We start from the raw sequence: 242957 nt of genomic DNA, 5'->3' as shown, positions 1-242957 counted from the left end.
AAATTAAAGAAAAAAAAACTTACTTAAATTTTTAAGAAAACCTTATTTACATTTGTTTTTTTTAATTTTTCTTTAAATAAAAAAAAAATTATTAAACAACTAAAAAACAACAAAAGTAATTAAAAAAATGTTTAATAAAAATTAAGAAACAAATGTAAATAATTTTTTTTTTTAATTTAAGTAAAAAGTTTTTTTAAAAATATAAATTTATATAAATTAAATTTTGTTTAAATTACAAAAAAACTTTGCTTACATTTTTAAGAAAACTTTATTTACATTTTTTTTTTAAATTTTTAATGATTTTTTTTTTAATTTTTAATGAATTTTCGTTTTTAATTTTTAATGAATTTTCTTTTTTAATTTTTTATTTAATTTCTTGTTTTATTTTTAATACAATTTTTTTTTAATATTTTTATTTTAGACTTATTTTTTTAAGTTTTTATATACATTTTTTATTTTTTTATTTTTTCGTAATAACTTTTAAAGTTTTTATTTAAATTTTTAAACATTTTTTTTATATAACTAAAGACATATTCCTTTTTTATTTGTTTGAATTTTCAACTTCTTAGGGTGCAGTATTTATTTGAAACCAATAAAATTTGTATAACGTTTTTAATTAAATGTTTTTTTACATTCAGTTTAAGTTTTTATTAAAATTAATATTTTATGTGCGTTTTTCCTTCTTTAATTTTTTATATAAGTTTTAAATTTTTTATTTAAATTTTAAAAATTTTAATTTAATTAAAAAAAAGTAAATAAAAATTGGTTTAAACGATTTGTTTCCAACTTTCCTCTTTATTTGTGTTAATTTGCGACCCATTAAATTTGAATTATATATATTAAAATCCTTTTTTTATTAAATTGGTTTTGAATTTTTTTTAATTTTTCTCTAAATTTAATTTTTTTTTAATTTTTCTCTAAATTTAAATTTTTTTTTAAATTTAATTGTTTTTTAATTTAGTTTGTTTTAATTTCATTTTTTTTAATTATTTTTTTTTTAATTTAATTTTGTTTTAATTTAATTTGTTTTTTTAATTTAAGTTTTTTTTTTAATTTAATTTTTTAATTTTAATAAAAAAATAGTCTTTTAGTTTAATTTTTTAATTGTAATTTAATTTTTTTTTTAAATTTAATCTTTTAATTTTAATTAAAAAATTTTTTTTTGTACTATTTTTTAATTTTTTCTTAATTTTCATTTTTTTTAATATTCAACGTTTTCGTTTTTTAAATCATTTCATGTATATTTTCTTCACTTTGAGCTTTATTGTCAATTGTATTCGCATTATTTTCAAATTTTTAGTTTATGCCTTCAACGTCTCACGCACACATACAATACATACATAGTACTTACTGTATTTATAAGCAAGCAATGTTGAAATAAGTTTTTTAAGTTTTCAGGTATTTCATATTAAATCCTATCTTATGCGGCGCTCGGTTTGGGCCGGCATCAAAAACGCTTCGCCAGCTGCCTTTTTCCTTGGCGAAGTGGTGGCGCTATCCTATAAAAAATGTGCATTATTAAACTTGAGTTGAAAAAGTATTGAAAACATTAAAATTTTGGATATATTTTATTTCGAACAACTTCCGTTGGAGTGATACCGAAGACTTGTGATTTGTTTTTGTTTTTACTTTGCTTACAAAATTTCTTGTAATTGGCTTCCATTTAGTTGCTATAACAATTAGCTATAATTAAGTTACTGTCATATTAAGTTTGTATAAAATAATTAAATAATTTCGAAAAAATTGAGGTATTGCGGAATATTTGAGAAGCGTGAAATATATGCATGATTAACGGTATACATAGTTGTCGAGTCAGAAGGTCTATTTTTAAAGTTAGCCGATAATTGAAACAAACAAAAAATGATATGCGTAAATATACATTTATTTTTACTGTTAGCGACATTAATATTCGCTTACCGATGCATGCCAAGCGTCATCACTGGTCGAGTTCGATTGCGTTTTTTTTTTTTTTTTTCAAAGAAAGTAATTATTAAACAAAACTAAAAATAATTATTAAACAAAATTTGCTTTCGATAAGCACTTCATTCAAATTTCATTTATTGCCAAATATTAACTGATTTGGTTATATAAAAAGACGATTTTTTAGCAGCAAAAGCGGCCTCTAACTCGACGTTTCAATAAATTGCCGAAATTAAATTTTAGTTGAATTACTGCATATACCGTAAAAAGTCTGCATAAAAATGTGTAATGTGAAACAAAAAGGAAACCAATTTGTGAAACCGAAAATTAATGATGCTAACTGTATGTAAATGTGTATGCGTGTATACAGAGAGTAGACATTATGTGGCACATGCGTTATGCGTCATGTATATTTATCTGTATGTCTGTACGTTTACGCCTAGATATATAAATTACAAAAAAAAAACTAATTTTATCATACCTACAAAATATATTTAAATACAAAAAAAAAAGAAACAAAAAACAAAAGGAATAAGAAAATAAATGAATGAAACTTCAAGAAGCCTGTTAAAATTGAAAATTTATTTACACATAAACTGATGTCTAGTTTTTAAGCACAAACAAAAACAAAAACAAAAAAAAATATTGTGTACTTGTAAAAATGTATTTATGCTATACTGTATATCGAATGTTGATGCATGCGTCAACCTACTACTACTACTTCTACACGCAACTGAATACAGTTTAAGTGTGTACTAAAGAAGAAGAAGAAGAGTCAGAATTGCGTCACATGGAACTCTAAGAAATCGAACGCTACGCTACATTTCTTCTGCACTAAAAATGTGAAATAAAATAGCAGGACTTGCAACTTAGATTTTCTCTTTCTTTGCCTACTAATAATAAGTGCAACTTCATTGAAATTTTGCTACTCAGCTGAAGCAGTGAACTTTTCATTTACACTCACAAAATGCTAATTGTACTACTTGGCATTTATGTACTATAAACCAGATTTGCTATATTTCTATGCCAATTTATTGAATGTATTTCAAACAGATTTTATCACATAAACATATATACATATATATATATTTTTTTTTAAATGTACTTGAGTCTTGAATGTTGCATTTTCTCAATGCACATAGCAACAAAGTAAAATGTTATTAATAAAATAAAAATTAAATAAATAAAAGAAATACATCGAAATAAATGAAATTAAAATTTATTGAAAAAAAAAAACAAAAAATATCATTGCACGAGTGCACAAATGTAGCAACTTTTTTGTGGCGAATTCAATTTAACTATAAGTTTATTTACAGCAACACACGCATACATAAATAAATTAATAATGAAATGCAGTAAACTTTGTGTAATTAACGTTTCTAAATGATTTATTGTCAAATTGATCAATACCAACTACACTTACAAATATTATCAATAAACGTTAAGGTATACAAAATGTGACTAAACGGCCCATTTATTTTCTATTACTCTGGGTGGGTGGGAAGGTTTACGAAATGCATTGCGCCGTTAGAATTGCATAAACAAAGGATTTATGTTGTGTTCATTTTACCACCGTCTTTCGTATGCTAAGTTGTTTACAGTTTGCAATCATATTGGAGGTGTCAGCTAACATACAGTGACTGACAGCTTCTTTGATACAGCAAAAAAAAAAAAAAAAATTATTAAAATATCAAATATGTATATTTTATGGTATTTCCATGAAAGCAACAAAACTTATATTAGGTGCGCAACTAAGTTCCCGTTGTTTGTCAATAGATGCCGCCAGTAGTGTGTGCTAGTCGATTCTAACATAACCTAAACGTCATAAACCAAGCTTAGACATATGGAGAACAAACTGCTTCGACACATTAGTCATTTTGTTTTGGTCTCATATACTTTTGGTTTTGTGAAAATGTCTGATTTTGTGCCGAGTAATCCTCATTTGCGGGAAGTGTTGATTTTCCTCTTTCATTCGAAAAAAACGGCGGGTGAAGCGCATCTAGAGCTACAAAAGTTTATGGAGATGCTGCTTTAAGTGAAACAACGTGCCGAGATTTGTTCCGTCGCTTCAAAGACGGTGATTTTAATGTTGACGACCGTCCGCGTGAAGGAAGGCTAAAAACCTTCGAAGACGCTGAATTGGAGGCATTGCTCAATGAGGATCCGTGTCAAACGCAAGAAGAGCTTGCTTCAGTATTAGGAGTTACCGCCAATCCATTTCCAAGCGTTTGCATACTTTAGGAATGATTCAGAAACAGGGCACTTGGGTTCCTTATGAGTTTTCGCCTGTGAACAACTGCTCCAGCAGCAAAAAAGGAAGGGTTTTCTTCATCGCATCGTGACGGGTGATGAAAAATGGACTCATTACAGCAATCCAAAGAAAAGAAAGTCATGGAGACTGCCCGGTCATGCTTTTACGTCGTCGCCTCGGCCGAATATTCACGCTGCCAAGGCTATGCTATGTATTTGGTAGGACCAAGTTGGTGTTATTTATTATGAACTGTTAAAACCAAGCGAAACAATCACTGGGGATCGGTATCGACTTCAATTAAAATTATCAAAAATCAAATCTATAGAGATAACACTTTCGAATATAAAAAAAAGCTTTACAAAATATTAAAAACTGTATGAGTTATCATGCGGACCGTGCCGGAAAGTACAATTTCGAGAAAAACGAGTTTAAAGTTTGAGGTACAGGAGTTTGCGGACCGCTTCCTACCTAGTTAATGGGCTGTACAAGCTAAAATATTCGGAATGAAAATTTCACAGTATATTCTTAATCAATTTTTTTTTTTTTAATTTCTGGACGTATGTAACCCCTTAAGAAAATATGTAGTTTTTCAAAATCGTACAGGAAATGCGTGTTGACGAAAGAAGGATCTCCAAACTGCTTGCAATCACCCAAAGACCCGTCTTGCTTTATGAAGTGTGTGATTAACATCAGCCCCAGAATGGTAGAGGAGAATAGAGCCCTGTGATAATTTTCTTTGGTAAATCTGAAAATATCCTCCAGATTGAGAGAACGAATTTTATCGGCACCCAAAATTTGCAGCAAATGCAAGACACTCACAGAGAAAATGTTCAGTGCTATTCGCCTCCTCTAAGCCAGACTGGCAATCGAGTCCTCAATGATTCCAATAGTGGTCATATGTTAACCCTATGGATTGTGTCCTGTAATAACACCGACCATCACCCGAACGTCTTTTCTTCCAAGTTTTAAAAGCGTTCTAGGCCGGCCCATCGCACTTCATGTAAATTGCATACATACAAGGTGAAGTCCATAATAACAAGACAATGTTTTTCATGGCACCATATTTTCAATAAGTTAGCGCGTTGGAAGTTACATCCCTGGCTGACTTGCAGTGAAAGCTTGGTAACATTCGGTTCAGTGGAAGCAAAGTTATTGCGTCTAAAGTGTCAGTATGTTTGTGTCGTCGGTACAAAAATGAGTTTCGAACAAAGAGTTAATATCAAATTTTGTTTTAAAATCGGTAAAACGTTTACCGAAACATTTAAATTGATGCAAAAAGTTGATGGCGATGATTGCCTATCTCGTGCCAGAGCTCCTGAATGGTTTAGACGTTTCAGAGATGTTTGCGACAATGAACATGGGGGCCGCCCAAAATCAGTAATCACCGAAACCTCCATCGAAATTATCAAAAATGAACCGAATCATCGTTGAAATTCAAATAATCGGAGTTGAATATCTCCAAAACATCGTTTTATCGCATTTTAACTGATCATTTGGGCTTACAAAAGGTCTGTGCACGTTTCATTCCGCACAAGTTAACTGAGTACCAAAAATTGCTCAGAAGTCAACATTCGAAAGAACTCATAAAAGAAGCGAGGAAAGACGAGAACTCCTTTACAACATTGTAACTGGTGATGAAACGTGGTATTTCCAACATGAAGCTGAAACTAAGCATCAAAGTGACGAATGGAAGGCCCCAGACGAGCCACCACACAAAAATTCGCGTTTGTAGAAGTCAAAAATCAAGTCGATACTCATTTGTTTTTACGATTCCATGAGAATTATCCACAAGGAGTTCGTGCCAACGGGTCAAACCGTCAATGCAATTTTCTATCTTGGCGTTTGGAAGCGTTTGTTGCATCATTTTTGTCGAATTCGCCCTGAATACCACGAAGGAGGAAGCTGGCGCTTATTGCATGATAATGCACCATCTCAACGACCCACTCTTCTAATTGACTTTTTACTAGTTTAAACTTTAATCGCTCTCTGTATTCGCCTCAAATGACTCCCTGGAAAATTGCATTTGGCTATGAAGGGAAAACGTTTTGCGTCTGTAGAGGCTATCCCAAAGGCTTGTGCTAACATCAGCTTGTGCTGGTCAATGACCTGAAACACTCTTTCGAAAAGCTTTTAGATCGCGCAAAACAGTGTATCGAGGCCAGAGGGGACTATTTTGAATAAATGAACTTGAAGTTATCAGAACAAAGCTCCTGTCGTTTCTATTTTAGCTCAGTCTTGTTCATTATGGACTTCACCTTGCAAATTTAAAAGACTTTTCTGCGGAGTAGAAACAGAAGAAAAGAGAAGTAAGTTTTTATTTAATAAATACCAATTGAAAGTTTAATATTTTTGTATTTATTGCTTTTAGCGCAAAATTAAGTTCAATGAAATGAAGTTATCGGTCCATATTTCTATACTTTCAAAAAATACATTCGGTACGAAGTAGTTTCTGCAATATTGCGATAGCTCATCAGCTGAGTATCAGCAACAGGCAGCCTTCAAAAAAGTAACAGGGTCGCAATATTGATGTCATTCTTGAGTACGACGAACGCACCCTTCGATACGACTGTGGACTGCCACTGCCACACCTCGTGAATACGGTAAACAAGTACTTATGTTTGTATGCAACAAAAACAACAACAGCAAAACAACAACATACGCACATATTTGTTTATATTCTACTCGTATTAAATCCTTGCGGGCTGCATTATTCGCGCACAAATGCCAACTGCAAATACGTGCCAAATACGTTTGGAAATATGAATGCTTAAGCTGGACACAGATGGAAAACAAATCCAAACAATCGGTTGAAATTTCAACAGATTGATGCATGTGTGGCGCAGTTGGCAAACCGATTGAAAATCGGCAAAAATTGCAATCGGTTGCGTGTGTGTGGGGAAGTTGACGATTTTTCTCATATCTTTTGAAATTTTGAATTGTGCACTTGAGCCCAAATTGATCGCTTTTTTCCCCCTCTTCTTTTCCCTCTACTCATCAACGATAAGCCTGAACCTAAAATTGTCAACAAATCCACACGTGTATGGCAAAATGAGTGTGAACCGATTGTTTGGATTTGTTTCCCCGTTTGTGGCCCGCATTATACATACATACAGTTGCGAGTATATTAATAGCAGTGCTCAATCCATGTTTCTTAAAATGTTAATATACATTTTTTTTTTTCAAAATTAGTAATTTTAGACGAGCTTAGATGTTTAAGTGTCTCGGACATCATTTTCGCAGGGCAACTTAGTAATTTTTGTACTTATTTATAAGTTTTACCTTCACTCGTCAGACTTTTTATCAAATTACGCTTCCCCGGGGTATTTACTGTTTTCCACGATCCACTTTAAAAAACTGTTTATGATAATTTAATTAATTTATTATTGTTTTGTCGATAACTAAAGGGGTTTCCAATAACAGGTGTTGCAGGTGAATGGATTGCGCTTTCGAGAGATGACTAACGATTTTTTATGGCCGGAATTGGATGGTATTGATCTGGACAACGTTTATTTTCAACAAGACGGCGCTACGTGCCACACAAGCAACGAAACCATTGATCTTTTACGGTAAAAGTTTCCGGACCGTGTTATCTCTCGAAGAGGTGATCACAATTGACCAGTGAGATCTCGAGATCTTGTGATTTAACGCATTGTGACTTTTTTCTTAGGGGCCACGCGAAAGTGAAGGTCTACGCCAAGAACCCAGGGTCGATTCAAGACCTCAAAGATGGAATTCTTTAGGCTATCGAGGACAAAGGCAGCCATTTTGCAATTCGGTTATGGAAAATTTCATGAAAAGGATATTGTCCTGTAGGCGTGGTCGTTGTGGTCATTTGCCTGATGTTATTTTCCCACATTAACGTCATACCTTCCTTTCTATAATAAATTAAACTTCCGACCACTTATATTAAAAAATTGCATTTTTCTTTGAATATCAAAATAACACCTCTTATTAAAAAACCCTTTTTATTACTGACTTTTAAAAACTACTTGCATCACATTTTCGATGGTGAACAGAGAAAGTTGTTATTGTTGCTGCCTTACAAGCCGCTACAAACATGAAAATTTTTAAATGTGTAGCCAGTAGAAATTTTGCCACTCTCTTTCCATTTAGGAAATAATGGAATAAGGGATTCTCACTAAACAACTTCGACGCTACAGTCTATACAGATGGCAGTAAAATGGATTGTGGTGTTGGACCTGGTATATATTCTCATAGATTTAAAACTGAAAAATCTGTGCGTCTCCCTGATACCAGCAGTGTCTTCCAGGCGGGAGTACTGACAATTGGGGAAGCTTGTAGGCTACAAATCGCAGATTTCTCTTTTAAGGGCAATATCGCTATTCTTTCGGATAGCCAAGCTTCACCCCAAGCACTGGATTCGCCGACAACAACTTCTAAACGGGTGGAACAAAGCAGGACTAGCCTTGCCACCTTGAGCGAAAACCATAATGTCACCTCATTCTGAGTTCCGGGACATCGGAGCTCTTGCAGAACCGGCATTCACACCATTAGGTGCAGTCAAGAGTGCAATTTCCTTAAAATACCTCCCAATCGCGGATGGTAGATGGATACGAGACGAAATGCAAAATTAGTAGAACGTTATGGCCCACCTACAACCTCAAGCAAACGTCGAAATTGATAAACATGAAACGACGGCACGCCTGGAGACTAACGGCAGCCATAACTGGCTTTTGGTCTATCGGAGAACAAGCAACCAAAATGGGCATCCCTCACAACACATACTGTCACAGTTGCAAACAACCGGAGCAAAAAGAAACACTCTTCCACTTTCTCTGTGAATGCCCTGGCCTATGGAAGGACAGAATGTTAACCCTGGGCAAACCGCTGTTCGAGAGTCTCGAGCAACTGTCTGGCTTAGACGTCAACAACCTGATAAGATTCCTGAACCGCACAGACTGGATATAGTCATGCTGTAAAAAACCGTTAAACAAGTTGGTAACGAGGATGTGACAACAAAATGGTGCGGAAGCGCTAGTTGGATTCTGGAAAAAACACCACTGAAACCAACCAACCAACCAGCCACCCTACCGTTATTCGGCTAAAAAGAAAGATAAACTGCTCTTCAGAGAACTATTAATATTTTGCGCGTAACTGTATATATATAATCACATGTAGTATACAATGGATTTGTTAATTTTGCGTTTGGAATGCACATTGCGTCTGCAAAAGTGGAAAATAAATAAACAATCGTCTTAGATTCACAAACAGTATCTCGACGATTTTTCGCATATTGATTTAGCAATGATAATAAAAATATATTTATGTATGCCTGTGCGGACGTAATAAAAAATCTTTGAAGCCTGACGCGATTGAGTCGAAATAGTTCTACAATTTGTAGTAAATCTCTTTGAAAATCATGGTAATATTTAGTGCAAAAGCAGTCGCATAACGGTTGTTTATAACTGTGCAACCAGATCGAGATAGATATGGAAATAAATACTATACATACGAGTATTTACGCCAAAAGATTTACGGGAGAACATTTGATTTCAGATTTCCACTTCGATCTCATAGTCTTTCGTGCCCTCCACTCATCACAGTTCCTTTTTCAAATCAAGTTCCCTTATTAAACTTTATACATATGTATACTTAGTCCTGCCGTAAGTTCTGTTACAAGTTAAATCAGTTACGTACATATAAGGGTGGTTAAATTTCAAGGGCCGATGTTGAATGTGAACCACACCTAAACGTCAAGCTTTTTTCTGTATTTCATTTAATATTTTTCAATTTCAGACTAACTCAATTTGAACCATGGAAAGATACACAATCGAGCAATGCGTTAAAGTTATTCAGGCTTATTATGAAAACGGGCGTTCAAATCAAAATGCATATCTCGCACTTCGTGAAGAAAATCATCTTCAGTGATGTGGCACATTTTCACCTCAGTGGATTCGTCAATAAGCAGAATTGCCGCATTTGTGCGAATGATAATCCAAGAGTGATTGTCGAGAAACCAATGCATCCACAAAGAGTAACTGTTTGGTGCGGTTTATGGGCCGGCGGCATCATTGGGCCCTATTTTTTCTAAAATGAGGGCGGTCAGGCAGTTACTGTGAACAGTGTTCACTATCGTGAGGTGATAACGAACTTTTTATGGCCGGAATTGGAAGATATGGATGTGGACGATATGTGGTTTCAACAGGACGTTAGGCACTTGTCACACAGCTAACGAAACAAAGGCTCTTTTGTGCGAAAAATTTGATGGCCGAATAATCTCACGTCGCGGCGATGTCAATTAGCCGCCAAGATCATGTGATTTGACACCGTTGGACTTCTTTCTTTGGGGTTATTTGAAAGAAAAGGTGTACGTCGATAAGCCAGCAACAATTCAGGAGCTAAAGTATGGGATAATTCGGCACATTAACGGCATAGAACATTATGCCTCAGCGTCATTGAAAATTTGGACCATCGGATGGAGGTGTGCCGCTGGGGCCGCAGCAGTCATTTGGCCGATATTTTGTTCCATACGTAATTGAGCCATACCAATATTCACATAATAAAGATAAATGAGAATAATTTTCTAAAAAAATTGTATTTCATTCAAAATAAACACCGGCCCTTACAACTTAACCACTCTTTACTATACATACGAGTATTTATGCTAAAAGATTTACGGGAGGAATCGATAGATAGACACATTTTATTTCAGGTTTCCACTTCGATCTCATGGCCTTTCGTGCCCTCCATTCATCACAGTACCTTTTTCAAACCCAGTTCTATTACAAGTGCCGTAAGTTGTGTTACAAGTTAAGTCAGTTATAGATATGAAACATATGTATATACAATACCTTTTTCAATGATGTAAGTTTTATTTTATTTTATCATATAAATACAATAAATACAAATACATATAGCGTTTGGCTTTTAAAACACCTATTTTTTTGAGGTAACACAAATGACATGTCAAATGTGTTCATAATTTACTTAAAGGTTTGACATTTACGAAATGGGACGCAATACGCTTGAACAAAGTTGGGAAATATTGAAAACCTATTTCCAAAGTGGTGAGTCTTCTTCTTCTTTTCTGATTTTCACATCGGTGGCTACGTCAATAAGCAAAATTGTCGGATTTGGGGCTCAGAAAATCCCCTCGTTACTGTAGAGAAGCAAATGCCTCCACAACGAGTCACTGTTTGGTGCGGTTTTTGGTCTGGCGGCATCATCGGGCCATTTTTTTCGAAAATGAGCGAGGAGCCGCGGTTACAGTAAATGGCGAGCGTTACCGTGATATGCTCAACGAGTTGTTTCCAATAATTGAAGAGGATGACATGGACGATATTTGGTTTCAACAGGACGGTGCTACTTGTCACACTGTCAAAGTTACACTCGAACTTTTGGCTACCGTTTTTGAAAACCGAATAATCAGCCGAAATTCCGATATCAATTGGCCCCCTCGGAGCTGTGATTTAAGCCCGTTGGACTATTTTTTGTGGGGAGCCGTTAAGGACAAATGCTATGCGAACTATCCAGAGACGATTGAAGCTTTAAAACACGAAATCGAAGTTGCCATTCATGAAATTGGAGCCCAAACAATCGAAAATGTGCTTAAAAATTGGGTTGATCGAATGGCCTACTGTAAAGCCAGTCGTGGCAGTCATTTGAACGATATTATTTTTAATTCATAAATGACAATATTTAGACATCAAAATAAAAAAAAAAAGTTTGAAAAAATATTAATTAGTTTTTTTTTTATAGGCGATTAAAAAAGCAAATTTTACATGGCCCGCCCTGAAATTGTATACTTTTTTCAATGAAGTTAGTTTTATTTTATTTTATCATATAAATACTAAAAAATTTTTGTTTTTTTAATTTTCATTCGAAATGATCACCATTTGCTTTTACACAAGCCTTTGAACGATTATCCCATTCAGCTATTGCAGGAAGCACGGTTTCCACGGATATTGACGCCGCTGCTCGCTACCCACACCAAAGATTGTTTGAGACTCTCCAAATTTCTGTGAGATCTTCGACAGACCATGCTCTCCAATTCTGACCACAAAATGTAATCCATAGGACTCAAATCTGGACCTCCAGGCGGCCAATCTTCTGCGGCTATGAAACCAGGAATATTGTTTTTTAGCCACTGCTGCGTGGTTTTTGCCTCATGGGTTGGAGCGGAATGTTGCTGTAAGATCCAACGCTCTCCATTAAAGAGAGTACTGCTCAACTGCTCCACCACGCCTTCTAAGACATCTTGCTGGCACAATTTTGCCCGGGTCTTAACCCATTTTTCGCTGAAACGAAGAGATGTAACGCCTTTACAAGACTCTCCCCACGAAACCTTTGCGGAGGCTGGATGGTGGCCACAATGCAACCTTGGAACAACTTTTTTGGGACTTTAGAAGCTTTAGCAGAGATTTTGTCGTTTTGCTTATTAAAAACTTCTTAAACAGTGATCATTTTTTCATCTGTGAAAAGAATATTTTCATGGCCGTTGACCGCATGCCGCCAAAGAAGCTGCTTGCATCTGTCGATTCTAATCTTCTTCAAAGGCGTTGTCAAAAGATGACCAGTTGAGCGACGGAAGACTTTCATATGGAGATCATCTCCAATTATAGTCCGAGAGCTGGTGAACATTTTTGGGTAGGTATTTGAGGCACGATGAAAACTTCCTCAATACATCAACCGGACACCTGGCTGGCAGGTAGCGGGGCAAAACGGACCCTTATATTTTAGAAACAATACAATTTTTTTGGCAAAAAATGTTTTTGAGGCACTCTGTAACTTTTATATTTGAAAATTTTATACTCAAAGAGTGAAAAAATAAATAAGCCAGATTATTTAGTCGAGCCAAATAGTTTGCCAGACAATTGCAATCGTATTTTGCGGAAAATTAAAAAAAATGTATTTGAGGCACGCTGAAAATTTAACATCATATTATTAGCGATGAAAAATAAAAATTAATAAAAAGACAGACGATTCTGGTGGGATTTTTTACCTGTCAGGTGATCGAGAAAGTTAGAAATGAGTGTGATGAGTGAGCAGTGCTATAGGTAGGTCGCAGTGTGAGAGAGCGCGTATATCGGCAGCTGTTTGCGCCCCTCAATGCTGCGGTGCTATTGGTTGAGGTAAGACCACGTGACGTACAGTGCCCATGCTGTTGCTAGTCGGAATTTTGGAGTAATTAAAAGATATTAAATTGTAATTTTATTCAAAAATCGTAATTTGTATACATTGATCTTCGTATGAAATCAGTACATGTTAATAATTTATATATCTATATATAAAAATATAAATTTTCTTCGAGGGCCAATATAAATGTGCAAACTATTATTGCCTTTTTGGTTACTCTAATTGAATTTTATTTTAATTAATTTATAAAAAATAATATATTATAAAAGTATAAATATTTCCTTTTTTATTCTAAGAAAGAATTTCGTGATTCTTCATCTTCTGAAAATTCAGCCTCAAATCTGAAATACCCATCATCTTCTTCCGCTTCTTCTCTTTCGGATTGATCATCTTCTGCTTGAGCTGTAAATAGTAGTCTGTAATAGTCTCTAATTAGTCTTGACATGGATCTGGTCGATATATTCACTTCACTGGATATGATTTTCTGGTTTCTGAGGGGATTTTTGTGAATTCTTTCTCGAAACGCTTTTATGGCTGCACTGGTTCGAACCACGCGAGGACGACCGACTTTCTGTCACTTCAGACGTTTGGAAAAAACGATTGATCGTGCGGTAAACAAACATTCTCGGAGTGTTAAGTTTTTCAGCAATTCGTAAGTCTCACTTGCACTCTATTGTTAACAAGCGAAATTTGCCACGAAACTGAAAATAATTTAGGAGTAGGCAATGCCAATTCCAAAATCCCCCCGAGCCATAGACTCAATAAATTTATCAAAAGAGCAACCCGAAACCTTTCAAGAACAGTCATTACATCCATTGAAAACAACCGTTTGGTGCAGCCTATGGGCCGGAGGAATCAGCAGCCCGTATTTCTTCAAAGGCGAGGCTGGAGCCAATATAATAGTGAATGGTGAACGTTATCGCGACCTGATAAACGACCTTTTGATACCGGAAGTTGAAGCCCGTGATATCTACAACATTCGATTCTTAGTTCCAACAAGACGGTGCTGCGTGCCATACAGCCCGTGAAATAATGGATTTGCTGCGTCGTCGTTTCGGTGAGCAATTTATCTCTCGTCTCGGACCAGTGTATTGGCCACTAAGATCGTGTGATAACACACCTTTGGACTTTTATTTGTGGGGTTATGTAAAATCTAAATGCTTTGTGGGCAAATCAGCTTCGATTGAGGCATTGACAGCCAACATTAGTAAAGTTATTCACGAGATACCATCCGAAGTCCTCCAGCGAGTCATACAAAATTGGCGTTTACGGATGGATGACCGAATTACGGCGCAGTTGCGGTCAACATTTGAAAGGGATTCCGTTTAAAAAGTAAATGTCATAAATGGTTCTACACAGAACTAAGAAAGATTGCCCAATTAATTTGATTTTTCCTTGTTTTATTTCAATTTAAAATCCGATGCCTCTAAATTGTTCACCCTTTACAACCAAAGTAGTGTCAAAATAAGTTACATTCAACATTGGTACCCCTGGTTTCCACAAGGTAACAATGCAATGCGAAAATTTGCGCTCTCCCTGCAGCCTATGACGTTCACGTTGGCGTCGTCATTTCGCGCGCTGCATTGTTGTTTTCCGTGCCACTTGTAAATCAACAACACTGTAACCTCACCCATTAACACCACCACCACTGCGCACTCTTGGCTTGTCATCACTCAAACGCATAAACGTTCGCAACAACAATCAAACAAACACATTATTGATATAGCAGTTGCGGTTGGCGTCGGCTTTGACGCTCGGTTTGTTCGGTGTCAGCGGTCTGCTGTTGTGTATTGAATTGAAAGTGCGGCACTGGTGGCACCGAGCGGGCGTTCAACGCAATTCACCAACATTGACATCTGAGCATTGAAACGAAAATAAATACACAAAATGTAAACAGTAAAACCTACACCTAACACTTCGTTGCTGGCCGTTGTTGTTGTTTTCATTTGCCGGTAGTTGCCTTTGTTTATACTGCATGAACTAGTAATAACTGCGCTGTCATTCATCGGCAGCGTTGCTACGTTCGGTGTTCGGTGTTTGGTTGCGCGATTTCACTGATGCCTCTGCTAGTGCAGCGGCTTAGATAGATGAATTTTCCAAAGCAATTTTTATTGCAGATTCATTTCGCTTTCGGCAACGAATGTCGTCAGTGGGTGTTTGATGTGTTCGATGTATTATTTCGTATAATCTTTTAAGACGCGTCGTAAAATTATTACGGTGATTTCTCATTGCATTCATTTGTGTAGTTGTTGGGCCAGAAAGTGGAATAGAGAAAAAGAAAAAGTAAGTCTTATTCACTAAAATTCTGCTTATCAATAATTCTCTGATTTTATTTTTGGTTTCTTTGGATGTTCGTGTTTCATTTACATTTGTACACACACACATACATACATATGTATGCTGTTCGTTGTTTGTTTTCCTGCATTTGATTTATTAAAAAATCGCTAATTTACATCTTTTACATACAACAAATACTCTAAAAAAATATTACATTGGACCTGCAGTGCATCTGATAAAATCGATTGTGACATTCGCCAGGCAACATCTGAGTGAGGTTTTATTTTTGTAAGTAAAATTTTTGTTTTACATATACATATACCTACATATTTACATACTTATTCGTTTGTATTTAAGTTTAACATTTTATCAAGTTATGTTTATTTTAATAAGTTATGTATTTCTTTATGAACTACTTTGTGCATTATAGATATACATACATACATGCATGTACATATGTATGTATGCATGCATGTATATATTGGATCATCTTTTCAATATACGCGCCCATTTTTGTAACCAATCATTTGTTGTGCTGCGTAAAAATCTAACAAGAATTAGCAAACAACTAAATTCCGGAGAATTGTGTGATGTACTCTTTAAAAAAGAGAAGCATACAAAGTTGTGAGCGAAGATTCAATTTACACGTTTCATAGACAGCTGATTGTCTTGTCATTTGAATTCATGGTGGGAAAAATTCCCATATCAGACCGTTAACCGGCTCTCAGCGAATTAAAAAAAAAATTGGTCCACGGGGCCACGGCAGCGGGTTTGCTACGAAAAAACTGAGCTTGTGTTTAAGATATACGAAAAAAATCAAAACAGTCGTCGCCAAAGTTACTTCGTTGCCGTCTGACCACTCACTGATTGAACGTGTATGTGTATGTATAAATGTGAAATGAGCGGAAATCATTAGAAGGCGGAATGCTTTTCCGAGATAATTTACTCAGGAACTTGACACAAAGAATATGTGATATATATATTTAGTTAGTAGCTGTGTTCGTCTTCAAGATCATCCATTACCAGACATCACCCCAAATCAGGAGCACAAGCGACAACTTTCACCCAAAGTCTTGGAACAACAAAAAAGTTAAGAAATGCAAAATTTTCCATCACTTGTAAAAACCAGTAGAAAAAGACATAACAGCTGAGATTCTTTAAAAACCTATAGTTTTAAGCTGCCTCAGAAAGGCAAATGGTTCAGGTAGGTAGGTAGGTAGGTAGGTAGAAGTGGCAGTTGGTCTCTCAACAACTCACTTAGATAGTTGTCGATCCATTGTGATTCCACAGTAGCAGTTTATCTGCTACTCCACGTTAAAACATTTTATTTTAAGTGCAAACCCATTGATCTGGCTGACACTTACATATATCCCTAAGATCATCAGTATCGTTCTAGAACGATGAGCCAAAGTTTCTAAACCGAGTGGCATGCCACGCGTGACAGTAACAGAGAAGATGTCTGATCAACTCTTCCTCCTCCTCATTCTTACTGCCTCTGCAATAGTCGAAATGAGGTACATTCAATCTTTAAGCATGTCGACCTAGGAGACAGTGCCCTGTGGTCAAAGCAACTAATGTAGGCACGTCTTTCCTTGACCGATTAAGTAGTACCTTTGAACGCTTGATGTCCCATTCTGAAGTGACCATGCTATTTGTGTATCACGCAGTTTGTAGGTTGAGAAAGGTATATCTAAAAGTGGCAGGCGAGTGGTAGTGCCCTCTCTCCCTAATTTGTCTGCCTTGGCATGCCACTCTGCCCTGTGACCCTTATCGGAGTGCCAGATAGTTACCCCACTAATGGCTACAATTTCAGCCTAAAATGCGCTAGAGAGATTAGGAAGGCAGTTTTTTTATGAGGAGATTCTTCATGGTTTGCCATTGCCTGACGGAGTGCGACCACAACTTTTTCTATCATTTGATGTTTCATGCCCGGCTTTTCGCACCTGGGCACTACCGGATGGTAGCCGCACACCAACCCAATCGGCTACGGTGGTTTTGCTACAAAGTTTTGCAAGTAGTCTGAAGCAGATAAATCCTAACGCTCATCAATAAATCTATTGGGGTTCAGATCCAATAGTGGAAGAAATTGTTGGCATGGCGTAGTTCTAGACTTACCTAGATCGTAATTAGTAATTAAAAAATTATCCAATAAGTAAATAAAAAAAATTTAAACTACGAATTGTAAAGAGTTAAGCATTGACATTTCAGTCGCCACTCAAAAAGAGAGAAATGCGGAAAGTACTTGGCGTACTATAAATCAAGGCACATTCGTCACTATCTTGTTGATTCAAACCTTGTTGAATGTGCCTTGATTTACGACACGCCAAAGTTGCGCTCATTTTTCCACTTTAATCTACGTAATCTTCTATTATTCTTGATAAAAAATTGTGAGCATATTCTTCACATTTTCTTTCTTTTTTATTATTTGCAATAAAAGATAAATGCGGCGTGAGCTTGCAAAAAATTGTCTAAGCTTTACGGACGTGGTGCAGTGTAGAGAATAAAAAGCATTTTTTTTCATTTGATTTTGATGCCAATTTTAGTACTCACATTTTTGCAAACTCTACCCAATCTGGTGCAATCTTTAAAAAGATCAATAAAATTATTAAAAAAAAAATGTAGATGAGTATCTCAGCAGCACCTGAGTCCAGACTTTGTTAGGGAGCAAAGTGTTTTGCAGAATTTAAAAAAGCTGAACTCATTGCTTGGGTGGCGCATGAATTAGCAGTGAGAAATTTAATGGAATGAGTTTTCAGGTCCTAAGATCGAAATTAGGCAATTTTAAGTGAGCGAAATAAAGCAATTTTTGAAGCAAATTATTACTGGTGATGAGTAATGGCTACCTACAAGGCGAATCTATTAAAGGCGATGTTGGTAAATCAGCTGAGTTGTTTTTTTTCTTTCGACGCACCCATGGGGCTGTCAGCTCAGAATGAAACAAGGCGAATTTATTATTTGTTTTCTAGTTTCTCAATACTTTGCTTTGACAATCAAACCTCACAGAACAGTGTTGTTGGTCTATTGCCACTATCTTTAAGAATGCGCTTCGACTACCTACGAATAGACAATAAAAGATTGAAAAAAATCGTGTCGTAAAAGAGCTGAAGCTGATAGTAAAGCCGGAATTGACCCAAGGAAGGTGTTGCACCGTGTTTGGTAGGATTAGAAGGGTATATTATGAATATTAGGAGCTTTAATCGGCTACCAAACGACTGGTTCTCTATTGTCAGCCATTGATGAAATCTAAGGAAGCCGTCCATTTGATGTGGCCAGAATTGGTGAAAAGAAAGTGCGGCATAAACTGTGGGTGCGCACTGACCTTGTTGTTGTTCTTTTTGTAACAGCTTACTACTTACTGTCTGTGCGACGGACTCACCAGTCGTCTTCGTCTAACTCATCTAACAGTAGACCCCGAAAAAAGTGCGCTTTCGACAGGTTGTGAAGAGATGGTTAGTATCGTGTGGTGTGTCTTAATATCCTGAGACATATGCTCAGTCATAAGTCAGGTTTAACCTACTACAATATCCAGAATGCAATAGGGCCAAACTTGCGCCGTTCTGCTGAAGCTGAAGTTCTTCTGCAGTAGGTGGTAATTGGACCCCGATAGCCGTATTCGGGGGTCGGGAGTTTAGAAAGATGGTAAGGGTATCCCAATGAATATGGCTTAGCCCTGTCGAGTACATCACGCACTGAACTTGTATTCCTAAACGATTATTTCTTTATGTAGGCCACTCCTAATGAATTCAATAAATGTTTGTGCTTTAGTCAGTTTTTTGTTTCGAAAATCCAGAAGTTTTACGCGGATGGAATAATACAGTGCTACTCGTGGCCGCCGTAGCCGAATAAGTTGGTGCGTGATTACCATTCGGAATTCACAGAGAGAACGTTGGTTCGAATCTCGGTGAAACACCAAAGTTAAGAAAATCATTTTTCTCGCCTCTCGGCAGGCAATGGCAAACCTCCGAGTGTATTTCTGCCATGAAAAAGCTCCTTATAAAAATATCTGCCGGTCGGAGTCGCCTTGAAACTGTAGGTCCCTCCATTTTGTGGAACAACATCAAGACGCACACCACAAATAGGAGGAGGAGCTCGGCCAAACACCCAAAGAGGGTGTACGCGCCAATTATATATATATGTATATACTCGTAAGATGAGCTCTCTGGCCTTCCTGCTGAACTCAACGGTGGGGCTAATGTAAACTCAAAGGTGGAACACCGTGGTTGGAGGCGGATGAGGACTTTTCTGAGCTTCTTTAACATACTTGAAGTGGAGGTTGGCATAAGTGCTAGGAGCTACACCAGAGTCCTTGTTCATATAGAACAAGTGAGCCCGGCGGCGAGTGAGCCCCTTGCGTGTCAATGCTGGTGTTCCAAGCACCAGAAGAGAGTTACTGGAAAAATAAGATTGTTTGGAGGAGGCCGACTGCGGCTCCCAGAATAGCCGTAAATAGGCTGGCGGTCTGTTTACCACGACATTTTTTCGCTAAGGAATTACAAAACACGAAAAGTGCGAAGGCGTTTCTCCAAACGACGTAATCTTGCCACAAATTTTACAACGCATACGGCGATAACAAATTGGCAGAAAAAAGTTCCGTTAGTTCCGAAAGTGAGATTAACGAGTCGCTGAAAAAACTTAATATTTCGAAAATGTTTGCTTACCGCACGATCAATCGTTTTTTCCAAACGTCTAAAGTGACAGACAGAAAAAGAAGCGCTCGTCCTCGCGTGGTTCGAACCAGTGCAGCCATAAAAGCGGTTCGAGAAAGAATTCACAGAAATCCCCTTAGAAACCAGAAAATCCTATCCAGTGAAGTGAATATACCGACCAGATCCATGTGAAGACTAATTGAAGATGATCTCCACTTGAAAGTATTCCGTCCTTCCGTCGCTCAACTGGTTATCTTTTGACAACGCGTTTGAAAACAATTCGACAGATGCAAGCAACTTCTTTGGCGGGACGAGGTCAACGGCCATGAAAATATTCTTTTCACAGATGAAAAAATGTTCACTGTTGAAGAAATTTTTAGTAAACAAAACGACAAAATCTAAGTTAACACTTCTAAAGACACGAAAAATGTTATATCTCTTCATTTCTGCCAAAAAGGGGGTTAAGACCGGGGCAAAAGTGTACCAGGATGATGTTTTAGAAGACGTGGTGAAGCAGTTGAGCAGTACTCCCTTCAATGAAAAACTTTGGGTCTTCCAGCAAGATTCCGCTCCAGCCTATGAATCAAAAACTACCCAGCAGTGGCTAAAAAGAATATTTTTGGGTTCATAGCCGCAGAAGATTGGCCGTCTGGAAGTCGAGATCTGAATCCTTTGGGCTACAGTCTGGGGTCAGAATTGGAGAATATGTCCTGTCGAAGACATCACAGAAATTTGGAGAATCTCAATCTTATCCTTTTACAAATTATGGCTTGCGCCTTGATGCTTTCCAACAAATGGAGCGGCCTACTTACAGTCCTATACCGCCTCCGAATGGCAGATGGTTTTGAGAGAGATGACAAACTTTTTTTCATCATCGCACAAATGCTCACGGAGGATTGCCATTGCTGCCGTTGGGTGAGATACAGTTAATAGATGTAGATAGATATGGAATTTTACCACAGCCTAACAGGAGAGGTATCATATTTTCTTTGTTTTGGTATATCCGTTTTGAAGCAAATGAGAAATGTTCACGCTTTCTTAAAATTCTATTTTTTTAATTTTTTTTATGGCAATGGATAATTTGGTTTCTTAAATAAACTACATTAGAAATGCACTTTTGTTGTTAATTTTTTTGTTTTTTATCTGCTTATTCTATAATTTTCTTATCTCTGAGCTCCGCAATCTGCTCTGTACTGTAGCCCAGCAGCTGCGTCAACACTTCGTCTGTGTGCTGTCCCATTGTTGGTGGAGCGGTGCGTGCATCATTTTTGGACTCGCTGTAGACAACGGGCGGCCCCACCACCTTGACACTTTCATCGCGCGGATGTGGTAGGGTTTTTACTAAACCAATTGCCTTTATATGCTCATCCTCGAATACTTCACGTATCGAATTGACGGGACCCGCTGGAAATGAGGCATTTTCAAATTGCTGCATCCAACTCTTTGACGTTTTCTTCACAAATATATCCTCCAGCAGGGCGATAAGTTCCACACGATTGTTAACGCGATCCTTATTTGTTTTAAATTTCGCATTCTCCGCAATATCTGCTATTTGCAGTAGTTGACATAATTCACGGAATTGATCATCACTACCAGCGCCTATAGTTAGATAGCCATCAGCGGTTTTGAAGCTCTGATACGGCACAATGCTCGAATGTGCGGTACCCCAACGTTGCGCCTCGATGCCAGCATTCAAGTAATTACTGCCCACATTTATCAATAGCGACATGCCCGTCGATAGCAAATCGACGTCGATTTTTTGACCTACTCCAGTACGTTGACGTTGCAGCAAGGCGGCCAAAATGGCGCCATGCGCATACAAACCCGTAGCCATATCGGTTACAGGCACACCCACCTTACTGGGCTGACCCGCACGTTCGCCAGTTATGTGCAAAAGGCCACACACGGAGGATGCAATGACATCATAACCGGGACGTTTGGCGTAAGGGCCCACGGAGCCATAACCCGTCATTGAGCAGTAAATGATGTGTGGCGCCACTTTACGCAATTGCTCGTAATCCAAGTCGTACTCAGCCAGCTTGCCAGGCACATAATTCTCCACAAGCACATCACACTTCTGCGCCAGCTCGTAGATGATTTCTTTGCCGCGTTTCAAATTAATGGCGATGCTCTTCTTATTGCGATTAACCGCTTGAAAATAAATCGAGTCTTTACTCTGTGCCAAAAAAGGAGGACCCCATTTACGCGTTTCATCGCCACCATAAAAGGGTCGCTCGATCTTGATTACTTCTGCGCCCATATCGGCCAATATCATGGTGCAGTAGGGGCCCGAGATGATGCGCGTCATATCGAGAATGCGCACGCCACTGAGCGGGTGTGCGGCGGTAATTGTGGGGGCGTCGCTCTCGCTGCTTGTGGCGAAACCATGGCGTCCTATGACATTTGGGCTGGCTGTGCGTCGAAGTAAAACGCGCAAGCAATACGATAAGTGGGCAGTATTGGGAATCATTTTCTATGTTTGCTTTTAAATTTTGCTTAATTGTTTATTTATCTTTTAGTTCAATCAAGCATTTGATATTGCACTCTGCGTATTTGTTGTTCTAAACAGTCGTGATTGTGTGTGTTTGTTTTTGTACGCTGCTAATCGTTGGCTTTGCTTTTTCTATTATTCGATGCTTTCGCTCTGCGAATCCAATTGAACGAGCGCGAAGTGTATCACGTAACCGCTTCTATTCAAGTTTTTCGCACAACTAAATGCGATATTTTTCACTGGTTTGTCTTGTCAACTCATCTCTGCGGGAGAGCCTTATCAGTTATCTAAAATATGTGCTTGTACGATATTCAAAAACTTTTGGTCTTGTTTTTATTTTTTGCTCATCGCTTATGCTTTTTTAAATAGTTCGTGGCTGCTCGCACTCTCAATAATTATAATTTGTTTTGAATATGAGTTCAGTGTTGCCATTTTGGTGATTTTGGAGCTAGATTTAGCTCTTTTTTTTTTTAAATTGCTCCAAAAATTTGGATTTAGCTCCTAGTGAACAAACTTTTTGAAAGTAACATAGCTGACCCTATGAAATTGTTTTCCGAAGTTGTATATTTAATTTCAAGCTTGTGCATCAGTATAGTGTCACCTTCTGAAGATTTCAACCCTTTAACGTCTGAATTAGACAATTTTTTTACTCCTATTCCTTACTTTCATTATAATTTTGAACAATTTATTCGACAAAAAAAAAAGAAAACACCATAAATGAGAGCACAGAAAACGAAATTCGTAATATTTGTCGAAAATTTATAATGAAATTAATTGAACAGTGGAGGCAACGTTTGCCACATAACATAAATACTTTAAAAAAAATTGATTTTTTTTCCACTGAAAATACTCTAAAAACAATAAAGCCTCAAATTTTTGATTACTTTGAAAACGGAAAAAATAATTTCAATATAGATGAAATTACATGCTTGGAAATGCAGTGGCGCAACATACATTTATATGATTGGAAAAATGTGAACAATACTTTAGATTTTTGGATCGAGGTTAAGGAATATAAAAATTCTGTAAATGATAATCCGTTTAATGAACTGGCAAATTTTGTATTTTCTCTTCTTGTGCTACCACTTAGCAACGCTGAAGTTGAAAGAACTTTTTCGATGATGAATTGCATTAAAAATAAACAACGCAATAAAATTAATTTGGTTATGTTAAACACTTTGTTAACAATAAGATGTGGGCTTAAGAGACTTAATAAGTGTTGCCATGATTTTGTCATAAAAGATGATCTCTTAAAGTTGATGAGAAATGATATATACGACTGCAACAATAATGATGATATTGTAGAAGATTTTTGTGGTGATGAAGAATTTGATATATTTTGATATATTTAAATTGATATGTTATATCGTTACACTTTATTTAAAAAAAAAGTAAGAAATGTATTTTTTTCATTGTTTTCCATACATAAATGTGTTCCTAATGAATTCTTTAAAGTACAAGATTTATTTAATGTGATGTTTAATAGACTATTTTTTTTTTGTTTCTGCTTTTGCAAATAAATGAATATATGAACTTTTTCATATATTGTTATTACTGAATTGTTTAAAAATAATTTTAATTTTTGTAAAAAAATAAAATATGTGAATATATAAATGTGAAATATAATAAAAGTCACTGAAAAAATTTTAGCTCTTTTATTAGCTCCAAAAAAAAATTTTTGGCTCTTTTTAGCTCTTTTTCTTGACAAATTTAGCTCCAACAGCAAATTTTTTCTGGCAACACTGTATGAGTTGCTATTTTTATCATATCTCCCACTCTTTGTGCGCTTGACTCACTCTATGCCTTGGGTTTAAATTCTCAGAGTAATATTTACAGGCGAGAAGAAATTTTATACTGGCAAATATTTAAGAATTCGGAATTGAGTCGATGCTTAGTTAAATAATTTATTTCTAATTACTTGGAAGTTATTTAAATGAACTCAGTTGCATTGCTACTGTATGAATTTTTTTATGACCTTTAGGATTTTTTTTAATTTTTATTACAAACATTTAAATATACATAATATACATATATACGTACAATGTTTGTTGACACTACAACTAAGTTTAAGCAAACTAACAAGCAGTATGATTTTAACAATTTTGTGGGGTTTTATAAAGATAGTTTTAAAATCTCTTCCTCACACTAACTACCTAAGTTGTCGGGTTAGGCCTGCGGTGTTGAAGTTTACTGGCTTTCTCGTTTACGTGCCTTTGGAGCCTCTTAGAGTGGGCTTCTGCTTGTAAAGGGTGGTTAAATTTTAAGGGCCGATGTTGAATGTAAACCACATCTAAACGTCAAGTTTGTTTTCTGCATTTCATTTGACATTTTTCAATTTCAGACTAACTCAATTTGAACCATGGAAAGATACACAATCGAGCAATGCGTTAAAGTTATTCAGGCTTATTATGAAAACGGGCGTTCAAATCAAAATGCATATCGCGCACTTCGTGATTTTTTCGGTCAATTTAATCGTCCAAATGTGCGTAAAATCGGAAAAATTGTGCAAAAGTTTGAGCAAACTGGGTCTGTAGGAGATGTGAAAACTAGAGGTGCCAAACTATCGATGGTGGGCGCCATCGATTGTGGACGATAGTAATTTTCAAACCATCGATGTTGGTCGATAGTACCATCGATAGTGGTCGATAGTCGCAATAAAAAACAGTGATTGAAAATCATTGAAATTTTTAAGAAAAAACAAAAAACCAGAATTTTATTTTAATACATAAGGAACACTTTAAAACAACTATATAATTATATTTTCACAAGTGTGAGTTATTTACATTAGGAAAAAAAGAGTAAGAGTACAGGCTATGGGTCTTTTCTGTCAAAATATTGAACTTATAAGTTTAAGGAACATTGCTTACATTTTATGAAATTACATTTTTAGGGAAAAGCTAAAAATACAAAAGCCTTATAAAAGACTTAAAAGCTAAAACTTGAAAACTATAATATGATTTATTTATTATAGCGAAAGATTTTTGTTTAAAAACAACAAAACGTTCACATTTTCTTCTTTAAGCCGTGTTCGCCTATCAGAAACAATTTGTCCCGCCTTGCTGAAAGCTCTTTCCGACTCCACAGACGTTGCGGAGATGCATAAATATTTATACATCAGTAATTTTAATAAAGGGAAATCCACCTGGTTGACCTGCAATCAAATGTATTACCAAAACTTAGTTTTATGTATCGAAGATTGATTTATTGATTTTACCTTGATTCATAAAAGAGGGTCCATTTCCTGTGGGGCTATGTCTCTCTCCAGATACTGCCTTTTAATAATGATTGCATCAGATCGAATATTACTCTTTTTAGTAGCACATCGTTGGTTCAAAAAATCAAAAGTTGGGTCCTTAGTGGTCGTGCTTGCTTCCAGACTGACAGGGTCTTCAACATGAGTCAAATTGCCCAAATTGACCAACTCATTTTCCAAGATACTTGTTGCTTGTTCAGCATTTGCGTTGGATTGAAACCCATCTTTTTTGAAGCGTGGATCCAAAATCGTAGCCATCCTTGTTACCGTGCGTGGCTCATATATATATTAGATAATCGTTTTTTAATCGACTCCAACATAGCATCTTTCATAGATTTGCCTACCGCAGTTGCCAACTGAGATGAAAGATTTTCAATTTGCTGATATAGTCCATATGCCAATGGCATTATTAATGACACTGTAACGTATTTGCCACCAGAAACTTTTTCGGACACGTTCTTAAATAATGCTAATATTTTGTCAATATCTTTCAACACGTTGACTTCCTCTGCAGTGAATGGTAATGGTGCATTTGTTGTTGATAATAGCACACTGGCAATGGCTTCATGGGTTAAGGGGGGAGATACATGTAAATGCTTAAATTTTCCTTGATGTTTGTGATTTATTTTTTTTATTAAGGAGTCATTATATGTTTTTAAAAATTGGCATGTATTTTGTTTAAATATTAAAATAATACAAAAAAAATGTTTTGATTATAATAATTTAAAATGGCGGGTATACGTGAAATTCTTCCTGTGAAGGTCGGAGCGAGGCTTTTTAATCGGCGGGCATTCTAGCATCGTTTCTAGTGATCTGAAAACCAAAAAACAAACATTTTTGTGTTTATTAATGTCATAATTTGTCGGTGAACCTAAAAAAATTAAAAAAAATTAAAAATTCACGAAATACAATGCTTAAAAAAAATAAAATGAATTTTGGCCCTAATTTTTCGTGTTGTTTTGCTCTAAAAAAATTATTTTCTCAAAAAATTTTTGGAAACTTGTAGGTTCACATAGAAAGTAATATCATTAGAAAGATGTGTGCAAAATTTCAGGAAGATCGGTCAATAACTTTTTGAGTTATCGTGTACGCCGATTTAAAAAATGTAGTTTTGAGAAAAAGGCATTAAAGTTTAAGTGCATGAAAATTCAATGATTATAGTGGCTTACCGACTAATCAGCAATTCCAGCGCCATATAACAATCCTTCTGAAGCTTCGTACAACTCATTTTGTTCAATTAGTTGCTGTTGATGTGCTTAACGAGATTCTTTAGAGGCTAATGAGCTGCAGCGATTTTCTCGGGTCACTCTCTGTTCGTCCATTTTTTTGGCGTATGATTTACATTGCCGGCCTACTATTATATCTGAGCAGTTCATTATTTGTAGTATTGATGTGTATCCTTCATTGAATAATCCAGCAGCAATGTATGAGATGATTTTTGACCCCGAATGTAGGTGTTTTGGAGCGAGACGCCAAACGGTAGAGTTGAAACTCTCATTTGCATTTTGCGTATGACCACCCAAACATCTTTTAAGCAAGTCATCTCGCGATAAATCTAAAAATATTGGCTCTACATGCTTCTGGATATCTGGATGTAGTGGAGCAGGATGTTTAAAATCTTCTTTAGAAGCTTGGGCTTTTTGCCATTTGCACCAGCCGGGACCAGGTGGACAGTACTCATGTTTTGGTTCGTAATCCGTAGAGCACATATGATAGTAGGTGGCCATTACAGCCTTTTTCATATCCTCGAGGTTGTTTACATTCCTACGAATAGCAAGCCCGTAGTATACTGATAATTTATTGATGAGAGCTTGTCTCAACTTGCCTTTTCCTCCGAGTTTATAATCTTTCGTAACTTTTCGGAGGCGAGTACCCATCCTCTTTTGCACGTGGCCAATACACTCACTTTTTACTACCGGAAAATCGTCGCCATATGGATTTACATCGCGAATTCCTTTAAATTTACGTTTTCCCTGATTTCCCTGAAATTTACGTTTTGACGGGCGTCCTGACCGCTTTGATGAATCTTTATCTCCTTTAGGATACGAACTCATTTTTATATTTATTTGATTTCAAAATCGTTACGTACAGGATGAGGTCCAAAACTTGACTGAACAAAACTAACAGAAACACAGAATCTCTAAGAGCAACACCGGTTTTGGCCGGAACTAATATACGCTTCAGCAGCTTCGAAAATGTCTAATGCTTGGAATTTGTTAATGAAAGTATTTTGAAACATTTGTCTAGTCACATTTTTACCAATAGAAAGGTTAAAAGGAAACGGAATTTAAGAGACAGGTAAAAGAGTCGGCCGCTGAAGTATAACTCTCCCAGCGCTCGAAGGCAAAGAATAGAGTTGTCTATAATATGAGAAATACTGAAAATTATGTTCTAAAAATTTGGTAACATATTCTGAAAGGTCTATACTAACATATTATGGGAAAAAAAAAATATTTTTTTTTCAACATTTTACATGTATCTCCCCCCTTAATAAAACTCTCTCAATCATGTCGTGGAAGCTGTTCCACCTTGTTGGGGTTTCTTGCAACAAGGTATATGCAAACTTTTCTTGAACTTGTTTCAATTTTTCGTTCGCAATTGACCTTTTCTTAAAAAATTTTACAATATTTTTACATTTTGCAAACAAAGCTTTTGTGACATCGTTGTGATTGAGATTCAAGCCATCTTGGACTACCAAATTAACTGTATGAGCAAAGCATGGCAGATTTTGGATTTTTAAAATATCACATGTTTTCAGCATTGAACTTGCATTGTCAGTTACAATGCAGACAGTTTTTTCAAAGATATGCCAAGATGTTAACATATCTTTTAAAGTGTCTGCAATATTTTGTGACGAGTGATTTGTAGTATCGATAAGTTTTTTGGTTGCTAGCGATGCCGTTTTGATGCCGTATTCATGTACGAAATGAACCGTTACCGTTAAAAAGCTCACGTTAGCACTAGATGTCCACATATCGCAAGTGATAGCAATGTTCGAAACCTGATCCAAAATTGTTTACAATTTTTCCGTCGTGTTTTTAAACAAATTGGTCATCACGACGTTTTCCAAATGACTCCGGCTGGGAAGCTTGTAACGTGGGTCTAAGGCTGTAATTAATTTAATAAATCCTTTGTCCTTCACTATGCTAAAGGGCTGAATATCCTCAGCAACCATCTCTGCTACGAGTTTATCTAAGTCCTTTTTACGCTTGGAGTTTGCATCATATTATACAACACAGGCCTTTTAAAGTATGACTCCACTGACCGCATGCTTGACCTGCAGCTGCTGCTGAAAGACGCAATGTTCTCGTCTTGTACAACATCTTCAGCAACTTGTGTATCAGGAGCATTTCTGTCCAAATTCAGGTGAAACCGTTTAAGGTGATCATGCAGGTTCGATGTGTTGCCACTGGTTTTATACTCCTTGGCGCAACTAAGGCATTTGGCAAAATTCTTATCATCAGCTCTTTTAAAATAATTCCACACATCCGAAATTTTACTTTTCTTTTTTTGTGCAGGCTTCTCCAACACAAAATTTTTTTCGCTGTCGCTGCTGTTGCAATCGCAACTTGCTGCAGCAGAACTGCGTCCTAAAATTAGACAAAAGTGTTCTAAGCATTCTTACTAATTATTTGAAAAATGTATTACCTCGTTTAAGAAAGCGATCCATTTATATATTTTTACGAATTGTTATTTTAAACACTTTACAACGTTACACTTTTTAATATTTGTACACAAGTGACGCCACAAATAAAAAAAGCGCAAATATTTGCTTGGTGATGTGTAAATAGCTCTTTTGACGATACTATCGTCCACTATCGAGACTTTGAACCATCGATAGTTCAGTAGCTCGATAGTGCCCTACCATCGATGGTGACGATAGTACCATCGATAGTTTGGCACCTCTAGTGAAAACACCAATGCATGCTCGTACAGCTCGTACTACAGAAAATATTGCTGCTGTTCGCGATAGTGCGGTTGAAGAGCCGTCCACCGCAAGAGTGATTGTCGAAAAACCAATGCACCCACAAAGAGTGACTGTTTGGTGCGGTTTATGGTATTTTTTCCAAAATGAGGCCGATGAGGCAGTTACTGTGAATAGTGTTCGCTATCGTGAGATGATAATGAACTTTTTATGGCCGGAATTGGAAGATATGGATGTGGACGATATGTGGTTTCAACAGGACGTTAGCCACTTGTCACACAGCTAACGAAACAATGGCTCTTTTGCGCGAAAAATTTCATGACCGAATAATCTCACGTCGCGGCGATGCCAATTGGATCATGTGATTGGACACCGTTGGACTTCTTTCTTTGAGGTTATTTGAAAGAAAAGGTGTACGTCGATAAGCCAGCAACAATTCAAGAGCTAAAAGATGAGATAATTCGTCACATTAACGGCATAGAACCTCAATTATGCGTCAGCGTCATCGAAAATTTGGACCATGGGATGGAGGTGTGCCGCTGGGGCCGCGGCGGCCATTTGGCCGATATTTTGTTCCATACGTAATTGAGCCATACCAATAATATCATAATAAAGAGAAATGACAATAATTTCCTAAAAAAATTGTATTTTATTCAAAATCAACACCGGCCCTTAAAACTTAACCACCTTTTATATGGAGAGTTTTGAATTCCGTCCAATGAGCCAGTACATTTTTAATATTTTCAAATTGAGTTCGCTTCGTTTTATTTGTATATGCTCCTTTCAACGTAGCTTAGCATTGAGGCAAGATATTTGTCAGTATTTGCCTATGGAATTGGAGCACATAGTAGCATTATTGGATGATAGTTTGCTTTTTATTGGTGAAGGTCACATGAATTGATTTGATATTGTTTAATTTTATTCGCCAAATATTCGTACATTTTTCTACTGCTGTCGCTACTTCGGCGGTTTTTCCTGTTGCAAGAATTGCTGTATCGTCAGCTAAGGTGGCGATCATAGTGCTTGGAGGTAATGGTATATCTTTCGTATACAGAAGGTAAAGAAGTGGTCCAAGGATGCTCCCTTCCGGCACGCCAGCGTTTATTTTATGCAGTTTCGAATACTCATTCCCTTGTTTTACGCGAGAATAGCGTTCAGTTATACATGATTTCATAAATGCACTTCATGCCAAACCTTGTCGAATGCTTGCTCGATGTCCAAGAAGACTGCTGAGCATATGTTTTTCTCTTCGAACGATATTTCTATTTCAGCTGTAATTCTGTGCACCTGCGATTTAGAGCGATTTAGAATAAGCTTTTCTAGTAGTTTTGCAATTTGTGGCAACAAGGAAATTGGCCGGTATGAAGAAACAATATGTGGATCATTTCTTGGTTTGGCAATCATAATCATCTCCGCAACTTTCCACAGGCTTGGAACATTTTGAAGTCGGCTCGACGAATTGAATAGATTGGCTTTTGTTAAGTAGTTGCTTTAATACTTCCGTTGTGATTAAATCAAATCCAGGCGTCTTTTTGCCTTTTAGTTGCTTGATTTCTCTTTGCAGTTCCCTTATGTGGAATTAGAGTGGTTTCTTGATCTAAGGAGGAATATAAGTCATCGCATTGGTTCTCGTACGGTTGAAAGGTGTTGGATAGATGCTTTGCAAATGTTATACTCTTATCCTTATCACTTCTCGCCCAGGTGTCATTTGCATTTTTCAGTGCCGGAACGTGGCAGTTTGGTCGTTTTAAATATTTTTTGCATTTCCAAAGAGAGTAGCCATTTTTTCATCAGCTGTTAACTCAGATAAATATCGACACATTGATTCATTTTTTAAATTATCTATTTCTCGTCTTAGTTCCTGAGATGCTTTGTTAAGAGTGGGTTTATCTCCAGGGAATCTTGAGTGTTGCCATTTTTGGCGAAGTTGTCTTTTCCTTGGTATGAGTCTCTTTATTTCTTTGAGATAGTTAGATCCGATTACTTTCTTTAAAAAAAAAAAAAGCGTGCTACTCCACGCTGCTTGTTGGAGTTCTTATGTAAACTTGAAAACTTCTACTTCTAGTTGTCCTTTACGAAATGGATAAAACAAGTTTTTAAAATTATTTATTTATTCATACGGCGATCGCCGTTACATCATGGGTTGGTGCGTGACTACCATTCGGAAGTGCGTAGGTTTGAATTTCCATGCATGTAGCACCAAATGATAGAAAAATTATTTTCTAATAGCAGTCGTCCTCGGCAGGCAAAGGCAAACCTCCGAGTGTATTTCTGCCATGAAAAAGCTCCTCATAAAAACCCATTTGCCGTTCGGAGTTGGGATGAAACTGTAGATCCCTCCATTTGTGGAACAACTTTAAATAGGGGGAGGAGCTCGGTCAAACATTCAAAAAGGGTGTAAGCGCCAAGTATAGATACATAGATATATATGTATATTATGTGTGCAACTAGATGCCGCCAGCAGTGTGTGCTACGACTCTAACATAACCTAAACGTCATAAACCAAGCTTAAGCATATGGTAAACAACTGCTTCGACACATTAGTGATTTTGTTTTGGTATCATAGACTTTTGGTTTTGTGAAATGTCTGATTTTGTGCCGAATAATCGTCATTTGCGGGAAGTGTTGATTTTCCTCTTTCATTCGAAAAAAAACGGCGGCTGAAGCGCATCGAGAGCTACAAAAAGTTTATGGAGATGCTGCTTTAAGTGAAACAACGTGCCAAGATCGGTTCCATCGCTTTCCGTTCACGTGAAGGAAGGCCAGAAACCTTCGAAGACGCTGGATTGGAGGCATTGCTCAATGAGGATCCGTGTCAAATGCAAGAAGGGCTTGCTTCCGTATTAGGAGTTGCCCGACAATCCATTTCGAAGCGATTGCATGCTTTGGGAATGAATCAGAAACAGGGGTCTTGGGTTCCTTATGAGTTAAAACCAAGGGATGTTGAACGTCGTTTTTTCGCCTGTGAACAGTTGCTCCAGCGGCAAAAAAGGGAAAAGCTAGGGTTTTCTTCATAGCATCGTGACGGGTGATAAAAATGGATTCATTACGGCAATCCAAAGAAAAGAAAGACATGGGGCCTGCCCGGTCATGCTTCTACGTTGTCGCCTCGGCCGATCGATGGCATATGGTCTAGCGGTTCCATTCATAAAAAAATGGCTTGATCCTTGAATAGCCTCAAAAGAAAACAGTTGTACCGTGACGGTATACGAGATCTACCAGAAAGATGGGAAAAAGAAGTAGCCAGCAATGGGCAATACTTTCAATGATTCACTTGTAACCATTTTTTCAGAATAAAGTTGTATTTTCATCAAAAAAAAAAACAGCGACAACTTAGTTGAGCACCTGATGTATAGATAAATATATGCGACACTGCATCTCCAATCTTAAGGATCTGTTGATCTCGACTTCATTCCTTTCCTCTATCACGGTTTAGTCCGTCCCTACTGACTATTTATATAAAGATCTGTTCTATTTTTCACGATGGGGTCCAAAGATGATTACAGCACCACTTACGCTGTTGTTGATACTGACGGTAAATTATTAACCGGAGGCCGACTCTCAAATTACAGTTTTATTTTTTAATCGGAAGCTTTCGCAATACTAAGGCAAGAACTCGCGAATAAGTACAGAGTCCGGCAGTCGAAGTGTAACCAATTAAAAAGGCCATACATTTAGTTTGGAAAATTACTTTTATTCAATTCAAAGTAAAAAATGTGTAAAAATAATACAAAATTAAGAGTCGATTTACTTTTGCTCGATATGATCACCTTTTGCCGTGACTATGACCCCGCGGACAATGGCTTTTTTCAGAGCCTCGAGACTGGTTAATCTTTTTGTTCGGACCTTGCTCTCCGAAATAGCCCAAAGAGAATAATCCATCGGATTCGCGTCTGGTGAATTTGAGAGCCATTGTGTGGACGTTATGAAGTTCGGAACATCATTCTTGGCTTCACTCCACCGCCTCACAAAGGTGCCGAGTCCTGTTGAATCGTCCATTGTCCATCACGGAAATGTTTGTCTGCCCACGGCTTCAAAGCAACCTCCAGAATACTTTCCCGATAATATTTCGCATTTACCTTGAAACCAGGATGATAAAAATGATTGGAGAGCGCCGATCTGCGTTTACAGCGACCCAAACCATTACCTGTGGTGGGTGCTGCCTCCAGGTGGCCAATCGATGACTCAAATTCTCGTATGAACGATCGGTCAAATAAAGTCTTTCGTTTTGGGAGTTTACGAATTGCTCAATTGGAAAAATTTTCTCGTCAGAAAACACAATGTTTGGAAATTGACCGCTTTCGGCCAAGCGAAGCAACTCCTTCGCTCTCGAAAGCCTGACTTGTTGTTGCTTTGGTGTGAGATCATGCGCTTTTTCGATCTTGTAAGGTTTGACGTAGAGATCATTTTTGAGTATGCGGCGGATGCTATGGTCCCGTGCATTAACTGCGCGAGCGGTATGAAGTTGGTTACACTTCGAGTGATGGACATCTTTATTTTGATCTTTACGTGCTCCATTGCTTGTATGTTTGTATACTGCAGCTCTCTATTTCACAAGTGTCAAATATGATTGACGTACGGCGTCATTAGGAAAAATTACAAATCTTCCGAAAGGATGATTAATTTTGCGCCACCTTGTAAATAAGTAAAAATTGTAATAACATTTTTAATAAGCCAGCCAGTATTGTTTTAATATTGTTGGTTTATTCAGCCTTATTTTGAAGCAAAATAAATATCTGATTCGGAAGAAATACTTCATAAATCACAATTCGCTTTGTGAATAAATTCGATATGGGGGAGATGGGATACGGAGGAGAAAAGTCAAGATAACAGTTGTACAACCGCAGGCATGATTTATATTTATATTATTTCGTATAATTATTTCGTAATATGAACTTTGCAATGATAAAAAGATTGTTTTATTTTATTTGTTATTTTGTGCAATATTTTGTTAGCCATTAATTAATGTCTTTTTGCTGTTAAACTGGTTCAAGATTTTGCACGTCAAACCCGTACGAGCATGAAAAGGAAGATAACGAAAGAAATGCATTCGAAAAAAGATGAATATAAAACACAAATTGCGTGTATGCAAGGCAGTAAAAGTGAAGCAAACCTTAAAGCACAAAAAGGAAACGCAAAATTTAACAACTTCAAATACTGACCTTTACCTACATTAAAATGAATGCAAAAAATAGAGAAACGCTGTAATAAAATAAGTGTACATTTTTACTAATACACATAAAAATACGAAAAAAAATCGCTTTGCAAAATATTTTATGTCATACACAGTGCGCCACGAAACTCTTCGCACAACAAATTTTATTGCAAATCCGGCTCAGTTAGGAAATAATCAGTTGGGAAACATTTTTACTGTCTTAATTCGGAATTATCTCAGGTATTAAGCGCAACTAACGCTAGACTTAAACTAGAAATAATTCTCCTAATTTATGGTAAGCGGATTAGGGGAATTTTCGATGGCAACATTGCCGAAAAATGACAGTTAATATCTATTGTGAATGGAAAATAATGAAAGATTTAAAGAGAAGAACAAGAAAGATAAAATCCTATTTTTAGAAAGTCCGAATAAATGGAATTTTTAAGGCTGCTATACAAAATCTTTGGACGTAGTTTTCAGTCTATCCGGCATAGGACACCCAATTTATAAAGGCAATTAATACTCATCCTCGAGCATTCTGTTAATAGATAGAACCTCTGTTTGAGGTAGATCCTTGACCTTATTCCGTGAGGTCGTATGTGGTTTCTCTACGTTTTTTTTTCGATGAAATTAAGATCTGACCTCTGTGGAAGGGTGATCAAATGCCACATACAATTTTTTTATGTGGTTTGTTTAATTAAATCTATGGTTACAAAACCTTATATCAATGGAAGATTTAAACGCAGATCTTGGAGATGAAAAATCAATTTTTTTTTCGTTTGGTTTAAGATTTTATTATACCTCAAACGTGCTCTGGTTATAAGTGCAATCTTTTTGCAATCTTCAACTTTTTGTACCGAATCGTCACAGGAGCTGAAAAATAGCGGCTATACATCAATATCAAGCAAAGAAAGGAGTGGGTGGCTCCAAGAGATACCCCAAAGACGAGAGTCAAGCCGGATCTTCATCCAAAGAAGATCATGATCTTTGTTTGGTGGGACTGGGTGGGCATGGTGCACTGGAAAATGCTCGAAAAGAATGCCACGGGCAAGAAGGAGCTCTACATTGCGCAGCTACACCGCGTGAATGAGGATATTCGACTGAAAACACCTGACCGTCAAACTCTGCTCTTTCACGACAACGCCAGCCCCCATGTTGCACAACTCGTCTAAGCCCCACTCCAAGAGCTCGAATAGGGGTTCCTTCTGCATCCGCCGTATTCTTCGGATTATGGACAGAACGATTGGCATCTTTTTCGCTCCCTGCCAAAGTATATGAAGGACTTTACATCCGATAACAAAAAGGTCCTTAAACTTCCTCAACAACTTCTTTGACACCAGACCAGGCGATTTTTGGCGGAACGGCATCAACTAATTGGTCGAGAGGTGGTCGAACTTACTCCGACCTAATAGTTTGGCAAACATTATTTTGGCATAGAACGACGCTATAAGTGGCAGGATGCGCACATCTACTAATTGATATGTTATTAAAATGGAACCATAATAAAAAACAATATTTTCGAGTTTGTAACAAAGTTAATGAGAAACTTCGGTCGCCGTAGCTGAATGAGTTGGTGCGTTTCGGAAGTGCCCAGATTCGAATCTCCGAGCATGAAACACTGATTCATACAAAAAGTATTTCTGCCATGAAAAAGCTCCTCATAAAAAACTATTTTCCGTTCGGAGTCGGCTTAAAATTATAGGCCCCTCCATTTGTGGCACAACATCGGGACACATTCCATAAAAAAGAGGAGGAGAAGTTAATTTCATGGTTTTTAACCCGCATATGCCTACCGCGGCTACGAGTTACATGATCCATTTGATCAATTCAATTTTAGGCTTCGCTTTTCAATAAATCTGTTCGTACTGCGTCAATGATGCTTTAAATATTGCAATAAATCGATTGTTAAGTGCGCTGTGGGGCAAGTTGCGCCGTCTTGTTGGAACCAGGTAGGTAGATAGGTTAGAAGGCAAGAGTACCACTGGTAGGCTACAAGCAGCACTAGAATGCCATTTTGACCTGCAAAAAATTACTCAACTTAAAAAGAGAAAAACCATCTACAGTCATCCAGTGCTGTTGATGTAGAGAGGAAGAGAAAAGGGATCTAGGCTGGAGAGCTGCCTCAAGCTATCCTCAAAAGGCACACTAAGGAACCTCAATCGGCTATTTCGTACATTTGCAAGTGTTCCACAGTCGCTTTCGCCGCAGGCTTCTCCACATGAGTTTCGATCACCCAGTGACCGGTAAACAACGCTATGAGTTCGGAAATTTAATAGCGGGGGCTCCATTTTGATTTACAGGAGTAGAAAGCTATATAAAAACGATATATTGTCGGGACAAAGCATAACAAAAAAAGGAGTTAAAAGCAATAAATTCTGCAAAAAATAAAAAATCCGTCTCAGTTTTGTTGAATTTTTTGTTTCTGTGATGGAATTCAAACGTAATAGTGAGATTGCGTTATATTTAGCTGGAAAATCACAACCAGCCATTGTTCACTATAAAACGTTACAATAATACTGGTAGCATTGCATTGCAAAACGCTATTGAGGTGGACCAAAAAAAACCGCAACAATGCCAAAAATGGTTCGGAAAGTGAAGGCTCGACTTGAACGAAGTCCATGTCGAAGTGGAAGAACAATGGCCAAAGAACTGAAAATATCGCAAGACAGCATTCGACGCATAATGAAAAATGAGCTCAAGGTCAAGGCTTACAAGTTCAAAAAAGCACACGACTTTCACCCCAGCACAAAAAAGTTCGGTGCGAAAGAGCAAAGAAGTTTTTGCGCTTGCACGAACTTGGAGAATTTCCCAGTTGAGCAGTTCATAAACACTCAAAACGATCGTGCTTACTTGACCGAACGCTCATACGAGAATTTGAGCCTACGTATGACCACTCGAAGTAATGGTTTGGGCCGCAGTGACCGCTGATGGACGCTTTCCAATCGTTTTTATCGAGCCTGGTGTCAAAGTGAATGCGACTTGTTATCGGGAAAATGTTTTAGAAGCTGCTTTAGAGCCATGGACACGCAAACATTTCGGTCGTAGATCATGGACGTTCCAAGAGGACTCGGCACCGTCTCATAAAGCTCATGAAGATCATGTTCCACACATCATTTCGTCCACACAATGGCTTTCGAATTCGCCAGACGCAAATCCGATGGACTATTCTATCTGATCCATTTTGGAGATCAAGGTGATGACTAAAAAATATGCCAGTTTGGATGCGCTGGAAAAAGCGATTTTGAACAATTTTGTCTTTGAAATCAATAAAAACTAACAAAAAAGTTGATGGGAACAATCAATGGGTCGTGCACAATTAGAATTCAAACAAGCTATGGGAACGCGTGAAGCTTTGTTCAGCCTTCAAGTCCAAGGTACTACACACAAAACTATTTGATATTTTAAGGCAAATGGACATTAATGAAAAAGAAATAACGTGCATTTCCAGCTTGTATTGGGGCCAAACTGCGAACGTGAGACTACAAAATGATGCGACAAGTGATATTGCAATCAATAGAGGAGTTCGCCAAGGATGTGTTTTATCATCAATGCTCTTCAATTTATACTCGCAATATATATTTGAAGAAGCTTTGGCATCAGTCAACTTAGGAATAAAAGTCAACGGCTAAACAATAAATATCAGACGAGTTGCCGATGACACCACAATATTGGCTGACAAAATTAATTACTTGCGAAACTTTGCGAAACATGCACAAATGGCAGAGAAATTTGCTGCAGCGAGGGAAGCTTTCTTCAATTACAGGAAAGTTCTTTTCAATAAAAGCTTGAACATGAAAATACATCTTCGGTACCTTAAATGTTACGTTTGGTCTGTTTTGTTGTACGATGTAGAGGCATGGGCACTAAAGGTTACGAGTATGAATAAATTAGCGGCGTTTGAGATGTGGTGCAATCGGCGGATAATGAAAATATCGTGGACCGACAAAGTTAGTAACAAAGAAGTCTTAACGAAACTTGGAAAGGATTGAGAGCTGTTATTAACGATAAATCGCCGCAAAACCGCATATTTTGGACATATTATGCGTGGTCCTAAATATGAATTATTGCAACTGATTGTGCAAGGCAAAATCGAAGACAAACGAGGAATTGGAAGGAAGCAAATGTCTTGTGTACGTAGCATCAGAGAGTGGACAGAATTAAGGACTATTGGGGAGTTGGTTGAAGCAGCCCGAAGCAGACACAATTAGCATAATATTATATCTAATATTTTCTAGTTTTGTTAAATGTAAAAAAGAAGAAAAAATTATTTATCACATTTGTATTAAAATTAATGAACAATTTATTACTGCGATCGCTTACATTCTGCACTAAGAATTTCCAAATAAAGAAGAAAGCTGTACTGGGCTTCTTAGCTCGATTTTCGATGTGCAGCTTCCAATGGAGCTTGGGGTCAAGTATTACACCACGATACTTGACTTCCGACGAGAGTGAAATAAACTGGTTGTTTAATGTAGAAAATTTAAAACGTGGAGATTTGTATTTCCTAGAACTAAATGTCGTCGATATTTAGCTGATTAATTATTGGAGACAAAATACAGTCAGCATGACTCGATAGTATTTGGCATTCACCGTGCGTACAGATTTATTCTGTCCTCGCTAACAGATCTATTTTTTTAATAAATTTCCACAATTTGGAAGCTTCGTTCTGGCGTTAAACGATTTATGATGACTTGCCAAAATCAAGGCGAATATATTAAAGGTGGAGTTGGTAAATCAGCTGACTTGGTTTTTTCTTTCGCTGTGTCCATGTGACTGTCAGCCCAGAATAAAGCAAGGCGAATTAATTTACAAACTTTACTCAACACAGTTCGCCATTCTCAGCTGTCACACCATAGTTATAATAGATATCGATACTTCTCATGCAGCTGAAAAAAACACTCAATACAAAGTGGCGCAAAATTAATCATCCCATCGCAAGGTTTTCAATTTTTACAAATGGCTTTATGCGTCAGTCATATTTGGTACTTAAATACACTTGTGAAGTAGGCAGCTGCAGTATACAAACAGACTCGCAATGGAGCGCGTAAAGGTGAAAATAAAGATTCTCATCACTTAAATTTTTTTTTTTTATTTAGTAAAAAGGGAAAGGAATTTCTGAATGAAAATCCCTTAGACTCGAATGGCTTGAAGAAGGTCCATCACCCAACACACCCGTTACGATCTACACGGACGGATCTAATATGTAGGACCAGTGTAGGATCAGGATTATATTGCGAAGAGCTTTCCCTCAGTGAATCCTTTAAACTACCGAATCACTGTAGTGTTTTCCAAGCGGAAATAAACGCTATTCATGAAGCCTTAAAAAGGGTTAGAGATAAACAGAATATCATGAACAGATATCTGCATTCTATCAGACATCCAAGCTGCACTACGGGCCCTGTATGCATTCCAAATAACATCAAGGAGTGTCTTACGTTGTCGCCAATCTCTTAATGCGATGGCCAAACAATATCGTATAATCTTATGCTGCAAGCAATTCACCACCTTTTTTGCACATGCCCAGCTCTAGCCAGGAATCGATAGATTTAAGATCCTACTTCTTAATGAATATAGATAATCTATACACTTTAGGTATCATCAAACTTTTTCGCTTTGTCAAAAGCTCAAGATGGTTCCATATGGAAAGGGAAATGTAGCCCAGCCTCTGTTATTAAAAAATAAAATCGGATGATTAATTTTGCGCCACTTTGCACAATGAGTTGATCATTTATTTATTTACTTATTTCTATTTTATTGTTTATGAGTGTACATATATACATGTATTTTTGTATGTATGCACATTTTAAGTCATGCAAATTCGCACGTATCAAATAAATGAGTTGACAAAATCGAATGCAAATTTAAAGCAAACCAACAGCGAAATAGCGCCAAGTAGAAATAAATGTAATTATGACTCTTATTCTTTTTTTATTTATTTTTATGCCTCATATTCTTAATGGATTCTATAGCTGCCCACATTAGAGAAAAAACACGCCGATAATTTTTCTATCTAAGGCGAAGCGATACCAATTAGAAACACTGAGCGATGCGCAGATACTCAACATCATCGTCGGTCTAATCAAATACTGTTCTTCTGCGAGAAAATCCGCAAGCCTGTGTCCGTTTTTTTACTTCGCTTGTGTGCTGGAAGAGCATAACTCAAAAATTCAAAAATGCGAGAAGAACAGCTTCAAGGGCTTCAATTTATTAAGCAGCCTCCTAAGTAAAAGTAAAGACAGACTTTCAGCTAATGCTTTGTGGTTAGAAGATAACGCCATGAATTCCTTACACAGCGTAAAGGAATAGATGGGGGTCGTTTCAGCAATACTTATTAAAAAAACTTGTTCGGATTATGACACTCTTGCAGCAAATCTATGAAATTGATTATCATCAAGAATGATAGAAACAAGATTGCGTCCATCAGAGAGTGCGTGACGTCGCATTAGCTGAGTTGTGCAGTGTTGCCAACCATTTGCTCTTCGCAATAAATTTAGAGCTTTTTTGTACCCAAAATGCGAAAATTTTTAAGTTTGGTGTTGGTTTCTTGTTTTTTTTATTAGGTACCAATCCATTTCCAAGCGATTGCATGCTTCGGGAATGATTCAGAAACAGGGGATTTGGGTTCTTTATGAGTTAAAGCCAAGGGATGTTGGACGTCGTTTTTTTTTTCCTGTTAACAACTGCTCCAGAGGCAAGAAAGGAAGGGTTTTCTTCATCGCATCGTGACGGGTGATGAAAAATGGATTCATTACAGCAATCCAAAGAAAAGAAAGACATGGGGGCTGCCCAGTCATGCTTTTACGTCGTCGCCTCGGCCGAATATTCACGCGAAGGTTATGCTATGTATTTGGTGGGACCAAGTTGGTGTTATTTATTATGAACTGTTAAAACCAAGCGAAACCATCACTGGGGATCGACTTCATCGGTATCGACTTCAATTGATGCGATTGAGCCGAGCACTACGCGAGAAGCGGCCGCAATACGCGGAGAGGCATTTAAAAGTGATTCCACAGCATGACAACGCTCGGCCTCACGTTGCACAACCCATTAAAACTTACCTGGAAACACTGAAATAGGCAATCCTACCCCACCCGCCATATTCTCCAGATGTTGCGCCGTCCGATTATCACCTGTTCCGATCGATGGCGCATGGTCTAGCTGACCAGCAGTTCCATTCATATGAAGACATCAAAAATGGCTTGATCCGTGGATAGCCTCAAAAGATGAACAATTTTACCGCGACGGTATGCGAGATCTACCAAAAGGTTGGGAAAAAGTAGTAGCCAGCGATGGGCGACACTCTCAATGATTCAATTGTAACCATTTTTTCAGAATAAAGTTGTATTTTCATCAAAAAAAACAGCGACAACTTAGTTGAGCACCAAATAATTTAAAGCTTCTAAAACTGTAAGTTAAAAAAAAAAACCGTATTATTAAACAAAAGAATGTTAAAAAAAGGTCACTCTGAGAAGATTTTAGTGTTAATCTTATAAAATTTGAAAGTGAAAATTTGAGTTTTTGCTTCTTTCAAGGTTTTGTTAGAATATTAAATCTTCTTCTCTCAACTCTTCTTAACATTGAACACTTTTTTAAACATTTTAAAAAGTGTTTGAATTTACTGAATGCATCAAGAGGTGTATGGTATTTATAGTAAAAATAAGCAACAAAATACCAGAAAACACTGAAGAAACCACATCGGCATTTTTACAAAAAGAGTACCTTATCTTGTTACGTAACCTCAAATATCGCAAAAAAGTCGTTCCCTCAACAAAAGAGTTTCGTTTAACAAAAAAAAACTCATAAATTAAATTGTACATAACCATCACACATTTATTTAAAAAAGCGCACATTTTAAACACAATTTGTCACGCATACAAAGTTTTCAAGTAATTCAATAAAAATTTGGTGTTTTATTTTTTTTAAATTGGCATTTTACTGCGTTTTTATATCCAAAGCTAGGCAACACTGCAGTGCCGAGGGAGAGATTTGACTGTTGAAAGCAGAAGAAGGGCAATCACGGGCAATGCGACCAGATGTTAAAAAGAGTAAAGCTAAATAAAACTGAGTGAATTATTGAACTGGAAAGTCTACCATCGTCCAAATATTCACAATACGCCATATCGTGGAAAAGACCCATGAAAGGAGAATCGACACACACCATATTTTCGTCGACTTCAAAGCTGCATTCGACAGTACGCACAGAAGTTACCTGTATGCCGCGATGTCTGAATTTAGTATCCCCTCAAGTCTAATACGGCTATGCAAGATGATGTTTCTCAACACCAGCAGGGCCGTCAGAATTGGGAAGGGCCTCTCCGAGCCGTTTGATACCAAGAGCCGCAGAACTGAATCGCTCAGGCACAATATTTTGTAAGAGCGTACAATTGTTGGCGTATGCCGATGATGTCGATATCATCGGCCTTAACAACCACGATGTTAGTTCTGCCTTCTCCAAACTGGATAAAGAGGCAAAGCGAATGGGTTTGGTGGTGAACGAGGATAAATCGAAGTACCTCCTGTCTTCAAACAAACAGTTGGCGCACTCGCGTATCGGCACCCACGTCACTGTTGACAGTTATAATTTCGAGGTTGTAAAAGACTTCGTTTATTTAGGAACCAGCATTAACACCGATAACAATGTCAGCCTTGAAATCCAACGTAGAATCTCTCTTGCCAACAAGTGCTACTTTGGACTAAGTAGGCAACTGAGCAGTAAAGTCCTCTCTCGACGAACAAAACTAACACTCTACAAGACTCTCATCATGCCCGTCCTAACGTATGGCGCAGAAGCGTGGACGATGACAACATCCGATGAACCGACGCTTGGAGTGTTTGAGAGAAAGATTCTGCGTAAGATTTTTGGACCTTTGCACGTTGGCAACGACAAATATCGCAGGCGATGGAACGATGAGTTGTATGAGCTTTACGAGGACATAGACATAGCGCAGCGAATAAAGATCCAGCGGCTACGTTGGCTGGGTCATGTCGTCCGAATGGATACAAACGCTCCGGCTCTGAAAGTATTCGATGCGGTACCAGCTGGTGGTAGCAAAGGAAGAGGAAGGTCTCCTCTGCGTTGGGAAGATCAGGTGGAGAAGGACTTGGCTTCACTTGGTGTGTCCAATTGGCGCCGGTTAGCATGAGAAAGAAACGACCGGCGCGCTTCGTTAAACTCAGCCAAAATCGCGTAAGCGGTTATCGCGCCAATTAAGAAGAAGGAAGAGAATTATTGAACTAATTTAAAAAAAATGTATATTTCACAAAATTATAAACATTAATTTTAATTAGAACATGCTAGAAAAATGTCATGTAGAAAGAAGTAAAACTTCGAGACTAAATAACAAAAAAAAAATGTCAAATCAAGTTACGAAAATGGTAATCTGGCCATACTGTTGCTAATATGACGTCACTCATTGTCAAATTTGCTGAGAGCAAATCGGTAACGGTACCACGATAGGCGCCATCTCATTATTCTTTCCATATTCATAGTTCAACATTGAAAGTTTCTATCATTCAAATTCATTCTTTAACGTTGAATTTATTTTGATATTTATTTATTTATTTTTTTAATTTAATGAGCCTTCAATTATAATTGTCTACTATCACATTTTTCATATTACATTTTGACCTTTGAATTTGAAATGAAATTAATGTACAGGCAAATTATAAATTTGGAAAGGTCTCGCGCGAATTTGCAAAGTTCTCAAGTCTTATAATGAAATAAATACTTACCGGGCCATATCTGGCAAATTCTCTGACAGCACTCATGGAAATTTACTTAAATGAAAGCAAATGTGTAAATTTGAATGCGATATTAAAAAAGCATTGCCAAGGCTCAATGCGGTTAAATTTTTTATATTGTAATGGCGGCACAAAAAGCGGCAGCGCCTAAATGACTCAGCAGTTGCGCATGCGTACTTTTATGCTACCAAGTTGTGGTTTACTCTTACAGCGAGCACTTCAGCTCTTAATTGGAGCTGGCCACAAAGGTCATTTAATATGGGGTTTTCCACTTGAGTAATCTAAATGACACTCCAAACTCGTATCAACTCTGTGGAAATTCGCGCAAGTCTGACCTTAAAGTAGTTGCAGCAAACTTCCAGGAAGCTTTTTAAATTTTTTTTATTACATAGTTATATACTTATATGAATCTGTTTGTATGTATATGTTATCAACTCATTTAATAAAAAACGGACAAATATGGTTAGGCAACACTAAAAAAACAAGCATCCCAATCGCACTCGGCATAACCAGGCAGTTATTGTAATCACAGATTGCGAGTTAAATAAAAATGTGAACTTTCTCAGAATGATAAACAAACAAACAAATTAAAAAAGACGAAGTATTAAATTAAAGTGGCTGATTCCATTCGCGTCACAAAGAGCTCATTACTGGAATTGTTTTTCATAAGTTGATCTTAATTGCCAAACATTCAAATTTTTACAAGACGCAGCTAGAGATGATCAAAAATTCAAAAGCGCCTCCGCGAATTAACTTTTTTTTTTATTCCTTTATTATTCCACTTGGGAGAACCGGGACGTCTGTGTCCATTCCAATGCTGTTCTGCAAATGCTTTCCCTGTCCTTTCTGAGAGTGTGCCCGATCCATCGCCATTTAGGACCACTTATCACCTTTTGGATTGGGTCTCGGGCTCGGTGATCTGCCACAAGTCCGCATTTCGTATAGTGTTCGGCCAAAAAACTTTACATATCCGAAGGCATTGATTTGTGAAGATTTGTAGTTTCTGCGTAATACTTCTCTACACCAGCCACGTTTCATTGCCATATAAAAGTGTGGATTTTACGCATGAGTTGAATATTCTTGTTTTAATTTTCTGCCAGATTTGTCTTTTTTTCCAAACTGACTGTAACCGTCCAAAGGCGGACCCTGCTATACGCAGACGGTTTTCTGCGTCTTCTTCAGCTCCATCATTCGTTGAAATTATGCTACCGAGATTACAATATTGTTGGGATTTGTGTTGTTGATTCGTATTGCTACCATTTTCTTCCTGTTTATTTCCAGACCAACGTTTCGTGCAGCGGTGACTAGAAGATCTAATTTGGCCGACATGCAGGCCTGTGTGAAAGCAGGCTAATATCGGCAGCATAGTCGAGGTCATGTAGTTGGCGGTATAGCATCGTAGTGATGCCTGGGCTGCTTTTTTAAACATACTGCATCATCAACTAGTTTATCATATAAAGGGTGTTTTTTTAGCTGCATGAGAACTATCGATATCGTTAACTATGGTTTGGCTGCTGAGAATGGCAAACTGTGCCAACCATTAAAATTGACTTTTTGGTGGGGTTTACTCGATGGCGGCATCATCGGTCCATATTTATTTCGAAAAAAGGAAGTGGTTGGCTTTCGGACAAGTTTTGTTAATAGATAATCTTGTGGCTAATCGAAGCTTTTTTTTTTTAAATTAACAATATGGCGGCCTAGGTTGGTTGGTTGGTTTAAGGGTGACCCCGCAACGGAGTGCCACATAGACCGCAAGTTGGGCCCGTTGTGTTGCCTAACCGAGATTTTTATTATAAATTTTGGTCAAAGATATTAATTCGTTTCGGGAATTTTATGAGAGATTCGATTTTCAGGTCCGAGAGTACTGAAAGATTGCCAATTGTTGGAGAGCCTAGAAGAGCGAGTCGACTTCTGGCTAGAGCGGGACAACTGCACAGCAAATGTCTGTTCGATACTTCCTCATCTTCGTCCTCGCAGTATCCGCACAGGTCGTTTTGAGGAACCCCGAGCCGACGTGCGAGAGTGCCCAAAAGGCAGTGGCCGGTGATAAGAGATCTTATATGCCTTAGATCGTGCTTCGAAAGACTTTTAAGGGTTTTTGTCTGTTTCAGATTGTAGGATGGCCAGATTTGTCTGGTCGTAACGCAAGTAGTTTCCACTCACCACCTCCGATCAGCAATGCTGTGAAATTTTCGATCGATGAGCATTTTACATGTTGAGAGCAGAATGTGGATTGTGGGTAAGTTACTAACATTTGATTGCGCAGCTCCAGCTCTTGCGAGCTCATCAGCTTTGCAGTTACCTTCGAATCCACTGTGACCCGGTATCCAGATAACTTGGACAGAATTCTGAACACTTATCTCGTTAAGAGATAAGAGACAGGATCGAACCACATCTGAGTGGGTATAAGAGGAGCTGAGTGCTCGAACGGCCGCTTGACTGTCGGTGAAAAAGCGGATATCCTCTAGTGATATTCTATTTTCTAAGAGAGTTTTCGCAGCATACCAGATAGCGCATACTTCCGCTTGGAATACGCTACAGTAGTCGAGTAATCTAAATGATAGTTTGAAGTGAGGGGAATTGGAAAAGATTCCAAATTCTACTTTACCGTCTTGTTCTAATCATCTGGATATATAATCAGAGGGCCATCGATTTCGGTAAGATTTGTCTTCCATTCTTCCCTAGTTGGGAGTGAACAGGAGAATGGCAATGGTGGTGATGGAAGACTTACATGATAGTCTATGTCGGAAGAGATAACAGTGTTCATGTTCAGTATGGCCGAATGGCCAAGATAGCATTCGTGCGTGTCGATATAGCATTCGTGCGTGTCGCTGCTTTCGCTGCAATCGCTTTGCCAGCCAGATCGATAGGGAACAAGTGAAGCAACGTATTTAGAGCCTTAGTAGGTGTTGTACTTAAGCATCCTGTTATCAGGAGGCAGGCTGTTCTTTGGATTCGATCAATTGTGGCCGTTTCGAGTGCTGTCCACCATACAACCACACCGTAGAAGAGTATCGGATTGATGATCGAGGTATATATCCAATAAATGATCCGAGGTGAAAAACCCCAGGTTTTGCCTATAGCTTTCTTACAAGTATAAAGAGCTATGAAAGCTTTTTTACATCTGTTTTCAATGTTCAATTTCCAACTCAACTTCCTATCTAGAATTACTAGATATTTAGCTGAATCTGATAGAAGTACTGATTCCCCTTTTAAAGTTATTGTTTGCAGTGGAGGAGATTGTTGTTTCCTATTGAAGAGAACAAGAACTGTCTTTGCTGGATTCGCATTTAGTCCGCATTCGGTGCACCATTTTGACAGAATATTGATTGAGCGTTGCATGAGCTCAGTGAGGGTATTCCGGTGTTTGCCTGACTCGCAGAGAGCAATATCATCTGCATAGGCTACAACCTTGCAGCCTGCTTTTTCGAGATTTCGAAGCAAACTGTTTACAGCGAGATTCCAGAGAAGGGGTGAAAGTACTCCGCCGGCTATGGCGGCCTCAAGAAATATTTTTCAGATTTTCGAGAAAAAAACCGACAATTAATCATTTAAAAAAAAAAATCGAAATTCTTGAAAAAGAAAATTCTTCGATCAAGCTCGAGTTTTTATGTTTTTCAAAAGCCGTATAAATTTTATTGAGTTTGAGTATTGCGGTTTTTAAGTTACAGTGATCACCAGTTCAAAAAACATAGTTTTGAGAAAAACGCATTTAAAGGTTTGTAATCGAGCTCTGGAGCGCCCGCGCGCCCTTTGTTAATTGTTGAAAAACTCGAAAAGCATTTGTAGGATTCACTTCAAATTTTCACACATTATTTTTAAGATAATATATTATACTTTAAGAAAATGCAAAACAAAATAATCCAATTTTTTGAAAATTCTGATAACCCCTAACCCCTGAAGTTTTGTTTCCACAAATTACTTAGCTAAACATCGTCGACATTTGGTTCCATCAAGAGGGCGCAACTTGCCACATTAAAGCCACCATGGATGCCATACTGGAAAAAGTATCCGAAAATTGGACTGATTGAATGGACAACTGTAACTCGTATCTTCGGCGGACATAGGACCGGAGAGCATATTTAGAAACTTGATGTCTTGAAATTATCGACCAGATGAAAATAAGGAAAAAATTCATTCCAATAATATTTCTTTTTTCTAAAGGGTGGTTAAGTTTCAAGGGCCGGTATTGATTTTGAATAAAATACAATTTTTTGAGGAAATTATTGTCATTTCTCTTTATTATGTGAATATTGGTATGGCTCAATTACGCACGGAACAAAATATTGGCCAAATGGCCGCCGTGGCTTCGGCGGCACACCTCCATCCGATGGTCCAAATTTTCGATGACGCTGAGGCATAATTGAGGTTCTATGCCGTTAATGTGCCGAATTATCTCATCCTTTAGCTCTTGAATTGTTGCTGGCCTATCGACGTACACCTTTTCTTTCAAATAACCTCAAAGAAAGACGTCCAACGGTGTCGTTGACGTTTAGGTGTGGTTCACATTCAACATCGGCCCTGGAAATTTAACCACCCTTTATAATAATTTTAACTTCTCAAGCTCTTAAAAATCACTCGATGTAGCAAAAACGATACAAATCATTTTTGCAAACTTTGTGGGAAAATTATGAAAATTAAGAAAATTCCAAACATTTTCACTAAAATTTCAAACTTTTTAATAAAAGTTTTCGAATATTGCTTGGAATGCAGTTTTATAGCTCATTTCATTTAGTGCAATAAAGTGGAAGTTGTAAGTGGAAATAATTTATCAAACTTTATGGAAAAATTTGAAATTAAGAAAATTCTAAAAATTTTTAGTAATATTTCAAATTTAATAAATTTTTTTCGAAAATTTCTTGCAATGCAGTTTTATAGCTCATTTAATATAGTGCCATAAAGTGGAAGTTATAAGTGTCTACAAAATATCGTTGATTTCTAACAATTTTTTTCCTTACATTAAAAATAAAAAAAAATATAATCATTAAATAAATAAAAGTAAAATAGCCAAAACTGCTCAACATTTGGCTCACTTATTTTATTGCTCATGAGTGTACGTACATGTTATATATTTGTTTTACTGACGTGAATTCTAAAACATTCATAATTATTTGCTTTGCAAAAGTGTTAAAGTTAATATGTAAATATGCGAAGTGTGACTAGTACATAAAACACACACAAACATACACATGCAATTGAATACTCTGAGAATTTTGTCATTTCTTTGTATATACCAAATGATGTACATTTGAACAATCATAAAATTAAAAAAAAAAAATTCAAGGAATTTTTGGTATACTTGTAAAAGAGGTTTGGCGGGAATGCCCACAAAGTATATTTATCCCTATCGCATCATCCATCGCTCGTTCATGGAAGCGCGTACTTTTTCTGCTAATCCACAAAAATTCACACATAAATTCGAAATTTGTAAGAGCCATTAGTTTGGTGGGAAATCTCCACCAATATTTGGCTAAACACAAAGATTTCTTCAAACAGATTTCACAGTAAAGATTAATGTGTGCCACACGTATTTGCTACTTTCAAAATCATCACTTGACCCGCTCGCCATAAATCATATATTTTCACAACATTTCTCATCACTAGATTCCTTGGCGTCCGCCGTAGCTGAATGAGTTGATGCGTGACTATCATTCGAACGTGCTCAGGCTTGAATCTCCGGGCTTGAAACATCAATTAATAGAAAAAAGTTTTTTCTAAAGCAGTCGCTCCTCGGCAGGCAATGGCAAACCTCCAAGTGAATTTCTGGCATGAAAAAGCTCCTCATAATGTCTCCTTATATCCTCTGCAAGGCGAATCTATGATATTAAAGGTGGTGTTGGTAAATCAGCTGATTTGATCTTTTTTTCTTTCGCTGTGTCCATGTGGCTGTCAGCGCAGAATAAAAGGGGCAAGGCGTTACTAGAAATGAGTAGAAGATATGAAATTAAGGCTGTATTCTATGCACAATTTATATTTATGAAAAAAAAATGCTTCAAAGTTCCATGAGAGTTCGAAAAATACGTGCCGGAATTTTAATTTAAAAAGTCCAGTCCAGCGCCGAAGTACTCGTTCTCAGAATTTTTGATTAAAAGCCCCAATCCGGTACTTAAGTATCTGGGTAGTTTCATAAGATCGGAATTTTTACAAAAGTTTTTATAAAATTCACCTCACAATTCTTCATTAAGAAGCTCAGTACGTTACCGGAGTACTTTGTCACTTCCATGAAGTTCGAAGTTTTCATAAAATCCATTTTAGAACTTTTGCGTCAAAAGCTGTGTACAGCTTCATGGTATCTTGTCCATTGCATAAAGGTCAACCGGTTAAATAATGATATTCTCCACTTATCGACAATCCACTTCCGATATTTTAATCCATTCTTATGCTTAAGCTATAAGAGCAACAGCAAAGTAATGCGTATGTGTAATTGTATGTGCACACGCCGGTATCTTGCGTGTTTATTAATATTTCCAATGAAACTCGCCGAAAAGGAAGAAGAACGACATAACAAGTTGTTATTGTTGTTGATTTTAACTATCATAATACAAAGCTTAGCTCCGTTGTTGCCGTCTGCTGAAAGCAGGCCGCCAAGAAGTACTTGGTTGTAGTTAAATGAGAGATAACGAGCGGCTTATCATTTATGCAGCAAAACAACAAGTGAGATGACTGCTCAGAAAAGAGAAGAAACTGCATATGAAACACACGATGGAGAGAATAACATTCTTGTATAAAACACACTATTAACTTTTGCCACCGGAGAGCGTACTAAGTAGTTGAAAACAAAAATAATATAATCTCTGAGAATTGATGAAGATAATATTTCATATACGAGTATACCCTTTACAGTAATTTATTGTAATATTCGTAGGTAAGTCACCCACTCACGCTTTGCACTCACTCTCGTACTCTACGCTTCGCTCTACTCAACTTATGCGTACCCAAATAAGTTACATACGGATGTATGTATGCATGCGATGAGATGTGCAAAAACTAAAAAGCTGTAATAAAAGCCCCTCGCATACTGCAACACCTTCCTACACCCATCAACTCGTTGATCTCAGTGCGGCCGTTATACGATCGCTGGCTTGATATGTGTAAGTGGTTGCTTTTAGAGAGTTGCGCTTAAATGATATTGCCAAGTTGTTGCAGAAATTATTTGCTCAACGTATTTCGAGCATGAATGGTGTGAATTTTCGTGCAGCGCGCTAAAATACAATAAAATAGAGAAACGCCGAGTATTAAATATTGCTAAGCCATGATTGTGCCTGCCAGCGTTGTGTATGAACGTGTTAGTGTGTGACTTCACATTCTCCATATGCAATTACCATTTTTTTGCGAATGGATTCTTTTTTGATTTGTGCACAAAAGAAAAAACACTGCGAGAAATGTAAGAAATCGGAATAATTTTGTTGTATATCAGAGTGAAATCGAACGAAAGACTCAGGCACCGAACGCTCTGGTGATAGACATAGCTAGCCAACGTGATTGCGCATGTTTAATCAAGTATAAACAAAACATACAGGAATACTGTAAAACTGTAATTTCTGAGCTTAAAGTTGATAAAGTATTCGTAGGTATTTTTGTTTTTTGTATTTTTGTGCTTAAAGCAATAATGAAAGACTGGAAAAATTTGAAAAAAATAAATAAATATACAAATTTGTGCGCCTCATTTAACGAAAAATATTTCAAAACGTTAAGCAAAACTAGTTTATACAAATCAAAAATTTTTGTGTTAAAAAATTAAACAAATTTTTGTGTGCGAATTTGGGGCGAGAATGCTTTTTAGTCAACTTTAGTGCAATAAAAAAAAAAAGCAGTAAACGAGTTAACGATTGAATTGCGTACGAACAGATATGAATGAGGTGATGGAAGGAAAAGCCAATGAAAAAATAATTTGAAAGAAGTTGAAATAAAATTTATTTATGAAAGCAGGTCTGAAGCCAGGAGTTCAAAACGAGTTAAAAAAAAATACATAAAATATACTGAAAAGACTGAGTACTAATAAAAAAAATGTATACATACTTTTAAAGTAATTTTAATTATTTCGAACAATAAACCATAGGTGTACCAACAATGCTTAGTTTTGAATAGCACACAATATCCTGCTCCTGCAGCCACTTGTTTTAAGTTAATCACTACAAGTGCAGTGCTAAAATTCTAAATAAACAACTGCTATCACCACCAGTTGCCACATCGTTGGAAAGAGTCCAAAGCTACCACTGCCACTCCCCTAACATTACATACATACATACATACATACACCTGCACTCAAATACACCGAAAGCTGGCTAGTTAGCCAACCAGCAACCAAAAAACGCCAAGGAACTTTGTGCTGCATGCTACTTGCTTTGCTGATTGTGCAACAAAATGTTACAAAAACAACAGAAATGCTGAAAAAAGGAATGTAAACAACTTTAGCAACAGATAACTCGAACAGCCAAAACACCAGCGTCTACATACGTAGAATCATATATTCGCAATTCTGTGATCATCTGCGCGCTTGTGCTTATTTTCGTCTGCGTATGTATGTGTGTATATGTGTATGCATCGCATATTGCACAATCCTTCGTCGACGACTTGTGAGCAATTAAGTGCATACAACGATTGCCAGTGAGCCCGACCAAACCACTCTACTCCACGCCACGCCAAGCCAAGCCAAGCCTCTCCCCACACACTTGCGCTCCGCTCAGCTCCACTCTATGCACATTGTTGCATACACATACGCGCCACATGTTGTTGTAATCATATGTAGTCTCCACTCTGCGTTGTAACTGCGCGCACAGCTGAGCTGTGTTGGAGGAGCCAGTGCGGTATTTGTGTATCTGTGTCAATGCATGTGTGTTTGTGTCCATCATTCAAGTGTATGCCCACTAAAGCGCATATACGAAGTACAAGCAGTGATGAATGTGTTGGTGTATTGGTTTTGTAATTGCAACCAATTCCAATAAAGTACAAAAAACGCAAAAGCCAAAAAATTAAAATAAAAATATAGTAATAATAATAATTACCAAAAGTTTGAGAAATCTAAAGCGCATGAAAAACAGAGAAAAAATTGCAAGCTGCAAAAACAAAATTAGCAACAAAGCAGTTGTAGGAAAACGGAGCAAAATAGTATAACAACTAAACCCATACACACACACACCTTGCATATGTGTGTTTTGTGACCTATATACGCATATTTTTTTTCTTTGTGAAACGTGTTAATATAAAATCGCCAAAATTGCTGTGCTACTTTGTTCCAGGATCATGGGGTACATCATGCGGCGCTTTCTGCGGTCGGCCATGATCGTCTTCAGTTGGTTCGTTGTACCCTACAGTCGTTTTACCAACATCAAAGTGAGCCGTAAAAAGCTGCCGCCAATACGAAGTCATCTGCTGGAAATACCCGCTGTCGATTTGGCCAAACTGATTCGCACAGGAAAGGTGAGTGAGATGATTTTCGCTTTATTTAGTGAGTAAAATGATTGCTAGAATTTTAAGCTCAATTTCTCATAAAGGCTGTAATTTGAGCTTTCGTGAACATAATGAATGTGGAAATTTTGAATTTTTATTTCGCATTTATATATTTTTTTGATATTTAGGCAGACCAATCGTGCATTTGTCTCAGCCTAACACTAATAAAGGGTGATCAATTTAGGTGTAGCGGATTTTAAATTGAAATACAACGAAAATTCAAATTTATTAGGCAATCTTTACAATTGTTGTGTAGAACTCTTTATGGGATTTATTATTCAAAGATATTCCCTCTCAAATTAAGAAAAAGTTTTTTCTAATAGCGTCACCAAACGGCAGGCAATGACAAACCTCCGAATGTATTTCTGCCATGAAAAAGCTCCTCATAAAAAATACCTGTCGTTTGGAGTCGGCTTGAAACTGTAGGTCCCTCTATTTGTGCCAATTATATGTCTACCATATATAGGGGTTTTCCGTAAGAGCGCTTCAACTTTTGAACTTTTTTGAATAAAACACAAACGGTTTGACTTTTTTAACTAATTTTTTTTTATTATCGAGTTTGAACATATACATTTAAGAATGAAATTCGATTTCTATTGCATGACCACCGCGTGCACGTTTTACGAAGTCCAATCGTTGAACCCAATTTTCGACCACTCTTTTGCATAAATCGGCCGAAATTCCAGCAATTTCGCGTTCAATATTGGCTCTGAGCTCACAAATCGTCGCCGGCTTGTTACTGTAGACCAATGACTTCACATAACCCCAAAACGGGACGGCTTGTTAAATGGACCGTAAAATGGCCGTAATGCTCTTAAAGTAGCAGCAACAGAACGATTATTTTCATAAAAAATTTGCACGATTTGCAATCGTTGCTCAAGTGTGTAGCGTTCCATGATGAAATGTATACTAATGAAGTTTACAAATGACAAGCGAAAAATAAAAAATATTGCGTCGTTCGCCCTCCCTATCGGAAAAAAGTTGAAGCGCACCTATTGAATAACCCTATATAGTCCCTTTCAAATGTTAGCCGCAACTGCGCCGTAATTCGACCATCCGAAAACATCAATTTTGAATGACTCGCAGGAGGCCCTCGGTCGGCATCTCGTGAACAATCTTAATAATGTTGGCTTCCAATGTCTCAATCGAAACTGGTTTGTCCACAAAGCATTTAGGTTTCACATACCCCCACAAGTGAAAGTTCAAAGATGTGATATCACACAATCTTGGTGGTCAATCCACTGGTCCGAGACGAGGGATAAATTGCTGACCGAAAGTAGGACACTGTAAATCTATTATTTCACAAAATGAATGGCAAATCGTGCCGTCTCGTTGGGACTAAGAATTGTTTGTTGTAGAGATCACGAACTTCAATTTCCGTCATCAAAAGTTCGTTTATCATGGCGCGATAGCGTTCGCCATGCACTATTACATTGGTGGCAGTCTCGTTTTTGAAGCAATATGGACCGATGATTCCTCCAGTCCATAGGCCACACCAAACGATTGCTTTTAATGGATTTTATGGCTGTTCTTGAATAGCTTCGGGTTGTTCTTTAGCCCAAATATGGCAGTTTTGCGTATTGACAAAAATGGACCTCATCGCTGAGTCTTCGTCGTTGGCCTAAGCGGGCGATGAAGACTTTTCACATTTTCGTGATGCAATTCTACGGCTTGTAGACGTTGTTGACGCGTAAGTCTTTCCATGATGAAATGTCAATGAATACTGAAAAAAATTATGTATTTAGTTTGACAGTAGTCATAGTAGAGCAAAGAAATGAAAGATGAACTACAAAATGAAAGCAGTCTCATCTGTACAGTTAGTGCAGATAGATATTTTAGGTTATCTAACCATTTTTCAGCAAAATGTTTGCTCATTTTCAAACGGGGACTTCGACTGGTGAAGGAGTTAGGGCCGGTAGTTGATTGCATTCCGCGTAAAACCTGATCCGAGCTCACTCTTTTTAACTGCTTAGATGCCTCTCTCTGTGTGACATGGCATTCAGATTAAAGCAAAGGATTAATGCTAAGGTAGCGAACTACTTCACAGTAGTTGGTGGTTTGTGACTCACTTCAGCTTGGCTGTTTCAAGCAAACTTTCAAATCTTTCTCTCAACGATGTAGCCCATGAGCTGTAGGCTTGATTTCGCCTTGATTCTTTGATATCAGTAGAAATTTTAAACTTTAAATATTTTCATTATTTACTTTTGGAAATTCAGTTCGTATATTTTTATATTTTATACTCACACCTTCATAAGTTTTTAATTCGCTAAGATTGAGAATTTGACAAAATCGTTAAAAATAATGTTTTATATATTTCGTTTAATATTGGTGATTTTCGATTTGCATGCGGCTGGGAAGGCGCAGTCAGTCTACGAACCGGTTGAGTTAATCCGATTTGCATAAATAACTTTCCCCTTCTTACAGACTAAAATATGAATTTTGTTTTAAATTAATGAAATATTCAAATTATATTTAAATTATGCACTTTTGCAATAAGTTGGTGTTCATATTTTTCGTTTGTTTATGAAATTAGCAAAGGAACTATGTACAGGGTGTCCGGTGGCAAAATTAGAAATTAAAAGCTAAATTAAAAAATAATTGCTAATAATGAAAGTTCATTTCAATAACTACTTCAAACCAGACAAGTGCGAGTTTTTTTTTTTTTTAATTATTTTCTCTAAATGTTGACCGTTAACGTGGGATACACTTTTGGAAACTGACCTCCGTACTCCGGGCAAGAAGTTATATCGCGACGTCATTAACTTTGCGAACGATATTTTCTTTTAGCGCGGAGATGGTCGCTGGGTTTGTTTCATAGAGTTCCCTTTTGATATAACGCCACAGAAAAAAGTCCATGGGGGTAAGATCGGGCGACCTTGGTGGCCAGGATATGTCACCAAAACGGCTTATCGGTTTGTTCGGGAAAAAGATCATGCAGTATCGCCAATGCCTGTCTGGTCGTGTGCGGCGTATCACCATTTAACAGAAACCATTTGTATGTACGGGAGGAAGGATGTTCTCTCAATATTGGTAGAAAATAATTGTTTAGCATGCGCTTATAAGAGACGCTTGCCTTCGACGATTTCCAATTACTCCACTGCTTATTCGAAGTTCCATGGCAACCGCTCTCTTGCAAACTTACAGGGTTCAGCATACGAAGTGTAACCGATTAAGAAGGCCATAAATTTAGTTTGTAAATTACTTTTATTCAATTCAAAGTAAAAAATGTGTGAAAATAATGCAAAATTAAGAATCAATTTACTCTTGCTCGATATGACCACCTTTTGCCTTGACTATGGGCTTGAGACGGTCCAGAAACGACTCGCAAGTTGGCCGAATGTGACTTGCAGGTATTTTGGCTCACTCGCGAACAATGGCTTTTTTCAGCGCCTCGAGACTGGTGAGTCTTTTAGTTCGGACCTTGCTCTCCAAAATGGCTCAAAGAGAATAATCCATCGGATTCGCGTCTGGTTAATTTGAAAGCCATTGAATGGACGTTACGAAGTTCGGAACGTTGTTTTTTAGCCATGCTTGGTTCACTCCAGCTTTGTGAGATTGTGCCGAGTCCTGTTGAAACGGCCATCGTTTGCCACCGCCCAGGGCTTCAAAACAACCTCCAGAATACTTTCCCGATATTATTTCGCAATTTACCTTGACGTGAGACTCGATAAAAACGATTGAAGAGCGCCCATCTGCAGTTACCGGGGCCCAAACCATTACCTGTGGTGGGTGCTGCCTCCTGGTGGCCAATCGTTGCTCGAATTCTCATATGAATGTTCGGCCGAATAAACTCTATCGTTTATGAATTGTTCAATATGAATAATTTTCTCGTCAGAAAACACAATGTTCGGAAATTGACCGCTTTCGGCCAAGCGAAGCAAATCCTTCGCTCTCAAGTCTGACTTGTTGTTGCTTTGGTGTGAGATCATGCATCTTTTGGATCTTGCAAGGCTTGACTTTGAGATCATTTTTCAGTATGCGGCGGATGCGTCGGTCAGATATTTTCAGTTCTTTCACCGTTTGATTGGCACTTCGTCGGGGATTTCGCTCAAGACGCCTCGTCACGTTTTGAACCATTTTATGAGGCGTTGCAGTCTTTTGATCATTGTAATCATTAATGGCGCGATAAACAAAAACTTTATTTACTTTAAGGTGCTTGAGCTCACAAATATTCACTGGTTGTGATTTTCCCGCCAAATATAATGCAGCAAAACTTTTACTTTTCGAATCAATTACTGATTTTCTTTTTTCGCGTTTAATCTCGGCAAAATGCTTCTGCGCTCTTGTAAACAATACTCTGGACTGTCACTAGCCAACTAACAGACAGTGGCTATTGTATCAACTATGAGCTGATCTTTGCATTATTGAGCAGCTCTCTATTTCACGTGCAGTATTCATAGCTTGTAGATTTTGTGAAGGCAAATTATTGGGTGATATTATGAAGAGTCAGGTAATGCACTTCAAACTTTTGGTATTCGAAATCTATTACCTTTTGCCAAGTAATCACGAATTGTGGACGGGCCAGTGATTGGTTTATTGAAGGACAGATCAATGGGTGTTATTAGTTTCACTATTACTTTTATGCATAGCCTAACATACTCGCTTACAATAAGATTATATAAAATTGTTTGAAGCAAATATTTAGTCTCAGTTAGAACACGGAAAGATTTGTTATGAGTTGCACCACTTAAATAGTAATTATAAAATAGTATTTTAAAATATGGGTATAGATAAAGCGTAAGACATTCTTATTCGTTTCGATTTGTGTTAATTACCTGCTAATTACAGCAAAACAAAACTAAACGGCTGTGGAAAATTGAACTACTCGTACACTTTTCCTCTCGCGCTGGTATGCCTGTTGAAATATAACAAATGAGACGCACATAAAAAATGATTGGCAATCAAAATAATTTGTAAAGAAAACTACGATAAAAAAAACTACGTCATAATATTTGACTTTAAATACACAACAAAAAGTAAAAGCTAAGCACCATAGAAATAAAAAAAATAAAGAAACCACAAAAATATAATTAATGACAAAGTTGATTGAAATGAGCATCATAAATGAAGTTAGCACTTATCTAGCAAAACGTTATTTAAATGAATTTATATACGTATGTGTGTGTACAAGGTGGCGCAAAATTCATCACACTATCGGAAGATTAATAATTTTTGAAATGGCGTCGTACGTCAATCATATTTGACACTTGCCAACTAGACAGCTGTAGTAGGTATACAACGGAGCGCGTTAAGGTCAAAATAAAGATTTCCATCACTCAAAATCATTTTGTTTTATTTATTAAAGAAATTATTCAAAAACAAAATTGGATGATTAATTTTGCGCCGCCTTGTATAAGTGGACTAGCGGCCGCCGTAGCCGAATGGACTTGTGTTCACCGGCATAAGTACCTCTGTTTGATCGACGGATCCAAGAATGTAAAGTTGGAGCGGTAGCTTTCCTTAGATGAGCCAATATTTCAGTCTCCTTCAACCTGCTGAAAGCTAGTCGTGTTTTTCAAGCAGAAATCTTCTCGATCCTGTAGGTATGCAAACTGCTTGGAGAACGCCGTTGCGAGGGAGACATCTTTTCCGATAGTCAAGCTTGATCAAAATCCTGTCGTCGCCCCATTGCAGCTCTCTTCTAGTCAACTCCTGTAATGAGGAGATCAAACAACTAAAATATGCGGCAAATATTTCTCTTATCAGGGTTCCAGGGTATAGGAGCCTAGAGGGAAAGGAAATTGCCGATGAGCTTGTCAAGAAAGGGTCAACAGAGCCGGTTTAAGTTCTCCCCATCGCAGGCATCGGTTTCCCCTTGACCGTTTTTAAAGGGAAACTACACAATTTCTTTCTTAAAAAACCACAAGAGAGATGGAAATCTATCTATCGTGTGCTACGGTGGGTTCAGTACGACAGAGGCAGGCTTGAAGCTTAAAGTGCTAGAGATCCCTGACATTCAATTTCCATACTGATAGTGGTGTTCACCGGTCACTGGGTGATCGAAACTCCTGCGGAGAAACTTAGATTTCCCTACAACCCCCATTGCAGAAGTTGCGAGGATCCTGCAGAGAAAGAGACTGTTGAACACTTTCTTTGCAAATTTACGGGTCTGGCGACCGGATGCTTGAGGTTTCTTAGTGTACCTTTTGAAGATAGCCTGAGGCAGCTCTCCTGCTTAGATCTCTTTTCTCTTCTCCTCTACATCAACTACACTGGATGGCTTTAGATGGGTTTTCTTCCTTAAACTTTTTGAAATTTTTCTGCCTATTTACCGTTCAGGTTCGAAATCCACCGTAGGCGTGATAGTAAATGTATTTTCTAATAGTGGTCACTCCCTGGTAGGCAATGGCAAATCTCCGAGTGTAATTGTGCCACAAAAAAGTTCTAATGAAAAGCTTTCTTCTATTTGGAGACAGCATAAAACTGTAGGCCCCTGCATTTGTAAAGCAACATCAAGACGCACGCCATAAATAGAAGGAGCAGCTCGGCGAAACACTCGCGCTGAATGTACGAGCTAATTATATATTCACCTGTATTCTAAAGCGTATAGAAGCGTGACGTATTACCAAGTTCTAACTTTTTTGCTACACTCATCCATCGATTTACACGCTAAATATGTTCTTGGAAAAATAGTGGAAAACGAAACCGTGTAAAACAGACACAGAGTTCATATAAAGTAAACGAATGTGTGCAATAAATCTGGAAACCTTGTAAATCGATCTAAAGAAAACAAAGAAAAGTCGAAAATATCTTCATTATAATCGTGTAAAACGAGGTAAAGATTGATTGAGATTGAGTCTTTTTAGGTTTTCAAACCGTTCCTTGCTTGCAATAAATTCTCTAGTTGATGGATTTTGTTGCTTTTCTTTTAAAGAGCGATTTGCGTCTTATCGAATTAGAATCTACCGGCAACCCCTCTTTTACTATTGCCCTTTATCCAAATTACTAGAGCTTTTTCTACTGCTTCTATTAAATCATCTCGATGAAATGTGAGAAATTTTACGTTGGCTACACTTTTTCAAATAGCAACTGCCACTCGCTTTATTGCCTTAACAGTCGCCTCATTCCTTTCATGTTTTTTTGCTGCGGTTGTTGAGCCTTGGCCAGATTTTATTTTCTCCAAAATTTCAATTTTTTGCTCCAAACTGATGGTTTTTCTTTTATTGGGTTTTATTTTTATTAACCTTATTGGCACTCTAATAAAGTTGAATCACTATTTCGAAAGAAATTTTTAAAATTAAAAAATTGCCTTTTGCACAGAACAAATGAATTTGAAGTTTCTTCATTTCATTTTTTTGTGATTTAAAAACTTTGTAAAAGCGAGATTGTGTAGTTCGAGCACTGTGTAAATCAAGGGACGGGTGATTTTTTTTTTATAAAAGCATAGTTCATTCTATAACAAAATCCATACGATTCAAAGTTCCAAACTTCGTAGAAAATTCACAAAAATTTAACAAATAAAAAAAATAATTTAAGCAGTTAAATTTGAGAATAGTGGTTTAGAATTTTCTTCCAAATAAAGCATATGCCAATAAATCTTTTATATGGCCCCAAGTGCTAAACATCGTTTGCAAATAGTTTTGAAAAAATCAACGCAATTTTTGAACTACTTAAAAGTTACGCTTTGAGTGACTTAAAACTTACATTAAAATTGAATAGGCTATAAAAGTACGTACCTAAAAATTCTCAAAAAATTGTGATTGAAAGGCTGAACATTTTGATGATAATTTTTTTTTAATTTGTTAAATTTTTGTGAACTTGGTGCAAAGTTTAGAGCTTTGATTTATTAGATTTTTGTTGTACATTTTTATATCTTTTTGTAAAAAATAAAGGGGGAAAAATTTTTTTCAATTCAATTTTTGTAATATAAATTTCGTGCAAAGCTTAGAGCTTTGATTTATAAAGTTTTTGTTGCATAATTTTATATCTATTTGTAAAAATAAACGTAAACAATTCAGCTTGTAAAAAATTGCGAATATTGTAAACAACTAAAGCACCTTAATTATGTGGACATATTATATATGTACCTATGTGTGGTGTGTGCATATGTGTTGTGTGTGTATATAGGTATATGGCCGTGTGTAGTATATTTGAGCGGGCAGGTTAATTATGTGTTTACGTAGGTTTGTATTTATCCATGCTTTCGTTTGGCTTTATTAACGAATAAAAATCAATAATTTAATTGTTCAAGCATTTAAAATTTAAAACGCGCCAAATGTAAATGCTAGGTACAAAAGGGCATTTCACTACCCCCAAAATCTACTGATCACAGAAACTCCACCAGGCTGAATTAATAGTAATAAGAGAATTTTGCTGCTAATCCCATGGTAAATGCGATATAGTAAAGATTTCTGCTATTGAGGAGCTTTCTGGAAACTTTTACCAGACGCCGTATTTATAGCTGAGCAGCATTCCCCCCAAAATTTACATATGGAGGACGTGTTATGCTGTCATATGAATAAAAATCACTAATTTAATTTACTTTATCTAAAAGCATTCGATGCGCCTAACTTTCAGCTAGTTTGAGTATTGGATGGGAGGTATATTTTAGTATAAGATCTATTTGTGGAACTACATCAAAACGCACCTACAAATAGGAGGATGCGGTACCTGCTGGCGATGGCCGGGGAGGAGAAAGGGCTGGTTGGTTGGTTGGTTGGTTAGAGTGGTGATTCATCCAGAATCCAACTAGCGCTTCCGCACCATTTTGTTGCCACATCCTCGTTACCAAATTGTTTAACAGTTATTTGCAGCAGGACTATATCCAGTCTGTGCGGTTTAGGAAGCTTATTAGGTTGTTGACGTCTACGCCAGACAGTTGCTCGAGACTCTCGAACAGCGGTTTGCCCAGGGTTAACATTCTGTCATTCCATAGGGCAGGGTATTCACAGAGGAAATGGAAGATTGTTTCTTTTTCCTCCGGTTGTTTACAACTATGACAGTATGTGTTGTGAGGGATGCCCATTTTGGCGGCTTGTTCTCCGATAGACCAAAAGCCAGTTATGACTGCCGCTAGTATACAGGCGTCCCGTCGTTTCATGTTTATTAATATCAACGATTGCTTGAGGTTGTAGGTGGGCCATAACGTTCTGCTGATTTTGCATTTCGTCTGGTCTCTCCATCTACAATCTGCAATTCGAAGGTATTTTAGGGAAATTGCATTCTTGACCGCACCTAGTGGAGTGAATACTGGTACTGCAAGAGCGCTATTCATGGCAGATCCCCCTCTTGCCAGTTCATCAGCTTTTTCGTTACCTTCTATGTTCCGGTGTCCCGGGACCCAAATCAAGGTTACTCTATGGTTTTCACTCAAGTTGGTGAGGCTATTCCTACTTTGCTCCACCACTTTAGAGGTTGTTATAGTCGCGTCCAGCGCCTGGATTGCGGCTTGGCTTTCCGAAAGAATAGCGATATTGCCCTTAAAAGAGAAATCTGCGATTAGTAACCTACAGGCTTCCCCAATTGCAAGTACTTCCGCTTGGAAGACGCTGCTGGTATTAGGGAGACGCACAGATTTTTCAATTCCAAGTCTATAAGAATATATACCAGCTCCAACACCACAGTCCATTTTACTGCCATCTGTATAGACTTTGGTATCGAAGTTCTTTAGAGAGAATCCCTTATTCCATTCATTTTTAGATGGAAAGAGAGTGGCAAAATTCCTATTGAACGTTACCATCGGGACGATGTAGTCAGTCCTCACCGAGGTTAACTGAGTTTGTCGCGATAACAGACTAGCGTGACCATAAGTTTTTCCTTTCCAGCGACCCGCTTCTTTTAACCTAAATGCACTCATGGTTGCCGTCTTCTTTATATGTAGGTCTATTGGAATAACGTGTGTCAGTGCATTGAGAGCCTCTCTAGGACATGATCTAATTGCACCGACCGTTATTTCACAGGCTGATCTTTGTATTCTGCCGAGTAATTTGGTATTGTACTCTCTCCCTAGAGCTTTCCACCAAACTAAATTACTAAAGCGGTGTTCTTTAACTGAAGCAGAGTTTCTTTGTATGCAGCAAAGGATAGAACTTTTTTTTTTTTTTTTAAATAGTTAATCGATCAGTCAGACAGTTAGCCGCAATTCTTCTTCCATCGCTAGATTTCAGGAAAAACTTTCTCATATCTCATAAAGTTCCCTTCTAGAAGGAAGTGGAGAAGAAACTGAGTAAATGGGTAGGATTATAATACCTCGAAAAGGGAGTGAGCATATGTTCATTTTCCATTTGCTTTGCTTGAAATTTTCAAGCGAACTTAATATGAGTTTAGAGGGTCTGTAAAGTATTGGGTAACAATTTCAAATAGCCAAGCAGGACTTTTGCCATTTGCATCACCAAAGTAGTCGGAGATTGCAAATCGATTACTGAGCTCGTTGACTGACTGTATAGGCCTCTCAATCGGTTGAGGTTCTTGCTAAAAGGCGAGCGAAAAGGCCAAAAACAGTAAAAGTCATTTACGAGAAAATAATGGATTTATTTTTCCCAAAACTAGTATTTGGTAGGCGTGGCCAAGCTCCTTGATAGTCCCAACAATTTTTCAAAATTAGAAATTTTTCGCAAGCCACCATTAAATAGGTATTTAGAAGGTATGCAAAAAGGTATTAAAAATTTTTTTTTTTTCAAAAAATTATATATATTGAAGGGGAGCGTGTCATTATTCTGTATTACAAAATTCTGGGTGACAAAATTCTGTAAATTGCAAAAAAACTCTGCTTTTTAAAATTCTGCTTTTTTAAAATTCTGCTTTTTAAAATTCTGCTTTCTAAAATTCTGCTTTTTCAAAGTTCTGTATGTTTAATACGAAAAATTCTGCTTTATTCAAGTTTTGTGATTTTCGTCATACAAGAAGTAACAAAATAAACATTTATTCCATAAATATACATATGTATATGTTTAAGCGATAACAATATTTTAGTTCAGCCAAGTACAATATTTCTTGGAATTATTTTTAAATATGTAGACTTAATTCATTTCTTTTCTTAATAATTCTTCGCAGCTGTTCGTTTTTTTTAGAAGAGTTCTACGCAAAAATACTGTGGATTGCGTAGCCGGAGTTGGACTGATGAGGGTTATTTTTTTGAAGCGCGGCCGAAGGCCGCCCACGCGAAAAGGAATTCTACGCAAAAATACGGTGAATTGCGTAGCCGGAGTCGGACTGTAGAGGGTTATTTTTTTGAAGCGCGGCCGAAGGCCGCCCACGCGAAAAGGAGCTCTACGCAAAAATACGGTGGATTCTATCGAAAAAATTATTATTATTATTTTTTATTTAATATCTCGAATAATAATAAAAAAAAATAATAATAATAAATTAAATAATTACATTACCTCTTTAACATTGTTAACATTGTATTTTAATACAGAATTTTAGAAAGCAGAATTTTAAAAAAGCAGAATTTTAAAAAAGCAGAATTTTAAAAAGCAGAATTTTGTTTTTAGAATTTTGTACATACAGAATTTCGACACCAACCCATATTGAAGAGATATAATTAAAAGTACACATATTGTTTAATTTAAATATTAATAAATATTTTATTTTACTTCCCTTGATAGTTCTTTAAAACTTGGTGAATAACTGGTAATTCTATGAGATGCTGGTTAGTTAATACTGATCGGTATTTGAATTTCACGAATTCTAAAGTGGAATAAAATGATTCACATATTGGTGATTCACATCACGACGCTTAATGTTCTAATTAAATTCTAAGTTAGTTGCTTAGGCAACCATTATTATTATTATTTATTAGGAAAATGATTAGGTATTAAAACTAATAGTGTGTAGAAGTGCAAATTACAATGGCCATCGACTCCGAATATAAGTTTTTGGCATTGAAAAACATTTTACAAAAAATTCTTAATTCTCAAAATATTTGCAAAGGATGGTTTTCTTAGCAATTTTTTATACCAATTAGTTTTTTTTTTGTATTTTTTTTTTTTGTATTGAAACGTGATAAATATAAAGGACTATGAATAAGTTCGTGCGGTTTTTTTCGAAATTTGAAACTTTATTGACGTAAAATGGTTACAAATTTAATATTCAAAATATTGTCCATCGCTTACTACTACTTTTTCCCATCTTTCTGGCAATTCACGGATTCCCTTTGTGAAAAATTCGGTCGGTTTTGCCGCAATCCACGAATCGATCCATTTTTTGACTTCATCGTAATTACGGAAGTGCTGGTCAGCCAGGCCATGTTGCATCGATCGGAAGAGATAGTAATCGGATGGCGCAAGGTCTGGACTATACGGCGGGTGGGGTAGGACATCCCATTTGAGCGTTTCTAAGTATGTTTTGACCACTTGTGCAACATGTGGCCGAGCATTGTCATGTTGCAAAATAACTTTGTCGTGTCTATCGGCGTATTGCGGCCGTTTTTCTCGCAGTGATCGGCTCAAACGCATCAATTGTCGTCGGTAGACATCCCCCGTAATCGTTTCATTCGGTTTCAGTAGCTCATAATACACAACACCCAGCTGGTCCCACCAGATACACAGCATAACCTTCAGGCCATGAATATTCTGCGCCGACGTCGATGTTGAAGCATGGCCAGGGTATCCATACGTTGCCCGACGTTTTGGATTGTCGTAATGGACCCACTTTTCATCGCCAGTCACAATTCGATGCAAAAAACCCTTTCTTTTGTGCCGTTGAAGCAGTTGTTCGCATGCCATAAAACGGCGTTCAACGTCTCTTGGCTTCAATTCATACGGCACCCAATGGCCTACCTTTCGGATCATTCCCATGGCTTTTAAACGTTTGGAAATGGTTGATTGATCAACTCCCAAAGTTTTTGCAACCTCTTCTTGCGTTTGAGCCGGATCTTGATCGAGCAATTCCTCCAATTCGGTATCCATGAACTTTGGCGGCGCACCCTCGCGTTCTTCGTCTTCCAAGCCAAAATCACCACTTTTAAAGCGTGCAAACCACTTCTGGCACGTTCGCTCAGATAGAGCATGCTCACCATAAACTTCCACCAAGATACGATGACTTTCGGCTGCTTTTTTCTTCATATTAAAATAATGAAGAAGAATTCCCCGCAAAAACACATTATTTGGCACGAAATTCGACATTTTCAAGTGTGGTAAAAATATTGTTGTTTACGCTTCAAATAAAAAACTTATACTGACGTTTGTGCCTTACGACAGTAGCTCTCCAATGAATGTTTGGAAATGTGGATCGATGGAATAATAATCAAGTTACGCCATCTGTTGTAAAACCGCACGAACTTATTCATAGTCCTATTAAATACATTTCATTCTATTACACCTAGTTCACAACTATCAAGTAATATTAATAGGACTATGAATAAGTTCGTGCGTTTCGAAATTTGAAACTTTATTGACGTAAAATGGTTACAAATTTAATATTCAAAATATTGTCCATCGCTTACTACTACTTTTTCCCATCTTTCTGGCAATTCACGGATTCCCTTTGTGAAAAATTCGGTCGGTTTTGCCGCAATCCACGAATCGATCCATTTTTTGACTTCATCGTAATTACGGAAGTGCTGGTCAGCCAGGCCATGTTGCATCGATCGGAAGAGATAGTAATCGGATGGCGCAAGGTCTGGACTATACGGCGGGTGGGGTAGGACATCCCATTTGAGCGTTTCTAAGTATGTTTTGACCACTTGTGCAACATGTGGCCGAGCATTGTCATGTTGCAAAATAACTTTGTCGTGTCTATCGGCGTATTGCGGCCGTTTTTCTCGCAGTGCTCGGCTCAAACGCATCAATTGTCGTCGGTAGACATCCCCCGTAATCGTTTCATTCGGTTTCAGTAGCTCATAATACACAACACCCAGCTGGTCCCACCAGATACACAGCATAACCTTCAGGCCATGAATATTCTGCGCCGACGTCGATGTTGAAGCATGGCCAGGGTATCCATACGTTGCCCGACGTTTTGGATTGTCGTAATGGACCCACTTTTCATCGCCAGTCACAATTCGATGCAAAAAACCCTTTCTTTTGTGCCGTTGAAGCAGTTGTTCGCATGCCATAAAACGGCGTTCAACGTCTCTTGGCTTCAATTCATACGGCACCCAATGGCCTACCTTTCGGATCATTCCCATGGCTTTTAAACGTTTGGAAATGGTTGATTGATCAACTCCCAAAGTTTTTGCAACCTCTTCTTGCGTTTGAGCCGGATCTTGATCGAGCAATTCCTCCAATTCGGTATCCATGAACTTTGGCGGCGCACCCTCGCGTTCTTCGTCTTCCAAGCCAAAATCACCACTTTTAAAGCGTGCAAACCACTTCTGGCACGTTCGCTCAGATAGAGCATGCTCACCATAAACTTCCACCAAGATACGATGACTTTCGGCTGCTTTTTTCTTCATATTAAAATAATGAAGAAGAATTCCCCGCAAAAACACATTATTTGGCACGAAATTCGACATTTTCAAGTGTGGTAAAAATATTGTTGTTTACGCTTCAAATAAAAAACTTATACTGACGTTTGTGCCTTACGACAGTAGCTCTCCAATGAATGTTTGGAAATGTGGATCGATGGAATAATAATCAAGTTACGCCATCTGTTGTAAAACCGCACGAACTTATTCATAGTCCTATTATTTTATTAAATACGACAGTATTTACAGGAAATACATATATAACTGGAAGACAGCTGACAGAAATTTACATGTATTTGTCAGACATCAAAATTTCTGGAACAAGATCATTTGGTTTTTTTCATTTAAGTCTCCGGCAAGCAGGAAAACTATCGGAACATATAACGAATTTGCCCTTTTGATGAATGACATATTCTAGCGCTTTGTGAATGGCAAAAGCCTCAGTTGTAAACAGAGATACGTGTGGAGGGAGCGTAACACCTGTGATGGTACTGCTGTTCGATGAGGTAACTGCAAAGGCAGTGTTTGTTGTTAAAAATAGCTACAAAATTTCTTTGTTTCTAGTTATTGACAATTTCCAAAACATTTGATTACAGGATTTGGATTTATTTAAAGTGTGCGGAGATGTATCAATTTTGAGTTCATTATCAGCCACCGGGGTTGTACATACTATATAGTATATTGATTTTATGGCATTTAGGCGGTATATTTATATCAAAAAATCAAAAAGCTTGCACAGTTTCGAAGTATGGACTTAAGTTTATTGTTTCTTCTGTGTTTAGAATCATTTAGAATTAAATGTTTTGCTGCTAAAAAAAAACGATCGTTTGAAGACTTTATGAAACTGTAGGAGCCTCTCTGGGTAAGGGCGTACAATGTAAGGCTTACATTCTAACAAATTTCGCACACAAAATTGGATCGAAGAGAGGAAAAGATAGTGAAAATTGTGGAACACACCTATGTCTACATAAAAAAAAATACTTATTTGAATGCCTATCGAACAATACCAACATTCTCAGTGTATATTTTATGGAAAGGTGAAGAAGTATCAAAGCAGCAACTCCCTTAAATGATACTATGGTAAGACGGATCAGCGTAGCTCAGCCACCACAAAAAAACCAATTGCAACTTTTGTTTTTCGTATATTTGAGACTCATGCAGATGTACTTTCTTTTCGAAAAATTGCTTCTGTTTATAACAAATTACACATAAAAAGAAAAATTACCATATTACCATTTGCTGTAATTTCTTTCGATTGCAATCGATTGCATCAATGAATTTCGAACAAAAAATACAATTAAATAAATATACGTAATGGAGACGTGCCACACGCTACACGCTACACACTACTTGTCATGTTACCGCTCGTATGCTGTGACTTGCGAGTGCGATCACATAAAACAATAACAAATTAAAAGAGTAAGACATTTGCAGTGAATGACAGCTCGAGACCTGAATAGTCATCAGATATAGCTAAAAATGTGGCTTGTGCGATACGTAAATTGCGGTGAGTTTCATTCACTCAGTCACTCAGTCACAGTGCATACAAAGCTCGGTATTGTCTAAAGCCATAAGCCACGTTTCATGGCGGTCTGATGCAATTTTCACAGTTACGTGCAATTTTGGGGTTAAAAGGTAGACAATAAATTAAAATAAAAAAAAACAAATATAATATTATTAAAATAATTTAACAACGAACAGCTACGCTATGGGTATTATGTAATAATTTTACTTAAGCAAGATTTGTGATTTACTATAAAAGTAACTTTTCTCATACATATACGAGTATTTTGCGGCAATCTTCGGTTAGATTAGATTAGATTTGTTGAGGGGGTTGGACAAGCTCAAGTGCTCAGTTAGGAAGACCATTGTGCTACCCTCGGATAGATTACAGTTAAAAGAATAGAGAGACAGGACAGATATTATAGGGATACTAAGGTGTAAGACGATGAGGTCACACTTTCGCAAATTTTTTGGATTCATTGATGAATCTTTAGAGATCCGGAAGAAGAAGAGTATGAACCTTATCCATACTCAGTACATCGCAACCTAGAACAGCCTATATCTGATTCTAGAAAATGCCGGGCAGCAAAAGAGAAAATGCTCTGCAGTGTCCTCATACTTAAGACAGGTTAGGCGTTATGCCGTGTGATTACAGGCATTGTGCCCTATGATTATACCCACCAGTACTCTGAACTCCTTCCTCCTAAGTTTTAATAGAAAGGTCACTAGTTTCTTGTTTGGTTTTTTCACAAAGCACATGACTACTCTGCAGGAGCCCAATTCAGATCAACGTCTTTTATGAGTAGACCTCATGAAATCGTCAATCCATAGTTGAATTGATGCGGAATTAACACCTAGAAAGGGTTCAGGGCTTAGTGGTATGCTTTCAGAGTCTTCATTAGCCAGTTTGTCGGCCAACTCGTTCCCTGTAGTTACGACAATGTCCAGGTACCAAAATAAAAGAAACTTTGTTGTGTTTTGCAACACTGTTCAGTTTTGTCTTGCATTCACCGACTATTTTCGAAAAGCAGCGTGGGTTAGCAAGAGCTCTCAGTGTGGCTTAGAAGAGAGGACATTTAAGAAATCTCTCTATGATTGAATTCAATATACGGTGGCTCAAAATAAATCATCCAATTTCGTTTCTGAATAAATAAAATAAATGAACAGTTTTTTACTAAATAAAAACATGTTTTTGAGCGACGAAAATCTTTATTTTTATCTTTACGTGTTGCATTGCTTGACTATTTGTATACTGCAGCTGTCTCTAGTCCAATTGTGATCACCTCTTCGAGAGATAACGTGGTCCTGAAACTTTTCCCTCAAAAGATCAATAGTTTCGTTGCTTGTGTGGGACGTAGCGCCGTCTTGTTAAATATAAACGTTGTTCAGATCAATACCATCCAATTCCGGCCATAAAAAATCATTAATCATCTCTCAATAGGGCAATACATTCACCTGTAACACCTGTTATTGGAAAACCCTTTAGAATATCAACAAAGTTTTTCACATGGGCAACTGTATTTGTCTCGGAAAACCTTTGGAAAATTTTCCGATAAAAATCGATGATCTGAAGGCACTGCCTCCGCGATGACATATACTCAAGATGAAGATAAAGAAGAATTGAGATCCATTCCGTGCGAGATGCAGCCATTACCATACATGACCATGACCCACCGACCTTACCTAGCCCAGCTGAAGTTATGTTAAAATGCAATGTCGTGGTTTTTGAAATGCACATTTTTTTTAAACGCTTGGATTGCTCCGCCTCTTCTTCAATTTTTGTGTTGATAATTTGTCCTTCTGGGGCAAAAATTAATCATCCAATTTGGTTTTTGAATACCTTTTTTATTATGTAAATAAACCAAAATATGAGTAATGGAAATTTTTACTTTGACTTTTACGCGCTTCATTGTTTGTGTGTTATGTTTGTAAGTGTCAAATATGATTGAATTACGACGCCATTTACAAAATTAAAAAATTATAAATCTTGCGACAGTAAAGTTTTGTTTATAGCTCATTAATAATTAAGCTCATTTTAAAAAAGTCATATGAAACATAATTGTGTTTTTACATTTTTGGAAACTTCCATTATATTGCGAGAAGCAATAAGGATAGAATAATGTTTCTTGTTAGCTTAAGCTAGGCGTAATACAATAAAATGTATACAAATTTTATAACGTTTCAATACAAAAACAAAAAAAAAACAAAAAGAAATAATTGCGAGAAGCAAGGCTTAATTTACCACGGCAGCAAGCTTATAGCAAACAACTCGTATGTGAACTATGTTTTAATAACCCCAGTGCGCTATGTAGATGCGCGAGGTTTAAATAAAAAACGATTAAACCACCTCTAAAATTAAGTAATTGGAAATAATTTGCAAAGTTGAGGAGCTTTACATCTGTTGTACAGCTGCAAAAATACATAAATTCGGATTCAGAAATAAATCATTTTCAACACCTTAGCACTTCTTTGCGCAATATTCAATTTTTTTATGAATAGCTTCGACCGAAAAAACGCCTGCTTTGTATTATCGACGCAATTGACCTTTTTTGTGTGCAAGATACAGTATTGTGAAAAAAATTGTAAGCTACTTTTTTTTTTGTTTGAAATCTTGAATCTTATATTTTATATTTGCATACTATTTTTGAAGAAGAGAGAAAATATATGAAGTATTGAATTGCTGTCAATTTTTTTCGGATAACTAAAATTGATACTAATATTTATTTAGATTTTTTTTTCATTTTCGTTTCATTTCGTTTATTTGTTCAAATGAAATACATATATGTATATGTACTTATATGATTAAATCGGATGTTATGGAGTCGGATGGAGTGAGCCGGAAAAGCCCAGTGTCCAGTCTCCCTTCAAACTGCCCTTATCTCTTTATTTTTATTGAGATGGTGCGAAATTTGTAAAATCGGCAAATTGTTAAATTACACAGAAAGTGTCTTCCAGGAGAATTAAACTGTAAAATCTTAATTAAATCTTTCCCAAAACATACCTTCGATGGTCGTTTGAAAAGTCCGTGCAAAAATTAAAATTACTTAATTGTTTGGGGTAAACCTTTTTTTACTTTTCGACATATCCTTCTTTTAGGCTTATACACTTCGTCCAACATTGTTCTAGTTTTTGATCCCTTCCGAATAATAGGATTGTTCCAAGTCTGAAAAATAGCCATTCGTTTCAGCAATCACATCCTCCATTGAATAAAATGTTTTTCGCACCCGTCATTTCTTTAAATTGGGAACACATAATAGATCATGATATCCGCGGGAGCCAAGTCTGGAGAATAATGGAGATGCGAAACAAGTTGTATTTCCATTAATTTTGCGACCACAACTGCTGAGGCGTGGGCTGTTGCGTTGTCGTGATGGAAAAGGGAAATCACTTGACTTTCTCGATTCCAACAAATGGTCAACACAAAGAAATAGACCGATCTGGCTCCAAGAGATGCTAATAACTAAACATAAGCTCGATACGGCCCAGCAGTGCCATCTCCTGACTTTGCGGGCACTTTTTAAACGACCTATGTATAGTAGATGTTAAAAAAAGCCAAAAGGAAAAAAAAGCCTAAAAAAAAAAAAAAGGCTTAAAATGCTCTAAAAGAAATTTTAAACAACAAAATTTAGTCCGGACCCAGGGTATGAAATATGCTTCGGATGTAACAAATGCAATTAGTAGGTAAAATTGGACTACAAAAATGAACAATACAATTTCTTAGGGGTCCTCAAATATAAAAAAACCCCTGAGATGAAAAAGAGGCGTGAAACGTGATGGTGTGGGAAAATATTAATTAAATATTTATACGCCATGACGCTTGAGCACCAACAAATTTTAGCCAGTACAGAGTTTGGAGTTTTCTTTCCTCGATACCTGTACATCATTCAGTACGTGTAAATTGCTGGGCTATATCTATTGATTTGTTATTGTGCGCTTATGACAGAGCAGTGTATGCCGGGTATTTGATGGCAAAGCATAAAGAAAACGCGCTTTTGACTACTTTTAGGACATGGAGGTAGTAATGATTATATACCAAATTAACAAAATTTGCCTGGGTTGTGTATAAATACTTTAATAGTCATATCTCTGCTTTACTTTAATCATTAAATTGCTGATAATCATTCAGTTAGTTTTTTATTTGTGAATTGTAAGTTTCCAATATTACTTGGATTGATTAAAACAAAGAAAGATAAGGTGCGTTTCATAATCGTAAGACACCCCTAAGTTTTCAAAGTATTTTAATTTATAGATTTCAGAGAAAAATAATAATTTTACACAACAGAAATAACTTTTTTTTTCATCGATTCCGCTAACTTTTTAAGTAAATTAACATCTAGAGAATCCCATCCTGTTTTAATTACCACTTTAAGCTCGTTGGTGTTGTCAAATTGGCGATTGTTGGCGTAAACTCTTCTGACTAATACTCGTATACCACAAATGTTTTCTATTCTATCCGGAGAACACGCCGGCCAGTCCATAGTTTCTATGGAACAATCAGTCAAATACTGCCTTGTTTCTCTGCTTACGTGGATTCGGGCGTTGTCTTGCTGAAAAGTGAAGGGCACTTCCCGATTATCCTGAATAAAAAGAAAGTTGCGCTTGGAAAATAAGAGGAAGCTCTTGCGCAAATCTCTGCAATAATATAAAAAAAACCATCGGGTCCACCAAGGTTCCCTTTTTTTCATCCGAAAAAATAACCTTTTTAAAAATTAATATGAAATTGGGCTACATTGAAAATATTCCAAATATCTTACTGTGTCCCAGATGGTGTCTACGTGTTTTTCTGCAAACTGAAGACGCGCCAGCTTGTGGATCTTTTTCTTATTTTTGATAATTTTAAATGATTGCACCTCTGTAATGTGCGCCAAACTGTTGTTTTTGAAACCTTATGTTGAACAACAGCGGCCAAGTTGGCGCACGACTTAGTCGAGTTGGAAGCTTTTCTTATGATTGCTCGCTGTTCTCAACTTGATGGTGATAATTTTCTACCAACGGGCTTCAAAATGTTGTAATTCTCAGTACAAATTCGTAAAAAATGCTGGATAACACAACGACTTCTGAATGCTTTTTTTTTGCGATTAATTGGATTGACAAACCTGAGTCCAAAATTTTTTCACGCTTCTCTTGTGATAATATTGAACAACTCTGCATTTTAGGATAAACTGAATAAAATTATATCAGGTCAGTCTATAAGTTCATGCGTATTTCACCCAAAATATCACTTTTATACGATTTTTGCATACAAAAAATGATTCGCGGAATATAACGCAACTATTTATATTTGACAGTCGATATGATAGCTCAGAGGTTAAATTCATCGCATGGAACAGTTCACAGGCTCCTGTTTCAGTTGGGAAAGGTTTCAAAGCTGGGAAAATAGGTTCCGCATAGACTTTTCGTCGCCAACCTTCAGCAGAGAGTGAATGTGTGTTCTCAGCTGCTGCAACGGCTTGAAAATGAAAGTTTTTTGAACCGTATCGTTACTGGTGATGAAAAATGGGTCCTCTACAATAATCCTGTTCGCAAACGCCAATGGTTAGATAAAGATGAAACACCAGAACCGACCCCTAGAGATGGCCTTCACCCCAAGAAGGTTCTCCTGTATTTTGGCTCCAAGGACAAACAATTTTTTGAGCAGGGAATTAAAAATTTGCCTACAAGTTGGGAAGACGTTGTAAATAATGAAGGAAAATATATTATTGATAAATAAATACTTCAAACATTTTTTTATTAATTTTAAAACCACCTTTAAAAATCGCACGAACTTATGGACTGACCTGATGATTAAAGTTATCCAAAATAACAATCAGCGCCTTCTACCTCTTCAGAAGCTTATTTTCGACTAGTGCCTTATCATAATGAAACGCCGAAAATACTAGCAAAAGTACAGCTTCTTGGAAAAATATAACGGTCCTACAAAATAGCGAGAGCTTTCGCACCAGAAACAATTGATGGAAGTCTTAAGTCTATAACTGTTAAAATGGCGCCAAATAAAAGCCACTCCGGAAAGTAAAAGCGAGCTTATGCTAGTTCAAAAATTGTAAGTATTATAGCAGCCCATCTTTAGCTCCAAGAAAAAATTGGCAATATTTTGCAATATACCACAAGGAGGCGTAAAATTAATCACCCTATAGGAAGATTTATAATTTTTGAAATCATATTTGTCACTTGTGAAATCGAAAGTTGCAGCATACAAACAGACAAGCAATGGAGCATGAAAAGATCAAATAAAGATTTTCTCAAATTATTTTTTTTTAATTTAGTAAAAAAGGTGTTTAGAAACAAAACTGGATGATTAATTTTGCGCCATACTATGCAATAGAAACTTGCAGCATTTTGGCAAGCAATTCAAAAAGTCGATTTGCTTTTCAATAGAAGTTGCAGAAACAATTAAATTAGTTGCATATTTAGCAATCGTTTAATGTGACGCAAATTTGACGTTTCCATTGCCTTCAAAAAATAATAAAAAGCCGATGCTAGACAACAAAGGCTTGTGCATGAAAATGCGTGTATGTGCGAATGTATGTATGTATGTATGTATGCATGCATATGTAAGCATAAGCAAATGTAGTTAGTTAAATAATTGGGCTGCTCTTCACGCTCTTGGTTTTGGTTGTTTATGCATTTGTGCATTCAACGAGCAAACGCACATACACACACACACACATGTACATACTTATATATGTATGTAGCTTAATAAAAGTAGAAACATTGCTTTTGTAGTTACATTGTAGAAGTTGTGTACATACATACATACATACATACATATGTAGAATGTTATGTTTATATTTTTCGTAACTCTACATCTCGTACACCACAGCGAAACAAAGTCTATCTTCATTGCCAACTGCAACTATGCTGCGAGCCAATCTTTGCAAGAAATGTGAGCGATCGGCACGTACATAAATTCATTGTACCATAAACAAGCCCAGAGAAGAACAGCAAAAGTGAAAAATAAAACATAAATAACAAAAATAAATTGCAGATTTGTCATTTAGTTAGCCAGCAATCTAAGTACACATAAACACAATGCGAACGAGCCCAACTTGCTGTCAAATAGGCGAATAACAAAAAATTACACTCGTATGCCAAATTGAATGGTGGTCTTGGCGGTAGACGTACAGACGCTGCTTAGCTAGTAGTTTTTTTGATTGTTTTTGTTTTTCGTTTTGGTTTTTCTTTTTTTTTTTGTTATGCTTTAAAGTGTTACGCTATTGCCGCTGATGGCCGACCGACCTCCAAAGGTATCAATATCGTGTGCGAGCGGTGCCCTTTGCATGCCACATCAACAAATAGACACATACATACATATGTACATACATACATACGAGTATGAGTATGCAAGTATATGGATAGCTTCTATTGCTTATTAGGTTGAATTGTTGCTTGATCTATGGCCGCGATTGTTTTCATGTCGATATACTTCCCTTGCAGCATACATATGGACACACATCCACACATACATATATGTTCGTAATAACGCCGCTGTCATCTCTGCTGTCACTTGCTTGGATTACTCATTCGCCTGGGTGTTTAAATTCGCGCATTTGACTACGATTGCGTTTGCTCAAACGCTTGAGATTGCGGTCGCTGCCCTACATGCACGTTTGAGGTCATTAATTGCCAGCGTTGATGAAGGTAGTGATGCGTCTTTCATTGGCATTTTTATTAGTTATATTGCCATTTGACATATTTGTGCATATAGGTATGTACATATGTACATATGCATGTATGTATGTATGGTAATTGTAGTTGTAGCGCATTTAATGGCTTCGTGTGATATTTCTATTATGAAAATGTTTTGAAACTAATAGCCTTTATTTTGTGGGTTTTTGCTTTTGCACATAACTCACACACGTACGTATTTATGTGCCTGTGCATATGGATGTATGTGTATGTGTGTGTGTTTTTGTTGATATAATCATGGAAAAAATAATTATCAAATAAGGATTGGTCTAACACTGCCTATTTCAGGTGTAACTTTATACTACTGCAAAATATAAACAAGTGAATGACCTATCAACCATGGCACACCAAAGGCGATCAAATACGGTTTCAGCCGGTGTAAACTACTTACCAATAGTGTAGTCATCCACTATTCGTAAATGATGTTAAATTATAACGAATGCAATCTTTGACCAAAAACGCATCCTCTCTATTTAAAATTGAGGTTTCCGTGGCATGTAATAAAAAGGGACTTTGCAGCATTTATAAACTTTTGCAACTCTCTGGCAAATGCCAAGTTGCTAATTTTCTGATGTTTCGATATTGACAGTAATTTGCTGTTGAAACTGATAAAAAGCGCCTACGATTCGTCAAGCGTTAGCAAGTGAGTTAAAGACTTGCTCATCTTTGGAAAATATATATATAAAGGTTTATTTTTATGAATTTAATTTTAGGGTAGTTCTTAACACTATGTTAATACTGGACTGACGGCCAACATATTTGACAGTCGTATTTATACGTACATATATCTCATCCTACTGTTTTAGGTACACGACTTATATATTAGTTTCTTGGTTTGCTGTTTAGGAAAAACATGTTTATCTCTTGTTATTCTTAAAATATGTTCGGATTTGTTCAGCCCTGCATGATTATACTTAGAACACACTTAACTATTTTTATTTATTATTTGTGAAGGAAATCATTCCTTAACTAGTGGCGAGTAGATGAAGCAACTGGCATAAATAAGCATATGTGAGGGAGTTGCCGGAAATTTCATTTATTTGGAAGCACTTAATGATTATTACAAAGACTGCGTTCACATTTGTTGCTTCAACTCGTTACTTTGATGATCCTGCTCTGTCAACATCCCCTCTGTTCTCGTTCTTCTCAATGTTGTTGTTAACTATGTGCTAACAATGGTGTACATTTTGATAAAAAAGTTCCCGGAATATATTCAGAAAATTCAAAATAAAAGTTTATTCCTCAAAAGTGATATTATTCCCATCGCGCGTACTCCCCATCAACTGCAACGCATTTTCACCAGCGTTTGATCCATCTCTCGAAACATTTCTGGAACTGTATTTTCAATGAAGCCATCAGAGCCGTTTTTTATTTTTCCATTACTTTCTTTCGGTTGTTAATACTAGTTCCCCGTAGTGGTTTTTTGCCTCGATCAAACTGAAAGAAATCGCAGGGAGTCATAGATGAATCAAGTGAATTCGATGGCTTTGACAGCTGTTGACTGGTATTTTTTTGTTTTTGGTAAAAAAATCACAAATAATGAATGAACGAATAATTTCCCACAAATCTTTTCTTTTTCAGCGAATTGCTAAATTGTTTCACGTAAACGTGTCATAACACCCAAATAATAGTCCTTTCTAACTGTCTGACCTTCTGGCGAAAATTCATGGTGTAGAATACCGCTTCATTAAAACTGTGAACATATTTTTTGATTAAAAACGACATGATTTTTTTGATCTTGGTTCGTTCGGAGCTCTCCACTCACTCGCCTTATGACTGTAGTGCTTGTCGTACTTATAAACCCACACCTTGTCCCCAGTAATGATGTTTTTGATGAATGTTAGGTCGGATTCAGCCTTGTAAGTAATGGTTTTGGCGATATCAATGCGGTCCTTGTTTTGCACGAGCATTTTGTTAATTTGCGGTTATTTATCAACTTTTTTCATCAGTTATCGGTCGTCATTCTCGATGGAGTCACGCTCTTTTCTGAAGCGTTTATGCCACTCGTAAATGGAATAATTACAGATGTGACAACCTAACAAAAAAAAAAAAAAAAAACTCATACCAGTTGATAAAGACCGTTACCTGGCAGTTCCGGGAACTTTTTAATCAAGGTGGTAGAACACGACGGGAACATCAAAAGAGAAAGCGTATGAACTCTGTCTAGTGAAACTTGCCTAATATCGGAAAAGAAAGTGGCCAGCATTGAAAATAGTGAGTTATGCCAGTTTTATGAAATATAACCATACAGGGATGATAGATTTATAAGGTTTGCTTGACAGCTATAGTGATCGAAAAAAAAATTGTAAGGGGAACTTTGGCTGCCACGTCACTTGAGACAGGAAATGGATACAAAATGCATAACAAATACTGTAAATTGTGGTTAGTTGAATACAAAACAAAAAACAAACGTGGTTAGCAAATTGGGAAATTGTGAAAAGTTGTGGGTTTTAAATTAAATTTAGGAATTTGGCAAAAAGAAATTGCATAATTGGCGCACCATTTTGCAGCTATATTTGCGTCACAGTGCAGTATTTCAAAAACATGTTCAAGGATTTTATCCTACCAGTACATAGTACCTCCCCTTAGAAATCGCTTATTCGCAAATCTTAAGATATTCTCAATAACGCGTTATTGTTAAATGAACAAATAATTAATAAACTATTTTTCACCCAAATCATTTTCAACGCCTTCAATTGAAAAATGCTTTGTGGATAATAATAAATAATATGCGACTCGTTTTCGGATTGAATGCATCATCCTTCCGGCGGAACTCAATCTACTTTCCTAACAAAGCCGCATCCGATGGAAAACCGAAAACACCTGAAGATTTGTTACTTACGTCGGGTTTTTACGCTATCACAATTTATAACCACAAACTTCATTTAGATAAAAAATGTTAATTTTAATTAAACAAAAAGTCACTTCAAATAACGCCCAATGATTTATGCTTTTTAACGCCTTCACCATCGTGCAATAACGGTTTTGCAATTGTGACTGGCGTTGCATCGCGCTGCAAAAGTACCCGCATATTCGTCTTTAATGTGAATTTTCGAGCTTCCCTCCAAAGATGGGATGCTTTAAGGCAAGATTTTAGCTATTTAATCAAGCTATAGTATTCAGGCGATATCTTGTGGGCCATGATGCATTCGTTCCACGCAATTACTTTGAAAGTTGTTATAACCTTATAACAATTTGGTATGCCACACCTTTAGAACGTAACAAATTAGAGCCACCAAGAAATGCAAATCCAATGGCAATTTAAGCGTCAAATGGGCTGTTCTTCCAACAAGAACCTAAGCATTTCCTTTTTCAGACCGAATTAAATGTAATTTTCCCTTTCAATATGTATTAGACGTGTACCTATTTTATGACAATAGCAAATTATTTATCTTTTCCTTGAATTTTCTTACTTAAATTTACTTAGCGCGGATGCAAATCTTGCGCCGCAATTTTAATAATTTTGAGTTGCGTTTTATTTGTTTCCATAGACAGAAACGATATTCACATTCTGCTTCTCAGTCGAGTTTGCTTAGCTACCAGATCAGCAAAAAAAATTATTAGCTACTTATCTCGAAAATATACAAAATATTTATGCTACACTCCTGGAAATGCAAAAACAGAATTTTCGGGTTTTGGCTTAAAGATGATTAATCAAATAAAAAATAATAATTTAAATTAAAAAAATTAAAAAAAAAAAAATATTTTTAGAAGCACCGATCTTCTTTGAACATCTCTTCTTCTTAGGGTTTCAATAGGTACTTCTTAGGTTTTTATGTAATTGTAATAAATCTAAGCATATAAATGTTTATTTGCTTAATTTGTTGTTATTGCTGGCACAAAACTTTCGCGTAACTGTAAACAACGCAAATCTAAAAAGACAAAAGTTCCAGTCGAAATGTCAGCTAGCACTAAACAGCACTTAAGGTTGCCAAGGCTCATAATATAAACAGTGACCCTCGTGCTTACTTGATTCATTGCAACCTTCGACATAACAACACTAACCCACATTTTCATTATGCGTTTTGACAATTACCTTAAAGCGGCTGGCCATATAGACATTTGCCCTGATCTGAAAATTGTGAAAAAGTAGAGCTGAAAAAAAAACAAATAAAATAAGAAAAGTAATGTACTGAAATGTACGAAGGTTGGACCAATGGCTTCACTTGTTTCAAACACTTCAAAATTTCGAATAGCGCGCAAAATTCTATTTGACAGCGCTTTATAGGCGTCTGATATTTAAAATTTTCGCATTGCTTTGTTCATAGTGCCATTATACACACAGTGTTTAAAGCTGAAATTTGGTGATAGAAGTTTTCAAAATAAAGTAAAGCCAGTAAAATAAGACTGCATTGGACTAGCACTTTTACCATCTATGCGGCAGATGTTTCGGTAGTCACCTTCTCGCCTAATAAATTAGGCCAGAGTCATACGAAAAATAATGCTGTAATTTGCTTGTTTATGCTTTCTTGGTAATTTTACAAGTGGAAGATTTTACATTTTATCCATCTTTCCAAATTTGATTGTATATACAGTAGGTGCCAAAATGAAGTTGTCACCGTAAGCACCAAAAATAAAATTAATCTATTACTGGCTATAAAGGGTTACCGCCTTTTTACTGGGAAATGTGTTATTGGGGCTATGTTTAACTGAAATGGTGCAAAAAGAGACGGTACAAAAGTTAGTTTCATTATGATAAAAACTGGGTTTCTTAAAAATTATCTCTGCTGATCAGTGGAGATTTATAAATTTCAGTAGTGGTTTTTCGTTAATTTGGTGAGTTTTTCAATACAAAATTTGCATTTTCATTTATATTTTTTCCAAAAATTTTCGTTAAGCACCAGCAAGAATGCGAAATTCAATTAGCCAATGGAGCAGCAGCATTCTGCTATAATTAATTTAAATAAAGATAGCCATTCCCAAAGATATATTGTAAATATTTCCAGTAAGACCCCAAACCCGATCTAGAAAGTAGTCTCATATCACAAAAAATTCAAGCGCATCTTTTGCAAAATCACTTCGAGTATTATGGCAACGGCTGACAAACGCATATTAGAAATTACCGATGATGATCCGTTTAAATTTGCCACAAAAATTCAATACCAGCTCATTGATGAGGGGAAAACCGTACTTTAAATCCTCTACAGTACAGAGACGACGGCGAAATCTGTAGAAAAAAGGCGTGAATTTTATGAGGAGCACAAAATAAAACTTCAAAGTTTCTGCTATACTACTTTGGACCGATGAATCTGTTATCAGATTAAAAAATTCGCATAGTGTGGTATGGCGTCAGTCTACCGAAAAACTCTGGTATAAGTGTACTCTTTTTCTTCTTCTTGATTAGCGCGATAACCGCTTAAGCGATTTTGGCCAAGTGTACTCTACCCACTATTACATTGCCTGATAAAGAAAATATTGTAATTTAGAAGGCGACATAACCACCGCCCTCTATTTAAAAATACTTGAAAAAAACGCCATTCCGGAGGGAAGATGATTAATAGGCACACATTTTGTTCTACAGTAGAAATTTTGTTCACAGAAGAAATAATAATTTTAGGTTGCGCAAATAGTTTAAAACTATTTTATGGTCGATCTTTAGCTCCTGGGCCGGTCAACTTCGATTATTTCTATGATTTTAGCGACATTTTCGACATCATCGACATTTTCTTTAACATCAAAAATGCCTGAACGGAATAAACGAAACCAAAATTGCACCACAAACACCATACACAATTTCAGCGTCCTACCTTCCATTTTTGACTTTATTAAAGAAAAACTATAAAATGTACCGAATTTTCTCTTTGTTGGCTTCCACTGTATGGATCACACAAAACAAGAAGAAAATAATTTTGTTAGCATGAAATTTGACCTTGGGAACTTTAAATTGTTTGATCGATACTTTACGAGATGTCGATCACTACAGCCATTTACCGAGAAAATAATGGATCTTTTTTCCTAAACTAATCTTAACTTTTTGAAGTGGTCATCGTAATGCCCCGATAACGCATGGAAAACCTTAAAAATGGTCAGGATGAGCCTCAAAGGTTTGCAAATTTAAAGAATTGCATCTTCCGACATTGACTTAGCTGAATGCTCGTAACTATGAAATGCTTAATGCGTAATGAAATAAAATGCTTAATCTGTGTTCGTGCGAGAAGAGGCAGTAGCGATTGAAGAGTCGAAGAGAAGTTAGTGTAGTAAGAAGAGTTGAAGTTAATAAAAAAAGCTCTTATCTGAATATACAAAAACTTTCTTTTATTTATAAGGAAGAAAACAATCCGTATTCTATGAACGTTATCTTTGGCCACCTACTGTATGCCCCCTATTCTATGAAGAAAATCAATTTCAAAGTTTTTTTCCTGATATACATCTAATACAAGCTTTCTTTTATACATGAATTTAATGAAGATATGAAGCTGAATTAGAAATATACATATGTATGTACTTAATTTGCGGTTCAAATAAAAAACGTGCGACCAGAATGAACTGCTAAACGCAGTCTTACAACCAAAAAGTATTTCGAATTTAGATGAATTAAAAATATGTGTTCTTAAGCGTAACATACAAAATAATAAGAAGTAATTTCTCTGCATTCAGATAGCATATCAAATTGACTATTTTTTAACATTAATTTTCTTATTTTCCTTTTTTTATTTAAAGTATAGTTCATTGCGTAGCAAAAACTCTATAGCTTCAATTTTAAAATTTTATACAAAAACTAGAAAAATTCCACAAACTTTTCATCCCAATTCAATGGTTTGTGATAGGCAGTTTTATTATATATTAAATTTTAGTGTACTAAGGTGCCGACTTGAAGTTGCTAAAAAATGCCCTTAATTTTTATAATTTTGTTTTTTTGCTCGATGGTGTTTTTTCTTTTAACAGCTGCACGACAAGAAAACAAATTATAAAAAATTAACTCGATTTTTTACCAACTTCAAACTTGTCGTTAAACAAAACATGAAAGAGCAAACCGCACACATTTCTGCGTGTAAATGGATTTTATGACAGCTGGAGGCAATAAGCCTTAATGTGGCAATAAACGCCAATGCATTTAAACCTTTCTCGCTTAACCCTTCTGGGCGAATGGGCAAATTGATGGTACGTATTTATCGGGTGTCTCTTTAAGAGCTTGAGAACTTAAAATGATTATACAAAACAAAAATGTTGTTGGTATGATTGTTTTTATTTATAATCTGTTAATCTCTCCAAAGGCAACGTTGCATTTTTCAAAACTTTGTACAAATCTCTCCAAGTAGGCAAGATTGAAACGAGAGGAAAATCAGCGCCGAAGCTGGTACCTCTGTCTTAACTGGCAGTTCCAAGATGGAATCGGGAATGGGAGCATCTATTTCCTTAAAACTGCCAAATACTGCTAGGGTTTTACAGACAGAACTCTTGGCGATTCTGTAGGCATGCAAAATGCTTAGAGAACGTGGGAGCAAGAGAGGTATTAACAGTTTTTCTGATGGCCAAGCCGCGATCAAGGTACGGACGATGACATGGTACAGATCCAAATTGGCTACCTCCTTCCTGTAAAGAGAAGGTTGTGTGTGCAGGTAACATTTCTCTGATCTGGGTTTCAGGGCATAGGAACATAGATGGAAATGAATTATCTGATTAGCTTAGCAGGAATGGGACGGACTTAGCCTCAGAGGTCTCCCGTCAGTCCATCGGTATCTGCCTGACCGTTGTTAAAGGGGAGTAACACAACTGAATTCTCAGAAAAGCGCAGAACAGATGGAGCTCCATTTCTTCGTGTGCTATTTCAAAAACCCCTTTGGCCCCAGTATAATAGACGCAGGACGCAGAAAGTTCTGGTGACTCGTCGCCATTTAGTTTCGAAACTCGTAGCTCGGTCATTACACGATCGACACTCGCGCGGAAAAGCTATGCTTACCAATTAATCACCATTGCAGATGTTGTGGGGACCTTTCAGAGAAGGAGACTGTTAAGCAATTTCTCTGTAAATGTCCCAGTTTGGCAGCTACATAGATGGGTGCTCCTTTCTTTAATACCCTAGGCACTGCCCTCACCTAAATCCCATCAACCTTCTTTTTTTTTTGAATATGATATGTCTCTTGCATATGTCTGTCGCGACTACAAATTACATGATTCATTCGATCAGTCCAATTTTCGACTGCTTTTTCCAATAAATCTGGTCGTATGGCGATACTTCTCATGCAGCTAAAAAAACACCCGATATGTACATACATCTATACCCTATAGACTCAAAACAAACTATTTAGTACGAGTATAATAATACAATTCATAGTTCACAACTAGTTTTTTGTTAGTTCAGATTAGATTTTCATTCTTACCCAAAAGTGGTCACCGCCAACAAAATTAAAATGTTTAGTAATTAAATTATTTATTCAAGCTCATACAAAAGTTCGCTTATGAATAGAGAAATATACAGTGCCCTATTCATATACAAACTTTAGCACTTTAAGAAATCAGCTTAGAAAACCAGAAAACCGGTATTCACTTACCAATCAACAAATGCAAAATAGTTGACAATTTTTAGGAAGATCCGTTAATAAACCAGTTCGAAATAACCGGAGTCTAGATACGAATTTAAACAACATCTATACCGAGTTGCCATATACTCTGAACTAGCGAACGATGATAGTTGCAGCTCGTCCACGTTTTTGTTTGTAGGTGCTCTTACAGTGAGCTGTAAAAGGCACACTGACCATTAGTCGCTTTATCGGTATTTGTAATTTAGCGCCTGATTTTCCAAAAAAAGTTTCCTTTTCTTGCTCTCCAAAAAACGATGGTCAATCCCTGCAGAGAATTAATTTGAGTTTCTTAAATCACTCTTTAATTTTCTATGGACTCATTGCTTGGTAAGATATTGGAGATCGTCAAATGATTTTGATTCAAGGTCCAAAATCTTGGCGCGAAGTGGTCATATTCGTCCAAAAGAAAATACAGGTAAATCAAAGTCGGATAAACAAGTTGTTCGGTGCTTACAGTGGTATAGTCGGAAAAAATGTTTTCAAGGCCATCGACTAAACAAAATTGAATTTTTTTTATTACGCTACTTCTACTAATAAACATTAAACATTTTCTCGTCAAAAAATCTGAAACCTAGATACTCGAAAATTTCACATTTCATTTTTCAAACTCCTGAGCAACCATTTTTAACTGAGATACAGCTATTTGAAAATTCGCTAAAAATTAGAATTCTGTTTTTTTATCTAATTATCGTAAAGTATGTGCCATTTTTTCGTAATTGACAATTGATACAAATCTAACCAAATCAAATTCTATAATCCACAACGCGTCATCTGTCAAAATATTGTAGCTGAGATCTCTGTCTATTAGAGGCGCGACCAGCAAAATTCAAACTTAAAGTTTCGTTATAAAAAAAATTCAAGGCTGCTAAATAGGTGTATCCTTTTCGCAATATGCGTTGTGCAATTCGTTACTGTTGCGAGAAATTTAGAAAGCGTAAGTGCTTTCATATCCATCTGTAGCAAAATACGAGTATTTGAAGCAGTCGAAGACGTTAATAAGTTAATAGGTTCAATGCTATACCGAAATTAAAAACGCTGACGACTTTTCCGGACGAGACCAAACAAAACAAAAAAAAAAAATACCTCGCCAAAGCAAGATCAGAGGACCATTGATTTGTTTGTGACAAAGCCGGATTTATTGCTATGTGAAGTTGAAGCTGTTTCAAGGAAAAGTAGTGTTAATGCATCCAAATACACGATTTGAGATTATTAATTGCTATCGAGTCGATCACTGGTCGCATAGTTCCAGTCTGGTTTCAGTAACAATGTGATTTCGAAGTAATAGGTTGTTAGCCTAAAATCGCTGGTATAGCTTGCGAGTAATAGCATTTCCGCTCAACTCCTCGCTACGAGACAGACGTTGTTTGAGCCTCTCCTCAAATGAACCCCGACTCTGCGATATGGAATCAAGGCAGAATGCTTATTTGAATACGGCATTTGTTCGCCTTGTCGGTAGGAATTATCGGGCGCTGTAGATTTTTTGAAGGACTTGCCATACCCCAAGGCAAAACCACCCACATTTATTATTCCTACCCGCTGCTTGTCCGCTTATTTGTAATTAAATACTTATTCATAACTACCCTTCATATCTGAAGGTCGTATCCGCGGGCTGTGACCTGTCCAGTAGCCTGCAGCTCGGCTCGCGCGGAGCTCCACAATTCCGCATTATCGGATTCGAGGTTTTTCACGTGCAGAAGACCTGCAATTCCGCACCACATTGAAACAACCGCTGTTCTCATTGAGATACATTTAAAAAATACTTGCATGGAATAAGGCTAATTCCAAACCTAATTGGGCAATAGTAATATTCATAGATGAATCTCATTTTGTTGCATCCAACGACCCTGGTGTATTGCTGATAACCGGCAACTTCAACGAACTGTTCCGTTCAAACCTGTTCAGGTTCAGGTTCGTGGCTGCTTCTCCGAAAAAGGATTTGGCGGTATATTTATTTTTAGCGCCAATTTGAATGCAGTTTTGGTGAATAAAATTTAACAAAATTATTATTATCAGCTGCGAATATGTTTGGAAGAAATAGACATGTTTGGATTTAACAAGAAGACAACGATCCCAAGCATCGAAGTGGAAGGTGCGTAGAGTGGAAACAGCAAAATGATATTGAAATGTTGGATTAACCTTCACAAGCGCCTGATGCCAACTGTATTGAAAATGTTTCGGTAATAACTGTCAAACTGCTATCAAGCAAATTCGGCTGATTTGGAGCCGATTACTTTCACAACTTGCGCAGAAATTAACAGAAAGTCTGATTCGAAGACTTGAAGCCATTATAGCTTATGGTGATGTCTATTGACTTTATATTATTTAAGTATAATATTATACAGGGTTTTCCAATAAGAGGTGTTTTTTCCGTAAAATATTAATGGTTTCGTTGCTTGTGTGGCACGTGGCGCCGTCTTGTTGAAAATAAACGTTGTCCAGATCAATACCATCCAATTCCGGCTATACAAAATCGTTAATCATCTCTCAATAGCGCAATCCATTCATCGTTAACTGTTGCTCCAGCTTCATTTTCGAAAAATTAAGGTCCAATGACTCCGCCGGACCATAAACCGCACCAAACAGTCACAAGTTGAGGATAGAAAGGCTTTTCAACAATAACTCTTGGATTTTATGAGCCCCAGATCCGACAATTTTGCTTGTTGACGAAGCCACTGAGGTGGAAATGGGCCTCATCATTCAAGATGATTTTTCGGTCGAATTCCGGAAAATTTTCATGAATTTCAGCAGAGACACGACGTTTCTGATGATCGGCCGGCTTGAGTTCTTGTGTTAATTATACTTTATAAGCCTTAAAACCCAAATCTTTATGCAAAATACGGTGTAATGACGTTTGTGGAATGTGGTTTGTCCAAAGAACGACGAGGAATGGACAAACCTGGGTTTTCTTCAACACTTTCGGCTACAACAGCAATATTTTCGGCTGTTCTTGAGCGACGTGCACGGGTTTTATTTTTCACATCACTAACTTGTCCCAACAGCTCGAATTTTTTCACCAATTTCTGTATTGTAGTCCGACAAGGTGCTTCACGATCCCAAAAATGTTCAAATTTTAACCATTTTTATAGTGAATTTTAATAATTTCAGTGCTTTGTTTAAGCCGGTATCGTTCCATTATTATTAATGGCGTAACTTCTACTTGTAAAATATCAAAAAATGACAGTTTAAAAAGTTTCATCTGCCGAAATAGCAGACTATTCAAAATAACACCTGTTATTGTAAAACCCTTTATAAATATTATACCCTCATGCAATGTAGTTTGTTAGAACCCAATTGATCAAATAGGAGCACTCAGTGATTTTAATCGTCTACCTGCCAAAGACGAGAGGAAATGCTCAACAGTCTCCTTCTCTCAAAGGTCCGACATCTTCTGCAATGAGGATTAATTAGTAAACTCAGCTTTTCTGCGTGAGTGTCGATCGCCCAATGACTGGTAAACACAGCTACGAGTTTGGAAATGGTTTGGCGAGGAGTCCCCCGAACTTTCTGCGTCTTAATATGGTCTTTACTACAGAATGAAATATATTTCTATAAAAAAATAAATTAAATTATCGTAAAAATTAAATAATTAAATACTCAAAACTTATTAAAATGTTGAGGAACTATATTTTTTCACTGTAAATATTTTTTGTATTATGAGTTTTATTAGGGAGCTGGATTTAGATGAGGTACGGTTATGAGTAGAGTGCATAAAAAGCCGTGAGGTTGAAGTGCAAACTTCAAATCAATGCTATTCTTTTCTCTATTATGATAAGCTACAAAAGATATTAAATATGTTTTGGAAGTAAATGGTGAAATTGGAAATTCTTCGAAGAACGCAAAAAATCATATAATCGATCACCCTAGTACCTAATAATATATTTAGGTGCTTATTTTTACCTAAGCTAAAGTTAATAGAAACATAACGCGTATACGTCTTTATTTTACTTGTAAAAGCTGCCAATGGTTAAATTTATTCGAAGATGTAACTTTATTTTAAGGATGTACCACTTCGGCTTGTTGCGGGTAAATGCATAAGTATGTGTTTGTATGTATATATACATAGAAGTTTTTAGACCGTAGCCATGAAGTTGAAAATTAGTCAAGCAGAAACTTTAGCTTCTTCTAGACAAAGAAAAATGTGCAATTATTGTTGTTGCTATACCCATTAAATTTTGTAATATATAGTTGTAAATAAAAATAATAAAATATCTATAAATATAAAATATCTATGTAATACAAGTACATGTGTAGATATATTTAATTATACCTGTGTCTGTTCTCGCTATCATTTAAAATTCAATTTTGGACTTGGCTCTTTACTTAGAATAAAAAAACAAATATATTAAAAAAAAATTTAAATACATAAATAAATAAATATCCAAAATCATCAAGTCATCACTATTATAAATCACCTCAGCTAATTTTACGACCATCATAAATCATTTGGAATTTTTTTTATATTTTTTAAAAGTAAAATATTTTTATTAATATTAAAATCTCAAGTTAATAGTTAAGCAATATTTCAAATTACGAATTTTATTATTTATTGTGCGCTAGCTTACAAACATTTTTTTTAATTGATAATATTAGGTGCGCAACTAAGTTCCCGCTGTTTGTCAATAGATGGCGCCAGCAGTGTGTGCTAGCCGATTCTAACATAACTTAAACGTCATAAACTAAGCTTAAACAAACTGCTTCGACACATTAGTGATTTTGTTTTGGTATCATAGACTTTTGGTTTTGTGCCGAATAATCGTCATTTGCGGGAAGTGTTGATTTTTCTCTTTCTTTCGAAAAAAACGGCGGCTGAAGCGCATTGAGAGCTTCAAAAAGTTTATGGAGATGCTGCGTTAAGTGAAACAACGTCCCGAGACTGGTTCCGTCGCTTCAAATTCGGTGATTTTAATGTTGACGACCGTCCGCGTGAAGGAAGACCAAAAACCTTCGAAGATGTTTCATTGGAGGCATTGCTCAATGAGGATCCGTGTCAAACGCGAAAAGAGTTGCTTCAGTATTAGGAGTTGCCCGCCAATCTATTTCGAAGCGATTGCATGCTTTGGGAATGATTCAGAAACAGGGGACTTGGGTTCGTTATGAGTTAAAATTAAGGGATGTTAAATGTCGTTTTTTCGCCTGTGAACAACAGCTCCAGCAGCAAAAAAGGAAGGGTTTTCTTCATCGCATCGTGACGGGTGATGAAAAATGGATTCATTACAGCAATTCCAAGAAAAGAAAGCCATGGGGACTGCCCGGTCATGCTTCTACGTCGTCGCCTCGGCCGAATATTTACGCTGCGAAGGTTATGCTATGTATTTGGTGGGACCAATCTGGTGTTATTTATTATGAACTGTTAAAACCAAGCGAAACCATCACTTCAATTGATGCGATTGAGCCGAATACTGCGCGAGAAGCGGCCGCAATACGCGGAGAGGCATGAACAATTTATTTTACAGCATGACAACAAACCCTTTAAAACGTACCTGGAAACACTGGAATGGAAAATCATACCCCACCCGCTATATTCTCCAGATATTGCGCCGTCCGATTATCACCTGTTCCGATCGATGGCACATGGTCTAACTGTCCAGCTGACCAGCAGTTCCATTCATATGAAGACATCAAAATCATTAAAATGGCTTGATCCGTGGATAGCCTTAAAAGATGAACCGTTTTACCGCGACGCTATGCGAGATCTACCAGAAAGATGGGAAAAATTAGTAGCCAGCCATGTGCAATACTTTCAATGATTCACTGGTAACTATTTTTTCAGAATAAAGTTGTATTTTCATTTTTCAAAAAACAGCGATAACTTAGTTGCGCACTTAATAACTTTTTAAGTTTCTGGGCCCATTTACACAGGGAAACATTTGGAAGCGAGGGGATTTTGTCTCCTGTACTGACAACACGCTTTGTGCTTCTTCTTATTCGTACAGCCAAATATAAAGTTGGCTGCAAAACAATTTTCGACAGGTACTTCGTGTTCTTCCTTTGTGGGAAGTTCTGAGTTCTAGAATAAATCAACGATGGCAAACGGCAGAGCGTTGCTTGGGGAATACAGGGTGATTTTTACTAGCAAAGTAGGCATGATTTAAAAAACTTATGTGATATGTTTTTGTTGAGTTCTAAATGTTTTTTCCATTTCTAGGTACTCAAGTTAGTTTTAATTGAAGTATTTGTATATAAAGTATTTTTAATTTAATTTTTTATATATACATATCTTAATATGTTGCAGCTAGTTTGTGGAAATTTGCAACACGGAATTGTGATAATATTGAGCAATATTGCAAGATATAAAGCGGTCAGCGTCTTCTTTTTCATTTAGCTTGCAGTGTGTACAAGTATTATTCAATTCATCTTGGTTTAAGTATTATGGATACTACAAGATCTACCAATTTTATAATTTTTTGGGACCATTACCATTCTTTCTAAAGGGTGGTTAAATTTCAAGGACCGATGTTGAATGTGAACCACACCTAAACGTCAAGTTGTTTTCTGCATTCCATGGGAAGATACACAATCGAGCAACGCGTTAAAGTAATTCAGGCTTATTATGAAGTGAATGACCAATTTTCGAAGAAAATCATCTTCAGTGATAAGGCACATTTTCACCTCAGTGGATTCGTCAATAAGCATAAATGCCGCATTTGGGCGTATGATAATCCAAGAGTGATTGCCGAAAAACTAATGCACCCACAAAGCGTGACTGTTTGGTGCGGTTTAAGGGCCGGCGGCATCATTGGACCGTATTTGTTCCAAAATGAGGCCGGTCAGGCAGTTACTGTGATTAGTGTTCGCTATCGTGAGATGATAACGAACTTTTTATGGCCCGAATTGTAAGATATGGATGTGGACAATATGTGGTTTCAACAGGGCGGTGCCACTTGTCACACAGCTAACGAAACAATGGCTCGTTTGCTCGAAAAATTTGATGGCCGAATAATCTCACGTCGCGGCGATGTCAATTGGCCGCCAAGATCATGTGACTTGACACGGTTGGACTTCTTTCTTTGAGGTTATTTGAAAGAAAAGGTGTACGTCGATAAGCCAGCAACAATTCAAGAGCTAAAGGATGAGATAATTCGGCACATTAACGGCATAGAACCTCAATTATGCCTCAGCGTCATCAAAAATTTGGACCATCGGATGGAGGTGTGCCGCCGAGGCCACGGCGGCCATTTGGCCAATATTTTGTTCCGTGCGTAATTGAGCCATACTAATATTATCATAATAAAGAGAAATGAAAATAATTTCCTAAAAGAATTGTATTTTATTCAAAATCAACACCGGCCTTTCAAACTTAACCACCCTTTATTTTGAATTTTATTATTCCTCATCATTATAAGCGTTTCCGTTTTTCATTTCAACACATTTGGGTTTGGCTCCCAATCATACCTTCTTAAACTGAGTTCCATTCCTATTTTACTAAGTGATTCAGCCTAGAAAATGTTTTATCGCAACACTTTCAGTGTCAGATTATGTGGTAGTCTTTTGTTGCTGTACTCAAAAATTGTTCTTTATATTATATATAATTTAGATGTAGTGCCATTTTCCATATTCGTTTTGAAAATTATGGCATAATTAGGTGAGCATTCCGGAAGTCTTACAATTTTTTTTAACAAAGTAAAGTTGGAGCTTGCTTACGTTTTCAAGTAGAGGGTAGCCCCATCGCCATACTTGAGCGGCATAACTTTAAGTGACATGCGTATGACTTGAAAAATATGCCATTTTGAGCTGAGATTTATATCTTTTTTAGAAAAGAAGCTTGTCCAAGCTGAACTTATACTCATTTTAGAGGTTAATTTATTTTATAAGACACTGTCTTACTTTCTTTTTTGGTCCAAAATACTCGCTAGGGTTTATTTTCGGGGGACGGCAACAATAAAAGTATATTTATATATTTTTATTTAATATTTATTTTACACAGAATATAGAAATTTAAATTTATTCAATTACTGTCATTTCGTCTTCTTCTGGAACATCATCATAAATAAAATTCTGAATTATATTCTGATTTTCTTACATATCCATTTCCTGTTGAATCATTGGTCCGATTCTCTCATGTCTTGCGGTATAGCTATCGTTAAATGAATACTTCTTGTCTAAGTAGTCTGTTCGTAGTGCATTGTAAATATCACTTTCAGTTATTTTGTCCTATGAATTTTTTACCCAATTCACAACTTCTTGTAAGCCTGGTTTTACCTGGTTTACCTCGATAATTTCTCACCACTCTGTTTTAATATATTCATTGATTTCCATCCGCAAATGATCCTTGAATGGCTTGTTTATTGCAATGTCAAGTGTCTGGAGGTAAGCAGTCATTCCTGCCGGAATCATTATTTGATCAATCTTCTTGTCAGCAATAAAGTTTTTCATGTATTTTGCGCGGTGAGTACTAGCTGAATCCCAAACTAGTAAACCTCTATTTTGACACCACAACAGTGGGGACAGCATAAAATCACTAGGCTTCTTCACTTTCAATGGCATACATTTCTGAAACACGTTGAATCTGGTAATTTTACCTTTAGTGATTAAAAATGGCGATATTTTTTTGCCATCTAGACGAATCGCCAAAATACAGGTAACACCTGCACTATCGTAACCGGTAGAAGGAACGTAAATTGACGAAGAAAAATTGTGGTGAACTGTCGTTCGAGCTCCTTGACCTGGGAATACCGCGGTCTCATCCATAGCAACCATGTTGGAGAGTTGGTATTTCGAAAAGTCGATGCCATCAACAAAAAGCTTAAACGGAAGTGCACGCTTAATAACTTCATTGTCTTCCAGCTTAAACAATGTTGTTGATCACCTTAGAGACAGTCCATATCGTTTAAGGAAGTTGTCCAACCAGTTCAATTGCTGTTTCAAGGGCAAATTTTTGAACATCAGCCCTGCGCACAACCAAAGCCATTGCTCTCCTGCCTGCAATCCATTCCCAGATGCAATCTTCCAACTCAGAAAATAACGGCTGCCGACCTGATCGAACTCTGCGTTTTTTCTCATTTCCTTGATCCACCAGTTGACACAGATTGACCTTCCACGATTCCCTTTTTGTACTCGACGGAATAGTTCTTTCGTTTTGTGCTCATTTTTTAAAAATTCGTGTTGCCGCATTATTTTAACTAGGGATTATTTTCGGGGGATGTCTTATTTTACAAAAAGTTCCGAAAATCAAGATAGGGCTTATTTTCGGAGGATGTCTTATTTTCCGAAAAAGACGGTAAGTGCAAATTGCAATTTTTCCCGACGCGGTAATTTCCCGCTTTGCCTAAACATCATTATTGCTGATTTCTCCAGACTCACCTCCAGACTCACCTCCATATTCCATACTTTTCTATATATTCTAATTAAAAAGCTTCAAATGTTTATGAGCATTTTTTGATTTTTATTTATTTTTATAGTCTCAAAAACTTTGAGTTAGATGGTTCTTGTTGTAGTATAAACATTATTTTTATAAAAAAAATTTACGTGTATAGCCGAAATTTTGCAATATTGTCAGCACTGTTGCATACACATACGTACTAACATATTTATATGCATATAAATATATATTAATATCAATTATTATATAATTGTAGTTATTGTATTTAATTAATGTGGAAAGTGTCAATAATTAAAATTTAAGAGTTTTTTATAGTCGTAAATTTGCTACTCGATTGAATAATTGAATGAGCTGAACTATAAATAAATGTACAAAACATATATCCATATATGTATGTATACGTATGCAGGTACTTTTATTAATTGCTGTAATCTGTTCGTGTTTTATACCTCATTATTTGTAATTTACTGTCATAATTCAGTATTTAAAAACTTTTTATGTAGCGTCAAATTAAGACCTCCCTTTTTGAATTTTGAAAAAGAACGTTAGATGGTTTATTTGAATGGTGAACAAACTTCCGATTTCTTCTTCTTCGTTCAGTTAGGAACTTTAGTTTTAGTTGCACTAATATATTCCGATAACTTTTACTGTAGTTCAGTGGATTCGGAGTCCAGCATTCAGTGGCCGCCTGGGTGGTCGAATGTGGATTATTCTGCCGTTCATCGCCATACTTGCTATGACTTCGCTCGACCTTCTGCGAACGTGACTTTTCTGCTCTCCACACTTTTCTTCTTCCTATGGTCACCTCTTTAGCTTGATTACGAATAAATTGTTATTGAAAGATACTTTTTTTATTGCTTTTTTTTAATTTTTTTCCATTAACTCCTATTGGTGCATAGGAGTAGGTAGGAAATAAAATACCTTTCCCGTACCAAAACAAGCACACACCTGCTTGGAGGTATCGATAGACCACCTGTCCCCAAGCTAGGATAGACGGGTGAATAACCTTCCTATCTGCAACTCATTTTGCTAACAATTCGTTAAATTTAGAACTTTTCCACGTTCATGAATTTAAAAACACAAAAACATGGTTCCGCGGGGAGTCGGGCATTCCTTCATGATAGGCGTTAAAGCCAATGAAATTTTTTTTTATCTGGAACAAGTAACACCAAATGACATGAAACACCAAATGTTAGAATATTTTTTTTTTCTAATAGCGATTGCCAGCAGACCATGGCAAACCTTCGAGTGTATTTCTGACATGAAAAAGCGTCGCATGAAAAACAATCTGCCATTCGGAGGCGGCATGAAACTTTAGGTCCCCTCAATTTGTGAGAAAATATCAAGACACACAGCAGCTTTTTTAAGTTTAATAAATTATGTAATGAGTGACGTTTTTATAAAAAAAATTCACGCAATAGGACCACTTTAGAAAGTTTATATTTTTTTCCAAGAAAAATATTTACTTCAAAATTTTTTAAAAATTATGAAACAAAAATTCCTCACATTAACCGATCCAAAAAAATTCCTATTTCACTCTGCGTAGAAGGCATTTAGGAAGATCGTCATCAATTTTTAGCTTAGTCAACTGCGGAGCTACAAATAATCATCGCGTGGCGCGAAACAATACAAAGAACTTACGGCTGAATGTGACCTCAATGCTTCTCGGGCTACGTTAAGCCGAGTTTTAAAGCGTTCGGAAAATGTTAAGTTCTCTAAAATGACGCCAGCGCCAAAAGTTGCAGCTGACAACAAAATGAGACGGAAAACCTTCGCTCGTTAGAAAAGGGATCGTAATTAGAATCTGGTACTTTAAAATAAATAAATATATCATTTCGAAAATGTATAAGTTTTCAAAATTTTATAATTTTTTAAAGAATATCTCTTATGATGAAAAGGAATTTAATTTAGTTGGGCCTGATGGATTTAGTAAGTTTTGGAGATATGTGCGTTTAGAGCCAAGATATTTTTCAAAACGAAATTTTGGCGGTGGATCTCTGTGGTGGTGTGGTGAGCTGTGAGTACACTTTAAAAGATTAGTATCATCTTCCCATCAACACGCAAGAATTCCGAAGGGTGCATAAGCTTACTTTCGGATAAATTGCTTGCATTTTTCTTTGTGAATTCTGACGAAAATTTTGGTTTTCCAGCAAGATAATGCGGCCTGTCATTCATCTCATGGCACTTTGAATTCAGTGGCCATTAATTTCTCCAGATCTCAGTGGAGAACGTGTGGGGGGAATTCGAGCAGTTTATACAGGAAATAAGTAGGGCTCTACAAAAGAAGAGTTCCTCTTTCAAACCCATTTTTGTAACAATTAAAGTTTTCGTTCAACTGTACAGGGTCCGGCACAGTTAGTTTGGAAAATTACTTTTATTCAATTCAAGGTAAAAAACGTGTGAAAATAATACAAAATTAGGAATCAATTTACTTTTGCTCGATATGACCACCTTTTACCTTAACTATGGCCTTCGGTCCAGAAACGAATCGCAAGCTGCCCGAATGTGACTTGCAGGTTTTTGGGCCAACTCGCGGACAATGGCTTTTTTCAACACCTCGAGACTAGTGAATCTTTTAGTCCGCACTTTGATCTCCAAAATGGCCCAAAGAGAATAATCCATCGGATTCGCGTCTGGTGAATTTGAGAGCCATTGTGTGGACGTTATTAAGTTCGGAATGTTGTTTTTTAGTCATTATTGTTGTAGTCATTCTGTTGAAACGTCCACCGTTTGCCATTTGTCTGCCCACGGCTTCAAAGCAACCTCCAGAATACTTTCCCGATAACATTTCGCATTTACCTTGATGCCAGGCTCAATGAAAATGATTGGAGAGCGCCCATCTGCGATTACAGCGGCCCAAACCATTACCTGTGGCGGGTGCTGCCTCCTGGTGGCCAATCGATGACTCAAATTTTCGTATGAACGGCCGGTCAAAAAAACCCTATCGTTTTGGGAGTTTGCAAATTTGATTAGGCACTTTGTCGGGGATTTCGCTCAAGTCGCTTTTTCACTTTTTAAACCATTTCACGAGACATTGCAATCTTTTGATGACCACTTCCATGACGTTTCGCGATACTACCAGAATCATTGTAACGAGTAATACTTTATTTACTTTAAGGTGCTCCAGCTTACGAACAATCGCTGGTTGTGATTTTCCAGCCAAATATAATGCAATCGCAATATCACGTTTGATATCCATTACTGATTTTCTGGACTGTCATTTAGCCAACTAAGAGACAGCTGATGCTCGTGGTCCAGCTGCGCGAGCGGTCTGAAGTTGGTCACGAACCTTTGACAACTCTGACCCCAGTGGGAACATTATGTGTTCAACATTATTGCGAGAAAAGAAAACCCCAATCACTTTAAAATCTTACACTCAACCAAAACAAAAATCTTCCATAAACAAATCTCAGTACGACTCTTTCAATGCATTGCTAATTTAATTTCGTAATTTATATTCTTCTCGGCATTCGCCTTCACTATCTTCTATTCCAAATTACACACATTTTCAATGCTACATCTTTCTAGAGAAATTTCTTCTTCGCAATTGAAATTTTCTATGAAATTCAATCAAAGTCCAAAATGCAAAATCAAGTGTTTCGTGCACTCAAACCTTCAATCGCGTGCGCATCGCCTTCGGAAGCGCCATTTATGGGGTTTTAATGTCAGTTTTAATGATGGGTCGCAATGAAATGGAGTAATAAACGTATTCATTAAAATTAACAGCAGGCAATTAATGGCGAAATGTTCATACAAAGTACCCCAACAGTCACCCAGTTAGCCAGAGCAGCCTTATTGGCGCTAGCAACAAGTTGTCTTAGAAACTATGAATTTTAAATATATGTATGTGCAAGTGTATGTTGTTTGTATGTATGTACATTTGCATTCTGGCGAATTCAGGGTTGCAGGGCCAACAGAGCAGAGCCTTCGTTACAAAGTGAGTTTCGACTATCATTTACTGGAAATTATGCAAATTGATACCAGTCAATGGCAGCTTCAGTTTAACGATTGGTGAATTCCATTTAATTGATGATTGTGCGAATGTATTTGTAGGCAGATTTTAATATTTACTTGCACATATAACAACAAAACCAAATAAAAAAATCCAAATTACTTATTCATTCCGTTGAGCTGGCCGCACGTCTGGTTCACTTGCGTTTCACACGTATTTGGTGTTCAGAATTGGAAAGTTTTATTATTGATACATTTATTCAAATTTTTTTTTCTTTCAAACTAAATTTTTTTCTCCTTTTCTTTCAAATTAAACGCATTTATTAGTGTAATACTTCGATATCCTCAAAATAATCGCCATAAACTGATTAATCTTTTTATTCTTTTTTTTCAGATTAAAAGCGAAGAGGTAGTCGAAGCGTATATCGAGCGGTGTAAGCAGGTGAATCCGTTGATCAATGCCATCGTACAGGATCGCTTTGAGGAAGCGCTCGAAGAGGCACGCGAAACCGATCGTATTATTGCGTCCGGCATCAACACCATCGAGGAGATGGAGGAGAACACACCGCTGCTGGGCATACCTGTGACGGTGAAGGAGAGCATCGCCGTCAAAGGTTTGACCAATCAGGCGGGTCGTGTCTTCAAGACGCCACAAATTGCCAAATCAGATGCGCCCGTGGTAGAGCAAATCAAGCGCTGTGGCGGCATAGTGTTGCTGGTGTCCAATACACCCGAACTTTGCCTGCTCTGGGAGACTTACAACAATGTGACGGGCCAAACAAAGAATCCGTACGATTTGAAGCGCACACCTGGTGGCTCGTCGGGTGGAGAGGCCGCTTTGTTGGCCAGCGGTGCATCGCTATTGGGACTCACCTCCGATATTGGCGGCTCGTCACGTCTGCCAGCCATGTTTAGCGGCATATGGGGTCACAAGCCCACACCCTACTCAGTGTCATTCAAAGGGCATCATCCAACCAGTGACTATCCCAAGTGGGGTGACTTCTTTACCATTGCACCGATGACACGCTATGCTAAGGATCTGCCATTACTACTTAAATGCATGTTGGATCCAACAGGTCCCAAGTTGACGCTCGAACGCGAGCTTTGCATACAGAGCATACGTTTCTTTTTCATGGATAATGATGGCCCGTCGGGCATGATGCGCCCGCTGAGTCGCGATTTGCATGCTGCCATTAATCGCGTGGCCACCGATTTCAATGCGAAGCGCGTGAATATACGAAAAATGAAACTTTCGCTCGACATTTCACTCTCCGCCATGTTGACCATGAAAAATATTGAGACTATCTATTATAAAACAGAGGAAGGCGAACGCCCGAAAACAGTTTGCACAGAGACCGTCAAATATTTCTTCGGTTGTTCGGATAGCATCCTGCCGTCGGTGATATTCGGACATTTGCAGAATTTCATGAAGATTATACCAAATTCACGCCACAAGCACTTGGCCACCATCATTGAGGCGCTGAAGACTGAATTCAAAGAGCTACTCGGCACCGATGGCGTCTTTCTCTATCCAACCTTCCCGAATACGGCGCATCGGCACTATCAAATTTATCACAAGCTATTGGAGCCCATGTATATGGCGATATTCAATACGCTGGGACTGCCAGTCACCAACTGTATGATCGGTTTGGATAGGCGAAATCTACCAATGGGCATACAGGTGGTCGCGAATCCAGGACAAGATCATCTTTGCTTGGCGGTGGCGCGCGAAATGGAACGACGCTACGGTGGTTGGGTGCGGCCGCCCTCAGAAGAGTCAACGAAGCGTGTGTAAAGTACAGAGAAAATGTGAGCTTGAGCATATGAATGGTGCAAAGTAAAGAAGTACCTACAGAGTGGCGAGGCTGTAACGGGTCAGAAGCTTTGTAGCAATGCAAATGAAGAGCAGCCTAAAACTATGAATTACAGTAGGGTTATTTAGTGAATGCCTTAGCAATGGTGCGTCATTTTCCAAGTATGCTTTTAGTTTAGCATACTGTTAGGCGCCAAATTTTTTTTTCGTTTTTTGTCTTAAGCTTTACAAGCGACTGATGTTTCGAAATATAATACTATTTTTTAGTATGTATGTATGTATGTACTTTTTTAGAATAAGTCTACCTAGTAATTTGTGACATCACATATTTATATTTGTAGTGATTTCTGTATAATTAAATTTTTTTTATTTTTTATTTTGTGTTTTGTTTTTAGTAGAAAGAACACAAAAAAATAAGAGAAAACAAAACGCAGAAAATTTTTATTATATTTGTACTGAATTAAATTATTCTGCTAATTATATAGATTTGTGTAAATTTTAAATTTATTTTTGCATGCGAAATGCAATTAAAGAATGGACACGAAAAATATTTGGTCGAGCGAAAATCGTTATAACATCAAATTTGGATAAGCTATTAAACAAATTTTTGCTTTTACTTTTTCCTTTATTTTTATTTTTTTTTAATTTTTTTTTATTGTAATTTTATTTTTATTTAACTTTTTTTTAAATTTTTTTTTTATTTATAAATTTTTTTTAATTTAATTCTTTATTTTTTTATGTAATTTTTTTATTTTTTATAATTTTAATTCATATTTTTGTATTAAGCGTAAAAACTCATTTTTTTATTTTGTTTTTTTACTTTTTTTAAATAATTTTTTTATTTTTTATTTTTAATTATTTATTTATCTATATTTTTTAAATTTATTTTTTTATTATTTTAATGCTTTTTTTATGTTATTTTATTTTTTTTCTTAATTTTAATTCATATTTATTTATTAAGCGTATGTTTTTAAACAAAAAACTCATTTTTTATTTTTTTATTTAATTTTGTTTTGTACTTTTTTTAATTTTCTTTAATTTCGTTTTTATTTAAAGTTTTTTTATTTATATTTTTTTTTTTTATTTATTTATTTTTGTGTATCTAATATATAATATTTTATTTTAATTTAGTTTTTCATTTTTTTAATGTAATTTTTTTAACTTTTTTTAATTTTAATTCATATTTCTTTATTAAGCGTATTTTTTAAACAAAAAAACACCTTTGTTTAACTTTTTTAAATTACTTTTTTTTATTTTATTTTTATTTTATTTTTATTTTATTTTTACTATTTTTTTATATATTTTTTTTAATTCATCTATTTTCTTAATTTAATTTTTTATTATTTTTATGTTTTTGTTTAATGTTATTTTTCTTATTTTCTTCATATTTTTTTTAACAAAATAACTCATATTAATTCTCTTTGCTATAAACAAAATAGCGCAATTTATTATTTACTCCGCTCACTAAGCGATGGGCATCAGTTTTTGTTATGGTATCTGCCGCTTTCTGCCAATTAATTCTAACCAGCTGCTCATTTTTAATTTCTTTTTTCAGTTTAAGCAATTTTCTTTTAACAATTCTCTTTTAGCAATTGGCCATTACTTTCCAATTATGGACAATTTGGTGGGTAGTGGTCCTATAGTGAAAAATATTTACCCTGTTGTTTTCATACCAGTTCATACTAAGACGGCTATAACGACACGATGCTAAATCGAGACAGAACAGAACTGCGTCTTTATGTTGTTTAATGAATGGCAGCAAACGTTTTTGCAAACACTTCTTCATATAAATTTCTTGATGGTAGAACGTTTTGCTTTCACACCACACTGGCAGATGGCTTGGCAAACCAAACATTTTTTAGGGCACTTGTCCAATAGTTTTAGCTTAAATGCATCTGAGACTTCTCCTGCCTTCGTTGCATTCTAACTTTCGCAATTTTATTAATGTCATTGCTGGACAGAGGGTCTGTCTGTCTGCGATGCCTACCTGTTCCATGTGCTTCGCCCATAGAAAGTGGCCCGTCGTCATCAGTTCAATCAGCTGCCTACAGTCTCCTCTGCTCAGTGACAGGAGGAACTGCCACAGTCGCTCGGTCATGAACGGTTCGACATCAGTTTTGTACATCTGCAGCCTAATTACAATTAGTTTTGCGCAAGTGCTGAGTAAACACAAACGACTAGTTTTTTTTTCGTGTCCATTCTTTATTCTACTAAAACGATTTTCCTTATACATACTAATTTTCTTCAAACGAGTATTTATGTAAAAATATGAATGTAAAGACCACAGCTGGCCTATGAATAGTGCATTAAATGCTAAAATTGTTATGTTACTCAAATATGCATTATGCACATACACAGTTATGTAGGTACATCGCACAGCGATTATTCTAAATTATTCACTCATTAAAAAGCGCGATTTTTGTATTTAATAATTGTCCAATGTTGCTTAGAATTAAAAATTGTCATTTATTATGCTAGAATTCCGTTCATACACGCGCACACACATGCATTAGGATATATGTACATATGTGTATGTATGTGTGAGTATCATGCACGGCTATCGCTGAAAAATTATACATCACACACACTCACACACACACACATTATAATGACCTTATTGCGTAATTTAAAGAAATTGTGTCTTAATTAATTAAGCCAACAACAATCCAAAAAGAATCATATGATTATCCTCTGTATATATGTATTTGTTATATCCGCATACAAACACATCATTGTATGTGTGTATGTTTTATGTATTGTAAGCATGTGAGTATACACCTATCCTTGTATGTTTGTGTGTTAGTGAGCTTGTGAAGCTCACTAACTAATTGCATATAAGCAGCGATTTTCGTAATAAAACAACCAACAAAGTTTTCGAATGTACGCGTCCACACAACAATCTTTTCAATCTACTTGTAATTACCCAGAAGCGAGTTGGCCACACAAATTAATTTGTTGTGGTCTTAAATTTATAAATTTTATATTTACTTTGTTTTTCAGCTTTTTATTTTTGCACTTCCATTTATTAGTGCTAATGCAAAAACTGCATGTAATTGGTGTAAATTTCGCAACGACTCAAAGCAAACAACGAAAAGAAGTTGACCTCCATAAACGAAAATATGTGCGCGTGGAAGCATTTATACAACACTTGTCGTCGTTCAAATGCGAAATTCGAGCAAAATTTATGTTCCTATTGTAGTTACAAACAAACGTATGTACATATGTATACATTTTAACAACTATTAATGCTGGAATTTATGTGGCTGCATACCCTGCAGGAAAAGCCAGCAATAGTGAGCATTTCAATTACTTCATAACTACACTGCGTTAAAAAAAGCTGTAGAACAGAAACTTATTGACAAGTTTCGACAATTTATTTGTTTCGGATTTAATTGCAACCATTTTTTTTATGAAAATACAGTTTATTCTTCTAAAAACCACACCAAATAAATTCAAGTTTCATACTTTGTGCAAATTAAAATAAAAGTTAACAAATTTGCATCAAAATTTAAAATTTTTTAAACAAAACCAAGGTAAATCTATTAATGGCGGTGGCATTAGCGACATAGACATAGCGCAGCGAATAAAGATCCAGCGGCTTCGTTGGCTGGGTCATGTCGTCCGAATGGATACAAACGCTCCGGCTTTGAAAGTATTCGATGCGGTACCAGCTGGTGGTAGCAGAGGAAGAGGAAGGCCTCCTCTGCGTTGGAAAGATCAGGTGGAGAAGGACTTGGCTTCACTTGGTGTGTCCAATTGGCGCCGGTTAGCACGAGAAAGAAACGACTGGCGCGCTTTGATAAGCTCGGCCAAAATCGCGTAAGCGGTTATCGCGCCAATTAAGAAGAAGAAGAACGTCATAAAAATGTTTTTGATGGCACCATCTTTTTAATGAGTTAGTGCGTTGGATGTTACATCCTTAGCTGACTTCCAGTGAAAGCTTGGTGACATCCGGTTCGATGGAAGCGAAGTTATTGCGTCTAAAATGTCAGTATGTTTGTGTCATCGGCGCAAATGAGTTTCGAACAAACAGCTAATATCAAATTTAGTTTCAAAATCGGTAAAAGGTTTACCGAAACATTTGAATTGAAAACAAAAGCTTATGGCGATGATTGTCTATTTCGTGCCAGAATTCATGAGTGGTTTTCGCGTTTCAGAGATGGTTGTGCGGTTGTGAGTTAAATGACAATGAGCATACGGGCTGCCCAAAATCAGTAATTGCCGAAAACTCCATCAAAATTTTTCGTAAATTTATCAAAAATTAGCCGAAATCATCGTTGAAATTCATTGAATCCGAGTTGAATATCTACAAAACATCGATTTATCGCATTTTAACTGATCATTTCGGCTTACAAAAGGTCCGTGCACTTTTCATGCATGCACTTTCACGAAAAATTGCTCAGAATTCAACATTCGAAAGACCTCATTAAAGAAGCAAGAAAAGATGAGAGCTTCCTTTACAACATTGTAACTGCTGACGAAACGTGGTGTTTCTAACATGAACCTGCAATTAAGCAGCAAAGTTCCGAATGGAAGTCCTCAGACAAGCCACCACCCACCAAATCCCGTTTAATAAATAAATAAATAATTGGCGCGTACAATTCTGTTAGGTGTTTGGCCGAGCTCCTCCTCCTATTTGTGGTGTGCGTCTTGATGTTGTTCCACAAATGGAGGGACCTACAGTTTCAAGCCGACTCCGAACGGCAGATATTTTTATGAGGAGCTTTTTCATGGCAGAAATACACTCGGAGGTTTGCCATTGCCTGCCGAGGGGCGACCAAATCCCGTTTGGAGAAGTTAAAAATCAAGTCGATGCTCAGTTGTTTTTATGATTCCAAGGGAATTGTCCACAAGGAGTTCGTACCAACGGGCCAAACCGTCAATGCAATTTTCTATCTTGGTGTTTTGAAGCGCTTGTTGAATCGCATTCGTCGAATTTGTCCTGGATACTGAATACCGCAAAGAAGGACATCTCATCGATCCACTCTTGTGACTGACTTTTTGTCTAGAAATCGCATTTAACCATCAAGCACTCACCGTATTTGGCTGATATGGCTACCTATGTCTTCTACTTATGTGAACAATTGCATGTGGCTATGAAAGGAAAACGTTTTGTCTCCGTAGAGGCCATCCAAAAGCCTTGTACCGACATCCTAAAGGACATTCCGGATTCCGGTCAATGACCTGAAATACTCTTTCGAAAAGCGTTTAGATCGCGCAAAACGATGTATCGAGGCCAAAGGGCCTCGAAGTTATCAGAACAAAGCTCCTGTAGTTTCTAGTTAGCTCAGTCTTGTTTATTGTGGACTGCACCTTATAGATCTTTGAATTCATGAACAGATTGAAGTTGAATATTAGCAATAGTTGGAATTGATTGAAAAAACATTTTGAGTTTTGTCCAACGTAACGAGAAAACATTTATTGATATTTAGAGAGTTGGACGAGTTACTGAACCAACGAACGAGCGCATTAATTTTCGATTGCAACATAAAAACATCCGCTGTATTTTTAATAGCAGGAAATATTTTCAATTCATCAGCATATGGAAGAATAGCAAGCGAAAAACAGGCACTAATGTCATGAATAAATAAAACGAAGAGCGGAATCCCTAAAATAATGCGTTGTGGCACCCTTGAAGATACAATGAAAATGGTCGGAGCATTCACCCTCAATCATTGTCTCACAGCGTCCATTGGGTTAATAAGATTTCAACCAATGAAAAAAGGAAGAATTAAAATCGAGCGAGGCTAATTTAAGCCAGTCTATCAAATGCTTTAGACCAGTTCAGTTGCTGGGTTTACAATAATTAAATAAAAATAAAAATATTTCCACAAAAGCTTGCGATTTATTACTGGACAATTATAAATTACTAAACTCAAAGGAGTTTTTTTCTGCAAAGCACAGAAATAGTTGCATATATACATTCTGTTAAAAAAAATATCGGGAATTGCTAATTTAATTTTTTTTTTTGCTGGAATGTTGGTATAACTGTCCTCTACAATGTCGCAGAGTTTGAGCGTGATCTGTCAATAAGCTTATTTTTGGCATTTAATTATGTCGGTCAACCGCAGGTGTGCTCTGCGATTTTCACTATGGATAAAAATCTCGCCCAAAGAATTTGTCTTTGAATTTTGAACGGGATTTCATGTGCCTTGAAAAGTTTGCAGAAAACCTATGGCGAATATGCTTTATTTAAAACACGGGTCTTCGAGGGGTATAAGACTTTTGCAGAGGGCCGAGAAGTCGTGGAAGATTTGCCCCGTTCTCTTCGCCCATCAACGTGTTCAACGAATGAAAATGTCGACAAAATTAGGGAAATGGTGCTGGAAAACCATCATTTAAGTTTGAGGGAGGTAGCTCCTGGCCTTAGTGTGTCTCTCAAATCATTTCGTAACATTTTCCATCATCAATTGGTCATGAGACGCGTGGCTGCTCGACTCGTTCCAAGAGAGTTGAATTTCTTTCAAGGCATTCATCGGACGAAGGTGGCTGAAAACATGCTTGAGTAAGTGGATTCGGAGCCAACATTATCCAGCACATCATAACAGCTGATGAGACATGGGTATATGAGTTTGACATGCAAACCAGTCAACAGGCGGCTGAATGTCGCCATCCACATAAGCCGAAACACAAAAAACCACGTCAAAGTCGGTGAGAGTCATGCTACTCGTTTTCTTTGATTTTCATGGTGTTGTGCACTCGGAATTCGTTCCAAATGGTTATACGGTAAATAAAGAATATTATTTGGAAGTTATGCGATGTTTGAGAGAGAATGTGCGTAGGAAACGGCCCAAATTGTGGAAAGAAAACTCATGGAACTTGCGCCATGATAACGCACCGTCTCACAAGGCTCATACTGGGACACTACTACATTTATCATTGAACAACCCCCGTATTCATTGGATTTAGCCCCCTTTGACTTTTGTGCCAAAATTTAATTGACACTCCGCGGACGCCGCTTTGAGTCGATAGAGGCCATTAAGGAGAATTCGCTGAAGGATCTGAAGAAGATCTCTCCAATCGCTTTTTAAAGATGCTTTGATGAATGGACTAATCGATTCTATTGCTTCGAATGGATCCTATTTTGCAGGCGACAAAATACATTTTGATGATGAAACAATTCTTTTGCGTTTTATTGAATAATTCCAGGTACTTTTTTTGCAGAATGTATATGTGCATATTTTTAAATTACAGCTGCATTAAACCTATCCGCAAACTTTGCTGTACTCGTCTAGCGGTTCAACGCGCACTGACCAGTATTAAGTAACAATCACCAAAATTACATGAATATTTGAGTGTAATTTTATAAGTTATTATTAAAAAATAAAAAAAAAAACTGCAGTAAAAATTTGCCAAAAGCCATCTAAGCATTGGCTGTGTTGAGAAATGTTTTTAGTTGCAGCTTGCACGCGGAACAATGCTGATTGTCTATGCCAAATTGGTGGCTGCAGTGGCACAAGGCCGTTTCCTCCAATGTTGGTTACCCGTTACTGTGTTAACTGTGGACAAAAAGTTTTGTTTGTTTTTTGTATAAAGTTTACTCGCCTAGGCGGTCAGAAAGAAAACAATTGTACATGGTGTTCTGTTCAGATCGATTATTTAGATTTTTTTAAGTTAGACGTACATTCTTCATTATTTCGTCGGCGCTCGATGGTACTTGCGTGCGCACGCTCAGGTGCGGTAGTTGCTTGTAAGTACCGTTTTATCGGTTTATTTATATGTGTCTTATACATATTTACATTTTTAGATAAGTATATAATTGCGCTTACATCCTTTTTTGGGTGTTTGGCCGAGCTCTTCCTCCAATCTATGGGTCTGAATATTTTTCCGCAAATGGAGGGAAATACATTCTTATACTATTGTATACAAATTTAATTGACGACGAAATTGAAAAATTTCTGGCTGAGGAGGATGATATTATTGAATTGATGAGTCGACGAGCTTGAGCCTGACTTGGGAGAGCTAAGTGAAGAAGAAAATTCATAGGAAAACGATACCACGTTGAGTATTTTATGTAAAAGGTCTAATATAATCACGATAATATGTGCAGCAAATGCATGGCCCATACGTGGAGTATACCCAAGATGGAATCGGGAGTCGGATCTGGGTTTTTTTTCTAAATCAGCCAATTTATCTATCTGCTTTAAAAAGCCGAATTCTGCTAGTGTTTTTCAAGCAGAAGTCTTTGCGATCCAGCAGGCATGCAAAATACATAGGCAACGAGGGAGATATTCACATTTTCTCCGATAGAAAGGCGCGATCAACGCTCTGACGACGCCATGGTGCAGAACACAACTAGTAAATTCCTGTAAGGAGGAAATGAAATCTCTTGGGTGTGCAGGTAACATTTCTCTGATCTGGGTTCCAGGACATAGGAACATAGAGGGAAATGAAACTGCTGATGAGCTTGCCAGGAAGGGGACTGAATTGGCCTCAGAGACCTCCTATACGGGTATCGACATCCCCCTGACACTTGTTAAAGGGGAACTACATAAATTATTTCTCAGGAAAGAGCATAAAAGATGGAGCTCCATTTCTCCATGTGCTATTTCGAAAACCCTTTGGCCCCAGTACAATATACGGAGGACTCAGAAAGTCCTTCGGACTCCTCGCCATTCAATTTCCAAACTCGTAGTTGTGTTTACCGATTGCTGGACGATCGGCACGCTCGCGGAAAAGGTAGTGCTACCATTTAACCCCCATTACAGAAGCTGTGGGGACCTTTCAGAGAAGGAGACTGTAGAGAATTTTTTCTGTAAATGTCTGGGTTTGGCAGCTAGACGACTAAGGTCACTGGACGAGCGTCCTTTCTTCGACGGCCTGGGGCAGTGCGCCAACCTAATTCCCATCAATCTTCTCCATTATATCAACAGATCTGACTATCTACAGCCATCTCTGCCTGTTGGAGGTCTCACAATCGTATCAAAACGGAGCTTTAGTGCTACTTGGGGTGTGCCAAACTGACACTTCAACCATTTCACCTACCTACTCCCATAACATTAATATTACAATACAATTAAGGTAGAAACCGCTAAGTGAAATCTTTACACTCTTTCACTCTGCTCTCATTCAAAAGCACTTAAATGAAACTTATTGCGGTAAATTTAAAAACGTCGACTCCACAAAATATGCAAAGTGCAATAGCTAAACATGAAGCGAATGCAGGCAGTAATGGACAGTTGGTACTAATAAAAAAATGAAAATTTGCGCAGTTTGTCCACCATACAAACGGCGAATGACTAAACTTTATGTGCCAAATGTCAAAAAAGCGGGTATGGGAAGCATAACATTGATTTCAAACTTTTAAAACAGAATTTTTATTGTGGTCTTAAGCATAAAATGTACTTTCAGAACTAATTTGTGAAGTTTAATTTGATTAACGCTACCAGGGTTCGTCGGCCTACCAGGGGTGAATGGAGGACTGGGTTAAACGTTGGCACATGTGAGTTGCTTCAGACGGGTCATGTCTTGAAGGAGATAAATAAATTTGCCTTTAATTTAACTCTGTTTTGTTTTATTTAAATATTCCCGGTTTTTACTGGACATAGGGTATATGCATCGATCAGTCCAGTTTTTGACTACTTTTTCCAATAAATCTGGCCGTATGGCGTCAACGGTGGCTTCAATATTGCAATAGCTCGCTATCTTATTGGAACCAAATGTCGTCGAAGTTTAGCTGAATAATTTTTGAAAACAAAAATTCAGTCAGCATGGCCAGTAACGGTCGAAAGGAATGTGGAGCGATAATGTCGCTAGTGTTGTACGAGCTTCGCGAACAGATTTATTTTTTCAAAGTAAGTTTCCACAATTTGGAATCCGCTAGTTGTTCTCGCGTTAAACGATTCACGATGACTTGCCAAACCTTACTGAACAAAAATGTCAACACAGTTTGCCATTCTCAGCTGTCAAACCTTAGTTATCGATATCGATGGCTAAAACAAAAACAAGCTCATAAAGCTAAAAAGGCACCTGCTATAATTTCGAAATTGAATGCCATCTCAAAATATATGCAACTGGACACATTTAGTCTCACAAGTACCTTATTTTCCCGATTTAGGCTACTCAAAAAGCTAAGAACGCAACTCGCACTACACCGTTGCGAGATTATGGAATAGAATATGGAACGTGAATGAGCTGAAATGGCATGGACTGAAGCGAAAAGTTAAGAAATCGAGTTTAATATGTAAGTATTTTAGCGGCAGGCTAATCACCTACCCTGTCAGAAATCAAATAGATTAACGAAACGAGACAAGAGTATCGTCGAGGCCCTATGCTCCCGAGAGGAGCAAGGGCGGAAAAAAGTATTTCGTAAATTAGAAAAAAATGTTGAATTAAGGTGCGATTACTTAGAAGTCGGCGAAAGCTGACTCTGCTGATAGCCTTTGCTGCTGGCTGCCTTAATTGTATAATATTTTATTGTTTATTTTATTTTTTAATTGTGTAATATAATCATTTATAAATATATGTGACCTGGTCTATGAAAAGGTACCTTACGTTTCAAACAATCATTTTTCACTTTTTTGTTGATTCGAATAGTGTGTGAAAGGCTCTTTAAAATGGTGAAAACCAGAAAGTCATAATTTGTTTAAAAGTTTGTTAAAAGTAAAAAAAAAGAAAAGTACAAATACGAAAAAGACTGATTTTATTGTCACGATACAAATTAGAATATCGAAAACAATAATTTGTGCAAATTAAAAACTGAACCATTCCTGGACAGTCTGAGGTGTAATGAATACGATACTGAAGTCTGTTTTCAAAAAATTTGTTACAAAAAATGTATTCATAACTTTATAAATGGTGGTTTTTAAGGATTTGTCAAAATTTTTGTCACCAATTGTGTCATTGTTTCAACATCAAAAGTTAATTAAAATATTTAAAAACTGTTATTCGGGGGTTTGCGAGGTAGCTGGATATGAATATGAAGTGAGATTATTGAAAATCAAAATGACGGATCCAATATGGCGGACATATTTTTTCAAAATTCATCAGATCCGGATTGAAAAATATTTATATTTAAAAAAGTTACAAGGGTTTTTAGAAGTTTAAACTTTAACTGCTGTTTTCTCGAAAACTTGTTTTCGCTCGTAAGGTACCTTTTCGTAGACCAGGTCACATATTTCAAATAAATAACAGAAATATTTGGAGGAATAAATTTATAAACAAAGTCATCTTTCCACTTGATCACAGCAGAGCATACACAAATACTTACTTTTCCACACGCATACATACATACATACGTATCTATCTATACGCACATTCGTAAGTTGCGTGTCATTTCGTTCTCATTTAATTTTACCTGCCAACAAACGTAAGATACTCGTCAACCGATTTATAAAATACCTCCAGGTAAGAGTAATGAGCAGCAGTCGAAAATTTCCAAAAAATCTACAATCTTGCTTGATGTTTGAATAAATAAATAGAGAGCAACAACAGCAATGCACGTACATATGTGTTTTTACCTAGTCTTCAATGGAAGCAACAACCGGTCTACCACCACTCACACACACAGTACTGGAATTTCTTACAGTCATCATCAAATGCTCTCTTGGTTTCCCATTCATCCACTAGCAGGTTTCTAAACAAACAACAACACTCTGTTTAGCTTTACCTCGTATAGGGAAACATTTAATGTGCGCACAGTCTCTCTTTTTATTTTATATTTCTTTGATATTCCAAAATTTCTGTTCCACATCATATTTGGCCAGGGGTTACGCGCTAGCAACCGGCAAATTCAACGTTCATTTCATTTTCGGAACTCAATCGAGATTGAAGCGTTTTTTCGCGCTGCTACTTCGACTGCGTGGCATTTCTTACCTACACATAGGCTCACGCCCATACATATATATTTACATATATTGTAGTAGTAGTATTGATTAGAATGTGATTTTAATAATTGGTGTAATTAAATTATTTGCTATTCTGCGCATTTGAGGTGGTGAATCGATTCAATATTTACACACCGTGATCCCGCAGATATATTAATATAAAAACGCCTCCCATACCGTGTTGAGTTAACCTGAAAAAAATAATGGTGACTTTAACCCCGTAGGACGCGTACACGTGTTTATTTTTATTTTATAATTCACATTCATCGTATGTACATAACTTATAAAATTAATTGTGGCGTTATTGTTGCAATTTATTTATAAACTTAATGGAATTTAATAATAAAGTAATACTTAATTCATTAACTAAACTGTCATCGGGAGACTAGAGCACTTAACTTTTAACTACTTGCTGTCATTTTATTTTAAACTCTTATGTAAAATAAGTTCTTTTTCTATTTGGTATTTTAATTTGTGGACTGTTAGTAGTAAATTTTATTTCCCAGTTGACTTTTGTATCTAAAACTAGTAGATGAATATCTTAAAAGTCTTCTTTCAGCTGGTGTATTAGATACACCACACATGTAATGACATACTCGTATATACGCGTGTAGTTAAAAGCTAAAGGCAATCTTTTGCGGCGAACTAGAAGAACACGTGGATAAACGTTGGCACTGTCATCGTTTTGATGGCTACATGGAAATCAATGTCTATGTACACACCATATATATGTATATGTATGTGTGTGTATAAAAGTACGAGTTGGTGCATGAACATGTGCGAGCATTTTTTTTTGTTTTTTTTGTTTTTTTTTTTTGATAATGAAGGGGGAATCCTTTATAGATACCGTCAACTTAGACGGCATGCACGATTCATACTGCTTGCTAAGGGTACACCTGATTCGGGACCACGCCCAGTCAGTAATTTTCATACTGTGTGGACTTGCAAAACAGTACACCTACGTACTAAACCCTTGAACTCCGTCTCCTCCACCACTCTCCCTGCGGAACTGCTTCAACGTATTACTTCGCGGGGCTGGTTAGCTATATAACTTCGTCAATGTATATCGCCTAATGCGTCTCAATTGCTCGATGTATCTCAGCTCTTTTTGAATTCTAGTAGCGTATGCAGCTACCTCCTCCCACTTTTCTTTCGATTGCAACATGAACTCGACTACGTCAGTTGCTCTTGGAATTATTCTTCCTGTTATAAAACGTGGGCAGTGGAAACTGGCATGTTCCACGTCTTCTTCTACATTGATGCACACAGGGCAGTAAGGGCTGTCATCATGCCCGGACATATGCAGATATTTCCTAAAAATTCCATGTCCAGAATGGAACTGTGTCACATGGTAGGTTGTATCTCCAAGACTCCGATTTAGCCATGGTCGCAAATTGGGAATCAGTTTATAAGTCCATCGCCCTTTACTGAAGGTATTCCATCGGTCTTGCCACCTATAGATATATGTACATATGTATGTATGTATATGTATGTGTGTGTGCAAAAGTACGAGTTGCTGCATGAATATGTGCGAGCATGCAGAGGTGCTTGTATGTACATACACACATTGACTATCGATAGCATCTCAACAATTTGACCAGTTTGGAATATTTTTCATTTTTTGTTTTCGCTAAAAGTATTGTTGAGTTTCTAACAAAAACATATAAATCCAAGTTGCAAACTTTGTACAAAAATAGGAAAAAATTTCATGCCTTTGTTATATGGAGAAAATGCGCAACGTGGACGGGGAAACAAATCAATGGGATCTTTCAGCAAATAAAAATTTGCATTTAATAGCACTAAATTTTAATTATTATTTTATTTGTTTCCTTGTTCACTCCTCTCGAGAGCATAGGACTTCTACAAAACTTGTCTTGCGTTGCTTTCGTTAATCTATTTGATTTCTAACAGGGTAGGTGATTAGCCTGCCGCTGCAATAAAATCTTTCGCTTTTTACTAAATTTAAATAATCTATAGCTGAAACGGCATACCAAAAATGTTCCTAGAAGTTTTAATTGAAAACCCTGAAATTGTGATAAATATTCGGAATTTTACTAATTTTTGTGTAAAATTTGAAATTTTAATTTACATATATGTATGTACATATGTATGATTTTTATTATATAATAATTTATAATTTTCTAAAAAAATTAAAAATTATTTTATAAAAAAAAAAATTACAAATATAAAAAAATAAGAAAAATAATCAAAACTACAGGGTGAGCCATATAGCGTTTGCTTTTTGAACCACTTATTTTTTTGAGAATGGTAACACAAATGGCATGTCAAATGTATTCATAAATTTTGGTTTCATATTTAAGGTTTGACATTTACGAAATGGGACGCTATACGCTTGAACAAAATTCGGAAATATTGAAAATCTATTTTCAAAGTGGTGAGTCTTCTTCTTCTTCCACGGTTACAGTAAATGGCGAGCGTTACCGTGACATGCTCAACGAGTTGTTTCCAAAAATTGAAGAGGATGACATGGACGACATTTGGTTTCAGGAGGACGGTGCAACTTGTCACACTGCCAAAGTTACACTTGAACTTTTGGCTACCGTTTATGAAAACCGAATAATCAGCCGAAATTCCGATATCAATTGGCCGCCTCGGAGCTGTGATTTAAGCTCGTTGGACTATTTTTTGTGGGGGGACAAATGCTATGCGAACCATCCAGAGACAATTGATGCTTTAAAACACGAAATCGAAGTTGCCATTTATGAAACTGGAGCCCAAACAATCGAAAATGTGCTTAAAAATTGGGTTGATCGAATGTATAGTTAAAATGTTGAAGTGTTTGCGCTTTGTCGCAGTCTGCTCGCAAATACATACTTATTTACATATGCTTGCCTACGAAGGAGTAGAAAGTTTTGGCAACGCTGGAATTGAGCCACCTTAAATTAGAGTTTTTTGCAAGATAGTGAGTTATGGGGCTAGGGGTAGTCAGAGGCCCGAAAAAATATGATTTCAATAATGTTTTTTGCTAGTCAGTTGCTTTACTTTACAAAAATAAGAACATAGCATTAATACATCATTTCGACTTGACTTTAGCAAAATTAAAAAAAAAACAAAAATTAATAATTGTAAAAGTTATCGCTGTTTGTGTGGAGCCCGTCATTGGAGATTCATCTAAAATCAGTCGGACAAGAGACATTAGTTCTATTAATAGATAATCTTGTGCCTGATCGGAGTTTGTTTTTCAAAATTAACAATATAGCGGAGTCAGGAAATATTTTTCAGATTTTCGAGAGAAAAATTGACAATTAATTGTTAAAAAAAATCGAAAATTTTTAAAAGATTTGCCCAAGCGCCCTTTGTTAATTGTTCAATAACTCGAAAAATATTTGTCGGATTCATTTAAAATTTTCACACAATATTTTCAAGATATTATATTATACTTTAAGAAAATCAAAAAAAAAAAATCCAATTGTTTGTAAATTCTGACCACCCCTAACCTCTTATACCAGTTTAATGAGGTATAACCATACTCGCTAGCGGCGAAATTTGTTCAATAAATTTGTTGTTGCTTTCGCATGCAAATTTTTCGTCAAGTTAATCGAGCATAAAGATAGCGAGCAAAGAAGTAGCGAATAGAAATGATCTAATAGGTCTGTTCATGTAAAAATTATCCAGTTACTTAATTTCCCAGAATTCTCTCTCAGAGAGAAAATTATCAAAGTATGCACGCGAGTAAAAATTTTAAATTTTTATGAACAGTTAATTGAGTTAGTGGTGAGAAAAATTACAAAACTTTACAATTTATTCAGTTGAGCTACCTCGTATAAAAAACAAATATAAAATAAAATAAAAAATCAATTATAATGCGAAATAACGAGACATGACATGACATGTCACGAGACATAAGGCCTCTTCTATTCGCCTTTCCTCCACTCGTTGTGTCTATGCTAGATGATCTTGACGAATTTGCATGCGAAAGCAACAACAAAATTAGCGAGTAAGATGTGCCGCCAGTGAGTATGACTGTAGCTCATTAGGCCGCACTGCCTTACCAACGCACGTAATTTAAGGCAGTTGCCTTTCTGCGTTGCCGACATATCGCACCCTAAATACGAAAGGGGCACAACTCAAAATTTTCCACACTCGAGCTTGACTTGTTTACAGTAGCACAGAAAACAAACTATGTGACATATCACGCTGAAATTTGCCATGTAAGCTTATAACAGTCCTACCAAAAAACAAAAAATTTATTTTTGCCATATGCCATATTTGTCTCGTTCATATTTGAGCTTCTGCTCATTTTGAGTTGTGACCCTTTTGTATTTAGGGTGCGATATATTCATTTGCTTTATCTATACACCACTTGCTAAGCAGAGAACGTTAATGAACATTAATGAACGGGTAATGAGGATTAATGAACGTGCAATGAGCATTACATTAACGTTCTCTGTGCTAAGTTTTAGAGGCCTATAGACATGACATGATTTTATTTTGCCTACAATATTTTGTTCCATTTCATCATCGCTGTCTGATGAAGGGCATTCCATTAGCACTATTTTTGTAGTAATCACAGCTTTCCAGCCATGTATGTATGTACATATGTATAAATACATATTTTGAAAATAACTCATGTATATGGGTTTGCTTTTCATTAATTTTTTTTAAGGATAAAAAGTGCCTGTTATGCTGTTCCATCAGTTTCGTTTTGTAGACAAAAGCTTTGTAAGTTTTCGAATGAGGCTCTCTCTACCTTAACTGACATCAACTGTCAAAGGTTTTGATGTATCGTCTTCATCTTCACCGATGCTCTTTTTATTCGTATCTGTCGCAGATAAAATTTCGCTATCGGTTAGTGAACCTGAGACAGCAACATCTTCATCTATTTGAACATAGTTAGAACAACTCACACCACTAAATTCAACTACTGGTACCATTGATGGTTCTTAATCAGCCATATTTATTTGCGTTTTGTCCTGATCTTCTTTTACAAGACCCGATTTTTTAAAGCAGTTGAGAATCGTACTTTTTTGAAGTACGTTCACATATGCATTAATTGCCAATAAATCCGCAAAATTAATCTAACCGTTCACATATGGCCGATTAACTGCGAAATTGACAATCAGCTGTCAATACTGTTGTGAAAGGTTTTTCTTCATAGAAATTATTATTTATTTGAAATATTTCGGTGTTTTTGGTTTGTTTAATTATGAAGAAAATACAAGGAGAAGGAATAGCTAGTTTAATTGCGCAATAGGCTGCTAATAATAAACAGTTGGGGTAATCCGTAAAAGACGTTTACTGAGATTTCAAAAAATTATGGGCACACGCTTTTTTTCTGTTCTATGAATGCATAGTTAATACTACCTAAAAACATTTTATGAGAATTATGTCTTCAAACCTATTTTCTTTGCCGGTATCAATTTTATTTAGTTTTCACTTTGACGTTTTCCTTTACACGCGTAAAAGAATGACACAGAAAATAAAGGGTTGTATGCCAAAAAGTATCGTTATTATCTGGGACTATATTTTATAATCTCAGATTTTGGGAGAGACATTTTGTATGGGACATCTCGCTTTTTAATTACGGATTGGGAGTTAAGCACGAAAAAGTAGATCATCTACTTATATGTGAACGTATAATTATAGTGTTTTTTTTTTTTTGTTGAAAAGTTTTGTCTCATCATATGGTAACATTATGAAAATATATTGCCATCCTTGTCGTGTGAAACTGTTGCATTTTTTGTATGGGAAAACAACAACAAAAGTTCAACACCTCCACCAATTATATAATAAATAATGAACCCTACAGGCACTCATATCCCTACCATATAAGCACTCATATTATCATCATCACTATCCTCAATAAACTACACATTTTCCTTCTAGCCATGCGAAAGTTTTGATAGTTTTCCCTTGTCGTTGTGATATTCTATCTCTTGTTTACCAATAGCAATTTCTTATAACTGAGAAATATATCTACTATGCTCTAAAGGCAAGGCAACTAATCATTTTTATTCTTACAATATAATAATTGCTGACAACTAAACTCCTCATTGTCGTTATCACAAACTTCTCAGCACTAATAATTATACTTCTCATTTTTGTTCCCAAAAAGTAATCGGCGCTGATGGGCGAAACAACTCATTTTCATTATCAAAATGTATTCAGCACTGATGATAAAACTCCTCATTTTCGTTAAAAGTAGTCAGCTCTGATGACAAAAACTCTTTAACGCCTCATTTTTGGTATCATCAAATGTTTTATTAGAAATATATAAAATTAATATTTCTTTGTATTCATTAGAAAACTCTTACATATCAATTCGGTGTTTCATCCACGGAGATTCGAACTTACGAATTTTCAAATGTTAGCCAATCATCTAGTCATTCGGTTATGACGACCATACAACACATACAACAACATTTCACACTTGTACTTATTTCAGAGCAGCCACATTATAAGCATAGAAATGATTTGCCTTGCCGTTTAAGGTACATACATATATTTTTCAATTATATGAAAGAGAGATAGAATTCACACTGAACAGGGGAAAAGAATATAAAATGAAATATGTGATTTCCTTATTAAAAAAGTGTTGTATATGCCATTTTGATAATGCGATTGCATTACAGACTAATAAAATACTTGTAAGTGTGTTCGAATTTTTGCCGAAAGTGCTCTGCACTGTCTTGTAGAGAATATAATAAAATTTGTACATAACAAATACAAAAAATTGAATAATATACCTCCATTTTTAGTTACAATTAATATTCTCGCACAATTTCTGTACAAAGCTAATTGCATTCAATTGGACAACGCTCACCTCCATATATATTTTATATTACTCAGTTGACACTAATATGGCAACATTGAGAGTTTCGTAAATCAGCTGATTGTATTCGAAGTCATTGTTTAGCGGTTTTCGGAAAGCGGAAACTATATGCATTGAATTTCTATTATTTTGTAAGTTAAATGTAATAATCCTATAGCAAGGCGTGCAACATGTCTATCGAATACGCAAATCTTTGTTCGGTGGTGATAAAACAAGTTTTTGGCGAGACAGTACAGACTGTTTCTGATTGTTTATTCTGCGCCGTTTCACGCACGTTGCCGGCTATAGTAAAAACCACGAAGTTGTCACGCAAGGAGGTACGCTTAATCTCTATGGAATAGGCCGAACAATGTATATTTTTGAACTTTTAGGCTGCCATGGCATTGTCAGTGCTGATTAAATATCAACTAGTGGTTTTTACTCCCTGCGAATCAAATCCGTATTTAGCCGAATATTCGCTGAAACGCGAAGAAATTTTCTACATACTACGCTATCCAGGGTGAGTGCTAATAGTGCTAATAATTTTTTTAAAAATAAATAAGTAATTAAATGCTTTCGCTTTCGCAGCTACGTGCAATTGATTCATACTAAGTATGGTACGGTTGGCGCCGCTATTGCTGAAGAGTTATTGCATGGCGGTCCACAAACGGCCACAAATACAATACTCAAATGCATTGCTAACTCTGAGGCCAAGGAAAAAGTAGAATCATATCGCGATAACTTCTTGGCTATGGTGAGCGATAATTACCTTATCCGATTGCCACAACTAGCATCTGCTGAAGGGGAGCCTGTTCCGAAATTGCAAATCGATGCATACCAATACTTTGTGCCTCCCGATATCAATCTGCAGTTTGTAGCGCAAGTGCAGGCGGGCAAAGAAAAAGTGGAAGGAGCTGCCGATGCTAGCATTTTTTGGCACATAAATTTTAGTCGCTTTCATCAAGATTTTCGAGATACGATAATGGTAGGTGCCATTGAGCGAAAACTAGGGGCCAGCGCCAGTGAATGCTTCAAGTATATACTTAAGCAAATGTATGAGCGTACGGATCCATGGCAAAGGGTGATTATTACTAAAACATGCGCCACAAAACCTTATAATCAATTTATTTTCGTCTTTTAGGAATGTTCAAATCCCTTCACTTTGGCCGAAATAAAACAAATGATTGAAAAGAAGTCCAACAATTTGGATTTAATAAAGCATTTGGATCAATATGTGTCATTGTTAGGTATGTAGTAAAATGCTGAATTGAGTGGATTTAAATAGTATTCAGCTTAATGATATACTCGTACATTTGCGCAGCTGATGATCCATTGGGCTTCATACGAAAAATTGGAGAAATGGGTGGTGGTCAGTATGTTGTGGATTTGAGGCACGCCTTCAAAGAGCTAACATTATCGTGGTTCGGGCGTGTGATAACAGAACGCTATGGCTCAAAAGCGTCACGAATTTTTCGCATAATACACATGAAAAAATTCATCGAGCAGGAAGAACTGCAAAAGGAGGCGATGATACCGGCGCGAGAGGCAAAGCTACTTTCTTACTACCTATTCCACGATCAATTTATACAACTCAAAACAATCAGGAAGGCAGGCGGCGGTGGCACAGGACCAGCTAAATCGTTCTTTTTGTTTCATTTCAAACCTAAACAGGTAAATAAAACTGTAGTTTGTTTTCTCAATAATCAGTTCCATTTGCAACAGAAAGTTCCAGATGTGCGCTTGCATCGGATAAATCCCTAAAAAGGCTTTGCATGAAAGTGCATAAAATCGACGATTGTGCATGAGACAAGGTCTTTCCGTCAAAACTACCTTAGTATTGTTCAGGAGAAAACGGAGATCGGATGAACATAGTCTTCCACCACTGAATGGTGTGACAGAAAGTTAAATATCTAGGAGTAATCTTGGATAAGACACTGTCCTGGGGTCTGAAACCTGCTGTGGTCTGGGGGATATGCACAGCACTTGTCAGGCCAATCAGCGCTTATGCCTCTGTGGCTTGCTGGTGGCGGGAACTATGCAGGCTGTAAAAAAGTGTGTTTATGCATTGCAGGTGCCAAGAATAAAACTTCCAACAATTCCTTAAATGCTATGCTTGATTTGCTCTCCGTGGATCTTAAGATATAACAGGAAGCAATAAAAGTAATGTACAGACTCCCTAAATATGGTTTCTGGCACGAAGACTGAACTTCGGGACACAGAGAAATCTTTAAGATGCTATCTGAGCAGAATCCACTGTTGTTAGCACCTAAGGACGACCTTATACCCATAATTTCATTTAGAAGCTTGCCAATTTTAATAGAGTAATCCAGAGTGCATTCTGAGAAGTTTGACGAAAATTTTCTTTACCGATGGCTCTTAATGATAGTAGGTTTCCTAAATTTTGTTACTTTTGAAACAGTGCAGCACTTTAAGTACCTAGGAGTTATAGTCTCATGTAGCGGTGATTCAATTTCCGCCGCCAGGGAGCGCATCAACGTCGTCAACAAAGCGTATTACGCCCAACTTTGTTGTCAAGTCCCGACTTTTGTCTAAAACTACAAAGTTAACTATGTACAAGGCCCTTATTCGACCAATCCTAACGTATGGTTGTGCGGTTTGGACTCTTAAGGTTGATGACTGGGCGCAGATTGCTAGCATGGAAAGAAAGATCTTTGGCCCAATAAGAATGGATGATCTGTAGGTACCAGAATTCGATTGCATTCTGAACTGAACGATCTAACTTAGAACGAGACAGTTGTACGTTTTGTTAAAGTGCAGCGCATAAGATGGCTAGGTAATGTGATGTTGTTGTTGTTGTGATCCGTATGCCTGCTGACTGTACCGTGAAGAAAGTCTTGACAGGAAAGCTATTGGGCATGAAGGCCAAAGGCAACCCGAGAAACCGTTGGATAGACGCAGTGGAACACGATTTAAGAAGTTGGGAATACGTAACTACAAAGCAACAGCTCAAGATAGACCGCTTTGGAAGAGCATTTTGAAGGAAGCTTTGACGCACCCCGCGTTGTAACGCTATGAAAGAAGAAAGAAATTTTGTTAAACTCCTTTGTTCTTTTTATTTTATAATTACGTAAAGTAAAATGAGTTTCTGTGTCAAGGAGTTGAATTACTTTAATCACAAAATATTCATTTTACTGTTGTTTTTTTTGTGTTTCCACAGAGCGTCCGGATGATATTAAATATTTGCTACAAAGCTTTGTACAACACAATTGAGCGTTCTAATTTTGAAAAGTCTGAACACAAGCGATTGATCGACAAGTCACAAAAGCTTGACAGCATTGTTGCAACGATGAAGGAGCGTGGGGAATCCGCGGAGTACATAGACGAAGTATGTCGTGATTCATAATTTCCCAAATTAGTGTAATGAAAAATCTGTTAGATGTGTAACTAAATTTTTTTGCTTTCCAGATACTTGAAACTTTGACGCCACCCGAAAGAGAAATACTAGAAAAAGTAAAATCTCGCATCAAGACACTCTCGAAAGCGGAACTCACCATCGATAGTAGTATATTTTTGTTACAAATGTTTTTGCACCACTCCAAGGAAACAACGTCGCTTGCGAGTAAAGAAAAAAAGTGAATACAAATTTAGTGTTTTTTTATTTCAATATATAAAAAATTTGGTTTTTCAATGAATTAAGTATCCAAAAAAAATGTTCATTAATACTTAAACTTTAAAATTATAAATTAATGTGCTGTGCAACAACGTAAGAAATTGGACTATATACAAATGAAGAAGACCAACGGTAACTACAAAATCTTATAAAAATATGTATGTATGTGCGCGCATGAAGAATCATACAAACATAGATATTGTAAATGCTCTGAACCGATGAAATGCTGTGATGCTAAATGCTTAAATACTAAACTAAAAATACTACAGCTAATGTAAAACTAATAGTAATTTAAATTAATATGTTTTTTTTTTTTAATATGCGAAGAGCTGTAAATAGACGCGTCATATGGAGCACTCACTGAACTTGGAACTATCATAGAAATCATAGAAATTGGAAATTGGACAATGAAATGCGTTATTTTTTGATAATTTAAATAGTTGAAGAGTTGGATTTGCTTAAAACTCTGTTCCCACTTTCTGCGCTTTGGAGTAAAAAATAATTCCGTATTTTCTAGCTTTTAATCCTCCGTTGTCCACCCGGACCTGGCCATACTTTTTCAACTTTGGACGTGAATTTAACACATTTCTATTATAGCTAACGACTTGAGCTTCCAGGCAGGTTAGGTACGGTTGAGTGGCTGTCATTCGACATACTTAGGCCTGAATAGTTCCTTTATGATACCACTGGTAGCTTCCTTTAAAAAAAGGATCCTCGAACAGTACGAAAAAAGCCAGACCCGGGTGCCCAACCGAAGGTTTTAAAAAAAGGTGTTCAACGGAGGGTTAACTGGCTTTGCTTTTGTGACGTTTGTGATTTTTTGTTTTTGTTTATGGCATTATGAAAGAAATTTTGATTGAAACCGTTATATTTGATTTGAGTGTAGATTAGTGCCATAGAGCGGCACTACATTGCAGCGCCATTAAAATGCGTGTACATATAGTCCCAGAATTGTTGCCGTTCTGCTTCCGGATTGCTACGCATTTTCATATTAGCAGAGATATCCAAATAGCTGAGATCTTCCATCACAGTGTGCGGGCTTATCGGCTCCCAGGTTGTGGTCAATAGTGCGTCCTCCTCGGTTTGTGGTGTAGGAGTGCTGATATGAAAAGGAAAGAACAAAATGAATAAATTTAATGCATTTGCCTTTATTTATTTGTAGGTACAGTATCGGACAAATCATTTGCAACTGAATCAAAGTGTAAACATTTTTGAAGTAAAAATTTCTTTAGAATCGTTGGGAGTGATTTGAGACTCGATGAAACGAAAAAGCGACACTCTTGGCTACGAAGCGTTATATGTTGATATACGTATATGTGTGTGGCTGCGTACTGCTGAGCCACGCTGGTATAGTGAGTATTGTAGTATGTATACTAGACTGCCTATTGCTTGCTTTGGTGTTTAGTTCAAGCGTCATACGTATGTGTGTTTGTATGTATGCTAGTACGCCTGCGTATTACGGAGCCACGGTGAGCGAGAAGGCATTATGTATACCTATACTACATTACCTAATACTTGCTTAGACCAAGCGTCCTACGAATCTTTGGGTGTATGTTAGTACGTCTGTGTAATATACGCGTTACGACGCTCATAATAGCAACCGCGTGTGCTGTATTGCGTCCGTATTTTTATATTCGTAAATATTTTCATTTTTCAATATTTACCGCAATTATGCCGAAAACTAATGCAGAAAAGCGTCGTGAATATCGACAGAAAAAAAAAAAAAAAAAAGAAAATAAAACTAAAAAACTAGATTGCGCAATGGAAAAACAGTTTTAATTGTGGCAATTTATATTTCACCGAATCAATCAATAAATAGCATTACGGAATCCATTCACGAAAATTTAATAAGGTATACACCAGAAGTATCGCGGATACTTAGAAAAGATTACGATACAGTTCCAATGATTTTAAGTGGCGATTTTAACGTAAATTTTGCATTGGACACAGCGGTTCCTTTAATTGACTTTCTCAATACAACATTCAATTTAAAAATGTGTAACAATCGCACTGAATCGACAACACGATCAAAAACAAAAATTGACGCGGTATTTCAAAGATATGTTGACAACATCGAAACCTAAGCATTTGTATCATATTTTAGCTATCATAAGCCACTCGTATCATTTGTTGAAGTTGAAAACATTGAGGATGAATAATAATAATATGAAGAAAATAAAATATTATATGAACTTTATAGCAATATTATAATGAACCTATAATTATCCCGCTCCTAATGCTGCTTTCGTCTCATTCTCTCTCAGTTTGTTTTACGGAAGGTTTCACTTCTATCGCGTCTAACCGTTAGACTGGTTTTTTTTTTCTAGCAAAGCCAATTTTTCTTGGAAAATGCTTTTTATTTCTTGCTTTAGAAACTAGAGCATATTAGTAATATAATAGGACTATGAATAAGTTCGTGCGGTTTTTTTTCGAAATTTGAAACTTTATTGACGTAAAATGGTTACAAATTTAATATTCAAAATATTGTCCATCGCTTACTACTACTTTTTCCCATCTTTCTGGCAATTCACGGATTCCCTTTGTGAAAAATTCGGTCGGTTTTGCCGCAATCCACGAATCGATCCATTTTTTGACTTCATCGTAATTACGGAAGTGCTGGTCAGCCAGGCCATGTTGCATCGATCGGAAGAGATAGTAATCGGATGGCGCAAGGTCTGGACTATACGGCGGGTGGGGTAGGACATCCCATTTGAGCGTTTCTAAGTATGTTTTGACCACTTGTGCAACATGTGGCCGAGCATTGTCATGTTGCAAAATAACTTTGTCGTGTCTATCGGCGTATTGCGGCCGTTTTTCTCGCAGTGCTCGGCTCAAACGCATCAATTGTCGTCGGTAGACATCCCCCGTAATCGTTTCATTCGGTTTCAGTAGCTCATAATACACAACACCCAGCTGGTCCCACCAGATACACAGCATAACCTTCAGGCCATGAATATTCTGCGCCGACGTCGATGTTGAAGCATGGCCAGGGTATCCATACGTTGCCCGACGTTTTGGATTGTCGTAATGGACCCACTTTTCATCGCCAGTCACAATTCGATGCAAAAAACCCTTTCTTTTGTGCCGTTGAAGCAGTTGTTCGCATGCCATAAAACGGCGTTCAACGTCTCTTGGCTTCAATTCATACGGCACCCAATGGCCTACCTTTCGGATCATTCCCATGGCTTTTAAACGTTTGGAAATGGTTGATTGATCAACTCCCAAAGTTTTTGCAACCTCTTCTTGCGTTTGAGCCGGATCTTGATCGAGCAATTCCTCCAATTCGGTATCCATGAACTTTGGCGGCGCACCCTCGCGTTCTTCGTCTTCCAAGCCAAAATCACCACTTTTAAAGCGTGCAAACCACTTCTGGCACGTTCGCTCAGATAGAGCATGCTCACCATAAACTTCCACCAAGATACGATGACTTTCGGCTGCTTTTTTCTTCATATTAAAATAATGAAGAAGAATTCCCCGCAAAAACACATTATTTGGCACGAAATTCGACATTTTCAAGTGTGGTAAAAATATTGTTGTTTACGCTTCAAATAAAAAACTTATACTGACGTTTGTGCCTTACGACAGTAGCTCTCCAATGAATGTTTGGAAATGTGGATCGATGGAATAATAATCAAGTTACGCCATCTGTTGTAAAACCGCACGAACTTATTCATAGTCCATTATTTCAAAATGATTATTGGCATCTATTTTTTTGCGGTTATATTCGAAAAACGTTTAAACGGTTATATACAGTTAGAAATTTCAAAAAATCGATTTTTTTATTTTTTTCTTAATGTAAATATATTTAAGAATGCATACAGAAGATTTAATATCGCTCTGGTGAATATTTCTGAAGTTACACGCAAATTTGAAAAGGCGTTTCAGAGTGCTTGAAAGTATAAGGCCGGAGCGACAGCGCGTTTTTCTCAAAATTGTGTTTTCAAAGTCGGTGACCAACATTACTCGATGGTCTCAAATTTTAACACGACCTTCTTAAATATATTTTTTAGTAATTAATCGATGACAAATATTTTTTTATAAACAATTAAAGGCCGAAATTTTGGTGTAGAGCCGATTTTTTGTTTATGAGAAATCGCCATTTTGTCAAAAAAAATTAATTTGCTTATTCCTCCGATTAATTACTAGATTTAACATTACTTTAACGAAATCTGTTTGGTTTTTTAATTTCAGAGAATCCAGTTCAGAGATATAGTGGTCACCCAAAACGTCTTTTTTGCCCTTCTAACTGTATATAAGGGGATATGTAGCAATCTTGCGTAACAAAACAATTGCAACTTTGTTTCCTTTACTAGGTTAGGTTGCTTGTATAAGACAAGACACTCCGTGGCCCTAAGACCTATTGTGATACCTGAATTTTATTTCCATCCCTTAACTAAGTTGCTTAAACCACGTAGATCTTTTTAAGAAAGTAAATAGTACCTTCAGTACTTAATTTCCCAAGTTTTCGAACAAATAATCCGTGGCCCTAAGACCTATTGTGATACCTGAATTTTATTTCCATCCCTTAACTAAGTTGCTTAAACCACGTAGATCTTTTTAAGAAAGTAAATAGTACCTTCAGTACTTAATTTCCCAAGTTTTCGAACAAATAATCGCTAAGACATTGTTGTTGGTAATAAGAGACCACCTTCTATTGGTTTCCGAAATGACGCTCAAGAAAATTGCAATGTACAGTTCGTTTAGAGGAATGCTAATGACCTCTACTAATCGCTGAAGGTCCAGTTTGGATCCTTTTCTTGCACACTCATCCACTCTTTCATTTCCTACCTCTCCAGAGTGACCGTTGACCTAGCAAAGTGTGGTGTTGTGTTGTTAGATAGGCGAGAGGGTCCTCTTGCATTCTTTAACACATCTTGAGTTGTAAAGGTTTCTGGAGGTAAGTAAGATTTCAGCTTGGAAGACGCTACTCTGATCTGGGAGTCTAAAGGAGCAATTTAATTGCCACGAGTACACTCCCGATCCAGTGCCATTGTTCATCTTTGTGTGGCCATCTGATATGACTCTGGTCTACCAACCCTATCTCTCGGGCATTCGTATTTTATAGTCTTTGTTCAGATATATCTTGGAAACCAGATAGTCTGTTTTCATTACGTGTTGCAAGTGTAGAACTGCAATTGTCTGCTGCCTTAATCCTGGAAGCAGATTTGGCCGCTATCCCTTTAACAAATATATCAATGTAGAACCACTTCCAGCGCCACCTGATGCGGCGATCGGTGCGCACCTGTTATTTCTAGATAAGCTAATCGTTCGACTTTTATAAGATTCTTTAGGTAGGATTGTGTCTACACCGCCTTCCACCACACGAAAACTCCATAAGTCAAAATGGATCGTTTAGTGGATAATATACGGTATCAGACCTCATTTTTTGCTAAATGTCCTCTTACAGATAAAGAGGGCATTCCATTTCCAAGACCTCATTTTTTCCTAAATGCCCTCTTACAGATAAAGAGGGCATTCCATTTCCAAGAAAGGACTTGGACGTTCCTCCTGACTTGAGGGGTTGGAAGGAGTTTACCGCCCAGGTTACCTTAGAACTTTGTGCATTGTTCGTGCATTCTGGGCATCCAGGAAAGTGTGTTTGCATGAGATACTCAAGTGTTTCCTGCCCTGTTTCTATGAAGCTGTCATCCGGTCTTTTCAAAAAGCTCGGTTTGCAGGATACCTTGAAGGAACATTTTCTCAGCCTTGAGAACTCAGATGTGTTCTTCAATTCTTCACAAAACCTCATCCAGGATTCTTTCTTTGCTTTCTTTATTTCAATCTTAAGAGGCATTTAACTGCTGTGCAATCGAGAGTATTTACGTAAATAAAATAAATAATTGGCGCGTACATTTCTGGTAAGTGTTTGGCCGAGCTCCTCCTCCTCCTATTTGTTGCGTGCGTTTTGATGCTGTTTCACAAAGGGTTTTAAGCCGACCCCGAACGGTAAATGGTTTTTATGATGAGATTTTTCATGAATACACTCGGAGGTTTGCAATTGACCGCTGCTATTAGAAACGTTTTTTTTTTTTTTCTATAATTTTGCTGTTTCATGTACGGAGATTCTAACCTACGCACTGCCGAATCGTAGTCACGCACCAACCCATTCTGCTACGGCGGCCGCGAGATATTTACATTATCTTATTTCAATTGTAAATGGTTTGTCCGGTACTGTGTGCCATTGTTTACTCACCCATACTTGGCGAAATTCGTCCACATGCGCACCATACGATTTTTCACTAGCACCTCTGTTGAGCGCGGATCCAAGCTCAGGTTGAAGAAACCGAATTTAAACAAATAACCCATTTCATCACCGTGGCAGACGCCTGGTCTGGAAATCCCCAGCATTCTTTTGTAGAGTCCAAGTGCACCATCGTACGAGAAGCGATACATATAGACAGGCGCATTGCCGTATTTGGCATGGTTGCGCGCAGTCTTGCGTATGCCGTGCAAGAACATCAGATCTGTTAAGAGCTGTAATTGTAAAGAAAAAAAAAACGTAAGGGACCTCATTAACTTGACTATGGTAAAATATGATACGTACAGCAATCATTTCGTCCACCGAATCCACGCCCACTTGTTTGGCGCCCAGATAGAATTGTCGTATGTCGCGCGTTACCCGCGCACGCTCATCGGTGACATTCAAATCACGTGGAACCATGCGCGAAAAATCATTTTCAATTATCTCCAGTAGCTTGGGATTCTTGCGCAGTCCTATAAAATTTAGATTTATTAGATTTAGATTTATTGGAAGCTTGCACTTCGACCTCATGGTCTTTTGTGCCCTCTACACATCACATCAGTACCTCATCCAGACCCAGTTCCCTTATTGAGTTTAAGATAGAGCTGGGTTGGACTGAGCGTATGTGCGTTAATATGATTGAGTTTTCGAAGGCATTACTCACTTCGTATGAAGAGCATTGCTTCGTGCGTATTATAGCCCGTCATGTATGGCACGCTGCTATGGAACTTATGTTGTTGGTACATTTCATTCGGATGTTGTGTGATGAAAGGATCTTCATAGAAGATTTCACGTTCGCCACGCGCATTCCAATAACCCTCTACTATCGGCACAAATGGCAAGCCAATATTGTTGCGCGAATCTTCAGCTGTTAGAGTCGTGGGTGCTGCTTCCACCAATTTCATAGCCGGAACGCGTCGCAAGAATTCCAATATCTCCTCGGTATCATTGGCGCCTACATAACCCAAGTTGGCGGCCAAACGGAAAGCGCGCTCTGACGAACTGTCGGCCATCGACCAAGGATTTAGCGCCGAACCACTTTGTGAGATGGCGCGATGAAAGAGACCCTCTGCGAGTGGTGATAGCAGCAGCATTTGCACGCTTGAGGCACCGGCCGACTCACCAAAGACTGTCACTTGTTTTGGATCACCACCGAAAGCGGCGATATTGTCACGCACCCATTTCAAGGCAAGTATTTGATCCTGAAGGTGTAAAATAAATGATTTGTTTCACGTTAGCTGAACTGCTTGTGCGAACTCACCTTCAATCCCTGATTACCTGGCGCATCGGGGCCGGCAGTCAAAAATCCCAAAGGACCCAGCCGGTAGTTGAGTGTCACCAAAACAATATTCTCGGCAACCAAGTAATCGGGACCATAGAGGAAAGTGTTGCCGGAACCGAATGAGTAACCGCCACCATGTAGCCAAACCATAACAGGCAAAAGCACTTCACTGCAAGGGAAGAGGGAGCCGAATAAAATGGGTATGAAAAATTTTACAAAAATAACATGGAATTCGTGTTTTCGGTTTCCAGCGAAATTCAAACTCACTCATCCTCTTTGGGCAGCTGTGTGGTGAAAACGTTTAAAAATAGGCAATCCTCGCTGCCCTTAAAGGTGTCCAATATCATATTCTTGTGCGGACAGCTGTTGCCCTCGCGCGATGCATCGCGCACGCCAAACCAAGGTTTCACAGGCTTTGCAGCACGAAATCTGGATGAGAAGAAATAAGACTTTATAAGTACACAAAGGATCATAAAGGACTTAAGGCAGGATGCCTTAAATATAACCTGGGAGTGGTGTAGTAAAGAGGGATTATCAATCAACCCTTCCAAAACCACTATTATCCCATTTATCAGGAAAAGGGTTCTATATATTTCCACCCTGGGAGTAAATAGAATAGACATAAAGGAAGAGGTTAAATATCTAGGAATTATGTTGAATAAAAAATTCACTTGGGAGGCCCACCTCAACTCAGTAATAAAAAAGGCAACGAAAGACCTATGGACTACAAAACATCTCTAGGGTAAATCCTGGGGTTTGAACCCTAAAATAACCTACACCCAAATGGTAAGACCTATTGTACTGTATGGGGATTTGGTATAGTGGGTGAAAACAAATCAAACTACTGTTATATCAAAACTATGTAAACTACAAAGGCTTGCGTGCCTAAGCATAACAGGGGCCATGAGAACTACTCCAACTGCTGGCATGGAAGCGCTTTTACCACCGTTACATTTAGCAATACAAGAGGAAGCTACTATGCAAGCACTATCTTTTCATATGAAAGAAAAACTTAAACCAGGAGATCTTACTGGACACCTCAATATCTTCAACAGGGCTCAACATGCAGTATGCAAAACCCAGACGAATGACCACACGGAACCCGTACTCCTTTTTATAAAGAGATACAAGGTTATCTTCCCGTCTAGGGAAGAGGGGAACCCTAACCCAACATGGCTAAATGATGACTCACAAAAATGGTACACAGATGATTCCAAAACGCTCCAAGGAGTAGGACCAGGAATAGTGGGGCCTAGAGCACACAAATCCCTAACACTAAGTACAGATACCACAATTTTCCATGCGGAGCTCTTTGACATAATGGAACAGTGGAAATCATATCCAAAAGAGGGTTCGAGAAAGTAAAAATTAAAACCCCTTCGGACATCCAATCGGTTCTCAGAGCCTTGAATAGCTTCACATTCAAGTCAAAAGTCCTAATAAGGGGGGTAACAATGCACTCAAAAAACTGGACACTCATAATCAGGTCTCACTGATTTGGGTACCAGGACATGAGGGGCACGAAGGAAACGAGAAGGCAAATTTGTATGCCAAAAAAAGGGGCAGAAGGGCTTTTTATTGGACCAACCCCATTTTTCGTCTTTAACAAAAACAATTTAAAACAGGAAACCAAGAAATGGATCCAAACTAAAATCAGGGAACACTGGAACGGCATAGGCGGCCTTAATCACTCCAAAAAGTTTTTGAACTTCAATGCGAACAGGGCAAAATCTACTATAACCCTAAATAAAAAGGGCCTCAAATTACTCTGTGGAGCACTTACAGGTCACTTTGCCTGTAATAAACACTTCAACACAATAGGGTTATCTAGTACAAGATCATGCAGGTTCTGCTGTGATAAAGATTAATCTATGGAACACTTAATCACCAACTGTGAGGCATTAGGGCACACTAGACAAAGACTCCTAGGCTCGTACCTACTAGAGGAGGAAGTTCTACAATTACTCCGTCCCAAGGAGCTGGTTCGATTTATCGGTATACGAAATAATTAAAATTATGCACATAGGGCCGCACAATGGATCAATCTGGCCACAGTGCATAAAACCGTACAACCATTACCATTACCATTATAAGTACATAAAGTTACATACATAGCCGTATGCGATAGTAACATACCTGCTGGCTCCTATTGGTGGTTCACCATAGCGTATGCCCTTAAAACTGTAGTAGCCGCCTCGTTCGCCGGATCTGTACTTCTGAAAGCGTCCACGAATTTTACCCAAAGTGGTTTGGATGACAACATTTGTGTCTTTCTGAGGAATATGAAAAATAAAAATAGAAAATAGTTGTTAGCATAAAGGGTCCGCCATATAACTTTACGGAATTAAAAATGCTATAAAAAAGAAACTACTCAATATTTTTCCAAACTGTTTTTTTATTTTGAAGTACAATCCTTCCGGTAAATGATGGAATACAACTTCATTCATATGACTGCCTCGGCTAGCCATGCACCATCCCATACGATCGGTCCAATTTTTCAACACATTTTCGATTGTATGCGGCTGTATTTCAGCTATGACATCGCGTATGTTGGTCTTCAGTGCATCAATTCTTGCTGGTTTGTTGGCATAACACTGGTCTTTGACGGCACCCCAAAGAGAATAATCCAACGGCGTCAAATCGCAGCTCCGAGGCGGCCAAACGATATCAGAATTTCGGCTGATAATGCGATCTTCGAAGACAGTGCGCAAAAGATTGATCGTAGCATTCGCTGTGTGGCAAGTAGCGCCATCTTGTTGGAACCAAATGCCACCAATATCCTCCTCTTCAGTTTTTCGGAACAAAAATTCGTTCAACATGGCCCGGTAATGCTCTCCATTGACGGTTACGGCCACTCCTCGCTCATTTTCGAAGAAAAATGGACCAATGATGGCTCTCGACCAAAATCCGCACCAAACAGTGACTCGTTGTGAATGCATTGGCTTTTCTTCGAGTGCGTGCGGGTTTTCTGAGCCCCAAATGCGGCAAATTTGCTTGTTAACATACCCACCGAGATGGAAATGAGCTTTATCCGAAAAGATGATTTTTCCGTAAAAGTCTTCATCTTCTTCAAGTCTTCTTCATATTCCCCAATCCCATGAAGCGAAGCGAAAACGCATTGGGTGGTCGGTCCTTTGAGCGTATACACAACCATTTTCGTTCAGCGGAAGAATAAAACTAATTTTCTGTCAAATCAGATGACAGCTAAGTGTTACCATTCTTCAAATAATACCTAGTTCAAATCCGTAACGATAAATGGCGGGCCCTGTAGTTAAAAAGTATCTTTTTATTGCACCAAAAGAATACTAGAAATTCTTTTTTTTTTTAACAATAAATGTAAGTTTTAATTTACGCCTAGAATTACCCAAAAAATACTTTTCAGCATATGTACGTATGTATGTGTGCAGGCACATTCATATATATGTAGGAGTATGTTTTGATTTAAGTTCTTGTTAGCCTTGGAAATGTTTGCTTGCGATTTTGTCCAAAAATGTATTTAGCTTTGCAAAAATTCGTGCACCTTGACACACTTAGCCTTCATAGTACATATCAGCATACACAAACATTCTCTTGAATTTAATGAATTTTTAGAACAAGCCTTTATCGTTTTATGGCAGTCTAGAGTGCGAATTGCCAACAAGTTTAGCAATGTTTTCTTTTTTATTTTATTCAGAAAAAAATATAACAAAAATTGCCAAAAATTTAGTCTGCAACAGGTGCAACTAAGCACTATAGAACGTATGCGCACATACTCGTATGTATGTATGTATGTACAAAATTGTCGCATATGTTCTTGAAAAGTGTTTAACCTAGCTCCAAAGCAGCTGCAGTTAACGGAGCGGTCTTAAGAATTCTAACAAACAACGGAGGTGCACAAGACAGACGCCTAAGCTGGCAGACAACCTCTGCCTGTTCCAATTGCTTACACTGCTCCAAAACGATCGAAGATGCAAAGCATGTAATTTTCCAATATAATTTTTTTTAATTTTTGAACCCCTCAAAAATCGTTTTTTTGGTGCAAAGCGAGACAATTTTTTTTTGGGTAAATGAACCGTTCAGATTCACTAAAAACATTTTTCTACAATAATAATTTATTTTTTTTGATTTCAGTTGAGCTGCTCATGCGCTACGCTGATCACCGCAAGCCTCTTCTAAAAAACGGCGTTTCGGGGGAGGGGCGATATCAACAATAAATAATAACATTTTTTTAAATAAAAATACCAATGTATTTTTCGAGAGTTACCCTTCAGTATGATATATGCCTCATTTGAATAAAAGTTCTAGAACAAATTTAAAAAAAATTGTGACTATTGTCCCTTTCTTCGGACTCACAAGGTATATAACCCCTTAACTAATTAATTCTAAAAAAGGTTAAAAGCCTTTTTCGTAGCAAATGTCTATCCGGCAAATTTTAAAACAACAAAATGCTCTCTAGACGTTTTCTTTTTAGAACTACCTTCATATAATGTGCATTTGCGTAAAGCTTTTGAAATTGTTTTGTTTTTTTTTTGGAAAAAAATTATGTACTTGTGTTATGAAATCAACTGACAAAGCTAATCCCACAATTCGCAGCGCTCGAAAATCGTAGTCAATATTTTATAAATATTTTGAAAGGCATTTTGTACAATTCTGTCAGCTGAGCAATCAAAGTCATAGGCAACTGACACCCAAAGTCATTGGGCGGTACCAGAGAATTTAGCAGCGAACTCGTTTTAAAATCCTTCATTGATTTTACGAGTAGCAAACACACACAGACATACACACACATGTATGCGGTATGCAGTGTGAATGGCGTGTGATTATGCTGATGTTGCGCCTCAATTGCAAATTTGCAGACTCTAAATGTCAGGCTGAAATACCGGCGCACCTCAATGTACTAGCACGCACATACATATGTACACACATACATATATGCGAGATGCAGTTGTTGGTTGTCAGAACTGAAATGTGTGTCAAGAAGCAGGCAATAAATAATTAACTCGCTCCGACTCCATAGAGTAATTTTTAATGCCAGCTAAACGACTTGGGTGACTTGCAGTTGCAATTACATGCAGACATATGCACATACATACATACATAAGTACACACTAAAAAATTTTGCAAAAATTTGGTTGCATTTTAGGTTTTTTTCTCAAAGTTATTTGGCATGCACCCGTCCGTCTGTCCGTCCACTTCTTTGCCTCCAATATTCTACAGCGAAGGTCACTGTTGCGGTTAGAATGCATTAATGGCCAACTGGTTTTGCTCACTTGTGTTGGTTTGTGGTTGAATTACGCGCTTGCTTTGCTGCATGTTTCGTTTTTCTAATATTTCTACTTAGTAACTTTTATTGTCCATTTATTGTTGTTGTACTTACGCGTAACGATCTGACCACCTCTTGCACGACTCGCATGGCACGTGACGGAAAGAGTTGCACCAGCGAATTGGGATGTGATGTTAATGTCTTCCATGCCGTTGATTCCTGCAATTACAATAACAAAATATTTGTGTAAATTTCATGTTTCAATGTGTTTGTATGAGTGATACGAGTAATATGCGAACTTGGGTATGAAGTCTTTGGTGGCCATTAGTGCCAACTTTGGGACCATCATCAACAAATTTCATTTTTTTTTTTGTTGTTATTGTTTTGTTATTGGTTAGCAGTAGTCATTTATTAATTTATTTATTTCAAGTAGTCAAAAAAATACGATTTTAAACTGACTAATGAAACTAAAGTTTAATTAAATTTCATACCTACGTCTAACTAAACTAAACGATTGAGCTCAATAGTACAGAAAATTCACTCTTTGAAACTGAGAATTTTAGCAAATTACATAGAATTGGTGCGCTCAGAATTGCAAGATAAATAGAATCAGTGCAAGCATAATTTGTATTGAACTTATTTAGATAGAAATGACGAGCGTTACGAAGAATTCTTGCAGTCGTGAGAAAATTAATGCTTTGAAGCAACACTGGCCACTCAATGTCACACTTTGTAAACAAATGAGAAAGCAAAAATTGATCTTCTACTTCCTAAAGGCTTCAAGTTGATATAGTTGATGTTATTGTTGTTGTAGCAGTAACTTTGCCCTGTCAATGTAGTGTAATGACCGGTCGTCTTCATCTAGCTCATCTTACGGTAGGTCCAGGAAACTTGCTGTTTCGACGGGTTGCGCCCAGAGGGAGAGGGGTGTTAGATGAGTGGGTTTTGAGGGGCATGTGAAAAGGTGGTTAGTGTCGTGCGGGGTGCCTTTACATGCCGGACATAAGTTTAGTATGTCGGGGTCGATTCTGGATTGGTAGAAGTTTAACCTGCTACAGTATCCAGAACGTAGTTGTGCCAAGGTTACGCGGGACTCTCGGGAAAGTTGGAGCTCTTCGTCTGCGATGTGTGGTGGTTGGACTCCGATGACGGCATTTGATATAGTCGATGAGTATTGATGATGATACATTTTTGCTGAGTTTTCCAATGAATTCAATATACATAGTTTTTTAAAACTTCTTTAGATGCGTTTGAATTTCTGAAGGATGTAAATCAAGGCACATTTAAGAGATAGGAGAGAGAGAAAGGAGCAAAAACAACAACATCAAAGTAAGTACAAGGTGGGCCAAATAAGACCTACTAATGTTAAGCACAAATAACTTTTTTATTTTTTGACATTTCTATTTTTCTCTTTTTGTAGGTTATAATTGAATTGTTGGAAATGTATTATGGAACCCTACAGTACAACACAACGCGTTAAAATTATCGAGTTTTTCTATTCTTACACAATTAGCCACACAAATTGATTTTTTAAATAATGTTTTGATATCGGATGAAGCGCATTTCCATTTAAATGGTTATGCCAACAAACAAAACTGTATATTGTGGGGCTCTGAAAATCCAAGGGCAACACAGGAACATCAGTTGCACCCATCTAAATGTACTGTTTGGTGCGGTGTTATGGCCACTAGAGTTATCGGTCCATATTTCTTCGAAAATGAGGATGAAATGCCGGAATCGATTTCAGGAGCTTCTTACAGAACATTGATTGAAAACTTTTTGTGGCCAATGGTGGAGCAGTATCCTAATTTGTGGTTTCAACAAGATGAAGCAACTGCGTATACTGCCAGGCAATAGTCTTTAGTCATTAGTAGGTCTTATTTGGCCCACCCTGTAAATTGTTTCTACTTTAGATTCCTAGAATGTTAAAGTCTATAAACGAAGATTGACAGTTCAGGGAAACTTAAACAAAATTTGATATTTTAGAGACCAAATAAAACGAAATTGCAGCCTTTCATTTAGATTTAGATTTATTTGAGGTTTGCACTTCGACCTCATGGCCTCTGTGCTCACTATTCATCTCAGTACCTCTTCCAGTCCTGGCCAGTCCTAGTTTTCTTATTGAACTTAAGATAGAGTTGGATTATGTGCAAATCTTCCGGCTGCAAATGGCTGAGATGTTTCAACCTTCTCCGCGCTATGCGCTGCATTTAAGGAGAAAAAAACAAATCAACCTTACTACTGTACCTGTTGATATGTAAATTGATGTTGTTTTTATGAGCAGATAACTTAACCGTACCAGCAGCTGCAGAAGTGGGTTCTCTGTTTGGAACAAAGAGAGCCAGAAAACTTATGTAAACTGTATTTGTAGATAGGTTTTACGAAGACGCGAGTGCGTCGGATGGTTGCCTGCCAAGAATGATAGAGATAGAGATACTGTGATCGGTTCAACGAAGAACACCGAACGCTTGCGTTAGTCGTGGGTGAACAGCTGAGCCCAGTCAGCTTAATCAATAACATGTGTGCATCACATGACTGTTGGAACGCAGTTAAAAGTTTTGCAAAGAGGATAATATAATGTTGCACCTGCAACGCGCGGAGTGGCAGCGCAAAACCCATATAAAAACAAGTCAGCCCTCGATAGGAGATGGACTGTCTACGAGCTAATGACAAATCACGGACGGTTGAGTCATGTACTCACGACGGCATAAGACGGTATAATATTACCGCAACATCTCCTTTGCTGCAGATGCAAAAGAAACCTCGATAGCGTACAACATCCATACGCTCATGTGAGAGGCACCTGAGAGCATGCCACACATACCATTGGTATGACGGCACTGAGACATTAGAAGACAAGCCTATAGTAAGAATGGATGGTATGGTGGACCCAGACGTTGGTGAATAGTATTGGTCCAGTTTAATGGACACCGTTCTGGGCCTTCCCGAAGTAGTGCAAGGTAGTTCCGGGAAGGGATTCTCCCCAGAAGAAGAGGAGCGATTGTTTTAGTGGCTACACCATTCGACGCAGTTGACGACAGTCGCTGTAAGTGCGAAGGCATTTTAAACCGTCCTCACCCACCGCAAATTATACAACAAAGCGGTGCATTTTGATCAGACAATCTGAAACATCTTAAATAAAGTTAAAAATTTTACTCAAAAATATTGGTTTTCTTCCTCCCCCAAACTAATATGTCAATTCAGATTGTGTGTGTTTTCAGATAGCTCATAAGGGATAAGAGTTTAGCGCACATATTCCTGAAAGATTGCTAGGCCCTGCTTCTACTGCATTTTGTGGTATGTGTCTAGCCGTCATTTCTCAAAGGACGGTTTTTATACGACATAGAGGTTTACAATTACTTGCATCGCTGCGAGCACTGTTAGAAAAAGCTTTATTAATTTACTTATTGATCCGGGTCACATTTATAAAAAAGTTTAAAATAAATTGCATATCCATCAAAATTATTGTCATGTCTTAATACGATAATCTGGTCGTAAAAATATTGAAATAAATTTCATATGCGCACTTTTAACAACTTGTTGGCGCAATGTAAAACTTAAATATTTAAATTTTAATGTTAATATTTTTTCAGCAGAAATTAAAAGATATCATTTTTATAAGTAAAACAAATTTTTGCAAAACTCATCCTTGGAATTGTCTTTCGAAAGTCACTTGAGAAATTTCCACTTAATGAAGTGTGATAACCGAACTTGATGCTTAATAACAAACAATACTAATATAATTTTTGTTGTTTACCTTACTTATACTTGTTGCTGCCAGGTATTAAAAATACCTGAAAAGAGCGCATATGCGCCGCTGACAGAGCGCGCATGGCGTATGAGCAACCAACGGACAAGTTCAAAACTGAAATATGTCCAATTAAAATGTGTAACGGTACTCACGTGCGAAGATAAACAATGTGCGATACCTACATATGCATAGCACTTAAGTCTCAACAAGATTTAGTTACGATCGAATTAATTGCTTGTCGTCCAGACACTGGGTTAAGAGGTTTAAAATAAATTTTCGGCTAAAAAAACACGTCGTTAACCTTTAATTTACGAAGAAGAAAAATAAACAAAAAATAATGTAAATATTATTATATATGAAATCGTTTCAGCTAGAGCAGCATTGCACATAAAAAAAGAAGACTTGTTTAACCTTTACTGCTATCAACTGCCAGCGTTAGTCGCCACCGCTTTATTCATTCTGTCTCTGTTTCCACGGCACTGCGATTTGAATGGGGGGTCTAATTTTAATAACCAGCCGAAATGTGTACTCACATATCGGCGCTTGTGTGTGTGTGTGCGTATTATATGTTCGTAAGCGTACGCTGGCAAACCTAAACATACACAATTTTTTTCTCTCATTGCGCATGTCACACCACTCGCGCTTCTTTAACGCCAGCAGTCATTTTATCACCTCTTCGCTGTACTGCTACCAAGCCAAAAAAATTTCAAGTTCATCAAGTCTAGGCGCTTCACTTAAACTTTATATTGCGCATATCAGCATGGAAATATACGAATAGCAAGTGACTTTATGGCAAGTGACTTTATGTTAAGAGCATTTTTTTTAAATTAAAATTCGCATAACATTTTTTTCACATAAATATATCTAATATTTAGCGTTGGGGGTGTGTACGTCTCATTCAGTTGGCGAAACGAGTTCAATAACTGAACTAAACTCGAAATGTCTTTGAACTTTGTTTGAAGTCAATTTGCATTATGCATAGAATTCGACAAATTTATTTTATCTTTGACCTAGAAGTTTACTTTAATTAATTATTATTTATATATTTTTATTATATATATATTATTATGTTTATATTTTTTAGTACTTTGAACTTTTAAAAAATTTGCATTTAGGAATAGGTAGTACAACAAGAAATGAATTCATCATAACAGATACGCGTGCCACACAAAGTCTTAATTAAAAGGGGAATATGCCATAGCTCTCTAAGGTTAACAGAGCAACTTAGTTTGTAGAGCAGTGACTTTAAAGCCCTCATTAAGATGTTGGAGCACCGCAACAAGACAATCGATAGACAACAACAGAGCACTGCTTCACTAAAGCGAAACTAACGAAGTTGAAAAATGTCATACCAATCTGAGGTTCGGGAAGAACGGCATCGAAGTTCTAAATTCACTATCACCCGTCTTGCGAACGTCGACTGGCAATAGATAAACGACTGTTGAGCGATTATCGATGGCATTGTAAGTGTCGGTCGCTCGATAAATCAGCGACTGTGAACAGTTTTCAATTGTTCATTGTCCCACAACAATTTCTTAGTCGCCGAAAGTAAAAGCGCACAGGAAATAGTAAAATGATGAAAAAAGCTATTTGTATTTAAAATTGTAAAAAATGTTTGAAATAAAATTAAATGAGCTTGTGTATTACAGAACTAAAGTGGCCTGGTTCAGCTGATGCAGGTTGATTAAGATATAGGGAAAGGGATCTGTAAAATGCGGAAGCGCAGACGGTGGCTCTAAAACTTTTTAATAGAATTTGCCTAAACTTAGTACACGTATTTCACTGCACCTTATTTAGATCCGACATGAATATTATTGAGATGGGTTAGAAATTTACGCCGACTTTTTATATGTTAAGATTAAATTTCTTTCCGCCCACCTGATATTACTAGCTCAAACTTTCATTCCCTATGAGTTTTTTTTTCAAAAATTAACAGTTAGTCCAAATTAAATTTTACGAAAATGTGTGCGTGCATATAAAGTTCAGTCCGGAGCTCTTTGCTCACTCATAATTTCAGTGGTGAAGCGTGAAGTGAAAGCAAACAAACTAAAATGCGATCGTGCAAAACACCTTGCACGTTAATTTATCCGACAGAGGTCTACGCAGAAAAACAAAATTAATTGCTTTATTTCTCAAATATTTGCGATTCGTTAATTCGGTAACGAACTCGATTCCTTTTTAGTATTGCTTTTTATTTGTAGCACGTTTATGACGAATACGAGGGTTGTCCTTATATCTTGTACCTTTCGAAGAATTAAGGAAAACCAACCACCTGATGATTCATCAAAACAATGCGAGCTCCTACTTATCGGCTCACACTAGAATTTTTGAGCACTCAAAAGTTCGAATTAATAGGTCATCTGCATTACAGTCCTGATTTGGCACCAAATTATTTCTTTTTGTACCCGAACATCAAAAATAAAATGTGAGGTCAACATTTTTCAACGGCAGAAGAAACTGTTAAAGCCTTACACAGATCGTTCTGGAGATATCCTTTTCTGAGTGGCAACAGGAGCTTTGAAAATTGGTTCAAACAATAAAACCCATTTGCATTGTTCTTTTAGGGTTGGTGTCGAAATTCTGTATGTACAAAATTCTAAAAACAAAATTCTGCTTTTTAAAAGTCTGCTTTTTAAAATTCTGCTTTTTTAAAATTCTGCTTTTTTCAAAATTCTGTATTACAAAATTCTGTATTAAAATATAATGTTAACAATGTTAAAAAGGTAATGTAATTATTTAATTTATTATTATTATTTTTTTTATTATTATTCGAGATATTAAATAAAAAATAATAATAATAATAATAATAATAATAATAATAATTTTTTCTTCAGTTTCGATAGAATCCTCCGTATTTTTGCGTAAAACTCTTTTTCGCGTGGGTGGCCTTTCACGAAAATCACAAAACTTGAATAAAGCACAATTTTTCGCTTAAACATGCAGAATTTTGAAAAAGCAGAATTTTAAAAAAACAGAATTTTATTTGAATTAATTTTTTTGCAATTTACAGAATTTTGTCACCCAGAATTTTGTAATACAGAATAATGACACGCTCCCGTTCTTTTACTGTATTCATTATTGGGCTCAAAATGTAAAAGGCAACCTTTGAAAAAAAAAAAATAAATTGTCTGTTTGTATAGGAGAGCTTTAGGACTGCTATGCCTCTTTTCATCAAAGGGTATCGATGGTCTAGAGCTCGAAAATTAAGGGTGTTTTCTGGAATTTTTTTTTACAAAAAAAAAAATGAAATTAAATTTTAATAAATAAATTTTTTAGGCTTTTTATTTAACTTCCTTTACATACAAAAATGAAATTTTTTTTTAATTTTAATAATGGAACTGAAGGTGACCCTACCGAGAAATTGGACCAGGACGGTTTTGCCCATTTTGGTTCTTCTATTTATCTGAAACACAAAGCTAAAAAAATTATTAATCAGTATGACTGCAACTATGTCCCGTACTATGTGGAATAAAAAAAAATTACAAAATAGCGCGGTTTTGAATTTGACACTCTAAAAATCGGTTTTTTCAGTTTTCTGATAAAAATATAGGGAATAATTGAAATAATAATATGATTATAGTACGAGCGATAGCCATTGATGTTGTGAACAACGTATTAAAATTTCAGACGATTCGATTTTTTTTTTTGACAACACCATGCCGAAAAAAGAAGATTTGAGATAAATGAGTTTAAAGTTTTGACAATTTAAATGCGACCATTAATGCCGCCGCGTGACGAATCTGACTCTACCTGCTGAAACGGCTGCAGAATCGAAAATACTGGGAATATCCGAATAATATTTGTAATACTAGAAAATTTTCGTTTTCTGGTAAAAACATCAAAGATTTTATCATATTTATGATTCTTGCAGTTGAGAGGTCTGTTAAAAAATAAAAAAGTGCGCCATTGACGCGTACATAATTTAACAAGTGCTCTTCGCTGAGCTTTTCCTACTTTAATGATAATGCCCTAAAAATGGAGGGACTTATAATTTTATATTGCCTCCGAGCAGCAAATGCTTTTTTAGGGAACTTTTTTTCATGATAGAAATGCACACGACGGCTTGCCCATGGCCACTGTTAGAAGCAACTTTCTTTTGCAATTTGATGTTTCATGTCTTATATTGGGCTTTGAACCTGAAACCCATGCATGCTAAGTTGGAAAAATATCAAATACAATCCAATAATTCAACTCAAGCCGGTTATTTAAGTTTGCATTTAAGGTTTGTTAACTACAAATCACTAGCAGAGCTGTCTGTACAATATTTTTATAATAGTTTCATGCTTCTGGTTTTTTAAACTTAATTTCAAAACAGAAAACAAATACTGAACAAAAAAGAAAGAATGGGCAAATACTTTAAACAGAGGAGGAAATAAGACTGAATAAGATAGGACAAATACTAGCTGGACTCAGAAAAATACTCTGGGTGGGGGAGAAATACATGAAGGTGGTACAAAAGGTCTTTTAGGTCAGAGTGCTAAATCGCCTCATAATAATGATAATAATATTGTAATAACTCCAAATAATGGGAGTCTTTAAATCGTTTATTCAAGAAATTCCTGTACGAAAACTCCACCTCACAGATTAGCGACTCTGTGCCTGAATGTACATATTTAGTTAAGGCGTTACATACGTCCAGTAGCGCTAAAAATACGCTAAAAGAAAAACTGTTTTGAGAACGGATGATAATAGAAAGAAATATAAAAAAAATGTATACATTGTTTATTAGTACTTAGACTTTATAAAAAAATGTATTTTAATTTTTCTTTACAAAAATTAGTACATATAGTTATAAAAAATCACTGGACCCAAAGTACAATGAAAAAAAGCTGCTCCACGGTCTGCATAATGTCTCTTTGAAATTTTGGTGGATGAAAAATTTTGCAATTTACGGCATTTTAAAAAAAGCATGCGTTTAACGTCATAAATGTCACATTTTAATTATGTTTATAAAATTTTTCAATAAAAATAGCAAAAATCCGTCTCGACATACTATAGAGAAAACACTTTCGAATATTAAAAAAAAACCATATCAAAAAATATTGAAAATTATATGAGTCATCATGTAGACCGTACCGGTAAAGGTACAGGGTGGCTGATGAAAGCCGCTACCAAAAAAAATTTGAATAACTTTTTTTCTTTTTAAGTTATCTGTTCCATTTTTGTTTTAATTTGCAGATTGATCTTTAAAATTTATTAAAATGGATAACTGGGACACGCAAACAAGAATTTGGATAGTCCGCCGCTATCACGCACTGGAGTCCGTAGTTTTGGTACAGAGAGAGTACAGGCGGATGTTTGGCGGCGATCCCCCGAGCAGATGGACCATAATGAGACTGGTGAATAATTTTGCTGAGCAAGGAACAGCCGCAAGAAGGCCTTATCATCGAAACCCACCAGTTCGGACGGAGGAAACGATCGCTGCTGTAGCTGCAGCTATACAAGCAATCCAAGGGTTTCAACAAGAAGCTTATCTGCTCAACTTGGTGTCAGCCGACAGTCTTTGCAAACAATAATGCACAAAGATTTAGACTTATTTCCCTACAAAATTCAAAATTCAAATGGTTAACAAACTGAATGCAGCAGACTTGCCGATTCGCTTGGAATTTTGCCAGAAGATCCTGCAAATGGTGGAAGAAGACCAAAACATGTTAAACTGCCTTTTCATGTCTGATGAGGCCCATTTCGATTTAAACGGCAATGTGAACAAACAAAATTGTCGAATATGGAGTACTTCTAACCCACAGATACTCCACGAGACGGAATTGCATCCTCTTCGCGTGACAGTGTGGTGTGCGGTTTCTTCACGCTGTATTGTCGGGCCTTATTTTTTTGAAGAAAATGGTCACACCGTTACGGTTACTGGAGACCGTTATTTGAAAATGCTGAAAGAATTTTTCTATCCAGAACTACGCCGAAAGAGAATTCCTTTCAACTCTGTGTGGTTTCAACAAGATGGGGCAACGTCTCACATAGCCCAGACTGTTATGACAGAGTTGCGACGAAAATTTCCCAATAAACTGATTTCAAGAAACTCCGAATTTCGTTGGCCCCCCAGGTCGCCTGACCTTACTGCACCTGACTTTTTCTTGTGGAGTTTATATAAACAAGAAGTTTATAAAACAAAGCCAACAAATTTGGATGAACTAAAACAATCCATTCGGGCAACAAATGCGGCTATTCCTGTCGCAACTCTCAAAGCAGCAATGAACAACTTTTTACTAAGATGCCGCTCTTGTGTCAACGAGCATGGGGGGTATTTAAATTCAATTATTTTTAAAACTAGTTAAGCTACATTTAATAAAATTTAATGACCTTCAACTTGTAAAAAAAATAAATGAATTCCATACACTAAAAAAAAAGTTATTTGAGTTTCTTAATGTAGCAAAATTCATCAGCCACCCTGTAGTTTCGAGAAAAACGACTTTAAACGGCCAGCTGCCTCAAACGAAGGACAGCTACCTGTGCGAGTTATGTACATATACGCCTCTGTTAATAACAGAGCTAATGCTATTAACATGACAATAACACAATAGTGATGTTAAACAAATGTTAAACAATATAAACGATGTTTAATGTTAAGAACTGTTAATGGAAAAACAATGTTGGTGAACCTAAATTAAACAGTTTTAGTAACAACAAATAAACAAATAGTAAAAAGGAATGTTGGATGAAATGCGTAATGCTTTTTGTTTAACCCTTCATAAAATGCAGCGTTGTTTTAGGTAATAAGCAATTAATTTAGAATGTACAGAGGAGTCTTAAGTTGACGTTGAAGATTAAAGTCAGGTTTTATGCTAACTACGCACAGTTTCATTTTAAATATCAATTAGCGCATCAAACTCTCGTCGGGCAGTTATAATACATTTTCTACCATAACTTTGTATCTATGGGGAATTTTTACAAACGACTTTATAATACGCCTAAAACTATAAAGAATAATAATCTGTAAAAGAAATAGATTTTTTTTTAATTCTGGACGTATGTAACCTCTTAAGATAGTTTACATTTGCAATGCAGTTATCACTGTTAATATAACATTTTCTGTTAGGCCAGTTGAGTCAATTCTGTACTGCAGCAGATTTTAAGATGCAACAAAACTTACATTGGAATTTGAATCTTTAAATGCGTTGTTTAGCTGCTGTTAAAGCTAAAGCTGGCTAAATAAAACTCAATAAACTCATGATGTTAATTTTTGTACAAAAACGAGTTCTTCTTAAAATGCGGTTTTCCATGGATTTAAAAAAAGTTATATGTTATGCATGTATTCAAAAATTCGAAAAACCATTACGGAAACGGAAGAAATATATGGCACAGAACGAATTTCGCGTGTAGGTGTTTTAAAATGGCTTGAGTGTCCCCGACATGACCGAGATGAGGACGAATGTGACTCCTGGGTCACCCTCCCACATTAAAAAATGTTGGGTCATATCAAAGAAATGGTAGTAAATTCGATTGAGTTGTTGAAGGTTAAACTAGTAGTAGCCTATTTGCGCCTCGTGAAAGGAAAATTCATAGTTTCTACACCAATGTGTAGATTCGATTCATTGTCTCTCAAGCAATTAATAGCCAAGTACGGAATCGTAGTGTTCGATCTTTCAACCTATTACCATCACGCTAAAAAAATTGTGTGCCATTTTTGAAAAACAACCCCCTGTCTTCAATTTTTTTTTTTTTTTTTCTCAAACCTATATTATGGGGTTACGGGTAGTCAGAGGTTCGAAAAAATTATGATTTTGAATAATTTTTTTTGCTTTATTTTACAAAAATAAAAACATAGCATTAATACATCATATTTCGACTTGACTTTAGCAAAATTTCAAAAAAAAAAAAAAAATTAATAATTGTAAAAGTTATCGCTGTTTGCGTGAAGCCCGGTTCTCCAGAAGTCTCTTGCGTTGATCATCACAAGTCATTGGGGATTCATCTAAAATCAATCAGACAAGAGAAATTAGTTTCATTAACAGATAATCTTGTGCCTAATCGAAGCTTTTTTTTTTATCAAAACTAACAATATGGCGGTCTCAGGAAATATTTTTCAGATTTTCGAGAAAAACACCAATTAATCGAGAAAAACAGCAATTAATTGTTCAAACGGTTTTTAAGTTATTGTGATCGCCAGTTCAAAAAGCATAGTTTTGAGAGAAATGAATTTAAAGTTTTTGTGGCTTATCCGGAGCCCGAGCGCTCTTTGTTAATTGTTGAATAACTCGAAAAGCATTTGTAGGATTCACTTCAAATTTTCACACATTATTTTTAAGATATTATACTTTAAGAAAATCGAAAAAAATCGAATTTTTTGAAAATTCTGACTACCCCTAACCCCTTACGTCTGTTTGCAAATCGAAAGAAGCGTCGCTACATGCATTAGTAAGCAGATACACTGGTCATTTGGTATGGAATCGCTCGTATCACAAATCGCTCGAATTAAAAATATTTTGAACAGAAAGTTTTTAAAAGCGAAAATTAAAAAAAATAAATAAAGAAAAAATGTCCAACATAGTTATCAAAGGAAAAGTGTTCAAAAACACTTTTATCGAGAAATATTTGAAAATTATTAAAAGATTTTGTCCTTGACTTCGACCCCAATAAATGATGTTCGAACTTTTTCCAGTTGTAATCTCTTCAGAAAAATTGTGTTTTTTTTGTAGTCCCGCAGCTCACGGGTCAGATAACTTGCTATCAAATATCGGAGCTGTATAATTTATTTGATGAAAGCATCGAAGTTACATTCAATTTCAAATTTTAAATTTGTAGAATAAACCTTGAGAAAAGTGTTTACAATATACGAGAAACCAACATAAAAATGCAAAGTTTCGCAATATTCTTGAGCTTTCGGGGCCATAAATTTACATTTTGCATTAATAATAATAATATTATTAATAAGGTTTTGCGTAAAAAGCTAATAACTGCAATTAAGTTCATCATTAAAATTCATATTTGGTTAAATATCTTTAGCTTCAAACAAATTATGACGCACTAAACGCACTTTTGCAACACTAAATGCCTAATGTGAGAAGCGAGAAAACATAACCTTAAATGCTATTCATTACACGAATTGCATTTGTTGCTAAATTTACATAACTACAAACACACCTCAGCGTTTTTAGGCAATGAAGAACGAAAACAAAAAGCACAAAAGCGATTTGACACGAACTAACATTTCCGCATTGTGCGAAAAAGTCTTTCAAAATCAAAACAAAAGTCAGAAACTCAGTGCAACACAATGAAGCGCGCTAAGTTAACTCAACTAAACGCAACCAAACGCCGCTGAACTCAACTGGGCGCGTAAAGTGGCTGTAACCAAATGCATAACAATAACAATAACAATGGCACTAACAAAAGCAATGCAAGTCATTTGTTGCTATGTTTGCTTTGACGCAACACGAGCGCCGCACGATGCCACACACACACACATTTACACGTATACATATTCGCATACACGCTTTTTTGTACATTTTTCTTTGCATTCGCTAACACAAAATATAGCTGCGCGTGCATTTTGCTGCTCATAGCTACCTCAAGTGAGACAGTTGCTGCGCGTGCTGCCGCTGCCACGATGGCTGCTGCCACGGGTTTCGCCTTAAGTCTGGTTATTTTTGTTGTCGTAGTTGCAGCATTGAACATTGTTATGTAAGCCGGTTTTCTGGCTGCGCGCTTTGCCATTGTTGTTGTTGTTGGGTTCGTTGCACTTGCTAAACTAATTCTAGGTTCCTCATACGCCCGCGTGGCCGATTGCTCGTTGTCTATTGTCAATGACGTATTTGTATCACTTGTAACGGTGCTGATATCATTTGTTGCTATTATGTTTGCTGCACTTCCTGATTCGGTAGCCATTTCGGTAATTGCGGTGGTTTCTGCCAATTTTGCCGCTTTAGTTGTTGTTGTTGTGCCTATCAACATCAACTGTTCTGCAATTTGTGTTAAATTGGTTTCATGCGCCGCCAACTTTCGTTCCACGCGCCGGCTCGTATTTTGCACCGCAATGGCGAATACAATGAGACCACTGGCCGCCGCAATGACAACGGCCACGGCAATAAAATTGATAATGCAACGCCAATTCATATTGACAACGGTGAGCACTTCGGCGTTGGAAGAGCGTTAAATGATGTGGTGAATGACGCAGGCGCACACGCGAGTCGATACGCCGATTTGCCGATTAGCCTGTTGTGTGGTTGGCCGCCGTCTATGTACTTTGGTGTGTATTCGCCCGGGCACTCGGTCAGCCGGTTAGTTGGGCAACACAAAACCGCAGTTTACGCGATTCGTGCGCATGTACCGTTTAAATGGCTGTGGCTGGTTGTGTCTGTGTTAGCGCACGCCGTGTGACGGTGTGTGCGTGCGCGCTGGTGGGTTAATGCGCTTTATGTAACTTTCAATTACCACAACAATCGCTGATTGTGCTCTATTATACAGGAACTAATGTCTACTGTGCGCTTTAATTGGAAATCATCACTGCACTTCACTTGCACAAATAGTTGCTTCCATAAACTTCCGCTTTAGCTTCAAACTCTACTTTTCCTTTTCTGTTGAAAAAATCACTTTTCACTTTCGACTTCGATTTTGATGCGCGTTCGCGTTTTGGCCGCACTCCAACTCTGTTGCTCGCCTGCAACTAACAAACCAGCTGCTGATGTGGTGCTAATCGTGCCAAGGAGGTCGGATATTTGGTGAAAACCACTACCAATGCAAGTCGCATAGTCTGCCTGCAACAACACTATTACCAACGCTTTAATTGCAGATGCAGTTTTTCTTTTCAGTTGTTGCAGTTGCAAATGAAATGTGTTTTTTGCTTTGACTTTGTTGTTGGTTGGAATTTTTTCTGGCCTGCTCTTTGAATGACTTAATTTCATTATGTAAAACACGCAACCGATTCGGCAGTCTCGCCGCCTTGAGCGCCATTGTGCACGAGTAATTTGGTTGGTTTGGTTGTGGTCGTCAATTTTATGACATCGCTGATTGTTGTTTTATTGCGATCGCATTGTGTTTGTATTCGCTTTTATTGTTGGGAATTCCGCCTGCTGCTGCACTTGATGCAATCTGTGAGAAAAAAGTGCAGTTGGAGAGCAAATCAAAAAAAAATTCACACGCACAGTGACTCGTAAAGTGGTGAAGTTGTATAAGAAAGACCATTTTTTATAAAAAACCTAACGTAAGCTAAAACTACAATAGCATCTTGTGCTAGAAGTTAGGTTGGTATCAATAGTTTGGTATCTCTAGAATGGTGTAGATCCCGACTAAAATTTGATATTGTTCGGGCTTGAAACACCAAGTGATAGAAAATGTTTTGTTTTCTAAAAAAGTCGCTCTTCAGCAGGTAGTGGCAAACCTCCGAGTATATTTCTACCATGAAAAAAACGCCATATATAAAAACATCAGTCTTTCAGGCAGATAGCTGGGACCTAACGGGTGGGCCATATAGCGTTTGCTTTTTGAACCACCTATTTTTTGAGAATGGTAACACAAATGACATGTCAAATGTATTCATAATTTACTTAAAGGTTTGGCATTTACGAAATGGGACGCTATACGCTTGAACAAAACTGGGAAATATTGAAAACCTATTTCCAAAGTGGTGAGTCTTCTTCTTCGTCTGCGGTTACAGTAAATGGCGAGCGTTACCGTGACATGCTCAACGAGTTTTTGTTTCCGAAAATTGAAGAGGATGACATTTACGACATTTGGTTTCAGAAGGACGGTGCAACTTGTCACACTGCCAAAGTTACACTCGAACTTTTGGCTACCGTTTTTGAATTCCGAAATCAATTGGCCGCCTCGGAGCTGTGATTTAAGCCCGTTGGACTATTTTTTGTGGAGAGCCGTTAAGGACAAATGCTATGCGAACCATCCAGAGACGATTGATGCTTTAAAACACGAAATCGAAGTTGCCATTCATGAAATTGAAGCCCAAACAATCGAAAATGTGCTTAAAAATTGGGTTGGGCGTAATTGGGTTACTGTAAAGCCAGTCGTGGCAGTCACTTGAGCGATATTATTTTTCATTCATAAATGACAATGTTCAATCTTCAAAATAAAAAAAAAAAGTTTAAAAAAATATTGATTAGTTTCTTTTTATAGCCGATTCAAAAAGCAAATTTTACATGGCCCAGAAGCCAAGAACATCACAGACACACAGCACACATTTCTAGAGAAGCTCGGCATTTATTAAATAAGGCATAAAGAATTTTAAGAATTAAGTGTGTTTAAATATTTTACATTTTTTTTCCTTGTTCACTTCTCTCGGGAGCATAGGGCCTCGACAAGACTCTACGATCGTATACGATTCTGTGCTGTTTTTTTTGCACCGTCCCATGAGATGTCGGCATCTGCTAGTACGCGCAGCAGCGACCTTCTCCAAGTGTTTTTTGGTCGACTGCGACCTTTGCTCCCTTGCGGGTTCCAGTCAAGTGCCATCCTCGTGATGCTATCTGGTGGTTTTCTCAGTGTGTGACCTATCCAGTGGTGATCATTAAACGCAGAGATTTGCCTAAGAATCGGTTCCTCATTCGTTAATCCGCGTCGTTACTGACGGTGTTTGGCCAGAATATTCTGCAGATGATGCGGAGCCATTTGTTGATGAAGAATTGTTGCCTCTGAATGATGGTGTTAGAGACCAGCCATGTTTCGCTTCCGTAAAACAAAAGGACATCGCGCATGGGCCGAATATTCGTAGTTTAGTTCGCCTGGAGATTTTCGAACTCCCCCATACTGTATGCATTCGCTCGAATACCGCCCTTGCTTTGTTTAGCCTGCAGGTGACATCTTCATCTGCTCCACCATCTGCCGTGATGATGCAGCCGATATTTTGATAAAAGTTACTGAGGAGATCTCAAAGAAATGGAACTTAAGGATAAATCGAAAGTGAAATATTAATATTCAAACTAAAATTGTGCCGTGTCGTAGTTCTGTTCTAGGAACTTTTTGGGCCGATTTTGGATATAGTTTTATCTGACCGATTAGCTGAAGCATGACGACGGTGGACATAACTTATTCACCGCTGAGGTTAGATTTCATATAAAGTGGGGCATCTAATAGGGTGATAGAGAATAGAGTGCACGTGGGTATTAAGCAAACACGTGAAGGCTTGAAAACCAAACCATGGTTAAATTTTTTGGACAATGTTCCTAAAAAATATTAAAAAATTGTTGGTGGGGATAAGAGGGTAAAAAGTTAGTAGTTTGTGACGAAAAATCGAATAGGTTTATTTGAATTTATTTTTTCAGACAAGTGGTAACCCTAAATATTTTTAAATTGATTTTTTGTAACATTTTCTTATTCAATACATTTAGTTAGCGTTTTCACATAAGCGATTTAAATTGCTTGCGCTCGCTCTGCAATATTTCAGTTAACGTATAAATTTATCTTTTCAAAGTGAGCTTTTTTATATTCTTTTCACTTTGCGCATTTATATTTCTCTGAACTAGTGGCAACACGCTTCCGTGATATTCTTAAATTAAATTTGAAATTTTCCTTACTTGATCGATAATGCCGTATTTGAGCTGATTTTTATTAAATTTAAACAGGTGGCAACCACATTCAAATTTTTTTAAGAATTATGATTTGTAAGCATTTTGCGTTTAATACCCTTATAGTATGGCGTTTATCTACTTGGATTTTGGATTTTGATTTTTCAGACACATGGTAACCCTCTTAAAAAATATTTTCGAAAGCAAGATTTACCAAACTTCTTGTATTTGAATTCCATTTTGTTACATATCATTTATCTTATTAATAAACTTCCATTTAAACTTTGAAAATGGTGGCAACTTCCACAAATATTTAAAACTTTTAAACGCTTTCCATTTGACACTCACATTGCAATATTTGATTAATCCTTTTAATATAATTTAACTTTTTAAATAGGTGGCAACTCGTCAGCGATATGAAAAATGAGGTGTGCACTTAAATTCCCTTTATTCTCATATCTACCAAATATTCACAAAAAATTTCATAAAAATCGGTCAAGCGTTTCGGAAGAAAGCGACCCTAAGCAACGTGACAGAAAATTTTTGTATAAAGGGTGATTAATTTACGGGTATCGGAATTTAAATTGAAATAATACAACATAAAATAAAAAACAAAAAAATGAAATAAAACAAAAATGGATTGGGCAATCTTTATTATTTTTGTGTAGAACAATTCATGACATTTATTTTTTAGTTCCCGTGTGACAGATCACCTTATTCAGAAAATTACCTCCAATCTGATCACCTTTTAATCGATAAAGATGTGCGTAAAATGTTAAACTCCTGAGGAAGACAACGAGTTAATGTGCTTGGTGATTGTTACACACTTTCAGAAATTTTTTTCGGTTGTGCGCCCAGTGCGAGCACGAGAACGTATTGGTGTATCCAATAGAGATATACTTTCAAGCACAAGTACCAAATGTTGGACGAAACTCCCTGTATATAGTACATATGCTTTAAAATCGATACATTATTGCTGAATTGTCAATAGTTTTCACTTCTTTTTCACTATTTTTTCATTGGAAACATAACAAATATATTTTCTATACATTAAAGTACTATGAAACGAAATAGGGGATGAGATAGCAAAAAGTGCTGCTAGACTACCATTTGAACAAGAGAACGACATACCAAAACCGCTAAATACAATATACAATGAAATGGACGACCACATGAAAAGGCGAGTGGAAGCTAGGTGGACTAATCTGACCACATGCAAAACAGCAAAAGTTATGTGAAAGGACTGCAGAACTATCATAGGTAAGCTGACAGGTCATAATCTGTTGGCTGCACATGCGTAGAAGATACGGATTCCTAACACGGACAAATGCAGGAAATGCAGAGAGGATGTTGAGGAAACTTTAGAACACCTTCTGTACGTCTGTCCGGCCCCACTGTTTGAGGGTCTGGAGGACGTCTCAAAAGCGGTTCTCTAAGCGCCAAAAGCGCTGACCTCCTACATGACGTCTACTTTAGGTATTCATAGAAGACGGTCTCCAACTGGTATCGCTAGGGACCAAAAGGTCTATGCGTGGCTTATTGCCAGCCAGGCTAACCTAGCCTAACCTAAAGTACTAAATGGTGATTTTTTAGCTATTATCTTTTTAAACAGATGGTTTAAACAGATGACGCACGTTCCGTGTTTTGTTTCACTGTCAAACATCTTCAGTTTGGTCTATAATTTAGCCATGAATCGTCTTACAAACGAACAACGCTTGCGTGTTCTGTTAAGAAAATTTAAGATCCACTTTTTTTATCGAAAAATTGTGTTCAGCGACGAAGCTCATTTTTGGATCAGAATTGTAGATTTTGAAGTGAAGATCAGCCAGAAGAATTTCAAGAGCTACCAATGTATCCAGGAAAGGTCACAGTTTGGTGTGGTTTATGGGCTGGAGGTATCATTGGACCGAACATCTTCAAAGATGCTGCGAATCGTAACGTAACTGTGAATGGTGAGCGGTACCGTGAAATGATATCCAACTTTATTTTGGCCAAAATGCAAGAGCCACACAGCACGCGTAACAATGGACTTATTGAGAGGTGAGTTCGGTGAACATATTATTTCACGTTCGGGGCCTGTCAATTGGCCACCCAGATCGTGCGATATAACGCCTTTAGATTATTTTTTGTGGGGCTTTGTTAAAGCTCATGTCTATTCAGACAAGCCTGCTTCAATAATTCATTGGAAGACAACATTAAAGCATTTGTATTATATGTGAGGTACCGGCCGAAACATTGGAAAGAGTATGCCAAAATTGAACTAAGCGGATGGACCATTTGCAGCGCAGTCGCGGTCAACATTTGCATGAAACAAACTTCAAACATTAAATTATATGGACTGCACTATCGATTTAAATAAAAATTGCGTGCATTTTTTTGAATTTTACGTGTGTTTTTTTGAAAAACTTTCCTATAGCTCTTAAAAAATCACCCTTTATAAAAATACAGAATTATGACCTAACATAAATTTTTATATGGCATTGTAACAACCATTATAGTAGTTTTACATTATTTTGTCTTTAAAGAATTTTGAAATTACCGAATTGATTTATTCACATTTTTTCGTGAGTTCTTACCCAGAAGAATATTGTAATGCAAAATTAAGGACTTCTTCCCAACAAATTTCCCAAAAAGAAATGTGTTAAAAAATGTATTAAATGTAAAAATGTATGAGTTTGCTTAGCCTCGTTAGATCCCGCTGGCGTCGAAATATTTATACAAATCATATTAGAGGTGCGATTGGCTAATGTTCGTGTTTTTTTAGTGGATATTTCCAATAGATTTCTAAGAAAATATGTTTTGTATTTAGTAAATTTTGCACATTACTTTTGTTAAACTTCACTTTAATGGAAACAAATTGTAATTTTAGCATTGCTACTCAAGTAAATAAACATGAAAATAAATGTGTAAATAAGCGATAATTTATCTAGAATACAGGCCAATGATCTTTACTGCCCTCTATAACAGTGTTACACATAATAAATTAATAAAATATTTACTCAATTCGATTCTTAAATGTAGTGTATCTTTTTTTCCAATCAAAGCTATTGAAATTTATTACTGGTTGCCTTTGTACTTTACCTCTAAAAAACAAATTCCTGACCACTGTAACAGACACGTCAATACAAATAAATGGAAATTTTCTCAGTTTTAGTAGTAATAAATTATTTCTTATTCTACTTCTATTTACCCTTCTTTAATTTTATTACACAAAAGCTGTAACCGCCTTTGCAAATTGCTGCTGATTAAAAAAAACAATCACAACCATTGTAATTTTTTCGCAGCTTTTGTGTGGCAAGGCTTTGACACTAATAAACGCAAGTGTGAAAAGCAAGAAAATTAGTTTTAGAATAAAGTAGCAATGGCAATTACTATGTAGCATTTTGTTACTCTGCTAATTATGGAGGCAGCTTCTTCTGTGCAAGAATAACAGTCGTCCCCAACAGTGCCTGCATCGGCTTATTGTTCATCGGAGTACCACTGCTGTTGAACTTTTTCATATTTAAAATTATTTTATCAAGGTTGAGATAATTAAACCAGAAACTGTGTCGTCACACTTGAATGCATAATTTACAATAACAAACAAGGCATGTAAGCAGAGGTAAATTTTATGAAAATGCGCTCACATTAAATTATATCTACTTACGTGTACGAGTATGTATGTATGTACACATGTTTGTGAATATTTGTTTTGCCAATCATATGGGTTTCTATCTGACAGTACAGTACAGTGCCGCAATAAAATGTACTTGCAGTTGTACAAAGGTGCTATGTAAGTATCATGTCGCTGCTTGGTTTCTTAAGAACGAGATACAACTTTTTCGAGTAAAAAAATGTCTACATAAATTCTGTTGCAACTGAAAATTATAACAACCGGTTGTTCAGCAATATTTTATTATTAATCCTCCATTGGGCGCCCGGGTCTGGCCAGAATGGCTTTTTCGACTTTAGACGTGAATTTATTTATATTATAGTTAACAACTTGAGCTTCCAGGTAACTTCCTAAAATTTAATTTTCCATCGATTTATGAATATAAACTTTTAAAACAGATCCTCGAACAGGATGAAAAAAGGCCAGACCTGGGTTCACTGCCGAAGGTTTTAAAAAAGGTGTCCAACAGACAATTAAACCTAATAACTTTATCTCTTAACCTGGCATAAGTTAGATTGCCATAGATAGACAGCAGAACCTGCAATTATACCCTTTAGTACCTTGAGTCAACGGACATGAGCAGCTATCATATTTTCAACTTTGCTGCTGCGTTTAGTTCACACCTCAAAACGCGGTACCTAATTTTTTGCTAGATACTAAATAGCACTCGCATAAGAAATTTTTAGACTTTTCTCCGTTGTAGTTTTTATTATTCTTGTAAGATCGTAAGAAATAATACTAAATAAGAAAAACAAATTGAAATAAAAAAAGAACTTACTAAAAATTAAATAAATATTTCTCTAAGATTGCCACTTATTTTTTTATACATAGAAATTAGTTACAAAACTTAATTAAATATGCATTAGAACAAGGACCAAGCACAAGTTGGAAGTTTTAATAATCAAATATTTTCGAATAGCTTTGCCCCCTATTTTTTAATGAAAAAATTGTAAATAGTTAAAAAGATTTTTTAAATATGAATACCATAAGAACATGAATACAAACATTTTTCTCTGGGAGTTGCCACATAACTTTACTAAATAAAAATAGGTAAAAAAAAATTTATTAAATATGCGTTAGAATGTGAATACAAAAATATTTTCGAATGATATTTCCAGCTATGTTTTAACCCTTTCGGACCTATTGGGACACATACGTCCCAGCAAAAGTTTTCTTATAACGATAGTCTAAATTTTCTATTAAAACTCATTGAAAACTGTCCCGTTTGGTATAGTGAGGTTCAGGTAACGGTTCTGTGTTTTTTTATGCTAAAATAGTAAACAAACGCCGCTCAGTTTGCTTCTAAACGTGACTGTGCTTGAATCAATTTCTATTCGATTTTTGTGAAAATAAGTGTAAAAAATAGTTTGCTAAAACTAAGTTCGAATTGGATCGCCGTAATTGGGTAAGTTAATTAATGTAGCATTATTTCAGTTTCTAAGTCTAAAAGGTTATATTGACTCAGCTAATGGAGTATGACGATTGTGATTGTGGTGACCTTGGTGACGTCGATTTTTCAGACGGCAGTGACTATAATTACGAGCCCTCTGAAGAGGAAAGCTTCTTATCAGAAAATTCTAGCGAAGATAACATAAATAATACTTCTTCTGAAAATGATGAGTCGCATTCAACGGAAAGTGGTGAAAATAATTATGTGTCGACATTTGAAAATGTTACGATTCGGTCAATACCTGATGAAAATTTCCAATCACGAAAGACTGTTCCAGCTCAAGAAAGCCCCATCATTTCTTCACATATCGGACGATCTGACTCAGTAATATAAGCAGCTCTGGACTAATGTACACGAAATGGCTGTATACAAAAGAAGTTATCCTCCTAAGTGCAACTGCCACGTTGATGAAATGACAACCATAGGAAAAAAGCAGAGGGATGGCCAAATAATACCTACACCATGTGCTAAGATGATACAGTTTTATCGCGAAAGTATGGGAGGAGTCGATAGAGCAGATCAAATGGCCGGCTTATATGACCACCAATAAGTGGTGGATGAAAATTTTTATCGACTTTTGATGATGTCCGTTGTAAATTCATGGATTTTATATTCAGAGCTACGTAGTCAAAAGATGCAATTGATTGATTTTATAGTAATTTTGGCAGAAGAGCTGATTGTCGAAGATCAGAAAACGGCCGCCAATATTTGGAGTGGAAGATCTGGTTACATTTCCAAAAAGAAAAAGACTTATGGAAAGTCCGCTACGCATCTGCCAACCGAAGGAAGCACAAGACGACGATGCGCTGGTTGTCGCCTCAAAAATGTTGAAATAATATGTGAAGAATGTAAAGTTCCACTACGCAAGAATTGTTTCGCTCCTTATCATAAGCGTTGATTGCTATAATATCTGAATTAAATATAATTTCACTTAATTTTTTTTTCAAAATAAATGAAATACATTATTTTAGTTGATACGAAACATCCAACTTATTATTTGGTATTTATTTATTAGTATGATATAGACATATATCCTTTTCAGATTTTCTATTTTCAGGGCCTGTACTGAAGCTAGATATATTACTAAACTCGAAATGTTCCCGCTGGTTGTTTTCCGGTTCGAAAGGGTTAAGGAAAAATTGAAAAGAATTACAAAAATATAATAAATATAAAGAGTGCACAAATCATAAAATGTGTCTTTGAGAATTGCCACTTAACTGTACTAAATAAAAATAGGTAACCAAACTTAACTAAAGATTCTGGAATATCAATAAGCAAAAGGTGTTTAAAAAGTTTTAATGTTAAAATATTTTTGAATGGTATTGCCACCAACTTTTTTTAGTGAAAAATAGAAAATGATTAAAAAAGCGTGTTAAATATAGAGAGTATACAAAACTTAAAAACAACTTATTTGAGAGTTGCCACTTAATTTTTTTGGAAATAAAAATTAATAAGAAATAAAAGTTGATAGCAAACCTTATCGAAAGGTGCTAGATTATTGGTATTATGCGAAATGTACTTGAGAATATTTCAATACAAAAGTATTATCGAATGGTGTTGCCGCCTATGTTTTTATGGAAAAATACAAATCAATTAAAATTTTCGATAAAATACAAAACTTTTATGAAAAATGTTGTTTTGAGAGTTACCACTTAACTGAACTAAAAAAAAGTAGGTAACAAAGCTTAACTAAAGGTGCTAGATATTGGTATTAAGAAAAAGGTGTGTAAACAAATTTTAATGTACAGATATTTTTGAATGGTGTTGCCACCTACTTTTTTAGTGACTAAAAAATTGTGTTAAATATTGAGAGAAATAGTTATTAGTGAAAGGAAGGTGTTTAAGTGTTTTCTAATACAAACGAATTTTCGAATGTTGCTGCCAACTACGATTTTAATGAAAAATAAAAAATAATTAAATTTTTTTATTAAATGTTAAAAAGTTTTAGAAGAAAAATATTTTCGAATGGCGTAGTCACTTATTAAGAGTATAAAAAACTTTATTATAAAAATTTTTGTTTTAGAGCTGCCACTTAACTCTGGCTAGGGATAAACGCCGGAAAAACGGGCATGGTACTTTTTACCATGAAATACAAGGTCCCGACGTGGAACCTCCCACTTACATAACTCTACCAACCAAAAGTAGGCAGCGCAACTCAAATAAATATGCTACATTACTGATAAACGAAAAGGAATTAATGTTTTAACGCAAAAATTTTATTAAATATTAAGAGTACACAAAACTTAAAAAAAAAATTTTTGCGAGCTCCCACTTATTTTTTTTTTATAAAAATTGGTATAAAAGCTAATTAAATATGCATTCGGTCATGGTTATCAAGTGAAAGGTATTGAAGAAAGCTTTAATACAAATATATTACTGTATGGCGTTGCCACATAATTTTCATCGCAAAAATAGAACTTAATGAACAACTTTTATTAAATATTAAAAGCGAGCGTAGTCGAGGATGTCAGCTATTTTTTATTAAAAGATTATTTTTAAACATTCAAGTGCCTTCTGGGAAAATTTTATGAACAATTTTTAAATATTTTTATTTTTATTACCTATTGCTATATAAATGTACATAAATATATTGTAAGTAACTTAAATTGGGTAGCGAAAACGAAATTACAATTTAACAAAAGAAACAAGTTTTCAATTAGGGATCCTCCCTAGTTTGGGAGTCTACTTTGTGGGAGTTCTAAGAAAATAAAAATGGGCGAGTTTTAAAAACAGCTAAAATTGTATTTTCTTCAAAACTCTTTTATTTAATACTCGATCTCAAAGTGTGATATAGTTTTTAGTGCTGCACGTCTTTCTTAGATGATTTTACCTTAGAATGATTTCTTAACCTAAAAACCTCAAATAACTCAATTTGCAGCCCATTAAATACAACTTAATAATAATAACAATAATTGGCGCTTACACCCTTTATTGGGTACTCTTCCTCTTATCTTCGGTGTATGTGGTTGATGTTTTCCCCAAATGGAAGGACTTACAGTTTTACGCCGCCTCGGAATGGCAGATGGTTTTTATGTGGGGCTTTTTCATAGCAGAAATGCAGTCGGAGACTAGTAACAAATACAAGAGAAAAGTATTTATATTCTTGCAGTTATATGAGTGGCTAAATAACTTTCGGGGCTCATGGGTCTATGATAAATATACTAGAAATAAACTGATTAAATATGGGAAAATATAAATCCATTATTTTTGCGTTAATGGTTTAAAACTGTTTTACGGTCCGTGCTCTTGAGTTATGCTACAACTAATAAGCTAGTCAACTTCGATTATTTCTGTGATTTTGTCAACATTTTCGACGCTATCGAAACTTTCTTTAACATCAAAAATGCCTCAACGGAATCGACGAAACCAAAATTGCGCGTAATTAGCTGCTACAGTATCGGCACCATAAACACCATTCACAATTCACTCATTCAGCGGCCTGGCTCGCACTTTCGCCTTTATCAAAAAAAAAACTGTAAAATGTACCGAATTTTCTCTCTTTGTTGACTTCCCCTCTTAACACCCTGTAACTCACAACTAAACGGAACAAACAAAGAACAGCAAACACATTTTTTTAGTGTGAAATGTCACCTTTACAACGGGCATAAACTTCAAACTTTAGGAGATGTCAACCACTACAGTCATCTACCGAGAAAATAATGGATTTTTTCAGCCGAAACTAATAACATCGGTCACCAATAGCATTTCGATTTTGTTATTTAATAGTGCTAACCTCTAAAGGTATACTGTCACAATTCCAAGACATTCGGTTTATTATTTACTAAGTTACAGTGCTTTAAGTGACGCAAAATACCGTTGAAGCAAAGTAATGGCTCGATAAACATTATCCGGACTCTGCTCCATCCGAAACAACCATCAAACAATGGTATGCTGACTTTAAACGCGGCCGTACAGACACCGACGATGCTGAACGTCCTGGTCGTCCAAATGAGGCAGTTACTCCAGAAAATATTGAAAAAAACCCTCAAAATCATGATGAGCAATCGCAAAGTGAAGTTGCAAGAGATAGCTGACATCCTGAAGATATCACTGTTTTGCACGAAAATTTGGGTATGAAAAAGCTGTTGTTGACATGTTGCTCACACCGGAACAAAAACAACAACGAATTGATGATTCAAATCGCTGTTTGGACATTATTAAGCGAGATAAGTTTACACTACACACCAGAGTCGAAATGGCAGTCATCTGAGTGGACTGGACCCGGTGAAAGCCGTCCAAAGCGACCAAAGACGCAACAGGCAGCTGGAAAGGTTATGGCGTCGGTATTTTGGGATTCGCATGGTATAATTTTCATTAATTATTTGGAAAAAGGCGAAACAATTAATTTTGATTATTACTGTGAATTATTGGGAGAATTGAAGGAGAAAATCGCAGAAAAACGGCCCCATATGAAGAAGAAAAAAATCCTATTTCACCTAGACAATGCACCGAGTCACAAACCAATGAAAACAATGGCCGAATTGAACGTACTACATTTTGAATTGCTTCTCCACCCACCGTATAGTCCAGATCTGGCGCCCAGCGACTGCTGGCTGTTTTTAGATCTCAAAAAAATGCTCCTGGGAATGAAATTTCAATTAGATGAGAAAGTTATCGCTAAAACTGAAGCGTATTTTGAGGCCAAAGATAAATCGTTCTACAAAACAGGCAAAGAAAAGATACAAACTCGTTGGAATTGAGGAATAAAGAAGAATTTTTGAAAAAAAAATGTTATTTTCTTATCCAGGCCCGGGACTTATTGACCGATGTTATTAGTACTGCATATCCAAGCGTAAATCTCAAATATTCTTATCTACACTACGCTAAATTTTTTTTATTTTTCATTACAGTTTTTGTTTTTTTTTTTGTGAAAATAAATCACATTTATTCAATTTTCGTTTGATAAATGAGGTTGAATCTTTACGATTTAGTTTTTTATAATACATCAGAAAGCATTAAATTACAAAACTAAAAGTTGTATTCTTGAATTTGACAAAAATTTAACAAATCTACCAACAATTTAACAGTTGTTTGCAGTTCTTAATCTAAATTTATGAAAAGCTTTGGCTATGCAATTTTATAGCTCATGGAGTTTTGGTATAACAAAATATAAGTTTGAAATACCTCAAAAATCGCGTTGGTAATGTTTTATGGAAATATTTATTTAATTTATTTTGATAAATGAGGTTATATCTTTAAAAAACCATCAAACTACAAAACTAAAAATTAAGTGTTAGGTTCTAACAAAAATCATATACTAAATCCAAATTTCAAACTTTGTGCAAAGTTAAAAATAAGTTACAAGATTTGATGCATTTTTTAATCAGAGTTTTCAGCAAAGTTTTGTGTACAGAATTTTAGAGCTCATTGAATTTCGGTATACACCAATACCTCGCTTTGCGTCGTTTTGTTTTGTGTTTTTTCGAAGTTGCGTCGCTGCTTAATTAGAACGAATTTTCACTATGCGTTAGATTTTCGAGGTTGCGTTGTTTTGGCCTCGATCCTTAATTTTTTTTTAATTTTCTTTTTTTTTCTAAAAGATAGCAACACTTTTGTTTCTAATTCCGCCCCATGCCATCAGAACTCGGGGATTCCCTTTCTGAAAACGTGTTGTTTCCGAACTTCACGGATTTGGTCCTAGTAGACAATGCTCCTGGCCACCCAGTTTATGTGGATGAGTTGTCAGAAATCGTGAAATTTATATTTTTGTCACCTAATACGACACCAGTTATTCGGTCGAAGAATCAGGGAGTTTTATCGACTTTTAAAAGTTATTGCCCTCAACGAACATTTAAACTAATTAATTTTAAGTGAAACTGATGGACAAGATAAGCCTACCATGCTAGAGTTATGAAAACCATAGAAATTATTTTCAATTCTTGAGAGGAATGCATGAATGGTGTTTGGCGCAAAATATTGCCCGAATGTGTTCACCAAATATGTGCTGCAGAAATTGATGGTACTTTAGCTGTTCGGCATGAAATTTCTAATTTAGAGAGTCTAATTTTTAAGGTATGTAGGAAACTGACATTAATGAACTGCTAACCTCGCACAACCAAGAATTATGTGGGCTTGCAATTTGCTAATGAAGAAGATGACAGTGACCGTTCAACAGAAATCTCCAAAGAACAAAATTTCACCTCCAAACAAATTTGCAAAGCAATGTGTTTGATTAACGAAGATATGGAGATTTTTTTAAAAACCTCTTTCCAGTTTTAAAGTGTAGCAGACGGTAGCTACGAATATCAGTTGCTACAAGAAAATTTATTTTACGTTGAAAAAAAAGCTGTTCAGCTAACCAATACCAATTTTTCGTGAAAGAAAGCCGACTTACGGCAACAGCCACTATGGACTCATCAGACAGTGATTAATTTTAATTTTGTTTTTCATAAAATTAATTTAATAGTTTATTTTGTTTTAATTGATCAGGTTTTTTTTTTTGTTTTTTGGATCTATGTAATACAATTTATATTATTTTTGTTTTTTAAACGTTCAATTTTCTTCTTAAAACGTAGTATTTTCGGAACCCTGGAACCTATCTGCGATCTTTACATGGTTTGCTATAGAAAATCTTAATTCACTTTGCATCGCTTCAATTTGTGTCGTGTTTTTTGGAACGTAACCACGACACAAAGTGAGGTATTGGTGTAATAAAATTAAGGGTTTTTCAATAAGGGCGGGTAGATGTTGAAATGGAATAAAATGGCGTTTGCTGTGTGGCACGTAGCGCCGTCCTGCTGGAACCACATGTCGTCTAGGTCCATATGGTTCAATATGGGCCATAAGAAATTGGAAGGGCCACCACGTCTACCGAAAAATGGGCGCAATGCGCGCAACGTTTGCGTTGATGAACACTCATTTTGATAATAAAGTTTTATCATTTGAACGTGCTGTTCAATCGTGTAACTTGCCATGATGATTTGGCATAAACAACTGAATAATAAACAAAAGATTTGACAGATGTCACTAAAACAAAATGGCTGCCACAGGGCGCCAAAATCGACCCGCGCCAATTGAAAAACCCTTTATAAGGTGTTATTAAAGTGCCCCAAAAATCGTCTTGACTTTTGACAAATTGCTTTGCTGCCGGTGTTGGGTTTTTAAAAAGAATGTCGAGCACTCCTCAGATGACGAAAATTAAATAAGAAAGAAATAAATTATGAAAATTTGTCAAAAAGTCCTAAGTGCTTAAGTTATTTTACGCAGTGTGTATTTAACCATTCCGCTGAAGTGATGTCTTAAGCCGGTTGACATACTTTAATAACATTTAAAAGGTTGTCTGTTTGTAGAGTGACAATGAGCTGACATTGGCAAAGGCAATTCATGGTTTGCTTGTTAATGATAAATATGACCGCTACACCTTCGGGCTAGTGAGACTCGGCGTATTATGAAACTTTAGAGCAGAGAGAAACAAATTTATTTTATTTTAGTCTTTACATGTTTTAAAATATGCCCCATATATTCAAACTCTAGTTTTGCTAGGGTACTAGAGTATTATGCATGCACCATGCGACTCAAATGAAAATTAATGTAACTTCAAAAACTTGTTACACAGAAGTAATTTTACATTTACTCTGTCCGTTCTTCTTCTATGCCAATTTATTCAAAACTTCAATATTTCAATGCAAATTTTCAAGATCACACAGTCAAACGCATCGTTTGTTGTCGATCTTTAGATGTTAATAGGCGGCGAAAGAGACACAAACAAATACACACGCACCCAAGTTTATGCAAAATTCATATGCTTTAGCCACTTTTCTCGCTACTGACCTCAAGTATAATCTAACTATAAACTAAAGTTTGCTTATCTATGTAGTAATTGATGACTCTTTGCCGCTTTGTCAATTTGATAAATGAAACTGGCACCGATTTTTAGTTGGCAAAGGTGTCAGTGCAAAAACGCAAAGCACTAAGTGATGCTGCTACTGCGGCGCTTTAGTCATTGAAAGGCAAATGAGAAAACAAATCAATTAATAGTTAAATTATTATCTAAGTTCGGAAAAGAAATTTATGAAAAAAAAGTATTGGAACCTTCCTATGAAATCTTTATGGAACCAAAACTATTTGCTCATTGGAGGATAAACAAGCCCATGAAAATAGGAGCAAATGTGATTGCTATCCCAAAATCTACAAGTAAATTTTTTCCAAAAATAATTTATTCACTTGAAAGGCAATAATTTACTCTACTTTTCTACATAATTCCCATTACTATTGAGGCATTTATCGTATCTTGGTGCCAGCTTTTGTATGCCATCGTCAAAGAAGATTGCCGCCTGATTAGACAATTAGATTAGACTGCTTCACAGTCGTTTTCACTTTGTCATCACTTTGGCACCCGGCGTGAACACAATTTCCGATAATTTAAGCGTTCGGACACAATTTCGTAAAGAACACTTCTTGAGACAGCAGGAAACTATTCAGCTAAAGACGAAATAGTGAATCGTCTGTTCTCTTTCACTTTACAGTCCATTTTTTGAATCAGTTCATCGGTAATGACTGAAGGTCTGTCACTTCGTTCCTCATCATGAATGTTTGTGCGGCCATCTTTAAAGGCCCTAAGCCATCACTCATAATGTTCTCACTATAAACTTCACTGATTTTGTGATGAATGTCAACTGATTTGAAGCCTTGAGCACAGAGAAACCGTATTACAGCACACATTTCCCAGTCAGCGAGATTCTCAATAGGTGGAGACATTTTAAAATCACGCAAACAGATGTAGACTCGATCGGATGGTTCCGTAATGGTGTCTGTGGCTTTTCAACAGATGTAGCTACACGACGCGCATCCGCTAAATGACGACCGCAGCGCTGCGGCGGCGTAATTTAAAAACGGTACTATTTCTTCTTAAAAAGCATCTTGCAAAAGTATGCACTTCAATTCTTTCACAAATTTGGCAAATACAAGTAATTTTATTGTGACAGTCCTTTGGAACAGATGCCTTGGAGCACTTTTGTAAAAATTAAAAAAAAAATTAAATAAAATATTCAGAATCGTTTGAAACTACAGCCAAATTTCCAAATTTTTTATAAAATTAGAAAATTTGGAAATATTTCATCAAAATTTCAAACTTTTTAATCAAAATTAAAAAAAAAATTCTAGTTCTAAAAAAAAAAAATTCTATAGCCCATTCAAGCGCAAATTTCAAGTTGGTAGATAATTTTTTCTCTAATGGCGTTGCGCATTTTTCTCATTTATCAAATCCATGAAATTCCTTTTCTTACCTATATGGAGAAAATACGTCAGACCTTCAGAGAAAAAAATGTTCAAAAATCAAATTTAAGGGGGAGCCTGCTTTAGAGGCTTCAAAAAATGTTTTCTTTTTTTGCATAAATGTCTTCCCAAGCTATCCAAGAATGTGTCCTCAAAATTTCAGAAGCAAATTCAAAATATTTTCGGAGTTACAGAAGAAATTGTGAGCAAGCGTCGAGTAGATATACGAGCGGCTGGATCGCTCGAAGTGCGATTTCTCGGTTTTTTATTTTTACGATTTTTCCTAATTGGCGGGAAAGATAGGGAACAAGTTAAACGTCCTATCGAAACGAGATAACGTTGACTGTATTCGGAATGAAATTATGTTCTAGTTGAACCTAAAAAACCTTAAGAAAGTTATTATTAACCCACTTTTTAAACAATCTAAAGTGAATTTGTTTTTCCAAAAAAATGAATTTTTTTTAATAAGCGAAAAATTGTTGAATTTCTCACTTTTTGTTTAATTTTCTTGGTTTAACTAGAAGCTATGCTATACTAAAATAATTTTTTTTTGGTTTTTGGTTTCTGATGAAAATTGCGACTTGCATCTTTCCCGCCGCACGACACATGCACACTCGAAGCGCTTCGGCAAAATGCTTGTACCAGGCATAATATGACATATATTTAAATGAAAAAATTTGAGAAGACTCTTGAAATATATAACAATAAATCCTGAAAGTTTCGATTCAATCGAATATTTCTTTCTTTCCCAAAAATATCCACGAAAAAATCGATTTTCCCCCCTTATGGACCATAAAACTGCGTACCCAATATTTTTTCATGTGGAGAAAATACGTCAGACCTTCAGAGAAAAAAATGTGACTATAAACTGCGTTGTTGTTGTTGTTGTTGAGGTGGTTGAACATTTCCACTGAAATACTCCTAATTAGTGACCAGCACCGTTTTCCTACTACTGTTCTCGTGTGATGATGTCTTGCATCTTTTTTTTTGTTTGCTTCTAAGTCAGATCCATTTAGTGAGGTCCAAGTGTAGCAGCAAATTCTTTATCTCGATATCTGAGATCTCATTAATTTGCTGTAAGAAAGGCTTGCCGAAGGAGCGGAGTCGTGCCCTAGCTAGCCCTGGGAATTTACATATAATAAATAGTGGAAAAGACTTTCCTTCGCCCCATCCGCTTGACAGCTTCTGCAGATAGGATTGAAGGGTAGATTGAGTCTGGCTGCATGATCCTCTACTTTCCAATGACCTGTAAGGGTTGCAGTGATGCGCGAAATGTTTGGCCGAGAACATCCTAGCAGGTCATTCGTCCTTTGGATTTTGTATGACGGTATAAACTGCGTACCCAATATTTTTTTTATATGGGGAAATTACGTAAGACCTTCAGAGAAAAAAATTTCCCCTATATTTTTTTCTAAATTGTGATAACAAATTTTGAGTATTGATAAAAATTTGGCAAATTTTTCTGAATGTTGTACAAACCGTTGAAACTTAATTAATATGGTCTTTGCTATAAAATGAAATATGATTTTTATAAAAAAATATTTCAAATTAAAAGTCAAAACTTTTCAAAATGTTTGTGTTGTAAATTTTTTTCGCATTCTACATTCACCACTGGTTTAGACAATCCCGGTGTGATTCCCACAACAGTCGTTTCTACGTTACCTTAATTTATATTCGGCCAAGAGCTGTCACTTCAACAGCATTTCCCATACATTATGAACCAAACCATTTTGTATTTTTTAGATGATTAAGTTTCAAAATTTTGGAGATATTTCCCATACTAAAAAATTCAGTGGCTAATTGAATATTTTTTAATAATGATTTCAGGGACTTTGAGGAATCGATGCACTTGAATATTATATCTGCTAATAAACTGCGATTCCACTGCATTCATCTCCAGCTAATGACATTAATTGTGTCATCTACAAGCTACAGTTTGTCTACAGATCAATGGACGGCAATGAATCCAATACTGTGATTTTTTGCTCACTTCACAAAAGAAGAATACTGAATGATAACTGAATTCGCACAGCATCGCTTACCTGCCTAATTACAAACGGCTATGTATGATATATGTGTGTGTGGGTTAATTAGCGTTCCGAACCGTTAATGAATTTATAGCAGAAAAAAATAATAATAAAAAGTATCTTAATAATAAAAAAATTGTAAACAAGTTTTATAGATTGACATCGATGGGAATTGTAGGGCCGATGAACTAGCGAAAGGTGGCACCAAACATAGACGATGAGACAGGTATACCCCTTCGAACATGGGAGCTACTTATCTTTAGAGATTTGTAAGAATAATGAACGAAAGATGGTTGTAAGAGCCTGCTTTTTCTTGATTGGTGCGATAACCTCTTCAGCGATTTTGACCGAGTTCAACAAAGCGTGCCAGAGGGGGCTTTCCTCTTTTTCTGCTATTACCAGCTGGTACCGTATCGAATAATTTCAGAGCTGGAGCTCTTAGGAGCCTATGTAGGTAAGTACGTATAGCGGTTGCCAACTGGTACACCTGGGCCTGCTGTAGGTCCATTGTGATACCCCTCCTCACTCTACAATATCCTCATTGAATCAACCTGTAGCTTTAATGTATCTAACAAAAGTTGCTACTTTTAAATTGTCCAAATCTGCGAAATTATTCAAAAAACTTGCTATGCGTACATGTAGAAAGTGTTCTACAGTATCTTCCTCTTCAATGTCGTTACAGCTTCTGCAGTAGTCATTACAAGGAGCTCCCAGTCTGCTGGCATGCCTGCCTATAAGACAATACCCTGTTAGAACCCCAAAAATATTTCTCACGTCCTTCCTGTTAAGTTTCACCAGCCGGTTTGTGCGGTCCATATTCGATTCTGGCCACGTCATCCAACTTGTTGTACAGGTCAGGGACTGAGACCATAGCACGTTGGCAGGCTAAGTATCTGTAAAATCTTACGGAAATTGTGGCCGGCTACTAACGATAAACGAAGTACCTCGAAGAAGGTGAACTATATCCCTACTAAGTCAAAATAAGCATAGTCTAATCACACTCTTCTTTTTCTGCTTTATTGGCACAGTAGCAATCTAAGCGATTTTGACCCAGCTCAACAAAGTGCGCCAGTAGTTTCTTTCATGTGCTACCCGACACCTATTGGAAATACTAAGTGAGGCTAAGTTCTTCTTCACTTGGGTCTTTCAATGCAGTGTGAGGCCTTCATCTTCCTTTGCTACTTCCTTAGAGAAACGTATCTAATACTTTCAAAGACGGCGCGTTTGTGTCCATTCGTAAGATATGACTTAGCCAGCGGCGCTGCTGAATCTTAAATCGCTTCATTATGTCCATAGTTGAGCACAGCTCATCATTCCTTCGACGGTCTCCAACGCCAACGCGCAGAGGTTTATAAATTTTGCGCAGAATCTTTTCCTCGAACACTCTAAGAGCCATCGCATCAGGTTTTGCTATCGTCCGACCTTCTACGCCTTGCGATAGGATGGTCTCAGCACACTAATTTCTCTAATAACGGAACACTGCCTAATAAGCAGGTGCGGCTAGCAGAGGCTAGTCGTGCTGACTTCTGCAGAAGTTTTTAAAAATGAGATTTTGCACCTTTTGCTTCAATATTCTCCTCTATCCAGATGCATGTAAATCCACCATACTCGGTAGACAATTATACGGTGAGTTGGAAGGTCTCAGCACTGTGGAAATTAGGTTAGGAAGGTTGGTGAAATGGTTGAAGTACCAGTCTGACACTCCCCAAGTAGCACTAAAGCGCCGTTCTGATACCATTTTGAGACCTTCAAAGGGCAAATATCTACTGCTAACCAGAGCTGTTGATGTAATGGAGAATATTGATTGGAGATTGATGGGATTTAGGTTGGCGCGCTGCCCCAGGCTGTCGGAGAAAATAACATCCAGTGATCTTTAATCGTCTAACTGCCCAACCCTGATATTTACAGAGAAAATGCACAACAGTCTCTTACTTAAACCTAGCTTTTTTTTTGCTCGTGTGCCCATCGTCCTATGATCGGGAAACACAGCTACGAGTTTAGAAATTTAATGACTTGCAGCCCCAGACTTTCTGTGCCCTTAGAAATCTTCTATAGTTTTTGATCAACTGGCACTGGTTTTGGAAGATATCGGAAAGAGCTTTTCCTGCGACATCACAATGGGTTAAGAACCTGAAAGGCATACTATAGTGCACTATCTGAGGTCCAGACCGCAGTAGCTGACTTTCGTTTGAAGCCTAAAGATGCTTTTTACCTGACGTCAAAAATGTCTACGTTTGTCCCGAACAAACATGATTTGTGGGAAGTCATGCTTCATTATTACTTTTTAAAAAATGTGCAGCTGAAACGTGTCGTTTATAGATCAATATTTACTGTAACCACGCTCCATCAAATATGTACAACTTGTAAAGAGCCATTTCGACGCTTCCAAAGTGGCGATTTCGACGTGAGTGATAAAGATCGCGAAGAGGCACCGATAAATTCGAAGATACTCAACTACAGCAATTATTGGATGAAGGCACATGTCGAACCGTCGAACCCTTGATGATATGTCTAAAGAGTTCGATGTTGACAGATCAACCGTAACCGTCGGTTAACGTTTGCACGCGATGGGAATGCTCCAGAAAGCAAGTAACTGGGTTCCACATTAATTGAAGGAGAACGGCAGATGAAAAATGGATCTATTATGATAACCCTAGGAGTCGAAAAAGTTGTAGCCTGCCAGGTGAACCAGGTCCATGGACAGCAAAAGCAAAGATTCATGCTTCAAAGGTTATGTTGTGCATCTTGTGGGGTCAGAAGGGTGTCATCTATTATGAACCCCTTAAACCATCTAAAACCATCACTGGTGATCGTTTCCGATCGCTCATGCCGAGTTCTAAGCTCTCAAAGGAAAACGGCCGCAATGGGACGGCAGGCATGACAAACTGTTGTTTTGCTGCATGACAACGCCCAGAACATGTCCAGATAAAGTAACCATTTTAATTTAAAAGTTATTGAGTATCACTTATGATTCATTCGATTGAAAAAAAAAGAAAAAAATTATAAAAAATATTTCACATATTTACCTAATTCTGGTAGGCAATTTTGCGTTAGAAAGTTAAGTGAAAATTCGATTGCATCAAAATCTTGTTTGCCATCGACCAAATGTTTTGACACATGAATTGTCGTTCCAAATGCTTGACGTGTATGCAAATGTATATTTTGATGTTCAAAAAAGTTCATGAAAAGTTTGAAAAATATATCACTAAAGTACCAAAATATTACATTGTTATTGCATGTCATAAAAAATTTACGAAAATGTAAAACAAAAAGCACAGCTATCACAACACACGATCGCTTAAAGTGGCAAAACAATACCCAATTCGGCAGTCATTCAATCATTCATGCCATTGGTCAGACATCTGCTTGTATTGAGCAAGTTTTTCGTTTTGGCTTTCTTTTGTTTGTTTAAAGATTTTGCTGCAGCATTGACTTTTACTATTTGTGGGCAGTGGCGCTGCGCGCGACTTTTGAAGCAATTACCCTCCGACCACAAGCAATTCATAATCACTGGGTTAGGCATTTCTAAAACATGTCAACTGCCAAAATGTTATAAACCTTTTTGTTTTTTCTATTTTTTGTGTAGACTTTTTAGTAGATTTGTGACCACAATTATGACAAAATACATAATTTTAATGCACTTTTGAAATATAGTAATTAAGCTGTACGTAGTTGGCTTTGCATCTTTCGTGTTTGAGAGCAGCCTTTTGTGGCGATAGTGAAAATGCGAAAAAAATTTCAAAAATCAACGAGAAGTTTGAACCACTTTAAAACTTGCAGTTTGTTGCATTAATATTGAATTGAGAAGGGCTGCCCACAAGGCGGTGTACTCTCTCTCCTACTTTGGTGCTTTGTTGTGGACTCTCTTCTTAATGATCTGTAGGAAATTGGATACATCCAAGCCTACGCAGACGATGTGTGCGTATTAATCTCAGGACGATCACTTGCAGGTAGCTCTAAATAAGATTGAGTATTGGTGCAAATTGCATGGACTTTCGGTGAATCCTACAAAAAATACTTTAGTGCTTTTCACTAGGAAACGCAATATGAAAGGGGTAACACTGCAACTGTCTTCTGAGGTTAAATACTTAGGAGTAATCCTAGATAGTAAGCTTACCTGGAAGAAGCGCGTCGAGCAGAAGGTCTCTCGAACACTAAAAGTCTTCTGGCAGTGTAAGAGAACGTTTGGCAAGACATGGGGTCTAAGACCGGTGATAGTACACCGGTTGTACGTCACCCTGATTATACCCATTATTATATATGCCTCTGTAGTATGGTGGAAGGCTACAATGGTTAATTCCAGAGTAAAACCCCTAAACAGGCTACAGAGAAGTGTGTGATTGAGTATCACAGGTGCCATGAGTACAATATCTGGCGATGCCCTGAATGCCATTCTGAACTTGCAACCTCTAGATCTTCCAATTCGAAAGGAAGCGATGAAGGCGGCGTACAGGGTCAAGATAAACGGAGTCTGGGGAAATGAAGAAAGCACTGGCCACTGTCAGATATACCACCAGTGGTCGGAGCGGTGCACGGTCGATGTCGATGGACAATCGGGTGCCTGTCGTTGGCTTCGGTAGGAAGTATTATGTTCGATCCCAGATAGAGATAAATGGTTAAGTCCAGAGAACTTATTACGGGGCTATCAGCACACTTTCTACACCGACGGTTCCAAAACCAGTGATGGTAGCGGATCTGGATGGTACTTAGACGAAGCCACTAAGTACTTCTACGCCACAGTACAGATGGCCACGGTATTCTTTACGGAAGTCTATGTCATCTTGAACGTGGCATACTGGCTAATTGAGAATGTAAGTCAAAACTGAACAGTGTTGCAAAACACAACAAAGTTAGTCTTATTTGCGTGCCTAGAAATTGTGGTATTACAGGGAACGAGTTAGCTGATAAACTGGCTAATGAAGGTTCAGCAAGTATGCCACTAGGCCCTGGACCCTTTCTAGTTGTCAATTCCGCATCGATTCAACTATGGATTGACAACTTTATAAGGTCTACCCATAGAGGATGTTGGTCTGGGTTGAACTCGTGCAGAGTGTCTAAGTGAACTTTCTCCTAAAACTCAGCAGAAAGGACCTGAGAGTACTGGACCTCGTACTGCCAACATGGGTCCCGGGACACGTGGGTATCGCGGGTAACGAGTCCTCTGACTCCTTAGCTAAGGCCAACTTCTTTGGCCCAGACCCCGTTTTGCCACTCCCTTCTGCGGCCATCACAGCCACGGTTAGCAAATGGGTAACTACCACCCACAAGCGAACTTGGCAGGCTGAGAGAGGCTGCAGATGGACTAAACTGATGTTACCTGTCATGTCCGATCGACTGTCGCAAACCCTTCTGTCATTAAGCAGAGGGGAGTGCAGACGGCTGGTTGGACTGATGACGGGCCACTTTCTGTGAGCAAAGCACATGGAAAGGTTGGGCATCTCAGACAGTGTACTCTGCCCAGCCTTCGCTCGAATCAGGTTTGAGGTTTTTGGCACTGATGTGTTAAGAAGCGACCATCTTGGCTCCTTGGCACCACAAAATCTACTCAGGTTTCTCCAGAGTTCGGGTAGATTTAAAGAAAATTAAAAGGGATCCAAGTGTAGTACAATGGACTTAATTAATGTCTGAGTGCTGCACTTGCTAGTTGTCCCGACAAAAAAAAAACAAAAAAAAACTGGAGGTGGGTGTAATCACAGGGCACAACACCTGTGGTAAGCATATGGATGCCATGGGGACCGTAGACAGCCCGATATGCCTATCCTGTCTTGAGGCTGACGACATCGATGCATTGTTTTTTTTTTTTGATTTTTGCACAAAGTTCGTAGTTTTGAGCTACACGGTTTTTTGTGGTGGAATGATTTTGTATTGTTATTTTATTTTTTAATTTTTTATTTTTTTATTTTTTAAAAGCTGAAATATCAATAAATTCAATATCAAATTGTTAAATAAGCATTTATCTTCTACTTTGTTTCTAGGTGTGTAAGTATGCGCATATTTGCTCACAAAATATAAATCCGTAAAAATACAATTAAACTCACCTTAAGTGTATTCGATAGCTTTCCGGCTCTGGTGATGGCTGTGCCGAATGTCGATGGTGCAATGGCAATCGTTGAGGACTCGCGCACAAATAAATTACACAATACAAACAATAACAATGGTAATAAGGTCAGTAGTCGTTTTCGCCCCATTTTTTAACAGAAATTTTCAATTTCTCTGTTGAGTTGTTTTATTTTTGTAAATATTTTCCTTTTTTTGTTTTCTTGTGTTTACTGAAATATGTATCACTTCACTCGGCTTGAATTTTTGGTATTTTTGTAAATAATTGTTTTTTTTTTGTTTATTTGAATCGTATCACTTAACTTATGTTGAAGTTTCGTTTTTTTTTTTTAATGATTTATTGTTTAATTTGTTTTTTTTTTTTTTGGTATTTATTAATAAATGTATCACTTAACTAGGCTATGTAAGCATTTTTTATTTGGACTTTTTTGTTTACAAAGTTTTGCTGGATTCTGTATGGCTATTAAAAAAATACACTTCAAAGTGTTAAAAAAAATCAAATATTTATATAAATTTTTTTTAAGCAAAACTGTATCCGTGTGTGTGTTTGCGAGGCGCTGGCTATTCACGCGCGTGGCTGTTGGATTCTTATATAAGTTTTTGGCTTTTATGATGTTTTTTCGTACACCATTTAAGACAATTATTTTTATTGTTTCTTCATTATTGTTTGTTTTTGGCGTCCACGCACTTAAATCGTTTCATTGTTTCATGTGAAGCACAATGAGAAAAATTGTCAAAGAGTTCGGCTTACCCTTAACTTTACTTTTATTGAACTGAGGAAATCCGCTTTGGCTGTAAACTAAAAGTGATTCTGAACTTCTTTGCTTCATATTCACCTATAAACTCTTGGATAACATTTTAACATTTCTTTATTTGCAAATTCTTAATACAGAATGTAAGCGATCACATTAACAGACAGAGTAACACTGATTTAACTTTAATGATCTAGAGTTAAAAGATCGTAAAATTATGCTGAAGTACTCCAAACCTTCTATGAGCTTCTTCTGCTTCTTTGCTTGAATAGTGGCTTTGCCAACGTCACAAAACAACGTTTCATCCGAAATGAAGTTAATTCCCTTTTTTGCCAATTTCTCAGCAATCTAATTTTCATTAAGGCAAACGCGATCCGGTAACTAGATAATTCACACTATGCCAAGTGAGCTCAGCTTACTAAGACACTCCATTAGCAGTTTTGAGGTTAGCTGATAAGATACCTGTAGTATTTTGTTACCCTGTGGATGATTGAGGCAGCTTTTTTTTCTAAGAACAGCAGTGGCACTTCTGGCAAGATTTGAGGGTCTTAGTCGCTGCTCGGCTATTCGACAAGACTACAATGATCTGGTTCCAACAACGAGTTTGTATTAAATTTTGCGTTCCAAATGGATTTAATGATACGAAATCCTTAAAAATGTTGGGAAACTGTTTCGGTAATGATAACCTGAAGAAAACAGCCAATTACAGCAACAGCCGTTGGCATTGCAAACTGATAAAAACATCAATAAAGTGAAAGAAAAGTTATTATCAGAGAGGCAACCTCGGTAGTCTAGCGGAATTGCACTAGCCTGATATCTCAGAGGTTGTCGGTTTGAATCCCACGTAAAGCAGGTCCTCGGACTTTTCCACTTTTTTATCTAATTTCCCTGTTTCTAAAAAAACAAAAAAATGCGTTGTTCCTAAGCAACGACAGGTGGGCATTCCCACTATTTAGGACTGATAGCGGCAGGCTCATCCCCTACCCTGTTAGAAATCGAAATAGATTAACGAAATCAATGCAGGATTGAGTCTTGTCGAGGCCCTATGCTCTCGAGAGGAGTGGACAAGGACCCGCTCAGAAGACTTGAACATTTCTTATGGATCTGTTCAGGGCATTGCAGTGAATGGATTAGGTTTTATCCGTGCTGCTACAAAGTTGGCCCCAAAGGTTCTGAATTTCAAGCGAAAAAAAAACATGTCATCGCCAAAGACATGATGTGAGTTTATCAGTACGACACGCAATCCAGCCATCAGGTGAGTGAGTGGAGAGCTTCAAATGAACCAAGCCCAAAAAAGCACCTCTTTTTCAGGCATAAAAGAAATTGATACTAACGGTTTTTAAGGATTAGAATAAGGATTCAAGAAGCACCCCACAAATAACAGGAAGAGCTTGGCCAAACACCCAACAAAGGATGTAAACGCCAACGTTAAGGTAAAGCAATTCGCCGAAAAAGAAAACATTTGTGGGAAAACAACTCGTGGACATTGCACTATGATAACGCACTGCCGCACAGTGCCATTATTATTCGTGAATTTTTTTGACCAAGAATGAAATGATATACCATCCAACATACATCGAACTCACCTGATATGGCTTCGTGCGATTGTTTTTTGTTCTGAGCGAGTCAAAAACCACCGAAAGTAAGTATTGGAAAAATCCAAAAATCTGATGGCTATACCGAAAATAAAGTATAAAGTGAATAAATGGATCAAACGACGGCATAAGTCCGTTGCAGTGGATGGGGAGTGTTTTGAAGGCGATAATGTCACTTTTGAGAAGTAAACTTGTATTTTGAATTTTCTGAATATATCCCCGGAACTTTAATCAAAGCTCACCAGGAGGGACCATCGGCGCAATATCTATTAAGAGTATCTCATTAGACAAACACATTTCTTTATATTTGTTTAGCCAGGTAAATACAATAGAAAATTTTGAAGCTGTTTTTCTTGACAGTTTCATTGTTTTAGTTACAGCAAACAAGCGGTAGGAAAAACTGGCTTATCAAGCGTAATTCATTTGCCTTGAGTGTTCACCGACAAACACTTAGCTAAGAACTATTTCCCAAATTAGTTAAGCTTGACTAATTACATCACTAGTTATCTTCAATCTTCCATCAGAATCATCGCTTAAAAAACTGGCGACTGAAAAGTTTCTTTGTAGAAGTTTGCTTTACGTAAAAAGTTGTAAAACGGCAAAGCTACTGAAAATCTTTTGTTTTACCCAAGATTGAGATTTTGTCTTAATATTTTTTGATCTAAAAAAGGGAAAAAATTGTTTCCTCTTCTACAATAGCAGTCTTTGTATACTACCAATTACACTAACAACATAGCTATGTACATACACAGAATGTGAATTTGTGAAGTTACAAAAATTATACGACCTTCTTCGTATTTCACAGAGGAAGTCATTTGTCAAGCCCAGTATTTCATGTGCCACTGTGACATATGTTTAAATAAATACTTGTACATGAAGATACAATATTGAGTGCTGCTGATTGCGCTAAACTCATAGGCGCGACTTCCGTAATGATAATTATTTTTTAATAAGAGTAAGAAACTTTTGTTTTAATATCAGTAAAGCCAAGGTTTTCCAGTAAATAGCCAATATCGCAACCAGTTTTCTTAATGGAAGGAAATAAGTATAGCTTCCTGAAATGCAACAGGCATTAAATTTTTTTAACTACTTGACGCACTTTCAAGTATTTATAAATAAAATAAGTACCGCAAAGATAAATAAGTAACCAAAAAATATAAAAAATAATGTTAACGCAGAAATGTAATTGATTTTTATCAGACATTAATGAATAATTCTTGAGAAACTAAAATATTTTTACACTCGTTTGCTGGAATGACGTAATAATCCAACAAAAGTGCCCACTAGATAAGTTTGCAAATATGGCAAAAATGGTGCATAATGAATGGATTTTGTTGGATTATGACGTTCTTACGGTCTTTATACAAAAATTTAAATAAATTGTAAATACAAAAAAAAAATAATTTTAATTATAAAAAAGATTATAAAAATTATAAAAAATTTTTTTTAAATATAAAAAACAATTCTAAAAATTATAAAAAATATACCTTCAATAAATTGTATACTTGAATTGCAAGCTTCGACTCCTTTTCCGCCTTTTAGATGTTTCGTGTTGCGAAGTTCGTCCAGCAAGCGAACGATATTTTAATCATAGTTACATATACGAACAATCCAATTCATTTAAATAGCTTCGTACGCTCACATTTGTGAGACTTGATTTAATGCAATTGGCCTTGACTGCGCTGCCATAAATATTTACTTGTCACACAAAAGACTTCTGACACGAACCTGTTTCAGCCTGTTCTCATGTCATTGCACTTACATTCATATATTGCATTCCGAGATACTACAAATTACTAAAATAGTATTTGTTTGATAAAAACTAAATTAAGGATTTGGAAATTTTTAAGAATCTAAAATGAATTAGGTAGGCGCCGTAGCCTACTGGGTTTATACGTCACAACTCTGTGGGGCCGGACTTTAAACACTCTGTGGCCATGAAACATCAAATGATAGAGAAGATTTGTTCTAATGCCGATCATCACTCGACAGGCAATGGCAAGCCTCTGAGTGTATTTCTGGAATGAAAAACCATCTGACAAATTGGAGGAGAAACACGGCTAAACAACCAACAAAGGACCAACAAATAAGATGGCGCAAAATTAATCACACTATCGGTAGATGTTATAATTTTCGTCAATCTAAGCAAAAGCTTCATTTTTTAGGCAATGAAAATTTGCTTAATTCAGCAGGAATTTTTCCACTCTGTTTCCATCAAAGGAGGAATGAAATAAGGGATTCTCACTAAACAACTGCCACACTACAGTCTTTACAGATGGCAGTAAAATGGATTGTATTGTTGAAGCTGGTATATATTCTCATATTCTTAAAATTGAAAAATCTGTGCGTCTCCCTAATACCAGCAGTGTCTTCCAGGGGGAAGTACTGGCAATTAGGGAACCCTGTAGGCGACTAATCGCAAATTTCTCTTTTAAGGGCAATATCGCTATTCTTTCAGATAGCCAAGCTACAATCCAGGCACTGGGTTCGGCGACAACAACCTCTAAAGTGGTGAAGCAAAGTAGGAATAGCCTCACCACCTTGAGTGAAAACAATCTGGTTCCCGGGACACCGGAACATTGAAGGTAACGAAAAAGCATATGAACTGACAAGAGGGGGATCTGCCATGAGTAACGCTCTTGCAGAATCGGTATTCACACCATTAGGTGCAGTCAAGAATGTAATTTCCCTAAAATACCTCCAAATCGCGGATTGTAGATGGAGAGAACAGACGAAATGCAAAACTAGCAGAACGTTATGGCCCACCTACAATATCAAGCAATCATCGACATTGATAAACATGAGACGACGGGACGCCTGGAGACTAAAGGCAGTCATATTTGGCTTTTGGTCTATCGCAGAATAAGCAGCCAAAATGGGCATCCCTTACAACACATACTGTCACAGTTGCAAACAACCGGAAAAAAAGAAACAATCTTCCATTTCCTCTGAGAATGCTCTGCCCTATGGAAGGACAGAATGTTAAACCTGGGCAAACCGCTGTTCGAGAGTCTCGAGCAACTGTCTGGCTTAGACACCAACAACCTGATAAGGTTCCTGAACCGCACAGACTGGATATAGTTTTGCTGTAAATAACTGTTAAACAAGTTGGTAACGAGGATGTGGGCACGAAAGGGTGCGGAAGCGCTAGTTCGATTCTGGATGAATCATCACTCAAACCAACCAACTTATGTGCTAAACTTGGTAAATGTTTTGCCGAAACTCACCAAATGTTACAAAAATCATCTGATGATATTCCGTTAAACGCAAATTTCCATTTGTCACAAGTGATTCCAGTCGCGTTGAGAAACACTTTGTGATGATGAAAGACAAGGTCGTTCACAGAATGTATTATCCCCAGAAAGCATCGAAAAAGTATTTAATTTTAGTAAAAATATAAAAAAATGGTTAAAAAAACCATAAAAAATAGAAGTGGAACTTTTGAGAAATGCTAACCGAGTTCTAGGTCATATTTGGTCTGTATACCTACATCGAGAAATTGACAAATGATCGATAATCCCCCACCTCAGCGATCACGAGTTGTGCGTGAAACTTTGGCAAAAAGACAAATAATTTCGTTACACCATTGATTGTATGCCCCTTTAACTTCATTTGCCGATGAAGGGCGAGGCGGCTTGCGGCCAATATCCTAAACAACATTCCTGAAAAGAATGAAGTGAACTCATTTGATAACTTGGAAAAGTGTGCGAAAGTGGATACTGAAACTGAAAGCCATATATTTGGCACAAAATATTCGTATCCAACTTTTTATTTCTATTTGCTAAATATCTTTTATTATACTTTGTTTTGAATAGGGGTGCATATTCTTTAATTAGTTTGTCTCTTGTAATTTTTTACTGTTTCGCCTGGCGCCCAATGAGTTGAAGTCAATCCCTGTGCAGACAAGCCATGTTATGAAAAGTGTCTTTTTCTATGTATAGAACAATCGATAAACATATCTTTAAAAACAGATTTCAAAATACTTTGATTGTCCTTTTAATTTTGACGTGATAACGTCTTATAATTCGATGTAGCCGGCTGCACGCACCAAAAAATGTTATGTTATGTTATGTTATGTCATGCTATGTTATGTTATGTTATGTTATGTAATGTTATGTTATGTTATGTTATGTTATGTTATGTTATGTTATGTTATGTTATGTTATGTTATGTTATGTTATGTTATGTTATGTTATGTTATGTTATGTTATGTTATGTTATGTTATGTTATGTTATGTTATGTTATGTTATGTTATGTTATGTTATGTTATGTTATGTTATGTTATGTTATGTTATGTTATGTTATGTTATGTTATGTTATGTTATGTTATGTTATGTTATGTTATGTTATGTTATGTTATGTTATGTTATGTTATGTTATGTTATGTTATGTTATGTTATGTTATGTTATGTTATGTTATGTCATGTTATGTTATGTTATGTTATGTTATGTTATGTTATGTTATGTTATGTTATGTTATGTTATGTTATATTATGTTATGTTATGTTATGTTATGTTATGTTATGTTATGTTATGTTATGTTATGTTATGTTATGTTATGTTATGTTATGTTATGTTATGTTATGTTATGTTATGGTATGTTATGTTATGTTATGTTATGTTATGTTATGTTTTGTTGTGTTTTGGTTTGTGTGCGTGTGTGAAATTGAACATATCTTTCATGAATTTCATAAATGTTTCGTCATTTTTCACGTTTGTGTTAATGTAACTTGATCAATTCCATTGCTATTCCATTTACCTCCTTCTCTATATCCATACAAAATATCTATCAAACAAATAAAATTAAAATTTTCTTTTGAAAAATGCAACCATTCCTTCCATCAGTATTTTTTTATGACGTTATCACGTTAAACTATCTTCAGTAAACCGATTTTACAGACAACCTCTTTTTTTCACCAAGAGTTATTTGGCATTACAAATTTAGATTTATTAATACGAGAGTCGTTTGAAAAGCACGTGCCATGTCAAAGAGATGGCACCACTGGCGCATATCGAGGTTATGTTTAGTTAGTAACAGCTCTTAGAAGAACACACGCCAAGTTTCAGCCAGTCGGTCAAATTCTTTGTGTTTGGCATTCGTTTGAATGGAGGAAGTCGAGCGATTTCCCATTTCCATTACGACAACGCACCAACTCACGCCTCAGCAGTTGTGGTTGAAGAATTAATGGAAACAGAGTTCCATACCATTTCACATCTATCCTATTTTCCAGACTTGGCTCCCTCTAGTACCTTGGACTACTATTTGTTCGCAAATTTGAAGACATTTGAGGATTTTATTCAAAGGAGGAGGTGATTGCAGGAACGAGTCTGAAAGTCTCTTGAGTCTAGTGAAGGTTAGCGAGAAATTAAAAAGATTTACCCCAAACAATTAAGTAGTTTTTATTTTTGCATGAACTTTTCATCCGACGCTCGTATTTAATTCAATAAATAAACATTCGGTGCTCATTTGCGTTTCCACTTTTATATGCCAAGCAGTTACCAACCTCAACTCATTGCTTTTACTATTTATTTCTTATTTACTGCATATTTCTGATACTTAGCAACGGTCATATGTGAAATTTATAAATTGGTGCTCATCACAAGCATACAATCAACTCAATAATGACGTTCATCAAACTTAATTAATAGTCATTTAATAAATAGGCAGAAGCCGCATTGTTCGTTAAGTTGGTGGAAGCGGTTGAAAGATTTTTGTGGCCAATAACGATATTGCTAATATTGGCATTTACTCAAAAAGAGAAAAAACAAAATAAAAATAAAAACAAAGTAAAAAGGAAAAAGCAACAGCAAAAATTGAAAAAAAACAGTTGAAATCGTCGGCTTTACTTTGCCTTATTTGCACTTGTTTCGTTTACACTTCCTTCTTTCTTTGATTTCGTTATTGGCTTTCGGCATTTCTACACATTTTTATACCCAGTGCTTAAATGCATAAATGTGCGTTTGAATATTTTTCATATAATAAAAAATAAAAATAAAAAAATACGGATATGTACCCACATATGAAAAGAAGAGGAGATGAGTGTAAAATTCTGTATATTCGTTCATCTGTTAATGTAACAATGAGCAACAAACAACTCACACCAGAGCTCTGTTAGATTTTTCCATTGAATACTGGAAGTGTAATGTACGAGGGGAGCTCAATAAGTACCCGTGTTAGGATTGAATACAGCATTTTTTCAAATTTTTTTTTTTTTGTTTTTCAACATAGTCCCCTTTTAGAAACATACACTTCTCTCAACGCTCCGGCCATTTTTCCAACCCCTCCAAAAATCCGATTTGTCGAACTCTCCAAAATACGCCTCTGCCTCGGTGGTGACTTCCATGTTTGAACTAAATTTTTTTCCTACGAGCCATTTCTTCATCTTAGGGAACACGAAAAAGTCGCTGGGAGCCAGTTCGAGTGAATATGGGGTGCGGCAGCAATTCATAACGCAAATCACGCAGTTTGGCGGCAACAACTCTGTGTTGAATGTGTTGGTGCGTTATCGTGGTGAAACAGTATCTTCTTTTGTGAACGCAGTCCAATAACTCACTGTAGTATTGTCCAGTGATCGTTCTTCATTTTTCTAAAAAATCGTCGCCATGAATTTTCAGGCCGATGGGACTGTCTTCGCTTCGTTTTGATTGTTGCTTAGTTTTTGGTGTGTCATGATGAATTCAGCTTTCATCAACGTTGACAACTCGTCGCATAAATTCGCATAAATTGCTTCGAAGTTAACAGCCCCATCCGCTTGTTGTCCACGGTGAGCAATCGCGGCACCCATCGGGCTGACAATTTTGCAGACAATTTGCATGCATTTGCAGTAAATTCAATAATTTGTAGTTCTGGAAAACGTATTTTCAACTAAGCAATGTTGAGGCCGATGAAAACTTGGCCACTTGCAGCGATGGGGCGCCCTTTAGAGTTGGATTCTCTTTAGGGTCTGATTATAAGGAAGGCACTGTAAAAAACTATCCATAGACCAAAAAAAAAAGCCAAAAACAAAAAAAATATGTTACTATATTTTTGACCTTAACTTAAAAATGCCATTTATCAAATTACTATAGAATAATATTCAATTTTTTGGAACGATTTTAATGCGATTAGTTGGCTGCCGTAGCCAAATGAATTGATGCGTGGATATCTTTCGAAAGTGCACAGATATTTCAAAACTGGAAGTCTTGTTTGCGTTGAATGAAACGAACAGAGCTCTTCTCCTGATCATTTTGGCAAACCTTTCTATGAGTCTATCCATTCTTCTCCTTCTTACGCCTAAAAAAATGAATGTGAAATGTGAATTTTAGACTTTCACGTAAGGTATAAAAAAAATTGGTTTGTTAACTTTAAGATTTTCTGGCTGTATGAAAATTCATATTTTTGAAATACATTTTTTTTTTCAAATAATATAAATTTAAGACTATAATTATGTATTGATTAGATTTTTATCGACATTTTAAAAATACATGGGAGTCAGTTTAAAAAATTTTAAGACAAGAATTTTCGAAAAATTCTACCTTTTATTACTTCAAACGCAATTGAAACCACTCGGACGGCTAAAATATGAGTGAAAGAAATATTCCTCACTTGGCTTAAAATAAAAATACTGATATATTAATATCCTAACACTGTTAGTTTAGGAGTTACAGAATGATAATTAATTGAAATAATTTCAGATTACTTCTTGAGCGTTTACGTAAAACAATCCAAGAGTTTTTTCCAACAGAGGAAATTATTCTTTGATGCAGATCTTAAAAATAACGTGACCTATCCGAAAATGGGAGGGAGGAATGACAAAAAAATTGTTTTACACATTTGGGTGCTCTTATATAGATGGAACCAGCCTACTGGGTTTCAGATTGAAGCTGTGGTAATCAGAAGCTTTAGCAGCCTGATAGACTTGGAACTAGAAAAGTTTGTAGGCTGCATGAATTTTCAGATAGCTAAGCGTTCCTTAAGACCATATTTTTTATTTTTTAATTATTTATTTGTATATATTTAATCGCATATGGACATCCAAGCTGGTAAAGAAGTGTCAGTTGCTGAAAAGTGGTGAAGTAGTGTTGCTAGGCACTCGTATACTCTAAACTTTTTTAGTCATCGACAACCTGCAAATGAAAGTTTCGTTGCTCTCCTGGGACCAGAAACATTTTGTATCCACAGCTGATTTCCATCTAAAGTACTATATTAATAAATGAGTGTATATCCTCAGCGAGGAGTAGGCACTGGAGTGGATTACTGGAAATTTACACAATACATTTTCACCTTTCATTTTTCAATACACTCACACTTTTTCACTAACACATTCTTCTTTTACTATTTTATTGGACAACTGGCTTTTAAATTTTCCTTTCAAGTGAGTTTCAAATTTGCTTTCAATTTCTTGTTGTCTTTTTTTCGAATACGGCATTTTGATAATGAAATTAATGATAATTTCATCAAATTAAATTTTTTCTCAAACTGCATGCAGCCTACGTAATGCCTTTAAATTTTGATGATTCCTCACAAAAGTTAGGTGTGAGGAAATTGAAAGGCAAAATTGCTTGTGTGGTATCTGAGTTAGAGGTTATAAGGACCGCAAGACCTTTTGTAAAGCACTTTAGTGGTGGTTTGACAAACAATATACCTTAACTTAGTATTTTCCATTTAATTGTTCGGCTTCAACAACTTCTCCAACTTTCGTTATGTTTTACAAAAGCTTTGACGACCTATAAGTATATCTTAAAAATTATCCTATCTTAAAAAGTTTCCTACGAAACAAGATATCTCCCCATTCTCAGAAGATCTATGTTAATCCATGTACAAATTTTGCATATCGCCTCAAGCCCAATGAACTGTTTTGGTTTGGTCTTCCTACTTTTTAATCTGCCACTCAGAGATCGTTTGATTGACGATGGATTTGAAATTAATAAGTTTCACAAGTCGTTTCTTAAGATAGGCCAATCCTTTTTCCGGTTGAAATAGACGGTAATCGGAAGATGATCTAAATCAAAATTCGTTTAAATTAAATTAAAATTTTGAAATAAAAGAGGATTTACACTGTTTTCATAGAGGCGTCAACCAAAGAATGGGTCGTCTCAGGCTCATTCTAGGAATGCATAACTTCGTTAGGCGTCAAAACCATTACTAGATTCTAGATCTTCCGATCTGAAAAGTGATACACGCAAACTTTTTGGCCTGGTTCCAATGAATGATTTTTCCGAATGATTTTACCCAATAGTTTGTAATACGATTGAGCCTATCCACAAAATTCAGAGATCGAAGTGTGAAGCGGACAAAGAGAACTTACGACTCCGTGGGGTGGTTCATGTCATCCAAATGGATACAAACGGTCCAGCTCAGAAAATATTCTATGCGGTGCCAGTTGGTAGTGCAGAGAAAGGGAAGATTAGGTGGAGAAGGACTTTGCTTCACTTGGTGTGTCCAACTTTTCTCGATTCGTACGTAAAATAAACCTTTGTTCAAAAGTTGAAATTCCGAGCGCCGTATAATCTACGTGTTGTGTTTCCATTTAAAACCTACAGTAGCCGCCGTAGCCGAATGGGTTTATGCATGACTACTATTCAGTAGTGCACGAGTTCACTGTGGGCACGAAACACCAGAATAATAGAATAGTTGCTTTTTAATAGATATCGTTCTTCAGTAGGCAATGATAAAACCTTTGATTTTAATTCTGCCATGAAAAAGATCCTCATAAAAACCATCCGTCGTTCGGAGGAGGCATAAAATTGTAGGTCCGTCCATTAGTTGAAAAGATCAAGATGCACAACATAAAAAGGAGGAGGAGCTCGGCCAAACACCCAAAAAGGGATTTGACGATATTTGTTTACTATCCCACAAGTTGACCCACATGCAAGCGAAGGTGAGTGAACCAGTAACACTGGCACTTAAAGTCGGGCTGAAAGTAAACGTCGCAAAAACCAAGGCAATGATGATCAACCACACCAACAATAACCACGTAATGATAGATGATCGAGAAGGAAAGTTTGTTGATAGTTTCTGCTACCTGGGCTGCATTGTAGCAGTTGACGGCGGAGCAGAGGAAGGTGTAAACAACAGATTGAGCAAGGAAAGGGCTGAGTATGCGCGCTTATTTAAAATTTGGGTAAGTTTGCAAATTTCCGGCACCACCAAACTCAAGATATTCAACGCATATGTCAAGTCGACGTTGGTATATCGAAGTGGAACGTGGTTTTTTTCGAAAACGATGACGCAGAATTTTTAATGCTTCGCCAACAAATACTTGAGAATAATATGCAGTATATTCTGGTCAAACATAGTAAATAACGGAGAGCTCTGAAGATCAAAGAACGAAATCCAATGTGCAGGAAATGGAGTTGGATAGGCCACTCTCCTAGAAAACCGTCCCCCAGCATCACAAGAATGGCTCTAGATTGGATTCTTTAGGCAAACAGAAGCCGCGGCCGGCCGAAGAACATCTGGGAGAAAACCCATACTGCATGACTTATATTCCATAAACACAAGCTAGGACAATGCTAAGACAATAGCATCTAATTTCGTACGTCGAAGAAGCCTCGTAGATGCCCTATGCCCCTCAAAGGAGTACGCATATGAAATGGTTAAAGTATCATTCTGGCCCTCCCAAAGTAGCACTAAAGCGCCTTTATGATTTTAAGACCTCCCATGCTGTCCAAGGAAGGAGCACCCAGTGACCTTAATCGTGTAGCCACCATACCTGGACATTTATACAGAAAGTGCTGTACAGTTTCCTTTTCTGAAAGGTCCCCATAGCTTCTTCAATGGGGGTTAAATGGTAAACCTAGCTTTTCCGCGTGTGTGCTGTTCGTCCAATGATCGGTAAACACAACTACGAGTTTGCAAATTAAATGACGAGGAGTCACCAGAACTTTCTGTTTCCTGCATCTATTAAACTGGGGCCAAAGGGTTTTCGAAATAGTACACTAAGAAATGGAACTTCATCTGTTTTGCGCTTTTCTGACAAAAAAGTTGTGCGATTCCTCTTTAACAACAGTCAGGGAGATGTCGATGACCGGGAAGGAGACCTCTGAGAACAATCCAGTCGGCCCCTTCCTAGTAAGTTCATCAGCAAATTCATTCCCCTCATGTCTTGGAACCCCAATCAGTGAAATGTTGCCTTCACACCCAAGAAATATGATCTCCTCCTTGCAGGAGTTGACCAGGTTGGATCTGCCACAGGGTATCGTCTGTGCCTTGATTGCAGTCTGACTATAGGAAAAAATGTTAACTCCCACGTATCCTGACCGTTCTGCATGCCTCCAGGATCGCAAAGACTTCTGCCTGAGAAACACTAGCAGCATTCGGCAGTTTAAAGGCTATATGTAAATTAGCTGATTTAGAGAAAAGTATTGCTCCGATGCCTGATTCCATCTTGGAGCCGTGAGTGAAGACAAAGGTAATTGTTTCGGTACAGATTTACCTCTCGTTAAAATCCTGCCTACTTGGAAAAATTGTCCTGGCACGATCCTCAAACTCCAATTCGCGGATAAAGAGATTTGTAGAAAGTTCAGAAAAGTGAGTAGTCAGGCGAATATGTATATATATTAGGGCGGGTCGATTTAAAAATTGCTCATTGTGAAAATCGTATTCTAGGGATCAAAATAAGAAACTTTGCCGAAGGAACCATACCTCTAAAACGAATTCTGATGTCCCCCAATTTGGGTCGAACGAAAAATCCCACTTTGACCCTTTTAGAGTGCTCCAATCGAGTCCAAATGTATGCCCGACCCCCACTAAATTTGGACGGCCGATCCACCCATGCCAGTGGCACACCCCCTGGAACTACCCTGGGGAGTTCCCCATACAATCATTTCAAAATATCACCATTTTTGGCCTTTACATGAGAAAAGAAACTAAAAAGTTCGACCCAAATTGGGGGACATCAGAATTCGTTTTAGAGGTATGGTTCCTTCGGCAAAGTTTCTTATTTTGATCCCTAGAACATGATTTTCACAGAGCAATGGGCGATTTTTTTGCCTCCCCACAAATCGACCCGGCCTAATATATATGTATATATATATATATATATATATATATATATATATATTATATATATATATATATATATATATGTATATATATATATGTATGCACCTATGGTATAAAATATTCCATTTCCATAAAATATCGAATTGTATAATTTTTTAACGTAGTTTTCTTTTCCTTTAAATTTGCGACTGTCGCATTGCTTTTGCCATTGTTCGGCTTGTCAACAAACAAACTACTAACCCACTTCCTTTATTCGCACCCAAACATAGTTTAATAAACGCTAACAATAGCGATAAATGCTAAGATATTTAAGCGTGTAGTCAAAAGCACACACACACATACCCGTATTTTCGAATTACTATGCGCGTCTGAAACTGGAATTCATTAACTGTTTACAGCATTGAGCCGCTCAGCTGTTCAAGTGTACCACTCGGTCAGCCGTTTTCGTTGGCACAAGAGCAGAGGATAAATCGAAAGTATGCGATAAAGGCGCATGAAAGCGAATGCCTGTAGCATTTAGCAATGACATGGAAATATTTACTTGCACTTTCAGCGAAAGTTTCGTGATTAATACAGCTTGGCAAAACTCGCCGCAGTGGCGTGAATTTGGTTGCTCAGTTGCGGCGGATGCTTTGAGGCTGGCTGTGCACACCCACTGCTCACTTGTTACACCACAATCGATTACAAGTGCCTACCAACACACACACACACATGCACACACACTCTTGCGCACCTTCAAACGGATCTGTCGAATTGTCTCGCTTAATTTTTCTTGCCTTCTTTCTCAACGCTTTCGTCATCTTCCTTATTTTGTTGGCCGATTATTGTGGGCTATGCCATACTTGTTTGTTTTTGTAATTTGTTACTTGTTGTGGGTATTTAGTAATAGTTTTTGTTTTTGTTGTAATTGGATAGCGTGTAAAGAGCTTGTTTGTAAACCAGCTTCAATGTTGCGCTGCGACTTCGCATTGTCATTAGAGTTCATGGGGAAGGCAATCACAACTGGATGCAGTTTACTACTACCACACATACACACTTGCTTACGAGCAATCGAGATATGTAGGTGCACATTGATAGATATGCGATCAACACTACATATTGATAGCGGTAAATTAATTTAGTTTTCCAATAAATTTTATTAGTGAGCAAATTAAAAGGCAAACTACAAAAGCAGTGAGTTTGCGACCAGCTGGTTTGCGGTATGAATGACTTTTTAGCTGCTAGCTGCCATCGCTGCTCTTCTCTGTGCACTCTTAGCTGAACCCGCCCTTTTCGAATGCAATTTCTCAGCTGCATTGCAATTTCGCAAGTGAATGTTTCCATTTGTGAAAAGAAAAGACTTAAGCAACAAACTTGATTTCTCATTTCACGTACCTGGGCTTCGTTTAATGATATCGAAATGCTTAACTCATCAATAAAATGACAAAAATGCATTAACTGAAGCGCAACTGATGCGCAGTTGATGGACAGTGGTTGTGTAATGATTTATGGATAGTTGACGGAAAATTTATATAATTGAAAAACTTGCAACTAAAATAGCAGCACTAAAAAAATAATAATTTAAAAACCTCTTTACCTTAATACTGAAAAATAGAAAATAATGTTTAATAAAAGCACCGAAAGAAGAAAGAAAGAAAAAAGAAAATAATTTTTTAATATTAGGAACCGCGCTGTTAGTTCTGCCTTCTCCAAATTGGGTAAAGAGGCAAAGCGAATGGGTCTGGTGGTGAAAGAGGACAAAACGAAGTATCTCCTGTCTTCAAACAAAGAGTCGGCGCACTCGCGTATCGGCACCCACGTCACTGTTGACAGTTATGAGTTCGATATTGAAAGACACTTCGCTTATTTAGGAACCAGCACTAACCCCGATAGGAATGCCACTCTTGAAATCCAATTTACCTAGAATCTCTCTTGCCAGCAAGTGTCTCTTTGAACTAAGTAGGCCCGGATATTACGAGAAAGAAACCAATCTAGAAAAGAAAGTCTTCATTGCGTGAAATCCACATCTAAAGCATTGAAGACTAGGTTTAATTCAGCACAGGCTCTGGATATGGGAGCATTGACATCATAACTACTTCTAAAAAAGCAATTTTAAAGAACTCTGAATGGCGAAGAACTCCAGAGGGAATATTAAAAGAAATTTTTTCTAAAAGAGAAGGTCAGTGAAAAGAGTCAGTTACGAGATTATTGGCAAATGACTACACTAAATTGGATATTCTGTCCTCAAGTGTAGGAAGGCTAATTATAGTCCAGTCAAAAGAAGATTTAACTTCGTAATTTTAGGAGTATGCGAGTTTATGGTTTTATTATGTAAAGCCCATCACTGTGAACTTAAGTTTGAGTTTTCGGGGTCGGGGGTTGTGTCCCGCGGCCACCATCTTGGAAATAAGGGTGCAACTGTTTTTTTGCAATTATCTCGTGAATTTTGAAAGTTACGAAAATTTGTTTAAATACTTTTTTGTAGATAATAATATTATCTACAACTTTCATTCAAAACGTTTTATTGTAAAATTAATAATAAAAAAGTTATAAACAAAATTACGCGAAAAATTAAGAGATGCATTGTTTTAAAGCGTAATAACTTTTTTTTTTATTGATTTTATGGAAAATATACATCAGGTGTAGGAAACATGAAAATTTCAAAATGCGATATCTCTGCGAAAAAAAATGATATTTGAGCAAACAAAACGCCATTTGAAAAAAGAAGGATTGTATTTAAAGATGCCATCCTTTAATTTTGGTGAAAGAAAACATCTGCAAGGCTACATAACCTCAAATATGGGCAAAAATGGTGTTTTTTGCACTTTTAGGTTAGGATATCTCGAAAACCAGAGCTGATAGAGCAATTCTGAGGCCAGATTTGGATTTAGCGCATCATAAGCCTTTGGAAGTATATAGTCTGGTTTCTGGGTCTGAATGTTGGTTAAATTTTGTCGGCCTGTGCAATCATGTACGCGCTTCGCTAATGTATTGGTTGCTCCGCTTAGCAGCTCAAAATCATACGACTAAATAAAGATAGCGGAAAAAACTTTTAGACAAAAATTTTCACAAAAGAATGCTCTATAAAAAAGCTCTGATGTATATTTTCCATAAAATCAATAAAAAAAAAGTTATTACGCTTTAAAACAATGCATCTCTTAATTTTTCGCGTAATTTTGTTTATAACTTTTTTATTATTAATTTTACAATAAAACGTTTTGAATGAAAGTTGTAGATAATAACTTTCGAAATTCACGAGATAATTGCAAAAAAACAGTTGCACCCTTATTTCCAAGATGGCGGCCGCGGGACACAACCCCCGACCCCGAAAACTCAAATTTAAGTTCACAGTGATGGGTTTTACATAATAAAACCATAAACTCGCATACTCCTAAAATTACGAAGTTGGCTATTTTTTTCGTCTCTTTTGACTGGACTATTAGTTGACAACGAGAATAGTGAAAAGACAGTGAAAAATTTAGTGAGCAGAGAGCAAATGTTTGAAATAATTATTTGAACTCTAAAGCCTAAAGAACTCTAAGGCCTCTAAATAAACGCTGCATACTTCAGTCTTAACCTAACCAATGCACAATACAAAGATTTAAGTGTATAAGGAGTTCGTAAATGCCCGGCGAATAAAAGCTAACATCTAATACGAGCGTGAAAGAATATAATCGACATGTCCATTATATGTCATCATTCCTTTGGCGACTGATTAGTGCACAAACCTGCTTAGTCCGAGCGCAACATCCTCCACTCTCATTCCCCACATGGCAAGAGTGGGTGGGGTGCAGTATTTTTAGGCAGGGCTTGGTGAACCTGTTCACAAATGGTTCGAAATTGGATGGAAGGATTGGCGGAGGAGTATTCTGTGAGGAGGAGACTCACTTGTGTAATAACTGTCATGGAGGTTAATATCTACGCCAACAGCCAAGCAGCAATCAGGGCCCTGGGCCCGATGATGATGCACTCAGAACTGGTTAGGGAATGCCAGACTTCACTTTCGACCGCATCCGAGTTCTTTTATATAAGGCTCATCTGGGTATCTGGTCATAGCGACATTGCAGGAAACTGGGAGGCAGATGAGCTGGCTAGACAGGGCACCTGTGAGATAGTTACTCCACGAAACGGGAGAATTGGGATCCCGTTGACCAGCTGGAGTTTGCTCTTGGAGAAGTGAGCTTCGCGTCAACTTAGAGGACGCAGGGCAAGTACGCAAACTTGTAAGCTCGCGAAATCGCTCTGGCCACGAGTGCATGGAAGGCGTTCAACGGATCTCCTGAGATTAACATAATCTCAGGTTTCGATTTTCATGCGCGCCTTTACAGCCCGTTGGCTGCTAGGTATGCATGCTGTGAGACTCGCTCTTTTTTGCGTCAGTTATTGGAGCATGAAGTGGAATCATCTCAGCACTTTCTCCTTAGCTGTCTTGTATTCGCAGGGCTAAGATATAAGTATCTTGGCTCTCATCTCTTTGCTACGCCTGCTGATATTGCAGGCATTGGTATTAAAAACCTGATGAAATACATCATCCAAATGGACAAATTTGTGACAGTTGACTTTTATATAATTACCAATTAATTTCGATCACCTTACGTTACTATGCATGTATGTATGTGTGTGTTGCATGTATGTATATGTTTACATGCCTACAAACAATATATAAAAAAAACATTTTAATTTTCGAAAAACCGACAGTCAAAAAATTTTGCAAAACTGATCAACCGAAATGCAAAAAGAAATCATCAAATTTGCTCTATCGATCAGTTAGAAAGCGCATGAATGCGAAAGCTGGACGATTTATAAAAAGCAAGCGAATCAATGGGCATCAATTGACTAAACAAAGTGGAAGTAGTTGATGGAGCATTTCTGTTGAATGATCTCATCTATTCAAAGCATCCACTGGCGTTCGCTTGAAAGTGTAAATCTTGTTTTCAAATAAAAGTGCGAAAGTCCGATAATTATGTAACGGTATTATGATGGCGAACGATTGTGGGCAGTTAACCGTTGAACAGTTTAACGTTCAGAGTTATTTGATTTGTTTATAGATATGCTTTTTTACCACTCATCTACATTTGATACTAATGCAGCCGTATGCTGTGCCATTAAGTGTGTCATTAAAAATATGTGAATTAAACAGCTGATTTGTTAGCTGGGGAGTTATGCATATTGAACAATAACTGCACTTTGAACGAGTTCAGAAAACGGTGCGAAGTTAAATATTAATTTAATTTTCCTCTTTGATCAATTTAGAGTGCATTGCGGTGCAAAAGAAGCACACCCCTGGCTCATTTCGTTTATTAAAATATTAAAGTGCAATATGATGGTGAACTTAGCTTTTGCGGTCCAAACCGATAATTAAAAATATTATTAAAAATGACTGAATTACTTACAAGATGCAAAATAGACAAAAGAAGGAAGTATATATAAATAACACTGAGTACAAAGGTAAAATATAATAAGTAACAAAAAGGTGTGACATGCATGGAAGGTAGGTAGGTAAGATGGCTGTCTCATTGATTCCTCTTCTTCCGTGTTAAGTACAGCTTCTACAAAAGTCGTAGTATGAAAGTCCCAACTTCCTGGCGTGGTTATCTATTAAACAATTAACAGTAAATACACCTATCATTTTTCTTGTATCTTCTCTATTAAATCTCAATAGGCCCATTTCGGCTTAGTTCGCATGGAGTCAGATTTTGGTGACGGTTTCCCTATCTATTAGTAACTAGCGGACCCGACGGACTTCATTCTGTCAAATAGATTTTGAATGTGGCTGCTTATATTTCGACCTTAAGACGTTTTTACTCTGCTGACCCTCACACCCCGCCCTATCATCATGGTGACGGTTCTGTTCAGGACAATTAAAGAAAAGGGTCAGCTCGGGTGACCTAAGTATCTTCGCTTCCACGAACTTTGGCCACCCTTTTGGGGCCCACTAAAAACCCCGACTGGGATGCTTGTCAGAGGGCTTCAAACTAAGAGGCGAACTTAAGGTTCAAACCTGATTGAAAAATAATATAAAGGGATAGTGGAAACCTAAGGGTGACAAATATTTATAAAGTGGGTGCTTCAAATATATAATAAAGAATAATGAAATAAAACGTATAGAAGTATTTTCATCTTTTGGTATTCTTAAAATATATTTGGATTTGTTCAGCCCTGCATGATTATTCTTAGAATTTACTTAACTATTTTTATTTATTATTTATGAATGAAATCATTCTTTAACCTGTTCCGCAACTAAAACAAAAGAAAGATTATTATCACTTTTGTGTGAACGCATTAGATCCTCCAACGCGAACACGCACACACACGAACGCGCAATATTTGTATGGGAAAAAGAAAAGGACTGTTTTAGGATTTTTATCTATTCTAACATCAGCTTTGAAGTTTCTTGCTACGTACCTATAGCCTGGCACCCAGATAAGGTTTACTTTGTAGTATTAAGGTAGAAGTTTAAAATATTCCAAGACTGTTTTTGACGAGTTCTGGCCACGAGGGCTTTTACAGCTGCTTGACTGTCTGAGTAAATGAGGAACTCATTTGTGGATAATACTCTCGTTTTTATCGCTGTAAGTACCTCTTTTATAGGCCTGGCTTCCGCTTAAAATATTGGCTAGTCGAAAAAGTCTTTTCGTATTTTGTCAATAGATGTCGTTGGAGTCATCTATCTCCAGTGCTACCAATCACATTGTGTCATATCATATGGTGTTAGAAAGGAGACATTTTAAGCTTTTTTTAACCAAGAAAAATTAAATTCGGAGAAGTTGAAAACAAGTTATAGCTGTTCAAAAATGAGTGAAAATAATGAAGAAATTCGCTATATTTTGAAATTTTTGTATAAAAAAGGGGAGAATGCCACGCAAGCCACCAATGAAATTTGTGAAGTTTACGGAGACGATGTTGTATCAGTTCGTGTAGCACAACAATGGTTCGCTCGCTTCCGTTCTGGAAATTTCGATGTGAAAGATGCATCTCGCTCCGGTCGGTCCTATCGTTGAAAAAGTCGGTGAAATTATGGAAAAGATTGACCAGGGCCGTCACATAAGCTGCCATGACATCGCCAAGGCACTAAACATAAATCATCAAACGGTTTTGCACTATTTAAAAAAGGCTGGTTAGAAGAAAGAAGCTCGATGTTTGGGTACCACATGAATTGTCTGTGAAAAATTTAATGGACCGAACTAACATCTGCGTATCTTTGCTAAAACGAAATGAAATCGAACCATTTCTGAAGCGAATGGTAACAGGAGACGAAAAGTGGATTAAATAGGTACGACAATAATGTGCGAAAAAGATCATGGTGCAAGGGTGGTGAAGCTCAAACAATTGGTCGCAAGGCCAGGATTGACGCCTCGAAAGGTTATGCTGTGTGTTTGGTGGGACTGGAAAGGAATCGTCCACTATGAGCTGCTCCAGCCTGCTCGAACGATTGATTCTACACTTTACTGTCAACAACTGATGAGATTGAAGCAAGCAATCGAAAAAAACGGCCAGAACTGATCAGCATAAAGGGCGTCGTCTTCCATCGGGACAACGCTAGGCCACACAGATCTTTGATGACTCGGCAAAAACTGGGAGAGCTTGGCTGGGAAGTTTTGATGCATCCCCATAGAGCCCTGAGCTTGCACCATCGGACTACCATTTGTTTCGGTCAATGCAGAACTCCCTTAATGGAGTAAAGTTAGCTTCAAGAGAAGCCTGTGAAAATTACTTGTCGCAGTTTTTCGCCGAAAAACCACAAAAGTCTTACACTGATGGAATAATATCTCTAGAAGAAAAATGGCAAAAGGTGGTCGACCAAAATGGTACATTAAAAGTTCATTATAAATATATAAACAAAAGGTGAAGTTTGATTAGAAATACGAAAAGACTTTTTCGACTACCAATACACTGCAATGATCAGGTAGGTGAAATGATTGGTTAACACAGAGATTAACAGAGTAAATCCCTCCATCTACTTTGTTATCTAATTTTAATCCATCTGTGTAGGTGGTTAAATGTGGGCATGTAGGCAACAAAACCCGTTAAGAGGTAAACCACTTTGAATTTTTCAAAAAATCTTTTTATTTGTGTTTTTTTTTTTTGCTAAGCTTCTTCTTAGGTGTCCGCCGTGTAGTCGAATGGGCTTGTGTGTGATGGCCATTCAGTAGGGCCCGGGATCTAAAGCCAATGCAGGCAAGAAACATCAAATGATGCAAAAGGTTTGTTCTTAAAGCAGTCGCCCCTCGGCAGGGAATCGTAAATCGCTGAGTATATTTCAGTCATGTAAAAAGTTCTTCATAAAGAATAACCCTCTACCGTTGGTAGGAGGGATAAAACAATTGGCCCCTATGTTTGTGGAACAACATCAAGAGCACACCACAATTTGTAGGTGGTGCGCTAATTAGTGAGAAGCGTTTAGATTCAATAGAAGCTGCACCACGGCACTCATAAAAATTTCAAAATATTGATAAAATAAGACAAAATGTACTTTTTTTTACTTTACTCCACCACAGGCCCTTGCCCACGCGGGGGGTTCGCAGGGTTCAGACGAAGTTTGCAAATTTTTTTGACATGAATCGATATGAAAAAAAAAAAAAAATAGCACTGCAACAAAAGTTGGAACCCCCCCTAAATCTGAGGATTGGGAACGGGCCTGCTCCACCATACCATGGGCTGCATGTAATTTCTGTATTGATCGGTTGCTGTTGTACGAGTATCAAGTGTCACATGCTGTCATTAGCTATTATATTGGGCTAGAAGATGTTGATGATTTGTCGAAGGCACACTTATTGACAAGCACTTGTACTTTCTGTATGTCTTTTGGTGCTGCATTCCACGTTTCGCATCCGTGAGCGGGAATTGACGACATTCGACCGAAAGCTTATCTATCTTTTGTAAATCGATTAACGACATCTACGAAGAGCCGCCGGTCTACATTTTCCAACAACATTTTCCTTTCAGCTAGGCCACATGGAATGCCTCTCTTTTCCTTAGTTGCCTTGGACAACACAGTGTCCAACAGAGTATTGAAAAGTAATGGAAATAAAATGCAGCCCTGTTTCACACCCCTTTTAACTGCTATCATACTTTGTCACCAAGTTGAATTTCATGAAGAACGAATGCTTAAGTTTATAAGTTTAGTGTTACTTCGGAAGATCATTATTGCTCGGCAGCCCAGATATCTCAAAGATGGACTTGTGTTTTTAAAACCCTACCTTTCGCTAAACTTAGTTCCGACAAAATACACTCATTTTGTGACTGAACGTTAATACTTTGTGTTCTCTGTCCGTCTCTAGAATGTCTTACCCCAAAAAATTGTAATAAAAAGAGAATGTATAAAAGAGAATTTGCGCTTCAGACATGAATTGCTTCGTAACTTTGCTGAATAATGCTCAATATACTCAAATAATTTCACATTATTTAAATAAATTCCTACTACTACAACAATTTTTTTATCTTCTCTTTAATACTTACTAATAACTACACCTTCAAGTTTTTTACTACTAACAAATAATTTTAATTTTATTTTATTTATTTAAAACGTCCAGAATTTTCGTAAACTTGATTTTTTTTCAAAAGTAAAGAAAGTATAGTATCTCAAGAATATACTGTGAAAATTTCATGCGGAAATTCCCAATATCATAGCTTCTACAACCCATTAACTAGGTAGAGAGCGGTCCGCGTGCTCCTGCATCTCAAGCTTTAAATTCATTTATCAAGAAACGACTTTTTCCGGCACGGTCTGCATGATAACTCGCACAGCTTTTAATATTTTGGATGCGGTTTGTTTTTAAACATTCGAAAGTATTTTCTCTATAGATTTGAGTTTTTATATTTTTATTAAAAAATTGTATAAACATAATTAAAGTGTGACATTTATGACGTATAGTAAAACGCATACTTTTTTGTAAAATGCCGTAAATTGCAAAATTTTTCGAAATTCGAAAATCCGGCTGGACAGACTATAACTAAAACTTTATTTTACAAGATTTTTTTCTACTTTTTACAGATCCATCTACATTTTAAGGAGAAATGATGCAGACCGTGGAGCAACTTTTTTTCCATTGTACTTTAGGTCACGTGATTTTTTATATACTAATTTTTGTAAAGAAAAATTAAAAAAAAATTTTTTATTATGTTCAAACACTAATAAAAAATGTATAAAATATTTTTTATATTTATTTGTATTGTTATCCCTTCTAAAAACAGTTTTTCTTTTAGCGCACTTTTGGCGCTGCTGGACGTATGTAACCTCTTAACATTGCTACTACTCGTACATAGTTATATATGTTTTAACTAACAAGCAATAGGGACTGAGTTTTGTCTAATGCAAATAATTTTATGGAAGTTCTGCAGAATTCCAGAGATGTTGCTTACTCCATCAGATGATGAGGTCATTCTGGCTATGACTCTAGATTATAAGCTGAAGTGGAACAAACTCATTAAAAAAAAGGAGAAGATTTTCAAATCAATTATAAAATTTTCTATTGGCTCATGGGAAAAAGGTCCAAGCTATCAATATTCAACGATGTCCTGCTGCACATGCAAATTCCGAAACCTCAATTTTGATTTCGTCGATTCCGTTCAGGCATTTTTGATGTTAAATAAAATGTCAACTATGTCGATAAAGTCACAAAAATAATCGAAGTGGACCGACATTAGAAGTTGTAGCATCGCCCAGGAGCTAAAGATCAACCATAAAACAGTTTTAAACCAAATAATATAAAAAAAGATCGGAAAAGTACTGTCACTAAAACAGTTTTCTCAAAAATTGTCAGAGGGCTTAATAAATATTAGGTAGATGTTAAAAAATTAACGCCGAAAATTTATATAATAGGTCTATTTATAAGTTCGTGCGGTTTTACAACAGATGGCGTAACTTGATTATTATTCCATCGATCCACATTTCCAAACATTCATTGGAGAGCTACTGTCGTAAGGCACAAACGTCAGTATAAGTTTTTTATTTGAAGCGTAAACAACAATATTTTTACCACACTTGAAAATGTCGAATTTCGTGCCAAATAATGTGTTTTTGCGGGGAATTCTTCTTCATTATTTTAATATGAAGAAAAAAGCAGCCGAAAGTCATCGTATCTTGGTGGAAGTTTATGGTGAGCATGCTCTATCTGAGCGAACGTGCCAGAAGTGGTTTGCACGCTTTAAAAGTGGTGATTTTGGCTTGGAAGACGAAGAACGCGAGGGTGCGCCGCCAAAGTTCATGGATACCGAATTGGAGGAATTGCTCGATCAAGATCCGGCTCAAACGCAAGAAGAGGTTGCAAAAACTTTGGGAGTTGATCAATCAACCATTTCCAAACGTTTAAAAGCCATGGGAATGATCCGAAAGGTAGGCCATTGGGTGCCGTATGAATTGAAGCCAAGAGACGTTGAACGCCGTTTTATGGCATGCGAACAACTGCTTCAACGGCACAAAAGAAAGGGTTTTTTGCATCGAATTGTGATTGGCGATGAAAAGTGGGTCCATTACGACAATCCAAAACGTCGGGCAACGTATGGATACCCTGGCCATGCTTCAACATCGACGTCGGCGCAGAATATTCATGGCCTGAAGGTTATGCTGTGTATCTGGTGGGACCAGCTGGGTGTTGTGTATTATGAGCTACTGAAACCGAATGAAACGATTACGGGGGATGTCTACCGACGACAATTGATGCGTTTGAGCCGAGCACTGCGAGAAAAACGGCCGCAATACGCCGATAGACACGACAAAGTTATTTTGCAACATGACAATGCTTGGCCACATGTTGCACAAGTGGTCAAAACATACTTAGAAACGCTCAAATGGGATGTCCTACCCCACCCGCCGTATAGTCCAGACCTTGCGCCATCCGATTACTATCTCTTCCGATCGATGCAACATGGCCTGGCTGACCAGCACTTCCGTAATTACGATGAAGTCAAAAAATGGATCGATTCGTGGATTGCGGCAAAACCGACCGAATTTTTCACAAAGGGAATCCGTGAATTGCCAGAAAGATGGGAAAAAGTAGTAGTAAGCGATGGACAATATTTTGAATATTAAATTTGTAACCATTTTACGTCAATAAAGTTTCAAATTTCGAAAAAAAAACCGCACGAACTTATTCATAGTCCTATTAGTTGTAACTGATAAGTTTCATACATGCATATGTAGGTGCACATGTAAAATTATGCGGAATATTTCACAATAGGTATTCAAAAGCATTAAAATCTTCTGTATCGGATATCACAAAATCGCATACAAAATACTAAAAAAAAAATTAGTATAAAAATTAAAATATTATTCCCTTATTTGTCTGCATTCCCCTTTAGTATGCATTTTATTTTTCTTAAAGCTGTTCCTCAGCGCTTAGTTAGCGTTGACGGTAAACGCCTCTACCCATAAAAAATCGCTGCAAAGCATTTCAATGATATTGGCAATGACAGCATCTTTGGCGCCGCACAAATAAATCTCTTATGCAAATATTTTTTAAGTTTTCCGCAAAAATACCAGCACACGAAATTGATAAGCAACGAAACACACACACACACTTGCGCATTGCTCTATATTTGCGTGCATGCTTTTACGCGCGTGTAACAGCATTCGCTTGCGTGCCCGCGCCGTTGCTGCTGAAGTTCAAGTTTGTAGTGCAAGTCTTGCGTTTCAGCGCCGCCAAAAAAAAAAAAAACAAAAAAACAATTCAATTCCGTCTACTTTCGCGCTCACCGCACACACACACGTTTTTGCCTCAACACATTTCTTTGCACTTGAGGTGCGTTTATTTGAATATCTCATTTGTTGTTATGCAAAATCGGAAATTCGTTTGCTCACTCACAATCGCTCGCGCCGTTGAGTTTTCTATTACTTATTTATTCATTTTGATTTATAATATTTGGCTTTTGAAATTTTCGTTTCTGCCATTCGCAGCACGTTTTGTCACTTTATGGTGTTTAAGTTAAATCTTCAGCGTTCAGCAACCGCTTTATCGTGGCTCTATGTGCTTTACCTCTGACAGTCGACGTTGAACTGAAGCTGTGTGGCTGCTCGCTTATGCGTCAAATTGTTGTTGATCTGCACCGGCGCCATCGTTGTCGTCGTAGCGGCTGAAGTTGAAGTGGACAAGTGCGCGCACTCTTGCCATCTACGGAATATTTAAATAAAATAAATATAAACAAACCATACAGACGAGTAGGTAGGTATGTATGGATGTGTGTATGTAGATAATATTTATAAAGTTGGTATATAAATAAATTTTTATAGACAAGGCAAGGCGATCAAATAAAAAAAACTTAAAAAATCGTTTATGCGCAAATCATACGTTAAAGCAAAAAAAAAAAAAAAACTGAAAAATGAAAAAAAAAATAATAAAACAAAATTTAAATATAAAATAATATACCTAAAAACTAAACTCAAAAGTGCAGACGGAAGCTTACATCGCTGGGAAAATCGGAATACTCCGCAATTCACTTATTTTTTTACGCTTTTTACCAAATATTCAGAATCCGACCAAGACCTCGTTATATTTTAAGCATTAGCCACAACTTGTTTATAGCTGTTTAATCACATACTACGTTACACACATTTTACATTACATAATATTTTTATTCTACAAGAAAACATATGAAAATTCATCTATGTGTGCATGCATCCTTGATCCATTACGAAACCACACCAATGAACTTGACTGCCGCCTGACGAATTTCACGGCTAAGAAACTCGGCAAAAATAAAAATTAAATTGTGTGTTGAAAAAAAAAAAAAATAAAAAGTCATTTTAGTTCGCTCATCTTTATGGTGTGCGCATACCAAGCATAGCATACATAAGCACACAATAAACATAACATTTGGAATTAAATATTCGTATGGCAAAGCAAATTAAACCAGCACAGAATATGGTCAAGACTGCAGAATTATAATAAATTTGTATTTTACTTTGCATATTTGCTCGGTAGTAGTTAAAAAAACAACAAAAAAATATGCGCTAAGTGTTCACAGCTGATTACTGTTGACGCTAATCGGCGGCACCCAGCGAGTTTTACGACTTGCGCTATGCGTTAATGTACGACAAATAAATGAGCTGGCTAACTGTTAAGTGGTGATTTCAAAATGAAGCTCATTTGTATAGAAGAAAAATTGGATTGGAATTAATTGAAATGTAAAATAAAGCAGTTTGTGGAATAATAATTTAATTTAAAAATATTTAATTTGCTTAACCCACTAAATAAACAAAATTAAACTTAATTAATTACAGTTTTTTTTATATAAAGGGTTTTCCAATAGGAGGTGTTATTTTGATATTCAAAGAAAATTGGTATTTTTTAATATACAGTGAGTCACAGTCAAAGTGAGCCACACTACCTAATTATCAGATTTACTGGAAAATTGTTTAAAAAGAATACAGATTGGAATAAATGTTTATGTGTTTTTATTTTTTGAATATTATGAATTATTGTACAAAAAATGAACAAAAACTAAAATAATCCACAAATTTATCTCACAGTGAAAGTGAGCCACCTTAACTCAAATAAACTTAAATAACAAATTAATACTTGGTTGGGCCACCATTGGCGGAAATAACGGCTTGTAGACGTCTGGGCATTGATTCTAATCAATTGCAGGTACAGGGTGGGCCATGTAAAATTTGCTTTTTGAATCGGCTATAAAAAAAAACTAATCAATATTTTTTCGAACTTCTTTTTTTTTTTGAAGATTAAACATTGTCATTTATGAATGAAAAATAATTTCGTTCAATTGACTGCCACGACTGGCTTTACAGTAGGCCATTCGATCAAGCCAATTTTTAAGCACATTTTCGATTGTTTGGGCTCCAATTTCATGAATGGCAACTTCGATTTCGTGTTTTAAAGCATCAATTGTCTCTGGATGGTTCGCATAGCATTTGTCCTTAACGGCTCCCCACAAAAAATAGTCCAACGGGATTAAATCACAGCTCCGACGCGTCCAAGTGATATCGGAATTCAAAAACGGTAGCCAAAAGTTCGAGTGTAACTTTGGCAGTGTGACAAGTTGCACCATCCTGTTGAAACCAAATGTCGTCCATGTGATCCTCTTCAATTTTTGGAAACAACTCGTTGAGTATGTCACGGTAACGCTCGCCATTTACTGTAGCCGCGGCTCCTCGCTCATTTTCGAAAAAAAAAATGGCCCGATGACGCCGCCAGACCAAAAACCGCACCAAACAGTGACTCGTTGTGGATGCATTTGCTTCTCTACAGTAGCGTGTGGATTTTCTGAGCCCCAAATCCGACAATTTTGCTTATTGACGTAGCCACCGATGTGAAAATATTTCCCAATTTTGTTCAAGCGTATAGCGTCCCATTTCGTAAATGTCAAGCCTTTAAGTAAATTATGAACACATTTGACATGTCATTGGTGTTACCATTCTCAAAAAAACAGGTGGTTCAAAAAGCAAACGCTATATGGTCCACCCTGTATATGTGGCAGGAATTGCACGCCACTCGTCTTGTAAGGCACCATAAGTTTTCAATAATATTTATATCTAGAGACTGCGGTGGTACTTCCAATGCGTGGGGGCAATTACATACAATAATATTTAGATATTCCCGAGCGACAAACAATTTGTGTTTGGGATCAAAAAAAATAAATTCCTGGTAAAAATAAAAGTCGCCTTCGATCCCTAGTTTTTCGACACTTGGCTTAAGATTTTGCTTTAAAATGTCTATATAAACGGATTTATCCATTATGCCTGGAATATGTTGAAGATTTCCAGTTCCGCCACCTGCCATGCAGCTTCAAACCATAACGAAGCCACCGCCTGGGTGTTTCATACTGGGAGTGAGGTTTTTCTGCTGAAACTCGGAATTTTTTTGACGCCATACGATCCTCTTACCGTCAGAGCCAAATGAGTTAAATCTACTTTCATCTGTAAACAGAACCTAAAAAAACATTATTATAGTCTCTACAACGTGTAATGAGCTTTGCCAAAAACTCATATTCTTATGAACGTATTTCCGTGCAAACTCCAACCTTTTTTTCGATTTTTTTTTTTTAATAAATGGCCGTTCGACCATTATCACCATGCTTTCTTGGAACTCTTCGTACAGTTTCGGGATTAACGTGAATATTTAATAGCTCCTCAACCGCCTTCGTCAATTTCGGAGCACTATGGTGAGGATTTTTCTTTATTTTCCGGACAATAAACGCCTCGTTCCTATCTGCAAAACGATTCCGTTGGTTTGGTTTCGTTGCTTGTGTGGCACGTAGCGCCGTCTTGTTGAAAATAATCGTTGTCCAGATCAATACCATCCAATTCCGGACATAAAAAATCGTTAATCATCTCTCGATAACGCAATCCATTCACCGGTAACACCTATTATTGGAAAACCCTTTACTTTTAGGTTGGGGAATAAGTTCGTAGCGTTTTTACCGAAAACTTAAGACTTAAGACCCAGACGGTGGCCGCCGTAGCCGAATGGGTTGGTGCGTGAATACCATACAGAATTCAGAGAGGAACGTAGGTTCAAATCTCGTTTAACCACCAAAATTAAGAAAAACATTTTTCTAATAGCGGTCGCCCCTCGGCAGGCAATGGCAAACCTCCGAGTGTGTTTCTGCCATGAAAAAGCTCCTCATAAAAATATCTGCCGTTCGGAATCGGCTTAAAACTGTAGGTCTCTCCATTTGTGGAACAACATCAAGGCGTACACCACAAAGCGAGGAGGAGCTCGGCCAAACACCCAAAAAGGGTGTACGTGCCAATTATATATATACATGTATGTATACATTAAGACTTTTATTTAAACAAACCACAACAACTTGATCAATAAGTTAATCAATTATATATGCGCCGTTGCTGTTTACAACCTCTTCCACCTCTCAACCAATTTGTTGATGCCATTTCGCCAAAAAGCGCCTGGTCTGGTGTCAAAGAAGTTGTTGAGCCAGTTTTCAAGGACCTCTTTGGGACAGGGAACCGAAAAGATGGTAATCGCTCGGTGCAAGGTTCGGAGAACACGGGAGATGCTGAAGGACCTCCCATTCAAGCTCTTGGAGTGCGGCTTGAACTAGTTGTGCGACATGGGGGCTCGCATTGTCGTAAAGGAATATGGTTTGACCATATCGATCACGTCTTTTCAATCGAATATCCTCATTCAAGTGATGTTGCTTGGAAATTTAGAGCTGCTTATTGACCGTGGCAATCTTTTCGAGCATTTCCCAGTGCTCCATACTCTCCCAGTCTCAACAAACTCATATCATGATCTTCTATATAGACACCATTTCTCATCTCTCGTGACGATTCGGTACAAAAAGCGCTGTTTATGACCGCGTGTTGCTTGCTAGCGGGCGAAATGCTGAGAAGGCGACTTTCCTCGTTTTGTTCGTTGAGTTCGCGAGGCACCCAAGCTCCCAATTTTTCGGTAAATCCTCGTCACTTTTTCAACCTTTTCATGTAGCGTTGCAGTCTTTTGATGACCACCTCCATGCCCTTTGCGATGCTACCAGTATCATTGTAACGAGTAATGGCGCGATAAACAAAAACTTTGTTTACTTTAAGGTGCTCGAGCTCACGAACCATCGCTGGTTGTGATTGATCAGCCACATATAATGCAATAACGTCATTACGTTTGAAATCCATTACTGACTTAACGCGAAGTCTCAGCAAAATGCTTCCGCTCGCTTGTAAACAATACTCTGGACTGTCATTTAGCCAACTAGGAGGCAGCTGATGCTCGTGCCTTAGCTGCGAGATCGGTCTGAAGTGGGTTACACTTCTAGTGCCGGAGCCTGTACATAAAATGATAAGTTTACTCCAAATACATAGCACTGGTAAAACAATGTACCCTAGAGGTGTAAGAGAGATCCTTTTATAAATCAGCCAGCACTACCCAACCTAACCTTGTCGGAACAAAATATGTCGTTTCCATGACAGTCGGTTCTACGTTACCGAAACGGCCCAGATTTATATCCGGCCAAGGACTGTCACTACAGCAGCATCAACAACAACAAACTAACTTTGTAGTTTACATTCAGCACAACATATCACCGTTTGTTTGGAAGCCGGAGTGTAAATACGAGGCTGCAATCAAGGGATACGGACAGTCAGTTGCATTCACTCAATGGCAGGACTCAGTTACACACAGTTCCTATAGACAGTTGTTGACAAGTAACCATTGAGTGAAAGACTTAAGCAGAGGAGTTATTGAGACGCGTTGTTTGGGTAAAAATGTGACAGTATTATTGGTATCGTAAAAGAAAATATTACTATACGAAGAATGATTTGTCACTGCAAGAGAATACTGCTAGAAGTCGTATACCAGCTGGTTTTGCTGAACTGTGTCGTCAACCTGAAGGGTCTAATAGTCATCGAAAGACGGTTCACAAGCTTATAGGAGCTTTTCATTCCGGTTTTTATATTTTAATTGATTTATGAAAATGTGTATTTTTAATTCAGCTATAACTAATACAGTTTCGTTACATAGAATTGTGTAAAACCTAATATAAGTTTACACTTTTCATTAATAAATAATTAAAATTGTCTTTGGGAATGTTCACATTGTGCATGTAGATTATTTAAGTAGTAAAAATGCACATTTTTAGTGCATTTAGTAATTAATTAGTTATATTTTTCTAGCTTTATTGGCCATGCATTGTACTTGAAACTTCTGCATTTCTTTTCTTAATTTTCTAAGGCCATTCATCGGCTGACAACTTGGCGCCCTCGTCATGCACAGTATGAAAACTTAAGCCGTTGCCCTCCGGTTTATGCCACGATGGCAGTAAAACACAACGCCAAAATTTTCTGTAAAGTGAATTTCCATCATCTTTTTGTATTATCACTTATTTCCGTTTATTATGTATTACCAACCTGCCACGTACCAATCCCAGAAATAATTTCCAATTCTTGCGTGCTCCAAAATTGTATGGGTTTACGTAAATTTTATTTTCTTTAAGCATTTCTTCGGTTCCTTCTTGATTTATAAGCGCCTCGATGCTTGTTTCCCCGCGTGTTATCATTATTGCATGCCATATGGTGAGTGCTCCTAACGCCAGTACAGCGGTCAAATTTGTGACTGTCATAAATACTAAAGCTCGGCGCTTCCCCACCGAAAATGCGCCCTGTTCTGACGTGGGCGGTGTGGGCAGTGTGTGCTTAGCGGGCAAAAGCAGTTCCTCATCGTATTCGTGAGCATGCGTCTGTAATAAAAGAGAAGCGTTACAATTTTTAGTGGCATGCAAAAGCTACTGCGAATTTTCTTACCACTGGTATTATATGGCCACTCAGGTTAAATTTCACCGGTTGACCTTCTAATGGCTCCGATTCAACCCAGCTATCGCTGTGATCAAGCCACAAGTGGTTATAGCCGATTTCAAAGCCAAAAACTATTAGAAAGAGACAGCCAATACTTGTGTAGGCCATGTACAGAAAGAAGTAGCGATGATTGAAAAACCCTACGCAGTTGTTGAGCCAAGCTGTTGAACGGAAATTTAACGGTTATATGAATGCTAATAAAATAGATATGTACATATATTTTATGAGTAAAATTTTTAAGTTATTGTTGTTACAGCGCAAAGAATCAACAAAAGCCAATCGTTTCCATGACAGTCGGTTCTACGTTACCGGAACGACACGGATTTATATCCGGCCAAGGACTGTTACTTCAGCAGCACTCCCCGCATATGCATGGGAAATGTTTATGCTGCTACAACAACACTAACAACAACAACAACCAGAAGTCAATATATAGGTAGCGATACTAAATTATACCCCGCTAAGGTCTAACACCCCAAAAATACATATCTGTAAAAGTCACTTGCTGTCACAACAATAACCAAAAACGCTTATTTGCTTATTTCAGTGATGTTAATTTTGTGTGATTTAATGTACATACGACAGTGATGGTCCATTTTTAAAATACATTTGTTACAGATGGAGCAGTGATGAGTGCGCGGCGCCTTTGGTGAATGACATTTCTTACATATCTTGCGCACCTCAAATGTGCCATTGTCCTTAAATAGCAAAAAAGTTAATACGCTGAGATTACTACCAATCAAAAAATATATACTTACCACTTTGGGCGGCTCTCCTGGTGGAGTAATTACACCCATCACATAGTGGAAGACAACATTAAGCAGCAGCCAGTTGCCAATAATGAGTAAGATTACAGTAGCCTTGGGGCTTTTCTCCCACCAAAAAGGTAAACCAATCCAGTAGGCAAACAAAACCACAGCTATCGTCAATCCCGAAACAGCAAATATGAAAAACTAAGAATTGTTTATGTATCAACTAAATGCGCATAAATTAAATGGTATGGCAAGACACTCACTGGCCCCAAAAGATGTGTGTAGTTGTCAACGAACCAAAACATCGGTTCTAAGCAAGTATCGGAATCAAAGTTTGTGATGAGTCTGTGAAGCCAAGATTTCGTATATCGCCACCGGACACGACTTTTATTGCTAAGGATTGGAGGTGCTTAAGTGAGTTTCATATACATATGTATGTATAGAATGCATAACATTGCTGGATTTAGCACTTACACTATATTTTTCAATGCACTACTGGAACTCCATTTAATACGTGCCATTTTTATATGTTGCCAGCACCAATAGGATATTTTCTAATTAATTACATTTATTTGCTAATATTACAGCGGATACATAGCTTTAGGAAAAATATGCACCCCACTTTTGCAACTATAAACAAGAAACAGCTGATTAGCAACAGTGCAACTTTTGTCAGAGTAAATAAACAAATAACACCACAAGCAATTATACCAACAAAAGCAGGACAGTATTTTTACACACCTTTTGTCAAAATATAATATAATTAATTCTCATTTTTATATGCCTATATTGCATTTGAATTGATTAACAACTTCGCTCTTGTATTGAATATATGTATGTATGTCATAGGCATCAATTGCAAGTGGTGAGATTACTGGGACAGTACATCTCAAAAGTTTTCGTCGAGGTTGTTTGTAGTAAATGTTTTGTTTCAAATAAAATTTGTTATAAATATTGTTATATGCATTCGTGAAAAATGATAAGATTTAATGCGGAAATGCATGTAATACATAAGCGTCATTAAGGTAAACACACAGTAAACAAATAAGGAGATTCCGCCTCAAACTTTACATATATTGTTTTTGTGTTTTTTTTAATACAAACATAGATACAATATAAAATACATAACACTGTTTGTTGATACTGCAACTAATTACACATTAACGAGCAGTACATTTTTAGTAACATAAGACGAATTATGTGAAGAGTCCCTTCCTTAAGCCAACAGCCGTCGTGCCAGATCATGTGGTTTGATTCGATGGAGTCGTCGGGTTAGGCCTGAGATGTTGAGGAGTTTGTTAGCTTCCTCATTTACGTGCCTTTTAAGCCTGAGGGTGTGGGCTTCTGCTTCTTTTCTAATTTCTTCAGCGGCTGTTGGGATCTTGAGGTCACGATGAATATTTGAAAAATTTGTCCTCTTCCAAGCGGTAGGTATGCTTATGAGAAAAGTGTAAAAAAAGTTATTAATATGTTATGGGAGGATTGTCCGCTCCAGAGGGAACAAATAAAAAAAGTTCTTTGCGATTCGTGGTATGTACTGAATAAAGTGTTCGTATTCGGGAGGTGTCCGTTAGAAGAGGTTGGTTGGTTGGTTAGAGTGGTGATTCATCCAGAATCCAACTAGCGCTTCCGCACCATTTTGTTGCCACATCCTCGTTACCAAATTGTTTAACAGTTATTTGCAGCAGGACTATATCCAGTCTGTGCGGTTTAGGAACCTTATTAGGTTGTTGACGTCTAAGCCAGACAGTTGTTCGAGACTCTCGAACAGTGGTTTGCCCAGGGTTAACATTCTGTCCTTCCATAGGGCAGGGCATTCACAGAGGAAATGGAAGATTGTTTCTTTTTTCTCCGGTTGTTTACAACTATGACAGTATATGTTGTGAGGGATGCCCATTTTGGCGATAGACCAGAAGCCAGTTATGACTGCCGTAAGTCTACAGGTGTCCCGTCGTTTCATGTTTATTAATGTCGACGATTGCTTAAGGTTGTAGGTGGGCCATAACGTTCTGCTGATTTTGCATTTCGTCTGGTCTCTCCATCTACAATCTGCAATTCGAAGGTATTTTAGGGAAATTACATTCTCGACCGCACCTAGTGGAGTGAATACTGGTACTGCAAGAGTGCTATTCATGGCAGATCCCCCTCTTGCCAGTTCATCTGCTTTTTCGTTACCTTCTATGTTCCGGTGTCCCGGGACCCAAATTAAGGTTACTCTATGGTTTTCACTCAAGTTGGTGAGGCTATTCCTACTTTGCTCCACCACTTTAGAGGTTGTTATAGTCGCGTCCAGCGCCTGGATTGCGGCTTGGCTATCCGAAAGAATAGCGATATTGCCCTTAAAAGAGAAATCTGCGATTAGTAACCTACAGGCTTCCCCAATTGCTAGTACTTCCGCTTGGAAGACGCTGCTGGTATTAGGGAGACGTTAGAAGAGAGTACACTGTACCATATACATATAGGTATTATATATCCAAATTAATTAATTTTTGGTCGAGATTTCATGCGCACCGACGGATAGACAAATGAGCGGATAGCTAAATTGACTCTTCCACATCCTACGGAGCATTTTTCAAAGTTTTAATAGCAAAGCACCTTTGTCTTTGTAAAGCATGAAACGTTAGGCAGTCCTTAGGCTTTCAACGACCGCGAACGATGCAAGGATAAAAAGAAACTCAGAATATCCTCCACACAAATCGCAGCGGATGTTAAGTAAGAGATAAGAAAGGGTATTAATCTAATAACAGTCCGAAGAGCATTGCATGAGTGCATACAGTTTGCGCGTGGTTACGCATAAACTTCTCATTTGTGATCCAAAAGAAGCGTTTAGCCTATGCTAGGGAGTACCTAAGCACGCAAAGTGACTTTTGGAACAATGTGCTCTTCTCGGTTGAAAGTAAATTCAACACCTTTCAATCTGATGGCCAGCAAACTGGTTGGAGAAGACCTAACACCGAACTGCAAAGACAGAACCTTGCTGTGACTGTAAAACATAATGATGAACGAGTCATTTTGTGGAGCTGCATGGCCCCTGTAAGTGGCGGTGAGCGGGACAGACATTATATGGAAATCGTGAAGAAAAACGTGAGAAAAGGGCAGAAAAGCTGAAATCGTTAGATGCATTCGCATTTCAACACGACAATGACCCGAAGCATGCTGCTCATGATGAGCGTACGTGGCTTGCGCACCACACTAAACACATATTACAACATCCGCCTCAATCGCCTGATCTAAACCCAATAGAATATTTTCAGGGAAAATATGGCCCTTTACAGGTATCTGTCCCCTTAAGAAGCATACTATATCAACAGAAGCAAAGTTGAAGGTGGCACTGTTGAAGGAATTGCAGAATATCGGGGCAAAAACCACACAAAAGTTGATTTCCACGATGCAAGGACGGCTAGGAGCAGTCCTCCAGCAAAAGGCCTTGGCTGAAAAATATTAGTTTGTTAATTTTTTAACATTTTGTTATTGTTTTTTTATCTTTTAATGAAGTGTGCCAATAATTTTGATCGTTGTAATAAGTTTTTTTTTCTATTATAATTAGTGTTAATAAATTGTAACAGATAGTACAAAAAATTAAACCGAATACAATCGATAATTCTTTCTTCTGTCTAGCGAGTATTTTGAGATTAAAAATCACTTCATAAGTGGACAAAAATTAGTTTTATTTCTATTCTTCCTATAATTTGTAAAGGTTAAGTTAAAGTTAAAGTTACAATTTTTCATTGTTTAATAAACCAAAGCCAAAAACCCACAAATGCAAATAGTTCATTTATCTATAATTAACATTATTCAACAGTGTTTTTAAGTTATTTTAATAAAAATTATAATTTTTCTAAGTTTATTTTGTAAATGATTTCGAAATGTACTGCTTGGTAACACTGTGTGGTGAGAGAGCAATCAGCTGACAGGGTATTACGGGAATTTTTAAATATCGTGAAGTAAAATCTACTATTCTACGATACGGAAGGAAGGAATTTTTCATTTACATAGGGTTCTCATGAGTTTGATCGTAACAGCTGACAGGGTACTGCGTTTCCGTCGTACACTGTTTTCAGCATTAGACAAAGTTCCGCGTTACTGACTAATTTCACTCTTAGAGACGTATGCTTTAGAGGTGAATAATTACACCATATGTTGTGTAATGTGAATCTCACCACCTGAAGAAATATGTGGAGGAAGGAAAATTGCAAAAATTATCCCAAATAAAAACAGTAAAGAATTTCTATGGAATCACCAACGCAAAAAATTGGAATATAAAAATAGTTCAGATTCGAGAAATATCAGTGTCAATCTTAAATGGACCAACCGGAATGTACAGGTATTGCCATATGGCTACCGATAAATATATAAAACAATAACACAACGCAAGCAAATACAATTTTCACTATTTTATTTGGTGCAGAAGATATATCGAATGCGGGCGGTGCCGTAGGAGCTACTACTGCTGCTGCGACTTTGCTTGACAATATGTCAATATTAAATACCAGTGAACAGGTTGAAACGTCTACTCATAGCGGTGAAAACGTTGCCGGCACTACGTCCGAAACCGCGACAAATCCAAATGTAGGTGCAGATGTGCCCACAACCTTAAACGGAACAGCCGAGCAACCGTCCGCAACAACTTCAAGAACCGAACATATGCCAGTTACTGAGCCCCACTTGTCAGAAGCAGCACAGGAGCGCCTACTAGAAACAGAAAATTCAAGAGTGCCTGCCGAGTTGATCGCTTCGGTTGATGCGTTAATACATGATGAGTTGAACACAGAACCTTCAAGTGTACATGTGCCAGACAACGATATAGTTCCTGAGTTGGAGCAGCCAGTGGCCGTGGCTGCCAATATGGAAGTCGAAACGAATGAATTGCAAAGGAATGAAGGCAGCGAGGGGTATCAACTGAGCGGAGCGCAGAATATGATGGTGCAGGCACTTGTAAGCAGAGATAATGAAGTTGATGAAGAAAGTGATGAAGAAGATATACGATTTGATCCCTCACCGCTAATTGAACCGCTGTTGGAGGACGACGATATGGTGGAACAAAGAGACGACGATATGGGTGAGCAAAGAGCCGACGATGATGATGATGAGCAGCAGATGGCAGGCAATGATGGCGAGGATAACTTGATGCTAGAAGATATATCGGACGATGCTTCGTCGTCATCAGATGCTGTTTTCGATAGTGTGTGGTTTCCTTTTGTGTTTGTTTGTGAAACGTTTTCAATTAATAATTTTTGTTTGTTGATTTCAGACGATCTGATGCGTGCTGCTTTCAGAGAAATGCTAGTTCAAAATAGACGCGGTGGTGAAAATTTTATGCAGCGCCTACGTAGCGCATTCTTTACAATGGAACACAACAGAGAACGTAGGCGTGTAGAGCCGGAAAACAACGAAGTAGAGGTAGAGGAACCAGATCCCGAAAATCCAGTCACCTTTGATACAAATTTACCAGCGGAACACTCGTATTTGGGCGAAAATATGAACCGCGTGTCGGGTATTCATTACTTGGAAGTGGGCAAGCAGTACAACATGATGCTTTTTATGCATCAGCATATATTATTTCCCGGTGAAGTTTTGCCCTTCATGATCTCTGGGTCAATTATTGAATCGGACATGGATACGCAAAATGGATTGGTTTTTGGCGTTTGTTTTCCCATACTCTGCAACCGGGAGGAGGTGGGTGATAACTTTTACGGCGTGACATGCCAAATATACGAAAAGGGCACAGATGAACGTGGCAATACATTGATTAAATCGCGTGCGCTGCAACGTTTTGTTACCAAAGGCAGTCAAGTAACTGGGTAATCCGCATTTGCATGAATAAATAATAAATCGTTTTTTATTGCCATTTTTAACATTGCTATTTTCAATTTGCAGTCCATTGTCATTCATTGCCGCGCACCCGCAACTTAAGGTTTATGGATATGTTAAAATTCTACCCGAAATATATCTGCGCGAACCGCTGAAATGCATTAACATGGGCTCATTGAACCGGTTTCGCGATATTGAATCCATGTGCGACACATACAAACGCTATCAAGCGGCCACAACGGCTTGGCCTGCGCACGTCTATGATTATTACAGCATTACTACGATTGTGGAAAAAGCGCGTTCTCAGCTGGCGCAGCACAAAATCGACACGATGCCCACAGATCCAACACAGCTATCATTTTGGCTGGTACGCAACCTGCATCTTTCCGATAGCCTAATGAAAACAATTTTCTTGACCGATTCGGTGAATATACGCATGAAAATTATCTCAAACACATTTACAGACGTGAGTTTCGCGCGTTTTGGAATCAAATCTTATTATTACATATATTTCTTATTAAAATTTATAGCACTCGGTTTTCTCATGCCGTTACTGTGGCAACCGCATTGCAAATTGCCAGCAACTTTTTGCCATGTCCAAGCACGGAGTGCAAACTCAATACTGCAATTCTGGTAGGATTAAGAGTAGACGCGTGGAGTTTTTTAATATATTATTTCTTTGTACTTGTAGCTGGTTATATACATGAAACAAATACCGTCTATCAACTATTGCCAGATGCCATAACCTATAGCGGCCAACCATCTTCAGAGTTCAGCTGGTTCCCTGGGTAAGCTATACGGCACATAGTACCATATATACTTAGTCGTGGCATAAGTTCTGTGACAAATTTTACAATGCATACGGCGAGAACGAGTTCGCAGAAAAAAGTTCCGTTGTTTTTGCTTTTGTTCGTCTGCATTGTCTACTCATAAATTGAACTCAGTTTCGTGGCACATTTCACTTCTTAACAATGGAGTGGAGAGCTAAGGAAAATGGCATTGCAGTGATTGCATTACATTTATATATTTTTTTTTTTAATTTTATATATTTTTTTTTTAATTTTATATTTTTTTTTTTTTTAATTTTATATTTAAAATTTTTTTTGTACTTTATTTTATGTAATTCCAAAGTCTTTGGGTTCTTTTGCCTTTCAATCTTCTTCTCTAATTACACTGTGCAACAAATTCAGGTTAGCAAAAATTAGGTCCATTCTGAGAGTGGCGGGTGAAAATAGAGGCGAAATTAGAAGACCCGTGTCGCGCCGTTTTTTTATGTTAGTTCGAATTTTTTTTTAATCGGCCTTCGAAGTTCGAAATCGGAGCAAAATTGTTTATATGGTTTTTTGGCTATAACTCGTCGACTAATTGATATTTTTTCAATCTGTAAAAGCCAAATTATTGCTAGAGACCTGTGCAACAATTACAATTTTTGAAAAAATTGATTTCTAAAATTTTTGTGGTACTTATGAAACAATATACTGAAAATCGGCATTTGACTGCAAACTTCGAAGGCCGATTAAAAAAAAATTCGAACTAACATAAAAAAACGGCGCGATACGGGTCTTCTAATTTCGCCTCTATTTTCACCCGCCACTCTCAGAATGGACCTACAATTTTTTTTTATTTTTTTTAAATTCTTTTTTTTTAATTATTTTTTTTATATTTTTTTTTTACATTATTTTTTATTTTTAAATATTTTTTTGAATTTTTAATTTTTTTTTAATTTTTTCTTTTTTTTTAATTATTTTTGTTATTATATTTGTTATTATATCTTTTGCCCTTCAATCTTTTTCTCCAATTATTCCAATGAAATTTAGTCCAATATTTACTGGATTAAATAAAACTGACTTCATTAAAAAAAGTATTATAATTTCATATCTACAACGGACCTAACTTTGTAACAGAACTTATGGCATCACTAGGTACACTTATATATATAAAACACTATAAAATATAATAATTAATTAATATAACTTTTCCCTGCATACAGCTACGAATGGCACATTATTGTTTGCAAGATTTGCGCGCGACACATTGGCTGGAAATTTAAGGCACTCGAACCGAATTTGGTACCGAAATCGTTCTTCGGCATTTCCAGTTCCAGTGTACGCATCAGCTCACCAACACCGGGAAATACCATTACACGTGCAGCTGTTTATCAAGGTCTCATGCGATTGGCACGACGAGAAATGCAATGAATTTTGTGTGTGGTGAAACGTTTATGTTATTGTTGTTGCGGCCGTTGTTGTGATATGAGACATGATAACCGTTCTCAGCAGTCACAAGAAAATGAGTTAAATGCCATTGACTTGGTATGATTGGAGAGAGGAGTTATGAGATGATGAGTTGGTACGCAAAGTGATTGTAAAACGTTTCACCCTGCATTTGAAAGGAAGAAGACGGAATATGAAGAAGTAGTTTTCTACAATTTTAGGTGCAAATAACATTCGTGTTAAACATTTCGCAAGTTGCTGCATAATGTTTTTGAAACATTTTGACTTGTGAAAAGATAATACGTACACGCACACATCCATATATGAGTCGTCGTTCTGGAAATATTTTATAATTTTATGTGGCCAATATGAATAAGAGTTTGATTATTACTTTTAGATTATTTTAAAGTAAATTTTGAAACGAATGCCATATATGTATGTACTTATGCACTTGAAATACATTTGTATGACTTGAACATACAGAGGCGTGCATAGCATAAATGAAGAGTTGATTTATCGTTTAAGACCAGATTTTGGTAGCATAAACTTTGTGCCCTGGGAATGATGGCATGCCAAGTTTTACCAAATTACTTTTGTATGGTTAAAGTAAGTTTAAAATTTCATAAATGTTAAGTCTTCTGCACATTACACGCATAAGTAGTGTAGTAAGTTTTGTGAAATTAAAAAACAAACTGCAAAGAAATTTTTTATTCGTTTCATAGGGCTGTCACAAGGTGTCCGTTCCGTCCGTTGCGGCAATGCATTTGACTGTCGTGACATGTAAAACGTACCGTGATGCCACAATGAAAGTATTGGCGCATGTAAACAAAAAAATAGCAGATAGTCTTGGCGTAAAAGCGTATATTATAAAGGCTGGTTAAGTTTTGAGGGCCGGTGTTGATTTTGAATAAAATACAATTTTTTGAGGAAATTATTATCATTTTCCTTTATTATAATAATATTGGTATGGCTCAATTACGTATGGAACAAAATATCGGCCAAATGGCCGCCGCGGCCTCGGTGGCACACCTCTATCCGATCCGTTTAGGTGTGGTTCACATTTAACATCGGCCCCTGAAATTTAACCACCCTTCATATAAACCACTTTTTTGTTGGTTGTGAATTATATTATAAAATTAATGTTTATTGAAGCGAAAAAGTGTTTTAATAGAATTTATGGTAGTTGTTGTTTTTTATTTTATTATTATTTTGGTTCGTTTTAATTTTATTATTATTTTTGTTTGTTTTTTTTTAATTTTCTTATAATTATTTTTTTTTTGTTTTTTTTTTTTAATTTTATTATTTCTTTTTTTATTTTTTTTTTTAATTTTATTATTATTGTTTTTTTTTTTTGCTAATTTTATTGTTATTTTATTTAAATTTAATATTTTTTCTTTTTACATATTCTACTAAAACCCGCTTTATGGTAGTTGTAGACTGTTGGTGCCAATATAATCTCTGGGTTAGGAAACAGGGTTTTAATAGAATTAATGGTAGTTTTTGTTTTTAGTGTAGTGTTTGGTTTTCTTGTTTTAATTTTACTATTATTTTTCGTTTGTTTTAATTTTACTATTATTATTTTTTTTAAATCTTTTTTTTTACTTTATTTTTCTTTGTTGTTTTTTTTACAAAGGTAGTTGAGGACTGTGCGACTGTACGACCATAACCCCTGGATCGGAATCCACATTCATTTTTCAAAAAATCTATGTAAACCTAGCCGTTTCTCTACTCTTTCAACCTTTTATTGAAAAGAGAATGACACATTGGAATTGACTCAATTAATTTAAATTCCATTTATTTTCTGCATTTAATTTGATATAATAAAAAACACCAACGATACAAATTTGCGCGATACAAAATCGATCTTCAAAAAGTTGTCATTTTTGCCGTACTTACCGTACATAAGAGTTGCCAATTTTTGTGTATTCCGGCTTAACGTACGACACGTACATATGTATGTGGCGCCTTCGACTCAAACATCCCTTTTGGCTGTTTGGCCGAGCTCCTCCTCCTATTTGTGGCGTGCGTCTTGATGTTGTTCTGCAAATGGAGGGAGCTACAGTATCAAGCCGACTCCGAACAGCAAATATTTTTTTATGAGGAGCTTTGTCATGGCAGAAATACACTCGGAGCTTTGCCGTTGGCTGCCGAGGGGCGACCGCTAGTAGAAACAACTTTTTCTTAATTTTGGTGTTTCACCGAGATTCGAACCTACAATCTCTCTGAATTCCGAATGGTAGTCACGCACCAACCCATTCGGCTACGGCGGCAGTCGGTTCTCTGTTACCGAAACGACCCGGATTTATATTCGGCCAAGGATTGCCACTCCAGCAGCATTCCCCGTATGCAAGTATGGGGAATGTTTATGCTGCTACAACAACAAGCTACGGCGGCCGCTACACATTATTATTATTATTAAATTCATACATTACAAATTAATTTATAGAATATATTTTCGAGGCTCGGTTACTGGACCATTTTGCCTCGCAAGTGAATTCATATTTCATGCAGCAGGTTGTGTTTCTTGAATTCGTCGCTTAGTAACTTCATCGTACCTTCCGGACTCAAATACATATAATATATTTTGCTGTCAGTCAAATGCGTTGCCGCAACGGACGCGTTGTGATGGGCCTATAAGACGCTTTTGTGCCGCTGCGCGCAACATTGTAGGGATCTAGGCGTTTTAAAACAATCTTTTGTTTATATTTTTATGTTTCTAAATATTTTGAAATAGAATTATTTAAAGTTTTGTAGAGTTAAAAAGCAAAATGCAAACAAATTTTTTATTTGACTTATGCATGACGCGCCAGTGCGCGTTTCAGCATGACGAAATTATTACATTACTATGATTGGGCGCATAATGTGCAGAGGGCTTTAAACTGACATTCAAAAATGCGCCCAATAAGCTGAAATTATTCCCAGGACAGTGACTGAATTTAAAATTTTGCCACTTTCATACTGTAGTGCAAGATACCGACTGTATTTTTGTATGCTTGCATGCCTCGAGTTACACAATTTTGGAAACGCAGACTAGAGAACTCGCTGAAATAAAAAGTAAGCGAAAAAAATTAAATAAAAATATCGGTTTGAAACGTATTCGAATTATTTTTATCGATCTTAATATTAAAACATACTTGAATAATTATCGCCTGAATGTTCCCATTAATTTCGGGCTTATTATTTAGGTTAGTTTATATACAAATACAATACTTGTTGAATTGATGTGCAAAAACATATGCGAATTACACGCATGTAATTAACTTTTTGTGTAGTAAGTTTTTTCGAAAATGATTAAAAATCAATTTTCCAATAACTCAGCGAATGATGTTGAAAGTTTCTGGGGAGGGTAAAGATGTGTTAATAGAAAATCATTTAAAGGAATTTTAAACTTACAGTTTTACAAAATGGGCACGCACCAAAGGAGACACTTAGGAAGTCCCTACCGTCCGTAAGCGTATTGAACCATTCTTTCAGACAAGATGCATGATATATCAGCGTACATTGTGGGTTATCACAGGACACTATTGGTATTTCACCCTGATCCAAATGGTAGGCGTAGCAAATATTGCAGAATTGTTGATCTGTGGCGATGGGCTCATCTCCCGAACCTATCCACCCGCTACCCGGTGGCATGGGAAAGTAGCATAAATCAAAGATACGCAACAAATTTTTGTGTATGTCCAATTCAGCATCCCAATCACGTAAACCATCGCTTAGCGTACGTCTCAATTCTTCTACCGCCTGCGTCGGCCCTATGATCCGCAATGACATTGAGGCTATTGGTGCAAATGGATCTGTTATCACCAATTTAATGTATACGCGTTCGCGCAAAACAAACAAGCGCCAATTGTGTTTGGTGGATATTGGCGCTGTTGGCTGTACTACATAGCACAACTCGTCGATGTCGGTGAAGTTGTCGTAAAACTGTTGTAAATCTTCCAAATACTTTTGAAATTGCTGCACCATTGCCGCGAGTTTATTATATTTCTGGAGCTGTTCTTCCCATACAAAGCAATCGGGTAAGCTGTGTTCACTAACTCGTAGAGTTGGTAATTCCACTTGGAGGTAATGTTTTTCGTTAAGCGCGAATTTGGAAAATCGTATACGACTGCAGGCATCGTTCAATTGCAAGTGATATTTCTCAGGCGCATAAATGCTAGCTATTTCTTGGTAGATATTACCGGTTGGTGTTTCGGTATTCCAGTGGTCGTTGAGTGGCAACTCGCTGTGCTTTTGTAGCAGTTGCTGTAAGTTGTCCATAACATCGTGCAAAGTCCAATCAGGTTGTAAATCTTCGTTTGATATTCTAACGAATTTATTTTGATGCGGCTGATGCAACTCCAAACGCGCATTCTGAAGTTGAGGAAACTGTGGACAAAATATTCTCAAGCGGTACCATTTGCCCTGTAAATAAGTATATTTAAAATAAATTATTTAAACAACTTTCGTCTCATTCACACCTTGATTTTCACAGTTCCTCTGGCGCTGGTACCGGAGACTATAAGGCCAGGATAGCGCAGCGGCAATTTCTTCCAATCCTCGAATTGCGACATGTTGATGCTAAACGAGGATGATAGAATACAGAGGATGAAACAGTACTCAATTCGCTTGGATGCTAAATTAATATTGGTGGAATACTCCGGTGCTCTGACTTTCTCTAAATGGGATTCATTCTACGAGGTTTGAAATTGCCGTTTTCACTTGTTGATATCTCAAGTAGGCTCCGAAGTTGTTTTTGTTATTCACATATCTTACAACCACTTTTGTGTGAATATAAAACAATAAAGCAATCGGTAAACAAATATTTCCTTTGTGGTTTGATTCTGATGGCTGGTTAACCAAACGTTTACAAAACTTTATATTATTTGTTTAAAATTGGGCGGTTCAAAATATTGCGGTCTCCAAACGATCAACAATGTTGCCACTGCAAAATAAGGAATAGTAAAATATGATTGGAGACTTGGTGCAAAACAATTAGCCTTTGCGGCAACGCATTTTGGTGCTCCCACTCATGCTGAAAACAGTGAACGACGTACGCAGTCCCTTACCGCAGCCCCTAACGAGCACAAAAACTCATCCCGTGAGAACAACTGCGTTCTTTTAATTACATATTTACACAATACATCGGTTTGTGTGTGTATGTGTTTGGTTGTATCTACACAATATTTTGATATTTTTGTTTACACACTTTTTCGCACATCCGCGTTATCAGTTACAATTTTTCATTGTTTAATGAACCAAAGCCAAAAACCAACAAATGCAAATAGTTCGTTTATCTTTAATTAACATTATTTAACAGTGTTTTTTAAGTTATTTTAATAAAAATTATAATTTTTCTAATTTTATTTTGTAAAGGATTTCGCAATGTACTGCTTGACAGCACTGTGTGGTGAGAGAGCAATCAGCTGACAGGGTTCTACGGGAATTTTAAAAAATCCTGAGATAAAATCTACGATACGGAAGGAACGAATTTTTCATTTACATGGGGTTCTCATGAGTTTGATCGTAACAGCTCACAGGGGACTGCGTTTACGTCGTTCACTGTTTTCAGCATCACCAGCGTAAAGGTACGGTGGTGAGAATCCATTTACGTGGGGCTCTCATTACCTTCATCGTGTCAGCTGACACGGGCGTACGTTTACGCTGGTGAGTGTGAGCACCATTTGACTGACATCACATGTAAAATGTACCGTGTTGCCATAAAACAAAAAACACAAATGTTTTATTCGTGAAAGCAAATAATGTATCTTTTTATTGTGAAATACAGTAGATTCTGTTTTTATGCGGTTTTGAAATAGTGCGGTTTTTTTTTAAATTAAAAAATGCATGTCGACCTATCGGGAATTGTACATATAAACAAGATTCTAAACCAGCTAAGCAAAAACTTATCACAGATTACATCAAAAATGCTAACCCTACAAGTATGGAACCGCCTGCATCACCATCCAGATCAGACGTGTACATTTCCTCAAGTGACGAAAGTGATTTTACGCCAAATCCTAACCGAATGCGCAACATGCGGGTATGGTCTGATTCTATTCTGACGATGTAAATTTGTTTTTCGATTCTGACGTTTCTTAAATAAAGATATAATGTTCAAAAATACATTTTTTTTTATGTGATTTTATTTAATTATTTCAGATTCATGCGGTCTATGGAGCGTATCTATAGTTATAATATGGGACTAGTACTGGCAAATGAACTACATGTATTAACACCTATACAAAGTAGTTCATCATATTTTTAATATCAATGCCAGCAGGCGGAGAAAAGAAGTGAGAACCAAGATACTTAAAACTTCGTCCCGTGAGATCGGGGCTGCTAAGGAGCAGCTGTTGAGATGATTCCACCTCATCCTCCATACGGCTGATGCAAAAAGGACTCGAAGTAATTCTGAGTCTCACGGCATGTATACTCCGGGGATAGTGTCCCGTGAGGATACCTACAAAATTTAGAGCTGAGATCTTGTCAGCCTCAAAATATCCTTCGAACGCCTCCGATCCAAACGTGGCCAGAAGGATTTTGCGACCTTACACGTTTGTGTACTTGCTCAACGCTCGCTGAGTTAGTGCAAGGCCCATCCTTTCAGGAGTAGAGCGCAGATCCTCTCCTTTCGCGGGCATACTACCTCACAGGTCCCTTGTCTGGCCAGCTTGTTGGCTTCGCAGTTTCCCGCAATGCCACTATGACCAGGCATCCAGATTATCCTTATGTCGAAGAATTTTGATGCAATCGAAAGTGAGACCAGACATTTCCTGACCAGTTTCGAGTGCACCATAATAGAGCCCAGGTCTCTAATTGCAGCTTGGCTATCGGAGTAAATATTTACCTTCTTAACAGTTATTACGCAAGTAAGTAGCCAGTCAGCTGATTCTTGGAACACACTACAGTGATCCGGAAACCTGAATTTGAGTTTTATGGGGAGCACTTTGCAGAATACTCCTCCTCCAACCCAACCATTTAACTCCTTGAACAGATTAACCAGGTCATGTCCCCAGGTGTTGCCCCCGGGCCACTCCTCCCTTGATGTAATATGGGGGAGAAAGTTCCGCTTGCTAGCTCATTTGCTGCCTCATTACTCTTTATAGGCCTATGACCGGGAACCCATACAAAAGTAATTTCCAGTCATTTACCAAGCATTACTTTGGATGTAATGAAATTAGAATCTAAGGCCTTGGTAGCTATTTGACTGCCTGAAAAGATAGCTTTTCCTACATCAATTGCTTTGTAGTGTTTCAGCGGTTTGCAAGCTTCTCTGATTGCTAATGGTTTTGTATGGAATACGCTGGCATAGTCAGGAAGTCGGTTTGATTTGGAAAAGTGGAGCGGTTCCGAATAGAGATCAGCTCTCACACCACAGTTCATCTTTGAAACGTCAGTGTAGATTTCGACATCAAATCTACCAATCACTTTCCCTTTCCTCCTTTCTCGGTGGAAAACGTACCACAAAAGCCCCCTTGAAGGTCGGGGATTGTGAAATCTGATCTGATTTCTTGAAATTGAGAACAGGGATTGTGAAGTCTGATTTGTTTTTGAGCAGTGAGGATCCCCGTAGGAGGATCTTGCTGTGACCGTACAATCTTGTTGTTCAAGTTCCGATTTCGCTGAGCCTCACCGCGCTGCATGTATCGACTGTCTTTATGTATACATAAGTCTAATGGTAACAGATATGCTAGCTCGTTAAGCGCTTCAGTTGGACAGGTGCTAAGCGCTCTTGTGGTTAAGATACATGCTGATCTTTATATCTTATTTAGCTTGGTTTGGTTGTACTTGTATTTATTTGCCATAGCGGGCCATCAGACTAGAGCCGCATATGTTAGTGTCTGTCTTACAATGGCTGTGTAGGAGCATGTAAACATGTAAAGTGCTATATTAGTTTTCTTCGCCCTGTATTCTAAATTGGGCCGCCAGCTGAGTTTCGAATCTAACTCCTTATCTAACGGTAAATGAATTATGGTTTTTCCATTTAATGTAAGGTTTCGATAAAAGCTAACAAACGCAGAAGACCCATCTAGTGGATTTAATTTATGGTTAAACATTTACAAAATGGGTCGTTTTGCTCTTGAACAAAGTTCGAATAACGGTGTTTAACAAATCAAAAAAATACCAAGGTCCAGACATCGGATTCTGGTTGGCGAAGATAAAAATTTAAACGCGTATCGGCGATTCGAAAGCCACTTCTAGAAAATCGAGCTACCCAAAATATTGATAAAGTCGCCCGAAAATCGCTTTGTTTTCTATGACTCACTGTAATGTCGCAAATTTTTCTGGCAAATTCGAAGAATTTATTACACTTTGAGTGGGTTCATAAATCCGTGTTCCCATAAATACTTTAACAATGTGGACATCTGCTAAGAAAGAAGTTAATGGCAGTTGTCTTGCCTAATATTCGGCCGGCCGACTTATCTAATATATCTGTTTACATTGAATAGTTTCCGATTGCTGGCGATGATAAGTGAATTCATTCAAGAACACCTGTATTTGTTGCTTTGGAAAATAGCAGGTGTTCAACACCTGTATCTAAGAAACATAGATATAGTGGACACAAAGTGGCACAAGGTATTGACTTTGCGGAAGTATTTAAGCAGCGCGAGTGGGACGGTAAGGCATCATTTGCGGTTGTTACCTCCTCAGTAGCGCTAGTGTGTTGACAATAAGTTTAATATCTTCACTTCTTCTTTGAATAAAAACTGATATTTTTTTTAGGAAAACTAGAAATGTACCGTTTGACTATTGTATGTTTCGCGCTCTTTTTGGCCGCCGTGTCGGCTACCAATGTTAAGCAGTGTAAGTAAAATTGACAAAAAAAAAACGAAATAATTTTAAAATTTCTTTAAGGGGTTGATGATTTTCAATAATTTTTATTTTTATTTTTTTATTTTACAAAAATAAAAACATAGCATTAATACAGCATGTTTCGACTTGACTTTGGCCAAATTTAAAAAAAAAAAAATTAATAATTGTAAAAGTTATCGCTGTTTGTGTGGAGCTTGTTTAGCCAGAAGTCCCTTGCGTTGATCATCAAAAGTCCCTGGAGATTCATCTGAAATCAATCGGACAAGAGAAATTAGTTTTATTTGTAGATAATCTTGTGTCTGATTTTCAAAATTATCAGCATGGCGGCCTAAGGAAATATTTTTCACATTTTCGATAAAAAGAATCAACAATTAATTTAAAAAAAAAATCGAAATTTTTCGAAAAAAAAAATCTTTCTATCTTCGAAGCTTTTCTTTCTTCAAAATTAAGAATATGGAGGCCTCAGGAAATATTGTTCAGATTTTCGAGAAAAATAAAGTTAAAAACAAAAATTTAAAAAAAAATCGAAATTTTTTAGAGAAAACCCTTCGATCAGGCACGATTTTTTTATGTTTTTTAAAAGCAGTATAAATTTTATTGAAATCTACCAAGCGGTTTTCAAGTTCTAGTGATCACCAGTTCAAAAAACATAGTTTTGAGAAAATCGCATTTAAGGTTTGGTAACTGATCCGGAGCGCCCGAGCGCCCTTTGTTAATTATTGAATAACTCGAAAAGTATCTGTCGGATTTACTTCAAATTTTCGCACAGTATTTTTAAAACATTATAATTAATTTTGTGAATATTCTGACTACACCTAGCCCCTTATATCATCTTTGTGCAAATATCGCACCAGTTGGCTCCGTTTACTTGAAAACCGGATATGTGTTACAACTACACCTAAGAATCGAGTTTTGAAGCACCCGTACGCTAATATGTTGCATATTTTTAGGCAGCATGCATTCTTATCAACTTCTGAATATATTTATAATTAAATAAAATAAATTTTAACATTTTCTAACTTTCGTATTTCAGGCTCAAAAGGTCAGCCATTCCCGCTCAGTGTTGACATTGAAGGCTGCGACCAGCCGCCCTGCAATGTTGTCAAGGGCACCACAGCGCTGATGAAAGTCAACTTTGTGGGTAGTAAGTGCCGAATAAACTATTGATTAATTAGAATTTTTATGCTAAATCGGTGTGTATTCCAGCTCACGACAATACTAAGAAAATAACCGCTGTCGTGCATGCCACCACCTTAGGCATCACTGTACCCTACCCGCTGCCCGAAGACGTGGCCGATGTATGCAGTAATTTGTTGTATGGCGCCTCTTGCCCCATCGATAAATCCGAGGATGTGGTGTACAACTTTAAATTCGACATTGATTCCTCGTATCCGGAGATCAAAGTAAAAGTACAGCTGAATTTGGTTGATGAAAGCAATGAATCTGTTGCTTGCTTCACTGCCGATGTAAAAGTGCAGAAAGCTTAGGATGTTGATTGGTGGATGAGGAAGTGCAGAAAAGAAAAAAGGAAAAGGAAAAAGATAAGATATAGACATATATATCTATACATATATTACCTATATATTATATATGTCTATACATATATCAGGAAAAATATGTACCCAAAACATATGTGCCATAAAAATCTGTATTAGCTCCCTTGGGACTGCAATTAAAATATTTAATATATCTATAAAAAAAGTAATTAAAATATTACAATGCATTTTTATCCATGCAACGGTATGAAATATACCTTTAACCTCTAATTCTCAACGCAATTGTGCCATATTTATAAGAAATTCCTCTAAACGTTTGGATGATTACAAGGGTTGCTACTTAAGATTTGAGATATAGCAACACCAATGCGAATATGTAAAATCTGACATTGCCATTATAATCTCTGATATTTTTAACGGTAATCATACTCACATATTTTTATCGTACTTGGGATATTTGTGTAGCTTACAGGTCTTCTTTGTCAAAAAAATGGAATTGGGTTGAGGAATAAATTCATAACGTTTTTATATTTTCTTTTATTTTACAACGATTTCTTTGCTGTTTGGCAACGGGTAAGTACTCATTCGATATAACTCTTTCTGCCCTACAAAACCACGTTAATTGTATTTTTGAGTTATTTAATTTTTTATTAGTTTTGAGGCTTAGAAATGGAATACTCAGGAGGCAAAAATCAACATTTTCAACACCTGCTATTCTTTGCTTTGCATCGAGGTCAAAAAGCTGCCGAAGCAACCGAAGCAGCCCGGGACATTTGCGACGTGCATGGAGAAGGTGGAGAAGGCGAGTTTTCAATATGGAAATGGTTTGCAAAGTTCTAAAAAGACGACTTTGACGTAGATGACAAATCACTTTTGAAGGAAAACGGTCGCCAAACCAGTCGTGAATTGGCGGAAAAAATGAGCTGCGAACATAAACTATTCTCAATCACCTGCCTTCAATAGGATTTACCGAAAAATTGAGAGCCTGGATACCTCACGAGCTCAACGAAAAAAAAAAGATAGTCGCCTTCAAATTGCTTCTCAGCATCTCGCCCGCTATCGAGCAAAACGTGGTCATAAACAAGACCTTTTGTACCGAATCATCACGGGAGATGAAAAAGGTGCATATAGATCAATATGAAGCAAAGAAAAGAGTGCGTGGCTCTAGCAGATACGCCAAAGCTGAGAGTCAAGTCGGATCATCATCCAAAGAAGATCATTATATGAGTTTGTTATGACTGGGAGGGCATGGTGCACTGGGAAATGCTCGAAAAGAATGCCACGGTCAACAAGGAACACTACATATCCCAGCCACACCGTGTGCATGAGGCTATTCGGCTGAAAAATACCTGATTGACATGGTAAAACTATACTCCCCCCTGGCACAACTAGTTTAAGCCGCAATCCAAGAACTCGAATGGGAGGGCCTTCAGCATCTGCCGTATTCTCCGAATCTTGCACCGACCGATTACCATATTTTCCACTCCCTGCCAAACCAAATGAAGGACGTTACCTTCGATAACAACTAGGTCCTTAAGAACTGGTTCAAGAAGTTCTTTCACACCAGATCAGGCAATTTTTGGCGGAACCGCATCAACAAACTGGTCGAGAGGTGGGAAGAGGTTGTAGACATCAACGGCGAATATACAAATGATTAACTTATTGATCAAATTATTGTGGTTTGTTTAAAGAAAAGTCTTTATATATATATATATATACTTGGAGCGTACACCCTTTTTGGGTATTTGGCTGAGCTCCTCCTCCTAATTGTAATGTGCGTCTTGATGCTGTTCCACACATGGAGTGACCTACAGTTTCAAGCTGACTCTGAGGAGATTTTTCAAGGCAGAATTACACTCGGAGGTTTGCCATTGCCTGGCGAGGGGCGACCGCTATTAGAAAAAACGTTTTCTTAATTTTGGTGTTTCACCGAGATTCGAACCGACGTTCTCTCTCTGAATTCCGAATGGTAGTCACGCACCTTAGGAATACACTCGGAGTTTTGCAATTGAAAGAAAGAAAATACCTCTGGTGTGTCGTACCAGAGGTTTCAAATCTACGCGCTTCTGAATAGTAGTCACATTTCAACTCCGACTCCATACAAACAATGGACAAATATAGAAGGAGTCATCGAAATATGTTGAAGTTACATCACGCTAATTTAAGGGGACAGATACATGTAAACGGTCATATTTTCCCTGATATTCATTAAAATTATTTAAAATGAAGAAGTCAATACATTTTTTTCAAAATTGGCATACAGTTTCCTTATACATTAAAATAATTAAAAAAAAATTGGTTTTAATTTAAATCATTTAAAATGTCGGATGTACACTCAATTCTTCTAGGAAGGTCGCAGCGGGGCTTCTCAATCGGCGGGCATTGTAGCATCGGCGTCGCCTGAATACAAAAAATTTTTTAAATTCTATATGAATTAAACAAAAATGGAAAAAACTTTGCGGAATAAAATGCTTAAAAAAATGAATTTTTGAAATTTTTTTTTTTAAATTTTGGAAAACTTTAAATACACATACAAAGTAATATCATAAAAAAGATGTGTGCAAATTTTCAGGGAGATCGGTAGAAATTGAATACATGAAAATAGCTCTCCCAGTGCTCGAACGCAACGAATAGAGTCGCCACGGTCGGCGATCTATAATATAAGAAATACTTCAATTTAAGTTCTAAAAATTTTTTGACATAGGTATTCTTAAAGGATTATATTATATTAACATTTTATGCAACATTTTTTTTTCGAATTTTATACTTTCTTCCATAAAAATTATTGCGTCTAATAAAGTGAACCAGACTGTAAATATAACAGTAGAAGCTCTAGAATTGTATTAACAAAACCCCGTTTTGCGATTCGATTTATTGAAAAATCACATGAAAAACCCTCGGAAATAATTTTTTATTACTTTTTAATAAGTAAATCAGTTAGTATTTCCCTTTCATAAATATAAAAAAAAGCTTGTAATCACATTATTTTATGTATGTAATTAATTTGTAGGTCAAGTGTTCGCTATTTCTTTCTTCTGAGCCGTTTGATTCAGTTCAGAGTCCCTAACTTCCAAGTCTTTCTGCTTGTACATTTTATATGTATTCTGAATACGATATGCACTGCATGTACGAGTATAAGTACTATCCGACATCTCGACCTCGACGGCTGCAGGAGCAAGCAAAATTGTAAATCTTGCAAGGCAATCAAGCAATGACTTGGCAACATTTTAGCGCGATCGGAAAACATTTCAGAAAGAATTTATAGACATTTACTAGCCGTTGATCTCAAGAAATCAACATTTTAGTCAATAGCTAAATGAAAATGAGTTATGAATTTAAGAGTAATTCGCACAAAGATTTCAATTTATTCGACTTTAAAGTGCAATGACTCAGGAATCGAAAGCAAGCGCCTATAAATTTTGTTCCATTTTTAAGTATGGGCCTTTTCACACTGAAAAAAGTTGCCGAACCTGTTCGACGTGACTTGGCCCAGTAGTAGCGAATGCTTATAAGATAGGAATCTCGCACAGCAAGGAATGCATGAAATTTAGACGCTTGGAAAATTTGGGAGCAGCACAGTTTGATGGATTGGAAGACATATGGCACCGTTGAGCTGGGTTGGAAATGCCTCCTTAAATTTGCAATAGAAACAGGCACCATGCAGGTAGATTATTTCAAAATGCATAACCAATGAACTCCATCTGTTACCCAACCGGTCCATAAAATATAAAAATAATACCATTCTTGTGGAGACTCATTCTTATAGTACGTCAGTGGTTCTTTTTCTTAATTGCCGCGATAACCGCTTATGCGATTTTGGCTGAGTTTAACAAGGTGCACCAGTTGGACACACCAAGTGAAGCCAAGTCCTTCTTCACCTAATTTTTCCAACGCAGAGGGGACCTTCCTCTTCCTCTACTACCACCAACAGGTACCGCATCGAATACTTTCAAAGCCGGAGCGTTTGTATCCATTCGGATGACATGACCCAGCCAACGAAACTGCTGGATCTTTATTCGCTGCGCTATGTCTATAACGTCGTAAAGCTCGGTGGTTATGTTAACAAATAAAATAGTCGCATGTGTGATCGGGAAATCTGCACTTCGAGAAGTACATAAATGCACCCGCAGAAAGTGTGAAAGTTGGTGTGAGGCTTGTATCCATGGTTGTCCACTTTTTGCAGTCTGAAAATATATTGTCATATAAAGGGTTTTTCAATTGGCGCGGGTCGATTTCGGCGCCCTGTGGCAGCCATTTTGTTTTGGTGACATTTGTCAAATCTTTTGCTTATTATTCAGTTGTTTATGCCAAATCATCATGGCAAGTTATACGATTGCACAGCACGTTCAAATGATAAAACTTTATTATCAAAATGAGTGTTCATTAATGCAAACGTTGCGCGAATTGCGCTCATTTTTTGGTAGACGTGGTGGCCCTTCCGATTTCTTATGGCCCATATTGAACCATATGGACCTAGACGACATGCGGTTCACAGCAAACGTGCCACACAGCAAACGCCATTTTATTCCATTTCAACATCTACCCGCCCTTATTGTAAAACCCTATATATAAAATAAAATAGTTTTACGAACTTGGGCCATCTTTTATGCGAGTCCAGTTAGTGTTGAACCATTTTTTGCGATTACGCTAGAGATCGATGTCATGTCGAGATGGAGCCATTCGGTTTAAAATACCTTATGATCAGAAAGTTCGGGGAGTGTTTAAATAAAACAAAACAGAGTTAAATTTCAGGCAAATTTATTTTATCACCTTTAAAATATGACTCGTCTGAAGCAACACACATGTACCAACGTTTAACCCAGTCCTCTATGCACCCCTGGTAGGCCGACGAAGGGATGACCTTCAGTTCCTTCGTCGCAATCTCATCTATTGATTGCAATTTCCTTCCACGAAGTGGTAACTTCAACTTGGGAAACAAAAAGAAGTCGAACGGGCCAATATCAGGTGAATGCGGTGTTTTCACGATGGTATTTACTTGGTGTTTGGTCAAATAATCCAGCACAATTTCGGCTCGGTGCGATGGCTCGTTATCATCATGCAAAATCCCATAATTGTTTGCCCACATTTCCGGCCGTTTGGGACGTACATCATCTCTCAAACACTTCAAAACGGATAAATATGGTAAAATTCTTTATTGACTGTCTGGGCCGATGGAAGGTACTCATGGTGCACTACGCCTTGGCAATCGAAGAAAACAGTCAACATTAAACATTCCCGGTACTTTTTGACCATAGGGTACATGGAAAAAGTAATTTTGAAAAAGGAAACTAGTCCGCAAGATGGTGCTGCGGCTGAAAATAAATCGAAATTGATTCAAAACTTTGATGATTTTTTTTAACTTTTCCACAATATGACTTTTTAGAAGTTAATGCTGTTCAAGCACTTGAATAATGGTCTTGACAGGTTTATATGGATGGAACAGCTTCATATAATGCCCAGTTTGATGATAGATTTATGGAATCCTAAGAAGGTGATCCATTCTTGTGGTCTTGTGCATTTTCTCCATATAACGAATGTCCGAAATTTTTTTACAAAGAAAAAAAAAAAATTGTCAAAAGTTAATGTAATTTTTGAGCCAGTTAAAACTTCCACTTTATTATACCACAATTAACCGTCCGTTGAACACATTTTTAAAAATTTACGTTAGACATCCGGGTCTGGCCAGACCTGCATTTGTATGGGAATGTGTGGCAAATGCACCACAGAGTTCATGAGTGGCTTACACGGTTCAGAGATGGTTGTGAGGACAATGAACATACGAGCTGCCCAAAATCAGTAATCACCGAAAAATCCATCGAAATTGTTCGTAAATTTATCAAAAATGAACCGAAATCATAGTTGAAATTCATGGAGTTGGAGTTTAATATATGTAGTTAGTTAGTTAGTTAGTTAGTTAGTTATTGGGAATTTCCGCATGAAAATTTCACAGTATATTCTAAAGATGGTTGTAACCCCTTGAACAATTATTTACATCCCTCGAAGTACCCCCTAGGTACTCAAATACCTCCTCCACATCATCAAAAGTGTCGTTATCGATATAGAAAGGCTGCACATTTTTAGTGTTGAGCGCATAGTTTTCGATTTTTGTATTTTGATTTTTAGGGAGTTAATTATTATCTTTTCGGTTTAATTTCTCATCGGTTTTAAAAATATATATAATTTCGACAAAAAAAAAATTATAATGCATTCTGCCAAAAAATATCGAGAATTGATCATTCAAAAAGCGCGCGTTACACCTATGCCTAAATTTTTTTGTTGGAAGGTTAGTACAACTGTCCTCGCAGAGTTTAAGGGTGATCTGTAAATTAGCTTGTTTTTGGCATTTAATTATATCAGGCAATCGCGATTTTCACTATGGATAAAAATATCGAACAAAGAATTTGTCTTAAATTTTGTGTTTTGAACGGGATTTCGGGCGCCGAATCGTCGAAAATAATGCAGAAAGCCTATGGCGAGTGCGCTTTATCAAAAACACGGGTCTACGAGTGGTATAAGACTTTTGCAGAGGGCCGAGAAGTCGTGAAAGATTTGTGCCGATCTGGTCGCCCATCAACGTCTTCAACGGATGAAAACGTCAACAAAGTCAAGGAAATGGTGCTGGAAAATCACCAAACCATCATTTAAGTTTGAGGGAGGTAGCTCGTGACCTTAGTGTGCCTCACGAATCAATTCGCAACATTTTACACCACCAATTCGGCATGAGACGCGTGGTTGCTCGACTCGTTCCAAGAGAGTTGAATTTCTTTCAAAAGATACATCTGAAGAAGGTGCGCGAAGACGAAGACATGCTTGAGTAAGTGAATTCGGATCCAACGTTTATACATATCTTTATAATAGCTGATGAGACGTGGATATATGAGTTTGGCATGCAAACCAGTCAACAGGCGGCTGAATGGCGCTATCCGCATGCGCCGAAACCCAAAATACTGCGTTAAAGTCGATCAAAAGTGAAAGTCATGCTAATCGCTTTCTTTGATTTTCATGGTGCTGTGCACTCGGAATTCGTTCCAAATGGTTCTACGGTAAATATAGAATATTATTTGAACGTTTGAGAGAGAATGTGCATAGGAAAGGGTCCAACTTGTGGCAAGAAAACTCATGGATCTTGCGCCACGGTAACGCACCGTCTCACGAGGCTCAATTGTGAATACTTTTTTGACCAAACACTCGACAAATATCATCGCATAACCACCGTATCCATCGGATTTAGCTCCCTGTGACTTTTTTCTTTTCCCAAAACTTAAATTGCCACTCCGCGGACGCCGCTTTAAGTCTATAGAGGCCATCAAGGAGAATTCGCTGAAGAAACTGAAGAAGATCTCTTCAAACGCATTTAAAATGTGCTTTGATGACTGTAATAAACGCGGACTAATTGGTATATGCATATTGCTTCGAATGGAGCCTATTTTGAAGGCGACAAAATAAATTTTGATGATTAAAAAATTATTTTGCGTTTTATTGAACAATTCCCGGCACTTTTTAACAGCACGTATCTTTTATTTGAAAAATTTACAATAACAAATACATTTATTATATTTCTTAGCTACAATAATGCTTTTTTGTTGAGAAATACCAAAATTTGTATGATATTTTATTGACTTTTTGATACGGTTTCCTATGAAATTTAGTGATTTAGTATGCAGCCATCTTATTACAGAGCTTTTTGGGATCAGGTGATCTCAGCTGTGAGCATTTTTTGACGACCAGCTGAGAGTCATTTTACTTATGGATCTATACAATGCAAGCTCAAAAAAAATTTTTTTTATTCATTAAGTAAAAAAGTGATTAAAAAAAAGAGATTGGCTGTAAAGTCGGTTTACTCACGATAGTTTAACGTGATAACGTCATAAGAAAATACTGATTGAATGGTTGCATTTTTCAAAAGAAAATTTTAATTTTATTTGTTTGATAGATATTTTGTATGGATATAGAGAATGAGTTAACATTAACATAACATAATATATTGTACTTTAACATAACATAACATAACATAACATAACATAACATAACATAACATAACATAACATAACATAACATAACATAACATAACATAACATAACATAACATAACATAACATAACATAACATAACATAACATAACATAACATAACATAACATAACATAACATAACATAACATAACATAACATAACATAACATAACATAACATAACATAACATAACATAACATAACATAACATAACATAACATAACATAACATAACATAACATAACATAACATAACATAACATAACATAACATAACATAACATAACATAACATAACATAACATAACATAACATAACATAACATAACATAACATAACATAACATAACATAACATAACATAACATAACATAACATAACATAACATAACATAACATAACATAACATAACATAACATAACATAACATAACATAACATAACATAACATAACATAACATAACATAACATAACATAACATAACATAACATAACATAACATAACATAACATAACATAACATAACATAACATAACATAACATAACATAACATAACATAACATAACATAACATAACATAACATAACATAACATAACATATCATAAAGCATTCACCAACAGCTTCCATTTGATACCCATATTGTACATACACATCCGAAGGTTACCCGCGTCCACGTTTTGACCTATATCTCGAGACCCTATCTACCAATAGGTATCCAAACTATACGGAAACCATCTTCAATACCTCCTTAACAATGTGTGTAAGTATGGTTTAATTCGGTGCAAAGACACGGCGGGTCCACGTTTTGGCATATATTTCCAGACCCTAGTCATCAATAGGTATGAAAATTACCCCGTATTAAAGCACTTATCAACAGCTTTCATTTGATACCCATATTGTACATACACAACCAAAGGTTACCCGGGTCCACGTTTTGCTCTATATCTCGAGACCCCAGTCACGCAGCGGCATGAAAAATTAATAATTATAACATTAAAACAACAGGTATTATTAACAAACGTGGTTTTATTTTAAATTCTTCAAGTGAATCAAATTAATAATAATCAATAAGAAGGCATATGCAAATACAAATACGTGAATTTATATATGTACATATGCGCATATACATACATATATACGCTCACTTAAGTAGGAGAGAGCAAGATGTCGAACGTTGCCGTTCGTTTGCTTTGTCGTTCGTTCCGCGCTTTCGCTTGCAGTTCATTCAATGCAATGAGCAAGGTAACGACAATGAGCAAGGTAACGGCAATGAGCAAGGTAACTACATATGAGCAAGGTAACACTAATGAGCAAGGTAACACTAATGAGCAAGGTAACGACACATTTTTTCGTGCGTGCAGCCTGTTAAATCGAATTATAAGACGTTATCACGTCAAAATCGGTTAAAACTAGCTGATTCATTAAACTTTTCATCAAAACAAAATACAATATTCGGCTATACCAACTTGAGTACCACTCAAAAACACTTAACCATTAACATAAGGGGTACATCATAGCAAATGTTGGAGATGTAGGAGATGCATGGGAAAATAGATATTTCTACTTCATCCTCTTTGTTACACTGTGTAATAGATGACAATTTCAGTATCATATTTTTCAAAATGATATACATATATCTATTCTGGAATGCATAGAATATATAAGTAGTAAAGGGTTTTCCAATAACAGGTGTTATTTTGAATAGCCCGCAGAAATCGAGAGATGATTGACGATTTTTTATGGCCGGAATTGGATGGTATTGATCCGGACAACGTTTATTTTCAACAAGACGACGCTACGTGCCACACAAGCAACGAAACCATTGATGTTTTACAGGAAAAATTTTCGGACCGTTTTATCTCTCGAAGAGGTGATCACAATTGGCCACAGAGATCTTGTGATTTAACACCTTGTGACTTTTTTCTGTGAGGCCACGTGAAAGAGAAGGTCAACGCCAACAGCCCAGGGTCGATTTAAGACCTCAAAGAAGGAATTCGTGAGGCTATCGAGGACATACAGGGTTTGATTGAAAAGTAATGAGCCTTCCCGCGCAGAGCGTCCGGCAAACGATCAACCGAATCGGCTGGCGGGGGAAAATGATCGCTGGACCTTCCCCTTCCACTAGAAACCGGTCCCAGTTCACTGGCAACAGCGGTGCAGTCAACATCGCTCCGCGCGTGAAAGCTGTTTTAAAAGTGTGTTAGGATTTTGCAGTGGCGAAAATGCAGCGATCGTTGGAGCAACGTTACTCGATCAAATTTTGCGTAAAGCTAACCAAAACAAGTACCGAAACCATTGGGCCACTCAAGGAGGCTTACGGTGACCAATCTCTGTCCAGTGCCAGGTAAAACGGTGGCACGAGTCGTTCAAGGAAGGCCGGGAGGACATCATCACGACAATGCGCCGGCGCACACCGCCTTCCTCTGCACCTGTGCATTGGCCAAGATGGTGGTTCCGGTGCTTCCCCACCCTCCCTACAGCCCAGGCCTGTCCGCTCCAGACGTTTTCTTGTTCCCGCGCCTGAAAAGAAAGCTGAAGGGGAGGCGTTTCGACTCCATCGAGGCGATCCAAAAATCTGTGACAGCCGAATTGAACGCGATTCCGGCGGATGAGTTTAGAAAATGTTTCCTGCAGTGGAAGGATCGTTACCAGCGGTATATTGACGCTCAAGGGTCCTATTTTGAAGAATATTAGTTGTATAAGCCAAAAGGTTTAATAAAACTGCTTAAAAAAAAATAGGCTCATTACTTTTCCATCAAACCCTGTAGGGCAGCCATTTTGCAATTCGGTTATGGAAAATTTCATGAAAAGGATATTGTGCTGTAAGCCTGGTCATGGTGGTCATTTGCCTGAAGTTATTTTCCACTATTAACGGCATACCTTCCTCTTTATAATGAAATAAACATCCGATCATTTACATATATTAAAAATATCATTTTTCTTTGAATTTCAAAATAACTCCTTATTGGAAAACTCTTTATATGGAATTGGTTAGAATATTATGAAAATCTCCTCATTCGGCCTTGTCGAAAAGTTGGATCCTATCAGACTAGAACTTCAACAGAATTTTTCGTCCCCAATCCTTATTTTCGGTTTTTCAACACGGAGGATTGTTACGCATGACCTTGAGCTGGAAACAAATTTTACCCGCAACGAACTCGACTCTGCCTGATTGTCATACATACCGCAATTTCTTTATTTATCAAGCAGTATTTATGGTACTGATTCAGTAGCAATAACAAAAATAAATGGATTGCTAAAAGCGGCAATGTGCGGGCAATCTTGCAGTGATAAGAGCGAGACACCTGGCATAGCAGTTGTTTGTTTGTTGTTTTTTCGTTTTCTTTCAGAACTCTAACACTGTGAGAAATAGCTGTTTGGAAGAGCACCTCAAATTAGATGTCTGATCAGGTAATCTGTTCCATATATAACGTAATCTGTAACTCGTCGTTAAAAAGGATTGGTATCACGGGCTGGCATCGAAGGTTGACAACTGGCATGTTTTAAATGAATTTAAAATTTTTTTTGTACTCTTCAAAATATTGGTAGTAAAGTGGAATAAATATATTTTTCATTTCATTCGTTATTTTTTTGTAACATTTTTTTTAAAATTAAAGTGGTTTAACGAGTTGAATGATCTTAGAAAGACGATGCTGTACTTAACCCCAAGCAACTCTTGAATTGCAGAAGGTTTGTGGCGGAATGGAATGAGACTATTTCAACGAGGGAAGCACGCAGAGGGACTCCTCAAGGTCGGTGTCTTATCGCCACTTCTCTCGTTGCTAGTCGTAAACTAAATACTCACTCAATTTGAAGGTAGAGCTCCAAAACTGATTGTATATGCAGATGGCATTGCAGGTTACAGTTATTACAGGAAGATGCCTATCTATGCTAAGCGCTCTAATGAGCGACGCTCTTAAAACAATACACAACTAGGCCAGCAATGCTGGCCTGAGCGTCAATGCTGAAAAAACGGACTTACTACTTTTTACAAAGAAGTACAAAGTTCCCGCATGGACATTACCCTCACTCGACGACGCCTCACTAACCCTGCACCAAGTACCTAGGAGTAATAGTGGACAATAAATTGACGTGGAAATCCAATGTTGAGGTGAGGCCACGAAGAAGGCCACGAATGCTTTATACGCATGTAAAAGGATGCTTGGAAGCATATGGGGGCTATCACCCACTCTTATGCATTGGTGATACACTGCAATTGTTAGACTTATACTACTATATGGCATACTGGTGTGGTGGAAGGCGGTGAGGAAGAAAACATATCTCAGGCCATTGGTAAAAGTTTAACGACTCGCCGCGCTTTGCATTACGGGAGCTATGAAATGAAATCCAACGGGAGCTCTCGAGACTATCCTCAATCTAACACCGATTGATCTCTATGCAGAAAATCGGGCTGCAAACTCAGCTGTGAGACTACAAGCAACCGAACAGCTTACCTCTAGAATCTTCGCGCATAGCTCAATGACTAGGAATGCCACAGTCAATTCAGACTATAGGCCATTATTGAAGACGGTGCATAGTCTAAAGGCTTGGTTCCGAGAAGTAACACCATCAATATATTCAATGATGGATCAGAACGGGAAGGGTGGCTTGGTGCTGGCACATATTGTGCGGAATTAAGCATCAATGAGGCATTTAAGCATTATAACTATTGTTTCAAGCTGAGATATTTACTGTAAAGAAAGCAGCAGAGCTTGTATGTAGAGACGCAACAATTAACTGAGCAATAAAATTTTACGTGGATAGCCAAGTGGCTATAAAAGCGATAAAATCATGTTGTGTATAATCCAAAAATGTCCTTGAAAGCAAGAAAGCAATCAACAAGTTCGCTCGTAACCGCAGGCTTTGTGTTTATTGGGTTCCTGAGCATAAAGGCAAAGATGGAAACGAGACAGTGGATGGAATAGCTAACTTGCAGGTGATCAAATAAATCAGATACCCTGCGCACAATTCAAAAAGGACTAGAGGAACGCATGCTAAGAAAGGCAAAAGGCAGATGGCTTAGCCTAACCAATTGCAAAGTTGCCAAGATCATGTGTAAACACGCGTATGATGACAAGTATACTAAATCGATTATATCGTTCGATAGAAGGAACTGTACAACTTTAGTTAGTATACTAACAGGGCACTGTTTAACTGCAGGACAGACTTACACGCTAAGTTTAACCACTAACGACGTCTGCAGGAAATGTAATGAGCCGGGTACAAGAGAAACCTTGGAGCAACTTTTATGCTACTGTCCGGCTCTCTCGAAAACTAGACTATGCTATCTGGGTGGTTACAGCTTTGAAAGGCTAGAATTTATCCCTGAACTGAATCTATCGCGAACAGTACGCGCATCTTGAGTGATGCATATTTTCGCTAAATAGGACTCTGAGCTGGTATCGCTATGGGCCAAAATGGTCTCTGCGTGTCTTCGGCCAGCCAGTATAACATAATCTAGCCTAACTCCAAGCAAGATTACTTCCATTTTATATGTTGATTTACGCCCGAACTCAAACACTTCTTTACGCATTTGTATGATTTATTAAACAATTAGGGCTTAACCGATAACCTATAGCTAACTTTTAAGTGCCCTTTAGTTTGATTCATTTTCTCAATTTTCTCACAAAGAATCTATCTGGTTTAAAGATTTTCAAGGCTGGTGCTTTATATGTTCAGGGTATCGAATATTGGAATTTAGTTTAGAAGACTTTGATTCTTTAACTCGGAAGCTTTCTAATTAAATTCCAATTTTTTTTTTAAGTGCACTTTAGCACTTTAAAATAATATCACCGTTTCGAATCCATGCGTAGAATCTACAAGTCGATTATCGATTATGGCTCTCTTGAAATATTATGAATATACATGGATTGACTGGCCATGGAGAAACCCATCAAAAGTTTAAGTGCAAAACGATTATCTACGTCATTTTCAGTTGTCGATTAAGGAATTAACGGCTTAAGCAATTGACCGTGACTAATTAAGTACACTGGAAACGAACGGGTGTTGATAGAAGTGTGGACTGAGGTGAACTGGAAAGAAAATATGTACAAGGTGAAGTCCAAAATAAAAAAGACTGAGCTAAAATAGAAACGACTACAGCTTTGCGCTGATAACTTCGAGTTTATTTATTCAAAATAGTTCCCTCTGGCTTCGATACACTATTTTGCGCTATCTAAAAGCTTTTCGAAAGAGTGCTTCAGGTCATTGACGGGAATCCGGAATGTCCTTCAGGATGTCGGTACAAGGATGGCCTCTACGGACGCAAAACGTTTTCCTTTAACGGATAAATGCAATTTGCCGAATAGGTAGACGTCACAGGGAGCCATAACAGGCGAATACGGTGAATGATTGATGGTTAAAAAGCG

The 242957-nt window shown here is 37.0% G+C and overlaps 8 protein-coding genes across 11 annotated transcripts; 4 read left to right on the top strand and 4 right to left on the bottom strand.

Annotated features, from left to right (window-relative positions):
• Positions 1-14762: 14762 nt before the first annotated feature.
• Positions 14763-101722, top strand: LOC128855833 (fatty-acid amide hydrolase 2). The gene is made up of 4 exons (XM_054091036.1): positions 14763-15550; positions 15772-15832; positions 53995-54175; positions 99928-101722. Coding segments are annotated over exons 1-4 (1644 nt in total). The 5' UTR covers positions 14763-15549; the 3' UTR covers positions 101329-101722.
• Positions 21212-23026, bottom strand: LOC128855834 (succinate--hydroxymethylglutarate CoA-transferase). The gene has a single exon (XM_054091037.1). The coding sequence runs from the start codon at positions 22658-22660 to the stop codon at positions 21338-21340; it is 1323 nt and encodes a 440-aa protein (XP_053947012.1). The 5' UTR covers positions 22661-23026; the 3' UTR covers positions 21212-21337.
• Positions 101723-120021: 18299 nt separating the features above from the next.
• LOC128855832 (DNA-directed RNA polymerase III subunit RPC3) lies at positions 120022-123832 on the top strand. Its single transcript, XM_054091035.1, has 7 exons — positions 120022-120281; positions 120336-120463; positions 120532-121024; positions 121085-121190; positions 121265-121614; positions 123122-123289; positions 123370-123832. Exons 1-7 carry the CDS (start codon positions 120135-120137, stop codon positions 123538-123540), a joined length of 1563 nt encoding a protein of 520 aa, XP_053947010.1. The 5' UTR covers positions 120022-120134; the 3' UTR covers positions 123541-123832.
• Positions 123833-124033: 201 nt separating this feature from the next.
• LOC128855830 (esterase E4) lies at positions 124034-203367 on the bottom strand. 2 transcript variants are annotated; one of them, XM_054091033.1, is made up of 10 exons: positions 203072-203367; positions 175937-176415; positions 136454-136558; positions 133234-133370; positions 131365-131526; positions 131077-131266; positions 130480-131017; positions 130119-130288; positions 129768-130048; positions 124034-124673 (listed from the first exon to the last, which is right to left on the bottom strand). In XM_054091033.1, exons 2-10 carry the CDS (start codon positions 176084-176086, stop codon positions 124481-124483), a joined length of 1926 nt encoding a protein of 641 aa, XP_053947008.1. In that variant the 5' UTR covers positions 176087-176415; positions 203072-203367; the 3' UTR covers positions 124034-124480. The 2 variants fall into 2 exon arrangements, with proteins under 2 accessions (XP_053947008.1, XP_053947009.1); XM_054091034.1 differs by lacking the exons at positions 175937-176415; positions 203072-203367 and adding an exon at positions 149610-150387.
• A 5225-nt stretch (positions 203368-208592) lies between these two features.
• LOC128860452 (palmitoyltransferase ZDHHC16A) lies at positions 208593-211124 on the bottom strand. 2 transcript variants are annotated; one of them, XM_054097993.1, is made up of 8 exons: positions 211020-211124; positions 210753-210908; positions 210542-210671; positions 210285-210479; positions 210107-210224; positions 209476-209687; positions 209083-209411; positions 208593-209016 (listed from the first exon to the last, which is right to left on the bottom strand). In XM_054097993.1, exons 2-8 carry the CDS (start codon positions 210797-210799, stop codon positions 208902-208904), a joined length of 1146 nt encoding a protein of 381 aa, XP_053953968.1. In that variant the 5' UTR covers positions 210800-210908; positions 211020-211124; the 3' UTR covers positions 208593-208901. The 2 variants fall into 2 exon arrangements, with proteins under 2 accessions (XP_053953968.1, XP_053953977.1); XM_054098002.1 differs by lacking the exon at positions 211020-211124 and having other exon boundaries at positions 210753-211004.
• Positions 211125-214434: 3310 nt separating this feature from the next.
• LOC128855828 (protein cereblon) lies at positions 214435-218347 on the top strand. The gene is made up of 7 exons (XM_054091031.1): positions 214435-214602; positions 214687-215460; positions 215530-216079; positions 216156-216555; positions 216620-216722; positions 216781-216877; positions 218080-218347. The coding sequence occupies exons 1-7, from the start codon at positions 214581-214583 to the stop codon at positions 218285-218287; spliced, it is 2154 nt and encodes a 717-aa protein (XP_053947006.1). The 5' UTR covers positions 214435-214580; the 3' UTR covers positions 218288-218347.
• A 2347-nt stretch (positions 218348-220694) lies between these two features.
• LOC128855829 (E3 ubiquitin-protein ligase FANCL) lies at positions 220695-223247 on the bottom strand. 2 transcript variants are annotated; one of them, XR_008453768.1, is made up of 4 exons: positions 222763-223247; positions 221696-222706; positions 221437-221639; positions 220695-221344 (listed from the first exon to the last, which is right to left on the bottom strand). XR_008453768.1 is itself a non-coding variant. In XM_054091032.1 (3 exons), exons 1-3 carry the CDS (start codon positions 222853-222855, stop codon positions 221601-221603), a joined length of 1143 nt encoding a protein of 380 aa, XP_053947007.1. In that variant the 5' UTR covers positions 222856-223247; the 3' UTR covers positions 220695-221600. The 2 variants fall into 2 exon arrangements, 1 of the variants encoding a protein (XP_053947007.1); XM_054091032.1 differs by having other exon boundaries at positions 220695-221639.
• A 3674-nt stretch (positions 223248-226921) lies between these two features.
• LOC128860444 (NPC intracellular cholesterol transporter 2-like) lies at positions 226922-228756 on the top strand. Its single transcript, XM_054097980.1, has 4 exons — positions 226922-226946; positions 227009-227089; positions 228132-228242; positions 228305-228756. Exons 2-4 carry the CDS (start codon positions 227020-227022, stop codon positions 228583-228585), a joined length of 462 nt encoding a protein of 153 aa, XP_053953955.1. The 5' UTR covers positions 226922-226946; positions 227009-227019; the 3' UTR covers positions 228586-228756.
• The last annotated feature ends 14201 nt before the right edge of the window (positions 228757-242957 follow it).

Source organism: Anastrepha ludens, chromosome 2, assembly GCF_028408465.1.
Source record: "Anastrepha ludens isolate Willacy chromosome 2, idAnaLude1.1, whole genome shotgun sequence".
In the NCBI taxonomy this organism is placed as follows: Eukaryota; Metazoa; Arthropoda; class Insecta; order Diptera; family Tephritidae; genus Anastrepha; species Anastrepha ludens.
This window is presented reverse-complemented; position numbering and strand designations above follow the sequence as displayed.

Coding starts and splice junctions, on each gene's coding strand:
- LOC128855833 (XM_054091036.1), top strand. Junction 15,833..53,994: donor CTGAGTGAGGTTTTATTTTT/GTAAGTAAAATT, acceptor ACTTTGTTCCAG/GATCATGGGGTACATCATGC. Junction 54,176..99,927: donor AACTGATTCGCACAGGAAAG/GTGAGTGAGATG, acceptor CTTTTTTTTCAG/ATTAAAAGCGAAGAGGTAGT.
- LOC128855834 (XM_054091037.1), bottom strand. CDS start 22,660: ATGATTCCCAATACTGCCCACTTATCGTATTGCTTGCGCGTTTTACTT.
- LOC128855832 (XM_054091035.1), top strand. CDS start 120,135: ATGTCTATCGAATACGCAAATCTTTGTTCGGTGGTGATAAAACAAGTT. Junction 120,464..120,531: donor TACATACTACGCTATCCAGG/GTGAGTGCTAAT, acceptor TCGCTTTCGCAG/CTACGTGCAATTGATTCATA. Junction 121,191..121,264: donor TCAATATGTGTCATTGTTAG/GTATGTAGTAAA, acceptor ACATTTGCGCAG/CTGATGATCCATTGGGCTTC.
- LOC128855830 (XM_054091034.1), bottom strand. CDS start 150,155: ATGAATTGGCGTTGCATTATCAATTTTATTGCCGTGGCCGTTGTCATT. Junction 131,527..133,233: donor CCACCAATAGGAGCCAGCAG/GTATGTTACTAT, acceptor CTTCTCATCCAG/ATTTCGTGCTGCAAAGCCTG. Junction 130,049..130,118: donor CGGTGGACGAAATGATTGCT/GTACGTATCATA, acceptor TTACAATTACAG/CTCTTAACAGATCTGATGTT.
- LOC128860452 (XM_054097993.1), bottom strand. CDS start 210,799: ATGGCACGTATTAAATGGAGTTCCAGTAGTGCATTGAAAAATATAGT. Junction 210,225..210,284: donor CAGGAGAGCCGCCCAAAGTG/GTAAGTATATAT, acceptor TTGCTATTTAAG/GACAATGGCACATTTGAGGT. Junction 209,017..209,082: donor CTGGGATTGGTACGTGGCAG/GTTGGTAATACA, acceptor TTCACTTTACAG/AAAATTTTGGCGTTGTGTTT.
- LOC128855828 (XM_054091031.1), top strand. CDS start 214,581: ATGGACCAACCGGAATGTACAG. Junction 215,461..215,529: donor ATCAGATGCTGTTTTCGATA/GTGTGTGGTTTC, acceptor TGTTGATTTCAG/ACGATCTGATGCGTGCTGCT. Junction 216,878..218,079: donor GAGTTCAGCTGGTTCCCTGG/GTAAGCTATACG, acceptor CCCTGCATACAG/CTACGAATGGCACATTATTG.
- LOC128855829 (XM_054091032.1), bottom strand. CDS start 222,855: ATGTCGCAATTCGAGGATTGGAAGAAATTGCCGCTGCGCTATCCTGGC. Junction 222,707..222,762: donor GAGGAACTGTGAAAATCAAG/GTGTGAATGAGA, acceptor ACTTATTTACAG/GGCAAATGGTACCGCTTGAG. Junction 221,640..221,695: donor CGTGCCCATTTTGTAAAACT/GTAAGTTTAAAA, acceptor TACCCTCCCCAG/AAACTTTCAACATCATTCGC.
- LOC128860444 (XM_054097980.1), top strand. CDS start 227,020: ATGTACCGTTTGACTATTGTATGTTTCGCGCTCTTTTTGGCCGCCGTG. Junction 227,090..228,131: donor GGCTACCAATGTTAAGCAGT/GTAAGTAAAATT, acceptor TTCGTATTTCAG/GCTCAAAAGGTCAGCCATTC. Junction 228,243..228,304: donor GAAAGTCAACTTTGTGGGTA/GTAAGTGCCGAA, acceptor TGTGTATTCCAG/CTCACGACAATACTAAGAAA.